Genomic DNA, 281091 nt, shown 5'->3' with positions numbered 1-281091 from the left:
ACTCACATTCATATATGCTTTTTTCCCGTTTTTTTTTCATTTTTTGCTGTTTGCTTTATAAAGTTTGTTTACATTTTGCCGAAAAATTACGCGTGTTGGACAGTGGTCCATTACGGGAGAATAATGGACTGACAAAAATGTTTGTGAGCCGGTCAAAGCGGGCCATTTTACAGGAAGTGACGTCCGCCATATAATAAATCATGTTAATCACGAATTACGATTGAAATATTTAATTGAACGTGAGCTGGCGAACAGTTGAACGTATGGTATCAGACAACAAAGAAATAATCGCTTTAGATTTCTTGTTTTGAAATTACATCAACAAATTAGAGTAAATGGGCTACCTAACCCCTGACCATGTTTCCTGTTAAAGTTCTATGCGTTTTGAAATAGAATGAGTTGATATAATGATAACTACTTTTGAGCTCAAATAATAAGCTTCTAAATAGAATTAAGATACTGTATGTAATCAACTTTCCAAAGTCACTAATGTAATGGAATGATTTAACCATTTGTTTCTCATTTTAAATGATAACAATAATAAGTATTAATAACACGTGTATTTTAGCCTGCATCGCAGACTATGCTTGTTATATATATAGTTTCCTAATCAACGAAAAAAGGTTTGTATGGTCACGTGGATTTCGAAAAACATTTGATATGATAATTTAGTCTAAATATTTTAGGAGACATGGCGTCGCTAATATACGTGCTATGTTTTTATTCGTTTTCGAAAAAAAATCATGTAAATCTTGTGAAGGCAAGAGTGCTATCGACATTTCGGCGAAAATAGAATATTTTGATTTTGCAGCTCAACCTGTTCCAAAGGTGACTATGTCTACAGTCAAACCGGATGCTGTGCTCCCCTGAACATTGCAACATACCTGTCAATTTAGCAATATTCAACGCAACTAGCTCTAGCAAATTGCAACTTTCTTGCGCTGAAGTAGCGAAACATTTCCTTGTAGAAGTAACGGAAAACAGGTTTTAGGGAGTTTCGTCGTATTTAATCGGGCGCTATGCTTGTTTTTTTTAACAAGAAACCGTTTGAATTGTTTCATGAATTAAAATGGAAGATAAAAGAAGCGGTTCTGCACATTCGAAATTAACCGAATGTAAGAATAAGAGTTGCATACAAAGATGAATATCTTGGTGTGTTCGTCGCTATTCCTGCATACGACAATCTGGTCGTCTACGAGGCATTTCAAAATGCGTACGATTGTGAGGCGGAAACATTCAAAAGAATCGAGCTCGAACTCGAAGTAAGAGAGATTTCCTTTCCTAAAAATTCCAGTAAATAACCTCTTTCAGCTGCTTCTGTTATAATTTTCAAGGATGCTCTGTTTGAAATTCCCAATTTGAAAGCAATGCTTTTGAATGTTTCGCCTTGCCCCCATAAGGCTACAATACGTTCTCGATTTGGTAAAGAAATTGTTTTATTTTATTGTGTGAATGGCATGATGAGAGGTACCAACAGTACCGCACGGGAAAAACTTGAAATTGCAATTTGAATTTTCAGCAAATTGCGTTTGGAATCAACCAATGAATGTTGCTAAGTTGACAGGTATGCTGCAATGTTCAGGGGAACAAAACATCCTGTTTGACTGTAAGTGTAGTCCTCAAAAAATAAGGCATCTACAAAAGACGTACGCATAACTTTAAAAATAAACGACCAATCAAAATGCGTCCTAGCTTTTGTAGGGAAATTCATTAAAAATTTCATCTGAGTTGTTTATCTGTATAGTAACAAAGCGACAAAAATGTTTTGTTTTTGCAAATTGTAAGACTTATGCACATATTGCTCGAATGGATGTTCTCAAAATACATGAAGTTGTTTAAGCACTGTTTTTGTAATAACAAGCAGTATGTTCTTTTAGAGCGTACTCTATTACGTTGATGAAAGATGGTGTCACAAATAATGATACGATGTTGTCAATAAAACACCTTACAGACGTTTTCAATGAGAAAGATCCTCAAATGAAGTCAAACATATCCCCGTTTTTTCAATTCTCTTCCGTGAATAAAATTGAACTGAGCAATTACACAAATTATATGTATTTGAAGGTTCCTGTAACTCCAGAGGCAGGTAAGAACTATCGCAGAAAAAGTATTTGGTGTCTTTGTCTCAACTGCTTCAGTGACTCCATGTCTGAAAGTACGAAAATCAAATACTCTATATGCTATAAAAAGATCTCATTGAAACAACCCACTTGAGCTAAGCTATTCAGCTGGCCCTATCTTGGCTTCATTTTATTTTTGTCAAACAAATCTCTACATGAGTCAGATATAATACGGTTATTGAGGAAGTCACATGATATGTGGGCGTTTGACTCTTTACCATATCAAACAATGAAATTGCCCGTGTTAGGCTGTTGTGTGCGAAACTTTAAATACTTTGTACTGGTGCATGTGCAATCATTTCGACATGCCACATCCAAGTCGAAGTTGAATTTCTATTAATTTTTGTATGACATTTAATGCAGCATTAAGAAACCCTGGTTTTGCAAATTTCATCTACTCTCCAAACGTTACAACGAGTGTTGGAAATATTTTTTGCAGAAGCCAGAGTTAATGGCAAGATGCAATTTCTAGACATGTTGATTGCAATGGGAGCAGGAGACAAGACTGTGATTAACATTAAAGTATTTGGATCATCAAAGAATGAAAATTTTTCATCTTCAACAAACAATATAACTGGGCCTATCGATTATCATCATCTGAAGCACCCTACACCCTTTAATGACCAGTTTTAGCTATAAAAAACTAAAAACATTTATGATTTTCAATGAGTCAGAACTCATGATTTCTCATGTTTGCACCATTTTAAAAGCTTAAAACTGAATAATTTAGTTGTTAGTCCATAATTAAAATCTTAGTTGGAATAAAAACGCTATTTTGAAAGTCTAAATGTTTTTTTTCAGTGTTCATTTTACATTTTATCCTCTGTAAGACAAAGTGGTTTACCCACCTAAAGCAAAGAGTCTTTGTTCCAATGCATTTAAAAATTAAAATTTTTGGTTTCTTACTTTGTGGACGATCATAAAAGCAGTCATTTTTGCCAGACTTGCTACTTCATGAAAACCAGTTCATTTTGAAATCACGCCATATGTCAATAATCACACGATGACGATTTCCCAGATAAATTGGAATAATTTTACCTTTTACTCAATCACTTTCCATTTCATCTATGGCTGACTTCTAGTTACATACCATTTACACATAGCATAGACTTTTACAAGATACAGAGTTCTTTTCCTGTACTTTCAAAAGACCATTCAACGTCCACAGTTGTTTAAAGGGTTACAGTGTGATAGTAGTAATGGATACAACCAATGAGTATTTCAATCTGGGAAAATAAACACGTACCAGGCCTCTTCGTTTGGTACATTGCAAACTCTGCTGTGTCTATAATATCATGTCAGACTTCCGCTGCCCATATTACTATCAGTATTATCAAAGAGCATTTTCAAATAATACACATTACAGTAGGTATGTGCTGCTATTAATATGTGTCCTCGATAAAAAAACCTAACTCAATAACTTTAAAACATTCAAAACTAGTAAACTAAAATATATAAAAGCCATATCTTAGTAAAATATCCTATTCGTCAAAAACTATGTCGTGGGCGTAGGTGGACAGTCAACAAGCTTTGACTGGCTTTGATCCCACTAAAAAAGCCCTGTTTTGCTGCATCTAAGTTAATTGCTGGGAGTCTTAGAGATAAATAACTTCTCGTATTCACTGAACGTTTCATGACTTCAATTAAATTATTAATCAAACTTTTCGTGACTCAACTTTTTCGGTATACAATCTCAAGCAACTGAAAAGATTAGCTGTTCAATAACAGCTCTAGTATTTGGAATAGTGCTCGATACTAAATGCAATCATGCCTGAAATTTTAACGACTGCTTGAGTTGATTTGTGTGGCTCACTATTTCGTGAAGATAACGATCGCGAGTTGCGTCACAATGTATCCTGCTGCATTAGCATCACGTAGTTTTAGACAGCTGTCTATATTCATTAAAGGAATACAGTCATAACGCATTCAATATTTTCACTTGTAAAAAATATAGCCTCTATAGATATAAAAAATTTTTGCGCTTCAACAACAGCATAACATCCTCATGACCTTCGGAAAAACATACAATCAGATTCCCACATGAGTTTCTAGCGACATATTTTGTAGCATAGCCTCTCTCCCGTTCATGAAGTTTAAATTGTCCTTTCCGCGGGTCTAGTTCTTCATGCATAACATACCCTGACATGGGCTCGATTCGGTCATTAAAAGTGCAATCTTCAGACAGAATGAGGATGACTTTGAAATAAAGTCGAAAATTTACAGTTTACTTCTCGTCTTGTTTTGATTCATATTTTGCAATCTCAAGATGTCTTGTTTCTTCGGAATTTGTTTTATATTATGTACATTACATATGAACATGAGCCTAATGTCCATATAGTTTATCAGTGGAACTTGACCATTCTACGAAAAGGAAATGGCGCGATTCTAGCAAAATCCAATCTTTTAGTGTTAGAGGGCAATAGAATTATAATATCCTGTTTTCGTGACTTTTTCATTAATTCAACTTACTGTTGTTTTCAATGGTAAATAGCCAAATGAGACGTCAAAGTTTAAAAATTTCCGCTAAAGTCTGTTGAATTTTAAATCTTGCTAGGAAAACTACTTTAATGAAATGAAATTTTATATCAATAAACGGTCTCCAACCGATTACCGGTCAAATTCAATGAAAATATTCATTTTAATTCACAAATATAATAAAACGAGGCAATTAAACATATAAAAAGCAGTAATAGATTATTATCCAAAACCTGAATCCCATCGCAATCATGAAATAAGTTAGGCTTGAAAGCTCATCCCCACTAGAAATAACTTATTTCAAATAAAAAGAATATTAAATAACCAAGATAACTTCTTCCAAATTTCTCTCAAGAAGCATTAATGTAATCACATCCCATGCGATTGACGTGAGATAACGAATTAGCAGGTCGTTGTCGATGTTATTTTAAATATGAATGAGATTGTAAAAAAGTGATAAAACCTCATCAGTGCAAGAACATTACAATCGTCTATCAAGTAGTAGAAAATGGTCCGCAGCCTTAGGGTAGCGGGAAAATACTTTTTTCAAGTTCAATAGGAGCTTTGAATTTGCTGAGCAATTTCTAGAATACCGTTTTGCATAAACTGTGCAAGTTTAAAGCTACTAAGTATGTATACAAGGGTATAGGATTCTAAAATTTGATTAACTTATCCAATAAAGCTACTCTTCAAACCAAGCCAAGATGGATCTCGATTTTTTCAATTTCCTGACAATAACGATCGTCAATGGAATATTCTTCATACTTGGTATCATTTCAAACAGTCTTGTAATTGTGGTGTTTTGGCGTAACACACAATTGCAAAAGAAATTGTGTTATTATATGATCATGGTTTTATCGTATTGCGACTTGTTGACAGTGATTGTCTATCATCCTTTGGTGGCAGTTCTTTCCATTATTTCAATGACGGAAAAGTTAAAACATTTGCCACACTGGGTATCGATCACGCTGGACGCCACATCTTATTTTCACTTGACTTCCATACTCGCTCTATTCGTCATGAACATCGATCGATATTTGGCTATATTTCGTCCGATATATCACAAGACCAAGATCACAAAAGGAAGACTATTGGCGATTTTAGGAATAATACTGTCAATAAATCTTGTGTTCATGACATTGAGTATAGACGAGCTGCTTTATTCAATGTACACATTTGGTGCATTTTTCATTTTTTTCTTCATGACTCCGATGGTAATTATCAACTTCAAACTGTTGATGGTGGCGAAAAAAACGCCTTCGAATGATGCCAAACAGAAAAAGAAAATACTTATCTTGAAGCATTTATCTAGCTGCCTGTTGGCATTTGTCAGTTTCATGTTTTTCTACTTTATAACTGTTGTGCTGTCACTTTATGTTGTTCTTGTTCCTAAATCAAAAATCGCAGTTGAAAGGTTCTCGGCTCTCTGGATAAAAACAATAGCGACAATGAATTGTACATTTAACTGCTTGATTTTCTTTTGGAAAAATAAACTTTTACGTAAAGATGCAATGAATTTAATGGCGGAAATGAAAAATCTTTTATCAAAAGCACATTCGTCGTAAATACATAATACACTTGAAAGTCCTCGACCGTGTGTAATTCGTTTAATTTCAAAGGCACGTTCGCAAGACAACTGCCACTCAGATATAGTAAACTTATTTATTCAATATTAACTCTATGAAAGGTAGCGTTCGACAGTTAACAAGCTAGGATCGGCGAAGTGAAGTAAATGGAGAAATTTATATTTTTGCGTTGCAAAAATTCAAACAACGGTCGCAAAATATACTATAAATTTTTTTGCGAAATTGCACGTTCGCGTTATGTAAATTAGAGATTTGTACGATTAATAAATAGAACCCATTTGTGCATTGTGTACTGTCATTTCTAAGGCAGGTGCTGTTTGGCTATTCTCTCAACGAAATAGAAAACATATTACTTGTTTCCATAGAGTCATAGAAACATGAAAAGGGTTTTTCTATTGCTTAATTATCTTGAATTGCGTGTATGTGACAGTGAGCGGATATTGCTGAAATGCTAAATCACAAATAATGACGAACACGTTACATTCATTGCTACAATACTCAAAGTCTACATGCTTAGCGTTTGCGATACATAAAACAACATGATCAAGAAAAATACACATCATTTGCTGATGATCCCACTCTTTTCTTTTACATTTATTTTACATGAAACTATTCATTCCAACAAGCAAAAGATGCTTTCATAAACATTTATGACGATTGATAACTATGGCTTTATACAAACGCAAAGTCTACGTTTTAGCCATAAAAACTTTTCTAAATTGTATGATTAGCGCTAATGTAAATTAGAGCTTTGTACGATGAATAAACTCTATGCAACAGTTGCTTTTGTTTACTATCATTTTTAAGGCAGGTGCATCATCTGTTACATGCTCGCACAGTGCAGAACAGCGCATGCGCTTGAAAAATATCGAAATATCACACTTTGTCAATAAATTTGTTGAACCCTGTTGTCCTTCTTCTTAATATTTCCTAGAATTGGGTATAAACTATAAGTTGTAAAATTTTAAATTCCCTGAATCTCGACAACACATGAAAATTACCAAATTACATTTCATGTTTTAGCACTTATTCCTTTCCCCCGAATTAACTAAAATCACGTGTTATATAATTATGAAACCAAGCGAGAATTGGTTGATTGAAATCCTGTCTTATCATTATTATATAGAAAAATGAATTACGTGCCTTTAAAATTCGTGCCCTGAAATTCTCCCGAGTTAGCCCCACAGACCTGTACACTAATTACCTGGATGGGAAATCTACATCCAAATTACTATATTTTAGTAACGCACGGCCCAAAACAAAAGCCCACCGGGTTTCATCCACCACTTATATTATAATATTTTACTATGTTAAATGAAGATATGATCGTCGCACTTTGCTGGACAATTAAGCAATTGTCTCATGAGCCTGAAAAATTCATGCGACTCAACGGGATTCGAACCCATCCTTTCACGAGAAAACATGAGCCCAACAAAATTGACTTGCTCAACACTGTGTCACTTCATAGCTCAGTTGGTCAGAGCACTGCACCGGCAGCGCCGAGGTCATGGGTTCGAATCGCGTTGAGTCACCTTAATTTTTCAGGTTCATGAGACAATTGCTCAAATTGTCCAGCAAAGTGCGAAGATCATATCTTCATTTAATTTCAAACACCGCACTGCATAAAACATTCTTTCATATTTCATTATATATAATACATTTTTTCTATATATTATACGATACCGGTACTAAAAATTTCAAGACTGTATACCAAAGACAAACTTGATTATAAAATCATGAATAAAACATGCGGCAAACTTATGTGGTGTACAAATGCCAAAGTAGGGAAAAAGAAAAAATTATATGACACCGGTAAGAAAAATAATTTTGTTTATTATTCATAGTGCCTCTATTAAATAGTATTTTCACGCCTCTTAGACTTAGACTTACTATTAGTGTGTGCATGATAGCTAAAATTTTGTTATTGTTTTCTCACATCTGAGTTTATGCAATGTTTGTCTAGTCTGTTTTGCCCTTTGCTTGAAAACAAACAATGAACTTTGCAGCAAATTTCTTCAAAATGTGGGTATCTTCAACAAGCAAAAGGCAAATCATCCAAAACTCACCTAAGACCTCGTATGAAATGAACTTACCCTAAGAAGTAGAGTTGAATTTGCTCAATATTTTTTTCTAAAAATATTAAGAGAAAGTTAAGAACAATTAAAGTTGTGTTGAAATTGCATGCATTCCAAAAAATTTTAAAAATATTTTGGGGAATTTAATGTACCACAAACATATCTTAACTCCTTGCTTGTTTTGCAGTAATTAGCAGATTGCTGCCTTAATGAGGTAAAGGTAGGTTCTTGGAGATTTTATTCAAATATTTTATCAATGCCTTGTGGTGTTTCTTTAAATCAAGTATGCATGCATTGTTATAGTAAACAGTTTAATATATCAAAACTAACATTAAAGAACTGCTTTGTAAAATACTGAGAAAAGATTTGCTGCTGCCGTGAAAATTTTATTCAAGAAAAGCTTGATTGTGTGCTTGAAAAGTTTCATTTAGCATTGCCTCATTTAACAACAACCAATAATTTTGTATAATTCCAGGTGATCCTGGATTTCTATGTCTTAGTAAAACAGAAGTAGAAGGAAGAAGCAAAAAAGATGGAGAAGAACTAAGGGTGTATTGAAGGGGAGGGGGCTTGTTAAAATTCTATGTCAAGTTTTTGTAGAGGCAATATATGTCAAAGAGCCCCTAGTATTGTTAATATATGTTTGTAAATGTAGATCGTCCAGGCTGGTATAGTCCTGAGATGGACTGTTTTTGTTGTTGTTGACTGACGTTTCGACAACCTTTGCGGTAGTCATCTTCAGAGTCAAATGAGGAGTAAACGTCAGGTTAGCCGTATTTGTTATCTGGTTCTTACGTCATTGTATTGTGTGTACAGGAAATGTGTGGGTGTCAATTGTGTATTGTCATTGTGAATTAATGTGAAGTGTAATGTTTTTAGTTGATCGTTTGTTTGTATTGTGAATAAGTCGTTTGTAAGGTGCAGGTAATTACTGTGATCTGTTCTGGGGGGTTTGTTCTAAGTTGGTATACCAACTTTCTAATGTAAGCCGTTGTTTATAGTCAGTACTGTTTATAGAAGTACAATAGTTTTGTTGCAGTTCAGAGACGACCAAGTTCGAAATATTTTTTGTCTCAGTAGAATTGTTTGAACATAAGACACAAGTATCCTAAAATTAATTTAAAATTCAATGACATAAGAATTAGTTAAGATTTAACTAGCAGTTGACATGAACACATACGTAGTGTGTGAATGTTATTTCTTCAAGACATTTACGGCCACATTAAGAAGGAATGCCGGTCTAGAGTTTTTTAATTTATATTGTTATTTATATACTATAGAAGCGTTTTTACAGCAGATTTTGTTCACATATATGACTGCATATGTATTCGATAAAACGCTAAAGCTTATCTTTCTATCGAAAATGTTATTTCACTAATTTGTGATGTTTTCACTGGTTGTATTTTGAATAAGGTGCGAGAAGAGAAATCAGGAGGGAGTGAATGATAAAATGAATTTTTAAAGTGGAGATTTTAATCCAAAATTTCCTCTTGGCATCCATATTTTTGGTACCGGGTTCCAGACCCTTTTCCCTCCAGGTGATTTAATAGATCTCAATGATTAGCTTGCGTGCTGTCCTATCCCACGGAAGCCCCCCTTCGTTTGCGTGGGCTGGAATTGCATGCAAGCTTCTCCAGAGTTTACTTACTTGTGCTTTTTTTACTCAACTCACGTGTTCGACTTACATTTTCAACATAAAAGAAATCTTTTTGTAACGAAACGTTACAAATAATAAATAATTTTTTAAAAAATAGCTTTATTTTGAATTTTATGTTGGGCAATTGTCTTTTTAACACGAATCCGTTTCCCGCCTTGCAAGTCTCTTGCTTTTATAAAAATGATTATGTTAATGCCAAGATATTATCGAATTCCATGCACAATACATGACGTAAAAAGATATGAAGTTTAGATTGCAGTTTGGAGTGTCTATATGGTGATCAGTTGTGACAAGTTGTGACAATAAATGAAAGTTGAAGTTCGTAAACTGTTTAAAAAACACGAAATGTATTTATTAGTTGTTTCTCAATGAATTATTTCATATTTTGCAAAGACCTCTCGGGCAAAAGGTTGAGTTGGTTGTGTACACATGAAGCATCCTTATAGATATTAACTTGCACGAAGGCAATTGTGACGGTTTAAGGTATTTATGGGTGGAGTGCGTGCTGCAGAACAACTAAAATCTTTTTGTTGATCAACAGCTGTGTTTTGCATAAAATCTTCACTTCTGTTACTTAACGCCACATTGAGACACCATTTTGGCAAGTATTTGAATGCGATAAAGAATTCGAAGAGAAATTTTTATATTGACGATTTAGCAGGCGCAAAATTGAAAGAAGAGGGTGCCTTTGCACTTCATCACCAGACTAAATAGCGAATGAACGATGGCGCGCTCAAAATAAGAAAATGACGCACAAATGATAATGAACTATGGCATGTGGAACGCTTTTGAGATTATCAAACGTACACCAAGACAGCACATGCTCAGTTATAGAAGATCAGTTTGGAAAGCTGAAGCTTACAACGAGACTGCATGCGCGCGTGATTTGACTGTGTTTGACTTGGACCACTTAAATGACAAAGACTAAACTACAAGAGGCGACAAAGCGAAACATTTAGAGCATATTAGACTTTTGCAAATACTTAAGTTAAAATTCTTTTCGATTTTATTTGTCTGATGGGATGGGAAAAAGATGGGAAAAGTTGTTGCGTGATCTGTGTGAAGCGAAAAGTCGTTTAATTGACAGGCACTCCAGTATTGAACAATGGGTATTTCAGAGGAAGGAAGTGAGACTAACGTCTGTATTGTACAAGATTACTCAAACTTACACTCATTGAGTGCGACACAGAAACCACACTTCTACCAATCAACATGAAACTAATTTCTTTATCGATGGCGAGAGTTTTGCTAAATTATTCCAGATCAAGCAATCAGTAAGGTGAAAATACCGTCTTGGAATAGTGATGATGTGAGTACGAGTGTGAATGAGTTTTAAGAATACAGGCGTAAGTGTTTTTTAAACGGGTTTGTAGACGCGTCAAATCGAGCGTAATGTGCGGTTGTATAAATTGCTTCTTTTACACTCAATTTTAGGCGTGTGAAGCTGATTGTAAGTAGAATTTGAGTAGCAAAAATGAAGGAACTTACTATTCCACTGAAATTGATGACATAAAGCGTGCATATAACTTTAAATATAGGTTTCTGTCAAAAAGGCCTTAAAGTCAGCATACAAGTTTGAAGATGTGAGGTATTGAATTAAAAATGTAACAGTATACTGTTTTGGATAGTTACTTCATGCAGAATAGTGGAAACAGTTTGTTGTTCAACACCGACATGCTAGATAAAAAGTTATATAGGTCAAAACAAAATGCATGGGGGCATGTTACGGGCGAAGAACACTTCAAAGATATAGGAGTCTTAGTGACGAAGTTGAGGAATAAAAAATTTGAGTGGTAAACCGAACCTATATATTTCATGGTAAGCTTGAGCATTATCTCATTGTTCCAGAGATTGCGTTTACAATGGAAAGAAAGGAAGAAGAGTAGGTTGTGTAAAGGCAGAAGAGGAGAAGCAATAGAGGTTTGAGATTGAAGAATTGAAGTAAATGTCATTTCACTATTTAACTCCGCTAAACTGGTCTCAAGCCCGGGACTTGTGGCGTAAGGCTCTCTGCATTTGAGCAGACTTGTCTCCTTTGCAAGGAGGTGGAGTGGAAGGTTTTTACTTACTATTTTATGATTGCTTTAGTGTAACAAAAACAAGATTCAAGTGTTTCACTATCGAAGTACTACTTGCATTAAGACTGGTCAGCTTAATATTCTCATATTAAATTACCCGTTGAATATAATGTGCCGTGTCTCACAGAGTTTTCAGATATTTCAACTCTCTTACTTTTAAAAAATAATTCGTGCACAAAACGAGCGTGCGTCGGTGCTTCGTCGTTTTATTTAAGAATCACGTTCACTCTAGTTGCCATGTTTCAAATACAACGTGCAAAGCACGCGCTCTCTTTATTGTTATGAAATTTTGGATTTTCAGGAGGAGAGTGTTAATATTAAGGTTCACAATGCTTCAGAGAGTCTTAAAGTGGAGTCTGAAAATACCAACTTTTTTAACGCAAACAGATTCAAGAATCTTTGGATAAGCGACACAAACGTGAACTATCTTTAAACAACTAAAAACAACGATTGATTATCATACGCCTAGAGAAAGTTTGCACTACGATATCCGATGTCTGAATGCTGCGAATTTTTGCGCCTGATCAAAACTCTTCGAAATTTACGCTGCTATAAAGGAGATCGTTTTCTTTGGTAAACTTTGGCTTAACTTTTTACAACAAATTCAGGATAAAATTTGGCTTACACATTAGTCAAGGACATGTTCAGGAGTTTATATACGATATTTACAACAAGGAGTCCTAACTGTTTTTGGGTAAAATAACCATGACAAACAACATGGCATACGTGCCAAGTTTTCAATCCAGGACGAAATTCCTGAAATCGAGACCCCCTGTTGCAGTGGTGACAAAGCTTTAACTTCAAAATGCAAAAAGAAATAGCCTTTGTAGAGTTCGTAACGTGTCTAGAATGTTTACTTTTAGCGGCGGTCATGTGAGGAAAAAATTTGAATAAGATCATTATTTACTGAGAAAATAACCATGCACCATCTTTGTTCAAATATTAATTACGCATAAATTAACAAATATTCTTGGCAGAGATTGAATTTTCATATTTTCAAAGAAAAAAATCACATAAGACAAAAAAGAACTCTTGACTCACTCTCATTCATTATTTGAAAGCGATTGATATTGTTTTTTGACATGCGATGCACTATATTTTACCTACCTTCCTCAAAAACACTTTTCAGCTGTATTTTGTCGTTTTGTATACTGTTTTTCTTGAGTCTTGAAATAATTCGTTGACTCTTGTACATTTTCATGATTATTGAAGACAAATTAACATTTCATCCCAGATTCGTCATGTTTGAATGCAGTGCAGTATCTTCTATCTAAGATATTCAGCACACGGATATTCTGTCAAGACTGCATGTTGCCATTGTGAAATGTCGTCGTTCTTCTGCTTCCGTTCTTCTAAACCACGCTTCTTCGACTTCGTATGTATTCTGATTGTGGTAACGCTGAGCAATTCATTGTAGTTAAGTTCCGATCGAAAAATTTGAAAAGATTAGGGACACCATTAAGGGGAAAACAGCCAATAGCACATATAATACTTATATGGCTTCTGGCTATGAAAAAATGAATAACGATAAGTAGGAATATGGGTCATTCGCAACGACATTTTTACAGCCGATTGGGGGAGGGGGGTCAAGCAAAGGTGTAGTTTTCTTTGTAAAGATAAGATAAGAATAATATGTCAAGATATCAAATTCCATGTACAATACATCATGTAAAAAGATGTACAGTTTAGACTGTCTATATGGTGATCATTTGTGACAATAAATGATTGGTTTAAGTTCGTAACCTGTTTAAAAAACACGAAATGTATTTATTAGTTGTTTCTCAATAAATTATTTCATACTTTAAAAAGACCTCTCGAACAAAAGGTTGAGTTAGTTGTGTACTTAAAAGACATCCTTATAGATATTAACTTGCTAGAAGGTGAACGTGACTGCACGAAGAACGAACTTAATGTTTTTGTGGCTGGATGACGTGCTGCACAACAATTAAAATCTTTTTGTTGATCAACAGTCGTGTTTTGCATAAAATCTTCACTTTTTTTAACTAAATGCAACGTTGAGACACCAAAGAATTATCTGTGTTGACCATATCGCAAGCAGAAATTCGAAAGATGAGGATGTCTATGTGCTTCATCACGAGACTTAAAAGCGACTGATTGATGGCGGACTCAAAATCAGAAAATGACGCACAAATGATAATTGAATGACAAAGACAAAACTACAAGAGGCAACAAAGTGAAACATTTAGAGCATTTTAGCCTTTTGCCAATGTTAAAGCTAGAATTCTTTTCGATTTTATTTGTTTGAGCAACGAACGTGGATAGCGACAGAGAAGAAGGAAGGATGGGATAAGTTCTTGCGTGATCTCTGTGAAGCGAAAGTCTTAATTGACAGGCACTCCAGTATTGTACTATCGATGTTTCAGAGGAAGGAAGCGAGACTGACGCCTGTCTTCTATGAGCTTACTCGAAATCACGCTCATTGAGTGCGACACAGAAACCACACTTCCCCTAATCAAACGCCTAACTAACTTTTCCATCGATAGCAAGATTTTTGATAAATTATTTCAAATCAAGCAATCATTAAGGTTAAAATACCGTCTTCGAAAAGCTATGAAGTGAATACGAGAGTGAGTTAGCTATAAGAATACGGGCGTAGACGTTTTTTTAAGCGAGACGCGTCAAAGTGGGCGTAATTGTGCGGTTGTATACATTTGTTTAACATGCAGTTTGATGTGCGTGAAGCTGATGGTAAGTAAAACTAGAGTAGCAGCAATGAAGGAACTTACGTATACTATTCCACTGGGACTGACGACAGCAAGTATGCTTAAATGAAGGTTTCTGTTAAAAAGGCCCTAAAGTCAGAAGACAAGTTTGAAGATATAAGGTATTGAATCAAAATTGTGACAGTATTGTTTTCGATAGTTAACTTGGGAAAGTGCAAACAGTTTGTTCAACACTGAATACGTACATGTTACATAAAAAGTTATATAGTTCGAAACAGAGTGCATGGGGCCATGGTATGGGCGAAGAACCCTCCGCAGATGTATGTTCTATAAGAAGTGTTAGTGACAAAGTTGAGGAATAACAACTTTGCGTGGTGAACTGGACTAATTTGGTAAGCTTGAACATTATCTTATCGTTCAAAAGATTACTTCTACATCGGAAAGAAAAAAAAGCCCTTAATGGAAAATTTAAAGATTTGATAATAAGATTTGAGATTCTTGAGCACCGCGCGCACTATTGTTTGTTTTGCGAGTTAGTGATCGTAAGATACGTGAGATAATATAAGGTACAGTTGCTTTTGTTGTTGTTGTTGGATGTTTGCTTAATTTTGTTCATTGTCTTTGCAAGTGCTACGTTTGATGAAAGGAATGACGAAGTCAAAGGTGTGGTTTATCTTGTCAGAATGGCTTTTAAAATTTATTATTTTTGTAGTGTCCAGTAATTCAAGCACTAGTTGTGCACGTCTAGTTTTAATATTTAGACCATGATGGCTTTGTGTGAAGAAGTAAGGTTGTAACTTGTAAGATGATTGGTCAAATAATCGGTCCGCGTGTGTTGGTTTTCAGGTGACTGCTGTTGTGCTTCACCAACTACAACAGAGACTGGTTAGGCAATGGAAACTCCATGTAATTGCATGTTTTTAATGTTGTTATCACTGTTGTATAACAACCACAATCTCTAGATATGAAACATCAATGAGATCTCCTTTAATTGCCAATTTTCTTCCAGTAGGAACCAAGAGTCATAGAACACTCACGTATTAGTTCATACTTCAATTCTGGTTTGACTTTGACGATACTACGATAGAAAAATATTTGACGTACTATCGAAAGATAGCCTGCATGCAAACACGATTCACGCTTTAAATTGTCATTCATTGTGAAAAGATGTGACCACTGTGTCTCCCTACCGATAAAGCACGGCCTGTGATTGCTCTTCCTTCTTTTGTAATGATAGTTTGTATCAGCACTAGACATTGTTTAATATAACTAATGACTTAAACTCTGTAATCTTAAAGACGCTTTTTAATTTTGGCAGATTCATTGCTGCAAATATTTTCAAGATCGGCCTTGTCAATGTATGAACAAGTTTATCACAAATATTTAAGGCCAGATGATGTAACAATTTCTCGTGATATGACAAAATACAGCGACAGAAATTTTATGATTAATATTTAATGATCGTTTTTCACTGAATGCGCGGGCTCACTTGTCACCCTCCTCCCCAACACACTCGAAGTTTGACGCCAAAGGAGCCTGTTGGTTTGTACTTTTAAAGTCATCACACCACATCAGTTTACTTCTTCATGTTACTGTTCCTTTAACAAGTAGAACTTTTCTGCCTGATTCGTTCACGAAGAAATGGAAACTATGATACGCTTTCCGTGACCAGCTTGAGGTGAAATCTGTCGGCTTCTTAAATATGCTTTAAATCATGTCTTTTCTTTTGGTAACATGCTCGAGGACAGCCAACTTTACTTGGAGTTTATCTGTGAATAGATCTATGGTTCCAAACGTACAACCCAATCTGACCTCCATTTGATGTACTTCATTAAACTTCTGGGGAAAGCTCTAGATGAACTGCTTCATAGGAAAACTTTCCTTTATGTACGTTGAGATATAAATATAAAGAGTTATCTAATTTATGATGTCAAATGCCAAGCTTCAATTCTTAATCAAAACATTCACCATGAGTGCCATTCACCAGAATATAATTAAAGCATTCACGGCGAGAGTTATTTACTAGAGAGTCTAGTAAATAACTCGGTCCACTTGGTCCCCTTGATAAGTAACATAAAACTAAACTACCACTATAAAGCCATCTTATCATGTACCAATCATTCCTCATACAATATAGCAACTTTTTTATCACTATGTTCAAACGGTAAGTTCTCCCCGTCTGTGTACTAAAACTCATTTTTATTGTTTTTTGTTACTTTTTCATAATTTTCATAGTTTCCATGCCATTAACATACAAACGTAGCATAATATTATGTACATTAATTCACTGCTTGGTGGAAAATTGCTCTAGTTGTGAAAATTTTCATAACGAAATCAAAACAGCACTAAAAAAAACAAAATTATCACACTGTATCAAGGATTAAACTGTATTTTGACCTTTTACGGGTTTGCACTCGCACCAAATGCGCACCCAAATCAACCGTCTTTGCTTGGCTGTTTTCCCACACACATTCTGAAATAAGACTTCCATTGTACGGAACTTCGTCGGTAAATCAGTCACATTGTTTTCTTATTATTCAATAACGATAGTATCAACTGATTCTCCTTTATTTCACAAATCTTCGTTGTAAGCACCTCGTGTGCTCATCCATGTCCCACCTCACACGGCCTTATCGGAATGTGCGTACTATCTTATATGCAACAATTTAATTTAATATGCTGTAAATACTCACAACTGACATTTAAATATTCCACACTGCTTGTAATTTAATTGCTTTTATGCCAGGTATTCCCTTGGTCAGTTTTTTAATTAATTAAATAACAGCAACTCGTCGTCGATTACTATAGCTATCAAAATGCATAACTTGATCTATTGCTTTTTTGTTAGCAAACTCTTTTATCTACTTCAAAATATTTTAAAGAAACTAGTGATTGACAATCACAGTTTACTTTCATATCAAGGCGTAAGAAACAAAAAGATACACTGTTTATATAGTCTGTAATACTGTATTTGCAACAGTGTATATAAGGCCCCGTTTACACGATCGTATCAGGTTATTCTTTGCATTAAAAGGAAGTGAAATTGTTCAACGTCAGAAACACAGTCAAATAGACTAAATCTTTTAACTTTAATGACCTTTTACTCCGAATAGTTAAACCTCCTTTAAAGCAAATGAAGATGTGATGAGTGAATCTGGTATAGTGTAAACGCAGCCTTAGTTAAGAGAACAGTTAATCGTTCTGAGTAATTCTCATAACATAAACATCCCTACAGTGACAATTTGCTTTAGGTGCAGAAAATAGCCCGATTCGTACTATGAAAACAGCAAGCGGACAATATTCCTACTTAATCATGAACTCAAACAGCTCCCTATCCGGTTGATATCATGAAGACATCCAGCTTGCAAACCAAACACACATGAAACTGTCGATTCAATTATTAATACGTTTTACTGGTGCCTCTATCGACATCTATTTTTGGATGATTCGATTCTCAGACTTCTCTTGCGTCAACCTCGTCTCGATAATCCCGCATGACTGCCACAATTTGGTCCAATGAGCTACAGTTGTTTTCACGAGCAATTAAAAATTTAATTCTTATCATTCAGGCTATAAACAAAGTAGTTTAATGTGAAGAAGAGTCAGTAGCGAAGCCGGTCTGATCGTCTACTCCTGCAATGCAAATTTTCAAGACAAATTATTGTCTATTTCTTTAAAAAATTAATTCAATTCATTGTCTCTCCAGTGATTGAATACAAAAATATTAGCATTGTTGGAACAAAAAACGGGCTGGCTTTGCTGCTGAGAATAGTATGCCGATGATAAATTATACAGTAACCGTTAATGAGCCCTTAATAACCGAGCTCGGGGTCTTTACGGAGAACTATCAGAGGTATTTTTGTACAGACCGAGCCCGTAGGACGAGGTTTGCACAAAAAGACAAAGGTCCGATATTTCTCAGTAAAGACCGAGAAAGTGAGGATATTAAAATGTTTAGTATATGGCATTCTTTGACCTGAAACAAAGCTTGCTTTCTTTCTCGTCTTTGCTGTTTTGTGCGGGTTGACTTTCACTTTTCTAGCTCTTGTCAGTAAAAAAGAAAGCGTTTCAAATTGTATCGCCTGGATAGTTAAACTGTTTTTAGAGTGTTTTTCCTTCGACTCACATTCGCAAATGGTTAATTGTTTCGTTTTTCTCTTGCGTTATGCTGTTTGCTTTACGAAGTTTTTTTACATTTGCCTATAAAATTACGCGTTTTGGACCGTGGTCGATTACGGGAAAATATGTTTCTGAGCCAATCAAAGCGCGCCATTTTTCCCAAAGTAAAGCCTTGCCATATAATAATGCATCGTAACTGTAATAGCACAACTTTATCCCGTTTTTGATTGATGCATTGTCCTAATTTTTGTATTCGAAAAATATATTGACAGAATATTTATGCAATGGATCTACATCCAGGTAAAGTCAACAAACTTACGGGGATTTTATTCAATTTTTATTTCGACTTTCATTTTGATACTTCACACTATTGATTAAGCCATGTAAAATAGTAAATACGTCAATCAAATGTAACAATGTTATTAACCAAATCAAATGCACCAAACTGTAAAGCTAAAAAAAGGAATCTTCTTTTTTACTGTGTTATGCAATAGCTTTGATATTCTCATTTAGTAACACAAAAGTGACTGTTGGTGTAAAAGTACGTTTTTTCAACTTTTCGTGTTACCAGCCCAACATCACAGTATATAGAACATACAGTAGGGCCACTCCATTGAATTTTTTCGTGCCACGCATATCTGTTATTACGCATGTTATTAACATATTGGCAGCTAGTAAATTGTATTTTATGACCAATAGGATTGACGATTGCCAGTAAATTAATTAAATATACAGCAGCCAGTTGCACACCGAATTGGCCCTACTGTATATTCCTATACTGAGCCAAAGTTGCACCTGTTTAAACGTAGCGTTGACCCTGAGTTCACCTTGACTGAACGTTATTTTAACACAATACCAACCTTACGTATACTAAACAAACTCGTCGGAAAATTCGGCTCATTTGAAACGAACAGTATCTGCACGCGACTTCATCGCGCATCCGTGGTTACGTCACATCTGTACGCGACACGTCGTCGCGTAGCTGCGCGAGACAAGCGTCGCGCAATATGGCGCATAGTGGGACGACGTCATTGCGACTAAAACGAAAGTGTAGCTTGATGGCGCGTTTGCTTATTGTCGCGTCGCGTGCAATCAAAAATTTTGTAACGTCGCAGACAAGTTGTCGCGCATTGTGATTGGTTGAGAGGCTTCTTTCGGGGTGAGGTTCTATAGCAAATTTATTAATACTGCAATATCCAACCAACACAAGACGCTATTAATTTATGTTGTTTGATATTTCTGTTAATGAGGGACCTGTAAGGCGCTTTATCAATAAACATTGCTCAGGGCGCACACAGATGTCTTGCACAATTAAAAAGTACGCGCGACACACTTGTCGCACTAAGCATAAATCGGCCTTTAGTGTATGCGTGTCGTTGTGGGGATAACTTCAGGTTGTGGTCGAAACGTCAGTCGACAACAACAAAAAAAGTCCGTCTCAGGACTGTACTAGCCTGAACGATCTACATCTACAAACATGTAACGATACTCCCAGGCTTAAACCATTTACTTGATAACTTCATATGCTGAAAAGACAGCTAAATTTTCCATTTGCAATTGGAATCAATACATTACAAACGTTTTTTTGGCGAGCTCTCTTGCGTTGGGAACAAGTGCAAGTATAAATCACTATTTTCATGTTATTTCTTCAATTATGGCAAGCAAGAATCCTTTCAAGTACCTCAAGCGCATTGCTTTGTAGCCACCGTTTCCGTCTACAAAATTCAGATCCAGTTTACACTATACCACCGGATTGCTTTCGCATCGGATGTTTCCCTACGCCATAAAAAATATACATAATTATTTGTTCACACTATATGGGCGCTTAGTTTTTCCCTATGCTTGTGATTTTGGGTAACGGATAGTTTGGGTTCGAAATCTTGCGCAAAATTATATAACATATCGCAAGGACAAAAAAATGTGAAAGCTGTGGACAGACTCTGAGGTAGAGCAACTTCTCCGAGCATTTTTGAAGTTTCGGGAGTAACAAAAGTAAAATTTTGCACCTAATCAAAGTTTCTATCGATTACACTGTTACACTAGCTACACCGTCACATAGCTAACGAAATGCTTTTCATGTCACCTCATCTTACTTCACTAGGAACTACTTATATCACTTAAGGAGTCAATATTATTAATTAACGATTTAAAAGGATATTTCTGTATAAGAATATGCAATAGAATATGACAATGAACGCAGTGTTTACAGTTTGTACCACGTGACATGTAAAACACTACACGTGCTTCATGTGCTTTCTATTGGTAAAGTGGTGGTTACTTGATTATCAATACATTTTTGAAGGTTTGTAGGATGCGGTCGGACGACTTGTTGTGGGGGCGACTGCCCCTCAATATTTCCCACGCTAAGTTATATAACATTGCATCATTACATGCAAGTGACATTTTGGAGATGTTTCGCCCACCCAAATTATAATCCTGCCTGCACCATTGAATATTATAACACAAGAATCAATCCCTAGAGATGGCGAATAAAATTCGCTCTGCCTCCCGAACTATAGCAAAAATATCCCGATCTGATTGGACATTTCATAGTGACGAAAAGTGTTGCCATAACAAATACACTTCCTATATTATTCTTCTGTTATTTCCGCATCTGAAAAAATATAAGCATCATAAGACTTCTTCTTAAACGAATTTGCAGAGTAATGCTTTGAGATAAAACAGGAAGATGTCCAAATTACGTTCAAACAATCAGATAGAGACCAATTAAGACAAAGATCGCCTTATCAACAATTTTTATTATGACGCGCACAGCAATGAATGACCTGACATTACGAGTCATGTTTTTAGACCTTCTCTTTTTATGACTGTGATGGTGAACATTTTTAATGAAGAAATATTCCGCCTTTGCAATTTTTATAAGTTCTTATCAATATGGGGACCCTGTTATTGGTAAATTTGTCAAACATAAAACTAATTAATCCACTAAAGACGCGTACATGAATATTGTCATCTTTACGAGATTTTTAATGATGTTCATCATATTCAAATGTATAAACTTTACTCTCCACCAATCCAGACAATCTAATACACTACTCAAATGTACATGGCACTGTAATACTTAGAGTGTTACAAGCTTTTTCATGCTGAAAGTCACGGCTGCGGCTTACCTCCAATCTACCCACGGATTTTATGATATCTTTGTTCGTTTTTTTTTCAATAAAAGGAAATTCATATACCAACTGAAGCACTATGAGTCGATACACGGCTAAAATTCTAAAATCCTTTCAGCAGTTTGTATACAAATGTGTATCTGTGTGTACAGGGAGATAATTCCACATATAAAACATGCAGGGAACATCAACATGCTAGCGATTACTTATTTGCATAAGGTCAAGGACTCAAAACAAAAAACTATCTATACAAGTTTTGTTCTCGATATTTCGCACAAAATGACCCACATCCGTTTCCTAAAGCAACGAATTTTGTATCGCTCTCTGTTTGTCCATATTGGCTAAAGCCTTTGAGTCATATCATAAGAGCAGACTTGAATAACTTTTTTATTCTGAATCCAAACAGCGCTGACGACCAGATATCAACTGATCTACTCAACAGAATATACTCGAGAAAAAAAATGGAGTCGGATTTTTTACATTCACTGATAATGATTTTCGTCAATGCAATCTTTTTTCTTCTTGGTGTCACTCTAAATTCTCTTGTGATTGTGGTGTTTTGGCAAAAGAGGCAATTACGACAGAAAGTTTGTTATTTTATGATCATGGTGTTATCATTTTGTGACCTGCTGACGGTCATAGTTTCTCATCCTCTCGTTGAAGTTCTTTTAATGCTCTATATAAAAAAAGACGGCAAATATTTCCCAAATTGGGCTTGTATATCACTCGAAGCCACAACTGTAATCCACGTAATGCCCTTGCTTGCACTCCTAGTCATGAATTTTGATCGTTTTTTGGCCGTTTCCCATCCAATATACCACAAGGCAAAAGTAACCAAAAGAAAACTATTATTAATTTTTCTAATACTACTGATAGTGAACATTGTCCTGGTGGTGCTCGGTGTACACAACCTTCTCTATTCGTTAAAAGTGTACGCGTTGGTATTCATATTTTTTTTGACGATTCCAATGCTTATTATCAATTTCAAACTGTTTAGAATCATGAACAAACATCACCGCCCAAATGCACACACACATGCCACAAGGAAGCAGTTATCAAGCCTTTCGTCGACATTCATCATGCTCCTGCTTATTACCCTTCCAATTTTGATTTATACTATGTATACACGTAGTTTGGGTGAAACAGCACACACAATCACGATCAGTGAACTATGGATTAGAACTGGAATGACAGTGAACTCAACATTGAATTGCTTGATTTTCTTTTGGAAAAACAGATTTTTACGTAGAGAAGCAGCTAAAGTTCTGCACAATACCAGGTACAGTTTGTTGTAGTACAGATATCCAATGCAATATTTGGATGTACAATAGAAGGACTGAAATAATTTTGCTTTAAATATGTACATATGCTACCAAGAAAGCAAATATCCGAACTCCAACGTATTCAAGATGACGCACGTTAAGGATATTCGAAAATATTCATCAACTTACTGTATGATACTCACTACCTGAAGACCCTAGAAGAATACAATTTGAAGTGTTATCATTTGCAAAACCTATCATACATTTAAGGTGTTATAGAAGTTATACAAAAAATTCTCTTTTAATTCAAGATTCAATGATACAATCATATTGTAACCTAAAAGAAATGTTTGCTGTAATCTGGTCGATCGATCTTTTATGCAGCCGCATGCCAGAACATTAGACTCTCTTCAAACTAATATACACTTACTAACTTCTACTGATAAGCTAAAAAATATTAAGCACCTATCTTTTTGAGCAAACCTATTCGATTTATTATATAGGGCATGTACTATTTCATACATCGACTGTAAATACTTGTAACTTTATACCTAGCTTGTCTAACTGTATTTAACTCAAGCAAAGTACGTTTAATATAATTATGTAAAAAGCCTCTACAGAATTCTGAAATATTATTGAATTATATTTGTAAATAGGAAATAGCGAGGTGGGTTGAATAAACCTACGCGTTCTTAGTTGAAACATTGCTCAATCATGCAAAATAAGTTACAGTCACCAATTAAATAAAGACAAATTAGCCAATTAAAATAGCTAAATAAATTTGTTTCGCATTCAAATAAGTAGGTTGATAAAAGATAGATAAGTAGTGATTTGACTGTAACTGAAAGATAATAATAAAAATAGAATTATGAAAATCGGACTTTCTGTTTTCATCAAAAAACTTTTACACAATCTTGCATACAGCTAACCTTAGATTGCACTCGTATTTATCGTGTAAAACTACAGCTGGCAAATACGTCGGTGTTCAAATTAGATGTTTTTAAAGCAACCCAGAGTAATTAGTTACAGTTACCACAACACATAACCACAGGCATTTTTTCTGTCATTCGCTCAAGTTAGGGGCAGAGGCGTAACTAAATAATTAATTGGGGGGGGGGTGCATATTCATATATTTCGTTGTGAATTGAATTTCAAAAGAAATCAGTAGAGCACAACTGAATATATAAATATACACCAGTACACACCAATAGCAGTGTCTCAGTTTCATCAGATTCCTCATGCATAGCTCAGAACAGTTATATATCACTGAAAGAGAACCACTACTTGTAGAATATGAGGCAACGTAAAGCCTGTTATGCAATAAGCATGATACATTTCTACATCGATACCAGCCATTTCCAATTCTTTTTAAATGTAATTGGCGAATGTATCTGCAGACACAGCTTGGTGTGGTTTTCGAAATCCGAGAAGCAGTTTGGAAGCATTTCTCTCTCATTGTTTTTTAACGATGAGTTCAACACGAACAACCGTATTTATATATCCCTCGTCAAGTTTTGCTGTTGTTATGATCGTATGTTCTCTGAATGTGCACTGGCTTTCCTGTCAACTGATCTCAATGATGGAGAGTGACTGAAATGTTTGAATTCCCTGACTGTCGTCAATGCCAACAGCATCGACAGTTTAAGACTGTTTATTACATCAAATTGCACTTCTGGGTGTGTTAATTGCACTTTAGCCCACTCCAAAATTATAAAACGACACAAGTTAGGTCATCATTGTGGAGTAAATGACTCTTTGTACGAGATCTCCGCAAACCGAAGTTCAGTGAGGCGAGAAATGATTTTAAGGCATTGAAAGAAGTTCAAACTTCAAACACAATAGTTACACTTCAGTTTATGAAGCGTCATAAGTAATTCCAGAAGCAATTCCTAAATTTAGGAAAATCATCTCTTACTTTATATATTTCGTACGTACATAAAGTCCAAAATGCTTATGGATATTTGTAAAATGAAAAATATTTACAGTCTCCAAAATTATGACGGTTCCTTAAACCCCGTCACAGGAAATTTGTCTCGCCCTCAAAAATGTCCCTCATAAGCCATTTTTCCGAGAAAATATCCTCCCTCCTGAGAAATTTGGCCATCAAATACACCCGCTCAGCTTCGCCTCGGCAGATAACATCGACCTCATTCTAAATAATCTTCATATCATGCTCAGCCTCATCCAATAATTGTAAAATATTCGATATCGCTTTGGACCTGGCTTGTGTAAAAGGTTTCGCAATCAACGAAATAAAAGCAAAGTTAGTAGAGAGGCCAAAGTTCCGAATGGGGACAATATGAATAATTGCCCGAGGGGATTTTAGTTAAATCTGTGTAGCAGAGGAAAATGGTGGAAGGTGTTAATTATAGGACATTTTACATAATACCTTATTTAAAACGCGCGCTTAAATAGACTGCTTTGGAAGATTTGATGACGATGAACAAAATCAATTTAAGTAGCAGTAGTTACTATTTTTTGAGTGATGCTATCTCGTGTATTATGCATGTTCTCAAGATTAGTTTGATTTTGTTTGGTTCCATGGAGTAAAACGAAGCGCATTGCTGCAGTAGGCGTTGAAGTTGATCTTCTACTATACACTTAATCATTTATAAAGTGTAAGCCGTAAGCGGAGGATTTAACAAATGAAATGTTTCAATTAAAAGCATGCAATGTCTTGACTATGCCGGCGGGATATATTTAAAACTCAATTATATCGATCATGTATTTACAAATATATCAATAAATGAATTGTGTAAAATATAAAAATACTTGTTCGTAGAAAAGATTCGTGTCATTCTTAATAATACATAAAACGGTACATTTTGTGATCATCCAAAACTAAAACTTCGAAAATTCTTCTCCTCGCCGCAGCACGTGTTTGTGCCATGTGGGCGAACAAAAATGCGATTCATGAGAGTTACTACGTGGCCAAACATTTTGCTTCTTTAAAATGCAGTTCGAAGCTGCTTGAATGGGAACTTAATAACTTAATTGCATCATATGCAAAAAGGGGATGTAATCTACGTGGCACTTACTATCGGCTAGCAGCATCAACACAAATACACAAAATGGGCCTTAATAAGGAGCGGCAGAAATTCAAGAACATCTTGTTGTCTCACGAAGAAAGTTTTACTTGATATGCAACTGATGTAAATTTTTGGTTTATCCAGCATAAAAGTGCTATTTAATAATTTACTGGCGATGGATCCAGAATCATACAACTTGCTGGCAATAATTATCGTTAATGTTATTTTCCTAATTCTCGGCGTCTCTCTAAATTCTCTTGCGATTATGGTGCTTTGCCTGAAGACGCAATTGCGAAGAAAACTGTCCTACTTTATGATCATGTTGTTATCATGTTGCGACCTGTTGACAATCGTTGTCAATCATCCGTTAATTGCAATTATATCAGCCTGCTTAATGAGGAAAGAGTTTGAAGTACCACACTGGGCAACAATTACACTGGAGGCGACGTCGTATTTCCAATTGACCTCCGCTCTCTCTTTGCTGGTCACGAACATAGATCGATATGTTGCAATATTCCATCCATTTTACCATAAAACAAAGGTGACGAAAGCACGAGTATTGTCACTTCTTGGAATAATGACTATGGTAAACCTCGTCTTATTGACATTGAGTATAGACAAACTGGTTTATTCAATTCAAACTTACTCGGTGTTTTTCATTGTTTTCTTCATGTCGCCAATGCTCTTCATCAACTACAAACTCTTTAAGTTCTTGAGAAAAGCCCGCAAGACCAATGCCTTGGAGCACGGCAAAAAGACAAATTCCTTGAGGCATACTTCAAACAATTTGTTGGCATTTGCTTGTTCACTATTTTTATACATTCCATCAATTGTGGCGGGACTTTATGCGGTCTCCTTTCCCGAGTCAAAAGTTACAATTGAAAAGTTCTTGACACTTTGGCTGAAAACTACCGTAAAATGAATTCTACATTTAACTGTTTAGTTTTCTATTGGAAAAATAGACTTTTGCGTAGAGAGGGAATTAGATTTATTCTTGCAAAATGAATAACATAAGTTCTTTTCAAAAATTTTAAAGTCCTATTTAAATTAAATGTCTATTTAGTCTAAATTACACATGTAAATATCTAACAATTTATCAACATCAAACAAGTAAAGCTTAGAAAGAAAATTTATCTGCGAAGAGTTTAATATTTTGGTTTGCAAATACAGCCAATAAACTAAACAATGGACATCTTCTACATGTAATAGACAGAAAGCAACTGTAAGTGCTTTATGTCTAATGTACGAGTTGTATTCCAATTATTTCCAGAGTACATTCAAAGTGATTCAAGTGTGCATGCATAAACATAGAGTCTTTTCTTGAGCTTGGCATCAAATTCGTTCATTCAAAACCTTTTTACACCAAATACGGTTTAAAACAGTCCGCAACCAGTGGGCAAACTCCTCATATGTATATCTATAAACACACATGTATGTATGTATATATTTATGATATTATGTAATATCAATACCTATGTAAATGTTTGTTAAATAATTACTTAACAACTGTAAGTACTTCCTCTTGCTATGACGACACGAGTTCACTCTCACACAAATAACAATACACACAGACTTGTCATTGCGACTATTATCATTAGAGGGCGAGGCGGAAAAGGCAATAGCGATTATACATAAGTGTTCATACTAAGTGTTCGTACTTATCACTTGATTACCTTAGCAAGTACAAAAGAAACTTATGCTTTAACAAATGGAAATGCATTCAATGCACAAAATTTGTCCACATTACAAAAAATCATCAAAGTGTTTGTCTGAAGCAAACATGCGTCATTAATTACTATTTAATTTGTTGGTATATAAACATACGTGGCTCTCCTGATGTTGACTTTGAAGTGTCCTTCGCCAACCTTAGTAGCGCCGTGTGGGCGAATAATAATGTTACCCACGATGATAATTATAGGACCAGACATTCTTCTTTTTCGAAAATGCATTCCAACCATAGATATGTATAATAAACTAGATAGCGTATTCCAATACAACGCCCAATCAAAGTTGAAGCCAAAGTAATCGGGTGCTTACATTGTTATCACCCGATTAGTAGGTCCCAATCGAGGAGTGAAACCCAACATTAATATACGACAGAGCTTTCATAGCGACAATTTCTGTTAGTTTTGGCACTTAAAGCCATGTTTAAACATAGCATATTTAGTGGAAATATGATTATGATTAATATTATGATTACTTTTTCGTATTAAGTGGGACCTTCCAATGTGGTGATCCTTCACAGAAATAACGAAGTGCGTTATCCAATCTATTTTCAGATCAGTGATTCCAACCCAACTTGATCGACCATTATATTGAGAAATATGCATAAAGGCTTAGATTACCTGGTTACAAGCAAATGGGATAGAATCCCATGACACAAGCTACCGCTTAACAGTTCAACAAACGCACGCATTTGGCTATGACAAGGAGCGACATATTTTCGAGCACATTCCTTCGCTTCACAGTTCCGAAAATGGTTTCAAGGGGTGGGTTGTACTCGATATGCATTTACATAAATTAGCAACATATGTAGTGCGAGGGCTAAGTCTTCAATAAGATATGTTCCACTATAATGTTTTAAAAAACACTTCTAAGTAATAACTTAAGATCAGAAAATAAGAAGTCTAAATATTTTTTTTGTTTTTTAACAAAATATGTAGCTATGAAAATTAAACACAAACATTCAAATTGAATATCACTGAACTTCACTTGTCACTGAAATCTTCATTTGTGAACTGGCCAGTTTACACATGCAGAGTAATGACCTGGTCAATAAGCTGTTGTTCATACCGTTCAAGCTTCGTTACAACAATCAAGACATTTTGAAAACATTTTAGCTCTACGTCTTTAACAAGCACTCGAAAAGTGCGTAACTGCGCAATTAGAGAATTCACGTTGATATTCGTGTTAAATTTCAACGTTAGATATTCAATTTCCTTTGAAATGTCTATTGCATTAGCCACTTTAAGAAAGAGCATTTCTTAATTGACATAAACTTTAAATGCAGGCTTATTAAAGTGATGGAAGAGATTAATAGATCCGCAGCTTCAAAATAAATTTTCCTGTAGTAATCACGAGCTGTGGTTGGGTAATTCGGTTCAGCACCTCCCATTTCGTAGCGTGCAGGTACGCGTTGCTTTCTTCGAACAACTGGTTCAGCAGTAAAACGATACTCTTTTACTACATCGTAAAACCCGTCAAATGACTCTTCATTTTTTATGCTTTGCAATGTTTCTATTGTAAGACTGCAGCTGAAAGATTTGGAGATTGAAGGGTTTTTGAAAGATTATCAGTGCAACTAAAAAGAAGTTTTCTCAGTTGAAGACCGAAAAATAAATTAAAATGTTTTCATTTGACTATCACATCCTACTATAGAGCTTTAACGTCAGAATCTAATCTTTCTTCAAGGCAAACTTCCCATGCGTTAAGAAGTGAAGCGTAGTTCAGTTGGATGCGATTGTAGCACGCTGCAGTTACAGTCCATCTTGTTGGGCAAAGTTTCAAAATGCCTTCCTTCTTTAGATTTCCGTCTTCTATGTTATCTTTCACAACATAGAATCGGTTTTCATTTCTGAGAGTATTTAATTAGGAGTGTCATTTCTCCTGCATTACCCATAGTATCATCACCCACTAATTCCCGGATTGTGTGTGTTGCTAATAAAGAAATAATCTCATTCTGAATGCCGTGACTACTGTATTTTGGGCATTTTCCATCCAGCCACTTTAGCAAACGTTTATTGTCCTTTGCACGTAGCCTCGGCAGTTTAATAAAGTTTGAATCTTCATCATTATCCCCACGGATTGGTATACCTTGCATTGCTAAGAACTGCAGTGATTCTATAACTTTGGCGAAGCAGCGGCGATTCAGTGCTCTTGTCGTCTTTGAACTTTCACTTGTTATATCAATAATTTTTTTGTATCATTTGAAATTCAACAACAAGTTTATGGCACTGTGATATCTGATGCTCTTGGAATCTTGTTAAAGCTTTCTTCCAATTTGAGAAGCCTGAAGAAAGGAAAGCTTGTTCCTTGTTCCGGGCGGTTGTCAAATGTTCTTTTTGACTTATACAAATGTAGTAAAATGCCGAATCGCTTGCCTCTTCATAGTGCAGCCATGAATAGTCTTTAAACAAAGAGGATTGAAAGCTTCGACTTTGCTTTCCTTATTCTTTTTTTGGAAACTCAAGTTGCTTAATTTGTTACAATTGTAACTTCTACCGAGTTTCCAGTTAGATTCTCCATTCCATTTGATTTTTCATCAACTCCATCGTACTGCTTTTTATCTTCAGCGACAGTATTCTCGTCTTTCACATCTTCGGAAGTTACAGATGAAGACTCAACATTTTTCCCCTTATTTTGTTTAGGTCTAACCAGGAAATAATTTGCTATTTTGCGTGACATTTATAAATCATTTACAATAATGTTGAGCTGACTGCAGTGAAATCACTGACTTGCTGGCGCAACTTTTATGTGTGGGTTATACTTTATGTCTTACTCAGTTTTCACTCTCGATCAATGCGTTTATAAAAATGCAAAACAAGCTTGTAATAATGATAAACATACTTTGCAGTAAATCTAAATCACTGAATGTATTTCAAAATAATGAAGCATATGCATCACGTTAATTAAATGAAAGTATTTCATAAAGTGGGGCTTTTCAGCCACACTAGCCCCTAGGCTCCAGCGTCCTTGAAATATATACCATAATTCCAAGTTTTCCATTTAAAACCAGTATCAGAAGGTCTCAAACATTTCACATTGGCAGATGTATCTCGAAGTTCACAACTTGTTGATTATAATGATCGTCAATGTTATATGCTTATTTCTTGGTATCATTCTAAACCCTCTGGTAATTGTGGTGTTTTCGCGTAACACACAATTACGAAAGAAACAGTGTTATTTTATGATCATGGTGTTATCATGCTGTGACTTGCTGACAGTCGTCGTCAATCGTCCTTTAGTTGCAGTTATATCTATTACTTAAGGTGGACTTCCACTTGCAAAAACAGCGAAAAATTTCGCGCGAAATCAGGTACAGTGCACGTGCAGTTTTAAATTATTGCATTTTAAGCGAAATATTTTTTTCCTCTTCGCGAAAGAATGTAGTTGAAATCAATTCAACTTTTTTGGCGAAGGCTGGCGAAATTTTCAAATTCAATATGGCGTGAAATCAGAAGCGAACCGAACGGTCAGATAAAAACAGCGACATACTTTAACTTTTGATTGCAGAAGTACAAACTTTTCCCTGGATATGGAATAAGATATCCCCAACGTACAAAGAAACTCACAAGAAAAAAATTACGTAGGAAAAAATTGCACTGTAATTGAATATTGGAGGTTCGCTATTTTTTTACTATTGATTTTTATTTAATTTTTGTGTCTTTTCATAAATTTTTATCCTTGAAGCTTTAAAAGATGTTCCCCAAATTTTTAGTTGAAGATGCCAAAAAAATGGAAAAATTTGTATGATAGCTTAAAATATTTGCAATATTGATTATCAACTGTAAAACTGTTCAAGATTTTAAAAAAAGGCACAGGAACGCCTTGGAGCCTCGCAAGAAGTTTGTTTTCAAGCAAATTCCAAACAGTTTGTTTGTATTCGCTGGTCTAATGGTTACGAAGGTACTACAGGTTACAATTTTCACGTTTTACAAGAAAGTCCTCTCATATCATGGAAAGGCCAAAAAAAACCCAACGAAGGTAAGTCTTTTCATTTTAATAGATAATTAAGGAGCAATAAATGTACCTAACAACCAAACATCAAATTAAAATTCAAACATCTTCATTATATACTACTTCATCCGATCCGAAATACAGCAAGGAAGAGTGAGATTAAAATATGCACCTAGTGAAGAAGGGTTGTAAGGACTGATATGGACGCGCATTAAAAGTGTTGCAAATGTCCAAGCGATAATAAAGCTTCTGTCAGTCAAGTCAACCCCACCTACTCGTGGTGCAGCCTGTGTTCGGCTAACGGGGCTCTGGCGAGGGGCGAGTTCCCGGCGCCCTTAAATTAATTGGAACCCGCTGCCTTGCGGTTAGGGTTTGACTGCCCAAAGGCTAAGGGTGAGGTAACCCTGACAGAAACATCCGGAGGACAAACCCCCAGCAGTCACGACAGGCCAGGCCCACCGACGTGTGGACACGCCCTGCTGTCTGACAAGGTTTGCCCAGCTATGGATTTAATAGTCCCCAGCCATGGGTAAATGGTGTTCGGTGTAACGGGAAAAACGCCAGCAAAGGGCGCTCACGGATTAACTGTGTCGACGGCCTCTCCCTGCAACCGCGTAGTTTCACAGTGGCACGATCATTTGTGTCACTGAAGATGGAACCACGTGGCCAAGCCAATAGAACATGGCCTGCACAACCATGCTCTTCTCACTGTGCATGCAGCTGCAATCAAAAGTCCATCAGTAGATGGACAGTTGCAGACAGCCATCGTCGATTCGACGGGCAGCATCTCTCTAGTGAAGACAATGTAACACATATTTTTACAAAATCAGCAAGCAAAAGCAAATTACAAAAATTTAGGCCGACAATATTGGGAAACGTAAGGTAGAAATTATGAAGTTCGCACAAGTAAGACCAAAAGCTAAGTATCTGCTTAGGATTGCAAACGTAACATGCTCAGAACAAAAGAGCAAATGGGGATGCTGTCATATTCTTCCTGTCATTCGTAAACAATTAAGTTAAGTGTTACTAAATGATTGTATGATATGTAATCATGACAATATTTTTATAGTTCCTACTAGTTTTCCGTTATTGTAAATTAACAATATTTAGTAAAGAACCAAATATATCCTTACGTAACATCTTGTTGCTGCCACGCATCAACGTTTCTGACAAGAGTCGGGTCAGGACACCCCTTGCGATAGTAACTTCTAAAAGTTGTTTAACCGTTGTAAGAAAGATCGTACACTTGTGTAACTCAATATATACTAAGGAAGGTAGATGGCTACATAACAAAACTTAACAAAAACTAATGAATGGGGAAAAGTCAAAGGAATCTGATTGTAAGTATCAAGTGACAAGCATTATGTAAGCCATTATAATTTCAATCAATGTAGCGATTGTAATCCACACGGTATGACAATTTTAATAATTTTTATGAGTTGCTTTGTACATAATTTTTACAACCCACGACTTTTAAATTTAATGGCTCATTTGATTTCTTTCATTTGGAGCTTCGAAGGATCTTGCAGGTTACCTTCATGCAGTTTCACCTGTTAAATTATCAACATCTGACACATGCAAACACTTTTATGCAACATTGCAAACCATAGACGGACAAAAAGAACGCTGTGTGTTTCTCTCCAGAAAAGCGAAATGTCTTTGTACAGTATGAAGCTGTCAGAAGCCCAGTCAAAGTATCAAGATTTCTGATCAACGAAAAGTTTGGAAATAGAGATATTGTTATTCAACAGGCATCAAAAGTAATCCACTCTACTGAAGACGTAGGATTTCAGTATCAGGAAAGTACACCCCCCATGATTCAAAACTAGCTTTCTCTCAAGCAGATATCACCTGAACAGATTGTCATTGTTAAGGCGAAGGTCATTAAAGTTTGTGGGGTTAAAAAATTTCCACCATGCGCAATTGAAACTGTGCTTTATCTAAGCAAGAATTGGTCATTGCCAATCCCAGTGCTTGCATTAAGCTGATACTCTGGGAGGAATCATTGGATGTACTGGAGGAAGGTGTCACCTATCTGTTACAGAACATAAGGCTGAGGCGTGAAACTTATGGCACAGTATATCTCAACAACCCCAAATCAGAACAATTTTCGTTTGAAGAGCCTGAAAACTTTTCGGAAGCTGTAGTTGAAGAAATGCAAAATTTTTCGACAACTGAAGTCAATGTAACCATCATTGAGGTTGAGACAATCTCAAGTTACCAGCCATGCCCGAAATGATCCAAAAAAACATCTCAATTTCAAGGCACAGCAATGAAATGTGAAAGCTGAAACATGGTAAGAAAATAAATAGCATCTAGAATACAGTAGTAGAATGTCAGGCGCCTCTTTTGACTTTCTGGCAATCATGAAGAAACTATTAGCTTAGCTATTTTTCATGAAAATGTGAAAGTTTTGATTGAAATGGTGTCACTGGCAATACCAGGCATCACTCAAGAGCAGTTGAGTATTGAGCTTCTCAGTTTGCCCAGAAATTCAAATCACATTTGATTCAATTTCAAAGAAGCTCATCAGTGTTGCTGAAGTTAAGACTTAAATGAATGATATCTTTATCATGTTCTTTTGTTGTTTTCGTTGTGTTGGTTATCACTTCCAACTATTAAGACTGTTTTTATGCAGTGCGGTGTTTGAAATTAAATGAAGATATGATCTTCGCACTTTGCTGGACAATTTAAGCAATTGTCTCATGAATCTAAAAAATTCAGGTGACTCAACGGGATTCGAACCCATGACCTCTGCGGTGCCGGTGCAGTGCTCTGACCAACTGAGCTATGAAGTCACACTGCGGTGAGCAGGTCAATTTTGTTGGTCTGATGTTCTCTGGTGAAAGGATGGGTTCGAATTGCGTCGAGTCACCTGAATTTTTCAGGTTCATGAGACAATTGCTTAAATCTAGCAAAGTGCTGCATAAAACATTCTTTCATATGACATTCCTTTCACGAGAAAACATCAGCCCCAACAAAATTGACCTGCTCACCACAGTGTTACTTCATAGCTCAGTTGGTCAGAGCACTGCACCGGCACCGCAGAGGTCATGGGTTCGAATCCCGTTGAGTCACCTGAATTTTTCAGGTTCATGAGACAATTGCCTAAATTGTCCAGCAAAGTGCGAAGATCATATCTTCATTTAACTTCCAACTATTGTTACGACTTATACTTGATTTCAAGGAAGCTCATCAATGTATCTGAAGGTAACTTTAAATGGACGATATTGTTATTATGTGCTTTTGATGTGTTGGTATTCACTTGCAAAAATTGTCACGAGTTGCTTGATATCGAAGAACCTCATCAGGGTTGCTAAAATTAGTAATTAAATAAATGATGTTATTGTTATCATGTTGTACTGCTGTGTTGGTAATGGAATACACTTACAACTATTGTTATGAGTAGCAATCATACTACAAAATTTACTTTCATTTTTCTACAACTATTCGATTTCATTTCTTTTCTTGTTCTTTACCTCGCGCATTTTGAAGATGAGTATGATAGGTACGTCTTTCACACAAACGATAAATTGAAGATCGTGACTAAAACACCACACGAGTACATACGAGTACATACGAGTACATACGAGTAACATACGAGTAACATACGAGTACATACGAGTAACATACAAGTACATACGAGTAACATACGAGTGACATACGACTATTTTCTGGTCAACAAATGAGAAACAACACAATTTCTTCAATACATTGATAATTGCGTTTATTTTTCCTTGTATTTGTGTGGACTTTGGGGCAACCATTCGATGGATTTAAATGCTAAAAAGGTATTTTACTTCCATACTACATTCATTTGTATGTTTTAGTTGAGTTTGTTATTGATATTTTGTCGATGCGATTTGCCAGTATTTGAGCGTTTTTTGACACACTTTCACCTAGGAAATACATATTTATGAAAGCGATTATACATTCATTTTGACTCTGAAGATGACTACCGCTAAGGTTGTCGAAACGTCAGTCAACAACAATAAAAACAGTCCTTCTCAGGACAATACCAACCTGGACGATCTACATTTACAAACATGTAACGATACTCCCGGGTTCAAACCATTTACTTTATAGATAAGGATCCAAAATGCACGAATTTCACCGAATGGCTAAGTATAGTTAACTGTTTTGCCATTGTAAATACATTAAAAGTAAGCTGAAATTGTACGCATAATATGATATATATAAAGTAAATGGTTTGAACCCGGGAGTATCGTTATATGTTTGTAAATGATGATCGTCCAGGTGGTTAATAAAGTCCTGAGAAGGACTGTTTTTGTTGTTGTTGACTGACGTTTCGACAACCTTAGCGGTAGTCATCTTCAGAGTCAAAAGAGGAGTAAACGTCAGGTTAGCCGTATTTGTTATCCGGTAAGAACCAGATAAAACTAAAACATACAAATGAATGTAGTATGAAAGTAAAATACCTTTTCAGCATTTAAATCCATCAAATGGTTGCCCCAAAGTCCACACAAATACAAGGAAAAATAAACGCAATTATCAATGTATTGAAGAAATTGTGTTGTTTCTCATTTTTTGACCAGAAAATAGTCGTATGTCACTCGTATGTTACTCGTATGTACCTGTATGTTACTCGTTATGTACTCGTATGTCACTCGTATGTACTCGTATGTTACTCGTATGTACTCGTATGTACTCGTATGTACTCGTGTGGTGTTTTAGTCACGATCATAAATTGAAAGCATGTTATCTTCCGAAGAACATTGCGGACGGTTGAAATATTTCCTAAATAACATTTCGACAGGACTATTTTTCAGATAGTTTTGCTCCGACTAAAACTTTATTTGTTTACTCATTACAGAGGCATCCAACATTGCAAATACCTATTGCCATAATTCATATTCATTGCCATTAGGTCTTGTTTCATCTCTTCTATTTTCTAATCTTCTCTAAATTCTACACCCATATTATTAGTAAAACAAAATAAAATTCCGAAAACAGACATCTCGTTTTCTTGATATTCAAGATGATACAAGAGTTTTAGACAACAGATTGTGTAATATTTCGTCTTCATTCCAAAGACATCACCAGACTAATAGTTTACAATGCAGGCTGAGAAACTTTTATATAATTATTTACAAGTGACAGTCACTGTTTTATTTTTTTACGTCATTGTTTTATTTAGTTTTACTTAAAATTGTCTGCTTGTCAAGGTTATATTATTAGTAATTACAATCGAAAGACAAAAGTGCATTCATTCTGGAACTTGACTAATTACAAGCACGCTGCGTGAAGTTTCTCGTACTCAGGGCAGTACCAACACTCCAACAGGTGGAGGGGGAGGGGTGCAGACCATAGGAGGGGTGCAGAGAAGGACTGTTTTTGTTGTTGTTGACTGACCTTTCGACAACCTTCGCGGTAGTCATCTTCAGAGTGATGGTTAATTGTTAACTCGTCTCGATTAATTGATTTTGCCGTTTAGCATTGAGTTAAAAAAAGTCGACCCGCCTTTATGCTGGACGGTTTTAATTAGACGTATAAGTCATCTAGACGTAATATCCGTCTTAAGCATAAAAACGGCCATTAAAAGTCAACACCTCGCCCTAAAATTATTGACAAAAAGTCAACAACCGACCGACAGCCACTTTCTTTCTTCCAATTTTTAACTGAGCGAAAAGGTGTAATCCGACTATTCTTACCAGGCATACTCAATTGTCGAGATTTAGAAACTAAACTTTAAAATTAAATTAGTTTTACGAATGCCCCAGAGGCAAGTTTTCATAGTGAAATGTCAAGAATCGCGAGTTTGTCAAACGCCTTCTCTTGCTTCTCCCAAATCTCAAGGCATTTAAACTACGCACGTTTTTCTTAAACAATCAACCTCTTTCCTACCGCATTTTATTCCTTTCTTTAGCTTCGAAACGTGAACAAAGTAGAAGACATGATGTGGCGGTTGACCAACGTGGCCGCCAAAAGCGGCTTGTTCGCAGTCATGGAAACCTCTTTACTGATTTTCTCTCGTATTTTAGTAGAATACAAATTCATTATTTCGAAAGTAACAATCGAAACGGTAAAAAAATCTTTCACAAACTATTGCTCATGGTTTTGTTAACATACCGACAAAAAAGTCGAAGAAATATAAGTTTATATAACCAAAACGAAAAAGTACATGGAGCACAACCTGCAAACATCTTTGACCAGCGGTTAATTTTTTACTACAAATTTAGATAGTGGATACCACAAACATAGAGATTTTCAGCATACAAAGAAAATGAAAGTGTTGTAGTATTAAAAATTACTCAAATACATTTGTCTATGATAAATTATAACATGCATAACAAAATTTAAGACCAAGTACCACATACAATACAATTATTAACAGCCAAAAAAACTTGGTAAAAGAAACTGATAAGCCATACATAAAAGAATTACATGAAGTAAAGTAGGCACAGACCTACATATTTCATTACGTGCATTTGAAGAACAATGGTAATGGACATGCAAGTGTTTGTAACTTTATGACACTTTTGAAATACATGCTAGCTCGTAGTCTCATACAGTATGTTTGGCGGTCGAACATGAATAATTACATCAAATAGTAAAAAAACAGATACAATAGTAGCTCTCACTAGCGTAGGAAAACTTGACTTGCTTGTGAATGATGTATGGTGACACTTGACTTTGAAGGGGCATCACCAGTATCCTTGATGAACCATCCTGCAGCAGTACAAGCATACATCACAGAAGAAGTGGCAAAGATGAAAGCAATTGCACCCACACACAGTAAAGTGGCTGCAAAACCAATTGCTTTTCTCCCATGAATCTCCATATCTATCAAAAGATTTCTTTCCTCATCCTTTTCATCTTCTACAATATTTCGAATACCAGTGCGTTCCTTTTCAATCTCTTCTCTTATTGCGGATGATGTACAATGTCTGTAGTAGTGCGTCCTCATGTAAATGGCAACATATTGACGGGAGTAGAATCTGTCAACAGGGGAGTTATTGCTTGTCATCTCATCAAAGAAATCAGCCATGGCCATACCATAGCAGAGGCAAAGTATGAGTGTCAGAATTGAAACAAATATTGACAGCCACGAGTACCAAGTTATCTATGAAAAGACTTGTGGTCAGTTATAATTGGCAATAGCTCTGATTGCCTACAAAAATTCATGCCAGTCTTATGTCCAGTGAATTTCCCTCTCATCATTGTTGAAAATTAACAAATCTTTGAAGGTAGGAGGTTGCCTTAACATTCACAATAAAAATATTACTCTGCTTCCATATATAAGCTTTTCTTTGATGGAGTGGTGTGATTAAGATGAGAAACTCTATTTACTAGCTACATGGCATGCGTGAAAGCAAGGGCAGCTGGGTGACGTTGAAGACGACAAGTGTCAGTTAAATCTACTCCTCAAAAATGCATGTTCATACGTACAAAGCTATTGATACATTTATTGTAAAAATTCTACTTCATTGGCAATGTCTGTGAATATATTGCGGATAAACAAGAGAGCCCTGGCGTACAATATAATGTAGAATTGAATACTTTCTAGTCTCAAGCAATTCGATAAATTCCTTACCATTTGCTGGCCATTCACAGAGCAACTGTACAAGCCAACAGAAGCCGTTACAATCACCTAGACAAATATCAAATAAGATTCTCGATTTACTTCATGAGAAAGTGAAGTGACGATGCACAAAGACATTTTTAATAAGTGTCGACATTTCAATTCGTATTATAACTCAACCAGCTCAAATGAATTAGATTCATTTTAAAAAAGCTATTTACACGAAAATCATGCCTAAGTTATGACCTCAATGTATAAATTCACCTTGACCATCGCTTCTTTAACAGAACAACAGTAAAAGGCATACTTACTATTATCTAAATTCGTAAATAGATATTTCGTCGTACGACGTTTAACTTACTATTATTCCTATCCAAATGCCCAAGCCAGCCTTAGAGGTCCAATGACAAACGAGCACAGCAACAACGACGCCAAACACGAACATTATAACACCGATCAAAAGTTGTAGTCCGGCCATAACCCGAACACAACCTTTTCCACTGCCATAAAGAGTGGCCATTTTCTAAACTTTTATTTGTAAACTAAAGAACGTCAAGAATCAATCTAAATTGCGACATTCCATTCCCTTATACGGCAAGATTAGCGGGTAAAAGATCCCCGGGAAAACGTTCAGAAATCCTAATGACGTCATGTTTATAAGATCGTGTGAATATAATAGTGAAACAATGGAGAGCTTAACAGCAATTACAATAGAGCCAAAAAGCAAATCAACGATACAATGATATAATATATGCGTATGCTCGCTACATTTTTTTCCTATACATGGCTGCTCGGCAGAATAACTTTTATTAATGTATTTGTTCATAGATGACTGCTTGTTTACGTTTGGCTGTCACGCAGGTTAATCCTAAAAGACATTAACCACCAATGCTAGTGTTATCCTACAGCATCCGACAAAATCTACCTGCCAATGGAACATACACAAGGCAAGTCATCTATTAGAAATGGTTACTTATGATGGCCAAAGTAGTCCGGGTAAGTTGTACGTAATAGCACAACAAAAAAAGATGTTTAGACTTCCTACTTTCTAAGCTGAAGTTATCATTTAGAAGTGTTTCTTAAGACATAGTAGAACATATATTTTTAAAATTGTTTTTGATATCACGTACTAGCCGCTTTTGTCATCTAGATAAGATGTAAGTTCCACATGGTGGGAGGTGGGAAGGGGCGCATGTATTGGAATGTCCTTGTAATTTTCTGCGTCAGATTGTGCAAATCAGACGATTGTCTATTTTAGTTCTCTTAAGATTCCTTGTTTTGTAAGACTTTAGATTTTCTCTTTATAGGTGAAATTTATAAAGTATAAATGTTTTGTCGGTTGAAACCAATTTTACAGGGCTTCCACTACAATTTATTTTTGATTTTTAGTAGATAAAATACATTTTTAAGTTGTTTATCGTTATTAAGTTTCCTTTTTTCATTCGCCAGAAATTTGTTGATTACTCAATCGTGACCAGATGTTCGTAAACAACAACCGTGTGTAGTAAAAATCTCGCGTAAGATGTGCGTGATATCTTTTTATTTATTCTAAATAATCAATGACAATATTTTAGATTGTATAATAGTTTGAGGACAATTACAAGGACAGTAACAAAGACATCACAATAGGTGTATATAAATTACATGACATAAAAAGTTAACAATCATTTATCATCTATATTACATTTGAATTAACTCCATTTACAAACAATTTCTGTGTCAATTGCATCACGCATCTCAATGTGACGTATAAAGATTGCTTTCCCAACTAATACTTTGAGGTATTAGAAATTTGTTGCCAGAAGTTTCGTAATGGCGTGAAAATTTTTCAGAAAGAATAGTAAATGTTCAATTTAATGAATTAAGCACTGTATAATGAATACATAAAAGATAGAATAAAGTCGACGAACCTGCTGCAGAGTAAAAAGGTAAGGAAATAGTGTAAGGAAAATAAGATTAAGTGTTTCGCAAATTACAACTCGCATTAAGTTTGGTCAGCTTAATATTTGCATACAGTTGAGTAAAGAGTAAAAATAATGTCGTCATCCCAACCATAGAATAAATTTGACTTCAATTCACACTATCAACGGCAAGCGTTAGACAAGCAGTTTTGAAAATACCTTCGTTATGACTTGGATGGTTTGTTGACTCTCAAATATTTCATAAGGTGACGTCACTTTATTTAACGCTGACAATATTTACGACCAAGTTTTACTATATCTTGGCAAAGAATTTAAATGTTCTGCGACATTTCAGAGCAAGTTACTACATGGATCTGACAGATTATATTGATAAGTTTTGAACGACATGAACGGCATTTCGAAAAGACAACATAAACGACATTTCAAAAAGACGACATAAACGACACTTCAAAAAAACATTTTTATTTACCTTTGTGTATAACTTTGTATGTTCTTTCGTGTCCAACTTCTATAATTGTATTTACCTTTTCGTTTTTTTTATGTCTACCTCTATGTCTACCTTTTTATTTAACTTCGTGTATACCTTTGTGTCTACCTTTACATCTACCTTTTTGTCTACCTTTATCGTTACTTTATGTCTACCTTTATGTCTATTTTTGTGTCTACCATTATGTCAATGTTTATGTCTACTTTTGTGTCTGCCTTTATGTCAAAGTTAATGTCTACTTTTTTGTCTATCTTCATGTATATCTTTATGTTCACGTTCATGATTACCTTTTTTCTACCTTAATGTCTAACTTTTTGTCTACCTTTGTATCTATTTTTTTGTTTTCCTTAGTGTCTACTTACTTTTATGTCTACCTTCAGGACTACCTTTATGTCCATCTTTGTGTCTATATTTTTCTAAAGTTTTTTCTCTATCTTTGTGTCTACCTGCCGTTGTGTTAACTTCTGTTCCTACTTTTATGTCTACCTTCATGTCTAGTTTTGTATATACTTTTGAATTTTGCTCGTTGTGCACGCTTGGGTTCACCTTTTTGCCGATTTTTGTGTCTACCTTTGTGTTTTTACGTTTTCATTAGGAATACATTAAACATTTTTCATGTAGCTACAATGAAATTGCCAGAATAATTACCACTTCTGTGAAATTGGGGTAAGGGTTACAATGTCAACCCCCATTCCACAACCGCTTATGGTGATACATCAACTTTTTTGAGATTCTAAGGGTTACTGAAAGAACGGCAGATAAATTTTCTAAATTTTAGTAAATGATCAAGTTCACAACTTACAATTTAACGTGCTATGAAAGGAACACCTTAAAAGACCATGAAAATGGAAGCTACTTGTCATTGTAACTAAGTCACTTTGTAAAGTATGTAGAAACAATAATTGAGTAGAACAAGGTCAACGACAAGATGAAAAGTAAAATAGTGATCGACTGTTCCTACCCCAAAAGATATATATATATATATATGTAGGAAGTTTTGTTTATTTGAATCTCCGTAAGTACAAAGCTCGATGCTTAAGAGCAGAGCGTAAATATTGATAAGAAGAAGAAAATACACAAAAACTACAATTTCATCCCGAAAGAGTGAGAAATCACGAAACAGGCTTGTTCGATATGTCTATTCGGATGAGTAAAGTATCAAAAACACAACTACATAAATTTTAGAAAAGTGTGATTATATGTTGCAAGAACATCAATTCTCTACAATGTATAAATATTTCACAGAAACAATACCTAAGCTAAGGCTAAAGGGGACGGAGAAAGTCCACAAAAATTCTACAACATATCGAAATTCCAACCCCAATTAGATAAAAGCTAGAAACATCGCCGCGCTTAGGGCGAACTTCCATTTTGAAGTTTCGTATCTCGCAAGATATCGAAAAATTTAATCGTTTTTAGATTTAAAATAAATAGGCAAAAATAGCGCATGCGCGGCCTTTAAAACGTCGAACTGCTAAATTTCCGTTTTACAAAGCCCATACATCCCAGCATGCTCGAGTCCGGTAAATCATTATCTGAATATTCCTCGAGTCTCGTCACGATAACTTGCCACCTGGCGTTGAAATTAGCCAAGTCATCGTGCAGTTCCAGTTTCGATTCGTCATCGGCAACGTCTTCCAGTTCTTTGCTGGCGTGGTTGATGCGATCGACGAGAGTCTGGTAATTAGCAAACATTGAAATCTTTTCCTACATTAGGGAAAAAATAGACACGTGATGAGCGAACAAGAATTTAAGAAAAATTTCAAGTTTGATACAATACATGCGTCTGTTATGATTTTCATGACTGTAAAAATCATAACAAGCCTTGTTTTTTCTGCAATGAACTTCTTAATTTCATATCGAAAAGAGTCCATTGATGAACGGTTGGATTCCAATTAATTTTGACAGGTAAAATGAATAATTTCATGTATTGAAAAAACTTGGATAGCTTTTTTTGAATATTTTTGATTTCAAAACTTCTTTAGAAGATTTTTGATTACAAAAATTGCTGTTAAAATCACAAAAAAGTTTTTCAAGCGAAGAAATTTTAAAATGACAGTGGATTTTCTAAAACAGTTCATGCATATCTCTCTTCATAAGCACATCAAGTATTTTTCTCAACAACTGTGAATAACAAAGATGATTGGCATATATATATATATACCGAAAAGAAAATTGCAGGACAAAATCCAACCCATTGGAACGTCTTAGAAGTCAAAATATTCAAGCAAAACAACTTCAACTCTTCAAGTTTGAAAAAATTGTATTTTACAAATATAGAAAAGCAGTGGGAAAGCCAGCCCGAATTTTTATTCCTTCAATGCAAATTTTTCATTAAATTGGGATTCAATTATTTAGAAAATTAGTTGCATTCATTGTTTTTTTTTAATTGAATCCAAAATATTTTATTTCTGTAGTTCTATACCTCAAGACTTTTCACCAATTTAATAACGTCCTCCTGCATGTCTTCTTTCTCTTTCTTTAATCTCGTCTTCCTTTCCTTTTCCGTTTCTCCGTTTTCCATCTCGTCGGATACGTTACCTCGCAATCGTTGCGTCTTCGTCTCGTGTTCGTCCAAGTCCGAATTGGTCTCGTCAATGTACGTATTCACTCGTCTTTTCTTGTCAACTATATCCGCTTGTTTGAATTGAATATTTCGAAGCTAACAAAAAACAGAGAAATGTTTGGAGCATTTTCACGAGACGTCATAGCCGCCATGTTGGTGCACCAATTGAAAAGAAGTTAAATGAAGTTCTTTATTTGGTACACCAATATGGCCACTTTCTCCATTGTCCTGTTGATCTCAAGAGAATACTTTAAAACCCTCTATTGAAATGAATCTTTACTGTTCAATGATTTACATTGATCAACTATACTTAAACAAAATATGTGTGATGATGTCGTGTAAAGGCTATTCTTGTTTAGAAAAATGGAGACTTTGACAAGGTAACAAACCTAAACATTGTTAGCAATTGCCAATTTGGATCGCTAAAATTAGTTCTTAGGTTATTTTGGCCATCCACCATGGCAATTGCTATCTTTAAAACTATTCTTTTTGTTCATTCATCATTATCTACACTAAACACACTTATATTTTATAGCTTATATTTAATAGCTTATATTTTGTTGTGTAAAGACTGCTCTCGTTCTTTGCTGTTCATTCATCACTACATATACTAACACAGGTTATTTTAGTTTATATTTTAGGTAGTGTAAAGACCGTTCTCGTTCTCTGTTGTTCATTAACCACTACCTACACTGACACACGTTATCTTAGTTTATATTTTATGTACTGTGAAGACTGTTCTCGTTCTATGTTGTTCATTCATCACTACCTACACTAACACACGTTATCTTAGTTTAAATCTTAGATAGTGTAAAGACTGTTTTCCTTCTTTGTTGTTCATTCATCACTACCAACATATGGTCGTTGTTTAGTTTATATTTAGGTAGTTTTAAGACAGTTCTCCTTCTCAGTTGCTCATTTATCATTAGCTACATTGACACATGTTATTTTAGTTTATATTGTAGGTAGTATTGAGAATGTTTTCGTTCTAGGTTGTTCATTCATTACTACCTACACTGACACACGTTATCTTAGTTTATAATTTAGGTAATGTAAAGACAGTTCTCGTTCTCTGTTGTTCATTCATCATTACCTACACTGACACACGTTATCTTAGTTTATATTAAAGGTAGTGTTATGACAGTTTTCGTTCCCTGTTACATATTCTTCACTGCAAAGACAATTCTAGTTCTTTGTTGTTCAGTCATCACAGTGTGCGCTAACACACGCTATCTTAGTTTAAGAATACGTAAGTATAAAGACTTTTCTTGTTATCTATTGCTCATTTATTACCACTGACACTTACAAAATATAGTAGTTGTAATTTAAACTTCTGGTAGAGTAAAAAGTGTTTGCATTGTGCTTGCTAATCGAACACAATCTAGATAAAATAATCCTTACCAGCTCTATTCTTGCAATGATATCTTTTGCCATTTTGTTCCACCTGCGATCCAACTGAGAAAGATCGTTATCGATAGCTTTAGAAGCAGCTGCTTCGTCGCTTAAAAATTTCATTAACATCATTCCCTTCACGTGTGAATTTGACAACAGGAGTCCATTGTCTTCTAGTTTGGACTGAATGTTCTACAAAGCAAACAGCGTTACTAGGTTTCTCTAACTTATAAACAGAGACACGTTCAAGGCAAGCTTCTGGTAAAATGAACATTTAGGACTGAAACAATCGACATTACACGTCACCTTCAAGTCTTGAATCTGCTTTTTTAATGCTTCCACATTGGCCCAATGTATTTTTTCGCAGATTTTCGACAGTTTTTCTTCGTTTGGATCCAACCATTGAATGACCAAATCCTGATCTCGACTGATCTCCTTCCATTCTTTTATAATAGTGCGCAATCCCAATGAGTATTCATCGGACCATTGCTTTAAAATTTTCCATCGTCTTTCTAGGTTTTTCACGTCTACTTTATGGTTGTTCTCAAGTTCGGGAACTCGGTCGGAGGCGTCCACCATTTTCGCCATGTTTTTCTGTGATAATTCTTCCTCAAATTGCTAAATAACAAAAACAATACTGCAATGATCGCAAAGGGGGAAAGACTCAGTCCATCGCCAAACTTTACTAGTTGTTGAAAATTTTCCCTATTAATTTACCACGCGCCACGTTCGAGCACAACATCTCTAGGGATCAAGAAATTTTATGGAAAGATGGGTAGGGTCTTAACAAAACAACTTCAAAAAAAAAGCAATTTGGACGACTAACACGCAAATTCTAAAAACACACTCAAGTAGGAATTCAAATAAAATAACCTTAAAACTATTTGAAGACGGTATTTTTACTCCACGCACCGGAGAAATCAGTTTGCCATTGATTAGTCGGAGTATCGCACTCAATGAGTACGAGTGTGCTTATTGCTGGCGTCAATTTGAATAGGAAGCGAAGTTATTGAATACGTATAGGAAGGATCAAACCAGTTGCTTGCAAGAACAATTCTATGTTCAAGAATTTCAAGAGTTGTGAGTGTTCTCGTTCTTGATAAATGCAACCTCCACCCCCAAACATATACAAGCAACGTCATTGTATATAATAAATGACGGAATCAAAAAAGTGCAGATGCGATTGTTTTTGTATACCGAGAGTCTTTTTGGTAGATCTTTTTCCCTGTTTTATTCATTTTATTTAACGAATTTGTATATGAAAAATTGACGTTGATGACACATTAAGAAAGCAAACAAAAGTTGCCGTCGAAATCCTCTAACCGAGTCTATCTTGCTAATTTCACGCAACAATTATACGTAAGTGCAGGCAATAAACATAAAACTTGTTCCATATCTTACGTATCATATTCTGCTTTAAATTTCTTCAGTTAAAAATTTTGTAATTTTGTTTTAAGCATAATTAATTTTTTGCCTGTTAACACTATTAACCCAGGTCTAATCTGTGTTTAGCTAAACATACCTCTTGAGATGGGTTAGTAGTGTTTACAAACAAAATATCTATCCTGGTTTAATTATAACTAGGTTGAACACAGGTTAGTTTATGAAATGTAAAGTTACCTAAACACTTATAAAATTTCGTAATTTATTCTATAAAGAAATAGTAATATTTTTAGTCGTTTACTTGACTATTTTAAATTTCTATCTATAGTTTATTACTTCAAATTTAGCTACAACCGTTTTTCAATTGAAAACAACATAGTTCACTTAATTTTCGTGCCAAAACATGTCTTCAGTTGTGAATCCAGCTTAAATCAAAAGAAACTGCATAAGTTTATTTTCCCCCTTTAATATTCCATTGGTTTATAATTTAAATTTGGGAGGCAAATTTTACTTTGTGGAAGTTCATAAACAACATCAATGTATGAATTTATTTTGAAATCGATACACTGTGAATATAATTGACTTATTCTAAATACATCACTAATTAAAACTTTTAAAATGGAACATTGTTCCGATTTTCGAATAATAATAATTGCTTAGTTAAATGTAAAATGCACAAATTCGAAACAGTTCAGTGCAAAGAAGCCATGCACATAACTCGGTACATCGATGAAAACAATAAAAAAACTGAAGGTACCCAAAGGAAAAGGTTTTCTTTCGAAAAACCATTTGCAAATAAATTCATAATAAAGATTGAGTACATTTTTCATTAAATTACCTTGTGTTCGGTAAGTGCTTCTTCGAAACCTTCTAATGTTGCAATTTCCAAATAGTTTAAAGACATTCTGTTCTCGCTATTGGTGATCCATGCCTTGCGTTCATCGATCTCTTTGCGGAACAGTACTAAGTAGTCGTCGAATAAACTACTGAATAAAATGAGATCAACAACAGGGAATATAATACCTACAAAAAGCTTAGTAATCTAAGTGTAGTAACTCTAAAAATGATCTGTTATGGTCTTGTCAATGACTGTTTATATTCGGTCCACCATACACATACTCAAGTGTGCGATGTCTTCCACTCAAATGTCAATCTATCAAAAGTTACCTAATGTTGAAATTTGATAGTACAAACATATCCTATATTCTTCAGTCTAGTTTCTTCATAAGGAATCATCCAATGTTGAAACTTGAGTCCATTTATACTCCAATCTAGTGACTTCGTGATGTTGAAACGCGCGTCCTTATTTCGAAATTTGAGTTTTCTTACACTAAATTTACTGCAGCATTTATTTACATGGAGTGATTGGATGAGATATAATTCTAATTACACTCGTACTCCGGTCTGATCTATTCATTTATAATGTTAATATGATTTTTTAGAAATGACAAAACTATTTTTCTATACGTAATTTGAGCGTAAAATTTGTAACAAAGTCGCTTACCGATTGAATTCAGACCGAGCTTTTCCAGTTATTTCATTGGCCCATTCCTTCAATTTCTTAATTTTCTCATCCACTTCCACTTTATCTTCTTCATTTAAAATAAGAATACCACACGTGGTAATTTTTGAAGCCAGTTCCAAGTTCTCTGTCGCAATTGCTTCAAGCTTGCTTACACTTTCGGCAACATTCTGCAAAGAGTTTTATAAGTTTTCATTGAGATTCTAATCATTAAAAAAAGGCGGAGGATATTGGGGTAGCGGGGATGTGCCAAGTCGGGCTTTCGTAGAACAAAGAAAGAACAGACAAGCAAAAAACTCAGCACCACTTTATTTGCCCTTTTAACGTACAAACCAAGAGATTGTAATACGAGGGCAAATAAGCAGCAGTGGGGGGAGGGGAGGTTTGGGGGCAGTTAAAAGGCAATAATTATTGTTTATTTGATGTGGCCATAATTATAGTTTAAACAATATAATCTAAAACATATAGATTTTTCTATGGCTACCACTTGGTTACGTCACTAGTAAGTTACTACTTACTAGTATGTGATCATACCTTAGCACCATCCATTTGCTCCGTGGCGGTGTCGAAGTCGTCGGACAGTGTAGTGAGACTAACAGTTGTTTCAACTTCTTCGAACGTGTGAATGGAGCTTGACAATAACTGATTTAAACCTTCAATAAGTCTCGCATATAATCTGCAACAGTTCAACAGTAAATAAACACAATGTATGTTGGACATAGACTTGTATATCGTAAGTTTTACATGACGTTCAATGAAACTTGCGCTTATTCAACTGATGCATTTGATTGACTGACCAATTGAAAGTGACTACTTCTCAAATTAATTGTTGAAGAAAATCAAACTCAATGATATCCATGTTAAAATGCAATCAAAACCTCTAGAAACCCATGTTAACCATTTAAAAATGCAACCAAACCCACTGGAAACCCATGCTAACCATTTAAAAATAAGATCAAACCCATTGAACACTAATGCTAACCATTTAAACATAAGATCAAAACCACTGGACACTCATGCTTACCATTTAAACATAAGATCAAACCCATTGAACACCCATGCTAACCATTTAAAAAAGCAATCAAACACATTGAACACTCATGCTGACCATTTAAACATAAGATCAAACCCATTGAACACCCATGCTAACCATTTAAAAATGCAATCAAACCCATTGAACACTCATGCTGACCATTTAAACATAAGATCAAACCCATTGAACACCCATGCTAACCATTTAAAATGCAATCAAACCCATTGAACACTCATGCTAACCATTTAAACATAAGATCAAACCCATTGAACACTCATGCTGACCATTTAAACATAAGATCAAACCCATTGAACACTCATGCTGACCATTTAAAAAAGCAATCAAACACATTGAACACTCATGCTGACCATTTAAACATAAGATCAAACCCATTGAACACCCATGCTAACCATTTAAAATGCAATCAAACCCATTGAACACTCATGCTGACCATTTAAACATAAGATCAAACCCATTGAACACCCATGCTAACCATTTAAAAATGCAATCAAACCCATTGAACACTCATGCTAACCATTTAAACATAAGATCAAACCCATTGAACACTCATGCTGACCATTTAAACATAAGATCAAACCCATTGAACACTCATGCTGACCATTTAAACATAAGATCAAACCCATTGAACACTCATGCTGACCATTTAAACATAAGATCAAACCCATTGAACACCCATGCTAACCACTTAAAAATGCAATCAAACCCACTGGACACTCATGCTAACCATTTTAAAATCTAATAAAACCAACTAGTGTCCATGCTCCCCATGCAAAACCACAACAAAAGCCAATGCTACCTATGCTGCACTCCGCCCCCCCCCCCCTACAACACTAGGAACCCGACGACATCACTGTAAAAAAATTTTGTAATTGACAGAAAAAAACATTGCGTCGTATTTTGCACAATTAGTAGTCTTTATAAAGATTTACTTAAACACATGCAGTAAAAAAGGCCAGAGTAAAAAATCACAATTATAATGTCGTACCCGTTAATTGTTATTACAACGCAATGTGTTAAGACATCGTTTTACCAACCTTGAATTCTTCTCCTGAAGTCGCCTCTGAAGTTTATTTCTTGACTTTGCAATCGAAATCATTTCACCCTGATATTCGTTCACTTGTTGATCGTTCAACATTGCCTCGGCTATCAATCTCTCGTTTAACTCGAGCGTATTCAGATAACTTTGCTCTCCTTTGCTAATTTCGCGCCTCAGTTCCTTGGAAACAAAAAATATGCGATTTGACCGACGTTGAAAAAGTCACGTGATTGTGGTATTGCGGTTCATGTTTAAGGCCCGTTCACACGATCCGATTTGTCGGATCCTAAAAAAACGGATCGTGTGAACACATATAAACTTAGCCTCCGACGGTTGGATCCGACAAGATCAAAGGAAGCTGACTAGCCAAATTACATAGACTTGAAAAAGACTTGAAAACAAGAAAAAAAATCCAATAAATACATTGATAAATGTTCTGGATAACACGAATGGCTGCTCAAACGACTATAAACATCTCAACGAATATAAATATCACCAAAATTATTAGACCGTCTGATTCGGTCTGAACAAACAACCAAAAGACGGAACCGAAACAGTTGGATCCGACCAATCGGATCGTGTAAAAGGGCCATTAAACAGCAGGGACTTTCTTGCGGTAAGCGATTTACGGCAAAGTTCTTTTAACACATTTAAGACAGCCAAGTGACGTTCAATGCTCAACGGTTCATTTTTATTTGAGTATACTTCGAGCTATAGGCAGTGGAAATTATAAAATAGGCTACAAATGCAAAACACCATCTTAAATTCAAATTTTCTCAAAACGGCAAACCTAAATAAAATGCGGGTAGTTGAGGTTTGCCGTAAATGCCAAGCTATAAAACTCTCTCATATGTATTACAGAGATCCACATGGAAATAATTTTGGCAAAATATCTTGGGTTTAGATCTTATCGATTCAAAAGGATATTGACTACGTGCGATCGCCACGACCATCACAGCATGAACTATATCAATGTGTTTACCTGTAGTTTGCAATATTCATCATAAACTTGGTTTATGTCGGCGACGTCATTATCGATTTCGTTCATTTTTCTCTCGCAGTATCGCAGCCATTTTTTTACGTCATCCTTGTGGTGACCGTGGAAAGTTATGACGCCTTTTGCGAGTCTAAGGAGAAAAAACATTTCTAAAATATTTTCACTTTGTCACATACCCCGTTTGTAGTTAAAGCATATCAAAAATCCAATTCAACAATTAGTGTATTGAAACTATGTTGTAATTTTGTCCACGATTTTTGGGAGAGTCTCAATATGCTGCCGCCATGAACAAAATAATACTTCTTTTCGACCAAGTGGCATTCATGTAGGAGTTTCCTCACGTAGGATATTATATTTTAGAAAAGACCAAGATATATTGCGCTTGGTAACACACAATATAATCATCAAACAAAGAAAAATGCAAAGTTTCCCTATTTTCTCCCATTAACTTTCTTCTAATTTTACTCGTTTTAAACAATACAAGTTCAAAGATCTTTTGCCAATCGCATCTTTCTTTTTTATTTTTAAACATTCCCGTATTGCTATTTCCGTATTTCTACCTCCTAAGTTACAACAACAAAGATTTATTACCTCAAACTTAACTAGATTACTCTGGAAGCGTCAAAACTAGGCGAATATCATCGGTTGTTAATTTTATCATCCAACCTTTTGTGTGACTCAGTCACTATGATGTGGCTCAAGACACCTCGTGAAAATAGCTTCTATTTCAAAATTACAGGTTACCTACGCACGACACTTTTCAATGTCTCAAAATCAGATCATAAATCCATCTGAGTAATGGATCAGATCATGAATCACTATGAATCGCAGCAAGCTAGCTGGGTTCGTATGAACAGCCCTTAAATTACAACTATGTCGCATGGATTTGAACCAGGTATGACTTTCAATTAAAAAGGGAGAAAGGAAAGCCATGCGCTCTGATATTTTGTGGAAGCATTAAGTTATTAAATCAGTCAATAAACTAAATACCGTCTACGTTTTACTAATTCCAAATTACAGCAAATATTGATATATGAAATGAATGACAGTTAAATTTACCATTCATATAACATTTTTACGTAAAGCCCTTAACCGTATTTTGAGTAGCTGTAACTACACACTACAGATTTGAACAGTACAAAGCAAAAAGCTGAGTTGCTTGAAGAAAGGTCGGAAATATATCTATGAAAAATTGACCAGTCGTTAAAAATGTACACGCAGCCAGCTTAGAAAGCCTTTGAATGTAAAAAATTATGACATAATACATACATTGCTATTCTAAATATGCAACGGATAAAGAATATGAGTCACAGCGACTAAATAAACATTAGAAAGATTATATCAACATGTATAAACATAACATAATATTCCTACCTGTTCTTGGTATCGGCAAACTGCCTTTCTACGGCCGATATACGAGGCTCCAATTCCGCGGATTTGACCTTCAAAGTGCCTTCAAAACCATCCGTAGAGATGTAGCCCTTATCTTCCATCTCGATAATTTGCCGTTTAGACTCCTCGAATTGCAACAAATGCTCCTGGAGATATTCCTCGGATTTCTGTCTCACAAATTCAAAGAAAACAAAAAAAGATTAGAAATAAACACTCCACCGAAGGAAACCCCATGGTCAGACCTCGTGCGATGTTTACGAATGCGAGTACGAGCAGCAGAAACAACTCAGACTAGGCAGGACATATACTTTCCGCATAATGTCTTTAGAATATTCAAGTGTGCATGATAAAACAAAGAATGGGCGTCAGGGTGTGAAAAATATGCATAAAGATTACTTTGTAGTCACGAAATACGAGGTTTAACTTGGCTGTTGTTCAATGCATACGAAATAAAAAGAAAAATTTATTTGTGCGAAATGACGTCTCGCTGTTTAGAGACGAATCTGCTGAAATTTAGAAAATATTTCTTTTGAAAGCGACAAACCATAACGATTTACCCACACATGGTGTCATACTGAATGAATTATAATTAACGTAATATAATATACTGAAAAAACAACGAATTTTAAAGGACGCTTGTTTTCCCAACCTTCCCCCACCAACAAAACACTATGCACAGGATACAGGGCAACTTTATTCTTGTATAATACCCAGTAGTAAACTTGAGCAGTTTATTTTGATATAATTCGGTCTGTTGTTTTCATCAGAAGTGAAAATTTCCAGACTTATTTGCAAGTGTTACTACGGTACCTTAATTAAGTTCACTTGATCTCGAACAGCATTCGCTTCTGCTTCAACGGTTCTCAACTTTTTCAGATCCTCGAGAATGCGGTCCACCATCGCTTCAGAGCCATTCAACTTCTGAGTAAAGAAGGCCAGCGTTTCATTTCGCACGCTGAAAGATGCAGGGACAAGATTTTGTTGTACTGCAAATGTTCTCTGAGGAGTTTCACTGTTCTTTACATTTGATTACATAATTGAACCTTTTCGTCATAGTTATGAAAATACGTCATTATATATTTGTCCCGAGTACTACCGACAGAAATTACAGAAAGGTTACAAAACACGCTAACAAAGAAGTTTTGTATGAGAAGACACCACTCAAAATATAAATTCTTTTACGATAAGCATTTTCATCACTTTCAAGAGGAAAAAAAGTCAACAAGCAGAAAAGAAAGAATTTCTTTCACAGTCCACAATCGAAATTATATTTAGCTAATGTTTCCAAGCAAAGCCCTTGTAGTTGATTTATTTTTTCTATCGTATATAAAAAGACGTGAAAGGACAGGTCAAGTACAAAGGGTAAACAATTGCAAAAAGTGGGGATAGCATTATCGCTCGATACTGCTTATAGCATTATCGGTCGCTTGTCCATTTCCGCACATCATTAGTTGTGTGGGTGTTTATACGTTTCGGCCTGCAATGACGAATTCATGTAAGCAGATATACGTGGAGTGTTTTTGTAATAACCTCAACAACACTTTACACTGACGTCAAAAAATTTCCTGCTTTTTATAAGTAATCTTTGCAAATACAAAACGAAAAATTTTAGAGTCTTTTCTAATTTTCAGTTGTACTTTGCCTTTCACTTTGTATTCACCCGGCAAGTCAGCTATAATTACTATCCTTCACACAAAAATCAAAAAATAACATCGAGACCATTCAACAATACTTAAGAAGAAAATTCAAGCCGCTGTTCATAAGAGTCATGTGTTCGCATGTTCAACTCCGTTTGAGCTCTCACCAACACAGTATGATGATAATTAAGTGTGATGTATGCATGGTGTTATCGAATTTATTAAATAAAAACGTTTAAGAAATAGAGATAACGCAAAAGAGCCTAAATTCACGCTGCACTATCCATAACCGACGTCGTATCAACATGGCCTTCAAATGTTGCACATAAGCTAGTAAAATTGCAAAAAAATCGACAAATTTATATTGTAAAGTTCGATAAAAGGCGAAAACGACAAAAGCGTATTTTCAATCGATGTCGCTTGCCCAATAGGCTTACACGATGGATATAAATACGTTTTACTTACTGAACTTTCTGTGATTCTGTGTACGTTCTCAGATCCTGGATCTCTTTGGAAACTCTACTAATTGTTGCCGTCACCTCCGCGTTATAACTCTTTGCTTTTCCTTCGTTTTCGTTGAGAATATCTTGTGCTCGTGACGTAAGCTCATCCAGCTGTGGTAAACAATAGTTTTCGATGCCTTTTGAGATATCCTGAGGAGACAGATAAGGAATTTAAGCAATCTTGAAAAAGCATGTTGAAATAAAATTACAGGAGGTCTCAGTTGTGCTTTGCATATACATCACAAAAATTTTCGTTGTCAATTTCATTTATTTTAGGGAGCATGCTATGAACGATCTTGTGAACCTAAATCCTTAAGCAATCGTTTTTGATTTGTTAACTAACTGTAATATCCCAATAGTTATATGTGAGTGTAGGCAGTTGCACGACATAAGATTATAAAAATTGATATAAATGTGTATTAGTTGTTCACTGACTCTCCGCTTCGCGAGCATCGACAGTAAAATGACTTAAAACTAAGAATATCGAGTATTGTTATTGTAACCAAAGATTTTTCCCATCTATCTGATGTGAGAATTAATTTTGCTTGGCTTCAATAACAGCCCAAAAAAGAGGCATGGGGAGGAGTTTCCACTCTCCCAAATAAAAAACCTTGCCGGTGTCCCAGGAAATTTCCTTATAACTATCGACCTTCTTAAACACACGACACAATGAATTCAATCCACTTACTGTGGCGATCTCAGGCAATGCTTTCAATGCCGCGAAATCTCTTATGTCTTTCAGAAGCAATTTTTCTCGAGCCTCGACAATCCATTTTTCAATTTCCTCGACTTTTTTCTTCCATTGAGCCAATGGATCCAACTATGGAAATAAAATATTTTAGTAACTTCTGCACCAATTACGTCTCATCGAAGCCATTTTATTAGAAACTCAAAAGTTTACATTTTTTAGAGGTATATAGCTACAGTTTGACCTTATTTTTTTACCAGACAGACTGATGGAATGAGCTTAAGTCCCCCTGTTCAGAATTTTGCAACTATATAAGACAGGTGGGAGAGAGTCTACGCTCATCAGACCAATTCAGTTTAAAAAAAATTGCACGTTGGGCTGCACTGCAGCAACAATTGTTATATGAATTATGGCAGTCAAATCTTAGTTAAAAACAAGAGAGACTTATGTAATTAAAAAGGTGTTTTGGAAGTATGAAAAGGATTTTGTAGCTATGGCGAGTCTTGTCTTCAAATTGCATTTGTAGTTTTTCAAGTAAGCTTGAATAGAGCTTCTACTGGTTAGTTTTACTTCCGTTAAGAAAACCATTTAAAACAATGAAAAGTTCACTATCAAGTGGACTTCGGTGTTCAGAGACCCCTGTTCTGGATTTTCTTGCCTTGAATTTTTGGTTTCAGCACAAATAATATTGAAAGGCACTTACGTTCATATCGATGTATGTAAAAGGAATGCCAAATCTGAAAAAATATAGGTTTGAAATCAAGAGACAAATCCTGCAACAAGAGGCAATCATGTTCATAAATCGTAAAAAAATTATGATAAAAGGTTATCTTGCGTTTATGTTTGTTAAAAATATCAGCCATACTTCGTCTAATGTTCGAAACATAACAAGCCTGGAGGCACAAAACACCAGAAACACGAAAAATTTGGAGAGATTTGTCATGCAAAATTCAGTTGCTAATGATTTTCCTCCATTTTTAGTAAAAATTCATTACAGGATGCAGGCTATTCATAAACAGTTAAAATGACAGTTAACCTGCAGCTTATCACCTTCTGTCCCTTAGTTTTAATGTCGGAGTAGCAGCCGCCCCGATGTCACCTCCTGTCCCTTAGTTTTAATGTCGGAGTAGCAGCCGCCCCGATGTCACTTTCTGACCCTTAGTTTTAATGTCGGAGTAGCAGCCGCCCTGATGTCACCTTCTGACCCTTAGTTTTAACGTCGGAGTAGCAGCCGCCCCGATATCAACTCCTGTCCCTTAGTTTTAATGTCGGAGTAGCAACCGCCCCGATATCACCTCCTGACCCTTAGCTTTAATGTCGGAGTAGCAGCCGCTCCGATGTCAACTCCTAACCTTTAGTTTTAATGTCGGAGTATTTGATGCAAAACATTCAGCTTGATAACATGCGATTCCTTCGTTTTCACGTCGATCTTACCAAAATTAACCGCGAATATAGCTACTTACGTTTTACAAAACATATCGGCTTTGACGAGCATCTTGTTCCACAATTCTTTGAACCTGACAACATCATCGTTCACGTGTTGATATTTTTCTCGTAAAATCAACTGATTTGTAACGATGTATCGACCGAGATTGAGTACGTCGTTTATACTCTCTTCGTTTGATTTCTTCTCTGTTACAAATTTCTGAAGAACGACAAACAGGTAAAATAAGTCACTTTGACTATGTGACTTCTACAGCTTATCGGTAGTCATGCAGCAAAAATGATTGGAAAAATTTTTTGAAATGCCAGCTGCAGCTTTATACACTGTGAAAAATGATCGCATATTAAACACGAGTTCATATACTCCAGTCTAGTGTCTTCATCAGGAGTGATCTAATGTTGAAACTTGAGTCCTTGTATACTCCAGTTTAGTGTCTTAATCAGGAGTGATCTAATGTTGAAACTTGAGTCCTTGTATACTCCAGCCTAGTGTCTTCATCAAGAATGATCTGATGTTAAAACTTGAGTCATTATATATTTCAGTCTAGTGTCTTCATTAAGAGTGATCTGATAGTGAAACTTGAGCCTTTATCAACACAAGTGTAGTCTCTTCATCCTGAGGGATATGATTTTGAGACTAAGGTCTATCCAACTTACTATGGTGTATTATAAACATGGCTCAAGACAGAGTTTCAAATTATAAAACGAACGATATATCTCAAACATAACGATAAAAGTCGTTCACGAAAAAAGTCACATTGTAGAGACAAAATAAACACATATAGACAAACATGCATCCCTTTACGTTACCTCGTGCATAGAATTATTGTTCATATCGTTTCTACGTTTTGCAACATTCAAGAAAAGCATTTTCAACAATACATTTAGTTTATCGAGTCCAACACGCGAAGAGATCAACACTGCATACACAAATGTCTTGCGTGATTTTCGTTCTCGACTTTACTCATAACAATCAAATCGGGATTTAAATTTACCACGCAAACCACGCTAGAATCAATTCTATTGGTCAAATAAATAAAAACGGACGAATCTCAAGATATGATTGGTTTGTGCGTCGAATATCGAAAACACAGTTACCCGCTTGTTGCTTTTTATTGGCTGATTTTCAATTGAATCGTGAGATTGAAAATTAAATGATGACGAGAAAGGCGTTAAATTGATTGCATGCCGTATAGAATGCGGGCCATTGTAAAACACTTAAGCTATTAACGATTCTAAAAACAAAGACTCTTCGAAATAAAAACTTTGCAGAACAAGGAATTTCCTAAACAACGATGGAAAAACCTTATGGTTTCTCATGCCTGTTCTCAACACAAATGATTCTCGAGTAAAAACATCTCGTGAGAGCCAGATGAAGAATTTTGTTGTGTTCTTGTTCGAAACGCATCGATAAACATTCAAGAGATGCACGTGTGGGAACACACGTGCTCGTATTGTTTCATGCTGTTCAAACGCCAGCGAGGAGCAAAAAGAGGTAATGAGTTGCAATGTCGTACGCGTAGAATGGCAACATTTTAAATTTGTAGAAAATGATTTTAAAAATAATAATAAAAGTTAATAACGGACAATTGAGTACTCCGTAGTGAATAGATACTGGACAAAATCATGAACTAGCTGTGTTTTACTTATGAAGGTTATGTTTTCTACTATTTTCTGAAATAGGGTAGCTTTTAAAAGTATAACATATTCGTCTCTAAAGTAATGTTTTTTAAAATAATCAAATTTTGTTACCAACAGCATGTTTTTCTTAAAATACCGATATAAGCAAAGACTTTTATTTGCGATATGCAATGTCTAGGTTATCCTTGAAAAATTTTCAATTTGGTCAAAATCGTCTTCTGTTATGGCGGTTTAAAGTTGCTTTTCAATGGACCTTGTCCGTTGTTCCATAATGTCTAGGTCGAGCCAAATTCTGATGTAATTCATGGTATTTAGAATATACATCTCGTACTGAGAACTCACATGAATGACGTCACAAAAGTAAGTCGTTACAGACTTCTCAAACGACGGACAAGGTACATTAAAAGAAGCATTTCTGCCAACTTTAAAATGTCAAAGAAATGGAACGACTTATTGGAAATCACACCTAGATCGAATATCGCATTTAAAAATTTTAGCTGAAAAGGGCGCTTTAAATATGAAGCAGTACTTTTTCAAGCTCATACAAACAAAGTCTGACTCATCATTCGCTGAAAAGGAGCAGAAATCGTAATCACGCACAAAAAAATTTAACATACTTGATAGGTCTGCATAAAGACGCTCGACTGGAGTAGCTCTACAAGAACTAAAATTTTGGTTTCACTTCTGACGAAGACACTACACTGCCGTGCATTTAAATGGTGGACTTCAATTTCACCTTGTGATCACTATTGGTGAAAACATTTGACTACCGTATTTTAAAACACGAATAACAACATTAAATCAAGACACTGTAGACAGGAGTGCATATAGGAACTTGAGTTTTACGCTAGATTACGTACGCACTAAGTATTCAACACAAGATCATCCCGAAGAAGATACTAAATAGGAGTATATGAAGAATAAGTTTAAACATCAGATCTTTTTAGACAGTATTGCATAAAACTGCGGGCATTTAAGAACTTAAATTTGCTCCTCCATTCTTCCCGGTGAAGACATTACAATGGAGTGTACAAAAGCTCAAGTTTCAAAATACGATCATTCCCGATGAAGACCAAAGCATTCATTAATCACCCCTCCCCCCCCAAATAAAATAAAAATAAAAACGACTAACCTGCAAAAATGTCCTTTGTTTATCCTGCTCGTCAACATCATCGGATACTTCGGAGCAACAGTCCAGTTTGCTATTCGTCATCTCGAGCCATTGCGACAGAGCAGCAGATTTCTCGAGCCAATCTTCGAACTCCTTCAGTTTATTCAAATGTTTGTTGAGACTAAAAGACGACGTAAATTATCATTATAAATCGAAACGTTCATAAGCTTTGTTGATGAAGAATAAGAAATCCATGAAATGTAGAGCACGATGGAAAACTGTGTCTATTCGCATTGCGACCTGTACCAACAGTTTAGCTTTATTGAAAATTAAACTAGGTTTTGCAAGCAAGTTACTTGTTTTCTTTCATCTATTTAAACGTTATAATTTCTCTCTTGCAAAAAATATTGAAAAAAATGTAGTTTCAGATGCATCAACTACTCGTTACTCAAAGTGCCTCGATCAGTTGATCAAAGTGCCTCATGATGGTTGGAATGCACTCTTTCATTTTCAGTATGGTTAAACGGTTTTGTTTGTATCTATTGTGCTTCGTTGTGATTTTAAAAGCAATTAAAAATTCACGAGTTGATGTTTTCCCGAACATACCACGAAGTAAACTAGGCAAAACGTTATCTAGCGAAACTCGAGAATCGAGTCTGAAAATGAAACTATTTCACCATAGTAATATTTTGAGTTTATTTCAAAGACAATATCAAACAAAAATAGTTCGTAATATTTTTATATATAATAAAATAAAAAAGCACCAACCTTCGTTCAATATCAAAAGCATTCTCCTGTATTTCATCCCATATTTCTCTTAGCTTTTTTAAGTCGCCATCCAATTTGATTCGATCGTTCTTGCTTATCCGCAAAGTGTCAACATTTTCAAGAAAATACTGTCCTTTATCCAAAACTCTGGACATCGAACTCTCGTGCGTTGTCAGTAACTGTATCAATTCCTTTAAGAAACATTTCATGAGAAATTGAGAATGATGCAATAGAATTTTAATGTCACAGTGAGCATGGTACATATAGAGAGTAATGTGGTTATTTCATCTCTTTATACTTATGTCATAGTGAGCATGGTACATACAGATTAATGTAGTTATTTCATCTCTTTATACTTATGTCATAGTGAGCATGGTACATAGAGAGCCATGTAGTTACTTCATCTCTTTATACTTATGTCATAGTGAGCATGGTACATAGAGAGTAATGTAGTTACTTCATCTCTTTATACTTATGTCATAGTGAGCATGGTACCATCAGATTAAATGTTTTCGAGCTCCTTATACTTATGTCATAGTGAAGCAATTTAATATACCCATTCAATTGATCTTGGTGTTTGTGATAATCATGGAATGAACACGAGTATAGAAAAAAAATGTAATCATGAGGATCGTAAGCAAATGAAATTGATCATCTTACGCCAGTATATATCGTTGATAGTAATGCAGTGGCATTACAAGTTAATGAACACAAACGTTTTCTATACTATGCTCTAGAACGATAATTTCGTTGCTCAAACGGATCAATACAAAAGTAAACAAAAACATCAAGTTTAAAAAATAATTTTCATACCTCTATTTCATCGTGCTGTTCCTCCACAAGCGTTATTTCCTCCTCCGGAGAAGAAAGATCTTGTATCTTCTCTTGAGTATTATTGCACCAGGTCAGTGAGACATCATAATCAACATACCACTGCTTCAACTCTCGATCACTATGAACAGTAAAATTTAAATGGATAAAGAAACCGTTAGAAAGCAAATGCGAAGTGTAACGAGAGAAAAGGAGAATGGATTTTGATTATCGATGTTGTGATTGGTAAAAAATTTTTAATCGAGAGGATTTTTTGTAAAATTGAAATATCTTAACACGGACAACATCCTTTTGATTCGAAAATGAGCAACCCTATATGTATGTACGCATCAAATGTTTTCATAAGTATACGCAAAAATGGTATAAAATCAATAACGAGTGATATGGCCAAAACAGTGATAATTGATGACTAAAAATTTATCGATGACAGTTGATGATAGACATAATATTAACTAATATGATCGTGCACGATGTTAGTTATCGATGACAATTAAATGATTGACACAGCAATTTCAATGATTATTGATAGTAAGTATAAAATCAGAAATTGCGATTAATGACATTACGAAAATCAATTGACGATGTAATATTTTTGGTTTTCATAAAAAAGCGTTTTGGAGACCTCGACGACAAAAAATGAAATCGCACAAAACAATTTCAGTTTCAAACCATAAGAGTGTGCTTTTCAGCAAAAATTTTTAATTGCAATATCAAATTTAGGTGTGATTTCCAACATATCATGGAAAAATGTTTTTAAATTTGTCAAACAGTTCCATTTTTATGGCTGTTAAAAGTTGGCAAAAATGCTTCTTTTGATGGATCTTGTCCGTCGTTCGAAAAGTCTGGAACGACTTACTTTTGTAATGTCAGGCAAGAGATTCCTCTATACAAGATATACATGCTAACTGCCTTGGATGACGTCAGAATTCGGCTTGACACAGACATCATGCTACGACGGACAAGGTCCATTGAAAAGCAACTTTAAACTGGCATAACAAGAAGTCGATTTGACCAAATTGAAAATTTTTCTTCCCCGATACTTTACACTTAGTTTTAATATCGCCAATAGAAGTTTTTGCTGATAGGGGCACTCAAACAACTATGTTGTCTGAAAGTTGATAAAAAAATCTTCTGTATTGAGTTCGGCACCTCTTTTCTTTGCTTTAGATTTGAGGAAGATTAACTAAGCATTCAATAGCTGTTCAGCTTTTGTCTAATCAAGTAGTATTTCTTGCTATCAAATGGGTTATTGAAATGATTAACAGCATTCAATGTAAAAATGAAGCAAGAACAATTCGAATTATCCATTGAGCAACGCGTACAAAACAATTCCATCGCCTCTTCGCCTTAAATACCAACCTATCACTCCCAAACAAGTCATCAAAAGCGGTCATGTCAGCCATGCTTTCGACTTGCCGCTCCTCAACTTTGACAATAGGTTCAATCACTTCTATACGCGGTAGCAACATGTATATCTTTTTGCAGCTGAATTAAAAATAAAGAAAACAGAGCTTCACAAGAAGAGCCTGGCACACTTTGACATAGATATTTAATTAACTTGTTCATTGTGCTAAAAGGAGAATTCAGGGTATTTGAGTACTTTTTGCGAGCTATGTCTTTCGTATGCTGATTCTTCAAGTACAAATAACTGAGGGTGATGTCATATACCACTGAAAAATCGATATTTTTATGCACTAACTACTACGTACGTATAGTATCCAAAACCTTTTCCTTTACCTAAGACATTATCACTGGACCAAAAGTTATAGCTTTACAATAAAATGCTTTGAAAATTTTGACTTTATACAGAGTTTAAGCGGAACGTCTCATTCACATTACTCCTGGACGTAATCAAAAATCTTCAACCTTGCTTCAACAAAACTAACACTGTTCAACATCTTTGAGAGAAGTAATGTCGAATGAGGTTTGATGTCTGCTATATTTTTTCGAAGTCTGCAATGCAAACTTTTAAATATTACATGATTTAGAAATCTTAAAATTAAATGGCGTTTTTTTATTCTATCTGAAATATCTTAACGTTCATAATGAAAATAACATTAGTACGGCATCATATTGCTTAATCGATAAGTTTGCAGGAAAATACCTTACTTTGGGACCTATATAGTCTTTTCCCCATTTTCATTTAGCTGCACGTGTTTTTATCATACTTTTGCTCTTTTAAAGGAAATATTTGACAATGGGAAAAAATTAGGATCTTAAGAATGTGACTAAGCGATGTGATAGCATTATCATATTGGCAATGTTCTTTGCATGGTCAGAAAAACTCGTATACTTTTAAAAGGCAAAAAAACAAATTATAATCTACGAAGTTACTAAGTAATTTTTACAAGTTCTTTGCAAAGCATTCAAAACTGTGAGTGATGTAACTTCTTGTCATTAACACTTTGAAATGCAGAAAAAGCTGATTTTCAAAGATGAAATAAAAATACACGTGAAAGGGCTGGATTGGTTAGAGAAAACGATTTGAAAACTTTGACTCAGAAACCTATACCACAATGAGTAATGACAAAGAGAGCAATTGTATGTTATCATTATGCTTACGCTGCGAAATTCTACTTACATTCCAAAGGATTTCCATCGGTTTTCATGTGAAGCTACTTTATCTTCAATGGAAGTTCTTAATTCAGAGTTGAGAGCTGGTTCTTTGGATAGCTGATGGCCCAAGGAACAATGACGATCAAAATCTGGTTGAAGATTGTTTATATCTGCTACAACATCCTAAATAAGATAAAAATCATTAAGTTTAACTCCAAATGAAGAACACCGGGGTATTTTTGTATTTATGACGCACTACAACATTATTTTGTTACGTCTGGTATTTTCCATTTATTACGTCTTTTACTGGCAATTTTCCTGGTTTGAATTACAGGAAAAAATAGATTGTTCTCATTCTCTGTCATTTGCTCATCACCACCTTCACTGACTAAGGTTTTCTTGGTGTACATTTAAGGTAGTGTAAAGACAGTTCCTGTTCACTGTAGGGATTGTTCATTTATCGATACCTACACTAACACACGTTATCTTAGTTTAAATCTTAGATAGTGTAAAGACTGTTGTTGTTTTTTGTTGTTCATTCATCACTACCTACACTGACATACGTTATCTTGGTTTAAATTTTAGATAGTGTAAAGACTGTTCTCGTTCTCTGTTGTTCATTTATCCCTAACTACACTGACACATGTTATCTTAGTTTATATTTTAGGTAGTTAAAAGACTGTTCTTTCTTTGTCGTTTATTCATTTCTACCAGGATCATATAGTACTTCAAGTTTTAGGTAGTGCAAACATTAGCTAAGTACGTTCTCTTGTTTTGATAATTACTCTCTTTTTGCATTTAAATCACAAAAGCATATTTTCCCAAACACATTTCGTCAGAGTGTTTTATTGTAAAAATGTATTAAACTGTTCAAGTTCTACGTAAATAAACATCGCAACAAATGCTTACCTCTAACTGGACTCTATGCTGGATAACCTCTTCTTCATTTGAATTCTCTAAAAACTTAATTTCTTTCCATTTTTCTTCGATGTTGCTTATCTTTCTTTCGATTTTTTCGTCTTTTCTACTCCAGTCAGAGTATTTCGATCCATGAATGTTATCAAATTCCCTCACTTTAGCAACAAAACTAGAAAGATGAAATCGAGAATGAGAATTTCAATAAATTTGAAATCGTATTAATGTATGCCAAGGATATGGAGTTTTTTAATAATTCTCGATATTTTAGTATTTCCGACCTTTGCGATGTTTTTAAAGTGCCAATGAACTGAAAATTTTGCTTTTTAATTATAGTTTTATTCAACAGTATTCAAATTCTCATTGTGAAGTATGACGTCGCTGGCAGTACATAATTGAAATCTTCAACAATAAAAGTATTTTCAGAATGAGAAGAGATCCGCATAAACTGTTTTAGGAAGTCAACTGTCATTTTAAAAGTCTATTTTCATGAAACTATAATCTAACAAAGTAAAATTTTCGCTTTGTACGCACTTCAAGAAGACCAATCTTTTTGACTATCACACTAGGAACTCAATATCAAAACGGGAAAACATTTTGAAAACCTTCCTAAATCCCTGGACAGCATTTTTTGCCGTATCTATTCATTTAGGACGAAATGAATGAAATCACACTAATTATTTACAAGTGTATATCTGCATCACACAAGCAGAAATTCCGCTTGTTCAAACAGATATCATTTATAAAAATGGTAACCAATTACCTATTTGCGTCAATGACCTAGAACCCAATCTACTTGATATCTGACTCCTCCAAAACTCTATAACCAATGGTGAGGCAAGTTGCCATCTTGGAAGATGAAAAAACTGATGATATTTACGACTAATATTTGCTTTTCCCGAGTTGATATAAAGTTGCAAAGTTGAGAGTCTAGGTTTTATTTTTAAAAAGTTTGACAGGATTGGGTATTTAAACCTTCTGTTAGCTTATATTTCACTTTGAGTTTTGCTTTTTGCTACATTTCAAGATGGCGTCTTCCCCTCACATTGAGTCAGTAGTTAGACAACTAGGAGTTTGGGTTCTAAATCATTGATTTGCATGCCGTATCCCGTAATGCTAGTCGATGTAAACGATAAATTGTCAATGACTCTCAGTTATTGGGTATGTCAAACTTGTAGAATTAAAATATCTTAAGAACGAATAATTAAATTTCTGTCTCGCCCATATTACACGTTTTCATGGTAGATTTGCTTATTTGTTATTCCACGTAAGCTTCCCGTAATGCCAACGCTCTTACCTTGATTTCATCGATTCAATCTTTATCTTTAAAGAGCCTATATTGCTTTTCAACGCCTGCATATCGTTGCTGATCTGACGCGCTTCTCTTTCATTTGAATTTTGAACTAAAAAGTCACTTTTCTCAGTAAGACTATCGACTTTATTCTCGTACAAAGGTAACATCTCGAGCATTTCCTAACAACGAAAGAAAACCTCCCTGATTGGACGCTTTAATTATGAGTAGTGTGATGGTTGAACTAAGCTTTTTGGTGAAACTGATATTATAACCTTAATAGAAAACATCAACTGTTTGAAAGTCAAGTCGCGATACGCAACAACCTAGTTTTTCATTAAGAGTGATCTGATGTTTTAACACAAGTCCTGATATACTCCAGTCTAGTAACTTCATTACCAACGATTTTATGTTGAAACTGAGTCCTTATAAACTCGATATACACAAGTAAGTTAGACATTGTCTTCATCAGGAGTGATCTGATATTGAAACAAAAGTCCTATTGTACTCTAGCCTAGTGTTGTATTCAAGAGTGGTATTATGTTCAGTGGTAACTTGAGTTTTTACATAATTCCAATTTAGTGTCTTCATAACGAGTGATCTGATGTTGAAATCTGAATTCAATATTTACTATATCTTTCACTCTTATCCAAACTCATGCGGCTAATGTCAAATTTTGATCATCAGAAAACTCAACACGGGTGTAGGTACCTCTAAAATCTTTGTTGATTCATAAACTCTATCGTAGCCCATTTCATCTTGATCCTTTTCCATTTCTTCCAACTTCATTTTTTCTTCTTCACGCCACAACATCGTCACCTCATACTCCTGACGCCATTTGGCTAAACGCACTTGCAGTTCATCGCTAAAACTGGACTCTTGTTTCTCCAGTCTAAAAAAACACGTGCATTGTGCAAAATCCATTAATAAGTCGTTCATAAAGCGAATGTTTTGAGGCCTGAAGTATCGTTGCATGTTTTTAGATGTACAATCCCGAGAAAAACTATTGGTATTGATGTTAACTGACGTTTCGACAACCTTAGCGTTAGTCATTTTCAGACTCATTCACTATCTTATGAACGTTTAAATAAGGTGTTTGCATCGGTCACCATGTTGGAAGAAAACCACATAAAGTAAAAATAATTTATGTTAATTTCATGCTCTGTTGAGCATCGGCACTTTGATGTACTCCTCTAACATGGCCACCTTGACATCACATGCAAACACTTCGTACTATCACGCGTACTTGTAAGTACTATCTTATGTTAACATAACAAATAAATAAATAGTTTGCTCTACGCCTGGCAAGTCTCTAGCCACGATTTTATTCATAGTGTTTTTCAAAAACAACACAAGACAGGAATAACATGCTAAGGTACAAAAAAAAGCCAAAAGACAAAAATATAATACAGTTTCTTGATGAGTTGAGAACTTGGTCATCTGCAAAGATTTGTTTTAGAAACGTCAACATTAAAGCACATATCTTCTTACCTTGATACTATTGACTCAATATTTTGGCCAATAGCACGCCATCTTTCCTTCAATGATATCAAATCCTTTTCCACTTTTTCCTTTTCGTTCGATTCAATAGAAGGCTCTTTTAAAACAAGTTCTCCGCAATCCAGGGTCGAATCGTATTGATCTTTGTAGCCATCGACACTATCTAAAAGATCCTGAAGAGAAGAAAGAACAAATATAAAACCGATGTCAAGTAAGTTAGATGATGTTGCCATAAAAAGTGCAAATGCCAAGGTGAATGGCTAAAAATTATGGACTACTCAAGATTTATGAAAACCTATGAGAAAAAAAAGAAACGAAAGAGTTCTGAAAATGACTGTTTTAGAATTTGAACACTGAGCCGAATTCTAGAAAAAAACTGTTTTAAAATTAGAACACAAACCCAAATTCTTGAAACGAGCTGATTTAAAACTAGAACACTAACTCTAATTCTACTGGTTTTCTTCGCTTTTTGCTTATTATTTATCTTGGGTTTTACAAGTAATGGATTTCTTTTGGTTTTCAGAACTTTCGGCAACTCTATAATTTTAGGCCAACCACCATGGAAATTGGGCTTTTCGAGGCAATTTTTACATTTCCGATACGACAAAGACTCTGTTTTACGAAAATATTTTACAGGGCTCTAATGACAAATATTCGACCATTCCTTCTATTAAATGACCATAAAATAACAATTCTTGTGTATAAAACACCTTCTGGTCAACCTTCTCAGTATTTATAAAGGAAATGTTTAGACTAGGTAGATGTCAGACTTCCTAGAAAGTCCATTGGCAAGTTGTTCCTTCCAAAACCTAAAACGGATTATTTAAAGCGTTCTTCCTCGCAGAGCTTTTCTTTGGAACAACTTGCCAGTGTCAATTGGACTATCGTCTTCTCTTACTGTGTTTAAAAGTAGTATGGAGTCTGTACATACCAAACAATCCGACTCCAATTTGGAATCTTGGTAGAACAGAACATTTTTTTTATCTATTTTTGCTTTATTTATTTTTACTTAAGTACTTATTTTTATCCATATTTGCACATATTTTTAGCTTTTATATTTTAGTGTAATCTAATGCACCGCAATGATTTTTACTCCGCGTATAAATAAAGTCAAGAAATAACAATTATAATAATAATAATAAATCATAAACAGAACTCAACTCACGTCGATTTCGTCCATTCGTTTACGGACATCTGAAAGAGTTTTTTGGTCCTCTTCATCAAAATCCAAGGAATCTTCGCAAATTTCTATCCAAGAAGAGGTTTTGAAGAGCGACATCTCCCATTTCGCAAGTAACTCACTTTTATGGGCATTCTGTAACTCCTCTAACTTTGCCTCCAATCTTAATTACAAAAATTCAATTGGGAATTGGAAAATTTATAAACAGAAATAATGAAATTAATAAGAAGTTCTTGTTGTTATTTCCAATGCCAACGATTTGCAGCAAGATTTACAAAATAAACACAATGAAACGCTTTCGCTCATTGGTCTATTGTTGAGTTCTGAGCTCAACCAAATAAATCATCTAATCAATCAAAGAGAAAAAATGCGTGATCCGATATCAGTGAACGTTTGACTGCATTACAATAAAAGAGAATTAGCAAAAATCAATGATGAATAACTTTTAAAGGAAAAATTACAACATTGGTTATAAATTTGTCTGTTCCGCATCATTGTTGTTTTATAAAAGAAATAAAAGATGTTTACGAGTTTGCAGTGGCTTATGCAAGCCTTGGAGACGTTAGTGAGAACTCTCGAGCAAGTGCAACCCTCTGCACTGATCTACTTTGGAGTTCTCCAGAAAGATCTCCTCGGTTTGCATAAGCCTGTGCAAGCACTGTAAACATCTTTTTTTTTATAAATAAATGGCAGTAATGATGACATCTGTAATTTTTGAAAACACAGAAAAAATATAACAACACATTCGCTTTTTAGAACACGTAAGTACAACGAGATGTGTACAATGAAATACGTCGACGTTGATTTACAGGATTTGCCTTTTAATAATAATTTTTTATGATAATTTTGAAATACGATACTTTTTTAATTCAAAAGACGATAAGTCATTTCTCAAAGCATGAATGACCTCATTCTTCACATGACATCATATTATGTAATTGGAACGTGTTTAAATATCTGGGTTGTAATTATATGTTAATAATATGTGTTGGGCGAAGTTACTTGTTGTAACTTCGACGAGGTTTCGGATCATTGGAAAATACGGCCAGTGGCGGAGGCAGCCCGATCTTTAACACTGATGATGGCATAAGTTTGCTGAAACATGTCTGCATTAAAAAATTTGTTCTCTTCATTCAATTTCTTATTTGTGCGTCTAATTTCTTATTTGTGCGTCTACGTAAATATGGTAAAATTATTCCGTTCATCTTTTTGGAAAAATAATTCAATTCCTTGTCTTTCTAGTGATTGAGTACTAAAATATATCGCATTTTTGGAGAAAAAAATGGGCTGGCACGTGACAGAAAATTTCATCTATCATTTACCTTGATTTTCGATCCACGACATTTTTCTGACAATTATCGAAAGCGTTCTTCATTGTCGTCATTTCTTCGCGGACTGTCTCTTTTTTGGCATCAAGAATAGAAACATCTTCACACAAGGACTCACCAAACTCAGAAACGGTGTTCAATTCCCATTCCATTGATTCTAGATCAGTTTCGATAGCCTACATCAACGATTTATAAAATGAATGAAATATTTATGGCATTCCATTCAAAGTCCAACCGAATTACTAAACCCGATACCATATAAAAGATGTAACATACTAAGAGTGTTAACCTGCACAAACCAACTAAAATATGAATCAGTCAAAGCAAAATATTTTCTAAGATATGAGAGACATATAAAAGTATATATGTTTCATGTCGCAATTCCTCAATTGAAAAGTAAAGTACTATTTCTTTGTGTTCTGAGTAATTCTTATGTGTACCTATCTCTTTGAAGTTTGTATGTACCTATCAGTTGTAAGTGTACCTCTCTGTACCTTAGGTATAATTATCTTGTGCATGTGTACACTTCTAACCTTAACAATAGCATTCTGTGATTCCACTTCATGCATGGTATTCCCTATTGTCGGCCACTGTCCCGTACGTTTATCCATCGTCTTTATTCGAGCATCCAATGAGGTCTTTCTTTCGTTCCAATCAATGAGACTCTTCTCTTGATGTTGTTGTAATTTCATATAATGACTTTTCATCCTTTCGAAGAATAGAAAAAGTTAAAACGTCGCCGAGTGCCCTATCCCAATGAGCCACGTCACCATTCAATATCACGACGCTTATTAAAATTTTCATTTGACAACAAAAACCCCCCAGCAAATTGACGCAATTATTTGAATGGTTTGAAGAAAAATAAGAAAATACTAGCGAATATTGAAGAAAAATATGAGAATATTTATCATCATTATCGTTGAGGGCAAAACTTGTCACGTTTGTTTTTCACCCGTTTTCCAGCAATCTATTAGAGGAAATTTAATACTTATTCATTTTGCTAATTGAGCGCATATAAATTTTTTTACTTGGACGACTCATAAAAACGAACAGTGCATAAAAATATACTTCTAAGTTAAAGTTTATAATTGAAGGAGTGGAACATCATTACGAGATGGCCTGCAAGCCGATAGGTTTCTCATAAAATCCATTTTGAAAAATCTTCTAAGTGCGTTTGCCTTTAATCAGTGGCGGATTACTAATTACGGGTCCTGTTGGCTAAGACAACGTTGTTGCACTTTAAGTCGGATATCTATTCCTCTCACTAAGTTCAGTTTCTTGATGACACTTGTATTCCTTCTAAGCTCTTTTGCCTTTCCCATCTTGTTTTTGTAACTCTTAGTACCAACAATAAGGAATACATTTAAAGTTCAAACTTGATGAGTTCTGAGCATCGCACATTTGAACAGTAGATCGCACGTTTTTTAACAGTATAAATGGTCTAAATTAAGAACATTTAACTAGTTCTAAATAGCAAAACCAAAAACTAATTATGCCTCGATACAACAGGCATCTCAAAAGCCCGGGCCTGAAGGCTTCAGCCAACTTAGCCTTCTAAGTAATCCGCCACTGGCTTTAACCGGAGTTTATAGCTATATCTTCATAAAAAAACGAACGTCTTACTTTTCACGTTGAGATTTCAATAAGTCGGCGATGTTGGAATGGTTCTCCTTTAAAGACGAGATATCTTGTCTCACAGTGGTACGGACATCTTCAGATAGTTGAGAATCGATGCTCAACTCTTCACCCATGTTTAAAATATTAAAGAGATCGCTCTCGCCGTCCTTGAACTCGTTAGAAAGTTTCTATACGTTAAAAGAAATAACATTCCAATGTGTCATTATTTTTAAAACAACTTGCTTCAATTTTTAACAAAAAAAAGAACGTGGTACAAAACTCCAGGATCGCGGTGTTCATTGTGTCAAAACATGCTTAGGATACGATGTGCCACAGAGAATGTCTTATCGTAAAAATTGCTGTTTCTACAGCCCAAAATTTCATTCAAAGCAAAACTAATTTATACTTCCAACTGATTTCCAATCAATCCTGGCATGTTACAGTCATCAAGGGCGATCCTTTAACTTATAGATTCTCATGAATCTTATACAGTTTAGCGCCTTCATTGGATGTAAGGTTAAAAGTACATTTCTTTCAGGTTTCTATTCTGTAGTGTTAACGTCAAATTGACATTTTTCTCTGTCTCGATCTAACCTAATTATCTCTGTGTGACTGTTGTCCATCACATTGTACGCGTGTACCCAAATATCCCAGTATACCATCATATAGCACAGAAGTACCCAGCTATTTTCCCATACCTCTAATCCATCACATTGTTTCTGCACATCAGCAATGTTACTTCCAATGGTGTCCATGTCTTTCGCATCCTCTTCGATACCATCAAGCCATTCGTGAAGAGGTTGAGTAGCAATTTTCCAATTTTCATATTTCGATGATTGCAGTCCTTCTTTCTCTTGGATTTTCTCCTCTAATCTACAAATGTCGATTTAAAAATGCATCCATTCAAATAAATACGTTAAGAATTAATTGATACGTACAAAAAATTAACTTTTTCAACGTTTATGAAAGAATAATCAAACAACATATGATAAACAAAGATTGCTCGTAACCTACAAAACTTGTGTATTCAGAATAACAGAAACGTAAAGATAGTTACCCATCATAAAAACTTTTGTAGTAAACTCTATTCTAAAAATGTGAATTCTTGCATCTGAACTTCAAGAAGGAAATATTACTCTCCTTCTTCAGTAAAAAATACATTACATGTCGTGATTAATAGAATGTAATGAAAGGTAACTAAAAATATATAGACAATACTTTTTTATAAACCTAACTAGTGGCCTACACATTTAAAACGCCTTTAAAATGGACGTGGTCCATGACAGAAAAATAATGGACCAGCAAAAATGTTTCTGAGCCAATCAAAGCGCGCTATTTAGCCGGAAGTGACGCGTGCCATATAATAATACGGTCTAAAATTGAAAATAAGAACTTTTCTACTCTTCTCTCAACTTTCTACCTTCGATGATATTCCGAAGACATTTTTTCTTGTTCACCCTGCTGTTCGTCCATTGAATCTGCTTCCGACTTGACTCGACTCTTTTCATTCTTAACGACATTGGGATCGTTGAAGATCTCGGACGCAAATGCCGAAACAGTTTCCATTTCGGAACGATTTTCTTTGATTTCATCATCAGTTTTCTTAAAGGGATGAAAATATATTCAAGAAACAAAAACAAATGAAACTCGTTTCATTTCCTAGAAGCGCATACAATTGCCATGACGCAGTTTGAATGGTGTAGAAGGAGCTGGGAGTTTTAAAAGTTTGTTTATAGCACACACTACAATTGAAAAAGACTGTTTACATAACGCTTACATGTATAGCTATTACTCAACTTTATTTTTTGAAATGGTTCGTATTGCTGAATGTTTTTAACAAAACATCAACGTGGCCAATTTGGGAAAAATTCACAGGACTTACGACTTCGACAATTTTTTCGTGACCGGCTGAAATATTATTGACGCAGGTTTGTTCACAAAACATAAAACTATTTTTTATCTCTTTCCATGCACCAACTCAATTTCTGGTCAGTTTTTATTCTGTAAAAATTCACTCCTAGCTTCTTTTCTATTCTGCTGAAAACTATGGGAAACAGTTTCTGTGCAACGATGCCAGAAAATGAGTCAATAAATTGGAAATACATTTAATGTCCAAAAAGTTAATGCTGAATTTTTTATATTCAAAAGCAGTCGAGTTCTTCCATTTACGTACTTTTAAGTCAGTAAACTTCTTCTTCAATCCATCCAAATTCAAAGCCATGTTTTCAAATTCAAGAAGATCACTTTTAACCTTCACATGTTTGTCTCGCAATGCTTGACTCTTGAATCTCCATCTTTCTAGTTGATCTCTTTGAGAAACATCCAAAAATACAATTTGGCTTTGCACGCTATGAGAAAAGAGATGGGGGAAATAAATTAATCCCAGTCGAGGGGAACAGGGTTCTGACATATTTGTCGTCATCGAGGGGGACAGGGTTCAGACATATTTGTCGTCGTCGAGGGGTTATACATCTTTCAGTTTGTCCTAGTCGAGGAGAAGAGGTAAAACATATTTGTCCTATTTGAGAAAGAAAGACGTCCCATATCTTTGTCGTATAGTCGTGGAGGAGAGCAGTCAAATATGTTTTCCGAGTCCTGGAGTAGAGGGTTTGGACATCTTCACAAAGTTCGGATGTTCTAACTGCAATTAATATCGTCATCTAATGCTTGAAAAGCTCAGTCTGTAGGTAAAGTAGTACGATATCAATTTCTGCAGTTAAAATGTATAGTAAATAACATTGACATCCATTCATTAGCACACCCCAAAAAAACCCGCCAAAACATTTGAGATATCAACTTTCTTCCCCTTTCCTACCTAGCTCTTCCCGTGATCGGTGTATTAGTTTTGGTGTTGTTTAAAAGTTCAAAAAATACCTTTCCCCTTGTGACGCCACGTTGTCTTTAAGTTCGAACCATTTGGTGCCCAAAGTATCCGCCTCGTTTCTAATGTTGTCTTTAAATGAAACGGACAAATGTTCATCTTGAATTATTGTATCTTTGAGTTGAGCAATGTTTTCGTAGTTTAATTCATGATCATTTATTTCCTGCGATAAAGCCTGCATTAAAGAATAAAAGGCGAGTATTATACAAAAGTGCAAACACTCTCAAAATTTACTCTTTTAAAAACATTCTCATATTTCATCTCCATGTTGTATACACAATGTTTATATGTAAAAAATGTTTATACGCAGGTTCTCTAAAACGGTATTTTTAACACATTTTATATTGATAATCTAAAAGCCAGATGTTTGTAAAGATATTTTTTTAATGTGTCAACAAGTGCAATCAAATCAATCTTGCAGACAACATACTCGATATAGACAACATTATATTAACTTTGCTATGTGCACGTTTATAGCAAGGAGCTATTTATATGACTGTTCGAAATTGGATTGATTGTAGCCCTACACCCTCATTCATCTTCACATTTTAAAAAATCTCAAAATTCGTCGTTTGAATAGCTGGGGGGGTGGGGGGTGAGGGGGGTGAGGGGTTGACACGTCCTCCTCAATTCTCACCCAGACGACACCAATACTCATGAGCATAACTTTTATAGGTTATATTACATTGTGATCTATTTAAAAAAAATTGTCGTCCTATTATCAACTACAATTTCAAAAAAATTTTTAGTTTATGACCTTCGACATCAAATGCAAAGTATATAATGTAATCAAGTCATATGCAGACAGAGATAAAGGCATTTAGTGAAAAAATGTTTCAGAAAATATTTCAGAACAATATGTGGGCTTCCGAAGCAAAAACAGTTATTGCTGTGCCACAGAATATTTCTGAATTGTTTTTAAAAAGATAAACATTTACTTTAAGTTGATTTTTTTGCAAGTTTTCGTGAAGTGCTTTTCAAAATGTTCAAAGTGTAAGGAACAATAGAAGTGGTGGATCTAGGGTACTTCAAAATGTTCAAAGTGTAAGGAACAATAGAAGTGGTGGATCTAGGGCACTTCAAAATGTTCAAAGTGTAAGGAACAATAGAAGTGGTGGATCTAGGGTACTTCAAAATGTTCAAAGTGTAAGGAGCAATAGAAGTGGTGGATCTAGGACACTTCAAAATGTTCAAAGTGTAAGGAACAATAGAAGTGGTGGATCTAGGGTACTTCAAAATGTTCAAAGTGTAAGGAACAACAGCAGTGGTGGATCTAGGGGAGTTCAAAATAAATTACTGAAGCTTTACAATTTCAACTACCTTGATAGGAAATATTTAATTCTTTGGGAAATTCGAATAGATACGTATTTTGGATATTTAAAATTGAGCACCTACAATTTATTTTGACTAACACTGGATCCGCTACTAAAAAACAGGTAGTAAATTTCATCCGAGGAAAGTTTTTCAAAATCTTCAGCATTTATTTGGTGTTATATATACGGCTTCACAGGACATAACCGTCGGCGTAAAGAAAAATGGCACACTTATAATTGTGAAATAATGTTAAATATATAGAAATATGATCCGATATTCGTCATTATACATCTCAATTGCTAGAAGACGATGACAGTTTCTTACCGTTAATTTCTCTTGGTTAATAAGTGCGGCGTCGTATCCTTTTTCATGTTGTAGATTTTCAAATCTTCCTTTGGCTTCGACGAGCCATTCTTTAAACGGATCGGTCAATTTCTTCCATTCCTCAAGCGTCAACTTTTCTTTTTGCGCCAGTTCCATCAATGATTCTGTAACGCTACAAATATAGAGAAGGAAGTTTACACGACGAAGTCCTTTAGAAAAACTGTCGAGAGCGAGAAAGTAAACTTAATTCCATCTAAACACGTGACGGCTGTTAACAACAAATTAAAATACTTCGACGAGAGCACTTGAGATACAAAGATTTTTATTATCTTGAATCAAATAAAGTCTAAGCCACTGTGAGTTAAATAGCAGAGATTTTTATAAGTAGAAAAGCAAATTTGAGTTTTTGTGAATGAGGTGGAGCACCGAGGCACTTCCAGAAACATTTCAAAATGAAAAATATGGACTGGTCACCCAATCTACTATGACAAAAAGATGGCGTCACGCATTGCATTATGGTACACTTATTGCTCCTCATTGAAGAAAAATAAACATTTTATAACACTGTGCAATACATAAATAATACCATAATTTCTAATTAGCAGCAATTTTAAAAAACACTTGAGAAAAACGACGATTTTTTTGAAAGCAAACATGTTTCGACATTATCAGAATGCCATCTTCAGTGCAGAATGGTTAGTGTTAAGTAATATGATACGTAATATGATATGAATAAATTAATTACAATGAATAGGAATATGATTAAGTTACAAAATTATAAAATATTTACAAAAAAGGAGAAAAAAAAAAAAAAAATTAAGTATTAAGAACTTATAACAAAAAATATTATTATAAAGTAAATATAGTGTTGTAGTGGTGAACTTGGATATTTAAATCGGGATTAGTTTTATTAATGTGTAGAGCTTCCTTGATTTTGAGTAAGAAAGTGGATTGATTAGTGTCGATGATTTTAAAACAGGAAGGTGAGAATTTGTTTTTACATGAAGGAGAGGCTTGAAGATGTTTGTAGATAGTGGAGTTTTTGTCTGTGTGAGCATGTTCCTTTATCCTGGTAGATAATTGGCGAGAAGTTTCACCAATATAGCGGGAATTACATCCCGCACATGAAAATTGATAAACTACCATAGATTTGGAAAGTTCGGGAAGTGGGTCTTTAAACGAAAATAAAGATTTTATTTTAAAAGGTGTGAAAATAAGTTTAACGTCAATGTCAGTGCAGTAGCGTTTAATGATTTGTGTGAGTTTGCGTTGTGTGTGTCGTGAGTAATCACCTATGTAAGGTAGTTTAAAATAACGTTTATTGTCAGGTTGTTGTATATCGTTAGTGTTAGTTGTGGAGTTAGATGAGTCACTGCTTTTCTTGTTGTCCAAATAGTGTTGTATAGTGTTGTTGATGAAATGAAAAGGAAAAGAATTACGTTGGAGAGTGAATATTAGTTTCTTTAAATCACGTTGAAAGCCGATGTCTGTGTTATTAAGTTTCCGTGCTCTGTCGGTCAGTGTTAGTATCAGTCCAATTTTGTAATTTAATGGTGTGAAACTAAAAAAGTTAGTCAGTAGTCCTGTATATGTTGGTTTGTGGTATGTAGAGGTCATACAGTTTTCATGTGATTTAGTTAGTAAGATGTCAAGAAAGGGTAACTGATTGTCTTGTTCGGTTTCGTATGTAAAGTTTATGCTTTGATGTTGTTTGTTGATGTATTCGTAAAAGAGTAATGCTTCGTCTTTGTTATGAAAAATACAAAAAATGTCGTCAACGTATCTGCGGTAAAATAAAGGTTTGTTGTTGCTGAAAACTGTATGACCTCTACGTACCACAAACTAACATATACAGGACTACTGACTAACTTTTTTAGTTTCACACCATTAAATTACAAAATTGGACTGATACGAACACTGACCGACAGAGCACGGAAACTTAATAACACAGACATCGGCTTTCAACGTGATTTAAAGAAACTAATATTCACTCTCCAACGTAATTCTTTTCCTTTTCATTTCATCAACAACACTATACAACACTATTTGGACAACAAGAAAAGCAGTGACTCATCTAACTCCACAACTAACACTAACGATATACAACAACCTGACAATAAACGTTATTTCAAACTACCTTACATAGGTGATTACTCACGACACACACAACGCAAACTCACACAAATCATTAAACGCTACTGCACTGACATTGACGTTAAACTTATTTTCACACCTTTTAAAATAAAATCTTTATTTTCGTTTAAAGACCCACTTCCCGAACTTTCCAAATCTATGGTAGTTTATCAATTTTCATGTGCGGGATGTAATTCCCGCTATATTGGTGAAACTTCTCGCCAATTATCTACCAGGATAAAGGAACATGCTCACACAGACAAAAACTCCACTATCTACAAACATCTTCAAGCCTCTCCTTCATGTAAAAACAAATTCTCACCTTCCTGTTTTAAAATCCTCGACACTAATCAATCCACTTTCTTACTCAAAATCAAGGAAGCTCTACACATTAATAAAACTAATCCCGATTTAAATATCCAAGTTCACCACTACAACACTATATTTACTTTATAATAATATTTTTGTTATAAGTTCTTAATACTTAAATTTTTTTTTTCTCCTTTTTTGTAAATATTTTATAATTTTGTAACTTAATCATATTCCTATTCATTGTAATTAATTTATTCATATCATATTACCTATCATATTACTTAACACTAACCATTCTGCACTGAAGATGGCATTCTGATAATGTCGAAACATGTTTGCTTTCAAAAAAATCGTCGTTTTTCTCAAGTGTTTTTTACATAAATAATACTTTGGAATATTCGTTTGAACGAAGAAAAAAACATTAAAATTTGTGAAAAATCAATTAGATTATTGACCATTTAAGATGAAACATTTAACGAATATTTAGAAATGTTTTTGTTCGTATTGATTTTTAATGATGTTTTTTGAATTTTTTTAAATGTGATTCAATATTACCTTTTATCTTCAATGATCAATTAACCTAATTGAACGCTCACAAATGTTAATGTTTTTCGTTCGTTGCGATGGATATTCTAAAGTTTTACTGCTGTATCGCAACGTCTTATAGAAAGTTTATTTTTGTTTAATGTGTTGCAAAAGGTGTAAAATAGAAAAAAATTACTTTGTGATGTTTGTCTTGACATGCTTCCCTTTATTGTTCTACATTCATCTAGTCGCATACCTTAGATATTTTAGATGGACATTATTTTGAGCACGATTCCATTTTTCCTGTAATCTGCTCATTTCCGCTTTGACGTTCATCTTTTCCGTTTCTGATACGTTTTCGTCTTTAGTTAGTTTACCTACAATGGCGATGATACGAGCCAGCGCTTCTTCGTGACCCATGACATCTTGCTTGATGCTCTTAACACAAAGATACTCTATCACACATTTTTTTTCGAAAATGGGTATGATATTTTAACAATGTGTGATAACTGTGATTCTCACACAAGTTAGGAAAATTTGTAGGATTTACAATGTCCTCGCAGAGGTTTTTATGAAACATTGTGCTGTTTAAATAATATTTCCGTTGAACAGCCCTTTTAAAATGACTGTAGACTACGTTAAACAGTTTTTGCTAATCCCTTTTCATGTTTGAGAAATTCAGAGAATTCTTATGTCAGTGGCGTCGCGTTTCATTCAACTTTCTTTCAGTTTCCAGGCAAGTTTGGCATGAAATGCTCGGGCAACATTGTATATTATCAATAGTTCACCTGAAAGGAGCTCATTCCGTAACATGCAGCAACAACATTAGCATGACTAAACGTCACTCAAAACCACTGGTTGCGTAAACTATACATTGCATTGTTTCAGTGTTTCAAGGATGATGTTAGAGGTAGCATTCGAAAACTGTTTTACAAAGTCTATCGCCACTTGAAAGTTCTGTTCAATGAAGATATGATTGAAACAGCAAAATTTTCGTTCGTTTCAAAATCTTTTTAAAAGAGCACAGCCAAGCATGCATTGAGTGGAGTCACTCAAAACAAAAGCTCGCGAGGTGAGGCAGAGAAAGATGGCATGCTTTTGATGGAACATTCATTTTTCACACCTTTTATAGGTCTCAAAATATGATCAAACCAATGATAATTTGTCAGAGAGATAAAATTACCATGATTATATACATCTACAAATATGAATATACGCGGTGAAAATATAATTGTAAATGGCATGGTAATTTACATTAAAATAAATGATGCATAAAACTCTGTTGACAAAAAATCGAAGCTCGAACGTCGATTGACAATACACATAACTTTAAGTGTCTCATGCGCAAACAAATAAACAAAAAAAACAACATTATAATAGGGACTATCGGTATCTCACTTGTAATGCTAAATGTTTTTCTTTCAGGTTTTCTAATTCAGTGGATGTCTCTTGTATAGCATCTAGTTTCCCTTGAGTTTCCTCTAACCAAACGATAAAGGGATCAACATTCCTCCTCCAAACATCAAGAGATTCCCGTTCTTTCTTCGCTAGTTCCATCAACTTCATGTCTGCCCTGTTTGAAGAGCAAACGCAAAAACGTTTCTAATAATTCATATTGATAGCAATGGCGGAATATAAAGTGTCATTTAAAATGAGTTCAACTTATTCCTGGGTATGTATGACTGCATTATGTCGGAAATATTCAAAAACAACTTGGATTGGTAAAACTTTCTTCTACAAGACTATAACCACTAGCATTTTAATGAAAATATTTGGAAATCAAAACGAGCAGGAATGATACAACGCGTGCATGGGTTTTACTTTTAAAATTTTCCGCACGATGTTCTCGACACCGAAAAGTTTACTGCGGTCAGTTTTATTCAAAATGACAACTTGTTAGTTTCCAAGCCCACACATAAAAAATACCCGTGGTTTACTGAGCTGTCTTTAAATTTAATGCACAACTAATTCTGATGCAAAGACGATCGCCCATTATGTTTTCCTCAAAAACCAATGGCGCTTGCTGTTTTATATACCTTACACTCTCACTGTCTGACTTTTATTACTTGCAGTGACATACTTCAGTCAAATTTTAACCATGAAAGGCAAATAAAAATACAGAAAACATTATCGCACCATTTATTATTTTCATGGATCTTTACATTCAGTTTCGACCAACGATCCTCAAAAATTTCCATCTCTTCTGCAATGTGAACCTTTTCTTCATCTCGGACCACAGTATTTGACAACAGTTGTTCGCCTAACTTTACGATCTCTTCTAATACAGGTTTGCGACCTTGGATTTCACTTTCTAGAGTCTTCAAAAACAGCAAAATATTCATTAGGTGTTATGTTTTATAAAATGGATAAAGATACCCAAGTTATCCCATAACACATCAAGTTATCCAAAGACGCATCTTGTTATCCGAAGACACTCAGTTATTCCATATGAAACATCAGCAAAGGTATCTAAAAGGCTTAAGCTGGCATATACTCACGGAGGATTGAATGAATGGATGAAGAAAATTCCTAATTGTTCTCTTAATGCATGACGATGAATCTTTAAATTGAAACGATTTTTTTACTGTTTTAAATAATCCATCACCTAAAACTGTAATGGACTTCCAAATGATAGAATTTATGGTCTTTATTCTATTAATTTACATATCTTTTTCTTGCATTTATTCTTGCTGGTATAAGGATGATTTTGTTTTACGTCAAGTATGGCGTCAACTTTCAAATAAATGAAGCTTGTAAATAGAACACAAGTAGGTTTGCAGAATAACTGAATGAAGCATGATTTTAAGATAGTGGTGGGCCAATGATCGATTATAATTCGAGAGTTGATCGAAAACTTCAAGAGGACGCGACAATCTATCGCATTTTTTGGTGAAAAGGATAATCATTCGGTAATCACATCCATTGTGTGATCTATAACTTTCGTATCCCTTGGTTGAGTAGTCTCATTTTGTAGACTCTAACTTCTAGGTGATAACAATGACTGCTGACGGCATTAAGAAACTGTTTGGAAAACACTTGAAAACTTTAGGCTATCCCTTTGACCTCTGTGCAGGAGAAGAATATATGGAATGGATTTTGGTAGATTTTTCCGATTTTAATCGATGATTGATTGGATTAGTGTTTCCAGTAATAGATTTTGAAATCTCAAGCAAATCCCACAACAATTTTAACTTATGTAAATAAGAAAACGATTGACGATAAGTTCTCACGTTCGAATAACAGAAAAATAAAAAATTTCAAGATGTAGCTAACATGCAAACACAAACATTCAAAAGAAAGTCCATTAAGGTTTTAGTAAATATGTATTTATCTGGATGGTAACAAACACTGTTATCCTGAACAATTTACAAATGGAGTGTTTAAATTCAAAATGCTAAAGCAACAGTACAGTTGGCAATAATTGCTGAAAAATAGTATACGCATGCAGAGTGACAATATATGCAAATTTTTTTAACCAGATGCCGTCGGATAAGCTAGAACACTCCCCCTGTCCTGAACTTTACAACCATAAAAAGCAATAGGAGATTCTAAGCTTATCAGAGCAAAATCTAGTAAAAAATGGTTACACTGTGAGTATAGGACAAAATATGAGGGATAGAAACTTCTCCAAGAGAATATGAAATTTAAATTTACAGACACGTTATCTTTCTAAATTCTTCAATATGCTCCTATGCTCTACCATTTCTCTCCTACCTTGCTATATAATCCTTTATCGTGTTCACGCCAATATTATCAACCATTTACTCTCATGCTCTGCTAACACTCTTCCAAGCAGACCCACTTAAAATGTACGTTTTACTTTGACACGTATGCTATAATCCTATATCGGATTCCCGCCAGCATTACTATAATCTGCTAATTCTCTGCTAGACCCACTTAGAATGTACGTTTTACTTTGACACGTATGCTATAATCATCATATTAGCATTATGCACCCGCACTTGTGCTCTGCTAATTCTCTGCTAGACCCACTTAGAATGTACGTTTTACTTTGACACGAATGCTATAATCATATATCGTATTCCCGCCAGCATTACTATGCACCCGCACTTGTGCTCTGCTAATCTCTCTGTACGTTTTACCACTGCTATCCTATATCTTAGCATTACTATGCACTTGTGCTCTGCTAATTCTCTGCTAGACCCACTTAGAATGTACGTTTTACTTTTACACGAATGCTATAATCGTATATCGTATTCCCGCCAGCATTACTATGCACCCGCACTTGTGCTCTGCTAATTCTCTGCTAGACCCACTTAGAATGTACGTTTTACTTTGACACGTATGCTATAATCCTATATCGTATTCCCGCCAGCATTACTATGCACCCGCACTTGTGCTCTGCTAATTCTCTGCTAGACCCACTTAGAATGTACGTTTTACTTTTACACGAATGCTATAATCGTATATTCCCGCCAGCATTACTATCTTGTGCTCTGCTAGACCCACTTAAAATGTACGTTTTACCTTGACACGAATGCTATAATCCTTTATCGCGTTCACGTCGACACTATCATCCACTATCATTGAACCATCGTCTTCAACTTTTGAAAGCCAACTGTTAAAGGGTTCGACGTTCCTATGCCATTCATGAAGCAGTTGTTGCTCTTCTTTATTTAACACTACACCACGAATTTGCAAGCTAGTGAAAAGAGGGATACAATCAAATAAAATTCTTATTCTAACCAGCAATAATGAAAGGTTTGTTTCAACGTCGGATAACTCTTGGTCCTAACACTAGACTGAAGAACGAAGTTTCACTATCGTATAACCAGGAGTGTCGTAAGGACATTAAAAGTGAGATTTATTGATGGCAACGTGTTAGGCTAATGAAGAAGAATGCCAAAGATTCCAGCGCGATTCTTTAGCATCCCACTCGGCTGAAATGTAGATACGTATGTTTTAAAGTCAATAATAAAATTTGTATTAAATAGTAACTTTGCTATTTTGATTAATGGAAAGCGAGAGAGCACTTCCACTGTTTTTTTAAAAAAGTCAGAGGTTTTAGCCATTCCTGCTCCCCTCTTCCTATCCCCCTGTGTATAACACCTGATGAATAAGCTTTTCTGGAGTTGACAAGGAATCAGGCTATATGAGATAACTGTAAATGCAAGAGTGCAACATGTATCACCACCCAAGTTTCAACATTATAGCATCTCTTTTGAATACACAAGACTGTTCAGTTGTATGTAAAGCGATTCAAGTTAAAACCATAATGACGACACTGAGATAAAGAACAAGTGAAAGTTGAACTGTATTTATAAAGTAACACTCCTTGAAGACAGATTTACCTGTTAGATCTTCCTTTAAGAGTTTCGTTCAAAGCAACCCATCTACCGGAAAGTTCATTAGCTTGCTTTTCAATAGAGCTTGCTTCATTATCTTCAATCAGAGGATCATCGCTAACTGTTTGAGCAATAGAGAAAACTTCATTGATATCTGGCTCTTTAGACGTCAATTCAGAAATCAACTCTTGCGTCTCTACTTGTTGTTCCTGAACAAGCAACACGTTGTCTGCGATATCTTTCAGACCTTCCACTGCATTTTCCGTGTTTGCAAGCCAGTCGGAAAACGCCGAGAATTTGTCTTGCCAATGGCCAAATAAGTCACTTTTATGTTTGTCTTCGAGATCATCCAATTGCTCCTCAAGACTGATAAGGAAAAGAGGTATCTTTCAAATCAAGGAAGAAAAACATTTTCTCCGCATTAATTGGGCGAAAATTGAAAAAGTGATTTTGATGGTTTTCTTCCATCGCCAATTAATAAGAAATAGAAATATTAGACAATGCTCACAATCAATTAAAATATTTTAAATAAGGCTTGAACAAACGTTTCCAACATTACACTGATCATTTTCCTCTCAAAGGCAACAATTCACTTGTTATTCTGCGATGGTCGATGTCAAAACATGTTAAACTTAAATATTAACAAGAGCTCAAGGGCGGGCGCATTGTTTACAGCGCTTATTTATCTTTCCGATAGACCATAAGAGAGGCAAGGAAACAAAAACTTTCTCCTACTACTAAAAAATGAATATTTCTTCAGCAGTGTTTCAATGCCATTTTGTATGGTGAAAACGTTCGCTCATTTCAATAATTCAATTGAAAAGCCTTCATTTTATAATCGACGACCGTCTGCAATTGATAATCCACATATTCAAGAAAAGACTTGGGATACTACTTCCCCATACTTCATATACAATAATCGTCACAACTGAAGTTTGTAGAAAATTGTACCTTCACCGAGTAGACAAACAACCGCTGAGCAACATGTGCGCATTGCTCTGCGCATTTCCTACAAACTTACGCTTTGTTTCTAGCTTTTAACTGAGCGAGCACTAAATCCCATCGCTTGTTCAATGCATTGGCAGTGCTGGCAATTTTTCCTCCCTCAGCACTGGAAATGCACGGATCGTGTTGGAGATAATCGCTAAGCTCCGTGAATTTGTAAATACGATCTTGAGATGTTATGCATTGTTCAAGAATGTCCTGAAAGAAACGAGCAAATTGTTAGCTAATATACATTTGAAAAACGCATGTATATTTTTGAAGTGATGCTATATTTTGAAAGCAAAATTCTTTTGTACTTTACTCTATTATATTCATAAGGAGTGAATTAATGTTGAAATCTTATTCCTTATATACTCCAGTCCGCGTCTTTGTCAGGAACGATTTGATGATGAAACTAATGTGTCTTTTTAAGACCCATTCACACGATCCAACTTGTCGGATCCGATTGTTTCGGTTTCGGTTTTCTGTTGCTTGTTCAGACGGTCCGATAATTTTGCTGATATTTATATTCGTTTGGATAGCTATAGTTATGTAAACAGCCATTTGTGTTATACAGTACATTTATCAAAATGTTTTTCGTATTTTTCTTCTTGTTTCCTAGCCTTTTGCAAATCTATTTGACTACTCGGCTTCCTTTGAACTTGTAGGATGAAAATAGAGCAAGTTCTATTTCCCTCCGATTTTTTAGATTGAAGAATCCGACAGTCGCAGGATCACTTTATATGTGTTCACACGATCCGTTTTTTTAGGATCCAACAAAAACTGATCCGACCAATCGGATCGTGTGAACGGACCTTTACACTCCACTATATAGGGTCCTTATCAAGAATGATATAATGTTAAAACTTGAGTTCTAATGTACCACAGTAAAGTGTCTTCATCATCAGTGGTACTATGTTAAAGCTTGAATCCCTATGTGCTCCATTTGAAATTTGAGTCCTTATGTACTCCTGTCTCGTGTTTTCATCGCAAGTGATCTTATTTGCAAACATTAGTTCTTGTATACCCTACCACAGAGCATCGAAGAGTGATCTTATGTAACAATCCGAGTCTTTAGAATTCATTTTGTGACTTCATTTATAGTTCGTTGTCTTAACTCGAGATCAAAAGCCCTCCAATGTCGTAAACCCTCGTAAATTCTATAAACTAGCACCGTTATCGAAAACGAACTGAGGTAGAAATAATGGCATTCAATATCGAAGTATAAAATTTAAAGTAAATCACAAACCACTAATGTTTCCCTTTGCGTTTTTACAGTGGACATATCTGCTCCGACAACTGTTTCTTGGGTGACGACGTTTTCGGCATCAAATAAAAACACATTGATCGCATTAAGCTCTTCATTCCAAGCTGCTATTTTTTCATTCTGTTCCGTTTCCATTGCGTCAAAGGTTTCTTCAAAACTAGAGTGATAAAATATCGATCAAAAAAGTTTTAAAGAATGAAGCACTTGCAATCATTTTCATAAACATCATTTTGTTTCATGCGATGAACAGAAGTGTGAAAGGATAAAAAAAGCCTAACTTAAAAGAGTAATAAAGTGAATGGTTTAAGTCTGGGAGTATCGTTACATGTTTGTAGATGTAGATTGTCGATGTTAGCATAGAGTTCTGAGAAGGACTGTTAATGTAGATGTTGCCTGACGTTTCAACAACCTTAGCGGTAGTTATCTTCAGAGTCAAGAAGAGAGTCAAGAGTGACCATGACTACCGCGAAGGACGTCAAAATGTCAGTCAACATCAACCCCAATAGGACTACACTAACCTGGACGATCTACATAAACTAAAACTAAAGGAGTAATGTTCTTGCCTGCGCATTTTCTCGCCCTATGTCGAACTGACTGGTTTCGGAAATCTTTCGTCACAGTAGCTAGTCTTAAATATAATGACTAGTTTCATTTTCAATTGTAATAAAAATTTAAATTGCAAATAATTTTTACGTAATTTCTTCTTCAAGCCGCAAGCCAATTAGCTAAAAAAGTTTGGGCTGCATCATTGAACTAAATATAACTGGAAGGCTACCTTCTGATATTTCTGTAACACACGAAATGAAGCCAAATTTTGGGTGATCTGACTCCCAGACACGCGTGGCAAAGGTTTGTGCTCGGGTTCGTTCATGCCCGAGTGAGAAGAAACTACGATGTTTTTCGTAAATAGTACTTTAAAACATAGATTTGTTTACGTTCAGGTGCTCTTCAATTGTGTTTTTATGTCAGTGTCATTAGCAGTTAAACATTTTTTAAGAAATGTCAACGTAACAATGCAGCTTAACAAAATATCGAAAACGTCCGCATTGTCACGGTTTGTTTGCTCGTTTTTTTTTCTCACAAAAACAGTTTTTATAATGATGCATTAACCTTAATATATTGCTATAAATGAGTTGGAAAAATTTGCATCTTTTTGAAACTAGTTTTTGCGATGTATTTCTTTTTATCTACAGGTTTTTCAAAAAAAATATGATATATTTTGTTTTGAACGTGTTTATCACAAGCGTGGATAGACTGGGAACAAAACTACAGACTTCGATTTCAAATGGTAGCAAAGGTAGCCTTCCATATTTAGTTTGATGGAGTACATGTGATGTTCAATAAACCATCGATCAATCCAACAGTAATTACACTCGGAAAAAGTTGGAATGTATCGTAAATCACTCGGCTTAGTTGGCTTTAGGATGTACGAGTCTTGCCTTCCCACATGCGTCAAACATTGTTAGAGCTAAGTAAATTCTCACATTCCAGCCATTATAGCCTTTCTTTGAAAGCTAGAAAACAACTGCGCTCTTTCCTTGGACGAGAATTTGCACGTTTGCCATGGTAAATGCTCAACGATGCTGTTTAGAAAAGATGACTTTGCTCTTGAAAGCGACGACTTTGCTCTTTTAAGCACTTAACGCTTTCCACATGCATTAAAATCTTTCATGACTTAAGATTTCTCCAACATTGCACAGTAATATTTAATGTGAAATAATGAATGTCTCCCAAAAGGATGATCCTAAGGCCTTAATTTTTCCAAAATGAGCAGTTCTAGAACTTAAAATTTGGAGAAAATACATTTGATTACCCAAATAAGAAAATGTCGAAACATTTCGATATTTATTACAAATGAGATAATTATAAATATGATAACTATATGATAATTACGGTTTCAGGTTCTTTTATTGTTCACACAAAAATTGAAAATTTTCAGTTCAATTATGTTTTCTTCTTTGTTGAAATGCTCATTGTCAAACTTATATTTTTCAAGTTGTGTTCCTAATACGATGAAAATGCAATTTCAAAGACACGAATTTTATAAATATTCAGAGCTATATCCCAAGCAAACACCAAGCTACCCATCCTAGACACCCCTATTGATGAAAAACGTTGCATACCGGCGCATGCGCATTTTCCCCATAGGATGATCAAAGAGAACCTCTTGAACGTAGATTGTAACAAATCACATGATTTCCTAGACATTCGTGTTGTAGAACAGTCATCAAACATGTTATCTATTTTTAAATAGTGTGCATTATCCTAGTGAGTCTTAAGTTAGGACATAAAATCTTAAGTACAAACTGGCTGCGATTGCACATTGTGTGATATAGTCAAACGAAATAAAGAACCTGTTAGCTATTTGCTCAGCAATTGCAAAGAGAGTGCTGGCCAATGTCATGAGATTTTTCACGTTTTCCATGAGATCACCAAACTCTTCTTGTGATAATGAAGGATGTTTTATGACATGAATTTCAGTTTCGGAGATTGATCGCAACATTTCTTGTCGACGATCGATTTCGCCGACCAAGTTCTAAAGTAAAAAATGTAGTTTTTATCAAGAAGTTCAAAATAATCTATTTCATTCTTTTATTTATGCATGCGAAGCGATATTCTTGATTTCTCGCAATCTGATTTGCTGCAGCAGCGGGCAGCTTAGCGCACAGGTAGGCTGAAGCCCTTCTACTTTTTTTGTAAAAAAGCAGGGCCCCCTCATTTTGCATTAATAGCAAAATTACTATGAAAGAGACTATTTAGCATGAGCCTGCCTAAAAATATTTTACAAGTACTGGTATAATGTCTCGTATTATGTTAATATACGTCTGTTTCAGTTGAAATTAGGATTATTGGATGTAGTATTTCATTTATTTTTCATGACACTGTTCAAAAAACCTTAGGAAACGTCAATTTTTGAGGGTGACACACGTGACGCAGCACATTTATCTTTGTATCTTTGAGGATAGTTGTAGTTTTCAGATAAAGTTACCCTCTAGAGTCTAGAGTTATCTAAAGTTACACAATTAGATATCTTTTGTAAGATCAAAAATATGATGACTGACAATAGAGTGCATAATCCTTTATTAGCTCTGATTAATGTTCAGTAAACGTCATATTGTATGCTATTCATCATCATAAAATACGTACTATTTCTTGGACCTTACCACAAATTTATTTTTCTTGCTCAACAAGTCATCGTGATCCAGCGAGTCCTGTGGCATTGTGGTCAGCAGATGTTCCTTTTCGTTCAACCATTCACCAATAGGCAAAACTTTATCATTCCATTTACTCAGTCTTCGTTGACGTTCATTAAGTAATGTTGTTAACTTCATTGATAAGCTAAGATTGTAAAGAAAGAACATAAATTATACCAGCAGTAGAAGGAAAAAGAAACGCCAAGGATCACCCCACTTTCGTCTTTGTTGCTTCTTTTTCTGCGGGGAGGGGACAGAAAGAAAGAATTAAGACTTACGTGAGCAGTTTTTACTTTCCCAACTGCATGCACAAGAAAACATGGAAAACTTTATAACACTTCATTAGATAAATGCTTTGTGCTGATTTAGCTATTGTTTAAATATGTTTAATAAGCATGCTGTATGTATTTTGAGCACTCTATTCAGATTCCACCTCATGCAAGCAAAACCAAGATTGATTTCACGATGTAAGTCAGAGTTCGGTTGGTGAAATGAGTTTTTGAATGGCATAACATAACAATGATAGGCATCAGAGAAAATTCAAGTATTGTAAGAATATACAAGGTGTATAAAGAAAGAACACCTTTTGAACTGACGCATTGTGATAACATGAATACCCACCACTATCTTAGACTAAGTTTACACTACTACGGATCGGTCTGAAAACGACTGCACCAGAGCGGAATTGTTTGAAAACGTCATTTTTCCGGAGTGATACGACCACACTTTCTGTAAGTGGTCGAACGAAAGCTACGCATTTTCGTGTAAACGGTTAACTGTTAATGTTTCGCTACACTTTAGATACCAGTTCTCTTTAAATTGTACCGCGTTGTGGCGTTGTGGCGCATAATTGAAAATGGTGATCATTTTATGTTTTGGAATGCTTTTAATGACTGATTCCGTTGTAATTATTATAAATCAATGTTTTTTATGACATATGTCAAGAGATATAAACATCTCGTAATATGCAAATAGGAAACGGCGCCATCTTTCACATACAAATAACGAATTTTGAAAGCAAGAAACACAACGTGTAAACACCCGCCAGACTGTAACGAAATTTAAACGGATCAGTGCAAACGCAGTCAAATTTTGCCGTCACTTTTTCGCTCCGGCGTGGTGTGCACGTAGTCTTAAAAGCACACTTGTGTATAAGTATTTTGAGCTTTGTGCATAAATTACTTCTACCTGTGATAAGTACAAAAGCTTTTCTATTACAGAGAATACATAACAACTGTAGAATACCAAACTCATAAGGCCCGTTTCAATGAGCCGAATGCATTAAAGACAAAAGAGAATGAGATAAAATTCCTCGTTATCTTTTGTTTTGAATGCATTCGGCTTATGTAAAATGCGACGTTTGAAACGGGTCTAAACCTCTTCATAAATAACGATACCTTTCAGATTTCGTCTCAATCATCTCCCTTAAATTGTACCATTTGCTCTTAACACGTTTTGTTTTCATCGAAGCATTGTCGATCACTTCTTCGGGTAGAAGTGGGTCATTAGAAATTTCGTCATTCAATGCAACCATTCGGTCTATTTCCGTTTGATACGCACTCACTTCCAAAGCCAAGCTCTGAAATGTTTTGACGTTGACATAAACATTTAGCCATGTACAAAGAAAAGATAGGAAACTTTCTTAAAGAACGCAGAAAAGTACCTTCGTAGATTCTTGTTGTTTTTTCAGACTAGTTACATCGTGTGAAATGTTTTGTAAAGATTGGAAAGCCTGTTCCCGAGATTCGATCCAGTTTTCTATTGGTTCAGACACTTGTTTCCATCCCTCTAACTTCTTCTGTTGATAATGGTTCTTACAATCTTCTAGTTGTCTCTCATACCTGTTATTAAAATGTGCAAGTGTTTCAATTGACATTTGCGTTCCATCCAGTCATCATATATTTTCTATAACAAAAGCCTCACAAATACTGGTGTATAAGTGCTTTGAGCCCGTTGCTTTAAGCTAGTAGCTGCTTAGAATGGAGTCCATACATACTCATTTACTTTGGTGTCTTTATTAAGAATGGCCAGATTTTAAAACTTGAGTTCTTTATACTCCAGTTTAGTGTCTTTATAAGTAATAGTGACCTGATGTTGAAACTTGACTGCCTCAATGCTTAACTCTGGCGTCCTCATTTGATAAAACTTGAGTCATATATACTTAGTTAGGCGCATTCATCATGAAGAAGAACATTTTAAAACTCGAATCTTTATGAACTAATTCATGACTTTTATTAACTAATCCTTAATCCATGCACACATCTCATGTACACTGTAGAAATATGGGTCTATGACGTGGGCTATTGTTTTCTCAAATCTGTTTTGTGATAACTTGTGTATGTAAAAACATATATTACCTGCCAATAATACCATAATTAAGTGCAAACTGTAGAAAATTAAGATCCCCCTATATGATCATATATACGTTATTTTAGAGTAAGCAACATACGTTTTCTTCCTTTCCTGGGATGTTTCCATGAACATTGAATGACGCAAATGCAATTCGTTGCATTGAACGTCAACATGACTTCTTTCCTCTTCAGAAAGACAAAGATCGACACTCAAAGTATCCCCCGTCTCTTTACTCTTGTCAAATTGAGGCTCCATGGACTTTCCTTCGTTCAATAATGACTATAAAATAGTAACACTAGACTTAATTCGAAAAAATTCATAGAGCCAATCTTGTTTAAAACTCCACTCTCGTTTCTGAAAAAAACTAACTAGAAAATGCCAATGTATGTATTAAATTTAAGTGTGATTTCTACGGCATTGGACAAAAATTTTTTGATTTGATCAAAATAACGCCATTTTTTATGGCGTTCTGAATTTGGCAAAATGCTCTTTTTTTGATAGATGTCGTGACACGTCCGAAAAGTCTGGGACGACTTACTTTTGTGACGTCATTGCAAGGGATTCATCAATACAAAATATATATACCAAGTACCTTGGATGATCTAAGAATATGGCATGACCCAGACAAGGTCCATTGAAAGGCAACTTAAAACAGCCATAACAATACGGACAATTTCACCAATACGTTAAAAATCACACCTAGTTTTAATAACGCTCATCAAAGTTTTTGCTGGCAGGGGCACTTTAAATCGACTCGACTGTTTAACGTTCCTTATGGAAGTTAACAAATGCTTTAGGGGTGTGTATGTGAACAGTGATGGTACTGGAGTGTGTCAGCCCCTTTCCATCGTTTGTGAAATAAGTTGAAAAATGCAATCCATAAAGTGAGAGGAAAAGGGTCAGTCTGGCTAAAATTCTGGGCTTTTCCTATGAAACATAGACATTAAGTTGGACTTCTAGAACTTAGAACAAACTCCAATCTTTGTGGTACATGCGTTACAAGGTGCAGTGTTTCCTTTTAGTTTTCCTTTCTCAAGAATGCATTCCATATAAAACCTTTCAAAGCGAACTTTGTACACGCAATATGGTCGATTCCACTTTTTTTCATTTTTTTTACAAGGCATAGTGTTTCCCATTGATTCGTTCTATACATTACACATTACATAAATATTTCCTTCTATTTTATTCATCCCATGTTCCCTTCAAGTAGACTGACTTTGTATATTCAATGAGTGGCATATGCAAAAAAAAAAAGTAAAATATAGATTTTGTCGTGGAGACAAAATGTAAAAACTGTTTTTAAAAAAGAAATTTCCATGTTGGTTGATGGCCAAAATAACCTAAAAACACACACCCAGTATATCCAAAGAGACCTGTTTTAAAAACTGCAAGACTCGATACATTCCGTCAGACTACTCGCAAGTAGTCTCTTGCGTTACTTTGGCCATCCACCATGGCAATTGTTGTTTTCAAAACAATTTTTACAAATAAAACTTAAAAAGCCGCAAGTAAAAATACCTGAATCGTGTCTATCTGTTTTTGACATTCGTCAATATTTTCAACATCGAATTTCATCAAACGCACAACGCCAACGGCTTTATCCAGCCAATCTGACAAGGGCTTACAGGTCTCCCGCCAACTTGATAACTTGCCATTTCCTTCTTCTTCGCAAATTCTAATGCTTTGATATAGACTATAAGACAAGTACAAACATCAGTAAAAAAAGAGTGCAATACAATTTAACAAGGCATATTTTGTTGACCTAATATCAGTAAATAAACACATTCCATGTAAAAGCAGCATTTTAAAATGCTCCTTTACAAAGCAAGCCGCCTAGTCGATAATCCCCATCGGAGAAAACAAGAGCATACATCAAAATTCCTACAACTTTCGACAAAGCGTTGACATGCATAAAATCATAGTCCGAAGACGGCCGCTGGAAATACAAAAACTTCGTAAAGCGGGCATGTCTTAGCATCCTATCGATAAAATCACAAGACGTCGAGGATTTCCTCCTGAGAACCCAATGCTTTGCATTGATTCAAACTTGTTTAAAATTCTTTTCCTAACATGTAAAAGCAAAACATCTTAACTGCTTAATATAGCTATGGCTATTAAGTCCTGGAAAGATCTTTGAATTTCAGAAATGAAGACGTCGTCAAATTATTTTTGCTTGCAGTCAAAATCTTTTCCAATAGCAAATTACTCTGTCTCTGGAAGCAAGAAAAAGAATTCAAATGCCTGAAAAGAAATATTCTTTCACCTTTTTGCTTTGTCTTCAATAGAATTTTCAAGCTCATCCCAGTTCTGTTTAAGAGTCGTCGATTCGTGAAGGACCCTTCTCTTTTGACTGGCGGACACAAATTCATATTCTTGTATTTTATAAGCTAAACTGACGGCATTTTGCAGTTGCTCTTCTCTTTCCTGCATGTCAAGCGAAGTAGCCTAAACAACGTCCGAAATTTAATGATTTTTGCCAGAATAATTTTTACGTCTTGTTCAAACTGATTTTGACTAAAAAGCACGCGCAAGCTTTTTAGATGTACAATTTATGATAGCATTCCAACATTAAGAAATGGGAGTGAGAGTATTAAAACTGCTTTGTCAAAGCAAAGCTCTTATATAAGTCAAAATATTCAGTGAGGCTTTAAACGATTCAAGTTCTCTTTTCTTTATGATTTTTGCATATGGAGTGTGGACTTATTTCGATGTCTTGAAATACACCACTTTTATATAAATCCTGGAGATCAATGCCGATGAAACAATTTCCAAAACAACTGACTTCCTACTAAATGGGCGTAGCTCACTAGAAGCTGTACGAACTTTCATCTTTTCCCAAGACGTTTGCATAAAACAATTGTGTCGCTCGGTCTAAGGCTTGCTACACTGTTGATGCAATACCGTTTTCATGCAAAAAAACCGCTTGAGCAAAAAAATATTTGCAAAAGCAGTGCAGTATTTCAAAACAAAATAATGCAGACTGAAATTTTCAAGTCACGTACAGCAGCCAAGGGGTTCTTCAATGAGACGGTTGCAGTTAAATTGCAACTTGAAAAAATCTTATATTATTTTATATAATGTTTGTTAACAGAGCACTTCTTTAACTGGAATAAAATATTTACTTATAGAACTACTGCACCTCTATGTCTGCCATCCTCCTCTTCAATTTGTCAATGTCCAAATGATGATCTTCCGTTTTAAGAGTATTTGTTACAAGATTAATCCACTCACTCAACGGTGTCACTCGGTTTCTCCAATCGATAGAAACACGTGTAGCCTCAACGTCTAGTTCAGCTTCTTTGCTCGTCATCCTAGAGAGCGTACGATTTAAATTTAATAAAATATTCTACAATATTTCTGTTTATATAATTTGAACACAAGATGACATCTGACGAGTACACCTCGTTTAAGTTAATCCGAACTCAAGTTTCAAGATCAGGTCTCTTCTTACGAGAAAATTAGACTGGAGTTTGTGAGGTTTTGAGTTATAATATCGAACATTTTTGGTTGAATACGTGTACTAGAATGGAGCATATGACAACTAAAGTTTCAACATCAGATGACTCCTGAAGAAGACACTAGATTAAGTTTCAGTATCCAATCACTCCTGTTGAAGAACTAGACTGGAGTATACAACTCCAGTTTTGCCTTCAGATCATTCCTGATAAAGACAATATAGACTGGAGTATTTAAGGACTGAACTCGCAACATAAGATCACTCCTGATAAAAAAAACCGGACTGAAATAAACAGAGACTTAAATTTCAATATCAGATCATTCCTGATGAAGACAATAGACTGCACTTTGTAAAAATTCAAGTTTCAACATCAGATCATTCCTGATGAAGACACTAAACTGGAGTATATAAGAACTGAAGCTTCAACATCAAACGAGATTTCTTAAAAGTGTTCAAACTTTCTACCTTTCCAGTTGTAGGTTGAGTTTCGCATTGATTTTATTCCAAAGCTCTTGAATAGTAAGCATTTGAAGCTCGAACATCCTACGATCTTCTTCAAGAAAGGAAGGATGCTCTTGGAGTTCATCTTCCATATCGGCAATATCTTTAAACTTGTTTTCCCGTTGTCCAATTTATTCACCAGAGCCTGATAAATTACACAAGTTTTAACTGCAAGTATACTGCAAGACAAATAACATAAACGAAGAGACATTTCTTCGCTGGCACCCATCTTAAAATGCCAATGAAACGTCCCCTTTACTTATCAAACAGCACTTTCCCCTGCACGGATTGTCCCTTACCCAATGATCAAGCAGCTACATGCCAGTAAAACTTACTAAATTATCATACCACAATTGTACCAGACTTGTACAACGTCGTCACTTAGCAACAGAGTATAATTTTACGTCTTACAAAAAGTCTTTCATTAAAAGAGCAACATGAACATTGTAAAAGAGAGGACCAGTCCAGACGTCTTTTTTCATAAACAAAACATATTCGCCGGCATGTTTTGTGACGCATGTTTTTTGATACCTTCATTACAAATTTCGAGAAAAAACTGTTCAAGGAGTGAATTTCTTGAAATTAGTTTGGACCATACTATTTTACATTATTCATAAAATTTACATTATTCATATTTCTTTTTATATTTCATATTGTTTTTATATTATTGTTTGCATTACGGTCTATTTGAAACTAATAGATCGTACTGGAGGTTCTTTTTCTACAAATTGAATTACTTTGACCACACAAAACCCCTCTTTGATTACAGCCTACACCTCTTTGAGCACACCCTACCACCCTTTATTACCAAAACGTGACTCGCACTCTATCGTCCCTCTCCAAAGAAAAACAAACATAGTCTGTGGTACTTGCTAATCTAACGACGATCGATTTTATAACATTATCCTTTAGTTGGTGAAGAAAGTATTTAAATCTCTAACTTACCTCTGCCTCACTTTTAAGTTCTCGTACTTCATCTAAATCGTTTGAAATTTCACCTAATGCCTGTATATTTAGGTCTTGAGTATTCAGCCATGTTTGAAACGCATCTGTTTTAGCTTGCCATTCTTTTAGCTTATCCTTTTGGAGCCGTTTTAATTCTTCTTCCTTCTCAGATAACCTAATTCAGATACGTAGAATACGATTGTTGTTAGTGAAACAGGAGCTCTTGTTTTGTAAAAAATAAACACTTTTTCTAAACTCTTTTGCGTAGCCAAGAGAATCCAAGCCAAGCTTTCATTTTGAAATGCAACTCTAATCAACTACCACCATTAAACAAGACCTTCATTTGAAAGTTCTAAATTATTTTTTCTATGAAGCATGATACGTGCAAAAACTCTACTGCAACCGATAAAACATTATGTTGTACTCTTTTCGTTAGAAAGTCTGTTTTTCCTTGAAAATAAATTTATGCTTCCTTCCTCATGACTTCTTTCCATTACACCGAAGTCAAAACTTGCTATTACTAGCTCTATCGTTGCAAAGAAAATTTAAAGAGACAAGAGATATGGACCCTTCACATCAAACAAGTGTTTGTGAAACGAAAGACACTGAAAGACAACGTGTCAGTTTCGTTGTTTCGTTATATACAGTTTCGTTTCCAGGTACAATCGCAAACCTAAGATGAATCGTGTATAGCTAAGACAGAAAAATGTGACAAAGAGAGGACATAGTGATATATAAGCGCTACGCTTACCGTTTGGCTCTCCATTTCATCTTCTCTTCGAGATTTTCCATATGGTGTCTGATGTTTCCAACATCTTGTTTGATCTTTCGGTTGTCTTCATTCGACATTGAAGGATCGTCAAACACTTCTTCGGCAAACAGGATCAGTTTTGTAATTCTTTTTTCTGTCCAAGTTCCAAATCGTTAAGCATTTCCTGTGAATCAAGAAGGAAACACTTTAATATCTAGAGTAGGTCATGGCAATAAGAAAAAACGCAACTTGACGTTTGCTATATAAAATAACAAAGCAAAATCACAGCTACCTCGATCTCAGACTTTTAAGCATAACGGTCTCTAGGTCCGCGGCAACACCATCGTGTTCTTTAAAAGCATCCTCCTGTTCTACCAGCATCTCTTGCAAGCGAGAAAGACTGACCTTCCATTCTTCTAATTTTGCCAACCTATCGCTATCTAATACTCTCTCTCTCTTCGACGCTGCAATAAAGAACAAAATACGTTACAACCAAGGTATATAACGTTTTCACACATTCCCCTGGGATCAACTAGATTATGGGGGAAGTGACCCTATTTTAGTTACTAAAAAAAGAACTTCATTGAAATTCTTTAGGTACAACAACAGAGCGTCACAGCACTCTGTACAAAGACATTTCCTTGCCTTCTCCGGCTTATGCCTGCCGAACATTTCTCTCCATCATTGATATCATTTAAATTGCAGTATTCACGTGAATGCAATTTACAACGAGCAAATTTTTCAATACTTTTCTTGACAAGGAAAGGAAGAGAAAGTTTTTATTGGGCTAAGAGTGAAATAAATTGATGGGATCCGAGACGAATTTTCGTCGAGATCATCATGTATAACATAATGATCTTGACTACACTTGTATCGCTAACGTCACACAAAATTTAAAGAAACAGAATTTTTGTATTTTTCAGTGCTTAATCAAGCTGCCTAGCAACAATAATGGAAGCCAAAATTCATTTTTTCCATTTTCCCAGCGATGCGTAATCTATTGTTGAAAGGCTATACGGCAGATTACTAAAAGATCCTCAAATAATTGCGGATCAAATTCAAATGGATTATGATCATCCACCATCACCCTTCGACAGACGATGAATAATTTGGACGAATTTTAATCCATTGGAAATTTCAGTAAGCTCATAAAGTCATTAGCTATGAGTTAAGTTACATCCAACATCGACAATTTATCCACTATGTTTAAGTCCCCAACTACAAACTTACATTTATAGGCTCTACATGAATTTATTGGTATTCTACAGAAGCTTCATATGACAGTGAAATAGCGAAATATGGCAAAATTCTTGAGCTATTCCTATTCAGGAGCCTTAGCTTTGATTAAAACGTCGTACAAACCATTTTCGGTTAGCAAGCATCATCATCAAAAGACTTCTCCAGGAAAAGAGTATTATTGTAAACATCCGTACTCATCGCCCATAGTTTGACCATGGTCTCAGTAAATCAAACTACATTCGACAATTCGAGTAGGTTAAATCAGAGTTGTTGCGTTTTCAAAGAAAAACAAACTTTGTCGTTCAACGCAAAGCAATCGATTTGGTTACTGTTTTCGACACGTCAGCACAGTATTCTTAGTGTGTAACATACGTCATGGCACCCATGTTGGATGATTTTAACAAAAGAATTTCCTTATTTAATATGCAAATATCATCCAACATGGCGAACATTCCATTGTTCTCTCACTCCCAGGGGGCTCACTTACAGTAGAGCCAAAGTATAGAGAGGTATAGACCTCAGCGCTCCTATTGGTCAGAAAATTCCATTTACTGATTGCCACTATGCTAACCACATGCGTAATAAGATATGTACTACGCAAAAAATGTCAAAAGTATGGGACTACCATTTGTTTCTATACTATGGTAGAGCCCCACCATTGAATTTTTTCGTGCCACACACATCTTATTACGCATGTCATTACCTTAGTGGCAGCCAGTCAATTGCTTTTTTTGACCAATAGCAAAGATGAATTGTGTGATTAAATAAATATTTTCGTACTGTCAATTTCAATGTCTATTACTATGTTTGGCCCTCAGGGGCATAAAGCATTGCCAGCTATGTGCATATATTACATATTTCTGTCGCAGGCACAAAAGTTTTCCTGCTGCTGGGAATTTTTGACATAACCTTATAGCAACAAATCGCGCACAATAACACACCAGTGAGATTAGCAAAATGATAAGGCATTGACGCCATAGATTGTAATGAATAAGACACCCCATTATGATAAATTGATAGCCATTAGCGTCAATCGAACGTTGATTTAGGGCGAACATGTTTATATTTTCTGCTACACCTGGTTAAATTCTTTTGAAAAGAGTTTCGCTTTCAATGAGCAGTATGATCACGACGCTCACGATGATAACCATGAAACTATGATAGCTTCAATGACAGTTGATCACGATAACCAATGATAATCGTCAAAAATAATTGCTAAGTTAAACAAGATGTGTCGATCAACGGTCCATGATTGATAGTTGTTAGTGGCGCATCCAGCTCAATAGTTCAGAGCGGGGAGCAATATTCATATGCAACCTGTTCATGGTTGCAGTAGTGATGTCAGTATGAGCTGGGAAATAACTTTGAAATGTCTTTTTCAACTTTCTTGACAAGCAATTTCATAAAATAATGTGAAAGTATCACAAACAGGATCAAAAGCAAAAGGAAGCACAGATCATAAACTGACGAACATCAACTACGAAATACTGAAGTGAACATTTTTTCCCTAATAGTAAGTATTGCATTGAACTTTCGTACTCACCCAGAAATACGCCATGCGACTTTTTCGTTCAATTGTTCCCACTCGTTCGCCACTTGCGTAATGTCTTGTTGAATGTTCCGTTTCTGATCCTGAGAAACCGTTGGATGTTGTGTGATCTCCTCACCAAACGCAGCCACATTCGCGATACGTTTCTCTTGAAGTTCCAACTCTTTCCTCAAGCCGAGATAATCTTGTTTGAGCTTCGTTAGGGTATTTTTATTTAAGTCGATACTTTCCATGTTTTCCAATTTTCTGTCCATCTTTGCAAACCACTCGTAAAGCGGGGAAACCATTTTGTCCCATTCTTCCAGTTTCGTGCTTGCCTGTAATTTGTACTCTGATTCCTTCTTCAAGATTCTATAAGTAAAATCAAAAATAAGTTTTATTGAACACTTATCATTCAACAGTACACTTTTTTAAGTAAAAAAATGTCGCTCACAACCGCTTCTGTAGTGGAATGACGAAACGTGTGAACTTTATACTCTTATAGATACATAAAATAGCACCGAAATTTTCTTCCCATAACATAAATCAACAGAAAAATTTCATACCTTTTGATCCGCCAGTCCATTTCATCCTTCAGGTTATCCCAATTTTCACGATGTACCTGACTATCCTCATCTATCTGTTTGATGTCGTTCAAAGAAAACGCAGAACTATCCTTCAAGGACTCTCCAAACCGGATTGTACTGGACAGTAGCTTCTTCTCTTGCAGTTCCATATCTTTAGCCTCATCCTAAGACAAAATGGTGCAGCATGGTACGACATGGAACAATTCATCAGCACAGAGCAACTATAGTTAAATTATTCCTGACTGAAGTTATATAATAACAGTTTTTTATCCACTTTTTGACACGTGCATCTCTGAGCCAGTTTCAAAGTTTATCTCTTGTATTCTAAAGCTCACTCAAAGTCACCACATAACCATTCGAAGAAAGTATTTTGCACGACCGATTGCTTCATTTGAAATATTCAGTAACAAAAATCTTACCATCGATGGAATATGAGTTTGTCGTTGATTGGTGGGAGCACGATTTATGAGTGGCACTCAATGAGTGTGAATGAATTTTTACAATATGCATCTCTTATGCTTAAAAAGCATTACTAAAATAGTCAACTCACCTCTAATTGCTGCCGTACTTTTTCAAGTGCTTGCAAATCAAGGTCTTCTCCTTTATTGTCGCTTAGTATATTTTGTTTTTCAGTCATAAATGCTTCTAAAGATGCTAACTTCTTCTTCCATACCACTAAATTGACTTCTTTTTCATCCAGAATGGCCTTTTCACTAGCGTCGAGTCTAAGAATTTTCAAACAAATTTCAGCCTCAAGGTTTTGAGGGCCTTTAATGGTAGGGTGGGTGTCTTATAAGTGGGTGACTTCGTACTAAAACTTGAGTTCCTAGATATTCCATGCTTAGTATAAGTTTCATGTTTCAACAAAAAAAAAGCAACGCAATACAATCAAACATACCGCTTCAGTTTTTCATTCAGTTTAAGTTTCAAAGCTGTAAACGACTCGTCCAATGAACTCATATCATTTTTTATCTTTTTCCGATCACCTTCAGAGATTAAAGAGTGATCTTGCACTTTTTTTGCCAGTTCAACAACATTTTCCAATGTTTTCTCTCGCGAATCAAATTCATCACGCTGCGCCTGTAGGAAGAAATTCATCGTTTACGTATATCAATTTGGCTAAAGACAAGTTAAGGGTATTGAAGACACTTTGACAAGGGGAGTGCAACTGATGTTAAATCCCATGTACCTGGTGAGAAAACTAAGTAAATTGCAATTTATGAAACAAATGCAAAAATTAATTTTACCAACGGAAACCGCCTCTTGCGTCATAAAATAACACACAAAAAAGGCTCTGCCACAGTGCAACGAATTGCAGTTTTTCATTAAGAAATGTAACATCTTGGCGCATGTTCCTCACACTAAAGCTGCTTGCCTAACAACTCTCACAGACATCTATAACTTAAGCATTTGAAATGGAAAAAGTGCAAAATTCTTCAAATATTTCATTGATGTGAACCACAAGATATGTTCACATAGAAGGTAAAACATTTACTGCATCATTGATATGATTTGTAAGGTTATTTTACACTAGAGGTAAAACATTCACTGCATCATTGATATGATTTGTAAGGTTATTTTACACTAGAGGTAAAACATTCACTGCATCATTGATGTGATTTGTAAGGTTATTTTACACTAGAGGTAAAACATTCACTGCATCATTGATATGATTTGTAAGGTTATTTTACACTAGAGGTAAAACATTCAGTGTATCATTGATGTGATGTATAAGATTATTTTACACAAGAGGTAAGACATTCAGTGCATTATTGAAGTGATATACAAGAACTGCTAGTGATTTAATTGATATACAAGATTAAATAGTTACCTGTAGAACAGTCTTTTGTTTTTGTACTGATTCCAAGTCAGTAACCAGATCGTTTTGGTTCGCAAGATTCTCTTCTTGCTCGTTGATCCAATCTTGAAACTCAAATAGACCATTGTTCCAACTTAATATTAATGAGGAGCGCTCTTCGTTGAAAGCCACTTCCTTTGCTGACAATCTTTAAAAACAATGAATACGTTTAATTGGCTCTCAGTTACTTCATAAAGAAAGATGAACAAAACATCAAGGAAATACAAAGTTTTACAACCTAAAATAAGAATGTACTTTATGAAATAACGCAAGCAAAACGCGTGCTCTGATTAGTCAATACCCATGTTTGGATCAAGCCATCCAAACTCGGTAACCGTTTGGTAATTGTTAAAGAAATATGCATTTGACGACATTTGTAGTTGCGAGCGTTACTCCACAGAAAAATCGTGCGTGTGACTAAAATCTTTCGCAAAAATTTTACACTTTTAGTTTTATTGCAGAACGCCTTGTATTGCATTTGCATTGCACACTAATTTCCGCAACCAGGTGTAAACATTAGAGAAAACCCTGAGAAAATGCAAAGAAAACCCACAAAAACAAAAAGAAAACAGTGAACACCTTTCAATTTTCTTCTGCATTCTATCCTCCAAATTCTGCCACTGACTTTTTAAATTGTTCATTTGCGTTCTTATTTTGGCCTTGTCTTCTTCGCGAAGTGCCGTGTGATCCTGAGCTTCGTCGCCGAGTAAGATGGCGTTTTGCAGTTCAACCTGTTGTTTCTGTATTGTTTCAACATTGATCTGAAGAGAAATAATGTTCTCAAAATCAGATGTAAATCGAGAAGAAATTATAATGAGGAAGTAAGTCTAGAGTGTCAACATTGTAACATTCTTAATAATAGACATCAGATCAATCCTGATGAACACACTAGACTGGAGTACATAAGGACTGAAGTCTCAACATCAAATCACTTCTAATGAAGACAATACGCTGGAATATAAAAGGACTCGAGTTTCAACATTACATCACTCTTGATTAAGACAGTAGACTGAAGTACATGAGAACTAAAGTTTTAAAATCAAATCATTCCTGATGAATACTCTAGACTGGAGTATATAAGAACTCAACTTGCCACATTGCATCACTCCTGAAGAAAACATTAGACTGGAGCATATAAGGACTCAAGTTTCAACATCAGTTCACTCCTGATGAAGACTCTAGACTGGAGTATATAAGAACTCAAATTTCAACACCAACCTACTCTTGATTGATGAATAACAGTAGAACACTAGAACATATTTGTAGCACATTTTCAACACAAATTCACTCAAAGACTAGTTTACATGCTGTCGAGTACAAAGGAAGAAGTCTAATTCTCTGTTCATACTTGTGTGTTTTCTTTGTATTTCCGTAACGATTCAAGATCATTGGATTCCAAGTCATCATCATCATCCCATCTTGTTCCCTGATCACTAAACAACTCTTCTAGGAAAGTGCTTTTTGTTTGCCATTCATCCATTTTCACAATTCTCTCCTCATGAAAGCTATTTTCTTGTTCATTAATTCTGAAAAACAAACAGCATTATTACAATGCACTTGTTCTCATACATAAATCCGTACATCCTGTGTCCCAAGTGCAGGAGTCACCATTGCACTATGGTGATAGCCGGGAGGGCACATCGTTAAGCACATACTTATAATATAAAATAAAAATCATCCAAAAAAAGACATCTTGTAAACTCGAATTTAATTTGTAACCAAAACAATGATCATTCTGCCTGGTGACAGTTTTGAAAGAACACCGAAATATTACAGTTTGAACGGCCTTGCTTATAACTTAAAGTTGAGTTTACAATATGTCATTTCTCTTTGGATTATGCTTTACTTTATATTCGATTATGAATATATAGTCATGTCAAGATATATGCACACACATATGTATCTTTTGAATTAAAATCAATCGTGCCGGAAGTAAATTTTACGACCAAAAATTACGAAATGTACTACTATTGACATAAATACCGTTAATGGTCAGTCGAGAGGAATATTTCTGTCCAATAGTTCAAAACATCTGGGGAGTATACTCGATGATTTTATAGACATTCGGACATACATTGAAAACAAAAGGTTGCATTTCTACGCGGAACCTCTTTTAATGTTCTTTGACATGTCTCGCAATCCCTGAAAAATCGTGGTGTAGTTGGTTTGGTAGTGTTTGTGACATCATACCATATACGTATGCTGCTGTAATTGGCGAAAGCTGAGGCAAATTCCCTCGATATGATTATGTATGTTGTTTACATCGTATGTATCATTGTATGGGTTGTAAGGACTGATACGGACGCGCATTAAAAGTGCCGCAAATGTCCAAGCGATAATAAAGCTTCTGTCAGTCAAGTCAACCCCACCTACTCGTGGTGCAGCCTGTGTTCGGCTAACGGGGCTCTGGCGAGGGGCGAGTTTCCGGCGCACTTAAATTAACTGGAACCCGCTGCCTTGCGGTTAGGGTTAGGGTTGGTTAGGGTTAGGGTTAGGGTTAGGGTTAGGGTTAGGGTCACTTTGAGTACAAAAAATAGCGTACCTAGCAAGAGTTTTATTCAACAGCTCTTCAAGACTATTCCAGTCTTTTTCCAAGCCGTCCAAATCTTGTTGTAATTTTCTTTTATCTTCGTCAGAGAAGGCCTCACGACTGTGAAGTTTTTGAAACAATAAAACCACTTCATGGAAACATTTTTTAGGGAAATTCATGGCTTCTCGAATAACCTGAAGAAACATAGGTGTAAATCATTATACTGATGTGTGTAGGAAGATCGATAACTCGAGGGAAAGGCTCGTATTTATATATGCATGTTAGAATTCCTAGAAAACGAAGGATTTCGAAGGCGCTTAATACAAGATATGATGAATATATAAGTATGACCACCCATGATAGTCAATCTTCCTGTGCCCATGATTATACACTTCTCTTACTACTAAAAGTTCAACAAAAGTTCAAACGAACGAAAAAGCAAGTAAACTCATTTGTAAAAAGATATCGACTCGACGCAAGAAGAAACTGCTAACACTAACAGTTAACTTTAGTCGAACGACTAAAACACATCTAGAGACGATAGAAATTAAAATATCGTGTACCTGGAGCTTCTCTTTCTGATTTACTAAAGCATCGTGATCAGTTTTAATCAAACTTATTGCACGTATTGACGTCTCTTGTTTGGACATCGATTCTTTGAGAGAAGTCGTCGCTTCCTTCCACGCTGAAAAATCTTTAGTTCTCTGCTCCGTGAGTAACTTTTCTTCATTGTTTAAACTACGCAAAACAAGAACGAAAAATGAGAATTGAATGAATGCATCCTGCAACATCTCAAGGCGAATCAGAACTTATGATATATGTAAGTAACATCAATTCTTTTTAACTCTCATAAGTTATATTTTTTATTTTGTCGACCACTATGAGGTGTAAGAAAATACCAACAGATGTTTACAGTTGCACCTGCTTGAGAGTGCTACAAACAAACATCTTCGGGGCTTGCATAAGCCAGTGCCAGCACAAAAGAAAAACATCTTTTATTTCTATTATAAAATAACAGAAATGCAAAAAACGAAAAATTCAAAACAAACGTTTTAATTTCCCCCTCTAACACGTATTCATGATTCAAACTATTTTTGATTGATTGATTGATTTGATTGATTGACCTACGATCGGTTTGCCTAGGCTAGTGAAAACACAGCTATAGACCAACACAACCGTAAGCGTTCTATTGTTTGAATTTCATACTTTATAGCTAGTTGAAAATTACGAGAGAATTGCATAACGTCTCTCAGAAACCTTCAAAATTTGACATGCCTTTAATGAGACCTAAAGATTAAACAGCCTACTGTCTTGTTTGTTCCTTTCTCGAACTATTCTTTGTTATATTTTACCTCATGTTCGGACACCCTCAAAGAGTACACAGCTTGAAGTCAACGCTACACGTAAAGTTACAAGAAAACTCACGCGTTTAAGAGTTCATTCATCATATCGTCAAGCTGTTTCCAAGATGCTTTTATCAAAATCGTTTTGCCATCGATTTCCTCTCTGTCTTTGGAAAGCAATGACGGATGAACCTCCTCGGCAAAACGAAGTAAGCTACGATAATCCTTGTGCTGTGAATGTTGTTCCTCTATACAGGTCTGCAAAAACAATTAAATCAATTACACACTCTTTGGATAAACGTCTATCCAAAATTGCACTTCATTGAGGAAGAGTTCACCTCAAAAATTCTACAGAAATCCACAGTTTGGAAACCAACATTTAAATAATCGATTCAACAAGGACAACAAGACAATTTTATCTAATCTACATAATTTGCACAATTTCTTGAAATAGCAATGTTATTGAACAATATATAAGTTTCAAAGTTATGAAATGAGTCTATTGTCCTTTGACAAAGACTCTTAAGTAACACAACCTTATACATATACCTTAATAAATGTTAATTCTTCTCTGACGTCATTCACCTTACGATACAATTTTTCTCGTTCTTTAACTTTTGTTTCATTTCGTCTATCCATTTTTTCAACACGTCATGTCTCGTCCGCCATTCATTTAGACGAATGTTTCTGTCGTTTTCAAGATCGCTTTCTCTGTTTTCAATCCTATTATTTTGTTTGAAAAAAAAATAAAAACTCGATAAATGTCTTGATTTTCTTCAAATTAACAGTAACACAAGTACTAAGTACAGAAAATGTAATGATGAATAAACAAAATGTGGAAGGATTATATAAAGTTTCAATGAGGAACAGTTCAAATGGCAACAAAAAGCACTTTCATTTTGGGAAATCACAACCAATTGTTAGAAATTTGTGCAAATCATTGTAAATACTTTGAGCAAATCTTAAAAATGTACAAAAACAAAGTTAGATAACCGAATACAAAAACTAAGTAAAACAAAACTAAGTTCAGGAGTTATGGTGGGCTTTTCTTGAGAATAGAACAAAGACAAGAAGTTTGTTTCAAACATCAATTTAAAAGCTTGCTCCTTATGAGAAGTTCATTTTCCAAGCTGACGACTATATACAACAGATTTCATTTACGGTAAAGACATTGACTGCTTGTGATTTTAACTGACCTTTTTAAATTAGTTTCCACTTTGTCTTCCAAACTTTGCCAGTTTTTCTTCAGTTTATTAATGTCTTGCTGAAGTCTCCGCTTGTCTTCATCCGCCAACGAATAATGGCCTTGTAATTCATCATTCAATGTTGCGAGGGACTCGAAACGATTCTTGTTTGATAGCATTTCATTTAAAAGAGCCTAAATGTACGAATAGGTGGTGATGAATGATCAAGAGAGAACGAGAACTTTCTTTACCCTACCAAATATATAAACTAAGATAATGTGTGTCAATGTAGGTAGTGATGAATGAACAAGAGAGAACGAGAACTTTCTTTGCACTACCTAAAATATAAACTAAGATAATGTGTGTCAGTGTATGTAGTGAAGAATGAGCAAGAGAGAACGAGAGCAGTCTTTATACTACCGTACACATAAAGTCAACGTGTGTCAAGTTATGAAAAACAAAGTGAAGATTTTCGCGAGTGGTTATGACCACGTGTGATGGATAGGATAACAATCACAAAACACAAACTATTCTTACTTCATGTTCTTTTCGTCTTTTTCTGACCAACTCGAGTCCAGCCCCGGGTGACAATACCATAGCATCAAATTTATCGTTTTCATCAACCAACCATTGTTCAATCGTTAACAGCTGTTCCTTCCATTCGTCTATCTTCGCTCTTTTTCTACCATCTACTACATCTTTGTTCTCATTCGTTCTACATGGAAATTTTTCGTAAATATCTTGTGGTACAAAATAACGAAAAATCGTCTGAGTCTAGATTTCTATAAATTTACACAAATTCTCAGGCAGTCCACAAATTCTCAGGCAGTCAAATAGAAGTGCTTGCAGGTAAGAAAATAGTTTCATGTGATAGCAATGTAAAATAATTATTAGTGGTTTCCTCTATGGCTTTAAATGGAGAATACGACAATGTTATCAATGGAGCTAACCAAACTTTTGCTGAACGATAATCATTTCTATAGACAAAACCTGAGCAATTCTTTTTGACTGCATGTGCATTTGCGATGGTGTTAAGATGGTGTTAATAATCGCCAATAGGGAGTAGTTAAAAGGGGCACGTTGTCCCAAGCCTCTCGATCCAAAGGTACCAGCAGTTTGAGAATGGACCTAAGATACTTTGGTAGATTGGATACATTTTAAGATACTTTGACATGGATACATTTTAAGATACTTTGGAACTTTGCACCTTAGTAAAATTTGTTCATTATAAATCAATTCAAACTACTTTACGTCAGACAGACACATATAGTCAAAAAAATAGTGCCAATGCCTAAAAAAATATTTTGCCCTGGGCTCTACTATGAGTCGTCAGTATAACTATCAGGCCATCCAAACACGGAAATTGAAATTGCTGCATGTCGTAAGAATTTTAAACAAGCCTGGATAAATTGACTTGGAGTGCTTTTTTTGCAGAGTAAATATGAACTTAAATCAAGATTGATGATTTTTCTAATCTTCAAAGTCAATAACCTCGCTGTAATTCTACGTTTTAGTGTTTTGACTTCGTTGTTTACTAAACTTTACAGATTTCGTTCGCTTGGGAGAATTTAGCTTTCATATTTCCGCTTGTTTAGACAAACCTTACGACTCGACCATTTTGTTGTTACTTTAAAAAAAGATAACTTAACGGTTTCAAGTGTTTAAATGGCCTAATCCAAACATGGAAACGATTAAGATTATAACTCAACGTTGCAATGACGTTGGTGCAAGCTCGGACTGGCTCTTGTGTATGGGGCCTTACTATTTTCAGTGTCAAGGAAAAAAACCTGTACCAACAAAATTTAGAAATTTAGACTTCAGTCTCTAAAATACATTTCTCACATTTAGGACGAAGATTTTATTGTAATCTGTTGTGTAAACCATTGAAAGTTTTTTTTGTCGTCATAAACAGCAATTCACTTTCAATTTACACAACTCAAGAAACGCGTGACTTTCAGAAATTACAACAACTTCAGAATCATTGCTAACTTAATTCAGTGGCTTAAAAAAATAGAAGTATCTAAAGACTTTGACGCTAGTCCAAAGTACTTACACACTCTTGGCCTCTGTCGCTTTTAAATGTGTGTTTTACTACCTGTTGGCCTGTTTAAAACTTCTTTTGACAGTTTTACGTATACTGGAATCATATAGTTTCTTCAATTTAATCGTACTTGTTATTCTACATGCAGCTTTGTGTTATAAGGACCCATTTTGATTTCCAACTAGGGGGCCATGTGCCACGGCACAATGGCACATGAGCCAATCCGAGCCTGCGTTTGTGCTTCGATGCAAGAAATACAAAAGACAAACCTCGTCAAATTCGATCGCACATTCTTGGAAAGAATCTGGAATGAATTTTGAAGTTCTTCACTTTCAGTTTTGATTGTGGCTTTCTCTTCTTGAGACAACGAAGGACTTTGAGTGACTTCTTCACTTAAACGTACGACGATGTTCAGTTGCTTTTCTTTTTGAGCAAGTGTTTCAGTCAGCGTCTGAAAAATTAGCTTCATCTTCAATCCTATTTTTCTAGAAAATAATTCTAATAATTCTAATTTTTGAGCTTTATCACTACAGTAATGAGATGACGTAGTCAAAAATCGATCTGATATTAACAACTCATTTATAGTACAATTTTCATCACGACTTATGGATGGGGAAACAAAAGTCTTTGTATGGTGCAGTATGATATTAAAAGTAAAATAAAAGTAAAAATTGAGACATAATATAATTCGGTCTGGTGTCTTTACTCTTCACATATTCATTATCAGATCTTAAATCTCGCGTTTTTGTATGTTCAAATCTAGTGTCTTTATCAGGAATAATTTGGTGTTACAACTTGAGTCTTTACATACACCATTCTTGTGCTTTCATCAGAAGTGATCTGATGTTGAAACTTACGTCCTTATATTCTCCAGTCTAGTGTCTTCACCAAGAGCTGATGACTTTGAACTTGAGTTTTATTATACTCCAGTCTAGTGTCTTCGTAAGCAGTTAACTGATGTTGGAACTTTAGTCCTTTTACATATCCTTTTAACGTATTCATTCTATTTCTTTCATCATAGTTTCTGCATTTACAGTAAATAAGCTCATAAATAACGATACGCATTATCATACCCACCTGAAGTTGATATAACTTTGCAGTCAACTCTTCGGGATTTTCAGGAATACTTTGAGAAACGTCTATCTCTTCTTTCTTCAGCCACTCTTGCAAGGGAATAGCTTTCATCTTCCATTGGCTCAGTATAGAAGAGCGTTCATTATCAAGTTCATCAATTCTGTTTGTCAATCTAAGTAAAAAGTAAAAGCCCCCATTCGTAATTTCCTAAAACACCAAACCAAACCTTGATTAGGAAAACAAACTTTAAAATCGAAACTAATTTTATGTGCGCGACTCTTCTTTATTAAGAAATTCATCATGTTGTTTGTTTTTCTTTTACACTCTCATTCATATGACATTTCACAACCTTTCTACTGAAAAACGACGATTCATCTTTGCATAGATAAACACAGAGTGACTTGGTAGAAAGACTGCTATAAAATGTATGCCCTCTTGTATCGGATACAGCAAACCAAAAAACCAACAAAAATTCATTGAATATCTTTAATATTGACTACATGGTCTTAAATTTCCTCTGTGAATGCATGCAGTAGGCAGTACATGTTGAGCTTTTTTCTTGTTAAAAATCGCGTTTAAAAATTCACAGTAAAACAAGTCGTAACATTTTACTTCACTTCATGCAATCAATATAGTACGTTTTCTCGGTTTGACGGTACATATCTCAAAAACTTTTTTGTTTCATATGAAAACATTTAGCAATAAGCAAATATGCCACGGGCACTTTAAACTTTAAAAAATATCTACGGTATGTAAAAAGAAGTATGTTTAACGTACCGTTTATTTTTCCACTGTAAGTTGTCGTTCAAAGTCTGCAATCCTCTTTTGATATTCAATTTATCTTGTTGAATTTGTTTTCGATCATTCTCTGAGATTGACATGAAGTTTAGAACATCATCGGCCAAAGCCATCGTGTCATTTAAACTTGCTTTACGAAGGCTCGTAGCCTCGAGTAAGCTCTACAATGAGACGTTTAACAGGTGATCTTTAAGAAGGTGCACTAGTGCAGGTAACAATTAATGTACGTCAGATTTGTTACATGTCTGTATTATTACAAATCTGTATTGTAGTAAGCCTAAATTGTTATACGTCTGCATTGTCATATACTTGCGTTGCAATACCTCTGTATTGTTATAAGTCTGTATTGTTATAAGCTTGTGTAGTAAGAACTCTAAATGGTTTTACGTCTGCATTTATATATACTTGTGCGGTAAGAGCTCTGCATTGTTATACGTCTGCATTGCATTATACGTGTGTGGCAAGAACTTTGTATTGCTATATATATATTATCATGAGCTTGTGCTGTAATAAGTCTATATTGTTATAAGTCTGCATTGTAATAAGCTTGTGTTGTAATAAATTTGCAATAACTATGCAAGTTCGTTTAGATATACTTGTAGTTATGGCTGTATTGTAATAAGTCTGTATCGTTAAACGTCTTGTCAAGGAGAAACGTTAAATTGTTAAAAACATTACCTCTAGTTCAGCCTTTTGTTTGTTCAATGCGAACGGTTCACGAGCAATGGGTCCTTGATTGTCGAATTCATCCTCTTTGGTTTTTAACCACTTGTTCCATTCGTCTGCATTTTTCTTCCATTCTTCCACCTTAGTTGAGCCTTCTTCGTGAAGAGCCTTTTCTTTTTTGGACAGCCTTGGATATGAGGAACATATAGAAAATCAACATGTTTGCAGAAGTAGGTAATGTCAGTGGAGCAGATAAAATACATCAGTAACAGTCAGTGGCGGCGGAAGATGTTTTATAGTGGGGGGGGGGGTGAATAATAGGAAAGTTGTAGTAGGGGCGTGGCATTCTGACCTTTTGGTAAAGTTTCGGTCAAAGTGTGAGGAAAATTAAAGACCGTCCATTACATTCTTCATTCTGTATGAGACAGACGTTATGAGGGATAGGCCATCTATATGACAGCAGTTTTCCCTTGTCAAACAAGGACTTATTTCAGAAAAAATGTAGAAAAGCTCTTCGTATTAATGGAGTATTTTGTGAGTTAGTCCTTTCATCTTAATTATTGGGTGGGATTAGACTGTCCATCTTAATTATTGGGGGGGTGGGGGTGGGGCTTCGCCTCTTCATCTTAAGTATGGGGGGTTAGCCTGTCCATCTTAATAATTTGGGGGGGGTTAGCTTTTCCATCTTAATTTTTGGCATAATCAAAAACTGACAGTCGTGCTTAGCTAGTGAAAAGCGTTGGGGAGAGTGGAAAATCTATATCTATCCACCCTGGTGGCAAAGAATGACAATCTTACTTGTCAAGCCGTCCATCTAAAGCGTATTTTAGAGCACTCCAGCGATTTACGGCATCCTGAGCTTGTAGATCGATCTCTTTGGCGTTTTCATCATCTATCAACGAATCATTTTGAATCTCCTTACTTAAAGTATCGATATCTCGAAACTGCTTTGCGTAGTTGTCGACTCTTGATTTGAGCACCTAGGAAAAGGGAATACACGATCAAAAGCATATACGTGACCGGCTCCCAGTGTTTTGCTAAAATTTAGACGAACTACGGGGCATAATATGCTCTCACTGTCGGAAACACTGGTGGTTAAAGTTTTGCACAAATCATCACAATCTGAAACAGTTTATTTTGAATGAATTTAATTTTTCATAACCGAGTTTTATCATTTGCAAACGACCGTTCACAGTTTGAATAAAATACAATTGTTTGACATTGTCTTATTGTTTTGCCATAGAAAAGATATGTTGTTTCATATGAAAGATATGCTGCCATATGCTCACAAACCAGTGGCGCTGCCAACCCGCACGTTTGGCGATGCTACGTAAATTTCGAATCATTAGCATTTCTATCTTTTAGACATTAGTTGTTTTCACTGCAGGTGAACACAGAAATATTTCAACATATCATAAACAAGCTGCCTACTCTACTGCAAACGCAAATACGTTTTCATAAGTTAGACGCCATAAACGGCAGGTTGCAAATATTTGAAGACAACGGAAGCGAAGCCAGCATGTGTTTTACTTCTACAATTCAAATCTATTCGTATTCAATCGTCAGAAAGACAATGAACGGAATAAAATTTCTAAAGAAATGTGTCATTATTTTGCTGAAAAAATTAGCATTGTAGGACTATAAAATCAAGCAGGCTTCGCCACTGGAAGACATCGAATTTTCCATGAAAATATATTCGTGTAATATGAAAGCACACCCAGGAAAAACCCCTACGTACACACAAGAATGGGATGACAAAATTAGTAAAAGAATCGTTCAACATCCAAGCGAAATAAATTCTACCTTTGCTTCTCCCAGTTGTCTTTGAACGGTATGGACATCGTCACCGACATCTTTAAGCGATTTAATTTCAATAGCCTTTGCGGTCAGCCATCTTTGCAGAGGCTCGTATTTCCCTTTCCATTCGCTTATCTTCTCGGTGTGATGTCTGCTTTCGAGCTCCTCTTCTTTTGACTCCAGTCTGTCAAGCCATAACGCAGAATTAGTTCATCACGCAGCGGACGCAAAGGGATTTGCGGGACAAATACAGGAAGAACGGGGTCAATTGCGGACAACACCAAAGACGACGACGACCAGTGAGAACTTCATTTTCTAGATACTTCGTGTAGAAAATTCTTCAAACGAATGAGCTAGCTCCACAAACGACCAATTCATCGCAAAATCATTGCCAATGCTTAAAATTTTGCTGGCAACGCAATTCGCTGAAAACCTTCATGTTTTACAATGGAACATATGCAATATAAAGCACTAACTAATCGTGTCCAAGAAATTTCAATCGGATTCAATCATTGCAGACGGTCTTCGAGCAATTTACGGAGAAAAAAAATGCGATTGGTGAAATGCAGATAGACAAAACATTTTGAAAGTAGTGAAAATTGTAATGAAAGTTTAGCAAGGAAAACGTCATACTTACGCATTGTGATGATTATTTATCTGTTTTACTATTGTGTCCCATCTGTCATTCAGCGATTTCGTCTTCTGTTGCACCTTGCTTCGTTCTCCTTCACTGACGCACGGATCCGCTTGGAGATTATTGCTGAACACCGTGAAATTATAGATATTACGTTGAAAATCCAGAGACTCTTGAAGAAATCCCTAGCATTACAATAAAATGAGATGAAAAAATGTGGTCGCCATGTTGAACTGATATTTTCATTCGCATTGTACATCGTCATATGTTGAAACCAATTATGTATTAACACATCTTAAATTGTCACACTTTTGTCCTATCACCATACATTCTGTACAAATCAAGCGGAAAAATTTGTAGACCCTTTACATACTTTGAAAAAGTCAAATATCTTTAAAATACATTGATTCTTGATAAGTTGTCAGCGTAGACACTAACCTGAAATTCGTCTTTTTGAGCATTCACTGTCTTGAGATCGGAGCCGATTGCGCCACGTTCGGCCAATCGTAGTTGAGCTTTATCTAACCAATCAGAGATCTGCGAAGCATTTTCTTGCCACTTTTCAAGCTTGTCCTGTTGTTGCGATTCCAATTTTGATATAGTTTCGTTCAACCTTTAGGAGAAGAACAATCCTATTTCAAGGATAATTCCTTAAAAGTGAGAGCACTGAGTGTAATACAGTCGACTGGTCAAACGTCCATATATTTCGTTTAGCCGTTAGCTCACAGAAAATACATAAAAAAGGCCTTGTGCAACATCTAGAAAATAGGTCATGTTCGTGGACGAAAATCGTCCAAATTATTAGTCGAGTCTTGAGGAGATCTATTGATGTCGGCCCTAACACCAACAGTACTTCTCAGGACTGTACTGACTTGAAAGATCAACATCAACAAACATGTAACGATAGTCTCCGGTGTAAAAAACTCATTCTAGAGAGCCAATGAGAGGGAGAGAAAAAATCGACCTTAAACGAAAATCATTGGAAATTATTTTTCGAAAATACTACAGAAATTGGACCTGAATCTTGTGATGACGTACTGTGCTGCTGGTTTACTTTGCTTCATTACAATGAACTTCCAATTATTTAATTACATGACGTACCTTTGCATTCTCCAGTTAATCTTCTCTTCCAAAGACTTCCACCGATTTTTGAGTGCGTTCAGCTCCTGTCCCAGTTTCAGGTTGTTTTCTTCGGAAAGAGCTGAATCAGCTTGAATTTCCTCACCCAATCGAATCATATTTCTCATCTTTTTCTCCTCTTGTTTCATTTCCTTCATCATAGCCTGAAATGAACGAAAAAGTGCTGTAAATTTATAATACTTCATATAACTTCGATGAAAGTGTCCAGACAGAAGGAGACATGACGTACTTCAATTTTCGGCTTTTGCTTCATGGCGGCCTCAAGGTTCGGCGCAACCACACCCATTGCTTGAAATTTTTTTTCCTCTCTGGTCAACCATCCCTCAAACGAGTTGGCCTTGTCCGAAAATTCATTCATTTTGTTTTGAAAATTTTCTTGTAGATGTTTCTTCATGTCTTCAAGCCTGTTGCAGACAGATAAAGGAAGTGGTTGTGTTTGAGACTCAACAGATTCTAGTGAGCCAGACTGAATATAAGGTATATATGAAAGAGACATAAGCAAGCACATTTATTTTTTATGTACCATCGTCAATATGACATAAGTATAAAAAGATCAAGTTCATTTATTTCTTATGTACTATCCTCACTACGGCATAAGTATAAGGAGATCAAGTACATTGATTTCTTATGTACTATCCTCACTATCACATAGGTTTAATGAGATAAAGTACATTGATGTCTTATGTACTATACGTACATCGAGCAAGAGTCAGTCAATAAGGCGTCCAGCAAGCCGGACATGCATTGGGATTCATGGAGGGCTGCTATCCACCACAGATGTTGCTGTGAGCAGATCTGATTTTATTTTATTTAACGAATAATTAAGCCCTTGAATTAAAAATACCTCTGCAATCTGCTATTCACAATATGATTGAAGCTTTCCCAGCGTTCAAGTAAGTTTGCGATATCTTTTTTAAGCTTATTCTTATCAGGTTTAGGTGTAACGGGGTTCTTGATAGCTTCTTCACCGCTGACCAGTAAATACTCCACACTCTCATGCACATTAGCCACTTCATTCAACAAATCCTTAGTGTAAAAAAAGATACATCTGGAAATTACCAAGACGGATAATTGAAATTTTGAAGGGTTTGAAAAAATTTCATCTCAAAAAATAAGCACGAAAATATTTAACACAAGGTCGACAAGGTAAATACACACATAACACAAAAAATAGAAATTTTTAGGGAAACCTAGCTACCTCTTGCTCGGCAATCTGTTCTTCAACAACAGGTAGTGTGTCGCCCATGGTAAAATTTCCTTCCACTTTCGGAGCAATCGTTTGCAACAATTTGTCCATTTCGGCATACTTTTGAAACCATTCGTTCACTTTATCACGATAGTCATCGGATGTAGTGGACATCAACCCATCAATGCTAGCGAGACAATTATATAAGATAGGAACATTTCATGTAGGAACGAAAATTAAGTCTTAATTAACCAAGTACAAGGTCTTCAGGGAGAAATATTGGACCAATATGTTTTCTACTGACCTAGCCCGTTGGGCGAGGCTTGTTCTAAAAGACAGAGGTCTGATATTTTTCTGTAAAGACTAAGCAAGCGAGGTTATTAAAACGTTTATTAGTTTAGTCACTACTTTAGCTTTCGTAAGTAAAAAATAAATCGTCTAAAAGTTTCTCGTCTGGAAAGGAGAACTCACTTTCCATATGTTATTCTTCCGGCTGGTGTTAATACAATTTTTTTTGTTGCGCTTTACAAAACTTTTCCTGTTTGTTTCGGGGAAATTTGTTTATGTTAGTCGAAAAATTACGACTATTTGGACCGCCGTTCCATTACGAAAAAATATGCTATTTTACATGAGTAAGTGACGCTCGCCATATGATAACATCAGTTGATCAAATAAAAAATTACTTAATGACGTTGTCGGCAGTGTGACCGCACATAGAATTTTTTTACAAGATTCGCCGTTCTGAACTTTGAAACTACAGCAGGCATCTGCAAATCTAGTAAAAAAAACTTGGATGTATGGTCACACTGGTTCTCCGCTTCCATCGTGAAGAAAATTGACTAATCAAATAACTACCTATCAGATTCTTCGCTCATTAATGTCATTACATCATTCCAAGATTTCTTCAAGACGTCGGCGTCTTCATTGATCTGTGAACGTTCCCACTCGGGACAGTCCTCGCGTGATATCACTTCCTCAGCACACTCCAGGGCATTTTCGTAATCAGCTCTGATGTTGTCGGCGACTTTTTCACAATCCTTTCAGAGTGAAAAAAATAGTGGATTAGTTTATTTTATCTCGACTCTGTAATAATTAAAGCAAGCATATTGACTCGGGCCTTCTGTACACCAGTCCTTTATTATTTACATTTTCAAGATTACTTGCTCGAAAACAGCTATCTCCTGCAGTGGCGTAGCCAGGTCGCAAGTTTGCTAGTGCTATGTAAATATTTCAGTGTTTGCTAACAGTCAAATCAATCGATTTCTAATGAGATAAGTATTGCCAGTGTTCTGGAAACTACATAACATGACCAAATATGCGCACTGGCCACTCCACTGATCTCATTTACTTCACGCTTTGGTGAAAAGTAAAACTGAAGATCTAAACACAGACTTCCCTTCAGTTGCCAGCCCAAGTTTTTCAAACGCCAGCCCAAGTTTTTCCACCCGTCATGTAAATTTTTCATCATAATTATTAGTGGAGAAAATCAGAGCCATGTATCTGTAAGAGTTGTGACACGTATTGTTCTCTGCATTTTGCATTATGATTACGCTGATTGGGTAAATACAGTCACATGGGTATCTCGCTGCGATTTTTGTTCCAAAAGCACAATTATAAACTTTTTTTAGATAGAAGACAAACTGTAAGAAAAGTTCTTTACAATGATTTTATGTTGCGTGATCAACGTGTATAAATTACATCCATTGCATTAAATAAATGCTTTTCTTTTATCACAATAGCTATAAATATAAACAAATGAATTCCAAAGGTAACGATCACTGTCTATTCGTGAATAAGAAAACACAGCAGAAAATTGGTCGTTTCCCATTTAATGCTCTATAGGCCCGTTTCCACTTACGAAAATTTTTCTTCGGATAGGAAAATTTGCGGGATATCTATTTTTCCAGCAATTATTTCCATTTTACATTCATGCCAGTGTGGAAATAAATATGGCAGCCTTAAGTAGACGTATATTACTTCTTTTACTGATAAGAAACCGCTAGTACACATGGTTTGACGAGCAAAATAAGTACAAGAAAAGAATGTGATAAGACGAATAACTGCTGAAACACAACAACTAACGGTGAATTTGCCACTTTTATTCGGAAATAAGACTGGTAGACCACGAACACTTTTCGAACGATTTTGTATTACTATATACTAATTGTTTCTAACATCCGTGACCTGATTGGCTGACTGCTAATTTTCCACCGGACTGAATACACAAAGTTGAAAAATTTCAACTTGAATAAACATTCAATTTCTTCCACAGGAAAATTTGATCGCGTCTCTTGAATTACTTAACGCATGCGCAAATTTGGAAGATTCTACTTTCCTTGGAAAATTTTCTTCAGTGGAAACGGGCCTTATAACTGCTGGCTTTTGGAACAAAATTGGCGGACGCTAGGCGATATTACTTCCAGTGTTTCAACTCTTTCATATATAGGGCTCTGGAGAAAACTATTCTTTAAAACTTAATTTCGTGCACGCTTTTTCTAGGGAAATGAACATAAAAATACTCGTATGGCGGAAGTAAAGAATCGGGCCAACTCCTCTCTTTCCTTGCTCGGCCTACCTTGAAAGCCCTGCTTCTTTCCTCGACGACAGGGAGCGACTTCACTTTTCTGATGGAACTTTTAACTTCGGTCATTTGTCTTAAGAGAAGTTCAAAGTTTGTGTTCCATTCTTCCACTTTATTCTTCCCTTCCATTTCGCTTTGATCGCGTGCAGTCTTCAGTTGATGCTTCAACTTAGAGCATTTTGCTGTCAACGAGTTCCATTCGCCTTTCATTTCATTCAATTGCTTTTTCATCTTAAGTTTTTGTTCTTTGGACAAAGCTTTTTCGTCCATCAACATTTCCCCATACTCGACTATGGACTGTGGTTGATGATCATTTTTGAGTGTTTCAAGAAGTACCTAAATAAACCGTGTGAATTAGACATTACAAATCGAGCGTAAAAGCCAATTTTCGGTTCCGTCGTCATAGTATTATCCTTGAAATCATGGATAAAATCAATAGGAAAGTCGATGCAAACGAACGACTTATATTCTAATCTCTCTAATTATAACTACCAGCCTTCAGCTCTAAGTCTTTGGTATCAAAAAACGATGGTATCCGGACATGAAACTAAGAAAGTATAGAAAATGTGATTGCGCATTTCCTTTGATGCTCTCAGCGAGAGTAAATGTGAATTGGCTTTTCTTGGTGTGCAAGTTGTCGCTGAGCAAGTAACGTTATGGCTGCCATGTACACTGTTGAATGATTTTGACACAGCTATAACTTTATTGACAAAGTCAAATATTACCGAACATGGCCCAAACTCCATTGTTCTCTCACTCCCAGGGGATTGGTTATACTCCACTTACATCGACTTTGATGATTGCCAACAATTGGATGTTTTCTGTCATTAGTCATACAAACTAAGAAAGATGTTTACCTCGCATTTTTCAAAATTTGCTTTGATGTTTTTGATGTCTTTTTTAACATCGGGTCTACTCAGAGGTTCCAGTTGATTTTCTATGTTGACCAACCAATTGCGCATCGTCTCAGCCTCCTTGCGCCATTTGGTAATCGTGCTCGACTGAGTTTCTTTCAGAATTTTGATGCTACTATTGAACCTGTACAAAACAGAAAACGCGATGTTTTTAACAATAAAACACTTCTTGTTCTATACACAAAAAAAAACAACAGGGCAGTAGCTAGAACGTCAATTGGGGATTGCAGTGGGTAGTTGTATATTCATATATTCAGTTGTTCCCGACTGATTTCTTTAGAAAGCCAAATCACTTTCAAAAGAAGTCAGTCGGGCACAACTGAATATATGGATAAACAACTCCCAATCCCCCAATCAACGAAATCATTTTCAACACGTTTGCCGCTGTACTTTCAGACCAACTTCAAATTGAAAAAGTAGCTTAAATTCCATGAATTTTGGTCAGTAATTATGGTGTTAATTTCTAAACAATTACAGAAATTTGTAAAATTTTACTTTTACATGCAATTGCCCTCTCTCAGAAGTCATCTGACATTGATAAACATGCACATATCTTTATCGAAAATGTTTGGACGTTGCTTAAGTATCAAAACATGATTGCTGTATGCATGTGAATCTAATTTTTTGTCTCAAGATACAAATACATCGATCACTTAAGGAGAAACATGTTGGCTGAGGACATTTTCTAATCACATATTTACATTGTATGTAGAAGTGTATCCAAGGAAAATATGAATCACAACAAATTGCTATAAAATTGCAAGGAACGCTGAGTAAACCTAATAACAGTCCGTCAAAAGGAAGAAGTAAAAAAAGACTTCTAACTGTACCTTTGAACGTCGTTCTCAGCTCGAGCTTTTAAATCATTAAAATCCTTTTCCATGACCATCAACTGTTCTTTTACTTTGACCTGATCTTTCCTGGAAAGAGCATCGCTTTTTATCAATTCTCGGCCAAATTCAAGTGTCTTTCGAGCCGTAGGGTCGTCATTGATCAACTGGACCATATTCTGTAAACGAGCATCGAGTGTCAGCTCATTATACTATGAATATTCAGGTTAAAGAGAATGCCTATGGTCACGTACGTTATTACCATAGACAGGAGGGGTATGACAGGGTTGGTGGGAATAAAGTAGGGTGTTGTGGGGTGGGAGTATAGTGGGGGGCTGAAATACAATTTTTACAGAAATAAAAAAACTTAAGGCAACGTTCTTGAAATGTATCAAAGAAAGTTCTCATCGAACATCTCGCATGATTTATATTTATATCCTAACAATGACATGTCATTGACATTGTATTATTTTTAACAAACAAATCAAAAATGCTAATCATCCAACTTTTACGTTAAAACTACATGGGAATCAGTAGTGCTTGCACGGAGAGGTGAGGGATAGCGAGGGATGGCGGGGGGTGTAATCGGGTAATTGAAGAAACTTAAAAAACTGTATAATGTATGAGCAAGATTTTTCGGTAGAGTTTTGGACAACTCCCAAAAACCAGCTGCCGCCATTGATATGTATATTTTCAAATTATATTCAAGCAAAAGCTAAATTCAAGCGATCGAAATCAATGCAACCAATCGAGCCTCAAAAGTATGCAGTTCCATATAATAAACTTCAAAAACTAAATTGTATCTAACTTTAGTTAAATTTAACACAAGTGTATAAATATAAAACTATAGACAGTGGCGTAGCCACAGATTTGTCCGTGCAATGTAAATTTCAGATCCTTACCTTTATTCATTTCTTTATTGAAATCTATTGCTTTTTACAGTGAGAGAAAGCCTAAATATTTACAAAGCACGACCAAGCGTGCGAGCTGGTCAAGGCAATTAGTGTGATTTATGCTATGTACTTACTTTAAGAGCATCTGCATGTCGATCCAGCTCACTTATGTCATCTTCAGATTTGATTTCCTCAATGGCATCAAATTTCTTGTCCATATCATCCATCCAGTCAAGAAAGACGCCAGCTTGCTTGCGCCATTCCCCCGCGTCCCTACGAAATATGGCCATCCTACCATAACGATAAAGAACAAAAATTACTTACAAGGGGAGAGGCAACATAGAATCAATTGTCCCTTTTTTCTGGCAAGTCAGCCACAATATACAATACAAACTTTTAAATTAGTTCCTTCTTGATGGATCGATGTTTGTGCTTTATATTTAGCTGAGTAAATGAATTTGCAAAAGGACAAACAATCTACCTACAACTATAGGTCTTGTCTCAAACCATATAACTTCATGTCATCTTTTAGTTTAACTTTATACTTCTTTTTTGGTCAATCTCTACCAATCCCAATACCACTACCAATACCTAACCTATACCCTTTTGTATAAAGCGCAAAACATATCACCATTTGTTATTGAAGTAAAAGTTACCATAAAACCTACAGTCATTTCTGAGGGCTTAGTCGACAAATTAAACACGTTTGAATAAATGAACGCGGTCTACAGCGTTTTCCAAAGCCAAATATAAGTAAAAAAAAATATGTGCACCTTTGGTCTAATTTCGCTGTGTTTTTCCCGATTGAAGTCCAGCGAATCTCGATGGCCTTAAGATCACTGCGTATCTCGTCCTTTTCAGAAGACAGGACATTGTTGTCATTGGTAACTTTTAATCCAACGTCATTGAGTTGATTCATTTCGTTTTCAACAACTTCGTACTCCAATTTAAATTTCTGTAAAGAGTAAAGGAAGAATACCTTGGTTGATGACTCCGTGAAGGCAAAATTACATTTTTCAAAAACCTGATGGCAAAGTAAAAAAGTTAAACGTCCTGTAAATCAATTTTATTGTTAATCTCACGTTGAACAAAATGATAAAAAGCACTATACAATTTAACTAGACAAAACCCGAGAAGTTCTTTTTGACTGCTTTTGTATGATGGCGACAATGCATTTTCACTTTACGGGAGAAAAAATGCCATATTTAAAACTTCTTTCCTTTTTCTCGTCATTCAGAAGTGTTTACGTTCAAAGTTTTACGTTCATCTTAGTTCCATTCGCAACAAACAATGACACGATTGCTGAAGCTTTCTACGTTTAAACAGTCCCTTTTAGATTTTTTTCAACATTTGACTGAAAGCACTGAAACACGATAATCTCAGAGTGTTCGGTATAGTACGACCGTTAATGTAAATTTTTTTTACCAGATTCGGTAGGATGAACTCAAACATCCCCCCGTTCAGAATTTAACAACTTTATAAAGCAGGGAGAGCTTATCAGATGAAATCAAGTAAAAAATTTTGCACGTATGGCCACACTGGTTTGGTACCTCCCATAAATCAACATCGCCTCGGTTTTTGAAATCATCTTCCAAGTGCAACAAACTGTCTTCGAGAGACTGTAGTTTCGCCGACGTCTCGGAGAGATTGTCTTTAAACTTGAGAAATGCATCGCTTGGCATCTCGGGAATTGAAGACTGAAAATTAATGATATCAAACTCCGTGAGAAAAAATTGTTTGGAGAAAATAAATCATACCCCAAGCTAAGGAAGAATTTAATGAATAGAAAATTTCTTATATTAGAAAATTTCTCAATTATCTTTATAACAATCGGTTAAGATAAGTGAAATTTTTCGTAAATACGAGTGCAAAAAATACGAGATACTAGTGCCGTTTCTTTGTTGAAAGTGCTCCTGATTGGTTAGTTAGATAATGAAGTTATCATAAGAGGCAATCAAAATAAAACATTTCAAAAGCTGTAACAAAAGCAAAACATTGTAACGATTGCTGGCGTAAGTCTTAAGTACATTTTCATTGGCGACCCTAGTCTACAGCTCAACATTTGCAAGACATTTCCAAAATTGCAAACAGTGCCAAAAATAGCTACCTTTTATGGACTACATGCGTGGAATCCCTGGTGCTGTGGAAAAAATATCTGACAGAATTGAAAAATATGAGCCAGTCGATACTAATAACTTTGCAAAGTTTCTCGTGCAATTTTCAAAATATTGCTTCGTGAGTTTTTCAAAATTTCAATACAGCACTCATCCTTCAGACTCGTGCAATTTTAATAGTGTTTGAAAAACTCACTCTCGTGCACGTTTCTTTCTAAATTGCGCTCGAAACCACGCTTTTAGCTACGTATGATAATTGCGTCCTATAAATAGCATCAACCATCTAGTGTATTGATTTCCACCACAGGAGTTGGAAGTTATATAAAATCCTATTTATGGGACAACTGCAGTAAAATAATATAGAGTCAATGTTAAACCTGTTTCACGAAGAATTTATAAATCTAATGCAGTGGCGTCGCCAGCTCAATAAGTGAGGGGGATTTTATTCATATATTCACGTTTTTCTGCATTACGTTCTTTTGAAATCAATTGTTTCTTAGGGATTAAAAAATAAATATACGAACATTGTCCCCCTCACTTATTGAGCTTACGACGCCAATGATCTAATGACCATCTAGTTATCATCGTATTTTGTAAATCAAATTAAAAATGTCCAATGAAAACGCCACGTGACTGCATAACATTTTGCCATCCCATGTCGCCATGGTAATCGAATTGCAAAACATAGCAGTTGCTCTAATCGGTTGTAGCCTTTTCTTTGTTTGATTTATAAGAGCAAATTTCACATTTTCAATTTTTCAGGATAATATGTTATTAATATGCCCTTGATTTAAGAGACTTCACGAAATATCATCAGAAGTCACGATATTTGTTTCGGACAACACCATCATAACTCTAAATTTTCGTCGAGGAACCATCACTTCGTGCATGTATATAAATGATAAATATGAATAAAATATATGTACATTATATGTCGGAGTTTTACTCTTTAATGACCTTAGAACAAATATTGCTTACCTCAACATCGACCGACTGAGATACAACCAAGTCTTCCTCCTCAACTTTCCGACGCTTTCCTCGTTTCACGTGCTCATAATGGTGAAGGGACTGGTATAGACTCGACAAATACATCATCACTAATTTTTTGTCAGGATTTTTCTGATTGACGTCTAAAAGCAATTGGAAGAATTTTTTAGATAAATTTAATTATACATCAGTAAATTAAACTACTAGATTCTTAATTGCTCTCAAAGTGGAAAGCAAAATAGTTTTTTCATAATGGCGATGTATTGAGCCCATTGTAATGAACCATTAATAATCATAGTGAAAGTGAATTTTCCTATCCAGACGAAGTGAACTCTGTAGAAAACAATGAAATTTCAGTCTCGACAAGTCAGATCGACCATTTGACAACGTGAATTGCTTCATTACAAAAATATAAAAAGAAAACGTCATTTATCATTTAGGTCGGTCCTTTCTACAAATATTTTCAGCACGGACCTCCCGGAGCCTCCCAGCCGGTAAATAATATATTTCTATATTCATAATCGCCAGTCAACGCTAAGAAGTTTAGGCATTCATTACATCCCAAGATTCATCTCATACGTGAATCATGCTAAACGATAAGCCCTATCCCGTAAGTTTACACAAGCAATAAATAAAAACAGATGATTTGAAAAGACATAACACATTATTACCGGAAGGTTCCAGCAATTTCTGGACGTTTAGATGATCTTCAGCAACAGAAAATGCGTTCTCTAGTCTTCCGTCGTTGCTCATTTTTTCAACTTCCTCCAGGTCTATTAGGTCATTCCTAAAGAAAAAGGCGGAATTTTTTCTTCGTCAGCTTCTAGTTTAGCATTCAACGCACAGCAAAAATGTTTCAGAATCGAGGACGTTTTATCTTTATTAAATTCATGAAGCTAGCGTCTACACGTTTTCTTTTTAAGTCACGAGCAAAGTTAAAAAATAATAATGCAAAAGAAAAATACTAATTTCTAAATGGTTGAAAGTTTCGATGTATGTGTGATTTCTTCTCAATACAAAGCATTGTAATGGTTTATAAACTAGCACCAGTTCTTTTACGCGAAACCCAAACATCGAGAAATAAGAGCAGTGAAATGCCTGATGTTGGAATGTTAAAAAGCTTATCCAATGTACAAACAGTTCAACAAATCAAAATCTTCACCAATAGGTGCGTTGCATGTTATGTCGCAGTCGCCAAGGAAATTCAATTTAACAAAGGATTTTCCCTTGTTTACAGCTCAAATTTCAACAAACATGGTGAAAATATCTTTGTCCTTTGATTCCTCGGGGAACGGTTGCAAGCCACGTACATTGTAACCATAGAATTACCTGTGCACGTGAATCAACACATTGAAAGCTCTTCCGTCACTCCAGCTCTTCGTGAGATCCTTCACATTGATGAGGTCATCATAGCTAGAGCAAATTTATAAATAGGTAAGTCTGACTGATAGTGTCGATACTTACAAACTTTCCGCACATGTTTTGGCTGTTGCACCCTCAGCTAAAGCATTTAGACCTACGCATGTTACTCGGCATTAAAGAAATACTGAATATATACAAAGAGGCAGAACGTGAACATTATAAACAGGAGTTTTTATCAGTCGTTAGCAGGGCCGCACTAGAACTTTGATTGGAGGAGGGGTTGATTATTCAAAGAATCAGGGGCCAATTGCACGAAGCTTGGATAGCGTTATCCATTGGATGCTAAAATGTTCAAACTTCTAAAAAAGGTGTTTATATTTTCCTTACGAAGAAGAAATTCTGAAATCTTAGAAGCAATATTATATTTCAGTGATAGCTCAGTTCAAAGTTTATATTTTTCCCTTTTATAAGACACTTTTTAAACGTTAAAAAAAATTTCCTATCCAGTGGATAGCGTTCTTCGGCCGGGCACTACAATATAGTATAGTAATCAATGACCTAGAATTCAATCTGCCAGACACCTGACTCCAGCCGAAACTCTATAGTAACGAATGAGGCAAGCCGCCATCTTGAAAGGTGGCAAACTGACGATATTTACAATAAATATCTGCTTTTCCTGAGTTGATACACAGTTGCAGAGTTTATAGTCTTGATTTGATTTTCAAAATATTTTATAGGATTGGTTTCTATTTCTTTTAGCTTATTTTTCACTTTGGTTTTTGCTTTTCGCCACATTTCAAGATAGCGTCCTTGCCTCACCTTGACACGGTAGTTAGCCATCAAGGTGATGGGTTTCTAAATCGTTCATACGACTATACACCTCCAACAAATAAGGTTCAAGGGATGTAACGCTTCAGAATTCTATCTATGTACAGTACATAGACAAGAGTTTATTTCTATTAGTATGTGCTTAATAAATGCATTATATAATGTGAAAACGTCTTCAAAAAACAAGCTTTTCGCGATGATTGGAGATTGTAAATGCATTTTATTCATTGTTTCATTTTCTGGTTTTGCAAATAATATAGATCGATGGACTGTGTAAATAAGTCAATCTCGACATGTTGATTTGGTCACGTAGCTATACTAAAACCAATCGACAGAAAAATACTGTTTTCGGCCTTTTTTACACATAAATGTCACCTCTTTACAAAATTTCCTATCCAAATTGCTAAATAGCTCATACCCGTCAATAGCGTTCTGCACCCAATGTAAAAGCTTATCTTCGACAGCAGCTTCCTTGCTAGGTTTCAATTTCTTTTTTGAGGAAGAACCACCACCAGCTGAAACGTTCGACCGCGTCTCCAGCTCAAAGCTTTCTCCCGTCATTGCACCATGCACCTATTATCAATTAAATAATTAAAGTTAATGTCCTTTATGACCACGAAAATTTCAGGGAAAATTTATTACGGAAACACTTGAACGGCACGTTGTCTTGTTGTCGGCCTACACTGAAGTATCGGTACTTTAGATAATCAAAAAATTATCGACTTAGTATTGATACTTTGGTTAAATATTCATATTTTAAATACCACTCCCTTGGCTGGTTTATGATTAAAATAAATTGCTACGAGGTTTCGCATATAGATAGCTCTTTGCTACGAAGGAGCATGAAATGACACAGAACTGCTGAATTGTCTTATTAACCAAATGACCTTGAATAAAACCGCACATTTTCAGAACAACTATAATGATGACAGCAATTTAATACGGGAGGAATTTTCGATTTAAAAATACGATCAACCGCAGCAAGTCTTCCATGGGAACAATTGTAAACCACAAATTTGAAAACATAGGTAAATATCGCAAAATTGCAACTCATCGTCACACATGACAGTGCCCAGCCTATCGTATACTTTCTGGTGAAGTTGACAAATATCGATGCATTATAAAAAGATTGCGGAACGAAAATATTTTACAGCTACCTGATAATGCAAGATGATTGACCAAACGAGGCCAAGAGTTGATTTATGAATGCCATCGGCAATCGCTTGTGCACTGATGCCATGAAGTTTTATCTGGAAAAAGACAGGCAATATTATGCACATGAACTACGAATACTGAAAAGGACCACAGCCAATTGTAATTTTCAAATTGACATAACTCAACTTGTGCAAGCTAAGATGTAAATTTCTTTCATAATTCAGTCAACTCCATAATATTTCGTGCATTGTAAATGAAATGGGCAGAAAATATACCCAAGATTGTTATGATGTTTTAAATCGTAAAATGGGTCTTTGTTTCACAACGTTTTGGAACTAACGTTAACACAAAAAAGCACAAAACGTATGTATGAAATAAACTTACGTTGTCATTTTCCATAGTTTTTATAACAATTTCAAGGTTGCTGACATGGTGAATGCGCAATCTTCCTCTTTCCCTTGGCTAAAGAACACAGAAAATGTTACATCGACAAGAAGAGGGAAAACTATTAAAGTGCCTGACGTGCCACACACTGATTTGGAAAAGCAAAAAGATTGTTTTGCATCCAGAGGCGTCGGAAAAGCGGGAGAGGGCAGAGCAGACTACAGCTATATCACTTTTCTTCAAAGGGAGTCAGTGCCCCCCCCCAGTGACGAAGCAAACTCGATATTCGGAGGGAGGGCATACATAGTCATATATACATATTCGGCCGTATTAAGTCTATTTGAAATCTACAGTTCTCTGCGGATTCTAACATGAATTTTTGTGCCCCCCTTCCAAGACTTAATAAGTTTGCTACGCCACTCCCACTTACTTTGCACTAAAATAGAAAAATTACTATCGGTCGACTTCGACTATGAAACATAAGTATCTACAGCCAAGTAGACATGAAGTAAGGATTCGCGCAGGAAGCCTGAGCCATTTTTCATTATAAGCCTATAATTTGTTAGCATTACCTGCTGAGACAGGAAACGCTTTAAGGTGAAATCATTTATATTTTTTCTACATGATAATGACGGCATCATTTACTTTATATCAGATATTCATGCCATGTTTTCGATAAGCATGCATTTATAAAAACTTACGTAAAATGAGAAATGCCTTATGTAATGATTAAAAATGTTCAAACTTTCATTTTTCAATTTTATCTAATTTACACAACATGCAGAAAATATATTATTCCTATCAAAGCGGTACTCAAAAATTCTAGAATACCCCTCCACCCCACACACACACTTTTATTGTGCTTCCGAGACCTTGATTGCATCCAATCAGGTTGTAAGTTACAACTTGTAACCCAAACTACGTAAAAGCACTATTGATAATGCGCATTTAATCAAAACGACAAGTTTTTTTTATGAAACCTTTCGACACCTTTTAAAATCACCTTCATGCAAAACTAACTATACTCCCTCTTGCTTTAAAATCATCGACACTGCAGGTACTACATTCGCACTCAAAATCAAAGAAGCACATTAACAAAACTAACCCGAATCTTAACGTTCAAGTTTCTCGTTTTAACACTATATTCAGCCTGTAAATACTTTCATCATTAATTCTTACCACTATTTCATTGTAATATAATAATCTATTCATAAGTGTATAAATTGTATCACAGTATCATATTACTCTTATATATATTCATCACACACATAATACTCCTTATAATACTGAAGATAAGAATTAAGATTAAGAGGGTTGGAAGGATGAATGTGTCCGTCCAATGAGCACATGGAAAATTAACAATAATCATTGGAAATCACATGACATTATATTTCACAAATTTTTGGAATAAAATATTTAAATGGCCTAACGAAATCACGACGATATAAACTCCGCAAATTTACCAGTCTTTTATTTTTCAGAACTTCCAAGAGCGTCAGCAACACGTGACCATTACGTAAATCTTCAAAGAGATCGGTGATTTCTACCTTCGGTTGAACCTAAAAATTCGAAAGACCCTTTGATTTCAACCGGCGCATTATCAAAGAATGAAATACAATGAAATATTGAAGGGAGAAACGAAAGTTTCGGGAATAATTTTGCACTAGATATGGATATACTAAAAAAGTTGTCAGAATTTATATTTATTTTTTATTTACACATGCCAAGCGATATTTTTGATTTCCTGCAATCTGATTGGCTACAGCAGCAGGCAGCTTTTTACTATAACTTGACCGCTGTCCAAAACTGCTATTTTTTGCAATGCATTAGTTTAATTACGCAGTGAAATTTAAATTTTGAAAATTGATTCATGAGCCATAAAAATTATTCAAGGAGAAAGCAAAATGTATTCAGACGGCAGTTATCATAAATGGAGTGAATTTTACTATATTGAGAAAGTTAGAAAACAATCCAATTTAAATCTCAATAAGCCACATCGGCCATTTTACAACGCGAATTTCTTCATTATAAAATTTAAAAAAATGAAAGCCTCATTTACCGTTCAGGTCAGCCTACTGAAAATTTTTCATTACGGACCTCCAAGCCGGTAAATGAGAAAAAAAACAAACGGTCAAAAAGAATGACCTACTCAACCTCGGAAAGTTTTGAATTGATCCATTTTGTAAACGTTCTGATGTTTGACACTTCTCTTTCATCTGAAATAAAAAAAAAACAAAGTCCGCATAAGCTAACATTGCCTTCTTTGAGCAGGACTTTTATTTCACGTTGGGGTTCTACAAGTCATTAACCCCATCCCTTCCCCCATCGGTTATTTTAACAACTAAATGAAGTGCGCCAACTGTGCGAATCAAATTGTACGCAGGGAAATAAAAAGATTGTAATTCCAATGATTTTCAACCTAATTCCCTTGATGTCTAACTACGGCGTGAAAGTGACGCACTAGGACCCCATCTTGAAAGGTGGCAAAAAGCAAAATTCAAAATCAAAAATAAGTTAAAAGAAAGTTTAAAAACCCAATCCTATTGAACATTTTAAAAATCAAACCTAGACTATCAACTCTGCAACTGTATATCAAGTCAGGAAAAGCAGATATTAGTCGTAAAATCGTCGATTTTGCCACGTTTTAAGATGACCTTGCCTTACAGGTAGGTAAGTATAGATTTGGGTCTAAGTCATTGGAAAAGAGTATTCCCTTTCAGATCATATTTGTAGAATTTTACTGCTAATGAAATTTTAATTTCCTCATAATTCTTAAGCGTTTAATGCCCATGAGTTATGAATATGAACCGAAAACGAAAATCAGTTATATATGCATATATGCTATAGAGAAAAGAATTTAAACAATCTATGATGATTTATTAATATAATTGTTCTATTTTTGGAGTGCCCTTGGTGACGCATTCAAGGGCAGTGCTATAATGCAATACAGTACCATTTATGTTATAATATAATATAATATTGCATAATATATGATTATTGTGCAATATAATGAATACAATATAATGACTTTTAACAGTGATAAGGCGCGTTTGCACATACAGAATGTATTGCAAAACGAATCGAACAGTTATCACAAGATGGAAAATGAAAAAACTAAATTTCTTTGCGAAAGTTCTACAATAGTATTTGAAATCAAAAGAAATAGCTATGTTTCGTCAGATTCCAATATATTTGAGAGGCAAAAGAGAATCTTTCATCATGACACGCGCGAGTAATGAACCATCTATCGTAAACAATAAAACATCTTGAAATGATAAAGCATTGAATAAAGATCCTTATCTCGCGTTCTTATCGCAAAAGGAAACCGTCAATGACAATAAATTCTCTCAAATGAACACTAAAACGTGGGCAGGTATGTCGGTGGGGAGATTGATTTAGTGCCATTAATTTCGTCAACGTCACGTCGTAGTCACAGGAGACAGTTTAAACACGCCAAAAAATGTCATTCATCAAATAAGTATTGAAACTTTGAAATTCTTAAAATAGCACAACACTATTTAAACAAATAGACGAATACTCAAAAAACTTTTCCTAAAGAATGGAAGGAAAGCAAAAGTATTGGTGGTCGGACAATTCAAAGACGTTTCAAGGTCAAATTTTTTTGTATTATTAAAAAACGGCATTTCATCTGATGTCTTTCACGTCTGAATACAACCCAAAATATGAACGGCTGAGTATCTTGTACAATCATGTTTACTAGTTAATATTTGTGTTTCTTTGATGCGATGCAGCTGCAATTTCTTTACAATTCCCATCCCACGGATTTGACTAAACTATTTTTATAAGGTAGCTACATCACTTGTTTTTGATGCATGTGCAAAATAATATGAATAGTTTTGCAATTGAGGTCACTATAAGTGAGGTTTTAAGCATATGAAAAGTTTCCCGCCGAAAAGTGGCTCCTCGTTGCAAATACCAACGAGCAATTATACTTGAGACAGAAGAATTCCAAAAATATTCAAGCACTGCATTGTCATTGCATTTTCGTTTTAAAAAGGTAGATAACTTAACGACACACAAACTATATTTGCTGTTATGATTGTCAATAAGCAAAACGCTTAAATTTCTGCTCAAATCTCAGTCAGTATCGACAAGAACTGTCATGTTTACTTACTAGTCAATTATACTTCAAAAGTACAAGTAAAGAAAGCCTTACCACAAGTGCTTGGATCGAGTGGAAACAGCCCATTCGGAAATATTGTATTTACTCATTAGAAATACGCATTGACTGCCGCAGTTAGGAAGACAAATGTCCGAAAAATTCGCAATGACTAGTAAAAAATATGAGCAAACCCCGTGGATTAGCACGAAATTATAATCTATAATTAATGAAAGTCTAGTTTAGACAGACCTGTTCTCGTCCGTATGGTTTCTGTTATGTCCTGAGGCTCCATTGTTGACGAATTTACCAAACTACGAAGGACATTCTAGTGGAATTTCGCGCTCATCGTTGAATATACATTTTGTCCGAACGATATGTTGTGGTTTCAGCAACGTTTATGTACGACACGCATGAATACTCTGTACAAATTCAACTTTTCGATGATTTGCATATGGAATGCGTGTCTCAAAGACAACAGTATGCTTGAAAGTTCAAGAGACTTCCATCAAAGAGACGTCCAAAATACACGCCTTATACGAGACCATCACCAACTTGGGTTTTCAGCTAAAAAATGCAAACAAGCAATTACTTGGGTAGTTTAAAGGATTAAAATGGCAACAGTTCCCAGCAAACAGTTCTTTGATGTCATAATCCACTTTCTTCAAATACGTTGCGTTGAAAAACTATGCCAACGGTTGAGTCACACGCTAACACAATGTGAAAACAACAATATCGTTATGATAGTCAGAATTCTCAAATTTCTTACGAAGAAAGGACAACAAAGAACTCAACCTCCCCAGTCCCTACCCTCATCTTTTCCATTAAAATCATCGAAACAATGAAGAACTTCTTAACTTCAGGCTATTCTGTACATAAAAAGATACACTCATTCGATATGATTTAAGCCTCAAACAAATGGTTGGTATTTTAAAGTTCTGTGGATTTTTTAAGTAAAAAATTCTTTTGCAATTGAGTTATGCAAGTGTTGCGCGAGAAAGCTCTCGACGCCGGTTATTTTTAGTACAATTGTTCAAATGCCAAAAGATTGATGTACAAAGGAGTTGACACAAAAGAAGCCGGTAGTGACAGTCTTAGTGGTATCGTGATGCTCAAATAATCCTTTGACAAAGGATAGAGAATCCGAGAATTCGATAAAATCGATCAAATAAGATAAGTTTACCGAAATTATTTGAACTGGCATATGTAGTCATTGTAAAGCTGCAATGAAATCTGACGAACCGGCAACAAGGCACTAAAAGAATTGGCTTCAGTCTTTTAGTTGACAGAAGTGAGAAAACGATTGTTCTTTATTTTTTGTATTAGACAAAAACTGGTTAAGAATGCAATGAAATTGATAAACAACAGCAATCTGATTTTTTTTGTAATTTGATCGATATAGTTTGAATGTTCCTTTGAAGTTTGAACTGTTGATGCAAACTATTGTCATCAGTCATTAGCACGATAGTTAAAGTTTTCATACTTTCATATATACTTCAAAACAACAAATTTATTCAATTCTGTGCAATTTCTTGAAATTTGACAGGTTAAATAAGTACAGAGAAAACATGGTCTAAAATGGGGGACATTTGTCCATACACTCCCACCCCATTATTGTTGGGCAATTGTGGTATAAGATCACGTTGTACATGGTTTCGTTCATGAAAAGGTTTATTCTCCTCAATAGATCAAGGTGGGCGAAAGAATGACATACAGCCTCCTCAATCGTCATTCTTCCGCCCCCGCCCCCCTCCCATACAGATAAGTTAGAACTGAATGAAAAGTGTTCGTTCACTTTTAGCATAAGACGTTCTCTTCATTGGTTAACTTATATGGAAAAAACGCACAAAAGCAATTGATTGCATAAGGAATGTATGCATGTTTAATGTAAATATTTTTCACACAGTTGAGCACTTTTCTCCTAAGCGATTCGACGAAGAAGCGTGGCTCATCTGCATCTTATCTGTGTTTTCATATAAGGGAAATTTTCTATGTGATGTTCAAAAATCTCACCAGGAGTTAGACAGATGAAACTATAAGCGTAAAATATTCATAAAAAGTAAACCAGACTGGATTAGTTGAGTATTAGTTGAGTATTAGTTGAGTATTGTTTTTCCCAGAGGCATTTTAAAGACCGGGGGTCTTTAAAAAGCGAAAAATGACCCGGGGCCAAACAACGCTAGGAAAAGACACTGGGAACGAGGAACAAATCGGCCCCGCAAAGAGTGAAGTGGATGCAACACTTTCATGATCCGAACACGAGTGCAAATGATCAAAGCGCAAGAAGCCATTCGAGAGACATTGTCAGAAAAGATTTCTACAAAGCGGACACGTCGAATTGTTACTGGTGCTGAACCAACGATACAGACAGGCGGCGTGAAACCTTTTCTTGCACGTTTTACATGTGAGTCTTGGCAAGGAGTAGTTCGAACCATGAATCACCGAAAAACAAATCATGCAGTCATCGACTCCTTCGAATTTCTTATCAACGTTTCGTTTCCATAGCAACAGACCATCCAGTATTGTGCCGTTCTGAAACACCGAAGTAAGAAGTTAACCCTTTGTCTACAAGCGTTGACGCGTGGCAACATCAACGAGACCATCCAAAACTCAAAGGAACAAAAACTCGGGTAGTAAAGGGTAAAGGACGTAGCCGGGTGCGGGGTGAACTGACCGGGCAACATACAACACGCTATAATAACGGTTGAAAACTAATGGTCACTTCCTAGATAATCGTCTATATTTTATATTTTATCGGCAAGATAACCACGAATGATCCGAATAATATGGAAATTACATTCAGTATCAACTAGAAAGAAGTAAATCATGTTAGTAAACTGATGGTTTCATATAGAATGTCTACAAAGACGCAAGTTCATAAAACTAACATTGAGCAAAAAGATTTGAAACAACAGTTGCTTCGTATCGTTTTGCGCGTAAAGGGATGAATTTGTTTAGTGTTCCGCAACTTTGCTGTACAAATGACATTTGAGTTCGTCAAGGTTTTTGATTGATTTATTCGTTTCAACACACTTCAAACAATCCAAATTGGTCATGCCCAATTCAGTTTCAACATAAAAAGCATGTAGCTTGCTTATTCGTGAAATTTTAGCTTGTGGCAAAACATGTTATAAAACACTTGCCGTGATCAACGTAAATACGACTTGAAAAATGCACCGAACAGAAAAAAAAAGAGAAAGAACGTTTCCACAACATCTTGTTTCATAACTTTAAATGTCTTCATTTACAAACCTGATGCATGAGGAACGTTGTGAGTTGCATCATCCAAAGACGCCATTGATTTAACTTCACACCAACTCTTTTCCCACAATTGACGTTGATTAAGCCCAGTGGATAACTGGATGGAAGACATACGATCAATTCAATGGAGATGTCCTCGATCCTGTAAAAGGCAATGACCTCACGAGTACTGGAACGAGTAACGATCTCCATATTGTCGTAGGATGACGTCACGGCTTTTTGAAGATCGTGCAGCTCGGCTTCGACAAGCCGATGAGCGATGTGCGATGTTGTATACCTATTAATGTTTTGAGATGCATATCATGGATAAGGAGGTTGTAATGGGGATTGTATACTAAATGTAACAACAATATCTTAACTCATTTTTAGAAAAATCTATTGTTTTGATTTATTGCAGAAACTAAACACAGAAAAATTTACATAGCATGACTAAATTTACGGGCTGGCTACTTCCGTTATCAAAGGGAAGGTCAACGATTCAATTCATATGTCCAGCTTAGTAGTATTGTTATTAGTATTAGTATTGGTATTGGTATATATAAATAAACTAGATAACTATAGCCCATATTTTTCAATTTGATACTATCGACATTTATCGCGGCAAATATATAAATTAAGCTAAAAAATGGAATGGTTTTACTAGCCTTAAAAAGGCTGAAATAGCCAGAACAAAATAACCTAATTTTTTACAGCGACGTTCAACGCATGAAGAAAGCAACATATTCGGTACAATTCGAGCTTTACGAATCATAAAAGTGACAATGCTGCATTAACTATAGTCTTTACTAATCGTACATGTGTTCCTGCTACAGAGACGTCTGCGCTCTAAGGTTTGAAGCCAAGGTGACGGATGAAAATAAGCTTGACTGACAAAACTACACGAACACAATTATCTACAACAAAAACATTTTCGATTCATTACCTCTCAACGATCAAAGCATATTTTTTCTCCAAACCGTTCCACCAATGTCTAACCAATGCAGGTAAGGTTCGTAGAAGATTATAATACGTTTCGAGTGCCAAACAGTGAACGAAACTTTCCGTTGCGATTTCTTTCCTTGTGAAGGTCGACTCGGTCGCAGAAAGCCCGCCATCGCGTGGCTTCTTTGGTAAAACGCGAAACAACGCCTCCAGAAGCTCACTCAGGAAATTCCTCTGTTGTAAGTAATTAGCATATTCCGCGCGCAGCTGTTGGCTCGCATGGCTGAAATGCAACAGCAGAAGCTTCCAAGAAAAGAAAAAGGAACGAGCGACGTGTAAAGCTTCGTCGTCGTTCTCCATATGAAGTGTTTCGCCGAACGGTACTTCGACTTCCGAAAAGATTTGGAAAAGTCTAGCTCGACCATTTCTTATTATCTCCATGATTTGTGAAGGAGGTGACCTGAATGATAAAAAATTGGGTGTGCATACATTGCATAATGAAAGGACAACAGACATTCGTTTGGTAAAATTTGTCACAATTATATGGTGTCCCAATGAAATATATTGGTTTCATATGAACCATGCGCACTATTAAATAAATAAGGAGATCAAGTACATTGATTTCTAATGTAGAAAGTTTAAGAAGTGGACTTTTCGTTTCATCAACAACACAATACAACGCTATTTAAACAACCACAAAAGTACTGACTCATCCAACTCCACAAGTAACACAAACGATAAACAACAAACTGCTAATAAACGTTATTTCAAACTACCTTATATAGGCCATTACTTACGACACACTCAACGCAAACTCGCACAAATCATTAAACGCCACTGTACTGACATCGAGATCAAACTTATTTTTACACCTTTCACGGTGAAATCACTTATCTCATTCAAAGATTCACGACCTGAACTTTCTAAATCAATGGTAGTTTATCAATTTTCATGAGCGGGTTGTAACTCCCGCTATATTGGCAAAACATCTCGCCAATTATCTACCATGATAAAGGAACACGCTCACACAGACAAGAACTCCACTATCTACAAGCATCTTCATGCCTCTTCTTCGTGTGAAAATAAATTTTCACCTTCCTGTGTTAAAATCATCGACACGGATCAATCAACTTTCTCTCTCAAAATCAAAGAAGCTATGCTCATTAACGAAAAGAACGATAATTTAAATGTCAATGTTCACCAATTCCCAAAAACATGTCATTACATTGCCAACTTTTCACCACTAACCTGCAAGGATCATCACGTTCGTCACTAGGAACAACGAGCGTTTCTTGAATTTCCTTGGGAATAACGAGTGAAGGCATAACCCTGAAAGTTAAGTAAAAAAAGACAAGGTGAATAGCTTCTTGTTGAAATGAAAAATATTGACTAAACTATTCAATTTGACGTTGCCGTGTAGTAGCAAGTAAATTACATATCCTGCACGACCAAAGTGCCGTAAGTCTCAAAAAATACGGAATCCCAAAACAAAAAAAAACGGATTATAAGCTACACGAAAGCCAGCCTGCAAATCTGGTCGTGCAACTGTGGATCAATAGCGTTATTCATTTCTTTATAAATCTATTGTTTCTACAGTGAACGAACACCAGATTAGCAGGCTGGCTACGCCACTGGACGGAAGGGATAAAAGAAATAAACTCTTACTTTAAAAAAAGACGATAAATTGCCAACTGGACAGTGCCAAAACTCGAATTGATGTGCTTGATGAAAATTTCCAGGAATTTGTATTCCCATGACGACTGTTCGGCAGTGTTTTCTGACAAGTCGGACTTAACAAATTCCTTCAGATTATCTTCATTTAAATAAGCGCAAGCAATGGACAAGCTTTCACTGAGGCAGTATAAGTAACTATGGAGTCTATGATCCACTGCTTTGAAGGATTCTTTAAAGGAAAAACTCGATTCATTTAAATATCTGGCATTCACTCGGGCTACTCGAGAAAAGTGTTTGGTTAGATTTGCGAATTATAATTATTGCTAAAAAGCACAACGAAATTCACAGCAATCTCATATGTAGAAATATGTTGTTTTAAGTGTCTATGACGCATAACGTATTATTGTCTTGAATAAAAATGTAATAAAAATTTTTCTTCAAAATTTATGTTCGCTTTTGCAGTCAGCTTTTAGCTTTTGCATGTCTTACAGAGCATGTCGCCGAAGAGAAGAGCAAGCGAAGCCTTGAGCGCTGATACAAAGCTTTTCATCTCAATCGGTAGTCGTTTCCTGTTATAAACCAACAGTGAGCTTGGCCATTGCTCTCATGAAGTCACGACGGCCACACTCAAAGAGGCAAATGACAACGTGCAAAGTGATTTTGAAATGAAAAAAATCGACAAAAATCCTACCTGCAAAACGCAACGTTATTCGAAGTAGATTACCATGGGCAGAAATGCTGAAGAACTCTTGCCACTCCTCCGAAAGTTTTTTCAACATTTCATCCGCAGAAGTGCGCGTGTTCTGTTCATCATTATTATCTAGAAGCTGCGTCATATACTTGGCAACAACTTCAAGAAGCTTGCAAACGTGGTTCGTCATAGCACAAACGTGAACGGCCTTTAAATTACTTTCTTGGCAACCCTACAAGAAAACGTCGACAAACGTCGACATTAACAAACGGTCGACAATCTATAATACAACGAATCTTACGTTCTTTAACCTACAATTCAGTATCCTCAGCAGAAAGCTCATGTTTATATCATGCTCATTTCTTAAATATAAACCAGTGTACACCTCTAATCTTTTCTGACCTGAATAACCCAAAGCAATCGTTCACACAGTGAACTCATCGTTTGATAATAAATTCAAAAACGTCTTGTTAAATTAACCTTGTTTTCGTAATCGCTCGCACTAGTTTAAGATATGTTGCATAAGTGGTACATCGACCGAAATAAGTTTAACGTTAATATGTCGCACCAATCGTATACCGAACGAAACAAGTTTAACAAGAATATGTCGCGCCATTGGTATACTTATCAAAACAAATTTAACATGAATAAGTTGTACCAGTGGCACACTTAATGAAGCAGTTGATATTAACAAGTTTTATCAGTGACATACCCGAACAAAGCAAGTTTAAGGGTAATAAGTCGACAAAAATGAAACTAACTGCAGTTGATCTTCAACAATTTCTTTAGGAAGAAGTCACATGAGCCGTCTTTTTTTGCTTTACCATAACACTCACATTACGTTCTTATTATACCATACTACCTTCAAACTATCCCCAAAATATTACCCTAAGTACCTGAAGCCAATCCAGCATTGAGCAGAGTATTGTATCCCAAAGTTCATTGTCAATATGCTCAGGAAAATTTGCAACCGTTGACACCATGATTTGAATCAAGGCCAAATTGAGGGACAGTTGTGCTGCGCCCACGTCATTTAATGGGCAGTTGAAGAATAGTAAATGCGATAGATCATTTTGCCGAGCCTTGAAATCCACTAGCACTTCAAATAATGTGACGCGACATTCCAACGATGCTATTTCAGAATCTTCAGACAAGATGATCCATTTTTTGAAAGCACACGAAAGCACACAATAGCAAAACATTTGACCTGAAAATGGAAAGAATTCTGCTTTCAAAGCTGTAAAAAAAGGCCTCGATTGGTATTGCGACAACTGAAACGACTATCTTCGACAAACTGATCTCTCCAGATTTTTGTTACCGCGTAAAATCGTTGCTTTACCTTGTAAATTACTGCCATCAGTTCGACTAAGAATTTTAATATAATGTTCTACGACAAATTTGAGGTTGTAAATGCAAGTTTCGGCTTGGAGTAAACATTGTAGAGTTTGAAGCCTTCCTTCATCGTAAGACTCTTCCTCGCCTTCCATTATTTCTATCAAAATGGGATGCGTAATAGAAATATCTTCATCGTAAACATCGACAGGCGCTTTCAGAGTCAAAGACCATAAACCACCACTGCTAATCGATAGTTTCAACAATCGATTGATCAAACAAGTCGACGTTTTCAGATTCCGTTTCGAGAGGAATGGTTCGAGGTTCGATTCGATAATGGATTGAAGTTGATATTTCGATCTTCCGTCGTGTTTCAAACACTGCAAATAAAGTACGGTCAGCATATTATTTTGCTCGATGCAAGAACACTGAGACATGGATGACATAAGATGAAAAAGTATGTGTCACAAAAGACATGAGTGGATACCAATGGATAACTAAAATGAAATAGACTTAAGATATCAGTAGTTGGTAACATTGATGATGGTGACATTTGGTGCGAAAGATTACGGCGGTGGAAAAATTTAAATTAAACGCGTGGTATGACAGTTTATGAACTTTGCGAGTAGATGGTGAAAGTAGCACATATTGAAGTTGAAACACTTACAGGATAATGGAGAATCAGTATTTGTAAACGGTGCGAATACAACAGACACGAGATAATAAGGAATAGTAAAGTAAAAAAAGATTGAAGTCTGCCATTTGCGTTCAGTAATAAAACCATCTCGACAGAAACTAGCAGCAATGAAGTACTCCATTTTGACTTACCTCATTCATCCATAATAACTCAAGGACAATCTTCCACAAAAGCTCATCTTGCATTACCACATCCTCGGGCAAGAATGTATTAAAATATTGCTGTTCGAGTACATGAGAGAGGAACAAGCACAGCCTATGGTGTTTAGTGAAGTTTTCTGAACAGCTTGTCGCGCTCGGAAACTTCATGAAACTCAACTGACCGTCAGTGAATGGCAGCATGGCCCACGTCGACTATAACATATATATATATATATATAATTATTATGGATAATATTCCTGGATAAAAGAGCGCTCAATATTCTATATATTAGAAGAACGTAAGATAAAATGAACTAAAATAAAATGGACAATTGTTTGCTGTCGCTACTCGGAGTTTCACGCCGTAGGGCGATCTTCAGGCAACTGACAGATTATATTCTATTTGCTGACTATATACATCGACTAAAAGGTGTTAAGTTACATGACGGCATGCACTAAACATATCGGAACGTTTATTTAAAATGTTCTTTTTACGTCCTTTCAGGATAAGTAGCCTTTCTTCAAGGCAAAGACGGCAGGTTCTTTGGTTTTTTGTTTGGAGGTGGAAGTTGTTTGATGAAGTCCCATTTAATGTTGTAGTTACGTTTGTTTTCTTTCAGTGTCCACGTGTATTTAGAAAGTTCTGTCTCGTTCCGGTATTTAATGTTCGTAATTGATTTAATGTGGTTTCGATATCGTGTCTTAAAAGCGCATGCAGTAACACCTATGTAAGTTTTGGTTTCGTTGTTGTCAGTCGTTGTCACGTCGGCTTTGTAAATCACGTTGGGTTTCAGGCAATTGCCATTTGTCGGGCATAGATGTTTCTGTCTGCAGTTACATTTTTTTGGTGGGTTGTTCTTGTTCTGGGTTGTGTCTGGGTTAAGTCTTTTTAAAATAGTCTTTTTAAAATATATTAAATAGTATATAAAACATAAATATATATATAAAATATATATATTTATGTTTGTGGGTTGTTCTTGTTCTGGGTTGTGTCTGGGTTAAGTCTTTTAAAATATTTTAAAATATATTAAATAGTATATAAAACATAAATATATATATAAAATATATATATATATATATAAAATATATAAAAATATATAAAAATATAAAACATATTAAATAGTCTTTTTAAAATATATTCGCTCCTTCTGAAGTTGAGCGCTGTTATAAACCTGAAAACTCAAGGACAATTATGCAACAGATTAACTTTAACTATTCGCTGAAAAACATTGGCCTACCAGCTAAAGACAGTTATCTCAGAAACCTCATCACCAAAACCCACGAATTCGTACAACGCATGAGATGGAAAGCCCACTTCTTTCTCCGCCACACTGACGACGCCATTCGCACACAAAGACCGCACACTTATGGCTTAAAGACAAAACGAAATCCACCACCAGTTCCATCCTTAAAACCTTTTGAAGACGACCTTTCCCAGTTAATCGAAAACATCGAGTTCCGCAACATCCACAACGATTTTCTAAAATCATTACACAAAGACATGAACAAAATCAACGCATCAAACAACGTCTTCATCTTCGCCGACAAAACAACAAACATCTATGAAATGGACGCCTCAAATTACAATAAACTACTAACAGACAATGTGACAAAGACATACAAACACACGCAAGAAGACACTGTAGAAGAAATAAATTCCGAACTAAAACTAATCGCTGACAACCTAAAAATCGCCGACCGAATAAACACCATGAACCATACTCCAGCATTCATATCTTTAAAAGACCACAAACCAGACTTTGAAAACAACCCCAAATGCCGCCTCATCAACCCCGCAAAAACCACCTCGGAAAAGTCAGCAAATACATCCTAGACAACATCAACAACATAATACGAAACGAACTAAAACTAAACCAATGGCGCAACACAACAGATACTATCACTTGGTTCAAATCCATCACCGAAAAACAAAGAAAATCATTCATATCATTCGACATAGTTGATTTTTACCCTTCGATCACCGAACACCTACTGGACAAATGCCTAGCGTGGGCAAAACAATACACAACAATCACAGAAAAAGACCACACCATTATCAAACACGCAAGAAAATCACTTCTTTTCCACCAAAACAAATCATGGTCCAAACGCAACGCTACCAACACGTTTGATGTAACCATGGGCAGCTATGATAGAGCGGAAGTTTGCGAGCTTGTAGGGCTATTCTTACTCGACCAACTTCAGCAACGGTATGGAAACAACGTCGGCTTATACCGTGACGATGGCCTTGCAGTCATAAATACGAAATCTGGAAGACTCTGCGACAAAGAAAGAAAAACCCTCTCACACCTATTTGACGAGCTTGGACTAAAAATCACAGCGATGACAAACCATGAACGCACAAACTTCCTTGACGTAACATTTGACCTTAGCAACGACACCTACAAACCATATAGAAAACCCAACGACGAGCCCCTCTACATTCACAGATCGTCCAACCACCCACCATCAGTATTACGCCAACTACCCACATCCATCAACAACCGAATTAACACACTCTCATCTGGCAAAGACACCTTCGAAAATGCCGCACCAATTTACAACCAAGCTCTTAAACAAAGCAACTTCACCACACAACTCACCTTTAATCCATCAAACATCAATGTAAACACCACGTACAATAGAAAACGTAACGTCACTTGGTTTAACCCACCATACAGCAAAAACGTAAAAACACACATCGCCCATGACTTCCTACAACTTATCGACAAACATTTCCCACCAAATACTATACTCTCCAAGATATTCAACCGACACACAATACGCGTAAGCTACAGCTGCGGCGAAAACATGAAAACTTTCATAACCAGACACAACAAGACTATTTTAAAAGACTTAACCCAGACACAACCCAGAACAAGAACAACCCACCAAAAATGTAACTGCAGACAGAAACATCTATGCCCGACAAATGGCAATTGCCTGAAACCCAACGTGATTTACAAAGCCGACGTGACAACGACTGACAACAACGAAACCAAAACTTACATAGGTGTTACTGCATGCGCTTTTAAGACACGATATCGAAACCACATTAAATCAATTACGAACATTAAATACCGGAACGAGACAGAACTTTCTAAATACACGTGGACACTGAAAGAAAACAAACGTAACTACAACATTAAATGGGACTTCATCAAACAACTTCCACCTCCAAACAAAAACCAAAGAACCTGCCGTCTTTGCCTTGAAGAAAGGCTACTTATCCTGAAAGGACGTAAAAAGAACATTTTAAATAAACGTTCCGATATGTTTAGTGCATGCCGTCATGTAACTTAACACCTTTTAGTCGATGTATATAGTCAGCAAATAAAATATAATCTGTCAGTTGCCTGAAGATCGCCCTACGGCGTGAAACTCCGAGTAGCGACAGCAAACAATTGTCCATTTTATTTTAGTTCATTTTATATATATATATATATATATTTATATATTTATGGATGCAGTTGCTAGAGACGTTCAGGTTAGAGGTCAAATGGTTATAGTACAGAAAAACCAGAACCGACATAAATTATGTAGTCACTGAAATTGTTATGTACAATAATGTAATCGACATGCACAATAGTTAAATCACTTGTAAGTTCTGCACCTCTGGGATTTCATACGGTTAGTACAGTATGAGTTAAAGTAAAACAAGTTAAAAGTACTGATTTCAATCTCAAATTTAACAAGCAAAAGCTTTATAAAATCAGAGCGTCATGAAAATGAGTTATACCAGCCACAAAAACGCAATCATATTTACCCTAAGTTGTGACGAACATGAACAAAACTAGCGTGTAACTTAATCAACCTTGATGGAACAAATAGATATTGCAGACTAAATTATCTTATGCAGATTTCATTTTAACGCAGACATAATTATTTGAACGAGTTACGTTTTTTTTGGGAACCCGGTATAACGTAAGTTGTTCACTTTAACGAGTTACAGAGGACACAATCGCTATATTTTAAATAATCACTTCACTGTAACACGAAGATAGTGAAGGCTGGAAAGCGACTAAACACGTCAATCAGTCGGCAAGAGATTTTACCTTTGAGCGTGTTTCATCGCGTAGCCGTTCCCAGTCTTTATCTGACGGTGATATTTTTTTTAAAAATTTCTCTAAATGTTCGAAACTTCTTTCTGTGATGGAGCCAACTATTTCAGCCGCCGAAGCAGTTAAGGTAGATAGCCTATACAAAAACATGTACGCAAACTGTGGTCAGCGGAGATTGAAGTGCTACAAAGTGCTATAAGCACGAACACGAGACGTTTTTCATTCCGTGTTTGATCAAACAATTACTTAATGGTTTCGTGTGTGAAATTGCCTGATCCAAAAACGTGGGAATTAAGCAAGAATTAATATTAATCCGTCTAAATAATGTCTAAATTCGTAGAAAACGTTTGCCACCCCCAAGTATCGAGTTTGCTACGCCACGATTGCACCTGAAAATTGTAAACACATTTCTACAAAATAACGATATTGGGACGAATTGACCACTCACTCATACAGTTTTTCCATCAAATTCCCACAGAAATTCACTTAAAATAAATTCACTATGGACGCTAAACTGTTTCATTACGTACGTTTCAAAAGTCATCGTGACGTCAGAAGAGAGGAAAATGCGAATGTGTTCAGCGGTTTTCCACAAAATGATGTTGGACAATTGCTCGTCCGTACTTGAAGCATCGATCAAAGAATCCCAGCAGGCGATAATGGCAGGATCTAAATTGAAACATTTTTCAAAAAAAGTCATGACCACGGTTAAATTCGGAGAAGATTTTGATCTGAAGTCATTGAACAAAGACTAATAATGATGAGTCAAATTGTCACCAACAATGTGAAAAAAATAATAAAATTCACGAGTTATCATCGTGGACACTCACGCGTGAAACAATCCAAAAAAATTTTGATTGGTTAAACTTCAAAGACTTCGAGTCAATCACGTGTGATTTGTCTAATCACGCGACAGTGCAGAAAAATTTTAAAATCGGTAGCTAACCTTCGGTAGCCAGGCTTTTAATAACTTAAGGTAATAACGAAAGCCCAAAATATCAACATACAGAAGGTCATCTCCATTGAAGTTGGAATAAGCACTGGGCCAGTGAAGGTAACAGAAGTGATTCTCCTCCACCTGGGTACACATTCAAAAAGGAACAACCCCGGTAGGACGGTGGGGAAGGGGCACTGCAAAAGTAGCGAATCAGTGACGTATAGTGTTTACACGATAATAATTGGATTCGACCTTCTATATGTTAATAATCACTGACAGATGTTGTCAGCATTCGAATAACTTACAAGTTTCATCTTCAAACTTTAAATGGATAACGTCACCAATCACTTGGGTCAGTTTTTGAATCTAATGAAAGAAGTTAGTTGAATCAATCCCTGAAGTTGGAGAGCCAAAAAAATTCTCAGCGAACTCAAAGTTCTCTGTTTAATCAATAGACGGCTTTCGTTCCTGTCAACCAAACCAATGTCGATAACTAGTTGTAGGTAGTGACGTAGCCAGTTCCTGAGTTTGGTCGGGCTTTGTAAATATTATTGCGTTCACTCAACAAGAAAAAATAGATTTCCAAAGAAACGAAAAATGACAATGACCTCAAATTCACATAGCACGAACAAAACTTAAGGGGTGGCTGCGCTACTGCTGGAAAGATGGACGTAGTGTACACCATATATGTCAAGAGAAAAGAAACTAATGATCAGAGGATTTCAATGCCAACCTGAGAGCACACACTGCACCAAACAAAATAATTTCAACTTGTGCTGACCAATCACACGTCGTCAAGAGACGGTCGTAGGAGTTCGTAGGAGAGATTACTTATCAGTTCACAAAGTTGTTTAGTACTCAACGTTGTTTAGTACATAAAGTTGTTTAGTACACAAAGTTGTTCAGTTCACAAAGTTGTTTAGTACACAAAGTTGTTCTGTTAACAAAGTTGTTCAGTTCACAAAGTTGTTTAGTACACAAAGTTGTTCAGTTCACAAAGTTGTTTAATACACAAAGTTGTTCAGTTCACAAAGTTGTTTAGTACACAAAGTTGTTCAGTTCACAAAGTTGTTTAGTACACAAAGTTGTTCAGTTCACAAAGTTGTTAAGTACACAAAGTTGTTCAGTTCACAAAGTTGTTTAGTACACAAAGTTGTTCAGTACAAAAAGTTCTTTGGAACACAAAGAATAAACAAATGATGATGATTTTAAACGACATGGAGCCTAATGATGGAAAACTTTAAAAACATCAAGAGATTGACTTTGGGGTTTTAAGAAAATTGTACGGATAGAGGGCCAAATCGACAATTAGTGTGAACTTACCACACACACACACCCCGTATGATTTATAATTAGGGAAAAAGGAATATTCATACATGCATGATATGCCGAACTAAGTCCTACAGAAATCGATTGTTTTTTATGGATTATATTACACCATACATATATGAATATCCCCCGCCCCAAAATTATCCATCTGTGTACGTCACTGATCTCTCCTGCCCGCTATTCGTCTAAGACCTTAGCTCTAGCTACAGTAAAGTGAAAATTTATCAACATTTTCAACACTCATCATAAAAGACAATAATTTACCTCTGGTAACCAAGTGTTGTTTTTTAAATATTTCTCGACCAACTTTATAGTGGAATGAAGTATAGACCCACTACCTCCATTCTCTCGCATGAGGATGTGATGGAAGTTATCGAAAATGTCTTCGAGCGTTTCATCGTTAAGGAGAAAATGTAGCAAGTTTGAATGAGAGAAACAGAGATCTAGAGTATTCCATAAAAAGTTCATGTCCGTGTCGTTCACCATTTCACAATTAGATTTTGCAATGACATTTTTTAACGAGTTGGAAATTTCTGTTCCAATGTGGACACCATGAACGTATGATAGATAAAGATAATATTCGGCGTCGAAAATCTGAAGAATAATGAAAAACAGTTATTAAAATGAGCTTACTCCTGATACAGACACTACACTGGAGTATATTTACAAGGACTCGAGTTTCAACATGAGATAACTTTCGACGAAGAGACTAGACTGGAGTATTTAAGGACTCAAGTTTTAACATCAGATCACTCCTGGTGAAGACACTAGACTGGAGTGTATAAGAACTCAAGTTTCGACATCAGATTATTCCTGATAAAGGAACTAGACCGGAGTACATTGAAGATTCAAGTTTCCACATTACATCACTCCTGATAAAGACAATAGACTGGAGCATGCAAGAGCTTCAGTTTTAAATTTGATAACTCCTGATGAAGACACTCCACTTACGTTTGTAAAACAGAAACTACAACATGAAATCAGCCTTGAAGAAAACACAAAGGCAGTGTACATGATTAAGCACGCTGCGATAACTGTAAGAATGATCAGACCGCATATAAAAGACGGTACGTACCTTACTGACAAGATGAAACAGTAAGTCTGTCGTAGAATTTATCTATAAAAATAAATTTATTTACGTATCATAGCTATGACAATCTACAACAAATGTAAATAAAGAGAAAAACCTCGCAAACCCAAAGCAAAATATACTCACTTCAAACAAGCTCCTAAGAAGAAACCTCTGTTCGATTTCCTCCATATATACGAGCAATTTCAGAAGCAACTCGACAGCAGAACCGAGCCATTTCTCAACGAGCTGGTAACGAGAACCGTCGAAAAGCGCTAACAAAAACACCTTGGCGCATGCCAAACAAGCGTTCGACAACGTAGTACTCTCTAAAACATCGTTTTCCACAGGTATTTCATCGCCATTAAAATTCAACCTCGATATTTCCACGACATCATTCAATAAAGTTACGCATAGAAACTCTTTGATCAGTTCAGTAACAAGGACGAGATCAGTTTCGGAGTTTTTTGACCATAAGCGCTGCAAGCAAGAGCTCACGGTTTTTTTCACAATGGCCAGCAGTTTTCCACCAAAAATAATGGTGACATTTGCCAGAGAGATTTCCTTGTGAGATTTTGATTTTACAATCACAGGATCGGTGTCAACCTCTTCGTTGAAACGAACTTTAGAAAGTTGAATTAGTTTTGGGGCTTCTATTGACTTGAGACAAATCAGAAGTTTGGAAAGAGTCTTCATTTCCTACAAAACACAAAAAATATTCTGTGTCTGAGAGAGTCGCGATAACTAAAACTGGGGAAAGTGAAAACTTAAAGTGCACCCAGCTTTAAAGGGCACATGACTCGAAAATTGTGCTATTTAGATTATATTTTCATTGAACATAACTTTCAGAATGACAGTTCATGTAATGTACGCTTCACACAACTTGTGACGTCGCATTGCATAATAAGAAGTTGAAATAGCAGTTATATTTGCTGATATGTTAGCTACTTAAACTGAGCAGAGTTCCCTGCATTGTGAAGAATCACTGGTATAAACAATTGCCCGATCCTTTCGACCGAATGTTGCCTTCAAAATAAAGAATGTTTAAAACTTTGCAACTATCAATTATACAAAGCGACGTCAGAAGTTGTATAAATCGGACCTAACAAAAACTTCGATATCTTGAGAATGAAAAGAGATATGCATAAATTGCTTTAGAAAATACACTTTAAAAGCTATGTTGAATGAACATATAATTTTGATACCAAAACTTTCGAGTTGTATACCCTTTATAATCTTGTTTAAACGAATTTGATAAACTGTAAACGTAGAATAAAATTCGTGAAAGAATGTGGTGAATTGGATGAAAAATCGTGACTCTAAGCCTTGTGAAACACAGCTCATATTTGCGTGGTTAACGACCGCGTGAGAACTCTCACGTAAATTTCGGACAACACTTGCTGAATAACATTGCAAAATTCTATCGTGATATCCCAGTGCTAAAGCAACCATATAACAAGTTTTCCAACTTGGATATGACGAATAGTAGAAAATGGATGGGACTGTCATTTTGTCCGAAATTTACATCACATGCATAATCGATTCCAGAGTCCAAGTGCGACTACTTCGCATATGGCAAAACCGTGGTATTTTATGCCATTAAATTAATGAAATGTTTCACATTCACAACGCTTGGCGTCAAGATTTCATAGCAAAATCAAACAATGCTTTCACTATAATTATTCCAAGTTTACAATTTATCAAATTCGTAGAAAAAAAGTCAAAGGGGCTCTTTAAATAATCCATTCATACAGGTGAACTCGAATCAAACCGAACACGATAAGAAGGTGTTTTGCAGTATTTTTTTGAATGGTAGCTACAATCTTTATCTATGTCGGACAGTGTCATGAAGCCAACCTAAAATGTAATCTTAAATCGTTATCAACAGCGATATTTGTTACAAATTAGAAACACAGTGCAACGGAAAAATTATCAACAAGACCAGACCCCAAAGCTATTACGTGGTCTGTTAAATCTATAGTATTTTTGCTATCATGTGTACGCAAACAGCAGCCCATATCAAACGATCCTTTGAGGTGTGAAAGGAATAACAACTTTTCAGCTTCTCGTTAACAAATATATTGTTCATTGTTTTGTCTAGTACAAGACAGGAAAATACTTCAATATCGCGTCCAAATTATCGAGTTAATAACAGGCCTTAACTCAGCCATTATATATGTGTTAAGTTAAAAACGCATTTTTGCTTTCATGTGCGCGCAAACAGCTACGCAATCAAATGAATCTTAGAAAGAAATAACAGCCTTTCATTTTTTTGTTAACAAATGCTCGTGTTAATGGGGTCTTTTGTCAATTGCAAATTTCAACCCGTTTAGTTTTGCATTTTGAAAGTCAAGAAAAATGGCTACTATTTTTCATTGTTTTGTCCAGTACAGGACAAGAAAATAATTTTATATCGAGTCCAAATAATTGAGTCAACAACAGGCCTTACCTCGTCATCAGACGATTCGAAGACTTTTTCAGTCATCTCAACAAAGACCCTCCAAAATTTAGTTTGAATAGCAACATCGTCGGATGTGTTGTGCAAAAATCCCGACAGGCGTTCGTAGATCAAAGAATTTGCTGAACGCGTTGCACTTTTCGAAGCAAGGGAGATTTCGATCACAGAAATCAACTAAAACGACATAAAAACAATCGATTTAATGAAATGAATGAAGCAATAGAACAAATTCCATCTACAAACATTGAACTCTTTAAAAAATACAATAGACTGGAGAAAACACTACACAACATATCAGACGTAAATATCAACAGCAGATCACTACTTATGACAATGGCGGAGGAATATTGATATTTAAAGGGCTATATTCACATATTTATATATGTTACCATCAGTAATGACAATTGATTTAAAAAAAAACGTATATAGTAGAACATGCCCCCTCCCCCCAATTATCAACCTTCCATCGCCCTTGGATTATACAAGATCTGTAGTTTAAACACATGATAACTTCTGAATAGTGATGAACATACAAGTGTACAAAAAGCTACGAAGTCACTTAGTTGCAATATTAAGGGCTCGTGTTTCAATTAAAAAACAAAAAGATGTGTACTGTGTTTGCACAGGCTTAAGAAAACGAGGAGACCTTTGGGAAAACTCGTGAGCTAATCAATGCAAGCCTGAGACCAGAGGTCGATATATTTACAAAATAACAATAATGCGAAACAGACAAATTTCAAATACACGTTTTAATTTGTATTCATGATTAATTTGCAAATTCTCTCTGATTGATTTGATTGATTGAGCTCAGATCGGTTCGCACAGGCTAATGCAAACACACAGCTATTGACCAATCCCCGTACGTGTCTCATTGTGTTTAGCAAGTTTTGAAGACACGTCTTCCTCATGAACACTGTCGAACATTTACGATGACCCCCACCTTTTTCATAACAACATCGGAAAGTTTTTCAAGATAGTTTTCGTTTGTTTCCTGTCGATATTTTTTCGACACAGTTAACATGAAGTAGTTCACACAATCCATGAACGCTGACATTATTGCCTTACACTCCGAAGGACTTTGTTGTGTTCTTGGTAGATTTACACCATCCATGATCTTATCCAATAACTTCTCCGCAAAACCAGTGCCCGACAAAATAACCTGTGTTAGAAAAAAACTTAAGATTACATCACAACAGAAAAGAGAAACTTTGAAATTTGCTTGCTACTACAGAGCAAAACGTATAAAAGACTGATCACGTTCCCAAGAAATATAGAAGACGCTGTCCCTATAACATGGGCACTGAAATCACCGAATGGGCTAAAAACAAACATAGCCTTAGTTTTAGGAAGATTACATTTTGTATGAGCTGTCATTTTCATGTCACTAATGTGTGTATCTGAGCGAGCCAGACAAAAAATAGCTTTCCACAGTTGGCATTTTTGCATTCAGCTTGGTTTATAAATTAGATCGTGCTATGACGTAACATTTTCAAAAGGTCAACTGCTCACATCTATTGATGAACCTTCACTGCATGTAGCCCATAAAACATTTAGCATTTCCTACATGCTGAAGACTCTTATGTCGATTGACACGTGTGATTGACCCTGTCGACCTCGTTTCTAGGTCTCTTTTTGATTAAGAAGGAAGTTCTTTCTGGCTTTTTCGCTTGCGATTATGTGCTACTTCTGAAAAATGGCTAAGATGAACTTGAACTACGTATGTACATTGCAAAAAGTATCAACATATCACAAGTAATCCACGATGAGAATACATAATTGACACCCACACATTGGTCCTCTACACACAATACAATGACGTATGAACCAGACAAAAAATACGGCAAAACTGACGTTTATTCTTCACTTGACCGTGAAGATGAATGTCGCTAAGGTTGTAGAAACGTCAGTCAACATCAAAAACAATAGTCCTTCTCGTGACTCTACTATTCAGGACGATCTACATGTACATACATGTAACAATACTCCCGGGTTTACACCATTCACTTTAAACTCCTCACAGTGAACGAGAAACGTTGCCTAGGCAACATTCTTTCCATAACGAAAACAATATTTAGCTCTTGATACAGTCTACATCTGAATTCTCTGATATGACCAGTTTGTTACCTTTTCTGGCAAGCTATTGATAAGCGGAAGAACGCTGACCATAACTGCATGGGCATTTCCATAGGCAGCATTGCATAAAAAGAGCCACAATTTCGGCAATACGGCTTTTTGCATGTTCACGTGACTCCAACAATCCTGTCGAGTAAAGGAAATATTTACACCAAGTATCCACATGTTCTCTATCAGTTTAAGTTGAATTCGAGTTGATGTTCGCGAACATCACCCAAATGAGACGCCTAGCAGTCATTCAAGGCACAATCTAACCTTTTGAGAAGCAACAAGATGAAGAACAGCACCCCAGAGTGAAGTGACTACTGCACCATCCGATTCATCTAAAGATCCTAAGACTGTTGGGGTGATTAAATTAGAACATGACTCGATGATAGTCGGCAACTTCTCGCAATACGTGGAAATCAGCGAAAAAAACGATGCTCTTATCTATGAAAGAAAAAAGTCAATGGAATGAGAAAGACACATGAGATATGATCCAATAGATCAGTCATTTGATGTTTGATCAGAAGTCCGATGTCTTCATCAGAAGCAATCTGATGTTAAAACCTAAGTTTACAAGGATGTAGTGCAATGTAATTTCTTCATCACAAGTGATCTGATGTTCAAATTTGAGTTCTTATATATTAGGAATGATCTAATGTTGAAAATTGAGTCCCTAATCCGGCCTGGTGTCCTTTACACTGATGTTGAAACTTCAATCCTTCAGTCTAGCATCTGCACCATAAAAAATAACGATGGTCTTTTGAAACTCGAGCAGCTAGCAAATTCTGTCAACGACACGTTTTGATAGAAAATCTCTCTACTGTATGAACTTTAAGTGCCTATATCACCCCCAGGAAAATAATGTATTAAGATAGAGTTGCCAATTTTAAGAATATTTGCAATATATTTTTTAAGACGAGAATTTGAACTTCCTTGACTTTTTGGGCCTCAAAGTTGCCTTTTTTCGTGTTTGACCGTGAGGTACAGTGACTGCATCTAGTTCACCAGACGTGACGTACATTGCAGAACACGCTGCTTTTTATCCCTGTAGTTTATAGCAAAATTTTTAGCAAATTCAACAAACTTCTTTTTTAACTTGAGTTGTATTGTGCACTTTGTTAGTGAATCACACTATATTCTACAGCGTTGAAAAGCAATGTATTCTCCAATGCTCCATCAAAATAAATTATTTCCTTGTGGGTTATAAAGGCACTTTAAGTTGTTTTTTTCTGCTCAAATTTGTACGTCATTAACTGTTATAATGCAAGCTCTCGTGTCAATCTATTATCATCGGAAATAATTTACACTATGGTTTTCTCATACGACTCAAACGCTCCAACATCTTGTCCAGAAAACTTTTTCTCGTCCTAAGTAATAATGTTAGGATTTCACGCACACCTGTGATGATTTATGGCGCCCCAACTTCAGAAATTTCTTCTCCGAAGTGAGACTCTTATGATAACTAGCAACAAGAGCACGGGTATCTTTATTTACGTCGTTGAGAAACGTCCTCAAAGCTAGCAGCGACGATGCTATCACACGAATGTACTTGTCAGATCGATCTTTCTCGTCTACAATACTGAATAGAACATTGTTACATATCATTATACATGCTGCACAAAAACAACATTCCTAATGATGATTACGACAAATGTACAGATGAACATATCACTCTCCCTACTGGAACCAGTCGTTCCATTTTGTAGCAAAAGTTCTGAAATATAAAAACGGGACATGGCAAGCTAACTCTACGACCAGATTGCAGAAAAAAGTATAGCTCCATCACTAAGAATTTCAGCAGCCTGGTGTGTCAAGACCAATAATTTACAATGGATCCTGCATTTGAAATATTAGCCGTCTAATTAAGCAGTCAAATTAAAACATAACTTAACCTGGATCACTGAGATTTTCGGGCGTCTGAATAAGAATAACTTAGTCTGGTCAAGGGTTTAAGCAGTCAGATTAAAAACAACTTACTCTGGATCACTAAGAGTTTCAGCGGTCTGGTTAAGAATGTTGTCCATGAGATACTAAAAGAATATTTCTGGTTTTCAAGATGGTTATGTACATGTCACATTAAATGAAAAAATAGGTTCACTCATTGACTTACTGGCAGGAGACTCAAAAAGAAGAAATACCTCTGTAGACAATTTTTTTTTCAATTATACTCACGTCAAGCCCAAATTGTAGTCAAATAATGCACAAGAAACCAGTATATATTGCTAGTAATTGACAACTGCCACCAAATTAGGCCAATTTGTAGTGCTAGTTTTCGGTAAAATCACAGCATAGGAATAGCGTACCTCGTGGATTTCTTTCTTGCAAAACCCCAACACTTCAGCTTTTTTCTTTTCATTGAACGCCGAGCTGAACGCTTTTTGGGCAGCAGTTGCCACAAGGGGATAGGCGTCACATTGGCAACACAACCATGTTCCCATCACGCTCTTAAGATGCGGTGCAAAATTTCGACCAACTCTCGACATTATCTGGTTCATAGTATTCTGTGTTGATTCCCTCACGCGATAGTCGATATCCTAAAGTCCCGAAACGTCGGCGTAGGCGATTGAAAATAGCCCAGAGTCATTATTTACTTTAAATGGAGTAAAAGCTTGAAGATCGTTGAAAATCGAAAATCCTAATCAAAGTCCCAGGGCCTAAGACTTTTGACTACTAGGAAGGGCGTAGAAACGTTTTTCAAAATATAGGGAGGGAGGGGGACCTGGAGAGGCAACATCAAAGGCGCAAATTATACATTTGGAGACTTTACATTACCGAAAACGACAGGTTTTCTAGGCAATTATTCTCCCCTTTAACACTCCCCTAACTGTGATAGCAACATACCAAGGATAGTTTATTGTACAATCTTGGCCAATATTTCAACATGCCAAGGACGTCTTTTGTTTCGCTGGTCTTGCATAGTTCACCCAATTCTTGAACAGCCTGTATGTAAAATAATTAACAATCATTACTGGGAGGTATTTTTATTTAGTTTGATTCTTGTAAATAATGGTATACCGCAATGTACAATAGCTACAATTCATTTACTCAGTAAATACGTCTTTACGTTAGTATATTTTGAATAATTCGCATCAACTTCACAACATAATTTGTTTAGATATTAAAATTTAAAAAATTAAACTGCAACAAAGGCTGTGCATACTATGATGCCAGATTTCACACCCCAGAACAAACTAACTGCAATGAAAATAGCCATTCACAAAATATTCACATACACAATATCAATTTAGGAATGTTAGCTATCTTCTGTACAGTACCTTAAACTTAGTAATGGAATCTCGTTTGCTCAGTTTCTTCATAACAACAAAGAAGTCTGAATGAACAGAAGAATCTGGAATCTCGGAGCCAGCCTGGGAAGATTCGCTGACATTGCCAAACCCAACAAACCCCATAAGGCCACCTTGAGACAAGAGTTCCGCAGCACGACCGCTACTTGAAGGCTGAAATATAAGATATGGTTTTATTTCCACCGTTCACTTTTGTACTTTGCAACAACTTTCTTCCTTGACATTATTAATCATTATTTCAAAATAAAAAATATGTAGATGAATTAGTGACTCTAGACATTGAAAATAGTCAAAGAAGTAGGATGATGAAAAGTTTACCATGAAATGTGGAGGGGGAAAGCCCAAAAGAACATATGCCAACAATAGGATGATGAAAAGTTTACCATGAAATGTGGAGGGGAAAAGCACAAAAGAACATATGCAAATGTATTAGTATGACTGTATGAGAATGAATCCAGGGAACTTGGGAATAATATTTGATGAAAGAATATCGTAATGAGTATGAGCATCACAACCTCATCCTCTATCACTCCTGACATAGACACTAGACTTGAGTAATATTAGAACTCAAGGATCAATATGAGATTGCTCCTGATGAAGACATTAGACTGAAGTATATAAGAAGAACTCAAGTTTCAATATCAGATCACCCCTGATGAAGACACTAGACTGGAGTATGTAACAACTCAAATTTAAACATCACATCATTCCTGATAAAGGCACTAGACTGGAGTGTACTAAGACTCAAGTTTCAACACCCAACTACTTCTGATGAAGATACTAGACTGGAGTATGTAAAGACTCAAGTTTCATCATCACACCATTCCTGATGAAGATAATAGACTGGAGTGTATAAAGACTCAACTTTCAATATCAGATGACCCCTGATGAACACACTGGACTGGAGTATTAATAGAGTATTAATATAGGAGATAAAGTTTCCAGTTTCAACAACACTTCACTCCTGATTATGAAACTAAATTGAGGTGTATAAGTAGTTAGGTTTCTCCATCTAAAACTCCAGATACAGACACTGCACTCAAGAACTTAAGTACTCAAGTTTCAATTATTCTTGATCAAGAAGACAGTGAAAACGCTACATTGAACAACTAGATTGTTGTACATCAGAACTCAAGTTTTAACATGATGAGGATTATACAAACGATTATATAACGACTGATCATACCCATGCTCACATCCTATGGTACACGTATACATAACTATCATTCTATTAACTTTCTTAACTATCAACTATCATGTAAATGTTCAATAATTTGCTCGCGCTTCGTCGACGGTAATACATATTACAATTATATAATTAGTGCCATACTTTTGTATTGCCTTTTGTCCTTTGTTTCACCTTTCCACCACTCATTATACACAATTTTTTAGCTTGCGAGCGAGCTAAATGGATAAATAAAGTACATTAACCATTAACCAACTAAATACAGGAATGGCATAGTCGTTTCATTGAATATTACATGACGTTTTTACAATTTATCGCGGGATCATGAGACCTTTGACCATCCTTTGACCCTTCATTTTGCGGGAAAATTAAAATAAGAGCAAAAGTAATTTATAAATATTTTGACCTGTTATTAATAACATAATCGTTGTTGAATTTGGATCTCCTCATCTCGACCGGCAATTGCATTTTCGTTGTTAAATTTGGATGTTTCGTATAAGTAAGGAGAGTTAATATACATGTAGAAGCTGAAGTGAGAGGGTTGAATAACAACATAAAAGTTAAAAATATACTGTGATTTTAATTCAAATAATTAGTTTTAAAAAAGTGTGAATGTACCATTTAGGATACTTTATTTTTAGCTGGAATATTTCGAGGTACAATAAAAAACAACATCGATATTGTTATGAAAATGTTATTCTTACAATATTTTTACAAGAAAATAAAAGTATTGGAATATGGTAATACATTTTTGATTGTGTAATATTCTTTTCCATTTAAAAACGATACTTATATCAATCAAATCTCAACAGGTACGTCATTATGTTTCTGACAAACAATTGAATAAATTTGGTGTCTGTTGATTTGAAATACTTGGCATGTGGCTAAGCTTATGAATGCTATCTTCCAAAGTAAAACAGGTAAAGACATCGAGCATCACAATGCAATATGACCCAAAACAAGATTTTATAAATGCATTCAGTCTGTACTAAGTGCCTCCACAAAATCAACTCGAAGAATAGATGAAAGGCATGAACAAGAAGAGTAAGGATGTGGTGTGTTGCATTCAAACACAGTGGGGGTGTTTTGACATGATGGGCATTCAAAGCATGCAAAAGATACATATTGTAAAAAACATCAAAGCAGCTGTTGAACAAGAAATTATCTGGTTTGCCAAACATATGTACATTGTTTAACTTGTACATTTTAACAAATATGCAACTTGTAAGTTTTCAAGTTAATGAGTTTCAGAATGCACAAGCAAGCATAATAAATTCAATAAATTGTCCTGCTTAGTGCTAAAAGGCTGTATAATTTCTACCATTGTGACTGCATTTAAAGTTATGTAAAAATAAAGGAAACATATTGCAAAACTTGTGCAAAACTTCAACAGATAGGAAGATATTCCATTTGTATCTGTTGAATGTCTCTGCCTTATTTGTTTATTTGTAATACAGCCATTTCCTACTCTTCTGTAAGGTAAAATGGTATTTCTAATACCTCAACAAAATTATTTGATTGTAATTTAGGTACTGGTCCATCTTTCTCAACACCCAAATTCTCCAAGTCTGCAAGCACATCATTTATAGCAGCATAATTAGTGTTTAGACCTGCCACCAATCCTTTTACCTAAAGTTGTATTGGGGTATAACTGCATGTTGAAGTGACTGGGTGACTGTTCCATTCTTCAACAAATGCATTTAATGCTTCATTAACAAGGGGCAAATATGCTTAGTGTAATGCCATGAGATAGAGTTCATTGTTAGGATCAAAAACATTTTGTGTTCCAAATATAGAAATACATTGAAAAAACTACTAACTATAAAGCAAGTAGTTTTTCTCCACAATCTCTTGATGCTTTGATGTCTGAGCTCCCAGTAATAAAGTTTCCTTTGTTCAACCACGATTAACTAGCATGAATCTTCCCATGCCAATATTTTCCACTCCATAATCTGATCTTACCCAAAAATGAAAATGGTAATTGGCAATAGTACCATGAAACAACTGAAAAACAGTGGTAGCCCTGCCATTATTTGATGCATGTAAATACACAATAAGCCTGGAATACCCATCAATCCCACTGTGGATTACAATTCGATACGGTGCAATCAATTTATGATTACCATCAATGTGCCTATATTAAGAAAAACAGTGCTGTCATAACACAATCAAGATGATTTTGAATTAGCATGAGCACAGTATAAATATGTTATCCTTCCATTGTGAGTCCAAAAATCATGCAGCTCTTCAAATTACTTGCGAGTACTAAAATACCTGTAGAGCATTTTTTGTCTCATGGAAAACATTTTGATACCTCCACAGAAAATTGGGACAAGGGACATTATACATACGTCTTCAGTGATTTAAAGCACTTGTAACTGGGTCAACTCTAGAAATTACTACTGTGAAGGAACATCTTCCCTAATACATAAAAATTACCATCAGAATCTGAGAGATAAACGTAACGTTCTGAGGAACATATGACAGAGAAAAGCAATGTGAAGAATAGTGTGGTAGCTGAATAGTTAGCTCATTTGAACATTGAGATCCTGATCCATTGTAGCTATTGCTCATGGTCGACATGCTTTCTGTATCAGACCATACATTCAAAATGTTCAATTTCACATGACGTCGTCTGTGTGCTGTGATTTGTGGTTGAAATGAACTCAACCTCCGTACCTTAACATAAAATTATCGTATTGCTGGATTGTTTACAAAAATCAAAACGGCCGAAATGGAAGATCCATACCTCTACTTATCATATTTGTTTAAGTGGTTTTTGACCTTACGTGTTTTTGCGGAGGGATTGTTATGTCTGCTTGGCATTTTACATTGCGCTTCTAAGGTATAACGAATTTTCTATGAGTTAAAATAACATAGAGAAGATCAAACGACATTAGTCTGAATCAGTTCGCTCATTTATTCTCATTATTTTTTTGCTTTCTTTCATGTGATGGCCTTTTTCGCAACAATTGTAGGATTTGTTTTTGTACATGCATCTCGCGTTTCGCAAATGAATAATGAAAAAATATTTTATACAAATCACGAGAAACTTTGAGATTTTTGTGGTCTTCTGAACAAGAACTGCATCAAATACTTGTCACGTTGTAGCATATTTGACTTCGTTGTAATGATTGTGAAATGGCAAAAGTGCAAATAACTAAAACACTTAAATTACAATAGTGTTTATAACACTTGAATAAATGAATACACAGTTGTGTATTTAATACTTCTCTGTGAAATTAATGTGATAACTTACTAAATTTAAACAAGTAATGAAACTGCTTACTTTGAGTTATTTTTGATTCGTTACACATATCTACTAAAATGTTCCACGTGACTCGTGACAGTAAAAGTGTTCTATTTGTTTGCGTTGAGTAAAACTTTTCTTTTTTTGAATGACTTAAAATTATCTTGTGTTGAGTCCTACATAGCTATCTTTAATCTTGCTTCTCTTCTTTGGTTTATCACATATTCATATTGACGTCAGACGTCCTATTAACTTAACTCTGTAGGCAAAACCACTGGGCCGAACTCAGACTTCTTAACCCGATGTTCTATGTTCAATGTCAGATTTCTTCTTGACTCAATTTCTCTGAACTCGATCAATGAGATTGTCCTAACTTGTTTCTTCTTTCTCGAGCTTTGACTTCTTTTTCCGTTCACTTGTTTTTTCTTTGACGTCAATGTACATCGACTGAACATATAATACCCTTTATACCCACGTGTGTTTATAAAGCACTGCGACCTTAGAAAGACAATAAAGGTATATGTGGGGAGGTTTAATTGTAAAATATTACGAGTATCAAATGTATAGTATATAGTGTTTCCTAAAATGGCTGTGATTAATTAACACATTTGCTCTGTATGAGGAGCCTTCGCACCTAACCGACGAATAGCAACGTTTTCAAAAACAATAAAGCGAGATGACTTTGAATCACCTCGAACCGATGGCCACTTGTTTTCCTGATTAGACGAATAATAGCACAGATGAAGTGTTCACACGATCATTCGTGTTGATTGAACGATTAAGAGCTTCCGTATAAGAAATAACGACTTCTATGCAGTGATGTGGTGGCGAGTCCGGAGTAGGTAAGTCAAAATACATTACAATATACGTTTCAATTCACAATACTTTCCTAACAATCTTGTTGGTAAAAATGTTTCTTGAAAATATTTTCGCATGCTAATGCGAAGACGCACCTACAAGCAGATAATGCATTAATTTTGTAAATTTAAAACCGCGATCAGCTAGCTGACTTCGATATAGCAGCAGCACTTGCCACACTCCCATCGAAATATAAAGTGAATAAACGGACCATCGACATAAGAGTGCCAATACAACGCTCTTGTCAAGTCCTTAGCGAATATTGTGCGAGTATTCGATTTAAAGTTTAGGCACTTGTTTTGTCAACCGAGTGGTCGAAAAAGCAAAACAAGTGTAAAGTTCGCAATGTTAAAAAGTGCTCGGGTGAAATCTGTTTTAAAGGCATTATTTCGGCAAAAATGGTCTACTCTTGTACATATTTCAAAATTTCAAAACGTTTGACTCTTCAAAGCGGCATAGAAGTGTTTCTTCACGCAGAACATGCAATTACAAATCCTGTCAGGAATATATGTAAGATTTAATGTGTTGCCACTTAAACCTTTCAGCCAGAAGGCAAAATAACCATTTATAATCTAGAAAGAGCTGTTTTCATTTAATTTTTTCTTCAAATGAGCACGAAAAACATATGCATGGTAAAATTAAAAGATTGGACTTGTCTTTGATGCATTAACCTTCAACTCTGAAATACGTCATATCGACCAACATGAAACAATAATTCAAAAGAAGAGTATGTAATTTAAATTTTTAAAAAACGGCAGATACTTTGCACACGAAACATATCTCCGTATCTAGACCTTAAGGCTGATTTCCATTCTGTGCAAATTGTCGCGCGATCGACCTTTTCGATCACTTTCTTTTCAACTGCAAGCTTTCGACCGGAACAGTTTCGCACTGCTGCGCACAATTCAAAAGAAATGATCGCAAAAAGTCGATCGGGCGACAATTTGCACTGAATGGAAATCAGCCTTAAGAAAGCGTATACAACATATCGATATTCGCACTTTGGAAAAAATTTGCACGAGTGCTGTAATTATCAACCTATCGTTAACGTCTTTAAAACAATGTATTCTAATTGCAATAACGTGTGTTTATGAGCTCAAAGTCTCATATTGAGAGCGTCCTGCTTGCAGATGCCACCTAAATCAGTGGCGGCTGATAAGAACTAGTTCTCCTAATGTTGAGTTTATTTTACAGTTTCAGCAAGTTACTCAGCTAAATAGTTTTGAATTACTATACAATAATGGCGTGGAATAATTCTACGATCCAAGCGTCTCAAAATATTTCAAACAACACATATTCAAGTGACGACTATGGACAGGAGAATATAGCCGTTAAAGTAACGAAGTTTATTCTGTATGCATTCGTCTTCGTCGTGGGTTTTGGCGGCAATTCCATGGTTATATGGATGACGATATATAAGAAAAAAGTCACCCGGACTTTTCATAATTTGCTGTTATGCAATTTGGCAATAGCTGACATTTCCTTGCTCGCAATAAATCTACCGTTTCGTCTTGCCTATCAAGAAAACAACTACGTTTGGCCTTTTGAAAGCGTCTTGTGCAGAATCATACCGTCGTTCATGTATCTTTTTCTGACGTTGTCTTCGTTGACATTGATCATGTTGTCTTTGGAAAGATGTAGAAAAATTAATTCTTCGACCGTTACGAAGGATACTGTGACAAATTTTCATATCTTGCTGGTGTCTCTGTTATGGGTAGCCTCTTCTGTAGTAACACTTCCGTTATTTATTTTTCTAACTGTGGTACATCGAAATGGAAATCCTGTGTGCTCAGACATATGGCCATCAAAAATATTCGAGCAAGCCTACTTCACGGTCTTATTCGTAGTAGAATTTTTTATTCCTACTATCGTAATGATCTTCGTTTATGTTAATGTTGGAATAATACTGCGAAGAAGTCATGGTAAACTTCGAAAACTTGGACTGTTTAATAAGAAGAACAAGCATCGAAAGGTAAGGATGTTGGAATGTATTCGCGAGAATTTATCAGTTGCATGGAAGTTTCAGGATCGATGCAAAAAATCCATGAACGACGATCACGCATGCTGTCATGCGTACTTCGACATGCACTTTTTCATTTTATAGCGAATAGTCCACGCACTGCTAAGATATGAAGTTTTAATGTTTGATCGCATCCAATGAAGAGAATAGATCAAACACGCACGAGTACTTCAGTTCTAATACAAAATCATTTATTCAACAAAAAATGCTACATTAAGTATAAAAGAACTAAATTTGTGTCATTACTTTGTGGTCGATTTCGAACTGAAACCATACAAACATCGTCGGATCACTAATTCTAAAGGCACTAGACTGAAGCACCGTATATCATTCATTTTGTCTCCATCCTCACATAAGCTCCCCCTTCTGATAGTTTCCATTTGAAAGATATCAAGTTAAAGTAACCCCCTCCTTCACTTTATTACCCATTATTACCAAATTAAAAAATCGCTGGAAGTCAATCTCACAAGAAAATCATAGCAAAATACGAACGCTAATTGGTTATCTTCCTCGATACAAGCGTTAATTTATTTAATCAAAACTTAGTAGGAAAGTAAAAAAATAAAATATTTATAATCACTTGTTTTTTGTCACATATCAAAATCAAATCTTTTTCCTTGGATTTTTCTTGCTTTCAGAATGCACTTTTGCACATACTGGATTACGGGTATTTTAATAGAAATCAATGTCGAGGAATGTGTTGCTTGAATTAGTATGCACAAACACTTTTGTGTGAAAATTTTTAAAGCTTCCAGCCTCATTTCAAGGTCCCCATTCAAAGGCCCTGTTTAGTTTTTACACGAGACCAGAACAAAGTGAAACCGGGATTAAAATCAGAACTTTTTGAATGTTTACATAGGACCGGCACATTATAACGAAAAATCCTCTTCTGCGTAACGGCTCCTTAGCAGGCTGATATGACACTTGGCTGCCATTTTGCTTTTGTTCTTTGCTTTCGTGCGCATGCGTTGTTTCCACTTCAAATCGGCAGAACCTGTGAACCATAATAACTGGAAGGCTATTTTTGAAGCCAACACTGAAGCTTTTTGTAGGTATGATACAGGCCTTTACACAGTTCTATAGGTATGATCTATTTGATCTATTAAATAGGTTGTATGCCAAAAAATCATGTAAACATTTTTCCGACTGAAAATAATAATCGTTAACATCCTCAAATCATTGCTCGTTGCTGTATTCCGTTTGTCACTGCTTACTTTTGAAAAAAATCAATGTGTTTTTAAAAGTTCTTTTACACAACTATCGTAGGTTTAAAAACACGACATTTTAAAACGTAAATTGCCACAACATATTGAAAAAATTTGGTTTTCTATATTCGTGACAATCCACGCATATAACACTCGTGTTTTATACCTGCAAAAAGTCACTCTACAGTCACCATATTTGCTTCATTTTAGACATCATATGGCTTTTGCATTGTAGTTATCGCTCCAGTCTTTTTATGGTTCAATGGTCTGAACGTTAATTTGAGTTTACATTAATGGTGGTTTCAGTTAATATCGCTCTTAACTCAGTCGAATCGGTTCAGCAGACGGTACGACTTGTAAACGTGGCCTAATAATCTTGCACTTGAAATGATGCAAGATATAAAAATCCCACTGAGGGATTAAAGGAGGAAATATAGTATAATAGGAACACATATCTCAACATTACAATTCATATCACTCCTTATAAAGACGCTCAGTTAGAGTATACGAAGACTCAAGTCACTTTAGACAAAAAACTATGTATTGTGGCAGTAGAGATTTCCATCATTACGACACTCTTGAAGGCGAAGCTAAAAGAATTAGAATATCTTTCCAAACATTTTATTATTCCCTTTGAATATCAGTCCTAGTATAATGCCGTTATAGTGCCAAACCATTAGAATATTTAGCAAGCAAGATGTTAATGATCTGCAATTGTATATAGTTTCATTCGTATTTAGACTATATGTCTCTCCTATCATTACAAAGTAATTGTAATTTTTTGAGCAACACCTATATGTACGAGTAAAATTCAAAATCGTGGATGATATTTTCTCTTGTATTTAGACAATTCGCATGATTTGTATCATCGTCATAGTCTACGTGACTTTGACATTACCGTACCACATTACCTGGCAAATAGGAACGTACGGAAACATGCATCCTCATGCCAAAACATTCTCCGTGCTCTTTCTGACGGCAACGAGCGCTTCGCATCCTATCATTTACAGTACATTTCACCGAGAATTAGCCCGTGGATTTAAGACTATTTTATGTGGTTGCAAGAAGAAAAAAGCACGGGAAATCCCGCCTGGAAAACTCGTGGCACTCATGTACAGGAGTGGTGGAGAAACTTCCAGTCGTGATAAGGTATTTAATACGACAATAAAAAGTCGCAAGGATATTTCCACGTAATTAAATGCATTGCACATTTGACCATCAGGAAATTTCAACTTTGGCGGGATGTATGACGTGATTTCGGTGACAATCCTAAGAAAATTTAGGACGTTTCACAACATTAAACTAAAAGTATTTTCATGTTTTTTAGCTTCTAAGTAAGCGTGATACAGGACAAAGATAAAGTCTAGATCTAGCAAATCAGCAGTACCACTATTTTATTAGCTTAAAACTTCGGGGACAGAAAATGTTTCTTAGAGGAAGGGTGAACAATTTCTTTGCATGGGTTAAATACGATATTTCAGGGGGTTGCACTTGCACACCTTGGTGATTATCGCGTCGAAGAGCACAATTGACGCGAAAGCTGTTAAAGACATTTTTCATCATTAGTCATGCATTATATATTTAAGCAACACCTATATTTCAAGCGTAAATTCAATGATTTTGACCTTGTAAATGATACTTCCTAATTCTTTGTCTTCTCAGATTTGCTTTCATTCAAACTCATGCTAACTTATATCCAATTTTTATTCAAATAATATTATAAGGATCATATATCATTAGCTATTAAAATATCCAAATAATTAACTTTCCAACTATATGTAAAAAATCAACTATTTTTAAATCGTTGATTACGATAAAAGTTGTATAAGACCCAATTAAGTAGCTATCTTGCATAGAGAAAAGCACATGCGATCGATCAATTCAAATCTTTAGAAAGAAAATTACGTACCAGCAATTTGCCATCTGGCATCTAGTTATATCACAAAATAAAAACAATAAAATGCGTCGGCTGATTGGCCTATTCAAACCAATCTGAGCTGAACCAATCAAATCAATCAATCAAACAATCAAAGTAAATTTGTGAATCCCATTAAGAAATAAAAGATGTTTATTGTGTTTGCACAGGCTTATGCAAACCGAGGAGACCTTTGGGAGAACTCGAGAGCAGATCAGCGTAAGCCCGAGACCGAAGGTCGAAAGTTTCACATACTCGAGAGTTCTCACAAACGTCTGCGAGGTTTTCATAAGCCAGTACAAACACGAAAAACATCTTTTATTTCTTTTATAAAATAACAATAATTCGAAAGACAAACATTTTAATTTTTCATCTAAAATTTATTCACGATCGATTTGAAAATTCTTTGACTAATTTATTGTTTAGATTTGATTGGTTGAGCTCAAATGTGTTTTGCACTGGCTAATGCAAACTCAGCTCTAGACCAATCAGCGCACGCGTTTCATTGTGTTCATTTTATAATCATGAATACAGTATAGAGAAAAGTTAAAACGTTTGCTTTAAATTTGTCTGTTTCGCGTTATTGTTATTTTATAAAGAAATAAAAGATGATTTTCGTGTTTGCCCTTGCTTATGCAAACCTCAGAGACGCTAGTGAGAACTCTAGAGCATGTGTAAATAGCGACCATCGGTTTCAGGCTTGCACTGACTAGCTCTCGAGTGCTCCCAAAGGTCTCCTCGGTTTTCATAAGCCTGTGAAAAATACACTAAACATCTTTCATTTCTGAAACGACTTTGAGATTACGATAAAGCTAAGAAGCCATGTAGAACGAACATCCCTAAATCATATCGTTCTTGTCATTACTTTTAACTCATTACAAGTCTCTCATACGAAAGCAATACATTGTATTTAAAAAGAGCAATGTCCCAATATGTAGCTGTGGCGTCTACGTGGTCATTTCCTTTCGCGTGAAAATCTTTCAGAAGAAACGTTAACTATAAACAGTATAGTCGCTACATAACGTCGAAGAAGTAGATTACACAAAAGCAACCAATGTACATTTGAAGACTTTGACGAACCCATGTAAACTACTTAATATTTAGAGAGCTTTAAGTTGATAATGGCAAATTTGTACTCCCTTTTATGATTAAAATGGTTTTCAGTATATAACGTCAGTGAAGAAGATTACACAAAAATAACCCTTACATTTAAATCATTCATGTAAACAGCGTTAGATTTACTGAGCTTTCCTTTGGTATTTGTATATTTATACCATCGTCTAAGACAACAAAGTCATAAGTCTTATTATTTCATATAGATTGGCGATGTATATGCATAACTTTGTTCAATTTCAGTTTTATTGAACATGTTTTCTTGTTGTTAGTATACTGAGCCCCGTTGAACTCATGAAAGATTTCTCGAATTAGTGAAATTGTATACGAAGTCTGGTTGAACACAGAATCACGGACACGAAGAACAATATTGCGTCATACCATAGGCAGCCCATAACTACGGGTTTTTCGTAATAAATATGAAATAATTAACCTTTCTTACTCCTGATTCACAGCATTGAACAACACCGGATTCGTTTACAGATTGAGTTATACCACGAGTGGACAAGACAAAAATATTTAAATAGAATTGCACGACAAACAGATAGTGAATTTGCTGCTTATTTTCTTCAAGTTTTGAATGAAAAGAAAAACGTAGCTATAGTCCTACGTCTATAATTTACAACTACAAACCTTGTAAATCGCCATTAAAAAATAACAACGTTGAGTTTTACATACAATAGCTGTATTTTCTATGCATTTCAATATAAATATGTTCTGCAAAGTGAAATTTATTTGTACCTGTGTCCGTTTCGAAGTTTGTACCAACTCAGCACTCGCAATTATAGTCAAAATTTTTAAATGTATTTTTGCTGAATTTTTCAGCTAAATTATATGACGTAAATTAGTGAACTAGGATTCTCAGTGTACAGATGGCTCAAAAATTAACGATAAAAACTTGACAAAAACATAAAGAAAAGCTCGCAATGAATCATGGTTGACACACATTCTTTAATGTCACACTAACGTCGCGCGAGGTTGATCAATCAATATGAGACAAATTGTTGAAGTTATCAAGTTCCTCGGGAGTAAGAAAGGTTAATTATTTCATATTTATTACGAAAAACCCGTAGTTACGGGCTGCCTATGGTCATACTTCAACGAACAGCCGTTTCTATAGAAATTACATGAAAGTCCATAATCCTGTAATGATTTTTTCATCACAACTTAGTCCATACTAATTGCAAGTTGTCGTAATATATGACGGACACTGATCAAATGAAAATACAAAAATTCTGAAAGCATAAGGAGCATAATTGAAAAATATGATTAACTTTTTGCCGACAAAAATGTTTAAAGCTCCAACCTAAACAGAAACGATCTGAATAAATAATATACATGAAAAAATTTCTCAATTCTGATTGGTTGAGAGCAGTGCAGTTTTTCCTAAATACCAAAAATGTTTGCACAAATGCGAAACACCTGTGCAAAAAAGGGAAACACCAGTGCTGATTTTACTTCAAAGCTGCTCCTGTTTGGTTAGTCAAACAAAGAAGTAATATAGAGCCAATCAAAATGAAGCATTTCAAAGGCGGGAAAGTTAAAGTATTGTAAACAAAGAAATTACAACCAATTACAACGGATGGCGTACGTTTTAAGTAGAATTAAGTAGAGTTTTAAGTAGTTTTAACGAGTTTACAGTTCACCGTTTGCAAAGTCTTTCTGAATGAAAATAACAACACCGCAAAAAAGTAGGTACCTTGTTCTAGCTGCGTGTGCAGAAACCATTGGCGTCAATCTTGTCTTAATTGGTGGGACCATATTCATATAATCTGCTATGCCTGACCAATGTCTTTTCAAAAAAATTTCATTTTCAAAAGAAATCAGTCTGGCATAACAGAATATATGAATATGGTTCCCCCCAATTATCGCAGGATTGACGCCTATGGTGTTGTGAAAAAGTAATATCCGACGGAATTGAAAAATACGAGCCGGTCCATTGATGATTAAACTCGTCGGCTGAAATGAACGAACGCTGAAGTTAAAAGTCAACAGAATTGAGAAATTGTTTCATGCATATTATTAAAATGTAGTAACATGGTTTCTCGTGCAATTTGGGAAACATGCACTCGTGAATTTTTCAAAGACTTCAAATTGCACTCGTCTTTCGGACTCGTGCAATTTTGATAGTCTTTGAAAAACTCACTCGTACATGTTTTTCCCAAATTGCACTCAAAACCATCCTATTACATATACTAATATTTCAACCATATTACTCTACATTATCAATTGTATCAATTCTACTAATTCAAACTCACAATAAACCTGTTGAGCAAAACGAAATTACCAAAACAAAAATAGAATAGATTCGTAAGTCACGCTTCCATCAGCAAATTTAACCCCGCAAGCCTACTTCTTTCATTTCATTCTTTCGAAGCTTTAATTTGCCAATTATTCTATAAAGCTAATTGAGTATTGAGCATGACACAGTTAGAAACGCAGGCAAATTTCACATCCTGTGAAATCCGTTTGAAAGCGACGACACACCTGAAAACTTTGAAAAATACTATGATCTCTTAGCGAGAAAATGTCGTTCAAAGCTCTCTAGCCTTAAAATTTTTAATGTGAAAACGGATGACGTCCACTTAGGCGAATTTCCTTTCCTAAAGCAATCATTGAAAGAACGCACAATAATTTCTATCCTAACTGCTTTTTGCAGATCGAAATATGAAGATAAAATTCAACATATACCAACAAATAAAAAGAGAAATGGTACTCATAAACGTCTTGCGTCAATGGTTAACACTATCAAGAAATTATGGAAAGAAAGAAAGGCCACCAGCTTTGTGAAGAAATTTAGTGTGATGTATCAATAATCACCAAAACTCAAATAAAAACTTGCCGTGAAAGCGAATGAAGCGCCTTAGTGTGAAACAATCATGAAGCCATATGAAACTTGATCGAAGAATATTTTGGGCATAAAAGGGTTAAATATACTTTAAAATGAAAACGTCGTAACAAACTTAAGAAATAAATGTAAATTCTACAAATTGTCGAATAGTGATTTCCCAGTCACCACTTTTCTAATCGTAATCTTCCGATCAAGAATGCAAATATTTAATGGTAATATTCTTATCACGAAAGCCAATCTTCAAATGGTAATCTTCTAATCACCAAAGCCAATCTTCAGATAGTAATCGTCTAATCCCCAAAGCCAATCTTCTAATGGTGATCTTCTAATCACCAAAGCTAATCTTCTGATGGAAATCTGCTAATCACTAATGCCAATATTGTAATGGTAATCGTCTAATCCCCAATGGCAGTTTCTAATGATAATCTTCTAATCACTAAAGCCAATCTTCTAATAGTAATCCTCAAATCACCATTGTTAATCTTTTAATGGTTATTTTCATATCACCAATTCAAACATCCGATTGTAATCTTCTAATAAATGACACAATGTTTTAATGGTGATCTTTTAATCACCAAAGCCAATCTTAAAATGTCAATATTTAAATCGCCAAAGCCAATCTTCCATTGGTAATCTTCTAATCACTAAGCCCAATTTCCTAATGTTAATATTTTAATCACCAATTTCAATTTTCTAATGGAATCGAAAAAATCAATGGTTATACAAATGGACATTTTCAAGACGATTTCTTCATCTCTGAAGAGGGTTCAAAAAAATATAACGTGGTAAAAATTAATGACATTTAATGACCACGTTCGAACCTTAGTTTCTATTGCTTGTTCTATTGTTCATTTTGAAAATATTTTTTTCATTTTTCATTCAACAATTAATCATCTGATTGTGTCACTAATGTTGTGAATGTCAATGACGGTCAATATTGTTGAATGATTATCACATCATGATGACACAACATTCTTCAATTCTCGCTTTTATAAATAACAAAATTCGAGCGTCCTACACTACACAATTCAATTGTGGTCACACACCACAATTTATGTCAAAAAGATCAAAGGAACATGTTTCTAAATTAAATTGACATTTGATACAGTACTTGAAACACAATAATTTTTAGTTTTTCACAGACGCCAGTCATGGGGTGACAGAATTTCGCTGATTCAACTACCTCTGACAGTATACAAAATGTACAGAACAGCAAAGCGATAAATAAAAATCTCGAAAAGACATGCCACATCTTTAAGAATGAAACACAAGCCAATCTTTTACGAGTGTCGTCGACATTTGAAACAGCGTTCCAGCATTACGTAATAGTTGAACTCTCCATTTCGTAAAGATTTCGTCATAAAATTAAGTATGCACTTTTAAAACACCGTGTTGCATGCAGATTTGAAGCAGAGGAAGAACTGAATAAGAAAACAGACAAGAGGAAACTAGTTAATGAGATGAAAGATCGATAGAGAAAAATTGAACGAGTCTGGGACTTTAAATTGTTTACGACACGAAGTTTCATCACAAAATCTTCAGATTACTTTACAAAGGTCGTTTAAAATGACTCAATTAGTTTTCTTATTTCATACATCTTTTCAGAGACATTGAACTTTGTTCATTACGCAAATATGATACCACATCGCATAGTTAGTTTGGGAAAATTGTCGTTTTCATTGACAATTTGCATTAAAATATTCAACTTTTGCACCTTATACATATATTCATCTACACATGAATTCAATGAATTGTATAAGAATGAATAGAATCCCTAGCCATGGTGAAAAATGGTGCTCTATAATTGTTTTTATGCGACCGGATGTCATAGCGATAATATTAGCATAATGGCAAATACAAATTTCTCTAAAAAGGAGTGAACTAATTCTATGAAACCAGTGGTCAATTTATTTTAAATGTTCTTTGCAATGTTAGAAATTGTCTAATATAATTTCGTGTCATATACAATTCAACGATACCTATGATAAGCAAAAAATAAAAACGGGGAATCTCGGACACTGACCCACTCACCCTTCCCCCCAATTGAGAAAGAAAAGAAAATATGTAAGTATCCCGGAACTGTAAAGGAAAAGCTTTGGTTTTGAACAATCGAGGCTTTAAGCAAAAGCACCAAATCGAATTACAAATATCCACCAAGCAATCGTATAAACGTTCTAACAGAAGCTTTCATGCACAACGACGGTGTTCTCATTAAGTGAATAGAACAGCACCAAGCAACGGTAGAATTCAATAAAAGTAACGATATACTTGTGTGTCAAGACAAGTTAATCGATAATTCTTTTACGCGTAGACAAAGAGAAATAACTCGTACTTTTTTTATGGCGCATACGGCATTTCTCTTTGCACGCATATGCGTCGATGTCAACAGATGTAGACACAGAGAGAATTCAAAAATTTGGTTCAATTCACAGTAGACGGTTGCGTAAACTTGCCAGCATCGTTTGCATTTTTATGATTTTAACTCACAAATGGCATTACGAAGTACGCATGCGAGTACATAACTATCGTGATAATGACACAAAATTGATGATTTTGAGCGAGTGCATACAAGGTCCCGCGCTAACAAACCACAGGTCTATAAGAATATTCATTAATGCTTAAAATTTGACTAAACGGGCATTTGTACAATAATAGTATTCGCGTTCATTTGAAATATCTTGAGGCTTTTACGAAATTACGGCAACAATCATGATGTTTTTTAATTTCCATAAGACAATATAAAAAGGAAAGCTAAATAGAGAACCAGAAACAAGAACGTTTATCATTAAAATGTTTCTGAAGATTCGAGTACATTTTCCTTGTCATTTTCATGCTGCCCAATAGAGCACGAACGGATATTAGATATTGTAGCGTGTCCTGGATTTTATTATTTTTATTGTCAAGCGACTTACAAGACCTCCTTATTTTTGACACAATATTTCATTCAAAGCGTGTCTTCGCTAATTAGCCAGTAATCTCAAGAAGTGGACGTATCAATCTTTCTTTGTCAAATTATGTCAAAAATGTTATTTAAGTTCGACGCCGTCTTTTGATCGAGGCTTGTTTTAATCACCGCACGCATACGAGTGGAGTGCTCATCGATTAACTTTACGGATTTTTGCTGAAGAATTTTCATTATTTTGGCATCGAGAATTACAGCATTAACTGAACAGAGGAAAGACCATTTTATATGTATAAAAAGGTAAAACGATATTTTCAAAATTTCAATTTGTAACGTCAGTAATCGTGGTTATTGCAACAATGAAAAAATTGCAACCATATTTAGCTAGCTATATTAAACATATTTAACAATCTAGTTTTGCACATGCATAATTACAATAGAATTTTGAGCAACTAAAAATCAATAATTTTTAATATTTTTTTTTGAATAACTAAATCGAAGATTTTTAGATTTTTTCTCAGTAACTAAAAATCAAAGATCAAGTCGAAGTCCAGGCTTTTCGAATTGAGATAAAATTTCTCGATAAATTGTTATCGGTCATTTAGTATAGGCTGATTAAAACTCTTGTTTCAGATCTCCCGTAATTTCGAACTTTTTCCCGTTCATTTGGGAATGGAAAAAATCCTCGGTGTTCCAATGTACATCCCACATTTCTTATTCCACATACTGATAAGAAATCCATGAAGTTTGAAATTTCTTGCATCGCAGTGTTTACAATAAGTTTCCAAAATCATCTTCCCACGGCTAAATATAAAAAACGAGCCTGGGAACCCAAATATGCAGGTCATACATCTATATGACCTTATCAACATCGCGTTATTTGACCCTTGTTGTCATATTACATGAATTCCCCTTCAGTTGAAATGTTCAGTACAAAGAGACTGAAGTTCTTATGACGTCAGAAATATCATTTGACAGGAAAGTAAAACAAGTCTGAGAAAATATGCATTGTATCAAATCAATACGTTCTACTTTCAAAAAATATAATTTATCCGTTGAGGAAGCGCAAATAAATTTCTGCTATGAGTACTAAGGTTCTGGCAGCAAATGCTTTATGTCAATGTTTTTTTTATATTTTCATCGATCTTACACAGTTTGGTGGATCCTACATTGCAGCCATGCTGCTTCTTACCGCTTTGCTCTACATTTTGCCGCTGACATCAGCCCGTTGGCGCAGATACAGGCACAGATACAGGCGTCACTGGGGAAAAGGCAGAGGTATGTAGCGTCCCTTGAACCGGCTGTATTTCGAAAGTCTCAAACAAAATTCCTACCAATAATTATATTCAGAAATCTGTTAGGACTTTCGTCGGTCGGAGTTCATTCAATTAAGTCGTGAGTGAGATAAACGGGACCTGAGTGAGATAAACGGGTCTGGAAAATATCCTTTTAGCCTTACATATTTCACAAAACGGATACCATAGGTCACACGGTGAATGTAAAAACAGTGTGTGACCAATTAATCCTTTACGGATTACCAAACAATTTCAGTTACAAATGAAGCGTTGAAATTGCACCCGTGAGTGAAACAAGGCACTCAAAAGTACACACAATCGGACTTTGTGGTAGTGCTAGGCAAATTCTAGAGAGAAAAACATCTTGTACAGGGTGAGAACTAAACTCGTAAAAATTTCTACGTGTGAATGGAACATATACAGACTAGTATACAGACCTGGTATAAGCTTATATGATTGAGATATTTGAGCGAATTAGTTGACAGTTGGCAAATACGCTATGATTTATATTGCATTTACATTACAAAGAACTGTTTCTAAGCAGTTAATGGCAACGAAAAACAAAGGCAATGCGATTAAATTGATCCGGAAGACTATGTTTCCGTCATTTTTCACAACACTGCTTCAAATATTATGTGCTTCGAATTCTTTTAACAGCACAAGTAAACATTTATTCACTCTTTACGATAACTTTGTCAATTTTCTTTTTCAAAACCAGTCTCCACAACAGTCACGCCACCTCCATATTCGCCGCAGACAATTCAATCACTAAAATGTCCCGACTATAGCCTTTTGAAACTCGGCTGCTACAACGAACGCAGCGACAGCCATTTGCCACTGGCATTTTCAGAACAACTCTTTTCAACGTACGCGTACAGCGGGTTGTTTGTGGGATATGGAAGGTTTGATTTTGATACGTTCGCCGATTTTCTTGAAAGGTGAGTAGCTTGTTCTGAACGCTCTTTGCGTGTAAGGCGGGTGACTTTTAAACACCCGGTATTGCAGGTCATCCGACACAAAATATCCTCAATCGTCCCCTTAAACATCGAGGTAGTTTTGTCTAACCGTAACCGTTTCACTTTAAAATTTTCTTGTAAACCATATAGTTACGTCTGCGACTGCGCAAAGAAAGCTCGAAGCAAGGGCTACACGCATTTCACCATTTCGAACTACTTCGAATGTTGGAGCGGTAAGAATGTCGCCAGATCTTACAAGACGTACAAAGCAAACAAAGGAGGTTGTATTGACAGTGAAAAGAAAGTATGCACAAGTCAAAGTTCGTCATTTTGCGCAGGAACTGGCCGCTGTCACTTTGTGTATTCGGTAAACACACCACCAACAACGTTAACCACAACTACAAAGACGACTCCCACCGCTTTCACAAACCCTCCAAAAACCACAGCAAACGCAGCCAAGCCGGGCGTTACATGCGGAACAATAAGATACCCATTCAGGAAGTTGGGATGTTGGAGGGAGTTCGGGGATAGACGACCACCTCGGGCTATGCCAGAGTTATTACTCACAGCTAGAGATCAAAAGAGTTCAGTTTATGCGGGATACAGTTTCGATAGATTCAACTACTCGCCGTTCTTGGAAAGGTAATGGCAAAAGAACTTATAGGTTGTGATTGACTCAACAACATAAATAAATAAATCACAAAAAATAACGCGACAACATTAAAAATTATAGTTAACAAACCCATGAACGAAGACATCTTTAATTCTTTATGCCTGCATGTCTTCATTTATGCTCAGTTTTCTAAAAATAATCAGAAATAGCTCAGCAGTTGCTTTTTAAAGCCATGAAATTTCCGAAATTACACTTACCGAACGAAAGAGCTTTGTAAAACCGTGAAAAGTTTTAAATTACGCAAAAATATTTTTGGGCAGCTTTACGCTAGAAGAAAAATAGTGACCAAATTTTGCAAGCCGATACAACTTTGGGTTTGATGGCGGAACATTTCCCCGGTATGATGGACAAAAAGCGTATAGTGCAAATATATTATGTTGCTTTTCAGAAAAGCCATACCAAGTAGCTTCAACAAATTTGATGATAAAGAGTTAGGCACCGTTTACACAATACCGGATTACTATCGTAGCAGATAAAATTTTCTTTGTATTAAAAGGAAGTGAAATTGTTTAAAGTCAGAAACACAGTCAAATAGACTAAATTTGTCAACTTAATAAGCTTTTACTCCGAACAGTTACTACCTTAAAGCAAATGAAGATATCGTGATGAGCGAATTCGGTATTGTGTTATAGTGTCCGAGACGTAGGTAACATGCAGAATTTTCTCATAAGAATCGAATTCAAGAATGATATCAGATAGAATGCATGTTTTTTCTAGGTTTATCTGCGACTGCATCGAAAAAGTCAAGGAAAAAGGATATTCCGTATTTGGCCTCCAGTTCTATGGTGAATGTTGGAGTGGAGCTATGGTTTCATGCACCTATCAGAAGTTTGGGCAAACAAAGACATGTGTAAATGAGAACATGGCTCAATGCAAGAACGACGGTGATTTATTATGTTCAGGTAACAGTGCAACGGCTACGTACGTCTACATACTCAATGATACACCTGTTCAATGTCCAACGTCATCCCAAATATCAACCTCAACCAAACAAAGTACATACCCACCAACGACATCAGATATCAACACACAACCCAAAACAACACCGAGGATTACGACTTCACCAAAAACAACGAAAGATGCGACCACCATTCCTCAAACAACGTCTCCAGGTCCACCACAAATCACTTGTGGAACTATAAAATATCAACTCATCAAACTTGGATGCTGGAAGGAGCTCGGTAGAAGCAGACAAACCAGGGTGTTACCCGAACTTTTGCTGACGTCCACAAATCGGAACAGCAACGTCTACGCAGGTTATGAATATACCACAGGAAAATATAGCGACTTTTTAAGAAGGTTGGTAGCAAATAGCCAAATTACCAAATACCAAGCAATTATTCTTGTGTCTCCATACCAACATACTGTGAAAATATATGACACGAAATTTTATCACAGAATTTGTTTTATTGTATTGAAAAGAACATATAAAATGACTTTATAACCTCTTCAATAGAATTGACTTATCGTACTTTTTTCAAGAGATATTTAACCTTTTTTATGCAAATAACATCGTTATGACATCACAGTACGTAATGACTTTTCAAATGTTTTATAAACAAAGATAACAGTTTAATGAGCTTGTGCGTAGAGAAATATTTGTAAAAATGCCAAATTTAGATAATTAATACAAACTGATGACGAAAATTAGTTTTTCCAAATGCTAGTTATGCAATGTGATGTCATAACGATGTCATTTGCATATTGAAGAAAAGTTACATATCTCCAAAAAGAAAAAAAATAACAGAATTCTCTTAAAGAAGTTATTAAGTCATTTTAAATTGTCTTCACAATGCAATCGCAAAACACTATGATAAAATATGTTGTCATAAACACTTTAGGCGAGAGTGAGTATTAAGAAAACGACGTTCTCTAGCGTAATATTCTTAGCACGTGCGACGAAGAGAGGGATTTTCCCTCTTTGAAACAGTTCACATAATTATTTAATGCCAGTAGCTGAGCATGTAATAATCACGAGCATCATCTTTAAAGCGTTCTCTTCTAATCAATTTACAATATATGATCATGCATCACGTGACGCTTGTTAGCAAATTTGAAAATGTTCTTTTTCGTTTAAGCTTTCGTTTAGAAAAAATTTAAAAACCTTGTGTTCATGCTAAGCGACAAGTTTTGGGTTGAGTCTCTTTAACCAAGTAACGAAAATAAACGAGTTGAATATTATTTTAAGATCGTTGATATTGACTCCACAAGCAGTGAGATGAGGCAAAGAGAGGAAGAAAACATAATCGTCAAATATCTGTCTTTTTTGTAGGTTCACCTGTGATTGCGTAGAGAAAGTTAAACAAAGAGGTTACACAGTTTTCGGTGTGCTCTTTCATGGAGAGTGTTGGAGTGGACCAAGAGCTGCTTGTGATTTTAAAACATTCGGATCGTCGACCTCATGTCAAGATGAAAATAGTGCGCTGTGTCAGGATACCAGTTCGGCTCTTTGTTCAGGACTCTTAAGCAATGTGTATGTTTATACTGTCTCACCAAGTGTACCAACATGCCCCACCACAATCCCCTCGACACCTAAAACTACACATGCAACTTCGACAACAACAGAAAGCTTTACAACATCGACAGAAAGGACCACCACACCAAGTCAAGCAATCACAACACCGATCCTCACTGGTCCACCAATACTGAGCTGTGGCACCTACGAGTTGAAACTGACCAAATTAGGATGTTGGCAGGAATTCGGTCACATTAGACCCCCCAGACTTCTACCTGAGCTTTTACTGACGGCAAGAGATCCTTCGAGCAACGTCTATGCTGGTTATCAATACAACGTCGGAAGCTATCACGATTTCATAAAGAGGTGAGAAATTTTTTGAGTTTGACTATAGCCAAACTACTGACCACTGTTGGCAATATATTAGTTGTGAAAAAATTGTTGGGCATTCGGTCGAAGCATCATTGCAATGACCTTTCCTACCGCAAATACCTTTGGATTACGGACCCTTTTATTAACTAAAATAGAAGCGGTTGATGAGCTACGAACAAAAGATCAAAACTGGAATGTTTTGTCTATGAGTCCTTTTAAAAGAAAAGAAGAAATTTTCAAGTCTAAAAAATAACCATTCGAGTATTACCTAACTTTAACATTTCCACGCGTGAACAATGCAATCTTTGATTTAGATTCACGTGCGAATGTGTTGAGAAGGTAAAACAAAAAGGTTACTCCGCCTTTGGAGTACAATTTCACGGCGAATGCTGGAGTGGACCGAGGGCGACGTGCGACTACACACTTTTTGGTCGATCAAACCAATGCCTAGACGAAAGAAAAGAAAAGTGCTCAGATGTCAGTTCACGTCTCTGTTCAGGACAAAATACTGACCTGTACATATATATCTCAGCTGATACACCCGGTGGTCTAACGTGCCCTACTACTATACAAACGACATCGCAGACGACTACTCAACGACAACACAGTACTACACCAAATCAAGAGACGACGAGAAAACCCAGCACTACGTCGACAACAAAAATCACCACGCCGACTAAGCCAGCTACGACGCCTATACCCACAGGACCAGTGAAACTTACATGCGGCGAAAGGAGCCGAGTTTTCAAGAAGTTAGGATGTTGGAATGAGTTTGGACACCTTAGACCTCCAAGAGTTTTGCCAGAACTTTTGCTGACGGCTAGAAATCCTTCAAGTCCCGTCTACGCAGGTTATCAATACAATGGCGGAAACTATAAGAATTTTATTGAAAGGTACAGTCTCTCATATAACAGTTTTAAAAAGCCTCTAAAAATTGACGATGATACACCAAGTGGATCTTACACCATGTAGAACTGTAGAATTTTACGTTGTACATTTATAAGCCAATGCATTATATATTTTGTGAATTTTGTCCATCACAAAGGATTGCAAGTGTAAACTTTGAAATGAAGCACTCAGATGTATAAACTCCTACACGTATTTACATGCAGATACGTAAAAGTCATAATTGTGCAGTTCTCAATCATTTCTCTCATTCTAACATCTAACGATGGATAGCGAAAGGCCTGCATAGAAATGATTATTTCATATCAGTTTCTTATTTTCGCATGTAACAGGTTCACATGTGACGAATTTCATTAACATGGTATTTCTGTGACGTATTTAAAATCTAGACATTGCTACACTATTCTACTATTTACAGCATGTCGACCATACAAATAACTGTCCTTGCTATAAAATGACTTCCGACATTTCCTGTTCTTATTCATAAATACCTAATAACTACTAAAATTATTTCTACACTTTTACTTAGATTTACATGTGATTGCGTCAAGAGAGTCAAGCAAAACGGTTACTCAGTCTTTGGTATACAGTTCCAAGGAGAATGTTGGAGTGGGCCTAGAGCCGCTTGTGAGTACAAAATCTTTGGACCATCAAGAGACTGTGTAAATGAAAACAAAGCTCCATGTAAAGATGAAAGTTCAAGACTTTGCTCGGGACTCAACACCCATCTTTACGTATACACCCCCAGCGATACACCTGGTGGTCTATCATGTCCCACAAAATCCTCCACAACACAAGAAATAACAACAAGCACACAGCAAACGACAACACCAAAAGATAAAGCAACGACAACCAAGAAAATCACGACACAAGTTGACAGAACTACCCCGACACAGTCAACTACCACGCCAATCCCCACGGGTCCTCCAACTATCTCTTGTCGTGAAAACATCTTCAAACTCACCAAGCTAGGATGTTGGAACGAGTTCGGACACGTAAGACCTCCGAGAGTTTTGCCAGAACTTTTATTGACGGCAAGAAATCCTTCGAGTGGCGTCTATGCAGGCTATCAATACAATGGTCTCAACTATCGTGACTTTATTACGAGGTATATATGACTCGCGAATAATCTATGTAAAGATATAAACAATAGGAGCCGAGGCCATCACGCTCAAGTTACGCTAAACAACAAACAGAGTTCTGAGGTCCATCGATCTTCCCTATGAAAATGCCACAAAGTTAAACTACACACAAGTAGCCCCAAGACTTATAATCTAAACGAAGAACGCTAAGGATTTTGAGATCTTCCACAAGCAGAGGATTTTGAGATCTTCCACAATGTTTACGAAGAAAGTTAATAACGCTAACTTCGAACAGAAATTAGAAACATAATTATTTCCAACAATTCCAGAATATTTTTCTCTTACCTTCTAGATTTACGTGTGATTGCGTCAAGAGAGTCAAACAAAAACGTTACTCAGTCTTTGGTATACAGTTCCAAGGAGAGTGTTGGAGTGGGCCTAGAGCTTCGTGTGATTACAACATCTTTGGACGCTCAAAACAATGTGTGAATGAGCACATAGATCGATGTCGGGATGACAGTTCAAGACTTTGCTCCGGACTTAACACGCATCTTTACATGTACATCCTCGCCGATACACCGGGTGGTCTATCATGTCCCACAACATCCCCTACGACACCAAAAACAACGACGGACACACAGCAGACAACAACACCAACCGATAAAACAACGACAACCAAAAAAATCACGACACAAGTTGACAATACAACACCAACACAATCAATTATCACGTCGTTCCCAACAGGTCCACCAACTTTATCATGTAGTGGAAACACCCTCAAACTCACCAAACTTGGATGCTGGAGTGAGTTTGGACACGTCAGACCTCCAAGAGCTTTTCCTGAACTTTTACTAACGGCAAGAAATGCCTCAAGTAATGTCTACGCAGGCTATCAATATATTGGCCAAAACTACAAAGAATTTGTTAAAAGGTATACTTTTTTGATAACTTTCTAAAGCTGAGACTATAGTTGAATATTGAAAGGCCATTAAAAGTTAGAGTGCCTTGGCTTGCATGGATAAAATCGTGTAAAAAAACGATGACGATGAAAGACGAAAGCAAATATAAGCTATGAAAACGAATTGGCAAGATTATCAGTTTTCTGTTCTCCACATGGTTTAAAACTGTGTGACAAGAGCAGTACTATGAATGTCGTCAATTCAAGAGGAAAGAAAGAAAACATAACGTCATTTCAAATGTTTCTACATTACAGATTCACATGTGATTGCGTTGAGAAAGTTAAGCAAAAGGGCTACTCAGTCTTTGGTATACAGTTTCAAGGAGAATGTTGGAGTGGACCTAGAGCTGCATGTGATTACAAAATCTTTGGCACTTCACACAAATGTGTAAATGAAGACAAAGCCCAATGCAAGGATGACAGTTCAAGACTTTGCTCAGGACTTGAGACCAATCTTTATATATACATACCCACTGAAACACCTGGTGGTCTCTCATGTCCCACAACGTTCCCTACGACACAAAAAATAACAACAACCACCCAGCAAATGACAACGCCAACCGATAAAATAAAGTCAACAAAGAAAATCACGACACAAGTTGTCAAAACTTCACCTATACAGTCAACTACCACGCCCATTCCAACGGGTCCACCAACTTTATCATGTGATAGGAACGCACTCAAACTTACTAAACTAGGTTGTTGGAGGGAGTTTGGACACGTCAGACCTCCGAGAGCTCTTCCGGAACTTCTACTCACAGCCAGAAGTTCTTCAAGCAGTGTCTACGCAGGCTATCAATATAATGGTGTGGAATATAGCGACTTCATTCAAAGGTATGCAAAACTTATATCGCACCTTGATCGAGAAAAGAAACTAGAATTGTAACGATCATTGGATACCTAACAGTGAACAGAGGTTTAAATTTGCCATTCACTTTCATTTAATAAAAATGAGGTCACGAACAAAGTAATATATTTTAGCTCAAATGCAGGAGAGCATCCAAAACGAAAACAATTTAACAATTCGATTCGCTATCAAAATACAATGTACCTGTATTGGAAGCATTTTGATGTTTCAAAATATCAAATATGCAAATGAACGAGATATCCGAAGGATAGTGAATTTACGTATGGGGATCACTATGCACAATCGACTTTTTTACAGAAGTTGCTTTTAAATGTAACATAATTGTGTTTGCTTGATATAAACATAAAATTAAGAGACGAGTTAAGAAAAACGAAAAAAAAATGGTGGAAGACATATTCACTTTAATCGCTTTAAATTAATGTTTTTCGCGTCTAGATTTACGTGTGATTGCGTTGAGAAAGTTAAACAGAAAGGTTACTCAGTCTTTGGTATACAGTTTCAAGGAGAGTGTTGGAGTGGGCCTAGAGCTTCATGTGATTACAAAGTCTTTGGGCGATCGAAACAATGTGTAAACAAACACATAAACCAATGTAGAGACGAGAGTTCAAGACTTTGCTCGGGACTCAACACCAATCTTTACATGTACATCCTCACAGATACACCTGGTGGTCTAACATGTCCTACAACACCCCCCACTACAGCAAAAATAACAAAAAGCACCCAGCAAACGACAATACCAGCTGATAAAACAACGACGACCAAAAAGTATGACAAAAGTTGTAACAACTACACCAACACAAAAGATTACAACGTCAATCCCCACGGGTCCTTCAACCATCTCCTGTCTCAACAACGTCCTGAAACTCACCAAACTAGGATGTTGGAATGAGTTTGGACACGCCAGACCTCCGAGAGCTCTTCCTGAAATTTTACTAACGGCAAGAAATGCTTCCAGTGGTGTCTACGCAGGCTATCAATATAATGGTGTGAATTATAATGACTTCATTCGAAGGTATGGATCGGCTTACATTCCAAAATACAGTTTACAGGTAATGACATAAACAAAAAGGAAAAAACAGATCTTTAACGAGTAAGTGCATCCAACACTGAAGTCTTGTTAATTCATCTTAAGAATAAAGAAAAATATCAAAAAACGTAAAATAATGGCGTGCAATTTGTTATCAATTCCCAGGAAAGTTCGAGATAAAAAAAGACTGCAAATTGTATTCAGAAATAAATAAATAGACCTGACATAAGAAAATTGCTGAAAGATTGTTTTGTGATGAAAAAAACACTTTAAAGTTGGTAGCGTAAATAACATTGACTTAACGCAAGTCAGAAAAGATAAAGCACGTTTGAAATTTGATTATCTCAAATTTAAAACTGGTGAACGATCCTTTCAAAATCATGTACACATCAAAACAGAAGATCTTTCCTTTTCATTGTAGATTTACGTGTGAATGCGTTGAGAAAGTGAAACAAAAAGGTTACTCAGTCTTCGGCTTACAGTGGCAAGGAGAATGTTGGAGTGGACCGAGAGCTGCTTGTGATTACAAAGTCTTTGGCACTTCACAACAATGTGTAAACGAAAACAAAGTTCGGTGTAACGATGAAAGTTCAAAACTTTGCTCGGGACTCAACACCCATCTTTACGTATACATCCCCACCGATACTCCTGGTGGTCTATCATGTCCCACAACGTTCCCCACGACACCTAAAATAATAACAAACACACAGCAGAAGACAACACCAACCGATAAAATAACGACAACCAAGAAAATCACGACACAAGTTGTCAACACAACACCAACACAACCAATTACCACATCGTTCCCAACAGGTCCACCAAATCTATCATGTAGCGGAAACACCCTCAAACTCACCAAACTTGGATGTTGGAGTGAGTTTGGACACGTCAGACCTCCAAGAGCTTTTCCTGAACTGCTACTGACGGCAAGAAATCCTTTAAGCAGTGTCTACTCTGGTTATCAATATACAGGAAAGAATTTTGATGATTTTATCAAAAGGTATGAAAATGAAAACCCTCTAAGCTATTCCAGATAACCATAATGGAGGACAACGGAAGCAGAACCACTGCTGTAACGATTTTTTCACAAAAACAACTTTTTTAAGCAACCTGTTCACTTCTATTCACAAAATAGTTGAATTTGATGAGAGTGGAATCCTATATAATGAATATTTATCTTTGTTACAAACGACTTGCCACGTTTCCTTTAAATATTGATGAATTTAAAAAGTAGTAAAACAAACTTTTTACATTTTGCCTAGATTTACGTGTGATTGCGTCAAGAGAGTCAAACAAAAAGGTTACTCAGTCTTTGGTATACAGTTTCAAGGAGAATGTTGGAGTGGACCTAGAGCTGCTTGTGATTACAATGTATTTGGACGATCGAAACAATGTGTAAACGAACACATAAGCCAATGTAGAGATGAAAGTTCAAGACTATGCTCAGGACTCAACACCCATCTTTACGTATACATCCCCAGCGATACACCTGCTGGTCTATCATGTCCCACAACGTCCACCACCACCGCAAAAATAACAAAAAGCACACAGCAAACGACAACACCAACAGATAAAACAACGACAACTGAGAAACTCACGACACAAGTTGGCAACACAACACCAACACAATCAATCACCACACCCATTCCAACGGGTCCACCAATTTTATCGTGCGAAGGAAACGACCTCAAACTAACCAAACTAGGATGTTGGAGTGAGTTTGGACACGCCAGACCTCCGAGAGCTCTTCCTGTACTTTTATTAACAGCAAGAAATGCTTCCAGTAGTGTCTACGCAGGTTATCAATATACAGGAGTGAATTATGATGCTTTTATCAAAAGGTATGAATAACTTAACTCTACAGGATATTTGCCGTAAAGAAAAAAGTAAATTTGATGACCTCAGGGACCAATATTTCTTAACAATTTTATCTGCTAAATTAAGAAAAGACTTTCAAGATTTTGGGAAGTTTGTCAGTGCCATATTTTCTAAATAACTTTGTTTCAGCACACATAAGAAACCTATAACATTTAAAAGTTAAAAGACATATTTACCTTATTTTCAACAACTTTTTTCGTCACCATAACGATTTGTAATAGTTTAATACTCAATGTATTGAAGAACATTTAACACTCATTGGATGAAAATTAGGAAGACAAAGATCAAATTAATTCTATTCAATTTTTTATTGTTTAATAATTTTCCTTATTATGGCATTTTTGAAAAGCATTTCTGTGACACACACTTGAAATCTAGACATTCTTGCAACATTCTTCTCTTTACAGCATTTCCACTATACTAAATAATTGTCATTATATTATTTCAAAATCACTCTGACTTTTACCTAACCTTATTCACAAATATATAAAAACTACTAAAACTATTCTTTTACTTTTTCCCTAGATTTACGTGTGATTGCGTCAAGAGAGTCAAACAAAAAGGTTACTCAGTCTTTGGTATACAGTTCCAAGGAGAATGTTGGAGTGGACCTAGAGCTGCTTGTGATTACAACGTCTTTGGACTCTCGAGACAATGTGTAAATGAACACATAAACCAATGTAGAGATGAAAGTTCAAGACTTTGCTCAGGACTCAACACCCATCTTTACGTATACATCCCCACTGATACACCTGGTGGTCTATCATGTCCCACAACGTCCCCCACCACCCCCAAAATAACAAGTAGCACACAGCGAACTACAACACCAACCGATGAAACAACGACAACCAAAAAAATCACGACACAAGTTGTCAACACTTCACCGACACAGTCAACTACCACGTCCATTCCAACGGGTCCACCAATTTTATCGTGTGGTGGGAGCACCCTCAAACTTACTAAACTAGGTTGCTGGAGTGAGTTTGGACACGCCAGACCTCCGAGAGCGATTCCTGAACTGTTACTAACGGCAAGAAGTGCTTCAAGTAATTTATACGCAGGTTATCAATATACAGGAGTAAATTATGATGCTTTTATCAAAAGGTATGAATAACTTAACTCTACAGTATATACTCTACTCTACAGTATTATACTCTATTATACTCTACAGTATTCGCAGTAAAGAAAAAAGTAAATTTGATGACCTCAGGGACCAATATTTCTTAACAATTTTATCTGCTAAATTAAGAAAAGACTTTCAAGATTTTGGGAAATTTGTCAGTGCCATATTTTCTAAATAATTTTCTTTCAGTACACATAAAAAACCTACGGCATTTGAAACTCAAAATTATTGGGAATTGAAATTCGAAGATATATTTCCCTGATTTTTAACGTCTTTATTTCGTCACCATACCGATTCATAATAGTTAAATACTTAACGTACCTCGACTTTATCACTTATGAAAAACCATAAACACTCATTGAATGAAATGTTAGAAAGACAAAGATCAAACGAATTGTATTCACTTTTTGGCTGTGACGATATTAGGTCGATCGCCACGCCTTTATTAATTTTCCTTAACATGGCACTCTAGAAAAGTATTGCTGTGACACACATTTGAATTATAAACATTATCACAACATTCTTCTCTTTACAGCATTTCCACCATACTAAATAATTGTCCTTATTGTAAAATGACTTCTTGTTATAAAAAGACTCTGACTTTTTTCTAATATTATTCATAAATATCAAAAAACTAATAAAACTATTCTTTCATTTTTTGTCTAGATTTACGTGTGATTGCGTCAAGAGAGTCAAACAAAAAGGTTACTCAGTCTTTGGTATACAGTTTCAAGGAGAATGTTGGAGTGGACCTAGAGCCGCTTGTGATTACAAAGTCTTTGGACAATCAAACGACTGTGTAAACGGACACATAAACCAATGTAAAGATGAAAGCTCGAGACTTTGCTCAGGACTCAACACCCATTTTTACGCATACATCTCCACTGATACACCCGGTGGTCTGTCATGTCCCACAACGTCCCCCATCACCGCTAAAATAACAAGAAGCACACAGCAAACGACAACAACAACTGATAAAACAACGACAACTGAGAAACTCACGACACAAGTTGTCAACACAACACCAACACAATCAATCACCACACCCATTCCAACGGGTCCACCAACTTTATTGTGCGAAGGAAACGACCTCAAACTTACCAAACTAGGATGTTGGAGTGAGTTTGGACACGTCAGACCTCCAAGAGCTTTTCCTGAACTTCTACTAACAGCAAGAAGTGCTTCAAGTAATGTCTACGCAGGTTATCAATATACAGGAGTGAATTACGATGCTTTTATCAAAAGGTATGAAAAACCTAACTCTAAGACATATTCCAGACCAAAAAAATTTGATGACCGCAGAGACAAATATATATTAACAAGTTAAACTGCTAATGCAAAAAAAGAGATCGAAATTTTGGAGAAATTCATCTGTCCCATATTTCCCAAATAACTTCCTTTCAGCACACATAACGAGCCTATAGCATTTAAAACTTCGAACTATTGGAACTTGAGAATTAAAACATATAATTCCTTGATTTTCAACGTCTTTTTTTCGTCACCATAACAATTAGTAATAGTTTAATACTTAATGTACCTCGACTTCAACATTTATGAAGAACAGAAACACTCATTGGATGAAAAGTTAGAAAGACAAAGATCAAACGAGTTCCATTCAATTTTTCTATTGCGGCAATATTAAGTCCATCATCACACCTTAATAATTTTCATTAACATGGCATTCCTGTGACGTATTTAAAATCTAGACATTGCTACACCATTCTACTATTTACAGCATGTCGATCATACAAATAATTGTCCTTGCTATAAAATGACTTCCAACATTTCCTGTTATTACTCATAAATACCTAAAAACTACTAAAGTTATTTCTACACTTTTACTTAGATTTACGTGTGATTGCGTCAAGAGAGTCAAACAAAAAGGTTACTCAGTCTTTGGTATACAGTTCCAAGGAGAATGTTGGAGTGGACCTAGAGCTGCTTGTGATTACAAAATCTTTGGACGATCGCGACAATGTGTTAACGAACACATAAACCAATGTAGAGATGAAAGTTCAAGACTTTGCTCGGGAATCAACACCCATCTTTACGTATACATCCCCAGCGATACACATGGTGGTCTCTCATGTCCCACAACGTCCCCCACTACAGCAAAAATAACAAGAAGCACACAGCAAACAACAACACCAACTGATAAAACAACGACAACTGAGAAAATCACGACACAAGTTGTCAACACTTCACCGACACAGTCAACTACAACATCAATCCCCACGGGTTCGCCAACTCTCTCTTGTCGCGGGAACGACCTCAAACTCACCAAGTTAGGATGTTGGAGCGAAATTGGACACATCAGACCTCCGAGAGCTCTTCCTGAATTATTACTGACGGCAAATGATCCTACAAGTTCTGTATATGCAGGTTATCAATACATCGGTGGAAATTACAATGATTTCTTAAGAAGGTTAGATTCTTCGGAGACTATTTCATACAGCGTTTTCAACAGGAAAAAAAATTGTGTTGACTTTAACAATAAAAGATTTTAATGTCGGGTATACAAAGTTAAAGTGTGTGATATATTCTTTGTATAAAAACATCAACAAGATTCTTCTAAAACCAGCTTTGAAGTTGAAACATTTATTTTTTCTTAGGTTTACATGTGATTGCTTGACCAGAGTACGGCAAAAAGGTTACTCAGTCTTTGGTATACAGTTTCTCGGTGAGTGTTGGAGTGGACCGAGAGCTGCATGTGATTACAACATCTTCGGACGATCAACCTTATGCCGTGATCAAAATCGTGAGGCATGTGTGGATAGTAGCTCAACACTATGTTCCGGACTTGTAACCAACTTGTACGTTTACATACCCACGGGCATTACTCTCACATGCCCTACCACAGTCCCCTCTGAGCCAACTTCATCGATTCGACCGACGTCCACGTCCTCCGTGAGGACATCGATGGTCCCCACAACACCGACCGTACCACCTGGTATTGGAGTAGTAACTTGCCGTGGGGTAGTATACAGACTGAGGAAATTGGGCTGCTGGGCAGAAAGAATTACTTCAGGAGCGAGGGCTTTGCCCAACCTGCTGCTGACCGCACGCGATCCACGCAGCTCTGTTTATGTAGGCTATTCTGTTGACAGGTCCAACTACGCGCAGTTTCTCAGCAGGTAAGATAAATTTAATTTATTTGCAGCAAAAATAGACAGAATCATGTCGATTATTAACAACGTTTTGTTTGCATGGCTAGGTTACCAAAAGCATTTAAAATGCATGAAAAAATTTTTCAAACAAAATGTAGCCCAATTTGGAAAACTTGTTTTGAAAAATGCTTCGAAAATTGTTCCTTCTGGTGGTGTAGAAAGCAAAGCTTAAGCCTAATGCGCATGTAATTTATTTACTTTTTAACTCATACTGTTTCCAACTAAAGAGGTTCAATTTGTTCATTTTTTGAACAAATCATGAATAAATGAATAATCCTAAATTGAAAGGTTTCCCGGTAATTACACTCGTTTCATATTTCAAATTTCGTCTGCACAACATATCAAAAATTAGCAAATGATATTGCAAGACGACATAAATATTCTTGTGTATGCTTCATGTACGCAACATACCTCTCTTTATAAACGCACGAAAATGTAAAGAGCTTTACTTGTTCCCGTTAGTGCCGTAGGACAAAATTATCTAATTAAGTTTCATGTCATACAAAACGGGATCATAGTATACAATTCTGGACATTTGAAATGTCTTTGCGCACGCGTTGATTTTCCACAAAACGAAGGAGCAAGTTTGCAACTTTCCCAGCTTTCATGTGAGAAGATCGTTTCGCGATCTTCATTATTCGTGTTCCTGACGATGAGCTATTTCACTGCCGGTGTGGTGTAAACAGGGCCAAAGTGACCTATAGTGAAGTTTCTTGTTCGATGTATGATGGTGACAGCGGGGGGTTGCAGATAGAAAACAAACTTGTTACAAAAATTACTTCAAATGGGCTGTATCATGCTGTGAATGTTATTTCAATTAAAAATGTCATTACTTTTTATTCATTATAGGTTTGTATGCGACTGCGTTGTCTCAGCAAACACGGCAGGACATTCGATCATCGGCATTCAATCTTTTGGAGAATGTCGCAGCGGGCCTAGAGCCGAATGTGTTTACAATCAGTATGGCCAATCACGAGGCTGCGTAAACCAACAAAACAGAGCATGCTCAGATACCAGTTCGCTTTTATGCGCGGGAGAAAACCCAAATAACAATTACGTTTATGTACGCACCGATCTTACGATACCACCGTGTTCCAGAACTTCGACAGTAAGAAGTCCAACAACAACTATTCCAAAAAACTACGGTAGGTTTATGAATCATATTACGTTATCATACGCAATATAGCTATAAAGTACCGTACCGAGATCATTAAAAGTAACCAGTCATTTTTTTCATGCAAACTTAGGTACAAGGCTAAAGCCCCTATTCTTGCATGTGAAAATGGCCCCCTTTTTGCACACTTCTATATAGTATCAAATGCTCCTGAAGTTCAAAGAAACGTTTGATTCTGTAACAAAACAGTAAAAGAAGTTTAAAGCAGGCCAACTGGCAATATTAACTAACCACATATACCAACCTATATTTCAGAATGTAAACGAGCCAAAGACCTCGTAATCATACTGGATGCTTCGAGCAGTGTGCCACAAGATCGATACAATAGAATAAAGACGTTGGTCAGACAGCTAACGAGGCGATTCACGAGTCGAAAGCCTACATACTTTGGATTACTAAATTACAACTACAACGTCAGCATATCTGCACGGTTAACAGAGATGATCAGCAATTCGCCAAATTTACGTAATCGCATATCGGCGATGCGTTATTTAGGCATGTCGACGCTGACGCAAAAGGCTATGAACGAAGCAAGAACGTTGTTCGATGGAGGAGCAAGAAACGACTCGGACGTTGAGAAGGTTGTCGTCTTTTTCTCGGACGGAAGGACGTTCGGTGGAAAACAGACTTTGGTGGAACCAGTGAATCGATTGCGAGAGGTATGATGACAATTATAAAGTAATTTTTACTCGCAAAATTATCAAAGCCACATGGTAAATATAAATTATAAGCTGTGCTGAGTAAATAAATTTACGAGAGGGGTGCATTTTGTGGAGGGGTAAGCCGCGATACGTTAAAAAACGTGTGACGTCATCGTATGACGTAATAGATGTTTCTATTTAACTGAGAGACTGATAATTGATATGAATGATAGACCATGATTCATACCTCTTTGTACATGGAATTGACACATACAGCCATGTGTACTGCGTTATACGTGACCAGGCTCGGCGACAGATTAAAGGTTTGAAAACTGCAATTAGTAAACTATTGACTTCCGGACCTTGAAAAAGAGGCTCGGCTGCTGAGCATTCCCCCGATTCTACAGCCCTTCAATAACGCCAGGATTGAGAGTGAGCACAGAACTTCAAAAAAAGCAGGAGAAAGAACAAAAGCATTTGCAACAGAAAATTCTACTTCTATTTCTCATTAGTGTCTAAATAGTATATAATTACATAGGGTATATATATTGCTAAAGTAGCATATATAAATAGTGCTTAACTAGCATATCTTCTCCCGTTTTCATCAGTGCTTAGCTGCATATAAAAAGCGTTTATCCTTAAAATTGTTGTTTTTGTAGATTGGCGTGCGAGTAACTGTCGTGGCCGTTGGCACAGACAACGACAAATACTCATTGATACAAATTTCAGGAAATTCCACGAATCTAGTCGAGATACCTTTAATCAACCTCAACAACCTCAATGAAAACATCAACAGGATTACATACATGATCTGTCCACCCTAAGGGAAAGATGTTGCCACGAGTTAACTACCACAAATTTGCTCATCTCTACCAAGAAAAACATTTTTGTTCTAAGCGATGTACAGTTGAAGATGTTTAAAGTTCAACGATGTCCAGCAGTCGAAAATACTTACGTAATTATTAGATATACACTAAATAAATACATTGAACTCGTGAAAAAACCATTGAAACAAAATATCTAATTTCTTGCTCGATAAGAAATTGTAAATTATTGTCTAGTTGTATAAAACAGCTACGGGCAGAAGGAAAGACTCCGATTACTTTAAAAATGCGTTATGTATGTACAGTTTACAGCGATTATAAATTATTTAAGAAATGAAAGATGTTTGCTGTGTTTGCACAGTCTTATGAAAACCAAGAAGACCTTTGGGTGAGTTTGTGAACAGATAAGTTTGAGCCTGAGTTCGTGAGCAAACCTGCTGGTCTAGCAGAGTTTAAACTAGAGCAGAGTTTTCTCAAAGGTCTCCGATGTTTGCATAAGCCAGTTCAAGCATGAAAACATCTCTTATTTCTTTCATAATGCGACAAGAATGCAACCCAAATAAATGTGGCACAAATAATTTGATTTCTAAATTAACATGTATTGACGAATTATTGCAAATTTTCTTCAACTGATTTAATTGTTGAGCTCATATCGGTTTTCACAGCCTAATGCACACTCAGCAATAGATCAATCAGTACACGCGTTGTATTGTTGTTTTGCAACAGTAATCTCAAACGATAACCCTAACGGACTGTGGTTATCAGTTGCTTATCATTATGATTACGTGAGTATGTGAATCATTTTCACAATAATAAGCCACAATTTTAATCAATGATTGTTAACATCCAGTATTATAACTAATCATTATCATCATCATTCATAATCATCACTGATGATTATCAAAATTCAGTATCGTCGTTATTATTTATGCTCATCAATAAAATCTACAGATGTCAGATACAACAAACAACGGCAACAAGGCTATACTATCAGCATACTACTTTGTTGAGAAATTGGGAACAAACTGTACAAAGCATCAGAGTAGATCATGTAGAAAGCATCTGTAAGAAAGATCAGACTAATAATTATAAATGCACAATAGAAAAGTAAAACATGTCAATCATACTTCAGTAAAATATACATATCGAAGGCCAAGACATCTTGTTTATTCGGTCAAAAAAGATTTGTGAGAGTATATTTCGAACGATCATGAAATGGCGCCCAACGTGGGGCCGGTAAGTAGGTATACGACGGTTTTCTAGAACAGCTTCATTCGAAAACCAAAGAAATGTCGAAGGATAATATTGAACGACTTCGCGCCAAACGAGGCGGTTATCGTGGCGTGGAAAAGAAGCACTCGAGCTTCTGGATGCCACTGAAGTAGACATCGAACGATGTAATGTCTCGCTGAACAACTCGAGAGTAAGATGAAGATCTTAGACAGAATGAACGACGAAATCATTGGGATAGGCGATGTAACGGATATTGAACACGAAATTGAAGGAGCAGCCGCCGTCTCGGATAGAATTCTAAGCACTAGACGTAAAATCGAAGCAGCAAGAAAACCGGAGATTTGTCAAGAAACTATAAAAAGAAGGCAAAGTCCTACACCACAAGTCGAACAGATTCCTTTTGTGGTAGAAACAGCAAGCACGAGTAACACAACGATAAGCAACGATGAGAATAACACGAACACGAATGCAGTTAATACGAACACGAATGCAGGTAATACGAACACGAATGCGGTTAATACGAACACGATTGCGGTTAATACGAACACGAATGCTATTGATACGATTACGAATGAAGTGATTAATACGAATTCTACGACTTTGAATGCCCCTATGAGAACAACACAAGCGATAATGATGCCAGAGCTTCCCAAACTTCAATTGCTAAAATTCAGTGGAAAGATCACAGAATGGAACGCCTTTTGGGACTTATACAATGCTACGATTCACAGTAGCGAGAGTATGTCTAAGGTAAACAAATTCAATTACCTATTCTCATTACTTGAGGGTAGTGCAGCACGTTCGATAAAGGGACTTACCTTAACATCCGCAAATTATGACGCAGCAATTGCGATTCTGCAAGATAGATTTGGTCGAACCCAACAGGTCATTGCCGCACATATGGATCAAATATTACAAATATCTGCATGTTCAGAAAATCGTACTGGGCAATTGAGATATGTTTTCGATGAAATAAGTGTTCAAGTGCGAGGACTTGATTCGCTTGGGTTATCTGCAAACCAGTATGGCAGTCTGCTAAAACCAATTACTATGTCCAAACTACCGAGTGAAATTAGATTGCAGGTTGCACAAAAAGCTACTGGTGATGTTTGGCAAATTGACGAGTTACTCAAAACCATAAAGTTTGAAGTTGAGGCACGTGAAATGAGCGAGTCATCGCGTTCAATTGAGAAACCCCAGAACAAAGATAAGCCCAACAAGCCATCGACAGCTGGAACATTTGTAGTGACAAAAAATGATAAAGACGGTGCCTGTAGCTTCAAGGTTAAATGCGTATACTGTCAAGGATCACATTATTCAGCATCTTGTGAAGAGGTAAAGGGAAGGGAAGCCCGAGTTAAAATTCTAAGGGACTCCAACCGTTGCTTTATTTGTCTGAAAAAGGGACACCAAGCAAGCAAGTGTATCGTCACAAGAAAATGTCGACATTGTTTCGGGAGGCATCACCAATCTATTTGCAGCAATCCGGCTACCAACAGTCAGGGTGTCCAAAATGAGAAGGCAATTGATAACACCAATCCACAGAAAGTATCAAAGGGTTAACCTCTCCAACCACAACAGCTGTCACACGAACTGTCAAGGGAAGTGTTCTTTTGCAGACGGCCAGAGCTCTCGTATCAAATGGATCAAAATCGGTTCCAGCACAAATTCTCTTTGACACTGGAAGCCAAAGGTCTTACATTCGAAGGTCACTTGAAGGCCGGTTAAGGTTAAATTCAATTGGTAATGAGACACTTCAATTAAATACCTTTGGCCAAAGCAAGAGTAAACGAGAAAGCTGCAAATGTTCAAGGTGAGCATTGTAAACAAGAGTGGAGGTGAGGCAGTAGAGATTAAAGCAATCGCATTTCCAACAATATGTGCACCACTTCCTACAAGGATAAATATAGACGAATATCCACATCTCCATGGTTTAGAACTTCCAGACTTTGATTCTTCTGATGACAATGGTAGCTGTGATTCAATCGACATCTTGATAGGAGCTGATCATTATTGGGACGTAGTCACAGGTGATGTCGTACGAGGAGAAAATGGTCCAACAGCGATGAGCAGCAAATTGGGATGGCTTTTGTCTGGATGGTTATCACAAAAATCAGACGGACATACTCTGAATAGCCTCATTTTAGCAGCCGATTGCCTTGATAATTCTACTGTCGTAACCGATAGGGATGAGTTAACACTGTCATTGAAGCGTTTTTGGGAAACTGAAAACGTTGGCATTGACTTCTTTGACTCAGAGAACTCACGCGAGGAACAAGATTTTGTGCGAAATATTCGATTCACTGGAACACGCTACGAAGTTGGTCTGCCGTGGAAAAATGATCATGTGCTAATTAATGACGATTACGAACTCTGTCATAATAGATTGAGATCATTGCATCGAAAACTGCTAAAGGATCCAAAAAATCTTGAAGAATATAATAATGGCATTTCTGAACAACTGGCAGCAGGAATAGTCGAAAGGGTTCCGGCATCTGATAAGGATCGTGGTAAAATTCACTATCTTCCCCATCATTGTGTCATACGAAAGGATAAGGTTACTACGAAGCTACGCGTTGTATATGATGGATCTGCTACGACGAACGTTCGTAACTTTTCACTAAACGATTGCTTACTGACCGGGCCGAACCTCATTCCACAAATCTTTGATTTGCTCGTCAAATTCGACAGAACAAGATTGGGCTCGTTGTTGACATTGAGAAAGCATTCTAAATAATTGGAATTGACAAGGAAGATAGAGACATGCTTCGTTTTTTGTGTCTAAGGGATGCTAGGGATCCTCATTCAGAAGTATTAAAGCTAAGGTTTTGTCGATTGGTTTTTGGTCTACGACCTTCGCCAGCAATTCTAGGAGCTACTATCAACCATCATTTGAAGACACAAGAGAAACAGGAGCCAGAAACAGTTAAACACTTGAAAAATTCTCTGTATGTCGATGATTTTGTGTCTGGTGCTGAAACCGATGAAGCCGCTTTGCAAATATACAAGGGAACAAAGCAGTTGATGGCCAAGGGTGGATTCAACTTGCGAAAATGGAACTCGAATTCCAGTAACGTAGTAAAGTCTATCAAAGCGTTAGAAGGTAGCAAGAATTTGAGCTTGATTAGTGACAAGTCAAGTGTTACTCAAGATGATCAGTCCTTTACAAAGTTGACAATTGCAAAAGAGTCCCTTCTCACGGAACCCACTTAAGTCAAGGTACTAGGAATGGTGTGGGATACGGTGGAGGACACACTTTTGTTCAATTTGACTGAAATAATCGAGTACGCCAATTCTTTACTTGTCACAAGGCGATCGTTGTTGAAATGGTCATCTAAAATCTTTGATCCCCTTGGATTCTTGTCTCCTTTTACGATAAGGCTCAAGATTCTGTTTCAAATCATGTGCTTGGATAGACTGGGGTGGGACTGTGAACTGCATGGCAATCTACGTGAACAGTGGAACATTTTATTGTCAGAGTTAAGGTTTCTAAATGATGTTCGTGTACCGAGGTGCTATTATCTACTCCAACCTAAATACTTTACTGCACAGGTTTATGGATTCAGTGATGCATCCGAAAGTGCAATTGGTGCTGTTGTCTATGTAAGAACAGTCTATGAGAATGATACCATCGATGTGAAATTAATCGCTTCAAAGACAAAGGTCGCACCAGTGAAAAAGCAAACGATTCCCCAATTAGAGCTGGTGGCAGCGACTGTACTAGCAAAGTTAGTAGAGTCTTTGTTAAAGGCACTCAAGTGGAGTCTGGAAGTTATTTTTTGGGTTGACTCGATGACAGCACTTCACTGGATACGAAACGATCGAGCATGGAAACGATTCGTGCAGCATCGAGTGAACAAGACTCGAAGTATTTCGTTGACGGAATCTTGGAACTTTTGTCCTGGATCACTTAATCCTGCAGATTTACCCTCACGAGGTATTTCTGGGTAACTACTTTCGAATTCTTCCTCATGGTTCAATGGACCCAAATTCTTGGCAAGGGGCGAAGAAGAGTGGCCAAAACGTCCAGTTGGCAACCTCTCACAAAGTGACGAAGTTCTGAGTGAAATTGTGAAAGAGCATCCGAATGTCGTGAGATCACTAGTTTCGAATGAAATCGATCTTAACAAAGCAATCGACATTACTCGTTATAGCTCCATGAAGAAACTTCTTCGAATAACTGCTTATGTAATGAGAATCATCAACATATTAAAGAAGATGCCACGGTGCGAGCGAACAACAAACAAACTCGCAACCTCAGAAGAACTAAGCTCAGACGAAATAAGGAAGGCGCAGCTGCTATGGATAAGGTCTATTCAACAACTATCCTTTGAAAAAGAAATATTATTCCTTCTGTCAAAGAATGCGAATTCTTCAATACCTATTTATGTTAAGCAATTTGGGCTATTTCTCGACGGTGATCACGTGCTGCGGTGCCATGGGAGACTAAAGAATTCATCGCTGAATCTGGAGAGCAAAAATCCTGTATTGCTTCCAAGGGAATCAAGATTTGTGGAGTTATTAATATACGAGGTTCACCGCAATGTGAAGAACAGCGGGATTCGTGATACACTAACAACCATTAGAGAGCATTTTTGGATAATCCGTAGTCGAGAAGCAGTAAAAAAATCGTCAGGAAATGTGTCGTTTGTCGTAAAGCCGAAGGTCTTCCTTATGGGGGAACGCCTCCTTCAGGTCTTCCTGTTAGCATAGTGTCAGATGATCCCCCTTTCACAAACGTAGGTTTGGACATTGCCGAACCGTTGTTCGTACGAGAGAGTTGCGAAAGGAATAATTTGTCGGATAATCCAACAAAAGTGTATATTCTATTGTTTACGTGTGCGTCTACTAGAGCCATTCATTTGGAGCTCACTCCTTCCTTAAGCGTTCTAGCCTTTCTCCGCGCGTTCCGCAGATACGCTAGTCGACGAGCACTGCCAGCTCTTTTTATATCCGATAATGCTAAGACTTTCCTAGCTGCATGCTTAGAAATTCGCAAGTTATGTCGTTCCGAGGAAGTGTTACGCTATCTTGCAAACCATCAGATTACATGGCAATTTATCATCGAAAAGATCCCTTGGTGTGGAGGCTTCTGGGAACGTTTGATTCGAAGCGTGAATCGTCCGTTGCGAAAGGTAGTTTGTAGAACCAATTTAACCAACGACGAGTTGCATACTATTGTGGTTGAAATCAAGGGCGTATAAAATGCACGACCCCTAACTTACGTGTACGACGATGAAGAAGCTGTATCTCTTCCACTAAGCCCGTCGCACTTGGTGTATGGAAGACGAATAACGACCATGCCAAACAGTGAGCACTTTGAAATTCAGAGCACCTATCAATCTTTGACGAGAAAGGCGAAGCATCACAAGAATTTGCTGCAACGTTTTACTCTTCAATGGAGAAGAGTATCTTTTAGCCTTACGAGATCAATACACTTCAAAATCAAGAGGTAATCAAAATCCCGAAATAGCAGTTGGAGATATCGTCATTATTCGCAACGATCAAACAAAACGTATCTTTTGGAAGGTGGCGAAAGTTGAACAATTGTTACAAGGTGACGATGGAATTACACGAGCTGCACAAGTCAGAGTCCTTCGTGGAGAATCTAGTCATTCACACTTGTCGCGACGTTCTATCAGGCAGCTTATTCCAATTGAGGTTCATCAGGAAGAAGACAGTAACGAAAGAGTAGAGAGCGATAAGAACGGCGAAGAAGAACAAGTGCTTCGTTCAACTGATCGACCACAGCGCAGCCCGGGAATAACAGGACAATTGCGAAGATTGCAGAATACAAACAAGTTCTAAACAACTGTACATTCTTAGGTAAAAATAGTTTTGTTTTTTTGTTTTGTTTGTTGACAACATTTTATTATGTCAACCCTGGGGAGTGTAAGAAAGATAAGACTAATAATTATAAATGCGCAATAGAAAAGAAAAACATGTCAATCATACTTCAGTAAAATATACATATCAAAGGCCAAGACATCTTGTTTATTCGGTCAAAAAAGATTTGTGAGAGTATATTTCGAACGATCATGAAAAGCATCAAAAATCTATAACAGTATATCAAGCAAATCTAATAGAGTTAATAAAGTTAGCTGTTTGAGTTCACATTCTTTTAAAAAATATTTTCCAAATTTTAAATAATCAGACATCCTTTTGTCTAATCAAAATATTTTCGTGGATCCTTCCAGAGGGTGAAAAACATATATCAAAACGTATAAACTCATGTCATCAAAATATTCCAGTTTTAATTGTTTAGTTTAGTTTATTAAAGTTTTAATCGTAAGACATTAGTTTTGCAAACGGTTAGTTTTCCCCTCAGGAAGCTGTACTTTGAAATGTGCAATGAAAATGGCACATTTTCATGTAAGTCGTCATGGTCCTTCTCATAATCAAGATCACTCATTTTTAAGTTGCCTACTTTGTCTATCGCGATCATTCTCAACAGCGTCTTTGCATCAAAAATTCTTTCCTGACTGATGACAAGAAAGAATTCCAATCAAACTTCGACTTAAGGTAAGTCTCGTTTAAGCTATAAATTCTTTCCTTTGATCAGTCTACGTCACTACGGACTAACAAGAGATTTTAAAGATGTGAGCGCATCTTAATAAGATCTACAGACAAAACCACAATTCTTGAGTTAAATAACACAGATATATTTACGATTAACGAATGCAGTGTCATTAAGAAATAACAATATTATTCTACATTAAGGTCCAGAGCAAAAGTTTAACTAAGTATAATTAGTTATTGTTAAAATGAATCAACAGAGCTTGGCCAAAGTTTGAATCGATAGGTTTATTATTATTTCGAGCAAACGTGGTCACCGTTGACAAGCCACCAGCTTTCAATACATCTTTAAGGGGCATACCAGCACAGAGCCCATGAGAGGCAGATGACAATCGGCTGTTATGAGCGCTAAAAACTCCGATATCGACATCTGCATCTGCTAACACAGATTTGACCCAGCTACCAATTGTTGCATTACTGACAGGTTTATCTGGTTTGTGGTAGCTAAGTAGTAGTTGATGATGTTTCCTTAATGTTTCGGCTCGTGATAAGTATGCTTGAATGTGAGCAACTGGACATAGTGCACTATCTGGGTGAGAGATGATTTCTACGGAGTCGATGTGTTTTCCTGGTTAGGTAGTTTTAATTTTGTCACTGATGTGAAAGACGACCTTTCCAGGCATGACCTGAATATGATTGGTGTCTAACTTTGCGAGGGTTTGGCATCTTTGTGCTGTTATGGTGGGGCAAGTAATGTCGTTAGGTTTTTGGTAAGCCTTTCAAGACTTATGCCTTTCAAGGCTTGTAATTGTTCTGTTGATTAAAAATACCTAAGTAGTATACCGATGTCCCAAACATATGAATATCGCGGTAAAGAGGGTTTTAATTCAAAAATGCCTTTGAGAAACCGTGTCACCAATGGGTGTTCTCCAAAAAGTGTGATGGTCATGTAAATTGAGAATGGACAAGAGAGCTGAGCGTGCAGTGTTTATTGCACTATACCCCAGTTTATTCTGGTATAAATGTGTCAAGAAAGCCAATCCTTCGTTTACTCCTGCCTGTTCTGGGACAATCTGATTGTCAGCGCAAAAAACTGCCCATCGCTGTATATAAGTGGAGCATTGCTTACTTGTACTGCCCCGCCAGGAGGCTAATATCATGTCGACTGTGTCTTGGTGGAGTCCCATTCCTATCAACTTGTTCTCGACAACAGACAGACCAGAAGCTTTAAGCTTTTTTGCAGCGGGTAAATCTCCTGCTGTTGATCCGCCAGTGATAGAAGTCTGAGTTCCGGTTGTAGTTGGACAGGATTGCAAAGTCACATACTCATGGCTTTCGGATACCAAGACTGTGTGGGCCAATCGGGAATAACACAGAATCTCGTTGCCCTCTACTCTCTGATTTTCTTTAAAAAGGGACTGATTAAACTTAAAAGAGGTAAAGCGTATAACTTTATATTTAATAAGTCTACTGAAAATACGTCAACTGCCGCAGCACCTGGGTCGGGTCGATACGAAATGTATGTTGGATATTGGGTATTCAGCCGGGATGCAAACACATCCGTATTAGGTGGAAACTCTAATTTTATATATAATATTAATATAATATTAATATGAATGAAGCGTTCTAATCACCACTGTACTTACCAACTGTTGAAACAAACCGTCTTATCAACAAAATTCCAGTAAAATTAACAATATAGCAAATTTAGATGTTACCGCTATGAAAGGTTGCGTACAAAATGGCTATCGAAGGGGGCGCGTGCTTCTCATGGTAGTCCGTAGTGACGTAGACTGATGGCAGGAAAGAATCAATCTCAAATCTTTTCTTGTTGTACTTGTTGACACGTTGATTTCATTAACGTATAAAAGAATTTTTTGAGATTAACAAATAAATTTTTACACAACTCCTAAGGAAGTTTCGCCTTCAACTCTGGAGAAAATATGGTCGTTTTGGAATGCGAGTTCACAATACAGCATGACCAAACACTTCTTGCTAACTACACAACTCCATTTAGCCCAAGAACACCAAAAAAGTGACAAACAAACATGTAAACGATTTGTGAAAAAATCAACACTAATAATAAAAACCAAACATCAATAACGACAGCGTGCAAAAATACCACCAAGTGGTCAATTGATGCTAACAAAACCAGCACCACGACATTCACACCTTGATTGAAAATCAACAACAATAGAGACCTGTTAAATTCTTAACCTTCGCTATAAAGCTGCAGATGATCACGAGAAAGAAATTCAACGATTCTTTAAATTGGATTTTTGAGCATTTATCATTTGTAGGAAAATATGTTCGCTGCATTGATCTTTTAGGGAGCAGAATGTGATAAAAAGATCGACATAATTATTGCACACTTATCATCCTCCAAGGCGAATGGCAAATGCATACAACGTTTTTGACTGCATTTGTTGCAGAAGTTCCAATGAAAAACGGAGGTTACTCTGCCTTGATATTTTACAAACATAAAATATACACAGTATTTAATTTATTGAAGTACATGAAGTATTTATACCTTTGACAATTCTAGATAATCCAAATTACGAGCAGTTGAAAAAGCCATATCCCAGGTTCTCTTGCTTATTGGTGATCAATTCTTACATAAGTACTCTAGAGAAAGCATATTTAAAATTCACTAATGCACTAACAGACTCAAAAAAGATTTTGGTACTATTTACTTATTGTTAGTTACACGTACAATGGAAATGAAGAATTAGTTACACCAACAGTAAAGTTCCAGGTGCAGTCATCCACTTACTATAAAAACACTTCATGTGATTTATTTGAAACAATTGTCAAAAGCCGCTAGAAATCAACGATCATCTGAAAATCAAACTGACTTGTTTCAGAAAATCCCTAACGATCCTCACCGATTTTGTCAATAAATCTTGTCACAAATATATTTGACATGAAACGTGAAAAGAAAATAGTTCGCTGAAACTTACCAGTTATACAATCAATCTGCAAATTCACATTGTTTTCTATGATTTTAACTTTTACCGCCATGTTATTAATTTTGCAGGTCGCGGGCTCATGTTAGCAACCGAAATTTTCAACACTTCGTAAGATTTTAATACAGTGTAGCGTTGCCATACTCCTCTAGTATTTACTCTTGCCAAATCTCGCTGCAATTGCTCAACCATTTGGCAATGTGGCAGTATAGCAGGAGCCGGTTACACGAAGCCTGGATAAAGTCATCTGTTTAACGATTGTTATTTACGTGCTTATACTTTGGTTACGATAAAGAAATTTTGTAATCTTAGAAGAAATATTTCATTTCAGCGTTTGCTTTGTTCAAACCTTATATTTTATAACCGTTTAAAAAAATTTGCTATTCAATGTATGCAGATCTGCAACAATCACCCAAACGAAATTAGAACCAACTTTTGAAAAAATTCCCCCATTGAAGTGTTAAACAAGAATCAGACAGGTACAACAATTTTAAGATACAAGACAGGAAATGCACATACAGATCATCCTAAGCATCTCTTTTATTTAATATTTGTAATACAAAAGAATGCATCTCGATTTAAACAACTTCGTGTTTTAAAAAAGGGACTAAAAGTAAGTTATATTTATCATTAGTAGAAACCAACTGGGAAGGAAATTTTCCAAAAATATTGCCAAAATAAAGAACTTTCAACTGTAGGAACAACTTGAAAAATTTTTAGGAATTCATCTGGTTGTTTGTAAGACTGTAGGTTACGAAAACAAACAAATTAGAATTATTAGTTAACTGACATAAGCAATAAAAACTGCATTAAATTGCTCTACAAATGCATTCACGAAATTGCAGTTTTTGAAATTTCAATGGGGAAGGATATTTTCGGACACTCTTCCCCAGCTCTAATGATGGCAGCATGTTTGTGTATTTGCTTCTTTTTTCGAAAACAATAGAAAATAAAAGTTCAAGGGATATTAAGAAACAACAAAAAAATAAAAAATTTCCACTGGTTTGTGGCATCTTGTTCAATGAAAAATGAAAATGTAAAACAAAACTTTCTGTTTGCATCTTGCGATGTGCGACAATATAACTCACAAAATTATACCAGATTCGTAAATCATATAGATATAATGACTAAATTTGACAAATAAAAACCAAAAATTCCTACATCATCAAACCAAAGAATTATAATATGCGAATAAGAAATTAATTGCTAAGAAATCAATGAAAAAATTAGCAAACTTCAAGATGTGCAAAATGTCAATAGCAGTTATAAAGAGTCACGATCAAGTACGTCCCCGATAACAGTCATTAAACAATTCAAAACTTAATTGAATAACGCGAAAGCACTTTTGAATCACTATCAGCAGTCTTCCAAAAATTGACAAAATCAAAACCAACATCAATATTGCAATTGGAGTGATGAGCAGAACATTTTGAATCATATCAAAGGATGGAAATATATTTTGGCTGTTGGAAGAGGGTGATAGATCTTCGCCGTAGTAGATACATTTGATTAATGTCAATCCACACAAAATCACATGACAAAAGAGAGAAATGGATTCAATGACGTTGTCACGAGGGTTCACGAAAGGTTTCACATACGTATGAAAAGCCAATATGGCGGCACATATTGTTAAGGCAAGGATCATCTTTACTCGATTATCTTGAACAAACGTTAACACAAGAATAATAATAAGTCTTCGAAACACCAAAAACCCTTCCCATGGTATCTTGGATTGGGGAAAACAAAGAAAAGCCTCATGGGTGCGAAATGGAGTGAGAAGCACTCTAAGAACACTTGCTTTATCGTCATCTTGATGATATCCTTTGTTCCCTTGAAGACTTTCAGAATTACCATATTCGCGTATATCTCTTTCTTCATCACTGCTCATTTCACTATTGTTATTCAACAACTCATTTCTTTCCTCGGAGTAAGATTGATCTCCTAACTGGTTTTGAGCATTACTACCACTGTTCGAGAAGCCGACTTCATCATTGTAAATCTGGCTTTCATTAGAAACTTGAGCTTTACCCTTCTCGCTGTTTCCAGGTCTGCGTCGTGTAACAAGGTGATCAATGTGAAGAACACGAAAAGATGAAGGGCTTCGAGATTCATTGAAGTCACGTTTAAAGATGATGTAATCTTTCATTAGCAAGTACAACCAGAAACAACAGAAGGGCAGCGGTATTAAACACGAAAAACAGAAATGCGAGGCCGAGATTCGACCTGTTCTCAAGAGATACGCTCCTAAAACAGGCACGAGACAAAATGGGAATACAGAAGATGCAACGTAACCTATGAAAACATATTGAAACGGTTGATAACATTTTATATTTCCATCCAAAAACAAGACGTTGTCGTCACCAATTCGTACGCAGTGAAGCAGTGAAAAGCACAATTTTGTTGAAGATGCGTACATCAAAAGTGCAACATATGTATATGCTGAGAAAATCCTCGACTTGAATGTTGAGGAGGATGGTGAGGAAGAAAAATTACTTGCTAGTAATAGCAATTCATTTTCCTCATTCTTACAGTGTTTTAGAAACATCAAAATAATTTTAGTGAACAAAAATATCAGCCCAAGAAGCACTAGTAAACAATAGCCAATGGAATGAACTATTATTGCCTTTTGAATGGGTAGAAGACTGGGAAGAGGGCAAGTGAACGAAGAGAAATCGACGGGGATCAAATGTACGAGACGCAATACGTCATCCCCTAGCTGACTAAGGAATATATTGCGCTTTCCGCCACCTACTACACTCTGCAGAAGGCGAAACACTTGGTAATAATAAAAAAATATTTTTAGTAAGCCACTATTCCTTTCTTTTGCAACTTGCAAACCCTGTCGCCGAAAAATCCCTTTGTAAACACGAAAACCTTCTATGAAAAAACACTCAACGTCATGGTGGAAAAGGAAGAAAATTAAATAAAGGATCAATAATGCCATCGCACTGGGAATGAAAGCATTTACAGAACAATCACTATTCAAAGTGCATGAGGTACTAAACAAACTATCCGACATGCCTCTTAAACATCTTCCACAAAGCGTGCCAGTTCTGTTGCCTTGGCAATTATTATAAGTAACACAGTGAGCAAGGTTACAGCAATAACCCGGTGGACATTGTGCGAATGTGATGGATGATCGAGACTTGTAGCCCCAAAAATTTGGTCGTGAACTCAGGACACCACCATTGCAAATTCCGCCACGTGGACATTGCATGCATTTGACGTCATTTCTTTTTGTGATAGTGAATTTTGATCTTTCTAAAGCGTAAGTCTTTAGGGGACATTCATTGCATCGTAAGTACAAATACCTACATTGAAAGTAGGAATATCTAAAAGGGCAATGCTTTTCAAAAGATATTGTGTATCCATGTGGACATACGACAGTGAAATTGCCTTTGACAAAGAGCCGACAATTTCCTTTTTGGGAACTTCGCATAAGTACTGTTTGCCCCATGTTAAGAGCATTGAAAATAAATACGTTTTTCCCCTTGAAATAGACAGGAGAAGAATCTTGCAAGTAAAATTGTGTAGCACCCGTATCGCGTTGCCAATTTTTAAAACGACAATTTCTAAAAATCACTCTCCTCACATCCATAACTTGTATGATCGCTTTAGACGGGTCTTTTCCCATTCTGTTGTCACAGAAGCGACATGAAATCATCAAGTAGTGACCTTTTTCTAACACTATCGAAGATATGCCACTAGGGTTGCTTTGTCCGTTGTCAATGAATAAATTGTTTTTTAAAATAACTGGCTTCCATTGTCGCCCGTTATTGAATTTACCATTTAAATGTTTGTTCGAGTGGAGAAGATAAATATGTAAAGCAGCAGAATTGTTTCTAAAAGTGTTGTTAACTATTTGAACTTTAAATGAATTTCCGATAATTGATAAAACAGTACAACGAACTGCTGCATGTTGATTTAAGTTGTTCTCTGCGTTGATTTTTTTTATGGATACTGCTGTTAGGATACGATTTCTCACATTTTGGTCTCTGATTAGCAATGGCACATATTTTTGTTTATTCGGTGTTCTTGCGTAATGGTCAATAAAAGTGGTGCTCCATACTGTTGCATTGAAAATATTGGCATAAGGTTTTATCTCCAAAAGACTGCTATGTAAAAGAATACGTTCTCCGTCAAACACCGTGTTTTCCACAAAAAGCACGAAATTGGAAGTTTTATTTTCATAAGTTTTCCTGTAGACCGTTTTCAGGATGACCGGACTTGATCTAAAAATGTTATTTTTTATGTTTACAGTGAGATTTGAGCAAGTTAAGTCAATTCCTCCTTGCTTTGCACCCTCAAATAGAGAGTTACGCACGTTTATGAAACAGTTCAGCGATTTCTTACTGCTAACACCTCGAAGATCATCTGAGATTGTTAAATTTTCAATTGTCAATGCAAATGTTGTCGCTTCGTTGCAGTCAACAGCAGTACCTGTCGATTTCAGTATCAAATTGTGCAAGCCAATTTTGCTGATGTTCAACTGTCCATTCTGAACGCGAAATAATGGCCATCCTTTTTTATTACAAACTATTAATGCACGTCCATTTCTTCCAAAAATCGAAAGACTTTTGTTTAAATTTATAGAGGTGGAGTCGTACGCCCTTTTTTCACATTCCATATACGGTCTTCCACCAGCATAATCAACATAGATTTCATCGTTATCATTTGATAAACGTACGGCATATCGTAAAGTTTGACATGGTGTCGTCCAGTTTCCGCAGTTGTCATGGTTAGTTCCACCGTGACTAACAAGCCAATAAGAGGACGATACGAATTTGTGACCAGAAGACATAACTGAAACATGGGACAATCATTTCAACTTTGATTTCATTTAATCTTTGGAAAAACACAAGAATGCTGATAAATAAAAATATTAAAAATTATTCCTAAATGTTTATAACTATCAGAGAGAATTATCTAGTTTAAATCCAACAAAGACATTGCTAAGAACAGAGTACAATATGGTTCGACTAGGAACTGTTGATTTCTGCATCCATTCGTAAAATACTTAAACTTGCAATATAGCATGCTCATAGTCAATGATTTGCGAACAATTGTAATGAAAAAAAAAACAGTCAAAAATTGAAATTGCAGACACAGAAATTTTTTGACCAGATATACCTTGTATCAAAAGCAGCAATGTCCAAGTATGAAATCTAACTGGATCACACGAGCAGGAATGCATTTTCACTAGAGAGGGAGGAAAATTTATCAGTTACTGTTTGATGTAGTTCTTGTCAACTAAGAGTCTAATGGTTGTGGACTGCAGCATTTGATCAACCGATTTCAATTAAATTTTGCCACTACACAGGAATGGAGTATGCTTCACTTGATTGATAACTCACAAAGAGGCAAAATTGCGTTTGGGTTATACGAATCTAGCTACATATGTATGCTATAACGCTATTCCATGGTGTATAAGCTTATTTAAGCTTATAAGCACGATCACATTCTTTATGACACTAACACTTTATACAATAAAGTGAATGGTTTGAACCTAGGAGCATAGTTACATGTCGGTAGATGTAGATCGTCCATGTTAGTAAAGTCCCGATAAGGACAGTTGATGTTGATGTTGAATGACGTTTCGACGACCTGAACGGTAGTCATCTTCAGATTAAAATGAGGAGTCAAAGTCAGTTTCGCCGTACTTGTTGTCTGGTTTATACGTTATCGTATTGTGTACGAGTCAGTTGTGTCTCTTGGATTACTCTAAAGAAGTGCAGTTAGTTGTTCCTTCCTTTGGGGTCGTAAATTGTTGTGATCTGCTCAGCAGGCTATGCTCTAAGTTGGTCTATTAACTTTCTAACGTATGACGTTGTCTGTAGTCAGCACTAAGCTACAAAACAAAGAACCGAACGAAACGAACAACTCAACGACAACAGCAACGATACCTTTTATCAAAGGTACGCTGCGACTATATCTCACGTATCTTGCGACCATACAACACACGTGTTGCACATAAACTAACTACAACGTTACGACAAGTACTAACGAACGTCAAGGACAAAAAAACAACCAATTGAACGACAAGGTTCAGTCGGAGCAGTTTACAAAATAAACTGTTTCGATTGCAACGCCTCCCACTATATCGGGGAGACTGGCAGGAACTTAAACATAAGACTTACTGAACACAAACGAGCAACAACAAAAAAGGACAAGACCAACCACGTTGCTTCAAAAAGGTTTGGATAATAAATTAAATTTAAATGATTTAGCTACAATAAAAAAAAGCCAATGAACTAATAACCATTATAACTAAATTGTAAACTGGCCATCCAATTCTTGCTTCAATTTTAATATTGCAGCTTCTACCTTTAATAGATTTCACCACCCAAGTAAACAGTATGTCTTAGCTACAGAGAAATTAAAATATTTTACTAGGTTGCTCACAAAAAAACGATAGCATTTCTGGTGCAAACGTGTGGCTTTTTTAAAAGAACGAATGGCACGCGAAATGAGATGAAAACCATTGAGTGAAAAAAATACAAAACTGCAATACTGCCTAAATAACAAAACATAAACTCCTTACATTTCTACAAGCACATGCAGAGATGCGCTATAGTCCATTTTGCTCGAGCAAAAACCTATATTTTAAATTTATAAACGGAATTTCACAATGCAACAGTTTGCCCAGTTGCAATGAATGGTGTTAAGACAGGATGATGCTTTCTTGGATATTATTGGTTTTACATAATTAACCGACAGGTTTACAATGACAACATTTTGTCAAGGTCAACATAACAATCATGCAGCTCTTTTAAGTGTAGAGTGACTTCATTTGAGCTTCTCGAAAACACAAAAATTCAAGCAGCTTTCTGTCATAACGAAAATGACATAGTGTACATGAAAACCAGCAATTTCAGGGAAGTATTCGATAGTTTTAAAGTAACTTTTGATATCAAATAAATGCCAGTTATAAGTGATCATAGATCAGACTCACCCTGAATTAGGAGTCAAACATTCCAGTAGGAAATTTGCTCTGATTGTGTGTGATGAAAGACCTGTCCAAGAGTCTTTGAATAACGCTGTTATAAATATACTTCAATATCATTCTCACTTTTGTACATTAGCATATTTTCAAATCAATTTGAAATGACTGTACGAAAAATTAGTTCAGGTTGACGGCACAGCAGTCAAACATAACACTATATTTTAGTATAAATCGTGTAGTATCATATATATTTAAAAAAGATGCATGAATGTGGGATGTCAAGACCGTTTTAAAAGTCGCATTTTTGTGCATCGAATGTAATTCATATTTTAATCGACTTTCATTTTTTTGTGCGGCACATGGTTTCAGATTTCGAATATAATTGTGTCGCTTTGAAAGCTGTAAGCCGTTTCCAGCAGGTTACCATTCTTTGTTTTTCAAAACGTCCAAACAAAAATGGCGATGGTGCAAAATTTAAGAAAATAGAAAAGAAGGTGATTTCTGAATATGGACACTGTTTGAGTATTAATTCGTCTTAAAAGAAGTCGACGACGACACAAGCAAGTAACTCTCAACCACTTCAATTGATTGCGAGAAGGCTAATTCTTACGGCTCTTTCTTTGATATTGCTCATTTCGAGAACACGAGATATGACAACACGTGTTCTCTGTTTTTCATCTTGTCGCCGCTTTAGCAGAAATTTTAGATGGTGGGAAGACGTTTGGTACAATTACAGCTACAGACCTTTCAAACAGACTTTACTTATGTCAAGAGCAACATTTCGCTTCATTCTAAGGGCCTGTTTATATGGAGCCGAGTTACCCGGCTGAGCGAGTTATTTGCCAAGCCGGGTAACTCGGCCCTTGTATAAAATGAATGCATTTCCCGGTGAATCGTTTATATGACACATCCGAGTAGCTCGCCTTGCCGAGAACTCGGTTTGTGCAAGCGAGTTAGCCGGCTAGGCGGGATGAAATTTTTCCATATAAACGCATTTGCCGAGTAACTCGGCGAGGCGAGAAAATTGGCTCTGTTGGTACGCATGCGTACTAAGCTTTGTACTTGCAGTATTATAATACAAAAACATACACATGTCATAATTTTCAATTTTATATTCACCCATTCCATTTTTACTGCGAAACTGTGAGGCTTTTTAAAATCTCGTGTCTTTACTCGAAGTTAGCATAGCCAAACTTCATTTAAGACAAATGAACGGAAGTACTAGCCGAGTTACCCGAGTTACCCAAAACATGTGAACATTTTAAACAGGGGTGAAACTAGAATGCCAATTGGCGGGGATACGATTGAATTTTTATACATTCAACTCTTGCCGACCAATTTCTTTTAAAATTACAATCGACTTCAGAACATATCAGTGGCTGAAAAGAATTATCCTTTTGTTTATCCTTTAAGATTATAACAAGTCACACTAACTGAGCTATGAAGTGTGACTCAGTTATGTGTGACTCAGTTATGTGTGACTTCATAGCTCAGTTGGTCAGAGCACTGCACCGGCACCGCAGAGGTCATGGGTTCGAATCCCGTTGAGTCACCTGATTTTTTCAGGTTCATGAGACAACCACAGAATAGATACATACAGAAGCGCCACTCAGCGAAAAATCTGTCCCCTACTTGTACCCAGTTCTTAAGTGCGCATCTTTTCCGTCCGCCATTACTCCAGCCAGATAAACTGGCCAGAATGTATATAGATTAATATTATGAAGAGTTGTTTTTCGAAAATTTGACGAATTTAAATTCACTTATGGACAAAATTTTTAATGCCATCGGATAGGATACCAAGCATATGAGGTGAGAAACAGTTTTGTTGTAAAATACGTTCTTCAAATATAATTTTACGGGTTTTATAGTTTCTTGCCTTGAATTGTATGCGAGATCCATGTTTAGAACGTCTCTTATATTGAACGGCAGTTGCCCTAAGAATTTATAATTTAGGACAAAAGTAATAAATATATTTAGTGTGATTCCATTTCTGTATTTTCTAGTAAAGAGTTTCCTATTAGAATGGTCAACGGATTTGTTAGAAGCGATAAAACAACCTACTGTGCGTAAAGAACGTTCGTCAGATGAAGACGTTATTAGTATAAAATTTGGACTAAACTAATTTATATTTGATTCTTGAATCGGGGCTTTTTATTTGCAATGTAGCTTGTCTGCATAATTGTAATTGAAAGTTTTTATTTGTAATTGTATATTGAGTTCCTGTGGCTATCATGTCTGTCAAATTTGTATTAACTTACAAATAAAGATGTTTTTTGTTGTCTTATTTTTAATAAACAATATATGAAATTACAATTTTTTAAAGAATGAAGTTATTGATAAATTGTTACAATTAAATTAACAACTTTACCATTATGTCAAACATATTGTCAAGCTCCTACAGCTTACCTCTTTGGTTAAACTTCACTTGTGAGTTGTGACCAACAATTGTATGTGAAAAATGATTAGAATTATGTTTGATTCACCGCATTGATCAACCAGCAGAGAAAAATTATTGCAACAAAGGGCTCGAAAATTTAATTTTTGCTAAAATCCATAAACTTCATTCAGTAAATTAAAATTTTTATTGTAAGTAATTCTCTGCAGAATTCTTATATGATAAAATTAAAACTGACGACAAACCATATACCGAGTACGCATCTCATCAGATACATATCTACTTTGTAAATATTCCGAATAAACCCTCATTTATCAAAACGGACGTCGAATTAATGATAAATTGTTGAGAGCTTGATGTGTTAACTGTATCCACAAAAAATATTAAAAAAATGGCCAATCTATAGAAATATTTGGGTTTATTTGCCAAAACCCATCCGTAGAACTATATATTATATTGCGATCTGGCTGCATTTATCTGGCTGGAAACATGGCCGCCGTGTAAAGTTGCCCGGATGCTGGGGATACGAACATCAAAGGTTCCGACATCGAGTGGCGCTTCTGTATGTATCTATTCTGTGAGACAACTGCTTAAATTGTCCAGCAAAGTGCGAAGATCATATCTTCATTTAAATGCAACAAACGGCTGCGAAAATGACATAAACACACTAATTGAAACTTTAAAACGCCATTCTTTTCCTGTCCATTTCAATGATTTCATAGACAAAGTCATACAATCATTCAACGACAAAATACAATCAGACACACAAGCATCAGATGAACCTAACCAAAATAAACCAAACATGTACTATTTCAAACTTCCTTTCATTGGCTCATACTCACACACCACTCAACAAAAACTAGGGAAGTTAACAAAACGCTTCTGTGTTGACTTAAAAATCAAATTGGTCTTCTAATCTTACAAAATAAAAAATCTTTTTAGTTTTAAAAACAGTATTCCATCTCTACTCAAATCTTGCGTGGTTTATGAATTTTGATAGCACAGTGCTATAACCAACAACTACAAACAATAACGACCTTATCTAACAACATTTGAGAAATGAACCTTCCACTCCTCTTCCTTGTAAACCAGACAAGTCTACTCAAAGCAGAGAGTTATCCGGGCTTGTGATAGCTAAGTGAAAGTTTATCATAGATTAATCAACTGAATATTCCTGCTTTTTTGTTTGGAAGCATGTTGAACAGTTCAAAGCTCGATTAAATATCAGTAACATAATCCGGTGTTAATGTTAGACAATACATCATTGCCCTTCAGTGAAAGCATCCCACTTTCCACTGGAAAAGAATCTAATATCGATGTTAAACATAGATTGTTACAAGCATCCCGCTTGCCAATATGTATAAGTATAATCTCAAGGTTAAATAGTTGGAATGTTATTAAACAAAAAGAATGATAGCACAAATAACATTCCAACTATTTAACCTTGAGATTATACTTATACATATTGGCAAGCGGGATGCTTGTAACAATCTATGTTTAACATCGATATTAGATTCTTTTCCAGTGGAAAGCGGGATGCTTTCACTGAAGGGCAATGATGTATTGTCTAACATTAACACCGGATTATGTTACTGATGTTTAATATGGAATTCGAGCTTTGTTCATATGAGCTGTTCAACATGCTTCCAAACAAAAAATGAGCAGGAATATTCAGTTGATTAATCTATGATAAACCTTTCACCTTTTAACTCTGCTATACCGGTCACAAGCCCGGGACTTGTAGCGTATAAGGCTCTCTGCTTTTGAGTAGACTTGTCTGGTTTACAAGGAAGAGGAGTGGAAGGTTAATTTCTCAAATGTTGTTAGATAAGGTCGTTATTGTTTGTAGTTGTTGGTTATAGCACTGTGCTATCATTCTTTTTGTTTAATAACATTCCAACTATTTAACCTTGAGTTTATGAATTTTCATGTGCGGGATGTAATTCCCGTTACGTTGGTGAGACAACTCGCCATCTCTCCACACGCATCAAAGAACACACACATTCTGACAAAAACTCACATATTTATAAACACCTTCACACTTCACCACATTGCAAATCAAAATACAACCATTCATGTTTTTGCATCTTAGACACCGCCAACTCTCCTTTTTCTCTTAAACTGAAAGAAGCGCTCTACATTAAAAAAATCAAACCAGACCTCAACAAACAAATATATCACAATAATACAATATTTAACCTGTAATATAATATCTAAACACCGCACTGCACATAACATTCAAACACCGCACTGCATATTACATTCTTCAATATAATATCTAACACTAATTTTGTAATTTACTACACTTAACGATAGTCACATACATATATGTATATCATGTAAATAGAATAATCACCTTCATTCTATGTACTGAAGATGGCATAGGCATGCCGAAACAAGTAGTATACAGAGCGTCGTTTCTGGCGCAACCCCAGTCTGGAGACCACCGGTTCTGGCGCAACCCCGGTCTGTGAGGCTGCGTACATAAATCTGAGCGCCTCAGCCCTAGTTACCAGTTCTGGCGCACTTCACAGTTTGAGTATACACAAATCTAAGCGCACCAGCCCTAGTTCAAATAGTAAGCACATAGTAAGCACATAGCACATATATCGGCACAAAAATCACAAGACAGCGAAGGCCAAACCCTGGACAACGGCAGGAGCCAAAGACGGCCGGCCCACACCCCGCGCCTGCGCGGCCGGCCGTCGGGGTCTATTAGTTCTGATGTGATAATTAGTTCTGATGTGATGATTAGTTCTGATATGATAGTTAATACTCGTCGAGAGAGTTCCCCTCGAGGACCCAGCCTAACATGCGATGGTGGGCATCTACTCGCTACCTCGAAAGCACAACTTGCCGTTGCAGTTCCTCGGGAGCAGCCCGGAGGAAGCGGTCAGGCCACCCCCTAGATCTCATCAGCTCCTCAACTAGCTTTTCTCGGTGCCCAGGTGACTCAACACGCTTAGATAGCCATTCCACATCTCCGCCGCTGTCAACACGCCGGCGGTAAACAAATTTCAAAGCTTTGCCAGCCAACGACGCACGATTATGCCGCCGACCATTGAAATGCTCGGCTAGATTCATGACGCTCATAGCGCCAGTTTGACATGCCAAACACTCCATACCACTAACACTATTTAATACACACCGTTTTATTCAACTACTGGTTTTCCCTCGCGAACAAAAAAGATGTCCACCGCTGTGATTTATTATGATCACAGCTTCGGTCTGTAGCCCCTGGCGTGGGTGGGGTGATGAAAACTGTCACACCAAGATGATGCAACACTGTCAATGGCGCACAAAGTTTATGTCTAGCGTGAATCGCCATCCGCCACTTGACGCTGGATTTTTTCAGAGCGTCCAGGTGCCCGAGCTGAATGCCCTCCTCACGCCCGCTCGCACGTGCAGCGCCCAGCTGTGCTTCTAGCTCTCGCGTCTGTTCGCGGAGAGCTCTCTTTGTCTGGCTTCTAATTTCGTCTTTCAACGAAGTGAAGCTCTCTGCTTCGTCCAAAACGAGCTGGTACTCACTTTCGCTGCAGTTCCCATCTCGAAGAGCTCGGTTCGTGATCAGCGAGATTGTACGGAGCACGGTCTCAGCGGACGTCCGAATGCGATCGTGTTTTTCAGCTTTCTTGGCCAATCTGCGAAAGTGGCCGTGCCGCAAACAGCTGCTAGGCCTTCGAGCGCGATCCCGACACGAGTTAAGACGACGGTACTGAGTACGGCAACGCCGCTAACAGCGCTACCCACAGTGATAGCAGACAGGGCATTGCTGCTCCAATAGCAATGTCATTATAAAACCAACGGTAGCGTCTGTTGAAGAAAACCCAATAACGGCCCCCGCGTAAACCTCTAATGCAGAGTCGAAAACTGTGAAGGCTGAAACCTGCCCGCGTGGCCTGCGCCCTTCGTAAGTTGTCTTCTCGACATCGTTCACCTTCAGCCGGACGGTCGCAACATCGTTTACAGCAGCCGCAATCCCCATGCGAAGCACTCGACTCGAGCTGAGAACCGGGCCAAACGGAGACCATCCGCCGGCCCTCTTCTCCGCCTGCAGAGTAATACGCGTAGGAGGGGGTCCCACCCTCCTCGCAGCGCCATCGGAACGACGATACTCAACCCGCTTAGCGGCCTGAGCTTGGGTGAGAACTGTCTCCAGCTGCGTACGGGTGGGGCGGTCAAAAGCGTATTCCCATACAGATATTCAGCTCGGTGGATCTTGCTCGGCATCGTATTGGCAGCGGAAGCGCGTTAAATTCGTCACAGGAGGTTTCCTTGCTTTGAGCCAAATCTCGACAGCTTGGGTCATACACAAATCTAACGCCATGCTGATGATATGTATCAGGGGAACTCAAGATAATACAACCTATAGGTACGTCTCCAATTGTATCCGTACGTGCCTCGGTTGTCCGAGACTTCCCGCGGGACCACGGCATAGCGAGTGAGAAGAGAGGTGCCATCACCCCGCCAGAGGAGATGGAAGTTCCAACCCCAAGCCTCTCGCAGTTTACCGCTGCTCATATGATACCACTCGTTTTCAGCCCGCTCAATCCAGAGACTCTGAATCTGTATCTTGCCATTCTTCAAATTCGCACCCTCCCCAAACCGCGCCACCTTAACGTCCTGTCGTACGAGATCAGGCAGCGCTCCTGTAGCAATTCTCGGTAAACCACCCAAACGGTCATCAAGGCCATGGAGGTCGAGCTTGTTTACCTTCAACTGTGCGACGGTATGAGACATTCCCAATTTTCGTTTTGTTTTGCACCACATCATCCTGCAAACGAGCAAGCTGCTCCTCCTGATCACTGATCACCGAAGCAGCCACCGTCTTCTCCCAAATGTTCGTCCAAAATGCCATGTCCATGAAACATTTAAACAAGGCCTCGAGCGTTCAATATATCAATACACTTGCTAGTGATGCGGCGCATTCATAATGGTGGCATCGCTAGTCATCTTGCCTCTGACGCCTCCAGGCATAAAATGACGATTTTAATTTATAATTTTGCTCTCGGGTGTTTTGGAGTAAGTCTCAAGCAAGGCCGCCAAATCACCGAACTTCTGCCCTGACCCCGGTATCGCAAGAGCATGCTGTTCGATATCCTGCAACTTCTGCCTCGCCAGGTGAAACTGGGGATGACCGAAGTCGACTACGGCGTTAGCGACCACCTCAAAGGGATACCTGCTGAGAAACTGTTGGTTTACGTTGTTCACAAGCACGCGATAGTCAGCCACGATGGCAAGACGCATATCCTGATCCGCCTGAGGCTCCCTGAGATTGGCTTCAAACCCTTGAGGGTTTTCCGTAAACAATTGTACCAGCTGCGCACGCGGAGTGAAATAGTTGCTTTTGAGAAAGGCCTCGGGAATCTTCTGGCCCGCCAGAAAGCGGCCAAAGACGAGCAGCAGCAAGCGATCGAACTCCCCCTCTTTCCGAGAGAAGGCGCGGTTCTAGTGACGCCAGGAGTTGGTTTTTCAAACGGACATCAGCGACGCTGTCGCGAACTTGGCCTGTATCTTCAGAATAGTTCAGCAACCTGGATTTAACCGCGTTCAGGACCGACTCTTCATTGAGAAGCTCAAGGTGGCCCTCGAACAAGGCATAGAGCTCTTTTACGCTTCGGTGTTTTTTTAGCTCCAGCAAGCTCAACTTGGCAAGGGGATGGGTTGGTATATACTGCAATGATTTGCGCAGGAAGGAGATGAAATCCTGGTGGCGATTTGGTGCTCCAGCGCCCTTTGCTCTGGCCCCTTCGGGGAGATAACCCAAGACCTCCATAAAGGTCTTAGCGCGTTTGATAATGTGCTCAGGTTGGCTCTCGATAAACTGGATAAACTGAACCGCCGCATCTTTGGGATGAGGAAGGCCGACAGATAACCATCCGCCACCCGCTCAAGCCGCTGTGGGAGACCATCCACGATCCGGACTCGAATATGCTCCATTTTCTTCAAACATACGTTTAAAAATCTGGTGATATCCCTCCTGAACTTCTTTCTCTAATTCTTGCTCAGATTTTTTCTGGTAATGACGGAGAAATCAAAGCTTTCACTGAAAGTCCACCGCAATAGATTTTTCGTCGCAATAATAGACAAATCGCTGATTGGTGCAGTCCGTAACGAGGATTGGGCGCTCGCAGCGGATCAAGAGTTTCTCGTACAGTTTGAAGATGAGAGCCGGCTTATTGCCCGTGCCACCAAAGATCGAATTAAGAAACCGCTTCACATCCAGGAGCATGCTCTTGAATTCATCTAAAGCGCTATTCTTCGCTCGCCCCGTGGTCTTCCGTCATGTATTTGCCGTTCTTCTAGGCACTACGCGTTTCGACGCCCCGTCTTCCGTCTTGCTGTCATCTTTCGCGCTGCGCGTGTTCTTCGAACCGTTCCCGTCGTCTTGCGAGTCTATCCAGCCCTCGATCTTTTTGCAGAACCGCCCGTCGTCTGCTCGCGGGATGGCACATATTCCACGCGGTAGTCATCGGAGGGGTGAGACATGTTGCCGTTACGAATACCCGCGCAGAAGATACTGCAACGACGTTGTCCTCCAGCTAGCCGAGCGCACCGAGGGCGAAGGGGATAGCAGCTGACTCAGAGTTCCGCGGGGCTGTGCAAAAAGGGTGTGATAAAAATGGTGTCACGATTCGACGGGGTAGGGTCGGGGTTCATAGAGATCAGGGGATCGTAGAAAGATTTAGCCGAACTTTGGCGGAGCGATTGTTTGTTTACCAGTATCATCGCGAGCTGGCTGAGCCCAGAACTCGGAACAAAGAAAGGGTATCAAGATTACCTGAGGTGGTTAAAGCGCTCAATCATGAAACTACTCGTTTGACTGGCGAAAAGCCCTCCCTTGCGATTCGGAAGAAGAGCGTTAAGGCCAAACCCGCTGCGCCGGCGCTTTGTCCAGTTGGTTTCAATGAGCAACGCTTGCTATCGGATGATATGGTGCGGTATTTGTATGCGCCCGGAGAACTCGAGGGTGGCGAACGGCGTAGGGCGACCGATCCTATCTGGAGTGTGACCTCCCAGCAGGTCGAGCGGGCTGTGGTTGAGGGCGCGAAGCCCGTGTTGTAATATTTGAGCGAGGAGCTCCAAGTGGTGCCCTTTGGGACCGAAACACCGCCGGCTTAGCCGTGGAAGGCATTTATTTCTGTTAGTCTGATTTGATGATTAGTCCAATGTGATATTCACCTGCGCACCGGCTTCCCTATGCCCGTTAGCTAAGGTAGAGATCCCATCGGCCGCGATCCAGCGCTTCGTGTCTAGCGGGCTCAACGATGTCTTCTTGACGTGCTCGCCGAAGATCTGATGCCCGCGACTGCGCAGCATATCCATACCGTGGCGGAAGCGCTTTGCTTCGAAGAGCGCCTCTTTGTACTGGGCATGACTGATATGCTTTTTCACGACGGCCTTTTTTACACCTTTGGCTTTGCGCTCCTCCAGACCATCGGCTTTCAGGATAGAGTACATCTTGGGCCTGAGTCCCACAAACTCGGCGATAGGCGCCCCAGCGCACTCGTCCTTCATTTTCCCCAGGACCTTCTTGTTGGCTGTGCTGAACAGCGGATGGTCTTTGGGATAGTTGCTGGTGTCGTACTGACCGGCGTTGCGCCTCATGTCGGCGTAGACGTCCTCAGTCTGGATCTTCAGCACAAGGCTGTCGGTGTCGGTGTAGAGGAGCTCTGCTGACGACACGTACTGCACCTTGAGATGGTTGTAGTACCAATCGTACATCAGATGCTTCGAGAGGTCGAGAACGCTCATGCCCACGAAGACCGGCCGGTTGAGCAGCAGACTGCTTTTATTCATGTGAACGGCTGCGAGGTCTCCCGCATCGCCAAAGATGAGATGCCGATTGAATGTCGGCTTGGCGATAAGTTTGCGGAGTCTCTCGGTCTCGCTTGGCCAGAGCAGCTTCACATCGACACGCTTTCGGAGGTTCTCCATCGTCTTGCCGAAGACGCTGTTGTTCAGCAGCTTGTAGAGGTTGACTTCAAAGTTACTCTTTGCCTTCTTCTGGAGTTCGGTGTTTTTCCGGATGTAAGGCTCCATCCATGGGCTTTGATCGAAGCGGAGTGCCCTGTGGATCTTTTTCAGGCGCATGCCAAGCTGCAGATAGAGCTGCAGATTCCGATAGTGCAGGACGTATCGGGTCTTGTCGCGCATATTGGGGACCAGCTCTTCGACCTCGTGAGACGCACCCCCATACATCTGTTTGAGGAGATTTTGCTGGGAATCCGACATCTACGCGTTGTCGACCTTCAGGCGTTCTGGCGCTAACGGTCCTCAGTAAAGCTGCGGTGACTGCGTTTCCCGTCGGAACGGACGACGATGTACGAGTAGCCGCATGCCTCGTGCCTGGATGTTTGCTGGGTGCCGCTTTTTTCAGGTTTAAGCGCGGGGCCCTCGATTTTGCAGACCAGACTCTCGAAGTCGGCGTAGATTATGAAGGGCGCTTTGAGCTGCTTGTTTTAGTTCTCAAAACGGATTTTGTCGTTTTTTCCGGGGTTGGCATTCTGATGGCAACCGCGGCCTGGTTGATGCCTTGACATTCAGGCTTATGCTCTTCCTGCAAATCCTGTCTGGTGAAGCCGTGAAGGCAACGCTCATAGAAATGCAGCTGATGGTGGCCGCTCTGGTTGAGAAGGCGGTCGAAGTTCTTGATCCAAGTGTAGTGGTATTTCTCGGGGTTTTTCGAATCCGAGACGAGGAAGAGACTCACAGCCTTGCGGGCTGCCTCTACTTTGCTCAGACGGCAAGGAACGACGCCGCTTTCCCAACAGTACACGTTGATAGCAAGGTCGTTCTGACGCTCTACTCGTTCGAGCTGGGAGAGCGGTGTGGGTGCGCTCACTCCCGCAAAGTCAAGGCCGTCTTCAGTGGGATATTTGCCCGGCCGTTGCGGGTCTTTAGCTGCAGGAAACAGCGCAGCCCTTAGAGACCAGCGGAGGCAGTCGTCGTCTTTATTTTTTACGTTGACGATCGGCTTCTTACTCTTGACCGCGGTGGGGAGAGGAAGGTATGAGTCTCCACGTAAAGGCTGGTAGTGAGTGATGTCAAGCCAGAGTGTTTTGACACGATCCACTATCCACCCAGACCCTTCCCGAGTGAACTTTTCCAATCTCTCCAGGATTGTTGGGAAGGCTTCATGTAAGGCTTTCCGAATCTCATGTGCCTGTAGCTGCGTGATCTGCTTTATCCATTGGTGGTTGAAGCACTTCAGAACCATTTGCTTCATCCTTCCGAAGCTTAACCTCTACAGCCAACTGAAACTTAACTCCTCGTAGAGCTAGTAGCTCCTCGACGAGTTTGTGTTTGATGTAGGGCTGAGCATTTTTGAGGAAAGACATCATGTCGCGTTCGGAGGGGTGTCCCTTCGGCACCTGCATTTTCCAGGCTCTCAGATGATAGCTGAAGGCCTTCGTTTCATCCCACTTAAGTTACGTAGGTGGTGGGGGAGGAGCCCTTGTGGGGCTTCGTGGTTTAAATTCAGCCAGAAGCTCATCATCGGTAGGCTCGGCGGACTCGCGCTTGCGTGGTTTGGGGATAGGCTTGCGCAGTTTGGGGATAAGCCTGCGCGGTTTGGGGATTGGCGGAGTGACATTTCTTGGCGTGGGCGTTTGAAGAGCCTCAAGAGAGTCATGCAGCGCGTCTCCGCTGATCACACCTTGTTTATATAATTGTATAAGATCCTTAACAATAACATCCATCTCGACTGTTACAATTTTAGTGGTATATCCTATGTGAGATAAATCTCTAAATCGAAATTAATTCAAAATATCGAAATTAATTCGACGAGTACTCTAGCAAATCTCTTTCTTGCTTGTTTCTTTTTATAAACGAGCTTATGATGCACCCTATTCGCACCACAGGCTTGACAAAGGATACTTTCTGCCTGTGTTCCAACCCCACACTTACGACATGGTTGTGGAAGTCGCCCGCCTTCCCTTAACCGCCTCATATGAAGTCCGCAGTATTCACCTATAGTGCTTCGCCCACATGTGGTGAACTTTCCGGGTAATAACCACGCACACTTGTTCTTTCCCTGCCTCATGATAATGTGTCATAACATATATTCTATGTGAGAATTTCTCTCCAAATAATAGACCCCGACGGCCGGCCGTCTTAGGCTCCTGCCGTTGTCCAGAGTTTGGCCTTCGCTGTCTTGTGATTTTTGTGCCGATATATGTGCTTACTATGTGCTTACTATGTGCTTACTATGTGAACTAGGGCTGGGGCGCTTAGATTTGTGTAGACTTCTTCTCAAACTGTGAGGTGCGCCAGAAATGACGCTTTATCAAGGTGAAGTGCGCCAGAACTGGTAACTAGGGCTGAGGCGCTCAGATTTATGAACGCAGCCTCCCAGACCGGGGTTGCGCCAGAAACGACGCTCTGTATACTACTAAACATGCTTACGATAAAAAAACTCGTCGTTCATTTAAAATGTCTGATATCCATCGGGCTTCTAAGAAATTATGGAAATGACATTTGATATTGATATTGCAATGATTGATACACAAGCCTATCTGCCTGGAGTGGTCGAAATTTATTAACTTGTGTATTTAAAACCTTTATGCGATGTGGCACAACAATTTTAGTTCTTTCAGGCTTACGATAATTGGTTTACTGCTCAAAGTCGCATATATTGGTAGAAGTGAACCGCAAGCGTAATGTAATATTAATTGCTACTTCACGCTATTTCAGCGACTTCCAAACTACGTACCAATAAAGCCGTTATGCTGCGCGGGACGCCAGGGACTTAGGAACTTACATAAGGGACATATTTTATGTAAATGATACATATTAGTGCAATTATTTCATGCCACGAATGAGAAAGAACTGCCCCATTTGTGGGCGAAAAAGTTTGTTAAAATTGTCTAATCACTTGGCAGGCGTCAATGGACTTTCATGTGAAGAAAGAAAACATTATCTTACTCAAGCAAGAATAAATGAATCAGAAAGTGATAAGGATGGTCTGGCTGTTCGACGAGAATTGGATGCATTGCAACAATTGCAGAGTTTTTTTGAAGTGGCAAGAAAGTATAGAAGTGAACTTCTGTAAATATCTCCGACACACAAAAGAAGGAGATGAACAAGTAATCACTCTTGATGAACAGAAAAAACATGATAGGCCTATGAAGGCAGGAAAGCAAAGCTCTCGTGTTTCTAAACCTCCAAGAAATATCTTAAAGGGAAATTGGATTACTTACTACAAAATGGAAACCCATGAACTGAAGACAAATAAAAAACCTATATCAAGCTGGAATGCTAAGGGAAACGGTAAAACTCCGCAGGCGGAGAAATTTATTATATATATGACCGAATGTAGTAATACACTTTTTGTACAGATTTTTTACAGTTTAATAAAGATAAGTACAAAAACTTGACAGACATGTCTTTTCTGATTTCTATGTCTATATAGCTACACCATTTATTGAAGTTGTCGAATTAATAATTGTATACGTATGTTTTACAAAATCATCACTTTATTTCAGAATTCTGCTAGGTATTTTGCACACTGTACGACCTGCCACTTGGGAACTGATTCGAAATCAGTGACATAGAAAATTACATTTATTTTCTGCATCATTCTCGTCTCGTCCTTGAGATCAATCTGATCTAAACATTGCAAACGGAGTTAGACCGAAAGAGAGTATATGAGAATGTCTCTAAGCTGTAAGACAATTTGATCTTATTCAGTTTCTTTACCAACTTACGAAAAACCGATTTTGACGCATTTTTAAAAGATAAAAAAGTGGAGTTTAAGAGGGTAATGATAAATAACACGTCGGGCACAGCACCAAAGTCTACAGCGCAATAGTTTTAACTTCACTCACTTCATATGGCTTTTTTTAATTGTACAATACATAACGTACTTTAAAAAAATGACAATGAGCAAAGTCATAGGAGCAGATAAACTGGTTCTTTCTTAGTCAAAGAAAAAACCAAACAGTTATTGTGCACGGTTTGATGGTCGTGTCACGCATAATGCAAAACGAAAATAATGCTTAGCTACTGTTACTGCAATGGGTTTCAACGATTATGAATAAAAAGAAAGAAAAATGCCATGTGGCTTCTCCAGTTGCTGCATATGGAACTTTATTAGAACGTAAAGGAAACATGCAAACATCGTTTGCAATAATTAGTATATTCAAATAAACCATAAATGCGCTATTGCGCGAGTCAATCGTGTATGCAAGTTTAGTAATGATAAGCATTAAAAGATTGCCACTTTTGAGTGTATTTTGAATTGTCTTTAAGTATATCTGTCGTGGTTGCAAAGTAATACGAGAACGAGCTCACCTACACCTCGTGTTGTGAATTTATTCAAACCCAAAAACCGGCTCACATGCAGAATACAAAGTAGCAGGCATGTTTCGAAACGGTGAATTCAATTACACAGTATCAGCCTATTGATATTATGTTTCAAATTCATTCCTAAATTGCTTTATGTTGTAATGACCGTATGCCAGCGTGTTCATTCCATCGTTTAAAATGTAACGTTTGTCACCATAGGGGCTAAGACCAATCTTATTTATTCTAATCGAATATATGATATGGTTTTCACTTCGAATTTGATTCATGCTAGCAATTGTCGGTTTCTTTTCAAATAAGCATTCCTTATAGTTTTCATGTCGAGGCTTTCGTGTCGTGACCGCTTTTTTTATTCCTTTTTCGGTTTGACAACTCCATTTGCTTGTCGTTTTCTGAATAAAGGATTGAGTACATTTTAGGTCGTAGTCCTACGAACTCCTGGATAGGAATTCCATGTGTCTCATCGTTCATTTTGCCAAGGACTTTCTTGTTAGAAGTGCTGTACAATTGATGTTCTTGTGGGTATTCCGAGTTATCAAAATGGCATAGATCATAAAGCATATCTCGATAAATGTCGATTGATTGCTCACAAACCAACAATAGCATTTGGGATACAAATGTATGGCTATAAGGCTACTCCATGGTGTAAGCGTATATAACTATAATATGTCTAAAACTACAAACTGTACATTTTTTATAAGCAAAGGGATGTGACATCTCGCATTTGGGTAAGGTATTTTCAATCTACTTATTTAGTGTTTTGGAGTTTTAAGAAGAAAATTAAATCCATGTTGATAGTCAAAACACAACACTGTTGTGCTCCCTACTTATGTAGAGTCGTGAAAAAATCTACGTAATGTTCAAGCCAAGACTATAGAAACGTCGATAAACTTTAAAAGAGAGAGGGACTACGTAATGTAAAGTACATTGAATGTCATGACAAATGCGTTACCCTGCAACATTTAGTCTTTCTCGCTTGGCCAAAAACCCGTGCCTTAAAGATAGCAGATAGAATTGGCAGGACTTGACAATTTATAAACTCGCGTTTTGTCGTGTTTGTTTACGAAGTGTCCACTTTATAAAGGATGCACGCTTATTACAGGTTTGATTGTACGACATAACAATATTATAAGAATCTTTATTATAAACATAAAAGGCCAACATAAAACTTTTAAAAACGCCATCTCGACAAAAAATTAGAAATAAAGATAATCGACCTTATCGTAAACCCACTTTCACTGGTCTCTTTACCAATTTCCATAGATTCATTCCCATTCAATACAGACGCTCTTTAGTCTCCTGTTCACTTCACTGAATTTTCAACCTCTGCTCCAACTATGAACATTTTCATACTGAACAAGAAATTATTAGAAAACTGCTCACCTTAAACAACTTCCTGCTTACATATTTGACAATCATGTTCACCGCTTCCTCAACAATATATTTGAAACCAAAATCCTATTCACACTGCTCCTAAGAAAATCATGTACTTCTTCCTCCCTTTCACTGGCTTACAGTGTCATCCGATTCGCAATCAAATCGCTCGACTCTGCAATGCGGGTTTTCTTCATATTAACGTTCGCTTTGTCTTTCGCTCTTCCAAACGTCTCTCCTCTTTCTTTGATTTTAAGGATAGGGTTTCCAGGTTTCCGAGATCTGGTGTTGTATACTAATTTACGTGTCGATGCTGCTCCTCGTCGTATGTTGGTCAAACCATATGTCATTTACACCCAAAATATCAAAACACTTGGGAATCTTCCCTTAACAGGAAAACCTTCCTCTTGTCCACCATCATCCGCAATTCGTTCCCATATAAGAAACACATCCCACTCTGTGGATTTCAATGACTTCTTCATTCTCTCTTCTTCCTCCAACAATTATGACCTTATGGCTCATGAAAGTCTTCTCATATCTAAGCTTAAATTCTCTCTTAACAACTAAAGCAACTCAATCACCCTTCACCTTCTCTAATATGTTGCCCTTCGTGTTGCCCTTTACATTCTGTTTTTGTCATCCAAACTTCCTACTTTCCTCTTATGTGATTTAGCACCCTGTAAATATATGCTCATATTTAAAGCCTCGTGTAAAATTTTTATCATTTCATCTGAAGATGTCTTAAGTTAAAGACGAAACGTCATTGTTAAAAAACCTGTTATCTTTATTCCTAATTTATTGCTATGGTGGCTTAAAGGTCTTATGTTGGCTTATTACGTTTATAATGAAAATCCCTTTTCCGCCGGGCAAATCTCTGACCATGATTACAAGAATCACTGTAAACATGATTAACCTTGAACACTTCAAAAAAGATTGTATTGGGTCAATTTACAATCCCTAAAGTTATGGTATATGCAAAATTTTCTATAATGTATAGTGCATGACGACAGCATGATACATTTTTGGAATTAATGGTTTTACAAGTTCTCACAGAATGTCAACAGGATCACAATGACCTCGGTTTGCTGTGTCTATTTATGTTGTCGAGATTTACATAAAACTCAGGTCTCCAAAGGTTAGAGTAAATTCGCTTAAGCTTCTCAAAAACCCAAAGATACAACTGGATTTTCGGATAGCAAAAATATATTTGTGTGAAAACCAGCGTCTAAGAAGGTTTACAGCAAATTCAATTGCAATGAATTTTCTACAATAATCATTATCGCTCCAATAGACTCACCTTGCGTTAAGAGTACAAATATTAGAGAAAGAAATACGCAATTTGGTGTAATTGTATCTGAATAAAAACTTGTCCAGTAGCGAATGGTCGAAAAGAGCTGCTTCGAATGGATTTCAACGTTATTAAAATGTACACAAGTTTATTTTCAAATAGATTTGAAATGAGTGAAGGAATAAATTAATCTAGCTTGACTGCAAACAATTAATACCGGTTGTCACTAAGTGTACTTACGTGGGTGGAATGTAAGGTACAGAAGGGGGGTTGCGGTCAGTTTTTATATGAAACACTTGGAGTTAACGTTCGTAAATGATCCCAATTATTGAGAGCCTGACCATCACCGACTACACCTTATCACACCGAATCAAGTTCGGTGGAAAAGAAAATGCAAGTGGTTAAAAATCAAGACGGACCTCGTAAAAGTTCTACGTTCTAGAGCTGTTGAAGAAATTTCTAGTTAACTATCTGGGCATGAAACGTTTCGTTAGGTTGGATTTTTCAACATTTACGCCCCTGCTCGTATCATGTCTTACGAATAAAGTCGAAATAACAAATCAAAACTAAAAAGACCTGAATCAATGGAAAATCATGATGCACTCACACAATGACAATAAGAAATAAAAAACAAGAAAAATCAGGATAATATTCTATTTCAGCGTGTAAAAATCAATAAATAAACTAAATGTTAATTAAGCAAATCATTAAAAAAATTGAAAAATTTCAAGATGAACAAAAAATCAATGGCAGTTACAACAAATCACGATAAAGTACGAAAAGCCGTTAGCCAATTTAAAGTTTTATTGAATAACGTGAAGGCACTTTTGAAACACTATCGCCAGTCTTCCAAAGATCGACAAAATCAAAACCAACATCAATATTACGATTGGCGTGATCACCAGGATATTCTGAAACATATCAAAGGATCGGAAAATACTTTGGCTGTTGGAAGAAGGTGATAGATCTTCGCCGTAGTAGATACATTTGATTAATATCAATCCACACAAAATCACATGACAAAAGAGAGAAATGGATTCAATGACGTTGTCACGAGGGTTCACGAAAGGTTTCACATACGTATGAAAAGCCAATATGGCGGCACATATTGTTAAGGCAAGGATCATCTTTACTCGATTATCTTGAACAACGTTAACACAAGAATAATAATAAGTCTTCGAAACACCAAAAACCCCTTCCCATGGTATCTTGAATTGGGGAAAACAAAGAAAAGCCTCATGGGTGCGAAATGGAGTGAGAAGCACTCTAAGAACACTTGCTTTATCGTCATCTTAATGATATCCGTTGTTCCCTTGAAGACTTTCAGAATTACCATCTTCGCGTACATCTCTTTCTTCATCACTGCTCACTTCACTATTGTTATTCAACAACTCATTTCTTTCCTCGGAGTAAGATTGGTCTCCTAACTGGTTTTGAGCATTACTACCACTGTTCGAGAAGCCGACTTCATCATTGTAAATCAGGCTTTCATTGGAAACTTGAGATTTCTCGTGGTTTCCAGGTCTGCTTGTGTAACAAGGTGATCAATGTGAAGAAGGTGATCAAGTTGATCAAAGAAGAAGGAGATCAAGGTGATCAAAGATGAAGGGCTTCGAGATTCATTGAAGTCACGTTTGAGGATGATGTAATCTTTCACAAGCAAATAAAACCAGAAGAAACAGAAGGGCAGCGGTATTAAACACCAAAACAGAAATGCGCAGCCGAGATTCGATCTGCTCTCAAGAGATACGCTCCTAAAACAGGCACGAGACAAAATGGGAATACAGAAGATGCAACGTAACCTATGAAAACATATTGAAACGGTTGATAACATTTTATATTTCCATCCAAAAACAAGACGTTGTCGTCACCAATTCGTACACAGTGAAGCAGTGAAAAGCACAATTTTGTTGAAGATGCGTACATCAAAAGTGCAACATATGTATATGCTGAGAAAATCCGCGACTTGAAAGTTGAGGAGGATGGTGAGGAAGAAAAATTACTTGCTAGCAATATCAATTCATTGCCGTCATTCTTACAGAAACATCAAAATAATTTTAGTGAACAAAAATATCAGCCCAAGAAGCACCAGTAAACAATAGCCAAAGGAATGAACTATTATTGCCTTTTGAATGGGTTGAAGACTGGGAAGAGGGCAGGTGAACGAAGAGAAATCGACGGGGATCAAATGTACGAGACGCAATACGTCATCTTCTAGCTGGCTAAGGAATATATTGCGCTTTCCGCGGCCTACTACACTCTGCAGAAGGCGAAAAACTTGGTAATAATAAAAAAATATTTTTAGTAAGCCACTATTCCTTTGTTTTGCAACTTGCAAACCCTGTCGCCGAAAAATCCCTTTGTAAACACGAAAACCTTCTATGAAAAAACGCTCAATGTCATGGTGGAAAAGGAAGAAAATTAAATAAAGGATCAATAATGCCATCGCACTGGGAATGAACACATAGGGAGAACATTCACTATTCAAAGTGCATGAGGTACTAAACAAACTATCCGACATGCCTCTTAAACATCTTCCACAAAGCGTGCAAGGTCTGTTGCCTTGGCAACTATTATAAGTAACACAGTGAGCAAGGTTACAGCAATAACCCGGTGGACATTGTGCGAATGTGATGGATGATCGAGACTTATAGCCCCAAAAATCTGGTCGTGAACTCAGGACACCACCATTGCAAATTCCGCCACGTGGACATTGCATGCATTGAACGTCATTACTTTTTGCGATAGTGAATTTTGATCTTTCCAATGCGTAAGTCTTTAGGGGACACTAATTGCATCGTACGTACAAATACCTACATTGAGAGTAGGGATATCTAAAAGGGCAATGCTTTTCAAAAGCTATGGTGTATCCATATGGACATACGACAGTGAAATTGCCTTTGACAAAGAGCCGACAGTTTCCTTTTTGGGAACTTCGCATAAGTACCGTGTGCCCCATGTTAAGAGCATTAAAAATAAATACGTTTTCCCTCTTGAAATAAACAGGAGAAGAATCTTGCAAGTAAAGGTGTATAGCACCCCTATCGCGTTGCCAATTTTTAAAACGACAAGTTCTAAAAATCACTCTCCTCACATCCATAACTTGTATGATCGCTTTAGACGGGTCTTTTCCCATTCTGTTGTCACAGAAGCGACATGAAATCATCAAGTAGTGACCTTTTTCTAACACTATCGAAGATATGGCACTAGAGTTGCTTTGTCCGTTGTCAATGAATAAATTGTTTTTTAAAATAACTGGCTTAAATTGTCGCCCGTTATTGAATTTACCATTTAAATGTTTGTTCGAGTGGAGAAGATAAATATGTAAAGCAGCAGAATTGTTTCTAAAAGTGTTGTTAACTATTTGAACTTTAAATGAATTTCCGATAATTGATAAAACAGTACAACGAACTGCTGCATGTTGATTTAAGTTGTTCTCTGCGTTGATGTTTTTTATGGATACTGCTGTTAGGATACGATTTCTCACATTTTGGTCTCTGATTAGCAATGGCACATATTTTTGTTTATTCGGTGTTCTTGCGTAATGGTCAATAAAAGTGGTGCTCCATACTGTTGCATTGAAAATATTGGCATAAGGTTTTATCTCCAAAAGACTGCTATGTAAAAGAATACGTTCTCCGTCAAACACCGTGTTTTCCACAAAAAGCACGAAATTGGAAGTTTTATTTTCATAAGTTTTTCTGTAGACCGTTTTTAGGATGACCGGACTTGATCTAAAAATGTTATTTTTTATGTTTACAGTGAGATTTGAGCAAGTTAAGTCAATTCCTCCTTGTTTTGCACCCTCAAATAGAGAGTTGCGCAGGTTTATGAAACAGTTCAGCGATTTCTTACTGCTAACACCTCGAAGATCATCTGTGATTGTTAAATTTTCAATTGTCAATGCAAATGTTGTCGCTTCATTGCAGTCAACAGCAGTAGTTGTCGATTTCAGTATCAAATTGTGCAAGCCAATTTTACTGATGTTCAACTGTCCATTCTGAACGCGAAATAATGGCCATCCTTTTTTATTACAAACTATTAATGCACGTCCATTTCTTCCAAAAATCGAAAGACTTTTGTTTAAATTTATAGAGGTGGAGTCGTACGCCCTTTTTTCACATTCCATATACGGTCTTGCACCAGCATAATCAACATAGATTTCATCGTTATCATTTGATAAACGTACGGCATATCGTAAAGTTTGACATGGTGTCGTCCAGTTTCCGCAGTTGTCATGTTTACTTCTGCCATGACTAACAAACCAATAAGCGGACGATACGAATTTGTGACCAGAAGACATAACAGAAACATGGGAGAATCATTTCAACTTTGATTTTATTTAATCTTTGGAAAAACACAAGAATGCTGATAAATAAAAATATTAAAAACTATTCCTAAATGTTTATAACTATCAGAGAGAATTATCTAGTTTAAGTCCAACAAAGACATTGCTAAGATCAGAGTACAATATGGTTCGACTAGGAACTGTTGATTTCTGCATCCATTCGTAAAATACTTAAACTTGCAATATAGCATGCTCATAGTCAATGATTTGCAAACAATTGTAATGAAAAAAAAAACAGTCAAAAATTGAAATTGCAGACACAGAAAATTTTTTGATCAGATATACCTTGTATCAAAAGCAGCAATGTCGAAGTATGAACTCTAACTTGATCACACGAGCAGGAATGCATTTTCACTAGAGAGGGATGAAAATTTATCGGTTACTGTTTGATGTAGTTCTTGTTAACTGAGAGTCTAATGGTTGTAGACTGCAGCATTTAATCAGCCGATTTCAATTGAATTTTGCCACTACACAGGAATGAGTATGTTTCACTTGATTGATAACTCACAAATAAGCAAAATTGCGTTTGGGATTTACGAATCTAGCTACATATGTATTCTATAACGCTATTCCATGGTGTATAAGCATATTTAGACACGAAGAATCTTTAAAATACGTCTGAAAAATATACATTCAAAACGACAATATGCAATTTAAACAACAAAATACAGCTAAAGTGTACATTTTCTATAAGCAAATACATGTGACTTTTTGAAAAAATAAATGATAAAACGCACTTCAGAAAACATCATCTTGTAAACTCAAGATTCGACTTATAATAGCAAGAGACAAGATTTAACAGCAATACTTCGATTTATTAAAAAGTCATTACCAATATACCTGTTAGAAGGAAATGACGTAAGTAATAGAAAGAAAATTAGATGCTATACTATTTACAATTAGATTAAAGGATAAGAAAAAAATAACAAGTAGCTACTTTAGAAGCCTTTCTTAACCGCCAGAATCTCAAAGATTCTGTAAAATTTATAGTTTTATAAAAAACAAAGAAAATATCCTATTTCCTTCCCAATAAAGACAAAATATCAACTTTGGATCGCAGCAACTTAATTTATGAATTCATTTGTCCAGGCTGTTTTCAATAGTACATAGATAAAACTGACCAGAACCCTACTAACAAGACTTAACGAACACATCTACTCACGATCACATTCTTTATGACACTAATACAATAAAATGAATGGTTTGAGCCCAGGAGCATAGTTACATGTCGGTAAATGTAGATCGTCCATGTTAGTAAAGTCCCGATAAGGACAGTTGATGTTGATGTTGAATGACGTTTCGACGACCTGAACGGTAGTCATCTTCAGATTAAAATGAGGAGTCAAAGTCAGTTTCGCCATACTTGTTTTCTGGTTTATACGTTATTGTATAGTGTGCGAGTCAGGGGTGTTTCTTGGATTACTCTAAAGAAGTATGGTTAGTTGTTCCTTTCTTTGGAGTCTTAAATTGTTGTGATCTGCTCAGCAGGTTATGTTCTAAGTTGGTCTACCAACTTTTTCTAACGTAAGACGTTGTCGGTAGTCAGCACTAATCTACAAAACAAAGAACCGAACGAAACGAACAACTCAACGACAACAGCAACGATACCTTGTATCAAAGGTACGCTGGGACTATATGTCACGTATCTTGCGACCATACAACACACGTGTTGCACATAAACTAACTACAACGTTACGACAAGTACTAACGAACGTCAAGGACAAAAAAACAACCAATCGAACGACAAGGTTCAGTCGGAGCAGTTTACAAAATAAACTGTTTCGATTGCAACGCCTCCTACTATATCGGGGAGACTGGCAGGAACTTAAACATAAGACTTACTGAACACAAACGAGCAACAACAAAAAAAGGACAAGACAACCACGTTGCTTCAAAAAGGTTTGGATAATAAATCAAATTCAAATGATTTAGCTACAATAAGAAAAAGCCAATGAACTAATAACCATTATAGCTAAATTGTAAGCTGGCCATCCAATTGTTGCTTCAATTTTAATATTGCAGCTTCTACCTTTAATAGATTTCACCACCCAAGTAAACAGTATGTCTTAGCTACAGAGGAATTAAAATATTTTACTAGGTTGCTCACAAAAAAACGATAGCATTTCTGGTGCAAACGTGTGGCTTTTTTTAAAAGAACGAATGGTACGCAAAATGAGACGAAAACTATTGAGTGAAAAAAATACAAAACTGCAATACTGCCTAAATAACAAAACATAAACTCCTTGCATTTCTACAAGCACATGCAGAGATGCGCTATAGTCCATTTTGCTTGAGCAAAAACCAGGGGCGGATCTAGAGTATGTCAAATCCGTCGCGCGACTGATGTTTGAAATTCAAAAATTACCTATTCATATTAGTTAAAAATTCATTAATTATTCTTACTTTATTATCGCATTTACTTCGTGATAAAAATCCAGCTTTATTTATTATTGAAATCTAATGACTAATGCAGCGAATATCTCGTTGGTAACCAGATCAGTTGAATTTTAATTGACCTGTAATAACCGACTGATAAGCGGGGTGGCTTGACTGGTTCGACTTATAAAGGAGTCTATGAACGCCAAAAACGCTATTTTATTGGTCAATGGCCAGATCAGTGGACAGTCTGGAATAATCTCGACCGATAATAGGGTGGCCGGACCTATAAGGAGTCCAATTGCTATCTTACAATTGGTTCATTTGAATTTTGTCTTACTGTGATTGGTTTGACCGATTTCGACTGATAGCCAACTGAACTAACATAGTCAAGCTCACTGTCTGAATTGAATGTTTGATCGTTCATAGTAATTTTCTGAAGCATGATAGAAACTAAACTACAATCAGATGGAATTTATGGAAATCTTTTACAAATTCATATGTTGACATGAATGCTGCTTTCCAAACTGGGAATTTTTCAAGAGGGTGAAAAATTTATGGATGAATTGTAAATGCTTGGCAAAGACGATCTCGCGAGCGACATTTCAGTCATTGATGTTCAAAAGCAAGCCAACATTGTTTTGAGTTTTATCAGCAGAAATTTACATCGAAAATCGTAAGTAAAGGACAAGTGAAGTGTATGCATGAATGCAATATATCAAAGTCAATTTATGCGAGTGTGTGATGCGATTTATGTTAATATGGCGTATGGTAAGCAGATTGATGCTTCTAAAATTGTTGTTGCCGAAGGACTTTTAGCTATGATTTCTTTAATGCTTGGGAATCGTGGCCGTTATATGGCAGCGAAATCCTACATTTCTGCAAATATATTTCAATGGACAAAATCTGTAGCCATAAGGTGCCATACTATTATTTACTTTATCATAAACAAATTTTCAGTTTATGATCATTTATCATTCAATCATTGGACAGTTATACTACATATTGTTTAAGATTTGAGAAAACTAACATTGATTACATGAGAAGCTGTTTACTATAACCTGTGATTTTGAGTCTTATGATCCATGAAGCTTTTTATTTTGACAATTTGACTGGAATGGTATTAAACCTGAGTATTTCACATACATGAAATGTTGTCCCATGTCACATATTGTCCCCTTTTCTAACTGAACACCTCATGTAGAGATGTAAAGGTGTGTTAATCTACGGCTCATACCAGATTGTTTGCCATAAATTCCAAAGGGCTATTGATGTATGAATAGCATTTTCTATAAAGTAAAATGTCTTCCAATGTATGCAGATAAACCTTGAAATTTGGCAAAACAGCAAAGTATTTTTCATGATCACTAGGTAATTTTTCTGATGATCAGTATAATTTCTAAACTAAATTATTTCAGATTTACATTTAAACGAGCTTTGATCATATGAAAAGATATTTATCATAACCAGTAAGCATGACACATGAACCAATTTTAACATTCATGTAATTATATAATTAAAGACATGTTGGTTACATTCTGTTTGTATTTGCAAATACAATGCTACTAGTGATTGCTATATAGCACACCTTGCATATACTTACAGAAGATAATAGTCTAGTGAAATGCCTAAGAAACATTCATGGCATTAAGCTGTCCTTAACTGCAATTTTCACTATGATAATTTTCTTAATCTTTGACTGAAAAAATTTTGAGTTTTTCTCAAAAGTGAATTGCTGGCTCTGATGTGGAGATGGGTAAAGGGTTACAATAAACTTGCATGGTTTGAAGTCTGAGCTTTTCTATATTTATGAACTGTCACTTGTAGTACCAAATTTCTAACTTAACTTATTACATTGAGGTTTGAATGGGGTCTCTAGGGGGTCTATGCCTGACAACTTTGTAGAAATTTTAAAGACTATATCTGTTTTGAATAGCATTATTGTAAAATAAATTTTACGTTCCTAGACATGCTAATGAGCCATATATTTGGCATGATAATGAGCCTAAATATTTGGCAAAACATTCAAGTATTGTTCACTTCATTTTTTTGAAAAACGTAAGCAAAATGTGTTGTTTTACCGAAAACGATGCCCACAAAATACATCTTGTATTGCTCTAAAACGCTGAAAATGGCATTTTAGAGGTTCCGAAATTCAAAATTCTCAGGGAGAATGCCTGGAGTGCCTCCGACGTTTTATGACTGATGTTTGAAAAATCCTAGATCCGCCCCTGGCAAAAACCTATATTTTAAAATTTATAAACGGAATTTCACGATGCAACAGTTTGCCCAGTTGCAATGAATGGTTTTAAGACAGGATGATGCTTTCTTGGATATTATTGGTTTTACATAGTTAACCGACAGGTTTACAATGACAACATTTTGTCAAGGTCAACATAACAATCATGCAGCTCTTTTAAGTGTAGAGTGACTTCACTTGAGCTTCTCGAAAACACAAAAATTCAAGCAGCTTTCCGTCACAACGAAAATGACATAGTGTGCATGAAAACCAGAAATTTCAGGGAAGTATTCGATAATTTTAAAGTAACTTTTGATATCAATTAAATGCCAGTTAAAAGTGATCATAGATCAGACTCACCCTGAATTAGGAGTCAAACACTCCAGTAGGAAATTTGCTGTGGTTGTATGTGATGAAAGACCTGTCCAATAGTCTTTGAATAACGCTGTTATAAATAAACTTCAACATCATTCTCACTTTTGTACATTAGCATATTTTCAAATCAATTTGAAATGACTGTACGAATAAATTAGTTCAGGTTAACTGCACAGTAGTCAAACATAACACTATATTTTAGTATGCATGAATATGGGATGTCAAGACCGTTTTAAAAGTCGCATTTTTGTGCATCGAATGTAATTCATATTTTAATCGACTTTCATTTGTTTTGTGCGGCACATGGTTTCAGATTTAGAATATAATTGTGTCGCTTTGAAAGCTGTACGCCGTTTTCAGGTTACCATTCTTTGTTTTTTAAAACGTCCAAACAAAAATGACGATGGTGCAAAATTTAAGAAAATAGAAAAAAGAGGCGATTTCTGAATATGAACACTGTTTGAGTATTAATTCGTCTTAAAAGAAGTCGACGACGACACAAGCAAGTAACTCTCAACCACTTCAATTGATTGCGAGAAGGCTAATTCTTACGGCTCTTTCTTTGATATTGCTCATTTTGAGATGACGAGACATGAAAACACGTGCTCTGTATTTTTCATCTTGTCGCCGATTTAGCAGAAATTTTGGATGGTGGGAAGACGTTTGGTACAATTACAGCTACAAACCTTTCAAACAGACTTTACTAATGTCAAGAGCAACATTTCGCTTCATTCTAAGTCGAATTGTTCGTGATTTACGAAGACAAACAATATATGTGAAACACCAACACAAAGGAGCTACTTGACATTTGCCTGTATAAATTTGGAAGATGTGATCACTTCTTTGTATTAGAAATTAAGAGAAGAAGATTATTAACTGCGTGCTCGATCGTTGAAGAAGTATCTGAGCTTCTTGTTGAAGAAAGTTTTGGGACGAACGTGTTTAAAAGTTCATGCCCAGAGCATGTGAACATTTTAAACAGGGGTGAAATTAGAATGCCAATTGGCGGGGATACGATTGCATTTCCATGCATTCAACTCTTGCCGACCAATTTCTTTTGAAATTACAATCGACTTCAAAACATATCAGTCGGGATGAGCTGAATAAATGAATATCCCCTTCTTGTTGGACCCTGTATAGAAACAGTGTAATACTTGTTTTCTATGAATGTTTTATTATAAATCTAGGGTCCACATACACCATATCAAAGGACACGATTGTATCAACAGTAACCAAGTGTGACCAAAATCCCCGTTCTTTCGTGATCTTATCTAATATGTGCATTACATCCACGTGATCATTAACCAATCATTTAGCGTAATTATTGCTAACTAATTAAACCAATGAAATAATTTCTACAATGAGCTTTGCACTTCTGGTGGTTTCTACGTCCTTTTAGGTTTCTCTTCATTTACGCATGCATCTGTGCTCACATGAACGAAAAGGAACTTGAGTATCACTGAATTGCAGCTTGGATTTCTAGATGTCAGCTGTGACAAAACTTTCATATCAGCAGTGGTAAAAGGAAAGTTGAATCAGCACAAGCACCTCAAGAAGAAACTTATTGAAAAACATCTGAATGGCTTATCTAATATATGCATTACACCCACGTTACCATTAACCAATCATTTAACGTAATTATTGCTAACTAATCATACAAATTAAATAATTTCTACAACGAGCTTTGCACTTCTGGTGGTTTCTACGTCCTCGTAATTTTAACAAGATGATCATTTGCGAAGGTGAATGAAGACACCTCATTGTTGGTGACTCGGCTTTCCTACTGCGCACATAGATTCTGAAAGCATTTAGCAATGTAGTCCTTGCATCTCAGGCAAGTTATTTCAAATACAGATCAAGCAAAGCGCGAACGATTACTGAGGGTACACATGGGAAGTTGAAAGGGACGTTGAAGATTTTTGCCACAAATAAAAATTTCCTCCCACTTGCAGCTGCACTTAAAATATTTAATAAAAATGGCACATCCTCCTCTAAGTCATCATGGTTGTTCTCATAATCAAGATCATTATCATTTTTAAGTTGCCTACTTTGTCCGTCGCGATCATTCTCAACAGCTTTTCTGCATCAAAAAATCTTTCCATGCACGCTTTTAGGTTTCTTTTCATTTACGCCATGCATCTGTGCTCACATGGACAAAAAGGACCTTCAGTATCACTGAATTACAGCTTGGATTTGTAGATGTCAGTTGTGACAAAACTTTCATATCAGCAGTGGTAAAAGGGAAGTTGAATCAGCACAAGCACCTCAAGAAGAAACTTATTGAAAAAACATCTGAATAGCTTTCAAACTCTGGCTGAAAAAAGTATCCATTTGTTCATTGCGCTGCCATGGACTAAATCTTGTATTAACCAAGGTGCATCGTAAATTTCACTTGTAAAATTGGTGCTTCCTATTCTTTTAGCAGCAAAGCTCCAAAAAGATAACTTTTCTTCCTTCCCACAGACTTCAGTTTACTTATTCTGGTGATACAAATTAGAATTATAAAGCTCGTATCATTACTGTTGTATCATCAACAGTTATCATTACGCTGTGCGTTATAATCATCATAGATTCATAGAAATATTTGAAGCCTGGACAATTCTTGTTTGGAGAGGGTAAAGAGAAACTGGTTGAGAAATACAATGATTCAAGGACGTCTTACTTTTCTTTGCACAATTTCAATTCACATACAAAGATGTACATACATACAAGAAAACGCAAACACGTTGCACAACGACGTTTTGAAAACGTTCATCTACAAGCAAGACAACTGTCCTTCTTACAAAAATAAAACTGGTAGATGGATATATGATGTGATCCTCTCACTAGTATATAGCATTGGAAATCCGTCTCTCCCACAAGCAATGATAATTGATCTCAAATTTTTCATGATTGTTGACACTTTAATTTCATTAGCATATGAGCGAATTTTGTGAGATGTACAAACAATTGTACACAAAACTTCTAAGGAAGTTTGAATTTCAACTTCTTGTGCAAATGTGGTTGTTTTGCAATACAAGGCTACAAGTCTACAACCACCAAGCATTTCTTGCTAGCTACGCAACTGCATTCTACCAAAGACCACCAAAAACTCTTCGCTAAAACTTATAGGACACAAAAAATTTAAAAAGCGTATTGCTACTATTCAAATCAGTCTGCAAATTGACATTGTTTTCGATTAATTTGATTTTCGTCGCCATGTTACTTACCTCGCCGTTCGCGGGCGTATGTTGGCAACCGAAATTTCACAATACATCGAAAGGGTGGCCAAATACCTCGTGTATTTGATCTAACCAAATCTCGATGCGATTGTTTCACCCTTTAAGTGGCAGCATAGCAGGTCTGCAACAATCATTCAAACGAAATTAGAACCAACTTTTAAAAGAACTTGCCGAGTAAAGGGTTGACAGGTTATTTGTAAACAAAAGGATGCATCTCGATTTCAACGATTTCGCGTTGAAAAAAAGGACAATAATTATATTTATTATTAATAGAACACCTACCGGGAAGGAAATTTTCCAAAAAAATGACAAAAATAAATATATCACGACGGCGATTGCTATCGTTAATTATAGGGGTTATACATATCGGCAATCAATGATTTGCAGATTTATTCTTTATGTGCTATTTGTGAATGGCAAAAACAGAAAATGGTTAAATTAGGACCATCACATATAGAACAAAAGCCAGTTCTAACCTAGGTAGTCTGTTGATATATTTGGGTGTTTTTTTAAAAACAATAGCAAATGAAAATTTTTGAATAGAATTGTATTTCATTATGTAAAAACTATCAAAGAAATTAATTGACACCTAAGCGAATGAAAAAATTGAAAAACGTCAAAATGAACGAATAATTTACAGCAGTTAAAACGATTAACAATAAAGTATTAATAGCAATTAACCAATTAACAGCTTTGATGAATAACGCGAAGGCACTTTCGAATCACTATTACCAGTCTTCCAAAGATCGACAACAGTAAAACCAGCATCAATATTACGACAGGAGTGATCACCAAAAAATTCTGGATCATGTCAAATAATCGAATAATACTTTGACCGTCGGAAGAGGGCGACAGATCTTCTCCATAATAGACACATTTGACCAATATCAAACAACACAAAATCACGTGAACAGAGAGGGAAAATGATTCGATAACGTTGTCACGAGGGTTCACGAAAGGTTTCGCATACGTATGAAAAACCAAAATGGCGACACATATTGTTAAGGCAAGGATCATCTTTACCCTGTTATCTTGTACAAACGTTAACACAAGAATAATTACAAGTCTTCGAAAAACCAAAAATCCTTCCCATGGTAGCTTGGATTGGGGAAAACAGAAGAAAGCCTCGTGGTTACGAAATGGAGCAAGAAGCACTCTAAGTACGCTTGCTTTATCAGCATCCTGGTGGTATTCTTTATTTCCTTGATGTCTCTCAGAATTATCATCTTCATATCTTTTTGCTCTATCTTCATCACTGTCCACTTTAGAATTATCACTCAATAACACATTTCCTTCTTCAGAGTAACCTTGACCCCCTAATTGGTTTTGAAATTTGATGTCACCATTCGAGTTTTTATTGTCAATTTGACTTTCATTGGAAACAAGTGCTTTGCTCTTCTGGTGCTTTCTACGTGGGCGACGTGTATGAAAATGATTATTGTAAAAAACGAGAAAATGAAGGCTTTTGTGATTCATTTAGGCCACGTTTGCGATTGATGTAATTTTTCACAAGCAAATACGACCAAAAACAACAGAAGGGCAGCGGTATTAAACACGAAAAGCAAAACTGTGCAACAGAAATTTGATCTGTTTTCAAGAGATATGCTCCTAAAACTGGCACGAGACAAAATGGAAGCACAGAAGATGTAACGTAACCTATGAGAACATATTGAAACGGTTGATAACATTTTACATTTCCATCCAAAAACAAAACATCGTCGTCACCAATTCGTACACAGTGAAGCAGTGAAAGGCACAGTTTTGTTGAAGATGCGTACATCAAAAGTGCAACATATGTATATGCTGAGAAAATCCTCGACTTGAATGTTGAGGAGGATGGTAAAGAGGAAAAATTTCTTACTAACATTGTCAATTCGTTATCCACATTCTCATGGCGTCTTAGCGACATCAAAATGATTTTAGTGAACAAAAATACCAGTCCAAGAAGCACTAGTAAACAATAGCCAATGGAATGTATTATTAATTCCTTTTGAATGGGTTGAAGATTGGGAAAAGGGCAAGTGAACGAAGAGAAATCGACGGGAATTAAATGCACAACACGCAATACGTCATCTTCTAGCTTAGTAAGGAATATATTGCGCTTTCCGCGACCTACTACACTTCGTAGAAGATGAAAAACTTGATAATAATAAAAAAATATTTTCAGTAAGCCACTGCTTCTTCGCTTTGCACTTTGCAAATGCCGTCGCCCAAAAATCCCTCCGTAAATGTGAAGACTTTCTTTGAAAAAGCGGTTAATATCATTGTGAAAAAGAAAGAAAATCAAATAAACGATCAATAACGCAATCGCACTGGGTATGAAAACCCGGAGTGAGCAGTTGCCATTCAAAGTGCATGACGTACTAAGTAAACTATCTGACATGCCTTTTAAACATCTTCCACACAGTGTGCCAGTTCTGTTTCCTTGGCAACCTTTATAAGTAGGGCAATGACTTAGGTTACAGCAATAACCAGGTGGACATTGTGCAAATGTGATGGACGAATGAGATCTGTAGCCCCAAAAATTTGGTTGCGAACTCAAGATTCCGCCACTGCATATTCCACCACGAGGACATTGCATGCATTGGACGTCATTGCTGTTAGTGTTTGTGAATATTGATCTTTCCAAAGTGTACGTTTTTGGGGGGCATTCATTGCATTGTACGTACAAATACCTACAAACTATATAGGACCCTTGAACAATGCAATGCTTTTCAAATGTTAGCGTGTATCCATGTGGACATACGATAGTGAAATTGCCTTTGATAAAGAGCAGAGAATTTGTTTTTAGAGAACTTCGCATAAACACTGTTTGCCCCATGTTAAGAGCATTGAAGAGAAATAAGTTTTCTCCCTTGAAGTAAACAGGAGAAGTTCCTTGCACGTAAAATTGTGTAGCAGCCGTATCGCTTTGCCAGTTTTTAAAACGGCAATTTTTAAAAATGACTCTCGTCGTACCCAGAACTTTCATGATCGCTTGAGACGGGTCTTTTCCCATTCTGTTGTCATAGAAGCGACATGAGATCATCAAATAGCGACCTTTTCCTAACAGTATCGGAGATATGCCTATGAGGTTTCTTCGTCCGTTGTCAATAAATAAATTATTTTTTACCATAACTGGGATCCATTGTGGGCTGTTATTTGAAGTACTGTAAAGATGTTTGCCGGAGTAGATAAGTGAAAGAAATAATGCGACCGAATTGTTTCTAAAAGTGCTGTTGATTATTTGAACTTTGAATGAATTTCCAGCAGTAGATAATACGGTACAACTAACTGCGGAAAGTCTGTTTACATTGTTCTCTACGTTAATGTTTTTCATAGATACTACTGTTAAGATGCGATTTCTCACACTTTGATCTCTGAGTAACAATGGCACATGTTTTTGGTAAGCTGTTGTTTCAGAATAATGGTCAATGAAAGTAGTGTTCAATATTGTTGCGTTGAAAACAATGGCATAAGGTTTTATTTCCAAAAGACTGCTATGTAGAAGAATGCGTTCTCCGTCAAAGACTGTGTTTTCCACAAAAACGAGGAATTTGGAAGTTTCATTTTCATAAATTTTTCTGTAGACTGTTTTCAGGATGACCGGACTTGATCTAAAAATGCTATTTTTTATATTTGCAGTGAGATTTGAGCATGTTAAGACAATGCCTCCTGTTTTGGTACCCTCAAGTATAGAGTTCAGTATGTTTATAAAACAGTTCACAGATGTCTTGCTGTAAACACCTTGAAGATCATCTTTGATGGTTAAATTTTCAATCGTCAATGCAAATCCCGTCGCTTCTCTGCAGTCCACAGCTGCACCAGTTGATTTGAGCGTCAAATTGTGTAAGCTAATTTTGATAATTCTCCACTTTCCATTCTGAACACGAAATAATGTCGAACGTTTTATACATACTATCAATGCACGTCCATGTCTTCCAAAAATTGAAAGACTTTTGTTTAAGTTAATTGAAGAGGTGTCATACGTCCTGTTTTCACATTCCATATACGGTCTTCCGCCAGCATAATCAACATAAATTTCATCGTTATCATTTGATACACGTACAGCATATCGTAAAGTTTGACATGGTGCCGTCCAGCTTCCGCAATTATCTTGATTAGTTCCGCCGTGACTAACAAACCAATAAGCAGACGATACGAATTTGTGACCAGAAGACATCACTGAAAAAAAGAAAAATGATTTTAATTTTGATTTTTTTAACTTTTTGGAAAAAACACAAGTGGCAGCAGAACACGCTCTTAAAACAATTTGAGTTTCTATGAAATTTGTAATCAATGAACTTTGATATGCCGCGAGAAGTATAGTTAGTAAGACGAATGTTGATAAATAAAAATACTAAAAACTATTCTTCAATGCTTATACCCATCAGAGCCCATCATCTATAAAAGTTTAAGTTTAAAGGAGACATTCACATTGTTAAGAACGCGCTGTAGTTCGATTTGGAACTGTTGATTTATGTAAAATAGGATTTGTGTAAAATACATCCATTCATAAAATACTAAAACTTGCAATGTCAGTAGTATAGGGAAGAGGGGTTTTGCGGCCGGTGGAGCTGGTGGAGCAAAGCTCCACCAGATGGCGTTACATTTGAACTTTGACACGTTAAAACTTCAGGTTGCTAGGGAATTAATTGTTCATTAACTCACAGTAGTTGTTTTTATGTAAACATCGCGCCATTCTTTGCCACTTACGTGTACTAACACCATTATGAGTTCAATCAAAGTTTGTGTCAATTGGCTGCTAGAGATTGTATCTGGAGAATTTCAACGAAGAATTTTATGTAATAAGTGTGAATGTATATTTGTATGAACTGATAAAAGTTCAACACATTTGATATTGATATTGCAATAATTGACACAAGCCTATCTGCCTGAAGTGGTTGAAATTTATTAACTTATGTATTTAAAACCTTTACACGATGTGGCAAAACAATTTTAGTTCTTTCAGGCTTACGATAATCGGTTTACTGCTCAAAGTCGCGTATATTGGTAGAAGTGAACCGCAAGCGTAATGTAATATTAATTGCTATTTCACGCTATTTCAGCGCCTTCCAAACTACGTACCAATAAAGTCTTTATGCTGCGCGGACTTAGGGACTTACATAAGGGACATATTTTATGTAAATGATACATATTAGTGCAATTATTTCATGCCACGAATGAGAAAGAACTGCCCCATTTGTGTGCGAAAAAGTTTGTTAAAATTGTCTAATCACTTGGCAGGCGTCCATGGACTTTCATGTCAAGATAGAAAACATTATCTTACTCAAGCAAGAGTAAATGAATCAGCAAGTGATAAGGATGGTTTGGCTGTTCGACAAGAATTGGATGCATTGCAACAATTGCAGAGTTTTTTGAAGTGGCAAGAAAGTATAGAAGTGAACTTCTGTAAATATCTCCGACACACAAAATAAGGAGATGAAAAAGTAATCACTCTTGATGAACAGAAAGAATATGATAGGCCTATGAAGGCAGGAAAGCAAAGCACTCGTGTTTCTAAACCTCCAAGAAATATCTTAAAGGGAAATTGGATTACTTACTACAAAATGGAAACCCATGAACTGAAGACAAATAAAAAACCTATATCAAGCTGGAATACTAAGGGAAACAGTAAAACTCCGCAGGCGGAGAAATTTATTATATATATGACCGAATGTAATACACTTTTTGTACAGATTTTTTACAGTTTAATAAAGATAAGTACAAAAACTTGACAGACATGTCTTTTCTGATTTCTATGTCTATATAGCTACACCATTTATTGAAGTTGTCGAATTAATAATTGTATACGTATGTTATACAAAATCATCACTTTATTTCAGAATCCTGCTAGGTATTTTGCACACTGTACGACTTGCCACTTGGGAACTGATTCGAAATCAGTGACATAGAAAATTACATTTATTTTCTGCATCATTCTCGTCTCGTCCTTGAGATCAATCTGATCTAAACATTGCAACCGAAGTTAAACCGAAAGAGAATATATGAGAATGTCTTTAAGCTGTAAGACAATTTGATCTTATTCAGTTTCTTTACCAACTTACGAAAAACCAATTTTGACGCATTTTTAAAAGATAAAAAAGTGGAGTTAAAGAGGGTAATGATAAATAACACGTCGGGCACAGCACCAATGTCTACAGCGCAATAATTTTAACTTCACTCACTTCATATGGCTTTTTTTAATTGTACAATACATAACGTACTTTAAAAAAATGACAATGAGCAAAGTCATAGGAGCAGATAAACTGGTTCTTTCTTAGTCAAAGAAAAACCAAACAGTTATTGTGCACGGTTTGATGGTCGTGTCACGCATAATGCAAAACGAAAATAATGCTTAGCTACTGTTACTGCAATGGGTTTCAACGATTATGAATAAAAAGAAAGAAAAATGCCATGTGGCTTCTCCAGTTGCTGCATATGGAACTTTATTAGAACGTAAAGGAAACATGCAAACATCGTTTGCAATAATTAGTATATTCAAATAAACCGTAAATGCGCTATTGCGCGAGTCAATCGCGTATGCAAGTTTAGTAATGATAAGCATTAAAAGATTGCCACTTTTGAGTGTATTTTGAATTGTCTTTAAGTATATCAGTCGTGGTTGCAAAGTAATACGAGAAAGAGCTCACCTACACTTCGTGTTGTGAATTTATTCAAACCCAAAAACTGGCTCACATGCAGAATACAAAGTAGCAGGCATGTTTCGAAACGGTGAATTCAATTACACAGTATCAGCCTATTGATATTATGTTTCAAATTCATTCCTAAATTGCTTTATGTTGTAATGACCGTATGCCAGCGTGTTCATTCCATTGTTTAAAATGTAACGTTTGTCATCATAGGGCTAAGACCAATCTTATTTATTCTAATCGAATATATGGTATGGTTTTCACTTCGAATTTGATTCATGCTAGCAATTGTCGGTTTCTTTTCAAATAAGCATTCCTTATAGTTTGCATGTCGAAGCTTTCGTTTCGTGACCGCTTCTTTTATTCCTTTTGCGGTTTGACCACTCCATTTGCTTGTCGTTTTCTGAATAAAGGATTGAGTACATTTAAGTCGTAGTCCTACAAACTCCTGGATAGGAATTCCATGTGCCTCATCGTTCATTTTGCCAAGGACTTTCTTGTTAGAAGTGCTGTACAATTGATGTTTTTGTGGGTATTCCGAGTTATCAAAATGGCATAGATCATAAAGCATATCTTGATAAATGTCGATGGTCTTCACTTCATAGCAGAGACTGTCCGTGTCGGTAAATAACAATTTCGCATCAGAGTTGTATTTTTACTTCATGTAATGATAGTGGAAATCGTACATTAGGACTTTAGAAAGATCCAGGATAGTAACTCCAACGTAAAAGGGACGGTTTAGATACAGTTTTGTTTTTTCATGCTCAATGCTGCTAGCTCTTCAGAAAAAATGCGAAAGGAGTCGAAGGATGGGGATGCTATTAATTTAGATAACTTAGCTTTGTCGTTCACGAGCTTCACGTTAACACGTTTTCTCAAATTCTCCATCGTTTTACCAAACACCGAGTTGTTCATCAGTTTATAAAAATCTTTTTCGAAATCGTTTGCAGCATGTCTTCGTTTGTCGGTGTTAAAGTCAATTTAGGATTTAAGCCAGGGAGTTTGTTGAAAAACTAATACGCGATAAATCTTTTTGAGCACCATCCCAAGTTCGAAGTATTGCTTTAAATTGCGATAATGTACGACGGTATTTGGTTTTATTTTCAAGGTTCGGAACAAGTTTTGGCACAACACCGTTACCACCAAGGTCTAAATATCCCGATAATCCTTGACAGTATGGAGATAACATGTTTGAAGAAATTTTCATTTTCTTTGGTGCTAAAGGATAATCGTTGTGTAGATCATGCAGAGCTTTAGGATTGTGCAAGTCTACTTCGAGAATATAACCTTCTTCGTTATCATCTGCAACGTCTGTGACGTTTAGTTCTGCAATCTCTTGATTGGTTAGCCAGTCGAATTCACTTGTTGGTAGTGGTTGTGACATTGCCCAGCCGTATAGGTTATTGGAAATTCTCCAAATACACTCTCTAGCAGCCGATTGACACAAACTTTTATTGAACTCATAATAGCGTTAGTACACGTAGGTGTCAAAGAATAGCGCGATATTTACATAAAAACAACTACTGTGAGTTAATGAATCAATTTAATTCCCTAGCAACCTGAATATTTTAACTTGTCAAAGTTCAAATGTAACGCCATCTGGCGGAGCTTTGCCCACCAGCTCCAAACAGTTGTAAAAATCCCAACTCTCTAAATTACTGAAAAAAACTGTCTCCAACAGTTGTATTACAGACAAACATTTTACGATCAAACATACCTTGAAACAGAAGCAGCATTGTTAAAGTATGACATCTACCTTGATCGAACGAGAATAAATGCATTTCCACTCTAGAGTGATGAAAATTAATCAGTCACTGTTTGGTGTAGTTCTTGTAAACTGAGATGGTTGCTTTAATTTCTAGATTGCTGCATCTGCTTTGCATTCGATATATTTCCCACCGATTTCAACTGAATTTCGTAGCTAAATGGGAATTAATATGTTTCATTTGATTGCTCACAAACCAACAATGGCATTTGGGATACAAATGTATGGCTATAAGGCTACTCCATGGTGTAAGCGTATATAACTATAATATGTCTAAAACTACAAACTGTACATTTTTTATAAGCAAAGGGATGTGACATCTCGCATTTGGGTAAGGTATTTTCAATCAACTTATTTAGTGTTTTGGAGTTTTAAGAAGAAAATTAAATCCATGTTGATAGTCAAAACACAACACTGTTGTGCTCCCTACTTATGTAGAGTCGTGAAAAAATCTACGTAAGGTTCAAGCCAAGAATATAGAAACGTCGATAAACTTTAAAAGAGAGAGGGACTACGTAATGTAAAGTACATTGAATGTCATGACAAATGCGTTACCTGCAACATTTAGTCTTTCTCGCTTGGCCAAAAACACGTGCCTTAAAGATAGCAGATAGAATTGGCAGGACTTGACAATTTTTAAGCTCGCGCTTTGTCGTGTTTGTTTCCGAAGTGTCCACTTTATAAAGGATGCACGCTTATTACAGGTTTGATTGTACGACATAACAATATTATAAGAATCTTTATTATAAACATAAAAGGCCAACATAAAACTTTTAAAAACGCCATCTCGACAAAAAATTAGAAATAAAGATAATCGACCTTATCGTAAACCCACTTTCACTGGTCTCTTTACCAATTTCCATAGATTCATTCCCATTCAATACAGACGCTCTTTAGTCTCCTGTTCACTTCACAGGATTTTCAACCTCTGCTTCAACTATGAACATTTTCATACTGAACAAGAAATTATTAGAAAACTGCTCACCTTAAACAACTTCTCTGCTTACATATTTGATAATCATGTTCACCGCTTCCTCAACAATATATTTGAAACCAAATCCTATTCACATTGCTCCTAAGAAAATCATGTACTTCTGCCTCCCTTTCACTGGCTTACACTGTCATCCGATTCGCAATCAAATCGCTCGACTCTGCAATGCGGGTTTTCCTCATATTAACGTTCGCTTTGTCTTTCGCTCTTCCAAACGTCTCTCCTCTTTCTTTGATTTTAAGGATAGGGTTTCCAGGTTTCCGAGATCTGGTGTTGTATACTAATTTACGTGTCGATGCTGCTCCTCGTCGTATGTTGGTCAAACCATATGCCATTTACACACAAGAATATCGAAACACTTGGGAATCTTTCCCTTAACAGGAAAACCTTCCTCTTGTCCACCATCATCCGCAATTCGTTCCCATATAAGAAACACATCCCACTCTGTGGATTTCAATGACTTCTTCATTCTCTCTTCTTCCTCCAACAATTATGACCTTATGGCTCATGAAAGTCTTCTCATATCTAAGCTTAAACTCTCTCTTAACAACTAAAGCAACTCAATCACCCTTCACCTTCTCTAATATGTTGCCCTTCGTGTTGCCCTTTACATTCTGTTTTTGTCATCCAAACTTCCTACTTCCTCTTATGCGATTTAGCACCCTGTATATATATGCTCATATTTAAAGCCTCATGTAAAATTTTTATCATTTCATCTGAAGATGTCTTAAGTTAAAGACGAAACGTCATTGTTAAAAAACCTTTATTATTAAAAATCATTGTTAAAAATCTTTATTCCTAATTCTACTACGTCATCAGCTATGGTCGTGTCAGTTGTACGAGAGAGCATACGCATGCGCAAGTTAGCCAGTTGTGTACGTCTTGTCGCAAGCGAAGCTACGGAAAAATTTAGGAAGGATATTTAGTCATTATAATCCTTCCCATCAATAATACAATTTCTCACAGGATCTTCTAAAAAGGATACAATCGCTAATTACAGATAAGTTTATCGTTTTCCTAACGTTATTGTCAGGGGCGAAATTTAAGGGGGTATGGGAGGGGGGAACTAACCCTCCAAAAATGTTAACGATGCAGGGCAACGATTGAATTTGCAGGGCTAATTACAAAACTAAACACTACGATACGTGCAAACAGTTATCCACATAATTTGAAAATATAGTTCAGTTTTAATTTAAGCTGGATTTGCACTTCATGGGTAAGAACGGAAAACGATAAACGGTACGCATCAAGGAAAACCCGAAACCAACAAATGTGTAAATGTGATTGGTATTTATTGTGATTATAACAGAAAATTCCAAAGTTATCAAGAACAAGAGAAAACGGCCGTATCGGCAAAAAATTAAGTGTTCTGCATGTAATAAAGAAATGTTCAATGATAATTTTTCTAAACATAATAATTCCACTCACAAAGGAAAGGGCAAAATTAATAGCATCGTTGATCCGTAACAAAAAGACTCTCATTTGCGCCGTGCAATGTAAGTTATAATTTGTTTTGAAATTCATAAAAGTGCAGTAACAAAGGACTTGTTTTATAAAGTCTGTTTTAAACTAATGTTTAGAAAAGTGCGACGTCTTTAGAGTCAAGCAGCACCAGCCTTAACGAGATAAATGAAACAGCTGTCGTTGTGTATGAAGAAAAAAACAAAGAGGAGTTGGAGTCATGTGCTGTTTCAGAAAATCCGTTTACTATTGAAGACAACACGTCTGGTACACATGAAATAGCAGAATTTGAGGCAATGGTAGATGATAATATAAACGAAGAAGTGGAACTTTGTGTGGCTATTGAAGAGCCATTATTTGTTGACGACGACACTTCTGTTAACAGTCACGCAGCGAGATTTGGAGCAGTAGAAAATAGTTGTTTGCTGAGTGATGATAGTTCAAATGAAGAGGTAGACGTTAAGATTAAATCATGTAATACTTATTTCATTAGTCTTTTGATTGTTCAGAATAAAAATACGAATCTTTTTTAATACGAATCTTTCAATTGTCATTTATTCATCTGTTAAAAGCAGATTTTTGTATTTAATTTACTGGATGTGTCTTTTTTACAATATCTTTATACGTTTAGGCTGCACAAAGTGAAAAGTCATCAAACTGTGATTCAGATAACCAAGAAGATATTACATGGATCACTTGTGCAGGACAGTTAAGAGTTCTATCACAACTTTTTCATCAGTGTGAGAATATTCTTAATGAAGCGATAATAGATAATGATAGACACGTAAACGCGAAGCGCTTTTCAGAAAAAGTGAAGCACATAGCAAAAAAAATACAAGATTTGTCTGTGAAACTGGTAAAAAATTGTTCAATTGTCATCAACAAAGCACAGCGAGATGAAATTGAAATTGGTTGCCCAGTTTTAGAGGAAAGCACTAAAATTACTTCTCGTGATCCAAGCGAAAGGCCACGAGATATGAATGACGATCAAAGAAAGTTTCTCATGCAACAAGGACCCTGTCAACCTAGATTGAAGTCTTTTCCTGTAAATGAAACAAAAGTCAAAAATAAACCTAACAAATTTAATGCATCCTGGTACGACTCTTTCCCTCATCTTGAGTACAGTCAGAAGGAAAATAAAGAATATTGCTTTGTATGCTCATTATTTCCAAGTGGGCCAGGACGAGAAAAAAGTGATCCAGCATGGATAAATGGTGTACGATCATGGAAGAAAATGGTGAGCGTTGGTGCAAACAAGAAAGGAAAACTTCATAAACACTTCAGTAGCAAGTCCCATCAAGCTGCTCTGGCTGATTTTGCTCGTTTCTCAATAACATCTGGCCATATTGATGTGATGATGAATGCGAAAATGAAGGAAGTATTGATCCAAGAGAAAGCAGATGAAGAAAAGAACAAGGAAATTATGTTGATTCTACTTGATGTGGCTCGCACTCTGGCAAGGCAGTCATTGGCATTCAGAGGAGGAGGCGATGACAAGGACGGAAATTTCATTCAGATTGTAAATCTTCTCTCAAGACATTGTCCTGTTCTCAAGCTGTGGCTGGACGATCAGCGCCTCAGGCCATACAGTACAACATATACAAGCTCAGAGGCACAAAATGAGATGCTTCATTTGCTGGCTCAATCTGTGAGGGATGAAATTCGTGCTGAAATTAAGTCAGCCGGTGTATTTTCTGTGTCTGCAGACACTACACCTGATACATCGAATCAAGACAAGCTTATCGTTGCTGTAAGATATGTCAACCAGATGGGCATCCCATGCGAGAGACTGGTTGAAATGAAAGAGACCCTTGATAAAACTGCTGCTGGAACGGCTAAAGATGTCATAAAATCTTTAATGGAAAATGAAATCGATATAGATATGCTTGCATTTCAAACATACGATTTCACAACATCAATGTCTGGACGACTAAATGGTGCTCAAAAAGTGTTGCAAGAAATTTTAAAACGACAAGTGCCTTACATCCCTTGCCAGGGACAACGGTCTAATACATTCAACGAGCATTGTTGCAAACATAGCTCAATAATTACATCAATGTACGACGCTCTAGAAGACGTATATGTGTTTTTTAGCAAAAGCACAAAAAGAAATAAAATTATAGAAGAAAGTTGCAAAGATGTTGAAAACAATTTAAAGTTTCGAAACTTGTCAAAGACGAGATGGGTTTACAATTCTGAGTCCATTGATGCTGTATGGAGAAGTTATGAGGTAATACCAAATGCTATTGTGAAAGTTATTAATGCTCGAGATGTAGAATCAAAAGTAAAAGCTAAAGGCGATGGAATAAAAAAGAAATTTTTTAGTTTCGACTTTCTTTTTGCTCTTATGTTCATGCGAATCATAATGACAAAAACCAAAATCCTAACCAAACAACTTCAGGAGGAGGAGCTAAATATAGTAGATGCACTTAACCTGATTGGTGCTACAGTAAAAAACCTTAGACAAATTCGAAGTGACGAGAACGGATTAGACTCGGAGATAGAGGCAATGGTTGCATTTGGAACCATAGTAGGAATAGACGTAATGGCAGAATACACTCGTCATCATCGATCAAGAAAGCCACCCAAACGCATTGGCGAGCATTCCGAAATAACAACAGAAATATCATTTAAAGATTTCTACCGAAAGGAAATGTACTTGGTTCTAGACTCACTTATTACCGAGTATACCGATAACATTAAAGATTGCATCGACAAAATAAAACCTCTTGGAGAGAGCTTACAGCTGCCGCTAGAAAGGCCGATGGCTGAAACAGTTAATGAAATGTGTAGTCTTTTTCCACCGGCGGTAAAAGATGTTAATGCAGAAATGCTGCTGTCGGAGTTGGAAATTTTCAATAATATTGTGTCATCACAACTTAAATCAGAACCTAAATCCCTTCAAGACGTTGCGTTATTTGCTTTCAAACACAAAAACGTCTTTCCAACGGTGTGCAAGGCGTATCAACTATTGCTGACCGCTCCAGTGTCCGTGGCAAAAGATGAAAGGTGTTTCAGCAAGCTTAAGATTGTCAAAAACTGCCTGAGATCCACAATGAAAGATACGCGATTAAATGACTTAATCGTTCTTGCATGTGAAAAAGATCTTACGGACAATGTTGACTTAAATATTATTTTAAAAAATTGGGCAACTGCAAAGATGCGAAAACTGCCATTAAAGATTTAATAGTACGCTAAAGTGCGTTCTGCCACAAAAATACAACATGTATTACAAAAATATATAGTGTAAGTACTGTTCCATATGATCTGCAGGGCATCTTATGTCCTTGCAGGGCAATTTCATCCCCAGCCCCCCACCATTAAAAAGGTGCTAGTTTCGCCCCTGGTTATTGTTCATAACTGTTCTTCCATTTATATAGAAACAATTAAAGTATGTCATCCGAATCATTAACCGATGACGAGCATGCCGTGTCTGAATTTTATGAAATCAGCGCGCCGCAACGGCCTGATAGTGCTCCCATTAGCGGTGACTCACGTTTATACTCATTGCTTTCGGCTATGGAGGCTAACATGTCAGAAACGAATAAATATCTGAAAGGTATATTTGACGAGCATAATGCCGCCAAAAAGCGACCACGTGCGTCTATTGAAAAAAATGAATTATTGATAATAGACGAAGCCGAACAAGGCGAACAGCATGAGCACTCGGCCCCAAAGAGGGCAAAAATTGCCACAAAGTCTGGGCGCAATTCTGACGGCAATGACCGCTCATTTGACCAGCAAAGTCCTGAGTCTGAAAGTACTGAGGGAAACCCTAAGATTGTGCATGAACAATCAGACGATACTTTGAGTTTGTTCGGAGGACCAGAAATTGATTCAGAAATTGAAAACGCGGTCGATAACGATGATCTTCTTTCTGAAATTGCTCAAACACTATCTTCTAAGGAGCAAACTGGGCCCCCCATTTCAGAAAAATTGGCAAAAATCATAAACGCCAAGCTTAGCGAAGATTTTGACGCTACCAAATTAAAAGAAATTCTTAATAAGTACCCTCGGCCTAAAAATTGCGAGCAAATGTATGTGCCGAGAATAAATCAAGAAATATGGCAAAAAATGAAGCCATTTACTAAAAAAGGGGATATCAAAATGGCGAATCTACAAGATTCCACCATCAAAGGTTTATCAGGGCTTGCTAGTAGCATTGACAACCTTTTACAATGCCAGGAAAATAAGACAATTCCAAATTATAGAGCTCTTATACCAACACTGCTTGATATAACTGCTTTATTTGGCCATGTATGCAAAGAACTTTCATACAAGCGCAAAGAGGCAATTCGGCCCATACTTCATCCTGATTTTAAACCGCTCTGTGCAAGGACTCACAAAGTGGGCCCTCTTTTGTTTGGGAAGACCTAGCACAATGTGCTCAAGATATTCGAAGCTCTAGTAAGACAGTAATGAATCTAATACCCAATCCAGGCCAACGGGCACAAACTATTTTTACAAAACGGTTTTCATCAACCCAATCACAGGCACGCAAACCTTTTTTATACCAACAAGGGAGGGCACAGTTTCCTCCCAGAAAACCCCAAAACTTCCAGAACCGGAAAACATTCACAAAGAACTAGAGTTATTAAAAAATCAGGTAACACAATTTTCAGAATTTGTTGAGCATGTACTTAAACCTTATTTGACCAGAAAAGTTAATTCATTTCAGGCTGGTCAAATTAAACTATGCCACAATGAATGGGCAAAGCTTACTACAGACCCCGATATTCTTGAGATGGTTTCAGGGGCAAAAATTTCTTTTAAAGGTCTTAAACCAGTTCAGCACCAGTCTCCTCCTAACTCTCTTCCTAAACAAGGAAAAAGCGAAATCGATGAAGCTATTCAGGCATTGAGAGATAAAGGAGTAATTATTCCTAGTAAATTTGATTCTACTGAATTTGTATCACCTATCTTTACCACTCCTAAAAAGGATGGTGGTGTCCGCCTGATTTTAAATTTAAAGAAACTAAATGAATTGGTCGAGAACTTTCATTTTAAGATGGAAAATATCCACACTGTACTTAAACTTATCACAAAAGATTGCTGGATGGCCTCTTTAGATTTAAAAGATGCCTACTATAGCGTACCTGTCCATCCAGAATCTCAAAAGTTCTTAAAATTTCTTTACAAAGGAAAATTTTACCAATATACAGCATTTCCTAATGGCCTCTCCTCTTGCCCGAGGAAATTTACTAAGCTACTTAAACCAGTTCTGGCCACATTACGTGTAAAAGGTCACATTGTCATTATATACATCAATGATTTACTCCTGGTAGGCTGTTCCTATGAAAAGTGCCTTGACACGATTATAGAAACCTTAATTTTATTAGAGAAGCTCGGTTTTGTCATTCACACATTGAAATCTGCATTTGTTCCAGTACAAGAAATAACTTTTCTTGGTTTTTTAATAAATTCACGAACCATGACAATTCAACTTACCAATAGTAAAAAAGAAAAATTGCTCTCCCTTATTAAAGCAATTCTAGCGCCCGCTAAAGTTCGGATTAGAGAAGTGGCTCAGGTAATTGGTCATATAGTATCAAGCCTTCCAGCAGTGGAATTTGGACAGCTTTACTATCGAAAGCTTGAGAAAGATAAAACCTTAGCATTATCACAAAACAAAGGCAATTTTGAATCGTTTATGATTATTGCCGATGAATCCAAAGCAGAGTTGAAATGGTTGCTACAAAATTTAAAGGACTCTTTTAAATACATTCTATCTATACCAGTTGACATCGTCCTCTATTCAGATGCATCTCTGACTGGTTGGGGGGGCGCCCTAGGGAAAGAGTACACTGGAGGAAACTGGTGCAAACATGAAACTGAATATCACATCAATATTCTAGAAATGAAAGCCGTACTGTTTGCGCTAAAATCGTTTGTTTCTAATCTAAAAAATAAACATGTTAAAATGATGGTAGACAATAGTACTGCAGTGTTTGTCATAAACAATATGGGCACTAGTCATAGTGTCATGTTAAATACTACAGCATTAGAAATCTGGGAATTTTGCATAATGCACAAAATCAAAATATCTGCCGCACATTTACCAGAGTCAAAAAATGTAATTGCGGATAAAGAGTCAAGAAAGTTGTACCGTGAAGGTGAATGGAGGTTAAATCCCGTTTGTATCAAGATTGCCATGAGCAAGTTTAATTTCCAGCCTGAAATTGACTTATTCGCTTCACGACTAAACAAACAGTTTAATCAATACTGCTCTTATCGACCAGACCCTGAGGCAACATATATTGATGCGTTCTCCATCCCGTGGAACAACTTAAAGTTTTATTGTTTCCCTCCTTTCAGCTGCATCTTACAAACTGTTCAAAAAATTCTACAGGAAAAAGCCACAGGCATTTTGGTAATACCAAATTGGCCAACACAACCTTGGTATCCCCTAATCGAACCAATACTTTTACAACCTCCTCATGTTTGTCCACCGTCGCAAAACCTGCTCAAACTACCAGCTGCACCAACAGAAGTGCATCCACTAGTAAAAAAGCTAGAGTTGAAAATATGTCTTGTGTCAGGCAACAACTTACGTCAATAGGTTTCTCTCCAAGTTCAGCAGAGATAATCATGGCCTCTTGGAGAAAGAGAACAAAATCCCAACACCAAACTTATATAACTAAATGGAGTCAATTTTGTGTTGCTACAAAATGTGAATTTTTTAATCCCTCTATTACCACAATCATTCAATTTTTAACTAACCTTTTTCATTCAGGGCTATCTTACTCTGCTATAAATTCTGCACGCAGTGCATTATCTGCCATATGCCAGACCAACAATCACACTATTCCATTTGGGCAACATCCTTTAGTGAAAAGATTCATGAAGGGTATATTTGAATTAAGACCTACATTCCCTCGCTACAATTCTATTTGGGATGTTAATATTTTGTTTAATTACTTAAGGAAACAACCCCCTATACATGAGTTAACATTAAAAAATCTTACTATCCGATTAACGTTCCTTCTTCTAATACTAAGTGGAAAACGAGGGCAAACTATCCACCTGCTAAATATAACCGACATGAAACTATCTGAATCGAAATGTGTATTTTCAATCCGAGAAAAAATCAAAACAACTAGACTTGGTCATCACATTGCTCTATTTACATATGAAGCCTACCCTAATGAACCAGAACTCTGCATTGTACGGCACTTGAAGGAATACATTGAACGAACTAACGATTTGCGCAGTTCTAATTGTAAAAACTTTTAATAAGCTTTATAAAACCGCATCAAGCGGTTTCCCGGAATACTATCTCACGTTGGTGTAAAACATTATTAAACGCTGCAGGTATTGACACCAAAGAGTTTGGCAGTCACAGCACTCGAGCTGCATCCGCTTCATTTGCTGCAACACAAGTAGGGGATATGACGAAAATTGTTGAATCGATTGGCTGGTCGAATGCAACCACTTTTCAGACATTTTACAATAAACCTATTAAGAAAACTTTTAATCTAGGTTCCACCATTTTACGGCAAAACGAAATTAGCTAAAATCGTTATCTTTTGTGGAAAAATTTAAATTTTAAATATAATCAATGTATGTAAAATTTGCCACCATCTCTTTTTCTGTGGTTAACCTTTTTTGCAGACAAACTACTTTGTTAATAGACACATTACATCCTGACTCCATTGCTTGCTGTGAAATCTCGTACAACTCTGACACGACCATAGCTGATGACGTAGTAGAATTTAAAAATTAAACGAAACTTACCTTAAGTTAAAGTTTGATTTGAATTCTACAAGTCATCAGCGGGGAGTGGAATAGTTGTACGCCCATTCCCAAATTGAATTTTACCCACCTCAAACTCTTCCACTCTTGCAATGGATTCCGGCTGGCTTTGAAATCTGGCTAACTTGCGCATGCGTATGCTCTCTCGTACAACTCTTCCACTCCCCGCTGATGACTTGTAGAATTCAAATCAAACTTCAACTTAAGGTAAGTTTCGTTTAATTTTTAAATTTATTGCCATGAAGGCTTAAAGGTCTAATGTTGGCTTATTACGTTTATAATGAAAATCCCTTTTCCGCCGGGCAAATCTCTGGCCATGATTACAAGAATCATTGTAAACATGATTAACCTTGAACACTTCAAAAAAGATTGTATTGGGTCAATTTACAATCCCTAAAATTATGGTATATGCAAAATTTTCTATAATGTATAGTGCATGACGACAGCATGATACATTTTTGGAATTAATGGTTTTACAAGTTCTCACAGAATGTCAATAGGATCACAATGACCTCGGTTTGCTGTGTCTATTTGTTTTGTCGAGATTTACATAAAACTCAGGTCTCCAAAGGTTAGAGTAAATTCGCTTAAGCTTCTCAAAAACGCAAAGATACAACTGCATTTTCGGATAGCAAAAATATATTTGTGTGAAAACCAGCGTCTAAGAAGGTTTACAGCAAATTCAATTGTAATGAATTTGCTACAATAATCAATATCGCCAATGAACTAATAATCATTATCGCTCCAATAGACTCACCTTGCATTAAGAGTACAAATATTAGAGAAAGAAATACGCAATTTGGTGTAATTGTATCTGAAGAAAAACTTGTCCAGTAGCGAATGGTCGAAAAGAGCTGCTTTGAATGAATTTCAACGTTATTAAAATGTACACAAGTTTATTTTCAAATAGATTTGAAATGAGTGAAGGAATAAATTAGTCTAGCTTGACTGCAAACAATTAATATCGGTTGTCACTAAGTGTACTTACGTGGGTGGAATGTGAGGTACAGAAGGGGGGTTGTGGTCAGTTTTATATGAAAAACTTGGAGTTAACGTTCGTAAATGATCCCAATCATTGAGAGCCTGACCATCACCGACTACACCTTATCACACCGAATCAAGTTCGGTGGAAAAGAAAATGCAAGTGGTTAAAAATCAAGACGGACCTCGTAAAAGTTCTACGTTCTAGAGCTGTTGAAGAAATTTCTAGTTAACTATCTGGGCATGAAACGTTTCGTTAGGTTGGATTTTTCAACATTTACTCCCCTGCTCGTATCATGTCTTACGAATAAAGTCGAAATAACAAATCAAAACTAAAAAGACCTGAATCAATGGAAAATCATGATGCACTCACATAATGACAATAAGAAATAAAAAACAAGAAAAATCAGGATAATATTCTATTTCAGCGTGTAAAAATCAATAAATAAACTAAATGTTAATTAAGCAAATCATTAAAAAAATTGAAAAATTTCAAGATGAACAAAAAATCAATGGCAGTTACAACAAATCACGATAAAGTACGAAAAGCCGTTAGCCAATTTAAAGTTTTATTGAATAACGTGAAGGCACTTTTGAAACACTATCGCCAGTCTTCCAAAGATCGACAAAATCAAAACCAACATCAATATTACGATTGGCGTGATCACCAGGATATTCTGAAACATATCAAAGGATCGGAAAATACTTTGGCTGTTGGAAGAGGGTGATAGATCTTCGCCGTAGTAGATACATTTGATTAATATCAATCCACACAAAATCACATGACAAAAGAGAGAAATGGATTCAATGACGTTGTCACGAGGGTTCACGAAAGGTTTCACATACGTATGAAAAGCCAATATGGCGGCACATATTGTTAAGGCAAGAATCATCTTTACTCTGTTATCTTGAACAAACGTTAACACAAGAATAATAATAAGTCTTCGAAACACCAAAAACCCTTCCCATGGTATCTTGGATTGGGAAAACAAAGAAAAGCCTCATGGGTGCGAAATGGAGTGAGAAGCACTCTAAGAACACTTGCTTTATCGTCATCTTGATGATATCCGTTGTTCCCTTGAAGACTTTCAGAATTACCATATTCGCGTATATCTCTTTCTTCATCACTGCTCACTTCACTATTGTTATTCAACAACTCATTTCTTTCCTCAGAGTAAGGTTGATCTCTGAACTGGTTTTGAGCATTACTACCACTGTTCGAGAAGCCGACTTCATCATTGTAAATCAGGCTTTCATTAGAAACATGAGCTTTACCCTTCTCGTGGTTTCCAGGTCTGCATCGTGTAACAAGGTGATCAATGTGAACAACACGAAAAGATGAAGGGCTTCGAGATTCATGGAAGTCACGTTTGAGGATGATGTAATCCTTGTCAAGCAAATAAAACAAGAAGAAACAGAAGGGCAGCGGTATTAAACACGAAAAACAGAAATGCGCAGCCGAGATTCGATCTGCTCTCAAGAAATACGCTGCTAAGACAGGCACGAGACAAAATGGGAAAACAGAAGATGCAACGTAACATATGAAAACATATTGAAACGGTTGATAACATTTTATATTTCCATCCAAAAACAAGACGTTGTCGTCACCAATTCGTATTGAATGGGTTGAAGACTGGGAAGAGGGCAGGTGAACGAAGAGAAATCGACGGGGATCAAATGTACGAGACGCAATACGTCATCTTCTAGCTGGCTAAGGAATATATTGCGCTTTCCGCGGCCTACTACACTCTGCAGAAGGCGAAAAACTTGGTAATAATAAAAAAATATTTTTAGTAAGCCACTATTCCTTTGTTTTGCAACTTGCAAAACCTGTCGCCGAAAAATCCCTTTGTAAACACGAAAACCTTCTATGAAAAAACGCTCAATAGCATTGTGAAAAAGGGAGAAAATTAAATAAAGGATCAATAATGCCATCGCATTGGGAATGAACACATATGGAGAACAATCACTATTCAAAGTGCATGAGGTACTAAACAAACTATCCGACATGCCTCTTAAACATCTTCCACAAAGCGTGCCAGTTCTGTTGCCTTGGCAACTATTATAAGTAACACAGTGAGCAAGGTTACAGCAATAACCCGGTGGACATTGTGCGAATGTGATGGATGATCGAGACTTATAGCCCCAAAAATTTTGTCGTGAACTCAGGACACCACCATTGCAAATTCCGCCACGTGGACATTGCATGCATTGGACGTCATTACTTTTTGCGATAGTGAATTATGATCTTTCCAAAGCGTAAGTCTTTGGGGGACATTCATTGCATCGCACGTACAAATACCTACATTGAAAGTACGGATATCTAAAAGGGCAATGCTTTTCAAAAGCTATTGTGTAGGTATTAGGTCTACACTGTCCGCATTGAAATTATTAGCATAAGGTTTTATCTCCAAAAGACTGCTATGTACAAAATACGTTCTCCGTCAAACAACGTGTTTTTCACAAATAGCACGAACTTGGAAATTTTAGTTTTGTAAATTTTTCTGTAGACCGTTTTTAGGATGACCGGACTTGATCTAAAAATGTTCTTTCTTATGTTTACAGTGAGATTTGAGCAAGTTAAGTCAATTCCTTCTTGTTTTGCACCCTCAAATAGAGAGTTGCGCAGGTTTATGAAACAGTTCAGCGATTTCTTACTGCTAACACCTCGAAGATCATCTGTGATTGTTAAATTTTCAATTGTCAATGCAAATGTTGTCGCTTCATTGCAGTCAACAGCAGTAGCTGTCGATTTCAGTATCAAATTGTGCAAGCCAATTTTGCTGATGTTCAACTGTCCATTCTGAACGCGAAATAATGGCCATCCTTTTTTATTACAAACTATTAATGCACGTCCATTTCTTCCAAAAATCGAAAGACTTTTGTTTAAGTTTATAGAGGTGGAGTCGTACGTCCTGTTTTCACATTCCATATACGGTCTTGCAACAGCATAATCAACATAGATTTCATCGTTATCATTTGATAAACGTACGGCATATCGTAAAGTTTGACATGGTGTCGTCCAGTTTCCGCAGTTGTCATGGTTATTTCCGCCGTGACTAACAAACCAATAAGCAGACGATACGAATTTGTGACCAGAAGACATAACAGAAACATGGGAGAATCATTTCAACTTTGATTTTATTTAATCTTTGGAAAACACAAGAATGCTGATAAATAAAAATATTAAAAACTATTCCCAAATGTTTATAACCATCATAGAGTATTATCTAGTTTAAGTCCAACAAAGACATTGCTAAGAACAGAGTACAATATGGTTCGAGTAGGAACTGTTGATTTCTGCATCCATTCGTAAAATACTGAAACTTGCAATATAGCATGCTCATAGTCAATGATTTGCAAACAATTGTAATGAAAAAAAAAACAGTCAAAAATTGAAATTGCAGACACAGAAAATTTTTTGATCAGATATACCTTGTATCAAAAGCAGCAATGTCGAAGTATGAACTCTAACTTGATCACACGAGCAGGAATGCATTTTCACTAGAGAGGGATGAAAATTTATCGGTTACTGTTTGATGTAGTTCTTGTCAACTGAGAGTCTAATGGTTGTAGACTGCAGCATTTAATCAGCCGATTTCAATTGAATTTTGCCGCTACACAGGAATGAGTATGCTTCACTTGATTGATAACTCACAAATAAGCAAAATTGCGTTTGGGATCTAGCTACATATGTATTCTATAACGCTATTCCATGGTGTATAAGCATATTTAGACACGAAGAATCTTATAATACGTCTGAAAAATATACATGCAAAACGACAATATGCAATTTAAACAACAAAATACAGCTAAAGTGTACATTTTCTATAAACAAATACATGTGACTTTTTGAAAAAATAAATGATAAAACGCACTTCAGAAAACATCATCTTGTAAACTCAAGATTCGACTTATAATAGCAAGAGACAAGATTTAACAGCAATACTTCGATTTATTAAAAAGTCATTACCAATATACCTGTTAGAAGGAAATGACGTAAGTAATAGAAAGAAAATTAGATGCTATACTATTTACAATTAGATTAAAGGATAAGAAAAAAATAACAAGTAGCTACTTTAGAAGCCTTTCTTAACCGCCAGAATCTCAAAGATTCTGTAAAATTTATAGTTTTATAAAAAACAAAGAAAATATCCTATTTCCTTCCCAATAAAGACAAAATATCAACTTTGGATCGCAGCAACTTAATTTATGAATTAACTTGTCCAGGCTGTTTTCAATAGTACATAGATAAAACTGACCAGAACCCTACTAACAAGACTTAACGAACACATCTACTCACGATCACATTCTTTATGACACTAACACTTTATACAATAAAGTGAATGGTTTGAGCCCAGGAGCATAGTTACATGTCGGTAGATGTAGATCGTCCACGTTAGTAAAGTCCCGATAAGGACAGTTGATGTTGATGTTGAATGACGTTTCGACGACCTGAACGGTAGTCATCTTCAGATTAAAATGAGGAGTCAAAGTCAGTTTCGCCATACTTGTTGTCTGGTTTATACGTTATTGTATAGTGTGCGAGTCAGTGGTGTTTCTTGGATTACTCTAAAGAAGTGTGGTTAGTTGTTCCTTTCTTTGGAGTCTTAAATTGTTGTGATCTGCTCAGCAGGTTATGTTCTAAGTTGGTCTACCAACTTTCTAACGTATGACGTTGTCTGTAGTCAGCACTAAGCTACAAAACAAAGAACCGAACGAAACGAACAACTCAACGACAACAGCAACGATACCTTGTATCAAAGGTACGCTGGGACTATATCTCACGTATCTTGCGACCATACAACACACGTGTTGCACATAAACTAACTACAACGTTACGACAAGTACTAACGAACGTCAAGGAGAAAAAAACAACCAATCGAACGACAAGGTTCAGTCGGAGTAGTTTACAAAATAAACTGTTTCGATTGCAACGCCTCCTACTATATCGGGGAGACTGGCAGGAACTTAAACATAAGACTTACTGAACACAAACGAGCAACAACAAAAAAAGGACAAGAACAACCACGTTGCTTCAAAAAGGTTTGGATAATAAATCAAATTCAAATGATTTAGCTACAATAAGAAAAAGCCAATGAACTAATAACCATTATAGCTAAATTGTAAACTGGCCATCCAATTCTTGCTTCAATTTTAATATTGCAGCTTCTACCTTTAATAGATTTCACCACCCAAGTAAACAGTATGTCTTAGCTACAGAGGAATTAAAATATTTTACTAGGTTGCTCACAAAAAAACGATAGCATTTCTGGTGCAAACGTGTGGCTTTTTTTAAAAGAACGAATGGTACGCGAAATGAGACGAAAACTATTGAGTGAAAAAAATACAAAACTGCAATACTGCCTAAATAACAAAACATAAACTCCTTGCATTTCTACAAGCACATGCAGAGATGCGCTATAGTCCATTTTGCTTGAGCAAAAACCTATATTTTAAAATTTATAAACGGAATTTCACGATGCAACAGTTTGCCCAGTTGCAATGAATGGTTTTAAGACAGGATGATGCTTTCTTGGATATTATTGGTTTTACATAGTTAACCGACAGGTTTACAATGACAACATTTTGTCAAGGTCAACATAACAATCATGCAGCTCTTTTAAGTGTAGAGTGACTTCACTTGAGCTTCTCGAAAACACAAAAATTCAAGCAGCTTTCCGTCACAACGAAAATGACATAGTGTGCATGAAAACCAGAAATTTCAGGGAAGTATTCGATAATTTTAAAGTAACTTTTGATATCAATTAAATGCCAGTTAAAAGTGATCATAGATCAGACTCACCCTGAATTAGGAGTCAAACACTCCAGTAGGAAATTTGCTGTGATTGTATGTGATGAAAGACCTGTCCAATAGTCTTTGAATAACGCTGTTATAAATATACTTCAACATCATTCTCACTTTTGTACATTAGCATATTTTCAAATCAATTTGAAATGACTGTACGAATAAATTAGTTCAGGTTAACTGCACAGCAGTCAAACATAACACTATATTTTAGTATAAATCGTGTAGTATCATATATATTTAAAAAAGATGCATGAATGTGGGATGTCAAGACCGTTTTAAAAGTCGCATTTTTGTGCATCGAATGTAATTCATATTTTAATCGACTTTCATTTTTTTGTGCGGCACATGGTTTCAGATTTAGAATATAATTGTGTCGCTTTGAAAGCTGTACGCCGTTTTCAGGTTACCATTCTTTGTTTTTTAAAACGTCCAAACAAAAATGACGATGGTGCAAAATTTAAGAAAATAGAAAAAAGAGGCGATTTCTGAATATGAACACTGTTTGAGTATTAATTCGTCTTAAAAGAAGTCGACGACGACACAAGCAAGTAACTCTCAACCACTTCAATTGATTGCGAGAAGGCTAATTCTTACGGCTCTTTCTTTGATATTGCTCATTTTGAGATCACGAGACATGAAAACACGTGCTCTGTATTTTCATCTTGTCGCCGATTTAGCAGAAATTTTGGATGGTGGGAAGACGTTTGGTACAATTACAGCTACAAACCTTTCAAACAGACTTTACTAATGTCAAGAGCAACATTTCGCTTCATTCTAAGTCGAATTGTTCGTGATTTACGAAGACAAACAATATATGTGAAACACCAACACAAAGGAGCTACTTGACATTTGCCTGTATAAATTTGGAAGATGTGATCACTTCTTTGTATTAGAAATTAAGAGAAGAAGATTATTAACTGCGTGCTCGATCGTTGAAGAAGTATCTGAGCTTCTTGTTGAAGAAAGTTTTGGGACGAACGTGTTTAAAAGTTCATGCCCAGAGCATGTGAACATTTTAAACAGGGGTGAAATTAGAATGCCAATTGGCGGGGATACGATTGCATTTCCATGCATTCAACTCTTGCCGACCAATTTCTTTTGAAATTACAATCGACTTCAAAACATATCAGTCGGGATGAGCTGAATAAATGAATATCCCCCCCCCCTTCTTGTTGGACCCTGTATAGAAACAGTGTAATACTTGTTTTCTATGAATGTTTTATTATAAATCTAGGGTCCACATACACCATATCAAAGGACACGATTGTATCAACAGTAACCAAGTGTGACCAAAATCCCCGTTCTCTCGTGATCTTATCTAATATGTGCATTACATCCACGTGATCATTAACCAATCATTTAAAGTAATTATTGCTAACTAATTAAACCAATGAAATAATTTCTACAATGAGCTTTGCACTTCTGGTGGTTTCTACGTCCTTTTAGGTTTCTCTTCATTTACGCATGCATCTGTGCTCACATGAACGAAAAGGAACTTGAGTATCACTGAATTGCAGCTTGGATTTCTAGATGTCAGCTGTGACAAAACTTTCATATCAGCAGTGGTAAAAGGAAAGTTGAATCAGCATTAGCACCTCTAGAAGAAACTTATTGAAAAACATCTGAATGGCTTATCTAATATATGCATTACACCCACGTTATCATTAACCAATCATTTAACGTAATTATTGCTAACTAATTACAAACTAACTAATTTCTACAACGAGCTTTGCACTTCTGGTGGTTTCTACGTCCTCGTAATTTTAACAAGATGATCATTGCGAAGGTGAATGAAGACACCTCATTGTTGGTGACTCGGCTTTCCTACTGCGCACATAGATTTTGAAAGCATTTAGCAATGTAGTCCTTGCATCTCAGGCAAGTTATTTCAAATACAGATCAAGCAAAGCGCGAACGATTACTGAGGGTACACATGGGAAGTTGAAAGGGACGTTGAAGATTTTTGCCACAAATAAAAATTTCCTCCCACTTGCAGCTGCACTTAAAATATTTAATAAAAATGGCACATCCTCCTCTAAGTCATCATGGTTGTTCTCATAATCAAGATCATTATCATTTTTAAGTTGCCTACTTTGTCCGTCGCGATCATTCTCAACAGCTTTTCTGCATCAAAAAATCTTTCCATGCACGCTTTTAGGTTTCTTTTCCTTTACGCCATGCATCTGTGCTCACATGGACAAAAAGGACCTTCAGTATCACTGAATTACAGCTTGGATTTGTAGATGTCAGTTGTGACAAAACTTTCATATCAGCAGTGGTAAAAGGGAAGTTGAATCAGCACAAGCACCTCAAGAAGAAACTTATTGAAAAAACATCTGAATAGCTTTCAAACTCTGGCTGAAAAAAGTATCCATTTGTTCATTGCGCTGCCATGGACTAAATCTTGTATTAACCAAGGTGCATCGTAAATTTCACTTGTAAAATTGGTGCTTCCTATTCTTTTAGCAGCAAAGCTCCAAAAAGATAACTTTTCTTCCTTCCCACAGACTTCAGTTTACTTATTCTGGTGATACAAATTAGAATTATAAAGCTCGTATCATTACTGTTGTATCATCAACAGTTATCATTACGCTGTGCGTTATAATCATCATAGATTCATAGAAATATTTGAAGCCTGGACAATTCTTGTTTGGAGAGGGTAAAGAGAAACTGGTTGAGAAATACAATGATTCAAGGACGTCTTACTTTTCTTTGCACAATTTCAATTCACATACAAAGATGTACATACATACAAGAAAACGCAAACACGTTGCACAACCACGTTTTGAAAACGTTCATCTACAAGCAAGACAACTGTCCTTCTTACAAAAATAAAACTGGTAGATGGATATATGATGTGATTCTCTCACTAGTATATAGCATTGGAAATCCGTCTCTCCCACAAGCAATGATAATCGATCTCAAATTTTTCATGATTGTTGACACTTTAATTTCATTAGCATATGAGCGAATTTTGTGAGATGTACAAACAATTGTACACAAAACTTCTAAGGAAGTTTGAATTTCAACTTCTTGTGCAAATATGGTTGTTTTGCAATACAAGGCTACAAGTCTACAATCACCAAGCATTTCTTGCTAGCTACGCAACTGCATTCTACCAAAGACCACCAAAAACGTGACAAACCAATAATCTTAAACAAACCAAACATCAATACCAAAAAGCAAACATCAATAATTACAACGAGCAAAAATAACACCAAGTCATCGCTAAATGTTGAAAAACCAGCCTTCCCCCACCCCCCCAACATTCAAACTTTGATTAAAAATAAATAAAAATAGAAACCTAGATTAAATTTATGACCTTCCTTATATAACTGTAGATGAGCAAGAAAAGAATTTCCAGGTTTACTGTCTTTGCGTGAAACGATTCTTTAAATTTGATTTTTGCCCATTATCATTTGTTTAAATACATTTTCGCAGTAATTATCTCTTAAAGTGCAGAATGGGATGAAAAATGTAAACATAATTCTAATAAAAACAGACGTTATTCTGCCTTAATTGATATTTTACAAACATAAAACGTACACAACATTTATTGAAGTACATGAAGTATGCACCTCTGATAATCCTTGATAATCCAAATTACGAGAAATTGAAAACGCCATGTCCCAAGTTTTCTTGCTTGGTGATTAGTTCTCACATAGGTACTCTAATAAAACACATTTAACATTCTTTAATGCACAAACAGATTCAAATTTTTTTCTGGTACTATTTACTTATGGTTAGTTACACGTACAAAAGAAATGAAGCATTAGTTATACGAACAATAAAGTTAAGAGTACAGTCATTCACTTCTTATAAAAAATACTTCATTTGATTTGTTTGAAACACTTATTAAAAGCCTCTGGAAATTAACGAACTTCTCGAAATGAAATTGAATTGTTTCAGTCATTCCTCACCAATTTTGTAGGTGAATCTTGTCACACATATGTTTGACGGGAAAAAACAAAAGAGTATGCTTCACTGAAACTTATAGGACACAAAAAATTTAAAAAGCGTATTACTACTATTTAAATCAGTCTGCAAATTGACATTGTTTTCGATTAATTTGATTTTCGTCGCCATGTTACTTACCTCGCCGTTCGCGGGCGTATGTTGGCAACCAATATTCATAATACATCGAAAGGGTAGCCAAACTCTTCATGTATTTGATCTAACCAAATCTCGATACGATTGTTTGACCCTTTAAGTGGCAGCATAGCAGGTCTGCAACAATCATCCAAACGAAATTAGAACCAACTTTTAAAAGAATTTGCCGAGTAAAGGGTTGTCAAGTTATTTGTAAACAAAAGGATGCATCTCGATTTCCTTTTTTCTGTGTTAGAAAAAAGGACGATGATTATATTTATTATTAATAGAAAACCAACTGGGAAGGAAATTATGCAAAAAAATTACCAAAATAAATATATCACGACATCAATTGCTCTCGTTAATTATAGGGTTTATACATATTGGCATTCAATGATTTGCAGATTTGTTCTTTATGTGCTATTTGTGAATGGAAAAAACAGAAAATGGTTAAATTGGGAACATCACATATAGAACAAAAGCCAGATCTAACCTAGGTAGTCTGTTGATATATTTAGGCTTTTTTTAAAAAACAATAGCAAATGAAAACATTTGAATAGAATTGTATTTCATTATGTAAAAACTATCAAAGAAATTAATTGATACCTAAGCGAATGAAAAAACTGAAAAACGTCAACATGAACAAATAATTTATAGCAGTTACAACGATTAACAATAAAGTATTAATAGCCATTAACCAATTAGCAGCTTTGATGAATAACGTGAAGGCACTTTCGAATCACTATTAACAGTCTTCCAAAGATCGACAACAGTAAAACCAGCATCAATATTATGACAGGAGTGATCACCAAAAAATTCTGGATCATGTCAAATAATCGAATAATACTTTGACTGTCGGAAGAGGGCGACAGATCTTCTCCATAGTAGACACATTTGACTAATATCAAACTACACAAAATCACGTGAACAGAGAGGGAAAATGATTCGATGACGTTGTCACGAGGGTTCACGAAAGGTTTCGCATACGTATGAAAAACCAAAATGGCGACACATATTGTTAAGGCAAGGATCATCTTTACCCTGTTATCTTGTACAAACGTTAACACAAGAATAATGACAAGTCTTCGAAAAACCAAAAATCCTTCCCATGGTATCTTGGATTGAGGAAAACAGAGGAAAGCCTCGTGGTTACGAAATGGAGCAAGAAGCACTCTAAGTACGCTTGCTTTATCATCATCCTGGTGGTATTCTTTATTTCCTTGAGGTCTCTCAGAATTACCATCTCCATATCTATTTGCTCTATCTTCATCACTTTCCACTTTACAATTATCATTCAATAACTCATTTTCTTCTTCAGGGTAACATTGACGCCCTAACTGGTTTTGAAATTTGATGTCACCATTCGAGTTTTTATTGTCAATTTGACTTTCATTGGAAAGTGCTTTGCTCTTCTGGTGCTTTCTACGTGGGCGACGTGTATGAAAATGATTATTGTAAAAAACGAGAAAATGAAGGCTTTTGTGATTCATTTAGGCCACGTTTGCGATTGATGTAATTTTTCACAAGCAAATACGACCAAAAACAACAGAAGGGCAGCGGTATTAAACACGAAAAGCAAAACTGTGCAACAGAAATTTGATCTGTTTTCAAGAGATATGCTCCTAAAACTGGCACGAGACAAAATGGAAGCACAGAAGATGTAACGTAACCTATGAGAACATATTGAAACGGTTGATAACATTTTACATTTCCATCCAAAAACAAAACATCGTCGTCACCAATTCGTACACAGTGAAGCAGTGAAAGGCACAGTTTTGTTGAAGATGCGTACATCAAAAGTGCAACATATGTATATGCTGAGAAAATCCGCGACTTGAATGTTGAGGAGGATGGGGAAGAGGAAAAATTTCTTACTAACATTGTCAATTCATTATCCACATTCTCATGGCGTCTTAGCGACATCAAAATGATTTTAGTGAACAAAAATACCAGTCCAAGAAGCACTAGTAAACAATAGCCAATGGAATGTATTATTAATTCCTTTTGAATGGGTTGAAGATTGGGAAAAGGGCAAGTGAACGAAGAGAAATCGACGGGAATTAAATGCACAACACGCAATACGTCATCTTCTAGCTTAGTAAGGAATATATTGCGCTTTCCGCGACCTACTACACTTCGTAGAAGATGAAAAACTTGATAATAATAAAAAAATATTTTCAGTAAGCCACTGCTTCTTCGTTTTGCACTTTGCAAACGCCGTCGCCCAAAAATCCCTCTGTAAATGTGAAGACTTTCTTTGAAAAAGCGGTCAATGTCATTGTGGAAAAGGAAGAAAATTAAATAAAGGATCAATAATGCCATCGCACTGGGAATGAACACATGTAGAGAACAATCACTATTCAAAGTGCATGACGTACTAAACAAACTATCCGACATGCCTCTTAAACATCTTCCACAAAGCGTGCCAGTTCTGTTGCCTTGGCAACTATTATAAGTAACACAGCGAGCAAGGTTACAGCAATAACCCGGTGGACATTGTGCGAATGTGATGGATGATCGAGACTTGTAGCCCCAAAAATTTGGTCGTGAACTCAGGACACCACCATTGCAAATTCCGCCACGTGGACATTGCATGCACTGTACTTCATTGCTTTTTGTGATAGTGAATTTTGATCTTTCCAAAGCGTAAGTCTTTGGGGGACATTCATTGCATCGTACGTACAAATACCTACAATGAAAGTAGGGATATCTAAAAGGGCAATGCTTTTCAAAAGCTAGCGAGAATCCTTTCGGACATACGATAGTGAAATTGCCTTCGATAAAAAGCTGAGAATTTTTTATCGGAGAACTTCGCAGGAAAACTGTCTGGCCCATGATAAGAGCATTAAAAATAAAAACGTTTTCACCCTTGAAGTAAACAGGAGAGTAGCCTTGCACGTAGAATTGAGTAGCTGCCGTGTCAATTTGCCGATTTTCAAAATGGCAATTTCTAAAAATCACTTTATTCACATCTAGTACTTTTATGATCGCTTTAGACGGGTCTTTTCCCATTCTGTTATCATAAAAGCGACATGAGGTCATCAAGTATCGACCTTGTACTAACTTTACCGAAGATATGCCTGCGGGGTTGTGTCGTCCATTGTTAATGAATAAGTTGTTCTTTAAAATAACTGGATTCCATAGTGGAATGATATGATTGTGTTTGTGATTGCCGTGTCGTAAAAGTTTAATATACAACGCACCAGAATTGTTTCTAAAAGTGCTGTTTACTACTTGAACTTTGAATGAATTTCCGACAATGGACAAAATAGTACAACTAACTGCAGCAAGTTTATTTAGGTTGTTCTCTGCAAAGATATTTTTCATAGATACTGCTGTTAGGTTACGTGTTCGTACATTTTGATCCCTGAGTAGCAAAGGCAAATGTTTTTTATTTTTTGTTCCTGCGTTATGGTCAATAAAAGTGGTGTTCCATACTGTTGCATTAAAAACATTAGCATAAGGTTTTATCTCCAAAAGACTGCTATCAATAGGAATATGTTCCCCGTCAAAAACTGTGTTCTTCACAAAAAGCAAGAATTTGGAAGTTTGATTTTCAAAAATTTTTCTGTATACCGTTTTCAGAATGACAGGACTTGATCGAAAAATGCTATTTTTTATAATTGCAGTGAGATTTGAACATGACAAGGTGATGCCACCTTCTTTTGTACCCTCAAATATAGAGTTGCGTACGTATATGATACAGTTCACGGATTTTTTACTGCTAACACCTCGAACATCGTCTTTGATGGTTACATTTTCAATCGTCAATGAAAATGCCTTTGCTACTCCGCAGTCCACAACTGTACTTGTTGATTTCAGTATCAAATTGTGCAAACCAATTTTGATGATGTCCAACTTTTCATTCAGAACACGAAATAATGGCCAGCCCTTCTTACATACTATTAATGCATTCCCATTTTTCCCAACAATCGAAAGACTTTTGTTTAAGTTAATGGAAGAGGTGTCAAACGTTCTGTTTTTACATTCCATATACGGTCTCCCATCAGCATAATCAACATAAATTTCATCGTTATCATTTGATAAACGTACAACATATCGTAAAGTTTGACATGGTGCCGTCCAGTTTCCGCAATTGTCATGATTAGTTCCGCCGTGACTAACAAACCAATAAGCGGACGATACGAATTTGTGCCAAGAAGATATCACTGAAACATGGGAGAATGAAAATCATTTCAAATTCTTATTCTTCTTAGAAAAACACAAAAACATTCTCTCTAAACAATTTGAGTGAATGGATAGTTTCAGTTCAATCACAAGGCAAAGTTTTTGTTTTAAGTCTATGGCAAATAGATATTTTGGAAAATTACTGTTTCTTAATTTCGAAGTCTATTGCGTCTACGCCTATACTTTTAACTCAATGAAGCCAAGCAGAGACATTTAGAATGCTACAAAACAATGATTGACATGTTTGATTTGGAGTTGTGGTTTTATAGTGTATCCAAAACGTAAAATACCGAAAGCTTACAACATCGCTTCATGCAGGAAAAAAACTGTAAACGGCTGCAAAAACATCAGTCTTCGAACTATAAACTAAATCAGACATACCTTGAATCAGAAGCAACAATATCAAAGTAAGAAATCTAACGTTACCACACGAGAAGTGTTGCATTTTCTTAAGAGAGTGACAAAGATTTAACGGTCACAGTTTGATGTAGTCAGCTGAGCGTCCAATACTTGCTTCAATTTCTAGATTGCAGCTTCTAGTTTTGATAGATTTCGCACCGAAGTCAACAGAATTTCTTAGCTATTGAGAAATTAAAATGTTTCACTTTACAGCTGAGAAACCAACAATAGCGTTCGTGGTACAAATGTATGGCTATATTCATACGAGTGCGGGTACAAAAAAATTGGGGGTGCTGTCAAATTTTTGCTCGACGGAAACAAAAAATGCCCGACAGAAAAATTAGCATATGACAATGTGCATCTTAATCAAAAACCGACTATATGTTTGCATATTTAGCTCACTCATATTATTCAAATAATTAAGAACGCTACACTGTATGAGTACTTTCTTACCTATAGATGAAATATACTGTAGTTCATGCATTTACAATAAACATAATCTAACATAACAATACCATAACATAACAATATTAATACTGACATTGGATTGTAAGATCAACTTTAATGAACGTTGACAATTTCACAGGCGCTTTTTGCTTGGACAAATTTACAAAGCTCGTTTTATCTGTTCTGTAAATTTTCAAGTTGTTTCTAGTGGCTTGTTTGAAAAATAATTATTTTCCAGCTTGAATTTCAGAAACTTAGAAAGGACAGTTTTGATTGAATCTGAAATGCAATGTTGTTTTGTTAAGTCGTCTCTAAGTAGGTGCTATTCTGTCACAAACTAAAAGTAGAAAAATAGTTATGTTAATTCTAAATATTATTACAGGAAAAACACACAACAAGAAACAACTGCAATTTCTACCAATTTTCAACAAAGGTCACTGAATTTTGCGCTTTACACTTTATTATTATCCCCACAGCACCGCAGGCAGGAAAAGGTTAAATATTAAATAACATGTGCATATAATTGACAGTGACACATACTTTATTTAGCATATATTTTAGCTTTCATTTGACGCTAACAACTTGTTTTATACAGTTAAAATTTAAGAAAAGATCATAGAGAAATTAATCAGAACGAGGTTACCAGTGAAATGTAAAATACCTGGAACGATAACTAGTTTACAAAACCCAGTGATTGGATGAAGTCGTTTTGAAAAGGTTTCGCGCTTCGTGTATGTCTTGCGTGCACTGTGTAACGTGCGTGACAATGCTGCTTGTTGATCAAAGCTTCGATTAAAAACAGCATGATTTGAAAATTGGGAAGTTTTTGATGGGAAAATATAATTGTAGCTGATGAATCGGGCAGAAATTTATTTGAATTTGTACTCAGAGACACGCCAAATTTATTAAAATATCTTGGAGTATCTTGGAGTTATTCGCCGTATCGCAAGAAAATATACTCAGTGAAATGACTTCGATAAATGATCCATTTGTCAACACAGAATTTGAAAAGAGAACATAGCAAAAATGTATATACTCTTTGCAAATATTCATAAATGTTTGAGAGAATGATTAATACTGAAAAACATTTGAGTATGTAAATGCATAGCAGCATCACTTATGAACGTTTTTGTCTTAACACTTTTGCTAGATGCTGTCAATCTTTATGTTCAAAACAACAAGTTGTTGCCTCATAGTTCGCTTTTTTTCAATTTTATTTTCTATGCAGCATATGCTGAACATTGTGAATGATTCACTTACAATGCTTGTTTACTTTCATTTACGAGAAGTGACTTTTTGTTAAAAACGTTGCCTGCCCAACATACATTTTTATCCAGCAGCTTCGATTGTTCATGAATAGAAAATGTAATCACAACTTGAGAATTGATTGCTACAAAAAGTACAGGCTCATGGTTCTTGTCAACTTTCGTTTCTTGAGAAATGGTTTGAGATGATTTGAGAAATGGTTTGCCATACTTGAAGTAGTGGTTGAACTGAGTCATGAATAAATTTCTTATTTTGTCACTTAAGCCCTTGAGGAAGTTGCCCTCAACTTTCTTAAAAACTGAAATAAAATTCATAAAGGTCGGATGCTTATAAAAATTCAGCTATTTAGAGTTATTTCTGCTTTGTTTATAGTAAAATCATTCCCCCAATTCAAACTTGAAAAAATCATATTAGTGAGATGCTTCTTTTTTTAAAGAATATGTATTATTTATGCCACTTTAACAGTGTGAGCTTGTTATTAAAACTACATAAACCTCAAATTAAAGGCATTTATGTTATTTATCACGATGCAGTTGGTTTTCAAAGCGTTTTATAGTGTATATGTTTGTGAATATTGAGCATTTTCGTTTGGATGTATTTACGCGGAACTTTGTTCTTAGGCCTGGGGAGAGTATATATCGAACAACAACATCGTTTTTGCTATAAAAATCGCAAAAAATACTGTTTTTCTCTGTAATGTGTGATTTTGATACCCAGAATAGCGTATTTATGGAAAGCTGCGTATGGTTTGCGTTCATTCAAATACAAAATGTTTCTGGTACCAGTTTCATATCAAAGTTATTTGACCTCAAAAATGTGAAAAGTCACTTTGTGATTTTTAACATGCAAAAAAAACCATCTTAAACCTATCTTTGAGCAAATAAACAAAGTAAAAATAAAAATTCAATGTGTGTAAAAGATATCGAGCGTAAAACAGCCTTATAAAGGCTCTATTTTAAGGTCGAAAACAGAATTTTAAGAAAGTCACTTTTTCGTCACTTGGTTATCAATGGCGGCAATAATAAGTGGCTTCAACGAAGTTATCGTTGCAGATATTTTACATTTTACTGGAGGTTACTTAATATTTGTTTTGTTAAATTCTGGTTATTCATAGGCAAAAAAGTATCAAAAATTGCCCGACGTTACTACTTCCAACCAAAATTTGGGGTGCTGTAGCACCCCCATTATCCCCGCCTCGTTCACCTATGGCTATATTTTAGAAGAAAGAATGGCACGTGAAAAAGACGAAAAACTTTGAGTGAAAAAAAATGGAGAACAGCAATATTGCCTAAATTACAAAATATAAACTCATTACATTTTTGCAAGCACAGCGATGCGCTATAAGTCTATTTTTTCTTCAGCAAAAACCTATTTTGTAAAATCTATAAATGAAATTGCAGGATGCCAACAGTTTGCCAACTTGCAAAGAATGGGTTTAAAAAGCACAGATTTAAATGAAAAGTACATGGAGATAAAACCAAGATACGTGTACATACGTGGATACGAAAATAACATATGGATGGGTAAAACAATCGGATAAGACCGTAAACTATAGAGGACAGGATAAAACTCAAATGTTTTCAGAGCATTACCATGAATCTACAAATGGACGGAAAGTTTCGTCGTGGGCTATTTTTCCCCCAGTAAATGAACAACTTTTCTTATGACTACAGAAGCATTTCCTGTGGTGACGACTGAGCTGTTATCATCCATCTTACGTTTCTTGTTCTATTTTCATAAACTCGAATAACATGACATAGTAATATTGTGAACAATAACTCTGCAATTTAAGGTGGATGCGAAAGGCGAAGTATAAAAATTAAAATGCCATCATCAACATACAACTTCATAACAAACACCATCAGCCCGGAAAATCGATTAAATATATTACTCTTGAAAAGCTCAAAATTGTGAAGTTCATCCTTTCATGCATAAACTATAATTGTGGTTTATGCAAAACCCTGTCACAAACTATAAAAATATGGTTCATGCAAAACTCTGTATAGGGTTTATAAAGTTGACAACAAGTTACATAGAGATGCTTTTTGGAATTAGCTAACGGTTTCACAAGGTCAGATTCAACCGACAGGTTCACAATGACAACGAGTTTACTACATGTGTTTTATAATCAATCAAGATCGACATAATAATCAGCTCTTCGAAGGGTAGAGGGAATTTACTCGAGCTTCTCAAAAACGCAAAGATGCAAGAAGTTTTTCTGTCACAAGGAAAGTGCGTGAACACAAGCCTATTCAAGAAAGTTTACAGTAATTTTAAAGTAACTTTCGATTTCAAATAAATGCCAGTTAATAATGACGCCAGATAAGACTCACCCTAAATTGGAGTCGAACTCTTCAGAAGGAAATTGCTGTGATTGTGTCAGATGAAAGACTTTACCAATAGCCAATAGTCGTAAAATAGCGCTGTTATGAATGTACTTCAACACTTCAACGTAACCATCACTTTTTGTACATTAGCATATCTTCAAATCAATTTGAAATGAATGAACGAATAAATTAGTTTAGCTTCACTGCAATGAAGTCAAAACACAACACCATATTATATAGTAGAAACCCTATAGTATCATACAGCTATATTTATAAAAAATGCATGAATATAGGGTACTAAGTTCCCAACACCGTTCTAATGTCGCATTTTGCATGCATCGAATGTAATTTGTATTTGAATCGACTTAAATTTATCTTGTGCAACACATGGTTTCAAAAGTCGAATATAATTGTGTCGGTATGAAAGCGGTAAGTCGTTTCTAGGTTACAATTCTTTGTTTATGAAAACGTCCAAATCAAAATGGCGATGGC

General features: G+C 36.3%; 12 protein-coding genes and 2 long non-coding RNA genes across 18 annotated transcripts in view; 5 read left to right on the top strand and 9 right to left on the bottom strand.

Moving 5' to 3' along the window:
• Nucleotides 1–2908, top strand: part of LOC124441870 — a 7295-nt gene extending 4387 nt beyond the window's left edge. Inside the window, exons 3-4 of the mRNA XM_046992334.1 lie at nucleotides 1878–2086; nucleotides 2560–2908. Coding sequence (XP_046848290.1) covers nucleotides 1878–2086; nucleotides 2560–2753 — 403 coding nt within the window. The 3' untranslated portion in view covers nucleotides 2754–2908. The remainder of the gene's footprint in view (nucleotides 1–1877; nucleotides 2087–2559) is intronic.
• A 35152-nt stretch (nucleotides 2909–38060) lies between these two features.
• LOC124442173 lies at nucleotides 38061–40002 on the bottom strand. The gene is made up of 3 exons (XM_046992657.1): nucleotides 39800–40002; nucleotides 39451–39507; nucleotides 38061–38979 (listed from the first exon to the last, which is right to left on the bottom strand). Exons 1-3 carry the CDS (start codon nucleotides 39956–39958, stop codon nucleotides 38497–38499), a joined length of 699 nt encoding a protein of 232 aa, XP_046848613.1. The 5' UTR covers nucleotides 39959–40002; the 3' UTR covers nucleotides 38061–38496.
• A 3020-nt stretch (nucleotides 40003–43022) lies between these two features.
• On the bottom strand, nucleotides 43023–134691 carry LOC124442169 (utrophin-like). Of its 4 annotated transcripts, none has more exons than XM_046992650.1 (60): nucleotides 134470–134691; nucleotides 132252–132313; nucleotides 131561–131656; nucleotides 130098–130175; nucleotides 129716–129808; nucleotides 128977–129131; nucleotides 127698–127781; nucleotides 127040–127155; nucleotides 126360–126511; nucleotides 124818–124964; nucleotides 124041–124222; nucleotides 123402–123558; nucleotides 122375–122553; nucleotides 121488–121668; nucleotides 120625–120966; nucleotides 118905–119086; nucleotides 118062–118236; nucleotides 117708–117889; nucleotides 117093–117267; nucleotides 116825–117006; nucleotides 116162–116336; nucleotides 115727–115908; nucleotides 85000–85359; nucleotides 84176–84350; nucleotides 81824–82005; nucleotides 81086–81260; nucleotides 79944–80125; nucleotides 76718–76889; nucleotides 75073–75254; nucleotides 74372–74546; nucleotides 73619–73800; nucleotides 72897–73071; nucleotides 72205–72386; nucleotides 71115–71289; nucleotides 70576–70757; nucleotides 69239–69416; nucleotides 68065–68246; nucleotides 67285–67465; nucleotides 66580–66755; nucleotides 65277–65454; nucleotides 64393–64550; nucleotides 63171–63296; nucleotides 61794–61932; nucleotides 60981–61171; nucleotides 60234–60393; nucleotides 57481–57662; nucleotides 56721–56754; nucleotides 56018–56149; nucleotides 55292–55479; nucleotides 54000–54144; nucleotides 53172–53356; nucleotides 51783–51927; nucleotides 50799–50980; nucleotides 49245–49386; nucleotides 48693–48880; nucleotides 48027–48174; nucleotides 46112–46423; nucleotides 45815–45997; nucleotides 44273–44509; nucleotides 43023–43554 (listed from the first exon to the last, which is right to left on the bottom strand). In XM_046992650.1, exons 1-60 carry the CDS (start codon nucleotides 134510–134512, stop codon nucleotides 43306–43308), a joined length of 10140 nt encoding a protein of 3379 aa, XP_046848606.1. In that variant the 5' UTR covers nucleotides 134513–134691; the 3' UTR covers nucleotides 43023–43305. The 4 variants fall into 4 exon arrangements, with proteins under 4 accessions (XP_046848606.1, XP_046848607.1, XP_046848608.1 ...); XM_046992651.1 differs by having other exon boundaries at nucleotides 48027–48171; XM_046992652.1 differs by lacking the exons at nucleotides 115727–115908; nucleotides 116162–116336; nucleotides 116825–117006; ... (17 more) ...; nucleotides 132252–132313; nucleotides 134470–134691 and adding exons at nucleotides 86015–86196; nucleotides 87227–87401; nucleotides 89599–89780; ... (9 more) ...; nucleotides 98445–98628; nucleotides 98737–98875.
• Nucleotides 98600–108907, bottom strand: LOC124442172 (golgin subfamily A member 6-like protein 22). Its single transcript, XM_046992656.1, has 13 exons — nucleotides 108726–108907; nucleotides 108079–108252; nucleotides 107612–107787; nucleotides 106750–106924; nucleotides 106199–106380; nucleotides 105005–105182; nucleotides 104236–104417; nucleotides 103630–103804; nucleotides 102697–102878; nucleotides 102349–102523; nucleotides 101778–101962; nucleotides 101227–101583; nucleotides 98600–98908 (listed from the first exon to the last, which is right to left on the bottom strand). Exons 2-13 carry the CDS (start codon nucleotides 108166–108168, stop codon nucleotides 98881–98883), a joined length of 2085 nt encoding a protein of 694 aa, XP_046848612.1. The 5' UTR covers nucleotides 108169–108252; nucleotides 108726–108907; the 3' UTR covers nucleotides 98600–98880.
• Nucleotides 134692–134726: 35 nt separating the features above from the next.
• Nucleotides 134727–159666, bottom strand: LOC124442171 (E3 ubiquitin-protein ligase listerin-like). Of its 2 annotated transcripts, none has more exons than XM_046992655.1 (25): nucleotides 159541–159666; nucleotides 158181–158363; nucleotides 157747–157845; nucleotides 157209–157439; nucleotides 156883–156935; nucleotides 156304–156484; nucleotides 155176–155349; nucleotides 154912–155046; nucleotides 153728–153946; nucleotides 152779–152961; nucleotides 150477–151028; nucleotides 150336–150377; nucleotides 149525–149854; nucleotides 148237–148297; nucleotides 147525–147663; nucleotides 146989–147130; nucleotides 142925–143146; nucleotides 142104–142476; nucleotides 141661–141971; nucleotides 140765–140996; nucleotides 140065–140302; nucleotides 139648–139728; nucleotides 138401–138859; nucleotides 137470–137755; nucleotides 134727–134784 (listed from the first exon to the last, which is right to left on the bottom strand). In XM_046992655.1, exons 1-25 carry the CDS (start codon nucleotides 159583–159585, stop codon nucleotides 134752–134754), a joined length of 5004 nt encoding a protein of 1667 aa, XP_046848611.1. In that variant the 5' UTR covers nucleotides 159586–159666; the 3' UTR covers nucleotides 134727–134751. The 2 variants fall into 2 exon arrangements, with proteins under 2 accessions (XP_046848611.1, XP_046848610.1); XM_046992654.1 differs by lacking the exon at nucleotides 134727–134784 and adding an exon at nucleotides 135589–136749.
• Nucleotides 159667–164744: 5078 nt separating this feature from the next.
• Nucleotides 164745–165608, top strand: LOC124441652 (cholecystokinin receptor-like). The gene has a single exon (XM_046992116.1). It carries the CDS (start codon nucleotides 164745–164747, stop codon nucleotides 165606–165608), a length of 864 nt encoding a protein of 287 aa, XP_046848072.1.
• A 30729-nt stretch (nucleotides 165609–196337) lies between these two features.
• Nucleotides 196338–197705, top strand: LOC124441651. The gene has a single exon (XM_046992115.1). It carries the CDS (start codon nucleotides 196338–196340, stop codon nucleotides 197703–197705), a length of 1368 nt encoding a protein of 455 aa, XP_046848071.1.
• A 241-nt stretch (nucleotides 197706–197946) lies between these two features.
• On the top strand, nucleotides 197947–198879 carry LOC124441650. The gene has a single exon (XM_046992114.1). The coding sequence runs from the start codon at nucleotides 197947–197949 to the stop codon at nucleotides 198877–198879; it is 933 nt and encodes a 310-aa protein (XP_046848070.1).
• Nucleotides 198880–206719: 7840 nt separating this feature from the next.
• Nucleotides 206720–210425, bottom strand: LOC124441649. Its single transcript, XM_046992113.1, has one exon. The coding sequence runs from the start codon at nucleotides 210423–210425 to the stop codon at nucleotides 206904–206906; it is 3522 nt and encodes a 1173-aa protein (XP_046848069.1). The 3' UTR covers nucleotides 206720–206903.
• A 23803-nt stretch (nucleotides 210426–234228) lies between these two features.
• On the bottom strand, nucleotides 234229–239317 carry LOC124441802. Its single transcript, XR_006946998.1, has 3 exons — nucleotides 239254–239317; nucleotides 234564–234632; nucleotides 234229–234277 (listed from the first exon to the last, which is right to left on the bottom strand). It is a non-coding gene; the product is annotated as an uncharacterized LOC124441802 (long non-coding RNA).
• A 4597-nt stretch (nucleotides 239318–243914) lies between these two features.
• On the bottom strand, nucleotides 243915–250945 carry LOC124441801. Its single transcript, XM_046992267.1, has 2 exons — nucleotides 250839–250945; nucleotides 243915–246653 (listed from the first exon to the last, which is right to left on the bottom strand). Exons 1-2 carry the CDS (start codon nucleotides 250900–250902, stop codon nucleotides 243925–243927), a joined length of 2793 nt encoding a protein of 930 aa, XP_046848223.1. The 5' UTR covers nucleotides 250903–250945; the 3' UTR covers nucleotides 243915–243924.
• Nucleotides 250946–253472: 2527 nt separating this feature from the next.
• On the top strand, nucleotides 253473–256525 carry LOC124441648 (zinc finger MYM-type protein 1-like). The gene is made up of 2 exons (XM_046992112.1): nucleotides 253473–253790; nucleotides 253970–256525. The coding sequence occupies exons 1-2, from the start codon at nucleotides 253635–253637 to the stop codon at nucleotides 256523–256525; spliced, it is 2712 nt and encodes a 903-aa protein (XP_046848068.1). The 5' UTR covers nucleotides 253473–253634.
• An 8668-nt stretch (nucleotides 256526–265193) lies between these two features.
• LOC124442833 lies at nucleotides 265194–267977 on the bottom strand. The gene is made up of 3 exons (XR_006947372.1): nucleotides 267878–267977; nucleotides 265507–265575; nucleotides 265194–265221 (listed from the first exon to the last, which is right to left on the bottom strand). It is a non-coding gene; the product is annotated as an uncharacterized LOC124442833 (long non-coding RNA).
• A 4567-nt stretch (nucleotides 267978–272544) lies between these two features.
• Nucleotides 272545–273631, bottom strand: LOC124442832. Its single transcript, XM_046993331.1, has one exon. It carries the CDS (start codon nucleotides 273460–273462, stop codon nucleotides 272674–272676), a length of 789 nt encoding a protein of 262 aa, XP_046849287.1. The 5' UTR covers nucleotides 273463–273631; the 3' UTR covers nucleotides 272545–272673.
• Between the last annotated feature and the right edge of the window lie 7460 nt (nucleotides 273632–281091).

This window comes from Xenia sp. Carnegie-2017, unplaced genomic scaffold (genome assembly GCF_021976095.1).
Source record: "Xenia sp. Carnegie-2017 unplaced genomic scaffold, XeniaSp_v1 HiC_scaffold_20, whole genome shotgun sequence".
Lineage (NCBI taxonomy): Eukaryota > Metazoa > Cnidaria > Anthozoa > Malacalcyonacea > Xeniidae > Xenia > Xenia sp. Carnegie-2017.
The sequence above is the reverse complement of the archived record's forward strand: the minus strand, read 5'-3'. Positions and strand labels throughout refer to the sequence as shown.

What these genes read in the sequence shown, in the direction of transcription:
- LOC124441652 (XM_046992116.1), top strand. Translation starts at nt 164,745, where the DNA reads ATGGCGTGGAATAATTCTACGATCCAAGCGTCTCAAAATATTTCAAAC.
- LOC124441649 (XM_046992113.1), bottom strand. Translation starts at nt 210,425, where the DNA reads ATGTCTTCTGGTCACAAATTCGTATCGTCCTCTTATTGGCTTGTTAGT.
- LOC124442832 (XM_046993331.1), bottom strand. Translation starts at nt 273,462, where the DNA reads ATGAATCACAAAAGCCTTCATTTTCTCGTTTTTTACAATAATCATTTT.
- LOC124442171 (XM_046992654.1), bottom strand. Translation starts at nt 159,585, where the DNA reads ATGAGTGGTGGAAAGGTGAAACAAAGGACAAAAGGCAATACAAAA. An exon ending in GGACAAAAGGCAATACAAAA is followed by an intron (nt 158,364 to 159,540) that starts GTATGGCACTAA and finishes CTTATATTTCAG; the next exon opens with CCTTCAAGTAGCGGTCGTGC. An exon ending in CAATGCTGGATTGGCTTCAG is followed by an intron (nt 140,997 to 141,660) that starts GTACTTAGGGTA and finishes GTTTTCTTGTAG; the next exon opens with GGTTGCCAAGAAAGTAATTT.
- LOC124441651 (XM_046992115.1), top strand. Translation starts at nt 196,338, where the DNA reads ATGAAGATCTTAGACAGAATGAACGACGAAATCATTGGGATAGGCGAT.
- LOC124441650 (XM_046992114.1), top strand. Translation starts at nt 197,947, where the DNA reads ATGTTCAAGGTGAGCATTGTAAACAAGAGTGGAGGTGAGGCAGTAGAG.
- LOC124442169 (XM_046992650.1), bottom strand. Translation starts at nt 134,512, where the DNA reads ATGGAGCCTCAGGACATAACAGAAACCATACGGACGAGAACAG. An exon ending in CTCAGTCGGTCGATGTTGAG is followed by an intron (nt 124,965 to 126,359) that starts GTAAGCAATATT and finishes ATTAATTTTCAG; the next exon opens with TCTTCAATTCCCGAGATGCC. An exon ending in AGCAAAAGCCGAAAATTGAA is followed by an intron (nt 117,007 to 117,092) that starts GTACGTCATGTC and finishes CGTTCATTTCAG; the next exon opens with GCTATGATGAAGGAAATGAA.
- LOC124441801 (XM_046992267.1), bottom strand. Translation starts at nt 250,902, where the DNA reads ATGCATTTATTCTCGTTCGATCAAGGTAGATGTCATACTTTAACAATG. An exon ending in AATGCTGCTTCTGTTTCAAG is followed by an intron (nt 246,654 to 250,838) that starts GTATGTTTGATC and finishes TCTTTTTTTCAG; the next exon opens with TGATGTCTTCTGGTCACAAA.
- LOC124442173 (XM_046992657.1), bottom strand. Translation starts at nt 39,958, where the DNA reads ATGGCCACTCTTTATGGCAGTGGAAAAGGTTGTGTTCGGGTTATGGCC. An exon ending in GCATTTGGATAGGAATAATA is followed by an intron (nt 39,508 to 39,799) that starts GTAAGTTAAACG and finishes ATATTTGTCTAG; the next exon opens with GTGATTGTAACGGCTTCTGT. An exon ending in CTGTGAATGGCCAGCAAATG is followed by an intron (nt 38,980 to 39,450) that starts GTAAGGAATTTA and finishes GTCTTTTCATAG; the next exon opens with ATAACTTGGTACTCGTGGCT.
- LOC124441648 (XM_046992112.1), top strand. Translation starts at nt 253,635, where the DNA reads ATGGTAGATGATAATATAAACGAAGAAGTGGAACTTTGTGTGGCTATT. An exon ending in ATGATAGTTCAAATGAAGAG is followed by an intron (nt 253,791 to 253,969) that starts GTAGACGTTAAG and finishes TTATACGTTTAG; the next exon opens with GCTGCACAAAGTGAAAAGTC.
- LOC124442172 (XM_046992656.1), bottom strand. Translation starts at nt 108,168, where the DNA reads ATGGATAGACGAAATGAAACAAAAGTTAAAGAACGAGAAAAATTGTAT. An exon ending in ATGAATGAACTCTTAAACGC is followed by an intron (nt 106,925 to 107,611) that starts GTGAGTTTTCTT and finishes TGTTTTGCGTAG; the next exon opens with TTTAAACAATGAAGAAAAGT. An exon ending in AACAAAAGACTGTTCTACAG is followed by an intron (nt 102,879 to 103,629) that starts GTAACTATTTAA and finishes TTCTTCCTACAG; the next exon opens with GCGCAGCGTGATGAATTTGA.